Raw genomic sequence first — 288,358 nt, forward strand, 5'->3', positions numbered from 1 at the left:
TGATCATTTGGGCTTACGAAAGGTCTGTGCACGTTTCATTCCGCACAAGTTAACTGAGGACAAAAAATTGCTCAGAACTCAACATTCGAAAGACCTCATTAAAGAGGCGAGAAAAGACGAGAACTTCCTTTACAACATTGTAAATGTTGACGAAACGTGGTGTTTCCAACATGAACCTGAAACTAAGCGTTAAAGTGCCAAATGGAAGGCCCCAGACGAGTCACCACCCAAAAATCGCGTTTGGAGAAGTCAAAAATCAAGTCGATGCTCATTTGTTTTAAGTTCGTGCCAATGGACCCAACCATCAATGCAATTTTCTATCTTGGCGCTTTGAAGCGTTTGTTGCATCGCATTCGTTGAATTCACCCTGAATACCGCGAAGGATAATAATGCACCATCTCGTCGATCCACTCTTGTGACTGATTTTTTGACTAGAAATCGCATTTTTACCATCAATCACTCACCGTATTCGCCTGATATGGCTCTCTGTGAGTTCTACCTATTCCGAAAATTGCATTTGGTCATGAAAGAAAAACGTTTTGCGTCCGTAGAGGCCATCCTAAAGGCCTGTACCGCCATCCTGAAAGACATTCAGATCAATGACCTGAAACACTCTTTCGAAAAGCTTTTAGATCGCGCAAAACAGCCTATCGAGGCCAAAGGGGACTATTTTGAATAAATAAACTCGAAGTTATCAGAACAAAGCTCCTGTCGTTTCTATTTTAGTTCAGTCTTATTTATTTTGGACTTCACCTTAAACTACTAACATATCATCTCTTGAGTTTGCCACATTCTGGTTCGTTTGTACTTCTTCTTAACACATAGAGTGCCAAGGGGATTTGACGATAATCTTTATCGGAGTCCAAATAGGGATTTTGCTAGAAAGTGACGCGAATGTAGTATATTACTTATAATGAGTTCTGAGCGATCCCCGATCTTCTTTATTTTTTACTTTTGTATTTTTGTTTTTGGATTTTTATTTTTGACAAATATGATCCTATATAACGAAACTGGAATCATAAAAATTATCATAGCGCCATGAAAGTTGGACCAAAACTTTTTGTCTACGTTATAGATATAAAAAATTTTATGTAAAGCCGCATGAAAGCACACAAAAAACACGTGTCGTATACTTTCATGCGACGTGGCACTCCAGATAGAATTGGATGTCATACAAAAACATGTGATATGGCACTCAATGTGTTAAATTGGGCATATACTCCAATGTAGACGACCATTCAAAGCAAGCACATCATTACTTTAATTTATTATTTGGTAGATTTTGCGCCAATTCGCTTTTGTAATCATGTACGCCAGAAACGATCTCGCTCTGAATCAACAGAATTGTTTAAAAATGATCTGCCTTTTTTATTTTAAGAATTGTATCAGCTTGTAAAGTGTTGTATTAGCTTACCGAAGCACTCAGCTGACTTCACGATTCTTCTAAGCAAATTCTTTTGTATTAATTTTTTTTTTTTTGACAATTTCATTAATAATTCCTTGTCTCAACAAAATAGCTTTTCATTTGATGAAATGCCATTCAATTTCCAACCACAATACAATTATTCATACGCCCACGTCTGTCAATTCCTATTAAATGATTTGAGAAGCATCAATTTATGAGTATGTGTATGTGTGGTGCACGGTGATGTCACTAAATGAAAAATTTTTGTTTGTTATGTAAATAAAAATTGTATAAAAAATAAACATCTATTCAGGTCGAGCTTCTTACATACACACGTACATATGTATGTGTGCGTTCTAGCGTGCTTATGGAGGACAAATCGACTGTTAGTCGGAAGATTGTCAGTTCGATGGCAACTCTTTGAACAACCAACATCAAAATGGATAGGCATTGTTTTTCTAAAAAGGGACCACAATTCCAGTCCTCTGATATATAACTTAGAAAAAAGTTGAAGTGTCTGCATTCGATTTGGAAGAAGAAATGTTCATTTAATTTCGCAATTAATTCTAAATTTTTAATATGTCAGTGTGTATCTCCGAAGAAATATGCGGAGCGGCTGAAACTTTATTCGACGGGGCTTTTAGTAGCAAATAGAGAATTTTCGAAATTTTCAGAGCTTTTTGATCCTGTCTGAAGAAAATTTCACATACATCGTCACTTCATTCTTATGTCAAAAGCATGCATAGAAGGAAACCATTAATAAGGGCTGTAAGTTATATGAAATCAGGGGCAAAAATGTTCGTACTTATTCTGTTGTTAATGAAATGATTCACTCTTCTCATCTAATTCCACCCATCTAATCAATTTGATATAAAAATTTAAACCTTTGTATAGATGGCAGCTGAGAAGAATTTTTTCATTGACTATAGCAAAGTGTTACTGTCGTTTATCAAAGATTTTCGATAAATTCTGTGGCCGCATTTAAAAAGTGTTGGAATAAATGTAGGTATGTGTGTAAGAGCATATGTATATATGCATTTGTATCGCATTCATCTATAACAATCAAAGGAATGCAATTTGAACTTTCAAAAAATGTCACACTCAATAACGGCTCATTCTGTCAGAAATATTATTAGAAACGCTGACACTGTTTGGCCTTTAGAACTTTAGGCTCGTTCATGTTGTACATACATACATACATACATACGTACATTTTCTGCTATTTGAAAGCTTGGCTGATCAATCGCTCTCTGTACGAAAGATTGATGGCAGCGCTTTGTGGATGTGTTTGACAAATTGTCTAGGCAATCGAGTTGACCGCATTCTATCAAAAAGTTGAATTCGAATCTACATAGAATGAAAATGCATGTACAGTTATTTTTCCCCTCACAAAATTTTTTTTATTTTTAGTAAATGCACAATACGAAATCTACGTACGCTACGCTCCATACGAAATCTTTCGATAATGAACAATGAAGTGTGTGAAACAATTCAGTTATGTTCTGTTCTCTTGATTTATGACACATCGGGCATGCGTTCGTGGAGGCTTGTAAATGAACAATGAACAGCGGGTTGTGCATACATACAAAAATGCATAACTGTAAAAGGTATTTTTATAAAATGCGACGCACTTAACACCTGATTGGTTTTTTCAAGCGAAAAATATATACATTTTCAATATGCGCCTGCAGCGTTGCAATGGTTGCTGCTGTGATGGGCTGCGCTTGAGAAGTCACATACTGTTGTGCTATTGACAGGCACAGCAACGAAAGATCGAAGAAATTGTGCATCTTGTGCTAAATGAAAAGTTCTAGAAAACTAACGGCTGTTGTTGTGGGAAAGTCAAAACGCGCATAGTAGTCGGCATTTCTTTTTTTATCTTACATTTTTCCCTTTCTCTACCTTCGCTCATGAAACCCGCTCAGCGGCACCTGTCACACGCAGCGGTCATAAATATAGTTTATTGCCCACTTAAATGATGTGTGAATGGTTAAACTCCCTACTGCTGTTGTAGTGATCACAAATACATACTAGTATGTCCGATTGTTGTTTTATTAAAATATTAAAACTACTTGAAAAATAGACAAATAATAAAACGAAAAATACTTCAAAAGAAAAATAATTTTTGAAGTGTCACTTTACATTTGACACGAGCGCGTGACATTTGGCAAGCTTACAAGTTTGATTTTGATTTTGTGAGCAGCGCTGGCGCATTATTATTATTACTCGAACGGCAAACGCGTATAACAATTTGAGGAAATATCAAATTACAGCTTACGTTCGTATTTATGCGGACACGTATATATGCATATATATATGAAAGTATGTGTGTATGTGCATTAAAAAGTAGTAGTTTTTGTCTAAGTAAAAAGTGAACGAAATCGAAATAGTCAATAAGTCATAGAATTAAAATGAAATGATTGCTTAAGGGGTCGTGGTGGTCTAGAGCTCGAAAATTTAGGGTACTTTTTTTACAATAAAAAAATTAAAAACGAATTTAAAATTTGTAGGCTTTTTATTTAACTTATTTTACATACAAAAATGAAAAAAAAATTTTAATTTTAATAATTTTAAAAATGGCGCTGAAGTTGACCCTCACGAAAAATTGGATCTGGACGGTGTTGTCCATTTTGGCTCTTCTATTTATCTGAAACACAAAAACCAAAAAAATTATTAATCAGTATGACTGTTGTAGCTATATCCGGTACTAGAATAAAAAAAAAATTGACAAAATGGCACGGTTTGGAATTTCACACTCTAAAAATGTTTTTTTTTTTTTAATTTTTTAATTAAAAAAATGCGAAATAATTCAAATGAATACGAATAATTGATATGATTCTAGTACGGGCGAGAGCTATTGATGTTGTAAATAACACATTGAAATTTCAGACGATTCGGTTGAATAGTATTTTTTTTTTGACAAAAAGTTGTTTTGAGATAATTGAGTTTAAAGTTTTGACCATTTAAACGCGACCATTGATGCCGCCGCGAGACGAATCTGATTCTACCTGCTAAAACGGCTGTAGAATCGAAAATACTAAGAACATCCTTCCAAAAACTTGGCAGTACGTTCTTAAAAGCCTATACTTTTGATATATAAAAACAAACGATTTTTTGAAAATTCCAAACCACCGGGACCTCTTAAGTATTAAAAGATTGCGTAGCGAACGAATGGTTTTTTGAAATTTTATGTTAAGGCTTTTTCATTTGGAAAGTTAAATCGCACCTTTTTGGGGATGGTATATTTATTTTTGATAATTATTTTTACCGGCGACCGCCGTAGCCGAATGTCTGTGTGCGTGACTACCATTCTGCATTCAGAGAGAACGTAGATTCGAATCTCGGAGGAAACAGCAAAATTAAGAAAAAAGTTTTTTCTAATAGCGGTCGCCCCTTGGCAGGCAATGGCAAACCTCCGAGTGTATTTCCATGAAAAAGCTCATCATAAAAAATTTCTGCCATTCGGAGTCGAATTGAAACTACAGATCTTTCCATTTGTGGAATAACATCAAGACGCACACCACAAATAGGAGGAGGAGCTCGGCCAAACACACAAAAAGGTTGTAGGCGCCAATTATATATATATATATGTAACCAGTCTCAAAAGTTGTGCATAATTCGACAATTTAATGCAAATTTTTGTTGTCTTTCCTGACCATACTTAATGGGTTAAAAAATATCAATAAAAAAGGAATCAAAAGATCCCACTGTGGATTTATGTACTCTACAGAGATACTCTGCAGTTTTATGGCCACCCCACACGCTATGCAAATTTTTTGACTCTTCCATGCTACGAATAGTAGGGATATCATACCTTATAATCATACAGCAATAATAATTTATGTAGCTTCTTACTAATGAGTTGTAAAGAGACTTCAATGTGCAGGGATTCCTGAATGCATTCAAATTTCTTCTGATGAAGCCCACTGCATTTCTTTGAATTAAGGAATAAATGGTTAGCGGAACAGCACTTCTGAAACACAATACAATAAGACAGTCGATTATGGCAATCAATTATATACAAGGTAGCGCAAAAACTAATTATAACACAGAAGACCTCGCTTTTGGAGTTTGGTCAGGCGTCTACTTCTGTGCTCTGCTTCCGGCGAGCAATCCGCCACGTTATTCCATTCAGAAATAGAAAATATATCTTAAAGGATTTCAATAGAACAAGAAAAATTAAGCGCCTTGAATTGATTCCGAATAAAAAATGTAATCCTGTTAAAAAGCAGATTCATATGAGCACCGAGTGCTTTTTCTTGAGTGGATCTGAGTTGTGGTAATTTGATACTTTACTTATACTCGTAACTGGTGAAGAAGAAACGATGTACAAAAAAAGATACGATGCTAGACAGTTTTGCAGAGCGCAGAGTACAGAGGTTTTTCTACTAGCAACAGTTTTTTTTTCCTTTAAGAAACGACGCCTATGTGTGATTGATGATTGGCATTGCCAAGTTTTCAATGACATTGCATTTGTGCATTAAATGTTTTTATTCAAGTTTTTTAGTATTTCAACGCTTGGCAATTGCTTAAGCCATTCAAATGTCACGGCGGAAGTGGCAAGCAAAGACAATTTCTGTTCATGCCGTTAGTTGTAATTTTTCTTTATTCTAATAAGGCGCTTGGTAATAAATGTTTGCTTTGACGGTAATCTGTTTTTTTTTTTTTTTGATCAAAGAATGCCGTTAAATGTTAGTATTTAAAACAGTTAAGTCAGTTATGTCGGCAAAAAATTTTTTACTTTTTATTGCTTTTATTTCTAACTAAATTATGCAACGTGAGAATATCATTGGAAGAATATCAAAAAAATATATATCTACAAAGGTTTTATCACAAAAAAAATTCTGAAACATTCATACTTTTAACTTTTATAGAGTTTGTTGCTGTTTTCCAACTTCTATTCAACGAAATTCTAACTCACGATCGCACATTAAAATAATTTCAGGGTAAATAAGAAAAGAAAAGTATCCAGTCATTCATTGTGGGTATCGCAAACGAAACACGTACATACATGCATACATATATGAATGGATATAATACATACCCAACAAACCTTTTTGTTTGATATTAACTTTAGTTGCATTTGATATGAAATGACTTTCTCAAATATCCAACGTTAATTCTCATAATTCTCAAGAGCATCCCAACAGTGCTTCTACTTAAAAAACTTTTTTACATGGAGATTTCTGTGAGAATACCTCTGTAAGAAATACCGGACATGTCATAGATTAAATTAATCGAATTGAAAATGAAATGTATGACTAATTTTATGTCTTACCAATTCCTGTTTCCTTAAAATTGCCGAATACTGCTACTTTTTTTCAGGCAGAAGTCTTTGCCATCCTGCAGGCATGCAAAGCTGCTGGCACTGACGACGCCATCGTGCAGATGCAAACTAGTCAACTCCTGTAAGGAGTTCAAATCTCTTAGGTGTCCAGGTAACATTTCTTTTATCTGGGTTCCAGACATAAGAACATAGAGGAAAATGAGATTGCTGATGAGTTCACCAGGAAGGGGATTGATTGAATTGGTCACAGAGAACTCCCATCTGGTCATCGGCATCCCCCTGGGTTTTGTTAGAGGGAAACAATTTAATAAGCAATTTACTTCTCAGAAAAGCGCAGAAAAGATGGAACTCCATTTCTTTATGTGCTATTTCGAAAACCTTTTGACCCCAGTACAATAGACGGAGGACTCAGAGCGTCCTGGGACCTTACACAGAAGGAGACTACTCAGCACTTTCTCTGTAAATGTCCGGGTTTGGCAGCTAGACGATTAAGGTCACTGGATGCCCCTTTCTTCAACAGCCTGCGGCAGTGAGTTAACCAAAGCATCTAAGCCTACTGGCATGCCACGCAGGACAGTCACATAGAAGATGCCTGACAGACTCATCCTGCTTCTCATACTTGCAGCTTCCGCAAAAGTCGAAATGAGGTACGTTGTATCTTTGAACATGGCGACCTGGGAGACAGTGGCTAACATTAAAATCGTTTTTCCTTGACCGATTAAGCAGCGTCTTCAAGAGCCTCACGTGCTATTTGGCCAAATTCTTTTTGTAACGGTACATGTCAGACTATAAACCCCTTTGTGTGTATATACAGTCTGTGTCAGAAGAAAAGAACCGGTTTTTTTTTCTTGTAACTTCAAGATATATTTCGTTCTGCTTTTTGCTGCGTAATAGTCCCACTCAATGGCTACGACGCCAGTGCTAACTTAAGTTAGTGTCGCTCGAAGCTTTCGCGTAAACGCAACCCAACAAAAATGAGTGAGAAGTACGCGAAGCGTTCCGAGGCAGTACTTTTATGCACGCATTCGAAAGGGCCGAAATTATATTACTCCGCGATTGCGGATAAAGTGGTCGTCCAACTTTTTAAGCGGGACCCTTCTTTGCGACTACGCCAAGCACGCACAATTCTTGCTAAAAAGGGAATAGATGTGAGTATCAATGCCTTCGAACGACTACTGAAGAAGGTGAACATATCCTTCCGTCCCACATCATCAAAACCACTGATCTCAGAAAAACACATTGAGAAACAAGAAAATGGCGTCCCAATCCCCAGACGCCAACCCTATTGAAAATTTGTGCGAAATTATGAAACGGCTTCTTGAAGAAAAGCTGATTTTTTACATACTTTCATGTAAAAAAATTTTAAATATATATCTTTTATACTTCATGAATAATCGCGGCTACTTTTTTGTGGCACAGACTGTATACATATGATTGGCGCGTACACCCTTTTTGGCTGTTTGGCCGAGCTCCTCGTCCTTAAGCCGACTCCGAACGGCAGACATTTTTTATGATGACCTTTTTCATGGCAGAAATACACTCGGCGGTTAGCCATTGAATGCCGAGGGGCTACTGCTATTAGAAAAAAACTTTTTCTTCATTTTGGTATTACACCGAGATTCGAACCTGTGCTCTCTCTGAACTCGCACCCACTCATTCGGCTACGGCGGCCACTCTAGGTTTGAGTTTGTAGGTTAAGAGGGGTATATATATAGGTTGTATCAGAAGAACAGCTTAATTATTTTTTTACAATATATTTATTTGGTCCTTACATTGTCAAACTTTGACTAAATTACTTTAAACTGTCAATTTTTCAAAGATTTTGAAATTTTAGAAACCAAAAGCAAAAATAAGCCACATTGCTCTTGCTGTTTTTGCTCTACTGCTACTATCTGCTCAATGTGTTTTGAAGAACAATGTAAGTGTTGCCAAAAAGTTGTTAACGATTTCTCAAATATGTGTTAATGGTTTCTCAAACTTGTGCTGAATTTAAGGACTAAGATTTAAGAAAAAAATGGATATCAAATGATAAGTAATGCAGTAATTCAGCTTGAGAACTAAAACTAAGGGTTTACAAACGTTGGAGAACATTTCGCCTTGTGTTTGCTGGGTAACTGCAATGCAAATACACATCTATGTGTGTATGTATGCATGAAAGAGCGTGAAATGTTGGTTGCTTTTAATTACTTGGCAAGGTTTTGCACTTTAATTAGATTAAAAATAAAAGTGTTGCGAGACGGTCAACACCAGGCAGGTAAAAATTTGCGCAATGAAACCACAGCAGCAACAACGGTAGCCACTCAACAGTACAAGTAATCTTTTAACAATTACCCGCATCGGCAGACGAGTACATGTCTCGGCTCTCATCTATGTATGTCTGCAATACACTTGTGGCACATTCACTGCCACCGACTGTATGGCGCTTCATGGCGCGGCTTGTTGATATTTCTAGACTTAACACTTTAAGTGCCAGGCAAGCAAATAAGTAGAAGAAAAAGGTCATTGCACAGTTATTAAAGATATCCAACACACAAAGTTAAGAATAGGTATTTGTTTAAAAATAGTAGCATTGTGAATTGCTGCTGGTGATTTGAGAAACTCTTCTGCGTTGAAATGCTGAACTGTAAGCATTTTAACGAATATGTGGAGTGAAAAAACAAAATTAATTATATGGATTTCATGTCAAATACGATTATATAAAGCGTAAATATGTACAAAAAAACTATTAGAAAAGAACTTTAGTAATTACTCAACATTCCTTTCTACAAATACGAATCAATCGACTTTTGTGAAAGAGGCGCCCATTGGATGTAAGAAGAATGTAAATGCACCCAAGACCTCGAGGCAAAATTTTAATACCTTTTTTGTAGACCTTTTTCAACTTTGTTCTAATTTACCTGGAAACAGGGTCCCAAATTTTCATTTTTCCTCTGATCTTAATGACATTACTCGCCTTCTGTTTCCAGTATTGACTGTTTAACCACTCCAGTATAAAATTTTAATTATTTACTTATGAGACGTTGTAAACCAAGTTGGTTGTTAGTTAATACAAAAACAAGACTAAGTAAAATTAGTAAAATTTATGTTTATGTTAAAAGCTTTTGCAACACTTTATTTCATACATAGAATTGCTATCATTTAGCCAAGTGCCTATGCTTACCTTACAAGTCATTTTCGCATATGCAGCTCACCAAAGCTCAGTATGACATTATCGGGTGCCAGCCAATTCATTAGGAACTTACTCAATATAGAATAATACACTTACCGAGTAAAAAATCATGGTGAAAATTTCCTTACGGGTGTGCTACTTAGCAGACCGTTATTCGTCTCTGAGCGAATTTGACGGAATCAGCTGATGGGCTGACATCACTTGGGATTGTGTTAGGGATATACGGGAAAAAAAATTAACCAATAACACTTCGTTGCCGTCTAAACAATGACTGATTGAACGAATGTTTAAATGTATGTGAAATGATCGTGCAGAATTAGGCTGGATCTCCCAAATGACGTGGCAGCCGAAGTTGACCTCACAATTTTCTTTTTCACCATAGTTAAAGCGCAATCCTGTTGTCCTCGGTTTCTTGTTTTCTTTTCAATTAATTCTGCAACATTTGATCAAATAAAAATATCAACTTTTGCCGAGCAGCTTCTAAAGAATATTCGCCACCATCAGCGATCAGGTAAAGTTTCTAAGAAGCCATATTCTCATCTAACTACTTATTTTAATCTTTATAGGACAGTAGTAATGAAGGTTTTCATTAAGTGGACTTCTAATCGCAGAGTCGCGGTATACGAATATATCGTATCGTGAAAGCTGTTATTTTCTTCCCCTCTCTCTTTTCCCTTTTTGATGGTACTGACTCACTTACTGTTGATACCATTTGGAGGAATCCTGTAGGCGTAGAACTACTGGAGATGAGTAACATCAAGTGATGGAAATATTTTTTTTTCTAAAATCGTTCGCCCCTCTTCTTCTTCTTGATTGCCGCATTAACCGCTTAAGCTAATTTAGCAAAAAAAACTGACGCCAAGTGAAGTCAATTAATTTTACAACTAAAATTTTCAGTGCAAACGAGACCTTCCGCCACAGGTACCGCATCGAATACCTTGAGAGCCGAAGCGTTTGCATGCATTCGGACGGTATAACCCAGTCAGCGGAGCCGCTGGAGGTTTATTCATTGCACTATTTTTAAGTCGGCGACCTTCGTAGCCGAATGAATTTGTGCGTGACTGCCTTTTGGTTACCACGGCTTCGTAATCCACAGTAGACATGAAGCATCAAATTTTAGAAAAACGCGACGGCAATGACAAACCTCCGAGTGTATTTCCGCCATAAAAAAACTTCTCAATAAAAACCCCTCTCCATTCGGAGATGGTATAAGCCTGAAGGTCCTTCCATTTGTAGAACAACATCAAGACGCAACATTTGTTCGTCGAGAGAGGACTTTGTTTCTCAACTACCTACTTAGTCCAAAGTCGGCGACAGAAATTCTCCATTGTAATTCACTTCTGACATTATTATCGGTGTTACTGCTGGTTCCCAAATAGCCGAAGGCTCTTACTACTTCAAAATTTAAAAAAATTCTTGACAGTTGGTTCTACGTCACCGGATCGAACCGGATTTATATCCGACCAAGGACTGTCACTTCAACACAAGTCCGTGTGTGGGGAATGTTTATGTATTTATTTAATTAATTAATAGTCTAAAAAATACAACATGTCTTACAGACTATTAAAACAAATTAATGCTAAATAAATTAATCAAAGTAATATTAAACTTATAATTAACTCGTTTCATTGTAATGAGTGAAAGAAAAAGATATCATTTCTTTTAGTTTACAAAGGAAGATTATTAGATAATACTAAGTTCAACAATTCATTTAGAACCAATTTGAAGTGATTCTTTGTGGAAGAAAAATCCAGGCCAGTATGATTTGAAAGCGAATTAAAATCACCCAGAGTTCTAGAAATCGGAGCATTGGAAGCATAATTAGTTCTTACCATTTCTAACCAGAAAAAATCATGATTCCGTAAACTTCGCTGAGGAATATTGAAATTGATTTTCTCGAGTAGCGATGGGGAGTCAATAACCCCATTTATCAAATCGAAAAGGAAAGTAATGGAGAGAATATCTAGTCTAATATCTAGTGATTTTAGATTTATGAGCAAACACCGACTTTTATAGGATGGAATTGGGTCAGTGAAATTTAAAGAACACAAAGCATAACGCACAAAAGCTTTCTGGACACGTTCAAGCCTACTAATATGACACGGTCTCCAAATAAAGACGGCGTACTCCAACTTCGAACGCACCAGAGACGTATATAACAACTTTAGAGTATATGGATCAACAAAGTCCGAACTAAAACGTCGAATAAACGCAAGTACGGAATAAGACTTTAAAATGGTGTGATTTAAATGTTTTTGAAAAGAGAATTTAGAATCAAATATCACACCAAGATCAGTAATTTCACTTCGATTGGATAAACTAGAACCACAAATGTGGTAGGAAATGGGTATAAGAGAACAAGATTTAGAATAAGAAATATAAAAACACTTGCTTATATTTAAATCTAACATATTTCTTTTACACCAAGCAACAATCTTATCTAAATCAGATTGAAGGTTTAAAGAATCCACTGTACTTGCAATCCCCGAATATTTCTTTAAATCATCGACATACAAGAGAAAATTTGCGTTATTAAAACAATTAGAAATGTCATTAATAAAAATTATAAAAAGTAAGGGACCCAGTATACTTCCCTACTACGCTCCATCAACATTCACAACACATTTCCGAGAGGAGAGATAGGATTTCATCCACTCAACTCTCTAGAGTTTATAAAAATTTGCTGTGAGTTCTTTTTGGCTGATAGCAATTTTCAATTCTTAGTTATCTAAGGACTGTTTTATTTGAAATTTAACACAGTGATTTTTTTTTATTTTTGTTTGTCTTCACTATGAGATTTCTAATGTCCTCATGCTGACTTTTCCAAACAGGAGGCATTCACTCCACAAATAACAAAAATTTGTATAATCTTAGAAAATTCCCACTGACCTATTGCATACATCCACTATTCTTTTTTTCCAATTAAACATAAACACTTTTGTTAATAATTACTTGCTACCCTTTACCTTATTTTTTTTCTATAAAAAATTTCATCACCTTGCACCATCAACCCTTAAGTCCAGGTTAAGTTTGATTATGGCTTATTTTCGTCTCTAAAATCTTTTAATTGCCTTTTGGCTATCAAATAAAATTTCATTTTTATAGCTTTCTTAGCTCAAGTGTGACTTTGCTCCTCTTACCGTGCAATACTCGTGCTCAAATTGCTTTTCTATGGCAACATAAAATTTTGTTTTCCTTCTTCAAAGCATTTATCGGATCGCAAATCGCTGCTTTACAACAATGACTTTTTCCTTGCCTCACTGGTTGAAAGCGTTTTTATGCTCCTTTGTGGTTTTCTGATCTTCTGATTCTTCAGAAAGAAATAACAGCTACAAACGTGCTTACATACATCTCAAATGTATGTACATTAGGGCGGGTAAATTTTTTTCTCAACGTCAGCAGATTCGGACTCTACAAAAAATTATATGGAAAAAGTGCAGTAGAGCATATTTTTCAAGTCAATTTCGAGCTCACCAAATTTTAGAAGGAACTAGATAGAAATTATTACGAAGTTAATACCAACCCCATAAATGTCATTTTTTTTTTTTTTTATACAAATTTCTACCTGGAAATTTTTTCGTACGAATAGGTTATTTTTGTAATCAGTTTTTTATTTAAGGAATCGCAATATGGCGCTAAAATAATGTAACATTTTTTACTGGTGTAATGGGAAAAGTAGCTGGTTTTAATTTTTTATACTCGTACATAAATCAAACTAACTATTTCAGGTATATTAGGTTGGGGAGAAAAAAATCCATTATTTTTACGTAAAATTCAAAACTTTATTTAAGATGTTTCGGATTGTCCGATTTGGGTCAAATGTGCACCGTTTGGATGCATAATTTGTGCCATTTTAAAGGCAGCTTCATAATGCTTATTTGATAGAAGTCTTGATGCTTATTGACGAAAAACTTTAGTGATCGATTTTCACAATCTTCTCTTGATACCAATTCTTGTCACTCAGGAACTTTTGCAATGAGAGAAAAAGGTAGTAATCGCTTGGTGCCAGGTCCGGTCTATTTGGTGGATGCATTAAAACTTCCCAACCAAGCTCCCGGAGTTTCTGGCTAGTTACTACCGACGTGAGTGGCCTTTGCATGGCCCTGATGAAACACAACACCTCTTCTTTTGGCCAATTCTAGCCGTTTCTAATTTGTCGCTAGCTTCAAACGGTCCAGTTGTTGACAACAGAGATCTGAATTTAGTGTTTGGCCATGCGGAAGCAGCTCATAAAAAATTATTCCTTTTGAGTCGCACCAAATAACCAGTAGAACCTTTTCGAATCATAAAGTGTTTACCATTAGTGAACAACTTACATTTTTTATTTTGGTTTTATACCACTTTTACTTTCAACATGAGGTGTATTTTTTTCCGCTTTCTTTTTTTCTATATTCGTATTAATTTGAAATAGCTCTTTCTAATTTAGGGGACTCAAAATTGACTTTAGCGATATGCTGCAAAGGTCTTTTTTTATAGTTTTATGTAGAATTCGAATCTATCAGGAGTGAACTCGAAGAAAATCGTTCCATACAAACTGACCCGCCCTAATGCATCTCCATACGTAAGTAGGTTTAATAGCCATAAATATTTGGAGCCTTTTGAATGGCCCTTTTATATTTAAATTCAAGTAAATAATAAAAGACGTTTGGCAGTGTACACCAGTCCACTATTTGTGCATTTGTTGTTATTCTCTATATTTTCATATTCTCAATAAATGTTTTTGTCATAGAAATCTTAATGGCCACAACTACGACACAGCTTTTTTATGCTTGAAATTTCCTTAAACTCTCTGCTTGGTTATTTTATGACCTCGCCATGGTGGGTGTAAACAATCACTGTGGGAGTTAAATTTTTTTTCGTTATTTGAAAACTCTAAATAATAAAAAAAATTATTGTCCTAGTTACGTGGAGGGGTAAGCGTTACAATATTTACAAGAAAAAAATTGTGTATCCTTTAAAGCTTTGATCTGATTTTGATTTTATTTGCTTTTAAATATTAAGTTAAAAAAGTGATTGGCTTTAAAAGATTTTTGGTCATTCCTCAAATTTCGCCTTTCACATATTAAATGGTGGCAAAGAATTGTGGAAAATCAATTCGTGGATTCAGTTTGAAGTAATATATTTAACCCTTAAATGCGCTATTTTTTTCTGTTAAAAAAATATATTTGTTTTTTAAAAACCTATTTAATAATACGGCGGCCGCCGTAGCCGAATGGGTTGGTGCGTGACTACTATTCGGAATTCACAGAGAGAACATAGGTTCGAATCTCGGTGAAACACCAAATTAAGAGGAGGAGGAGCTCGGCTAAACACCCAAAACGGGTGTACGCGCCAATTATATATATATATATATATATATACCCAAAAAATGGTCTCACTACTTCTTTTATTATTAAATATATATATATATATATATATATATATATTATATTATATATTTAATAATAAAAGAAGTAGTGAGACCATTTTTTGGGTTAAGTGATTCTCTGAACGAGTCTTCAGCTCTCTGCGTATAAGCAACAACGTGCACTTAAGGATTAAAATAAAAACGCCATAAAGTCCACCGATCAGCCACTATTTTTATGAGACTTGACTTTCGATGCAATCCTTTGACCAGGCTTTCAATACAGTCAGCCACTGCATGCTATTGAACGATATCCAACATTCAAACCTCCCGCCGGGACCGAAGAGGTGGTCCGCGAACTACCCGGGTGGTCGGCAATACTCTATCAACTTTCGAGCACACAGCTCAAAGCAAAGGAGGCTAAAGCAAGGAGTGCCGCAGGGTGGTGTCCTTTCACTCTTGCTTTTCAACTTCTATTTATATAAATATTTCGTAGCTTCCCCAACCATCAGTGCGTGTTTTACTGATCTCCTATGCTGATGTTTGTTCGGTAATGGCGTCCGGCAATGGCATGAATGACTTGTGTTCCAAAGTGAATGTTTATCTGGCCAGCCTTTCTCGTTTTTACACTACGAAGAGTCTCCAGCTTTCCTCCACTAAATCCATCGCGATCCTCTTTACCGAGTGGTTGAAGGCGGGCAAATTACAGTTAAAAGTGAAAGTCGATAACACACCAACACCCGCCGTTAACAACACCAAAATTCTAGGTGCGAACTTCGACAGTTTGTTCTCCTTCCCGGCGCATACCACCACAATTGCCACTAAGGTTCTCAAATCACTAATCGGCAGCACTTGGGCCAATGGTTAATGGTTAATGGTAGTAAAGGGTTAAGGTAAGGGCCTTTCGCACTGCGACCATATTGATCTATTGTGCACCGTATGCTGTCTATTGACTGTTAAGTATGTATTCTTATGAATTGTACCAGCTCCTTCTGAGGGAGTGATTGAAGGTCTTCATCTGTAAGCATGAACTTGTTTAACAACTTTTTCCTTCTATGCGTCAACCCCGAACATTCGATGATGAGATGTTCTATAGACTCCTCATCTTCGCAGCAAAATCTGCAGGTGCTGGTGTTAGTTATGCCTAATTTATGTAAGTGTTTGTTGCAGGTGAAGTTACCCGTGAGGGTGCCTGTGAGAGAGCACTTGGGCCAAAGATAAAGAAATGTTGCTGGTGACATTTAAAGTGTTTGGTCCGGTCGGTTCTAAATTACGCTGCGCCCGTCTGGTCGCAAATTGTCAAAACTTGTCAGTTAATCTTTGTGACAAAGTAACTTAATGCAGTGAATACAGCCAGCCAAGGCGGAACATTCACATAAAATGCATATTTTAAAACATCTTATCGTCCATCTAACACATCCAGGGTTGCATCTCTGTAGGCAAAGTAACCTGTGAGCGCAATCCTAAGTTGGCCTACTCATACGCCATTCCTATTAAAAGAGTATTCAAAAAGTTTTGCTAGCTAAAGGCCTCCTACTGCACCTCAGTACTCTTTAGTGCTCCGCTCAGAATATCCACTCATTTACACACCACAAAATGCTGCAGGTCCCAGGAGAGCAGCGGATTATTATACTTTTGCCAACTCAACGGCTACCTAACATCGCGCCGATTACCCACATTGGCCAACTACCCAATACAGCAACGCTGAGCATTTCCTTACCAGAAGCTGAGAAGTGTCATTAGCACTGCTTTGCTAATTTGGATGTGCAAAAGTAATTAAATAAAGCCAGGCCAAGCCAAGCAGCTAGGATCTTTGAAAAGATGAAATATGCACTAAACACACGTTAAAAGAGTTAATCCTTTGTAAGCAACTTTGGGTGCAATCGATTACCCTGCAGAACTGCGCTGGGAAGCATTAGAAGGCAAAATTGTATTCTCACTTAAATAACACACCCCTGTTGTGCGCAGTTTGAACCAATAAAAGCGTAGTGTCATCTGCAAATATTTCGAGCAACTTCTCTGATAAGAGAGGAAATACAGGTAATAGAGAAGAGTAACAAATTACATGTAAAGCAGATAGACTTCTAACAAACAGACCAAAAAATATATTTCAAACAAAAAAAAAAACTGTGACACTGAACTGATTTCCAGCTGAGACTTTTTAGTGTATTTTTAGTGCACTTGAAGGAGGAGATCGTAGGGAAAGCATCGATCGCAAAACCGTGGGTGTTGTAAAGCAGCAGGTACATGAATTGTATAAGCAGGAATATAAATTCCGAAATGCTCAATTGAAATTTGAGACTGCACAACACAACAAAACCAACCAAGACGCGCTGGGTGGGCGCATAAGGAATGCCTGAAATAAACAAACACAAATCAGAGGAAAATTAGGCGGGTGAGCAAACGAAAATTGTTAGTGATAAATTGAAAGAACGAAGCATTGAGGGATTGTGCATATGCATAGATGTGTGTGTGTGTGTGTATGCATGTATGTGTGTTTATATTGCTTTATGTAAGTTTGATCGTTAGGGCAGGTCAAATCACAGGTTAGCGCAGGCCACCGATAACAGGCGGAAAGCAACAAAGGAGCGCCTTTAATGTCTCAAGCGTGGGTATAATTTTCTGAGTCTTGCATGCATATCTGCTATGTGTGCATGGCATAATTGCTACTCATGTTGCTGTAACCTATGTATGTACATACATACAAATGTCAAAAGTGCCGACACCATACTTAGCGCTGTGGAATTATCGTCGCATATTTATCTTAGATTTTCTTCCCAAATAAAGCAATTAAAAAGAGAATAAATCAAATGTAATTAAAATAAAACGACAAAGAAGAAAAAATAAAAGGACGCCAAGTATTTGAGCACAGGATAACAATTAGAGAGATTTTAAGTTGATAACAACAACTGCTTTCCACTTTACTCCACTCACTCTGCAGATGCCTAGAAATAACTTTTGTTCAAAATCCCAAGTCATCCTTTAGATTTTCGTATGCTGCGCGCATTTGACAACAGGTAGAAACTCTAGTCGCTGCGCCTGAAAAGGATACTTTTCCTTATCTCAAAGTACGGGTGCTGTAAAGTAAATGAGAATAGAAGTTACAAAAGGAAAAACAAACACCCACCAAAGAGCATTAAACAATGGCAGACTCGCTGGCATAACAATTCTTTGAAAATATCCAACAAATTGTTATTGTTTGTTTTGTGCACGCCTTTAATTTGTAGAAAAAAATTTATACAAACGAAATATTTCAGGTGCGTAAATCTTGGTTTCCGGTTAGATAAGCCACCATGTAAATAATAACTTGTGTTTTGGTGGCGCTTGAATAATTTGCGGAAAATTCAATATTTACAGAGAAATTAGATAGCTGGGTAAACGACTTTTTTCAGCTCCCAAGTAGAAGGAATACAAATCAAAATTTGAGAAAATTTGTCCATTCATTTTTACATATTTTTGGAAGAGAAGGTCTAAATGTGATTTAGCATTTTCATGAAAAAGATAAGCCTCTTAGAACTAAACAATAGCTTTTGATGTACATGGTCCAAGATACCTATAGTGAATACATAAAATACACGAATACAATAGGGCTTAGCCTCTATGTCTAGCGCGTTTGCAAAACAATGTGAAATGCAAAAGGCTTATACCAAAACATGCAAAAGTATGAGAAAGTTGCACCACAAATGGTAGGTATAGAATCCATGGTGAAAAAATTTTAGAGGTCTGGCAATATCAGACCACCGACTCGCGTAAGATTTTTGGACCTTTGCACGTTGGCAACGGCGAATATCGCAGACGATGGAACGATGAGCTGTATGAGCTTTACGACGACATAGACATAGCGCAGCGAATAAAGATCCAGCGGCTACGTTGGCTGGGTCATGTCGTCCGCATGGATACAAACGCTCCGGCTTTGAAAGTATTCGATGCGGTACCAGCTGGTGGTAGCAGAGGAAGGGGGCGGCCTCCTCTGCGTTGGAAAGATCAGGTGGAGAAGGACTTGGCTTCACTTGGTGTGTCCAACTGGCGCCGGTTAGCACGAGAAAGAAACGACTGGCGCGCTTTGTTAAACTCGGCCAAAATCGCGTAAGCGGTTATAGCGCCAATTAAGAAGAAGAAGGACTCTGGTGAATTTGACTGAATCAGCTGATAGGCTGACGAGAGAGGGGATGCGTTTACGCAAGAACTGGTGGTGATATACGAAAAAATCAACACAGCCTTCGCTCATATTGAAAATAATCCACAAAGTGTGGCCAATATTAGACCGTTATCCATCTCTTAGCGAATTCGACAGCATCAGCTGGTTCGCTGACGTCATCGGGACCATGACAATGGTTTGTTTACGAAAAAACTGAGATTGTGTTGGTGATATTCGGAAAAAATTAACCAATAGCACTGCGTTGCCGTCTAAGCCACGACTGAATTGGCCGAGTGTGTGTGTTCACTGAATCTCCCAATTGACGTGGGAGCGGAAGTTCTCCTTACAATTTTCTTTTTTACGATAGTTAAAAAGCAAACCTGGTAAATCTATCATCCTTGATAGAATCTCATTCCTCTTGCTGCAATTCAATTCTTTACAGACATTGCAAATATTATCGCACTACATGAAATGCAAATTTCGACAAATCGAGCTATCTGTGTACCATTCAACGGTTTTGTAAGCCAAAGCCAACGAATTATCCTCTTATTAGAAGCTATGAACCTCCATATCAAATAAAGTTTTGCGCTGTGTTTGGGATATCCAGAATCTTGTGCAAATATGCAAATATTCTTGCATTACTGAATTTAGTGAAAAGAGAAACAAGTAAAAAAAGTAGGTAAAGAAGAACCTCAAAACTACGCCATTAATAACAATGGAACGATACACGCTTAAACAACCCATTAAAATGATTAAAATTCACTATAAAAATGGCGAACGTTTGGCAGAGACGGTTCGTAAAACTCGAACATTTTTAGATCACCGTGAAGCACCTTGTCGGACCGCAATACGGAAATTGGTGAAAAAATTCGAGCTGTTGGGACCAGTTAATGGTGAATGGATTGCGCTATGGAGAGATGATTAACGCTTTTTTATGGCCGGAATTGTTCTCAAGTTCTTCACATATTTGTATATCATACAGATTTTTAGTAAACTTACGCATGTATCCTTGAATAGAGTTTATACAGAAAGTGCCGAGCGGAGAGTTAGCGAGCAAAAAAGTGACGAATAGAATAGGCCTAGAATTTTTCATGAAATTTTCATCTCGAGATATTGTGTAAGTAGAAGACGGGTTGGTGAATTTTTTAAGAGAAGTTTTTCCATGGCCCCAATTAAGGCACCGAGCCATGGCATGCCGAGTGTCAAAAGCCTCAAAACTTTCAAGAAAGCTTTTCCTGAATTGAAGTTCGTTAACTATGTCTAGCTGTTGCACGAAATTTTCTTTAATTTTTTTTTTTTTAATTTTTTTGGTTTCCAGGAAGTATCAAAAATATTAATAAAATAATAAAAACCTTCCACAACCGAAATTATGTAGCATGACATATAAACGTCATGCAACACCACTTTTATGTGCGTGAACATAAATCAAGTAGCGGAATATGCATACATAAGTACGTACTTATAAGCCCATGTATGGGCGAACGAGTGAATTGAATTTTGATTATGAAAAATGCTATTGAATGATAATACCACCGAAACGACCAAATACAAGGCATTTGATCAAAGTATACCTGTGTAAGCAAGTAGGTAAGTACATACAAACATACATAAGTATCACATAAGTAGACAGATGGGTGGAAAAATGCATTTCAACTATTTGAGCAGTCTTTTTTTTCTTCGTTGTTGAAAACAAATTTCATTTTATTATTATTTCATATTTTTTTTTAATTTTTTTTTTTTTTTTGTTAATTTTTCCTATTGCGGTTGCTCAAAATGGTTTTATAACTATGCACTGTACATTTCCCCCAAATTGCATAATTATTACGCACACGTAATCATAATCAAATGATATAAAGTGGTATTGTCTGAAGCTCTTTTCATTTGCTGTCTGTCACACGGGCTGTCACAAAGTAAACTACAAAAAGAAAATATATGACAACTCATGCATCTCGCAGTTGCTGTTGTTATGCACAATAAATTATTATAATATTATTTGTGTTTTCTTTTTTAAATGGTACCTACTTTATTGTTATTGTTGCCTTTTGCAAATGCACTTTTGTTCACGCATTAAAATGATAAAATCGGTTTTCTTAGGGAAGACTTTTTGGCTGCACTTAATAAGTTCAGGCAGTAAATTAAGCCTGTGGTGGGATGCCGAATTGTGGGGGCTGCCGAAGTTGCCTTAAATTTGTTGTTTAATACGCCTAATAAATTCTATATAAAATAAATATTTGATAAGATTTTTGTTTTTTTTTAGTAAAAATTTAACTTTTGTTTTAATACTAAATATGTATATATTTTTTTTCTTTTCTTTCTAGGTAAGGACGGTTGTCTGTGTTTCCCCTTTTGAAACCTTTTGAACGTTTATACAATTTCTCTGTGATTAATTACTTTCTGCAGTAGCTAAGGTAAAGTATTTCGAATTTCAATCATTAGGAGGTTCATTAATTTATCAGACACGTGCGGGCATTTCTATTAACATACACAAAGCCGCACCAATACATGCAGACACATGTATGTACACAAATCGTACAGTATGAGTGGACACAATAAGAAATGTCACAAATAATTGTTATTACAGCGAGACTTGATTTTGGTTAACCTAAGAGGCAGCTTTTACGACATTACAGAAATATTTGTCTCGAAATTTTTTATTGCAAGTAATACAAAATTTGAAGACTTAAGTAAAAATAAATAAATAATTGGCGCGTACACTTCTGTTAGGTGTTTGGCCGATATCCTCCTCCTATTTGTCGCGTGTGGCTTGATGTTGGAAAGACTTAAGTAGCGATTCACAAAACCTGTGATAATTAATTAGTCACCCTTGTCAATTAGGCTCGCGATCACTCCAATTGATACTTGTATACCTATGTACCTGTGTCAATACATACAGACAAACTAAGGTATTAAAATATTTAAATACTTAAGTATAATATTTAGATACTTAAGTATTTAAATATTTAGAAACATACATACTTAAATACTTACGTGGTTAAATACTTTCAAACATAAATACTTTCATACTTACGTTCTTTAACAATTATGTACTTTTATAATTTCAAACTTACTTACCTACTCAAATACTTAAATACTTAAACACTTACGTACTTATATAATTAAAAACTTACTTATCTACTTAGATACTCAAATACTTTCAAACTTAAATACTTTCATATTTACGTACTTAAACAATTATATACTTACATATGATAATTATAAACTTATGATACTTACCTACTCAAATACTTAAACACTTACGTATTTATATAATTATAAACTTACTTAAGTACTTCCATAATTACGTATTTAAATACTTATGTGATTAAATACTTTCAAACTTAAATACTTTCATGCTTACGTACTTAACAATTACGTACTTATATAATTTTAAACTTACTTAACTACTTAAATACTTAACCACTTACGTACTTATATAAGTAAAAACTTACTTATCTACTTATATACTTAAATACGTTCATACTTTCATACTTAAATACTTAAACACTTAAGTACTTATATAACTATAAACTTACATTCCTACTCAATACTTAAATACTTCCATACTTGTATACTTAATTACTTAAGTACTTATATATTTATAAACTTACTTACCTACTCAAGTACTTTCATACTTAAATACTTACTGACATATAATTAAAAGTTTACTTACCTACTCAAATACTTAACAATGAAATACTTAAATATAAATGCGAAGGCGAAAAATTCGAGCAGGAAGAAAAAAAATAGTTTTTGAAATAGAACTTCTCTTTACATAAGAATATGTGCCCGGTGTGTCCTTTCGAAGCCGCTCTTTTCAGCAATTTGATACTGAATCTGCTTAGCCAGGCCCTATTCAAAATTCAAATTCAAAGCTCTAGAATCAGTCGCGTTTAAATCTATTCTTGCGCTGGATTATCACCGATTTCTGCAAGAAGTGAGATAACAAAGCAAACTTCAGCTTTCCTAGGTTCCAGGTGTATTAGAAGAAATATATGATTGGTCACCTCCTACTTATGTAAATAAATTGTGCTGAACACTGCACAAAAGAGGCTGTGTATACTTGAATCACTTGATATGGAATCGCTCACTTGGAAAGATGATTTTTCGGCAAAAAATGCATATAGTCAACCAAGTGCTCTTCAATCCATTAAGCCATCCGAAGCCGCAATGGCCGATCATCATAAACAAAATTTCTCACAAATTGCGGATAGTTTTTAGCTATCAGAACCAATCAAAAGCGGTAGTTCAAGTTCCAAACGCAAGCTGGACTGTCCTAAATTATTTAAACATTTCTTATTTTGACTTCGTTGATTTTTGCTTGTGGCCAAAGGTATGAAAATATGTACACGAGCTCAGAATGCAGTGGAAACCTGAACAGTTCGTATAAACTTACCATCTCAAAGCATTCACTCGGGTTCCCTCTCACATGACAATCATACCCATAATAATTGGATGTTGTTGTAGCAACATAAATTTTCCCCATACTTGTACGGGCGATACTGCTGGAGTGGCAACCCGGTTACGTAGAACCTAAAGTCGTGGGAACGCGTAATAATTGTTATTCCCAGTTCGTTGCCGGTCGAACTGTGAAAAAGTATTTTTTAATGCATCATATGAGAGTGTACCTCAAACCCGACAACCAAAAAATCATTAAGGAAACATTGGAACATCTTTGCCAAGATTACTGTAATATTTTCCACTTTTAAAGAATTTCTCATTTCATGTTGCCCAAAAAATTACCTGCAAAACTAGCACTAGTTCTAAGTCACAAGAGGTAAAAGGAAAATGAGAAAACGGCAAATTGAGGAGAAAAGGAAAAAGACTATTTGCGCAACAGAAACCGACAAAAACAAAGGCCTACCACTTGTGTGGCAAACAATTCCCGAAAGTCTCTCATTTTCGGCAAATCGCTAACAGCAGGTAACAGTGAGCAACCGGCTTTCTTCTCACTTTGCCAGCAAGTGCACAGCCAGACATGATAATTTGACTGAAAATGGGCGCTACCAACAGCGCTGCCTTTCAGTCTTTATGGTTTATTTCTGCTCGTGCATACATAGCAGCCTAAGCCTCCCACTAAAGAGATTAGGGGTTACGCTTTTGTTGAAAAATACCAAACATTACCTACCGAACGCTGCGGCGAAGGTGGACATGATTTTAAACAAAGAAATTAAGTAGGAGTAACAGGAAGGGATTGCCTCTAACATGCAAATGACTATTGCTATGTCGAAATTTGCAACACTAACACTGAAATACTCTTTTCATATGCATTCGGGAGATAAAGCAACATTTTCCCAAAAAAATCTGCCAAAAGTAAATGGGTAAATCTCTCACGCGATTAATATCAGCGCATTTGGAACTGCTAAATCTGCTCTTTAATTTCAATTTTATTTATATTTTGTTTTATATCTAATCTCGTTGTGTTTTCCTTTCAACGCTGTGCCTAAGCAACCAGTTGCTACTTGCTTTTTCTAGTGGAATCCACTCAAGCTGCTACAAATCTTCCGTCAGTTCGCATCAATTGTGCAAGCGTGTGTGAATTTTTCAACCTCATTGTCTTTTTATTGCTTTATTTTCCTCCGAAATTAGTTTGACTGGGAATGATAAATTGATCGCAGCCGCGCGATCAGGCTCACATGAAGATTTATGGCGAGCCCACTTTTGGTGAGAATTTGTGCAATGAAAGCGAAATGTGACTACGGACATATCGTACAGTTTGTGTTATGCTAAATTCGGTAGCAATAATAAAAACAAAAATATTAAAAAATATATTTGTTGGTTAAAATGCTATCAACTATTTGCGGAATATGTTATTTTTCTTTTTTAAAGCAATTAAGTGCATGGGTACTAGCCCAAAAAAATAAAATTTCCTGTTCTTTCTGAGAAAACTATTTACGGGAGAATGATGATCAAAAAATGGCTTCAAGCTTGAAACTGACGAAATACAACAGGTGGCAAATATCTGGGCCTGCTAAATTAGCAAGCTTAGTAAAAGCGTGAAAGCGAACATTCCTAACTCTAAGCCCTACGAAAGCAGGACATCTAAGCAGAAAGTGTTGAGCTGATTCCACCTCATCCTCCTGATAGCTGGCGTAGAAAGGACCAGAAGCAATGCCGGGTCTCCCAACATGTATACCTCGCGAACAATGTCCGGTAAGGGAACCCACAAATTCGAGCGCTGCAGCTTTGTTAACCAAAGCAGCTCCCTCGAGCATCTAAGAAACATACTTGGCTGGAAGAAAATCGCGAGCTTACAAGTTTTTGTATGTATTTACTCAGCGTTCATTTGCGTTGAGCGGAAGCCCACCTTTCTAGTATTAGATCACAGGTAGTCAGAGAGTTTCTAGTTCTCTTATTTTGTGGAGAAGCCACTTCACAGGTCCCTCGTCTAATAAGCTGATCCGTCCAGCAGTTTTCCGCATGTCCTTGTGGCCAGGTACCCAAATGAGCCTAATATTAATGAATTCGAATGCTGTCGAAAGAGCAGCCAAGCATTCCCCGACCAATGTCGAGCACACTATCAATGAATCCAGAGCCCTAATTGCTGCTTGGCTATCGGAGTAAATATGTATTTACTTTCCTTACAGTAATTAAAGTAATTAATACTTGTAGTATGCAGTAAATCATCTGCTTCTTCCATTGCGGCTTTCTTCGCCGACTGCACAGACTGCAGTGTTCCGGTAGTTTGAACTTGAGTTCGATGGGAAGTTCCTCTCGCAACCTTTCCGTCTATCTAGCCATAAGTGCAGTGAACTGAGCCGTAAGTGAAGAGGTTCACCTTGTCTCCAAATGCTGGCAGAATACTCCGTTCCTAACCTTTCCATCCAACTTCGTGCCATCTATGAAGAGTTTCATCGGACCCTGTCTCCAAGTGCTACACGCCGCCCACTGTCCCCTTGATGGAGTGTTAGTGGAAAATATCCCGCTCAGAGCAAGCGGGTCAGTCACCAGGAAAGTGAATTCAAATTTTCTGAGGATACTTGAATGACTTTTAGTACTATACTTTGTGCAAAGACTGAGTATCGAAGTTATAATGATTTTAGTTTTTGTATTTCCTTGCCAATACAAAAAACTGTACATAACATTAAAATTAATGGATTTCCTAGAAGGAACATCGGACATTTTATATACTGTGTTAGTACTGCACCAACTAACGAATTAAGAATATAAAATATTAACTTTTATAAAATATTGTTTGGGGAAAACGAAATCCATTATTATCGCGGTAGATGGCTGTAGTGATCGATATCTTCTAAAGTATCGATCAAACAACTTAAATTTTATGCTCGTTGACAAGGTGACATTTCACACTAAAAAATTCTTTTGCATTTGTAGTTTGTTCCATTAAGTTGTGTTGTAACTCACTGTTAACAATGGAAGTCAACAAAGAGAAGATGCGGTACATTTTACAGTTTTTTCTTTGATATAGACGAAAATGCAAGATCGGCTGAAATTGTGAATGGTGTTTATGATGCCGACACTGTAACAGCTAATTAGGTGCAATTTTGATTTCGTCGATTCGGTTCAGGCATTTCTGATGTTAAGGCCGGTGGGCCAATTAGATGTCCTAAATTCAGTAGTTTTCGCGAAGCGTTGTAGGATGAGAAAAAAACAATTAGCCAAATGAAGTTTTGGGGATAGTTTAATATATATTTGAACTAAAAAAAAAAAAATTTGTACAATCTCCAACAATATATTGTAAGCCGAGTTATCAATAGATCCCCAGAGCGCCTTGCCACTGAAGTATCCAACTTCTGTACAAGATACAACTTGCAATTTTCATCTGAAAACAAAAAAAAAAGATTATTAATTTTAATGTAATTATCTTCGATGTGAACTAAGAAAATTGGGAGAAACACGTAAAATTCGAATTTTTGGGGAAGGTAGAAAAAAAAGTGGTTTTTCAAGGAAAAAAAAAACTCTTCAACTGGGTAAAAAAGTCGCTTAAAAAAAGTTTTTGGATGTTTTTTTAGTTCACATAGAAGAGAAAACAATACTGAAGATAACGCAATTTGAATGAAATGGATAGCTCGTTTAGTTTTTTTGCAATCGTGTACATAAATTAGGTAAAATCGTGAAAATGAAAAGCCGAGAAAACGCGCTTCAAAGTCAATGGTCAATGGGCGGAGCACTACAACAATAAGCGCACGGTTGCTCGACGCCGCACTACGCTCGGCTCTGTAGCTCTGCAAATACTTGGAATTTAACTGTGAAAATTTGTGTCTCATGTTCTTGAATATCTAAGCTATTGATTTCAGGAAAAAAAAAAAATCGATTTTTTTGACCTTTTAATTGGCCCGCCGGCCTTAAAGAAAGAACTTAATGTGGAAAATATCGAACATGTCGAAAATATCACAGAAATAATCGAAGTTGACCGTCGTCGCCCAGGGGCTAAAGATCGACCATAAAACAGTTTCAAACCACTTGCGTAAAAATTGTACGCAAAAAAAATTGATTTCTTTTCATTTTATCATATTTTCATATAATTAAGAGAACCACCTAAGATTTTTATTTCATTAACAAATCTTCTGGAATTAAATTATTCTACCCATAAGTAACTAGCTATTAAATATATTAAATAAAAATATTTATGTACTATACGTGAATTCAGTCAGTTCTGATTACTTCAATTTAGCAAGCCACTTAAAAAAACTAATATCGCAATGAATTCTTCTGCGAACAAAAAACTTAAAAAATTATTGATTATACAAGGTGGCGCACAACTATTCAGACTATCGGAATATTCATAATTTTTGCCAATGGCTTCATTCCTGAATTATATTTGACACTTGTGAACTATACAGCTGCAGTGCACAAACAGACAAGCAATGGAGAGCGCGCGAAGGTCAAAATAAAGAACTTCATTACTCAAAATCATTTTGTTTTATGTAGTAAAAAGTTACTCAAAAACAAAATTTGCGCCACCTTGCACAAAAACTATTGATTTTCTTGCCATTTCATTTATTTAATCAATATGCAACACGAAGAAATATTTGTGATATGGTAATTGCTAGTTGTTACCGACAATAATTGATTGCTTCTGCAGTGAACAAATTTTTTTTAACAAATTTTCATTTCGAGCGATGACATAACTATCTAAGAACGCAGCTGAGTATCTAATAAAGAGCACAAATATGTGTAAACTAAATATTTTTAAGTTTAAAAGTAAACACTTCTAAAGATAGAAATCATCAATACAGTTGATAAATATAAAAAAATGATACTTGAATATTGATTGAAGGATACAAACAGATATTTTTAATATTTGGCATCGTAGTGATGCTTTTAAGTTACTGAAAATATATTTGTAACCATATCGTGTCTCTGATGATGGAATTCTTTGTTTACATACATACAAATATTTTGAACCTGCTTATAATATTTTTTCAAACTAGCCCAATGGGAAATGGAGTATCTCGATTCACAAAGCTTGAAATTAAAAAAAAATATTTATGTTTTTCTTTGAGTAGCGGTTTTCTTTTTTTTATTGCTATAAACTACAATTATTTCTTAACATAAATATCCATTCTTTTTCTAAAATATCACAAAACTCTCGCACTATTTGAAAATTTCTCTAAATGTTTAAAAACCAAACTTCAATATAGAATGCTGTTATTAACACAAACAATGTAAAGGTTTGATTTTATTTTTAAATGGCTTCAATTTTCATTTCTAAACACGCAAGTTGTAAACTTTCTGCATAATTTTTTATGCATATCTACGATTGTGTGCGTAGTTTATGATCTGTAAAGTGCAATTAAAAGAAATCTCGAAAAGTTAAGCATGTTATTATTTATGGAAATTTAAAATTTAAAAGTAGCTATAATTGCACGCATTGGCTTGAGTGCAGCTGAAATAATGGCCTCATCAATTGGGCATTCGCACCAGTTGCTATGGTTTTACGTCCAGAGGAGTTGAGTCTATGAAATTGTTTGATAATTATTTTTAATCGTGATGCTTCGAAATATTTGAACGCCACATGCCAGGTAATTATGTGTGTATATATATTTTAATAGCAGTGTATTAAACTATTGAGAAGATAGTACCTTTTTCATTTCTTCTTTACTCACACGCAAATGCCCACGTTTGTGTGAAGTTGAGAGAAATTTGATATCTATAATTTGGTAAAGTTTTCAATATAAAAATATAGCAGGCCTTCTCATAGCAGGCTATTCCCAGCGAAAACTACAGTTAACTAGCTTTTAGAGCGAAGTTCATTCAACTCTGCTATCCTAACAGAATCTGTTACGTCAACAGCATTGGCCGTACTAAAAATGTAAACCTCCTTCACAAGGTACATTCAGCCGCAGCCTTTGAAATCATTTATTAAGATTTGGGTGGTACAATTTTCGTATATAAACTACGTATTTTTTACTGACTGAATTTAATACCCGGTTATCAAAAAATCAGCTAAATTTCTAAACAAAAAAGAGGTTGTCTGTAAAGTCGGTTTACTGGCGATAGTTTAACGTGACAAGGTCATAAGAAAATACTGATGTAATGGTTGCAATTTTTAAAAGAAAATTTTTATTTTATTTGTTTGATAAATATTTTGTATGGATATAGAGAAGGAGGTAAATGGAAATGCAATGGAATAGGTCAAGTTACATTTACACAAACGTGAAAAATGACGAAATATTTATCAAATTCATGAAAGATATGTTCAATTTCGATTGTTCATCAGACGTTAATAAGTCAACAACACAAAGAGGCACCATCATCGATTGGACTTTTTCAAGACACTTTACACTCGAAACACTCCCTTTCATTTCCTACTTTTCCTTTCATCGTCCTATTCTCAACAGAGAAATGGTTCATTTCCATGCACACAGGAAGAAGGCATATGCAAATACAAATATGAGAATTTATATACATATGCGCATATACATACATGCCAGATGTCGAACGTTGCCGAACGCGGAGGCCGATTGTGCCTCTTTGTCGTTCGTTCCGCGCTCTCGCTTGCAGTTCAAGCAAGGTAACGACGCATAAGCAAGGTAACGACGATTGAGCAAGATAACGACGTATGAGCAAGATAACGACGCATTTTTTGGTGCGTGCAGCCGGCTACATTGAGTTATAAGACCTTATCACGTCAAAATGTAGTCCCATGGCACTTCACATAAAAATACCGACCACTCTGTTAGCCATTTTTGGTAAATTTTTACAGGAAATAGGTTTTCAGGTTGAACTTTTTGAATTTCCTGGAACTCTTTCAGTACTACTAACGAAAAAATAGCAATAATCAGAGTGTTTAGCAGAAAACAACTTAGAACTGAGTAGTAAATTAAAAAAAGGAATTGATGCATGCACTTTTGTTAAGTGTTTTTCCGAGCACCTCCTTCTATTTGTGGTATGCGTCTTGATGTTGTTCCACAAATTGACAAAAGTTCACTCTGGGTTCTCTTCAGTTGTCGGTAGTAAATTACCGAACTATTAATTTTCAGCTCGAAAAATATCCAGAGTAACCGACAGAATGAGAGCCTAAGTATTTTTTACTCATTTTCACAGCTCCATCACTCAACCAAATCGACCTAATTTAAAATTCATTTGTCAACTTTACAAACAAATAACAAAGGTACATTTTTTCGAAGGTTGCCCTTGCACGCCATTACAAGTTCACCATTTAACTAACTGATATTTGCAATTCGTACACCCTGCCAAGCAATCAACCACATTTCCGTTGGCGCGGTACGAGTAGCACAAACAAGCGTATACCAACTTTTTATCTTTTCTGCTTCGCGCTATCAGTCAAATTACACCTTGCAGTAGGTGGCGATTGTGCCGATAGCAAAGCAATTAAAATCAGAGCAACGAGCATGTAAAAAGCTGAAAGGTGTAGAAAATTTCATGATATCAACTGAACACAATTGAACTATCGACAATCAATCAGAAAAACAAATATGCCAGAACAGTCGAGAAGAGTGTGAGTTGATTGTGGCGGTGGCGCTGGCAAAAATCAAAGGCGTTCCTTTTTTTTTTTTTGCTCCAGAAAATTCAAATGTAAATTTATTACAGTTTTAATTATGGGGAGTGGGAATTCGCGACGCTTTGTAAGCTCATTCAAAACACAATTACATATTGTTTTTGTCAATTAATGTGCACAGACCTAATTGAATTCCTTAACAGTTCTGGTATCAACAATTAAAATTTACAAGCGTATTTTAACTTTAAAGGCGTTTTTCTCAAAAATTCATTTTACAAGGCGGATTTACTTGAAAATTGAACTGCACACTCTAATAGGATTATTACGTTTTTTTAATGTATATATATTTGCTTACAAACAATTTAGTACCGACTTATTTAGTGAAAAATTCTAAATTTTTTTCAGATGTACAAAATATTTCCAAAAAATGGTAAACAAAAACACAAAAGTAAATTCTGAATAAAAAATATAAATATAAAGACATTCTTTCCAGTTGGAGAATTTTAGTAGAAATCTTTTCGGTGGCGGTCCCTTCCTATTAGAAACAACTACCGCATCTTGAAATTCATTTTAAGAAACTTTTTTTAATTTCTTTCACATCTTTTACCGTCGAAAATTCTTAAAATTGAGTTTGACGCTTTAGAGTGGTGTAATACCTTAATCCGAAAGAACTTTCAAAATTTAAATTAAATTTTAATTGCCTACAGTCACTTGACATTAAAGCTTTTGCGTTATATCAAAATCCTAAACTCTCGTTAAGGTGATTTAAATTAGTTAAAAAAAATAAAATATCCAATAGTCAAAAATAAAAACAAAATTTAATTAATTAAACTAAATTTCTTTTCAGTATTTTACCCTAAATTGTGTGCCTTTGTATCGTAAGTGAATCACCCAAAAGGGTTCTGTTAAATGTTTACTGAAAATTTTGTATACCTTCCAATTGCCATAAGGCAGCTGAATTCTCATCAAAAACGATAAAAGTTCGCTTCTTAAGTCTTTTGATTGTGCAAGCTGCTAATTTAATCTTATCCAACGCAAACGCATTTCTGCGAACACACAAAATTTGCTATGGACGCATGAAATTTTTTATAAAGATCATGATTGAAAGTACATTTTAATAAGAAGATCACAAAAAATTATCAGTCGTCAGTTGCGACATCGGCGTGAGAATAGAGCTGATACTCAGATGAATTGAAATATGTAACCTTAGAAACATTTCCATTTATTGCTTATCAATTCTTCTGTTTATTATTAAAAATAATTATTAGTGCTATTAAGAAGTGCATGTGTACTTTTAGTTCCGTTAGAAAACGTCTGATTGTTATTTTTCAAAACAGGTTTGCCATTGCAATATTATTCTTCTGAATACCTTGAATAACTTTTTTTAACAAATATGTATATTTTCTGACCGAATCACACTTTTAAGCATGCAAGGAAAAAATTAATTAAAAAATTTGGCTTTCATAGGGTTGCCACACATTTTTCCAACATTCATTCTAAATAACAGAGGAATGATTAAAATTAATCACGATTATGTTATGGTTTCAGTGTCGTTAAAAATTGTAAAGTCATGTTATTCAAGAATAGGGTTGCCAGGTATGCAATGAATTATTTTTCTTGATATTTCCTTATTAAATATTTCTCACGGGCTAGCCTTGAATTTAAGAATAAAAGCATAATTTTAATAAATGCCAACTTTTATAGAGTTGCCACAAATATGTATATTAAGTAATATATTCTCAAGTGAAATTACAGTTATTGAATGAATAGAACTCGTCTTTATATTTATTAGTTTCATTAAAAATGTGTTTTTTTTGTTATCTATACAAATAGAGTTCCCAATAGAGTTCCCAAGTATGCGTTGGAATTCTTTTTTTTTTATAAATACTTTTATATTTTTAGTTTTATTTAGTAGGCAGGAAGGTGTTTTTAGCGCAGCGTTTACAAAAATTCAAACGAAAGTTTTATCAATAACTTAGTGTATTTTAGGGTTGCCACAAGCATAGTGAATAATTCTATTTGCAATACTTATGAGACGTCTGTCTATTCTAAAAAAGGAAGGTAATTACATATATTTAAAGGAAATTAATTTTTTTAATTAAACATTGTGCAATTTTTTTAATTGTTGCCTAATTAATTATTATTTGGGAATTTTAGTCAAAATTTTACTTTTTATGAAAACGTTTACAAGTTTTTGAAACTAATTTTTATTAGAGTTGCCAGATATTTTTAATAAAACATTTTGCAATTTTTTTAATTCTTGCTTAATTAATTAGTATTTTGTAGTTTTAGGCAGAATTTTACTTTTTATGAAACCAATTCACCAATTTTTGTTATTAACCCTTAGAATACGGAGTGGAGAACTTTAAGTCCCCCAAGATTAGTTTTTCTTTAATAACTTCGTAAGTTGTTTCTTTCTATCTTTTTCTCTTTAATTGGTTAAGTTTTATTTTAAATCCGCTTTAAAACCATTTTAGTCCGATTTTAATATATTATTATAATAATTTATTTATAATTATAAGGCAAGTTTTTCGTCTGGGGGAGCCAAGTTGTCCCACTTCATCCTTTATGTTACAAAATAGACTCCGTACTCAAAAGGTTTAACTCTCTTCATTCAACAAAATAGTGAGCTAAAGTACTTCTAAAATATGAAGAGCAAATTTTTTGATATTCGCAAAGGTCTGATATTAAATAATTAAGTTCGTTATTGGAAACCAAAGTTTGAAAGCAAATTTACCATAACTCAGCAATCTTACTGATTCCTAAAATATTTTCCAGCTGTAATTAAACATTCGAGTTGATGCTTAAAAAAGGCTTAAATTTTATGAAAAAGTACATCAGCATATATTTTTTTATTACCACGATTTTGACAGGATTTGTTAGATGAGGCTTACCATACTAAAATTATATAATATATGTACATATAATACTCTAAAGAGCTTCACATACTAAACACTATGAACTATCGTTTTATCAACGAAAAAGCCATCAGCTGTTTCTAGAATCATTCTCTGCCAGTAGTGTTTTTCCATACATCAACTGAAATTATCATAGTTCATGTCAAATTAAATGAGTAACTTTCACTGCAATAATTCAAATTGCTTTTAAACCGATTTTCAAATAACAAAGCGGAAACTGCAACAACAAAGACACCTAACGAACTCGCATTGCCAGATATAAGACAAATAAAAGGGAAATTGTCGTAGCGAAGAACGAAATACAAATACAAACGGAAAACAAAACGAATCAACATTTCCTGTTCTTAATTTCGTTATAATAATTCTACAGTTAATTTCAAAACATAGTGCAGTTCACTCATGCAAATCAAAAATTATAATTGTGCACGTATTTTATGGATTTATAAGTGTGTATGTATGCATGTATGTGTGAATGTAGTTATGTTTACGTATTTCCGATTGTGCTTAAAAAGCCTAATTGGGATTTTATTATGTTTGTGGGTCAAACAGTAGCTGAAATCGAAATTTCCTACGCTTATTAGGAAACCTTGTTAGAAACTTAGAAGCATTCGAATGCACGCAACCAAACAAAGTTTTCGTAGTACTCAGTACGACATGAAGTCAAGCTAATGAAAGTTCAACGCGTCATACTTGGCTGGCTCTGTTTCTTTTGTTTTTGGTTGGCTGACAAAAACTTAATATAAGTATACTTACATACAAACATACATAGTCTGGTATTTGTGACTTAATAGTAAAAAAAATAATATATTTAGTGGCGCAGACTAAATTATCTGGCAAAAGTGTATTCAAAACTTGGTCAGCAGGTCAGCAGATGAGACTGGTAAGTTTCTAGGGAAATTTGTATGGGAAGTACAAGATTTGCTTATTCACAGACGAAAGTTATTGCAGCGGTGGTAGAAGAAGGGCGAGTAGTATTCAAAAACTCATTTATGACTGGGTGGGCTGAACGCCCACTCAAAGAATTTGCTCTTAGCAGTTTTTCTGTGTTATTATAGTACTGAGAAAGTTTGCTTTAATGGCCCGAAAGATGGAGCGACACAAATACGGTAAAGAGTTAGTAAACTATTTTCGCTGTATACAAATTCCAACTAACTATTAAGTTTGAGAAATTTCAAATACTCCCACCACATATAAGGTAAAATAATTTACACTTGAAGTTTGCGGGCAATAGATTGTAGTTTTTACTTTGTTTACAACAGAATATACATAAGTAGGTAGTTAGTAATAATGCCAGGGCTACATATACGAAAACAGTTTGCTTCCAACTTTAGTAAGTTTTGATCGACTTTACGTCTTGCTTGGGATTGTCGTACAGCAGCATAATTTTGTCGTGCCTCCCTCTCGCTTTCATAGCTATTTTCCCTTTAATGCAACTCTCCCATGAATAAATTGGAATCGATAACAATGGGCATCGGAAATAATAATTGGATATTTTGCAAGTTTTTCTGAAAATTGGTTTACTTGTAGGCTATGTAGAAAAAAATTTATATTTTTGAAATCTATTCAATGTTGAAAATTTTGGTATCGAGTTTTTTAGAGCGAAATATAATATATTTGGTACTTTTTAACACTTAAGTTTTTTTAAGGCATTGTAAACTTTTTAGGGAAAAAAAAATTTTTGTTTTGAAAAAAATTGTAATGTTTTTATTGAAATCTTTTCGGAAAAAAGTTATTTTTCAACTTTTTAACGAAACAATACAATTTTTCATCACCATACAACTTAAGAAGAAAATTAAAAAATTTTTTTTAAGAAAATTAAGGCTATATAAAAAAATATGTTTAAGAAAATTAAGAACATATAAAAAAAAATTTTTTTCTCAAACTGTATTGCTTTGTTGAAATTTTTTGGGTAAAAATTTTTATACAAAATTATTATACAAACAATTTTTAAACAAAATTATTATATATTTTTTAAGAACAAAAAAATTGGTTTATTGTTGTTTTGTTGAAAATTTTTGGGAAAAAGTTTTTTTATACTTTTTAACAAAACAAGACAATTTTTCAACAAAACAAAACTTGTATACTTTTAAGGAAAAAAAATTAAAAAAAAAATTATTTTTTTTAATGAAAATTTTATTAATATTTACATGACTAAATAAAACTTACTTCATTAAAAAAATAAAATAATTACATATCTATAACGGCCTTAACTTGTAACAGAACTTATGGCAGGACTAAGTACTTGTCTAACCTAACCTAAGCACTTGCATATATTTACATACATATATGTATATGTTTTCCTTTAACTTCCACTGGAGCATGCGATATCATTTGACGATTCGTTAGCAATTTAGCTTCCAATAAGTAGGTGGCTACCCCGCCTCTCCTAGCTTGGTGATAAATGAAAACTACCAACACTTTCACGCCCGGTTTTATGCCGTTTTGGTCCGCGAGTAGTATTTTATTTTCCACCTACTTGGCATATCTGTCGAGGGTTCCCCTATCTGCCACCTGGTGATGCAATTGTTGGGAAGCAGGCAACTCCATACGGCCAGCCAACTTTTAATGTCTGTAATCTGACGTTTACTCTTTTTTTCACAAATGGGTAATTAGAAATGGTTTTATACCAATTTTTTGAAAAACAGATGAGCTCACATTTGCTTACAATGGTTTTCTGTCTACACTTTGCTATAATTTTTTGAGATCGATTCCAGAGAAATTAAAACCGGAGAAATTAAAACTTCAGCATATCAACAAATAGTAATTTCAAGGTGTTAAATGTAGTAATTTAACTAACTTAAATTAAATTAAAAAAGGTTTTTGTCACATTACATTGTAGAAAATAAATAGGAAACTATCAGCTAAGTAAATTCACGCATGACTTTCACTCAGCCTTCAGTTCATTAAATCTTAGAATTCAAGAACCTTTCGCCATCTACTCTCAACATCAACTGTTTACGCATTTCGTTAACCATAATTTGCATATAATTACATACATAAACATAATTTACATATGTTACTAAAATCAAGGTAAAATTCGTACAGCCAGCTGACACTATCTCAAATTTCTATAAGCCAAATGCTTGTTCCACTTTTTCTGACACCTAATAGGAAATATATTCAATAACAAACTCATAAGCTAACCACTTTTACTTTGCATTTGCGTACTTTTCAATGATAAGGTAGCTGTAGAGATTTTATGCATACAGTTATAAACTTGTGTGTGTATGTAAAATATTTTTGTATACTCCCGTGCGAGCGAAGTGGAACGTGCGCCATGCGCTTGTTTTTGTTTACGGTTCCTATTGATTCGATATTTGATTCACTTTTTTTGTTTTTTGTCAGATTTTTGTAGTTTACATGGCGCTCCAGGCGACTTTAGTGCCCGCAACCGCTTGCGAGAGCATAGCATAAACTATGAAATTTTTTCTATATTTTATTTACTATATATTTTGAATAGTATGACAATCAAAGAGGCACATGCTAAGTGTGCAAGTGTGTGTATTTGCGCTGGTGTGTGAACATATATGCTCATAGCTACGTATTCATGCACATTGATGCACGTTTTCAAATCTTCGCTTTGAATAGCATTTGCTAGTTTGCTACATATTTGAATGTATGTATGTATGTATGTGCGTCGTTATTGTAGAGCGCCTGCGCATTTGCGACAGTTACACACTAACCACAGTTACTTAATACAAAATTGTAAGTATATGTCGGGCGATTAAATATCTTTATTGGCACTGCGTTTTTATTGAAAATTGCATAACGTTGTGCTAATTGTATGTTTGTATGTATGTGCCGTTTGAAAAAACAAATGCAAATACACACAACATAGCATTACATATCAGTTACAATAGCAATTGCATTTTTGTGGTATATTTTGCATAAATACAAGCATAAGCATGCGAATACATACATACATATGTACATAACTCTGTGCTGCACATGTCAATCAATGCTATCAATGCAGAGGAAATCCATACTTGAATGCTAAAGCAAACTACATATGTATGTAGTTGCTGCTACCGCGGTTTTTATATGAAAATTGAAAACTTGAAATAAAAAATAAAACAAAAATTGAATGTATGCATATTTCGCTCGCATCTAACTGTGATAAGTAAGCACAATTTTTATAGATATGCTCTTCCTCTTCTTTCTTTCACAGCATTACAATACGGGGGCGTTAAAGCTTCCTTCACAATGCTCCTCCAAAACGCTCGATCTTGAGCTTTTGCTTCGTAGTTACGTACTCCAAAATCCTTAAGAACGTTTATCCACCAGTTTTCGACCTGCCTTTGGCCTTTACGCCAGTTAGCTTTCCAGCTATGGCTTTCGTCATGACTGCACTTTAACCAAAACGCACAGCTGTCTCGTTCTGAGTGAAATCGTTTAGTTCGTAGTTGCACCGGACATCATCCATCCTTATTTGGCCAAAAATCTTTCCTAAATTTTTTCTTTCCATCCTAACAACCAGCGTGCAGTGAGCAACTTTAAGAATCCATACCTCACATCCATACGTTAAGATCGGTTGGATAAGGTTCTTCTACATAATTAGCTTTGTAGTTTTAGACAAGAGCCGGAACTTGAACAAGTTAAGGTGGGCATAAAATGTTTTGCTGACGGCGTTTATGGGATCCCTGACTGCAAAGTTGAATCACCGCTACTTGCGAACATAACTCCCAAGCACTTAAAATGCTGCACTGCTTCAAAAGTATCAGCTACCACATGAAAATTGTGCACCTGTGTGGCCTACACTTCAGCAAATATTTGGTTATGCTCTCGTTTACAAACAGACCAATACCGTTCGCAATTTTGTTAATCTTTAAAAAGGTTTCTTTTCGAGAGAATCGCGATGTCATCTGCGTAAGCACATATCAGGGTTGTTTTAATTAAGGTACCACCTTTGTTAAATTCCTTTACGACGAAGTACTGCATCAAATTACAAAAAATTTGACAGTTGAAAGGGTATCACCTTGTTTTACACCTGTTCCAATAGAGAAAGAATCTGCGAGCTTCCCTTGAAAATATATGCTCTTAGTGTTTTGATAATTTTGGGTATACTACGTAGGTATGTATGTATGTATTTATGTCACACGAATAGGTAAAACCAGAGAACAACCGAACTTCGGCTGCGGCTTTGGCCATGCTCGGCCATATTCGGCCACATAAACTCAGTTCACTGCTGTTCGGCTTCAGCAAAAAACAAAAACCAAAAATTTCGTATCAATTTTTTTTTTCTCAAAAATTTTATAAACTTCATGTTTTTGTAATTTTTTTTTTAAACTGATATCAAAACTTACATTTTCTCACGTTGTCGTCTTATATCAAGTGTGGCTATCAGCTTTACTCCTGAAACTCATCATTTTTTTGTTAATAAAAATACTGGCTTTTTAAAAATTCGTTGCCTGTTTATTGTTTGGTATCTTGAAATTGTTCGGTTCGATATCTGTTCTGCTTCGATCGAATTTGAATGAAGTCCAGTTCGATTCGGCCTTAAAAATCGATTTTCGGTCGTTCTCTTGTTCCTCCAATAAAATCTATCGATTTCAGGCATGTTTATTTTTTTTTAGGACGCTGTCATATTTTATGTGTTGGAACAATTTTTAAGTAAATTCGACTGGGGATCATCAAAGTTCTCTTAACTGGGAGGCAATGAGGTTAGGCCGAGTGCGTCAAGGAACCCATATATCTTCATTTGTAGTTAAATACCTTAGCGAGAGTGGCGCTGGGTCGAGATAGAAAAAAGTGAGGCATAGAGTAGAAATGAATATTGTGAGTTGCATATTACCCACTTATCGTTTTGACGCTGAGGTTACTCATTTCTCGATACTTCCACTTTTTCCCGACGTACCTCGATGAATTTCTTGTGTACAAAGCTTTTTATTGGCACAATTTTCTTTAATAATGTTGAAGTTTTTTATTTCAGAAATATTGTGTCAAAATTTCAAGTCGATCATAGTATAGTTGATGAAGTTATCAGGCTGGGTTTCTATACCTGCTCTACTTTAAAACGTTTTTCTAAAACTTGTACGCCACTCTCGGAATCTGCTAGGCTAATCGTTTTCAAATTTTGCATAGTAATCTTTCACACAATTAACCAGGTATACTTCGAAGAATCGGCGGGTTCAAAAATAAGAATTTAAAGGAGCCAATTACCTGAATCCTAATTACCATGCATAGCCAATAGAGAAAAGGGTAAAGCTAAATCTTAGTTACAAAAATATTGTTTTGTTCTCGCTCGCAAGCAATTTCTCGTGCAGTTATATTTTAATTTTAATAAAATCACATCTTTAGCATTTATGCTTATCAAATCTATTTACTTCTTTTTTAGGCATTTTAATTTCCTACGAAGTATCCAGTGCTGCCCCTTCAACATGTGAGACGCATATTTTCCAATGCTCTCAAAATTCCACTCGGCCACTTTCAGAGCAATATCTTTGATTGAAAGATATATAACGCACAACAAAGACAAAACTCCGCAGAAGGCCAAAATTTAGACGCTACTTCAAATTTCACCCGCGCCCGCCCACAGCGCCAATCGGTATGTTTGGCCTATTGGGTTCCTCGCAAATCTATGGACTACAGCAAGTACACGAGTATAGCAACAACAGCGACGCCAGTGTAAACAACAAAAGTGCATCAGCACACATAAGCAACACTAACAACGACTGCACAAATATCACCAGTCAAAAGCAACGCCGTTCCACCTCAGGTCACTCGGAGAGTGGCAGCAAATTCTTCGCTTCACTTAGTTCCATGCAAGGCATTAAATCGCCAACGAATTTCATTGAAAAATTCATTAAAAACGAATTACTCAGTGGCTACGAAACTATTAAAAATTATAAAAACTTTCAAAATTCCACAAACACAAGTGGCTCGAACAGTACCTTTTTCACCAGCAGCGCATCCATACACGAACGTTCAACGCCTGGTGGTTGTGGCGGTGGTGGCAGCGGCGACAGCAACAGTTCCGAAGGTCTGCTGACAAGTTTCAATTGCCTACAGGGCAGCTATCGTAGCAATTGTGATGGTGAATTCTATGAGCCGGTGAATGTAAGTTCACAGCGCAAGCAAGCAGTGTCGAGCATACCAACAGCAACAACCACAACAACAAGCACATCTGTAACGCTTGCGGCGACACGCAACACGGAAGCGGATATGACGATCAAGTACTCGAAGAACTTGCTCGCCAACACCCCAGACGAACAGTCACCCGCAACGCTGCAAAACTATCAAAAACTGTCGGAATGCGAACAAGATTTGCTGCTAACACCGTCGAGTGGCGCAAGTTCGGGAGAATTCAATAGCGATGTGAATGTAGGTAGCGGCAGTCACGTGACAACGCCGGTGAACAGTTTATACAAGCGACTGTCGTTTGGCGGTCGTGGCTCCAAGAATGCGACGGACAATGCAGCTACGTCTGCGGCGACAACGGCGGCGACAAATGAAGTTGTAAGTAAAGATTGCTTCAATATTTTTCTTTAATCTTTTTTTGGTATTATTCAATTTGCCAAAGTATGGGCATAATATACGAGTATAAACCTTTATAGAAAGATGAAATATCAAAGATAAAATATAAATGATAGAATGTAAAAGATAATTTTTTAAAAGGTAGAAGATAAAAGGCAAGAGGTAAGAGATGCAAAATAAAAGATAAGAGATAAAATATTTAAAGGTAACAGAAGCAAATTAAAGATGAATGATAAAATATAAAAGATAAAACGTAAAAGTTAAGATATAAAGGATGGAAAATAGGATATGAAGAATGAAAGATAATATATAAAAAATTTAAAGATAAAAATTAAAAGATAAGATATAGTAAAATATAAAAGTAAAAAAGTTAAAGGTAAAAGGTAAAATATTTAAAAGTAATAAAAGGAAAATGAAAGATGAAATACAAAAGATGAGAAGAAAGAGCTAAAAAAAAAGATGAAAGATAAAATATAAAATATAAAATATAAAATATAAAATATAAAATATAAAATATAAACTATAAGCAATAAGTGATAAAAAATAAAGTATAAGAGATAACGGATGAATAATGAAAAATTAAAGTGGAATGGTGAGAGATAAAAGATGGAATATAAAATATAAATTTTGAAAGATAGCTTGTAAAAAGAAGAAGATGAAAGATAAAAGACCAAAGATTAAATATTAAATATGAAAGATAAGATATACCTAAAATAAAAAAATTTTAAAGATAATATATAAGAGATAAAATATGAGAGATGAAAGATAAAAAATTAAAGATAAGACATAAAGGGTTAAAGAAAATAGTTAAGGGATGAAAGAAAAAATATAAAATACAAAAGATAAACCATAACGCTAAAAAGTAGAAGATGACAGATAAAAATTAAAATACCAAAGATGAAATATTAAATATAACAGATAAAAGATAAGAGATAAGGGATAAAAGGTGAAAGATGAATACATTTTCAACTTCAGGTTTGCTGTCTAACTTAAGGGGACAGTCGAAAAATATTAAACGAAATTTTTATAGCGATTTTAAGGGGACAAATACCTGTAAACGGCCATATTTTCTCTGATTTTCATTAAAACTGATTCACTAAAATGAAGACGTCAGTATATTTTTTTCAAAATTGGCATACAGTTTATTTATACATTAAAATAATATAAAAAATTTGTTTTTTATTTTAATCATTTAAAATGGCGGATGTACACTCAATTCTTCCAGGAAGGTCGCAGCGGGGCTTCTCAATCGGCGGGCATTGTCGCATCGGCGTCAGTGACTCAACATTTTTTTGTTTATTAATGTCATAATTTTTATATGAATAAAAAACATGGTAAAAAAAAATAAAAATAAAATAAAATGTCCCCTTAAAGATTACTAAGCAACTTGCTTTGAAAACGATAAATTTTTAAGTGTGAATGTAATTTTTAAAATTAAACATGTAATTTATATAAATTTATGTATGAATACAAATGCACTCTAAAAGAATATCAAAAAATTCACCTGCATTTACCGAATTCGCCAAAATAAATCATACAACTTAATTTGGCAAATTTCGGTTGCTTTGCGCAAAATTGGTAAATAAAAATATTTACAATTTTTCACATTTAAGTGATAATCACTTCATTAGCGCAACGTTAATGCCAAAAATACACACAAGCGCTCGGCTGTATGCGTGTGGTATTTTTCACACATTCGCCACTAAACTGATCACATTTTCATCGCATTTAAGTCTTGATTTTTTACGAAACTTTTTTTCAATTAATACAAAGAACAGAGCTCAAATTTTGTTTGCTTAAACTTTTTAAAGTGTTTGCACTTTAATTCACTTCGGTCACTACGGCACAAATTTGGCACGTCACTGTTGACAGTAGAATGAGTTTGACCAGTAAATGAGTTTTTGTTTATTTTTAAGTGAATTTGCTTTATCTGTTAAACAGTATAAACCGCGTGACGTCACATAAAGACTTTGTGGCCCGCATAAAATTGTTATGTATGTGTGTATATCGGTTTTGCAAAGCCGGTTAAAACGTGTGTGTCATGGTTGCTTATCAAAGCAATCAACGTTGATAACGATTCAGTTTGAATGCACGTATCTACACACACACACACACACACAGATTAGGTACTTTTTTCATACATACCTGTACAAACTTCATTGCGCGCATTGCTTATCAGATTTTGTCGCAGCATTTACTGTCTGTTGCCTCTGTATGCCCAGAATGCCAACAGTGTTAGATCTTTTGCAGACCTTCACTCTCTTTCAGTGTTTTACTTGCAGTCGGCGACGACTATTGTGCAAAACCGCTGAATCTCATTGTAATATGCCGCGAATTATTTCTATATCAAGTGTTAATTAAGATCGGCACATTTAAGCGAATATGAAATTACTCTGGCCTCTAAGTGTGAGTAAATTGATTTTGTATGGTGCGCATTTGAAAGTGATTCGACAGTCTGCTGTTTAATTACAAATCAGTTTAATAACAAATCAGTTCGCTTTGTTTGGTGAGATTGTAGTTGTACTAACTTGAGTGACATTACCGCGCAGACTTATATTCACTTGAGGAAAGTGGTTTTATGATATTATACAACTTCAATTATTAGTTATATACGAGCAGTGTATACAAAACGGAAATAGAATATACAAAACGGTCAGCCTTCTCAAACACATGGCCATAGGGATGGCTTGTACGCAGAGATCAGTGGCTTCAAAACAGTAGTCACAATAAATAGTCCAGGGTCTTAAAATCACATGTTCGTGATCCATCAGTGTACAGATTCATTTGTGGAGATAATCTTATATATATATATATATATATCTTCAATAAATTAATGGTTTGAACTGCAGTATGACATTTGACACCAACCGACTGAAAACAAAAATCTCCCCGCCCATTTTCACGCACGTTTGGTGTTGTATTAAGATGGCCCGAATAAAAATTATAAAAATTATTGAAGCCGCTCCTCTAACTTCCCTTCAAACCTCCAAAAAGTGATAGAGTATGCCTTACTAAAAAAGAAAAACCCCACTTTAACATATTTTTTGTAGTGACCCTGAAAACTCCCAAAACTTAAAAGAAAATTTAAAATTTAAAATCAAAAAACAAAAATATTTATCTCCTTTTTTTCTTTTATTTTTGGCATTTTTTTTTACAGTTTTGAAGAGAAATTAGTAGAGAAGATTAAATAATATTGAGCTGTAAGTATTTTATGTGCATTTTTCCTGAGCGAGTTATAGCACTTTTACTGAAAAGTTATGTATCCAAGTTTCAGGCTCTTCAGAGCAAAATTGAGGGAGTTACAGCACTTTTTCTGAAGAGATTTTACAGTTTTGATGTTTCACAACCGATTTTCTTGATTTTTGCATATTTACAAAGGTTGATGCTTCTGCAATTACGTGCCGAAATTTCAAGCCAATCAGAGCAAAGCTGAACGAGTTATAGCACTTTTACTGAAAGGTTATATATCAAAGTTTAAGGCCAATCAGAGCAAAATTGAAGGAGTTACAGCACTTTTTCCGAGGAGATCTGATTTTGCATTTTTCCTATGGAAGGTTAGATTGACCTCACTGGCTAAAATCCAGCACATAAACCTATTGGTCCTTAGTAGTACCAGATTTTCTATGGAAACAGTGGTAATTTTCAAAGCATTGGCGGCACAAGTAAAAAAGCAAAAACTATAAACTAAAAACTACTATAGGTAACTAGATTTTTTGGCCATAGAACAAATTTAGTGGGTAGCAAAACTTTTTTTTTTTTGCCAATCTCTCTATACCAGTTGCAGCTGTAGATGATTATTCGATTTTCCTGAGTTTTGAAGAGATGTGGCCAACAAACGTCAACAAATAATGAATTTTCTTTTGATGAATTTGTAGTAGATGCTGCGTCATACCATATGCAACAATTTTGCTTTATAATATACCGGGTTTTTTTTCAATTGCATGAGTACTATCAATACCGATAATGATGGTTTGTGAAACTGTGTTGACATTTCTCTTCAGTAAGGCTTGGCAAGTCATCATAAATCGTTTAACGCCAGAAAAACACCTCGAAATTGTGGCAATCCACTTTGAAAATCTGTTAAATAAATCTATTCGCGAAGTTCTTAGAGCGAAGTGTTAAAGAATACGCTGAAATATCGTTTCGCCGACGTTTTCAATTTGGTGGCCTTTGTCCTTTGACTACAGCAAAAACTTTCCGAAGTATCTTGGCTTATGGGCCTATAAAATATAGCTCGTTGAAGCAGAATGATCGTAGTTTGCATTACATTTTTTGCTGTTTGGGCACATTTACATTTATTATTCAGATTTATTGGAAAAAGTAGGCAAAAATTGGACTGATTCAATTGACCATATAACTCGTAGCCGCGGCGGCCATATTCCGCCATGAAATTATCTACTAGATTATAATAAAAAAAATTCATTCCAACAATATTTCTGTTTTGTATTATTATTTTAAGTTCTCAATCTGTTAAAAAAACCGATATACCTAAGTGCAAAATTCAAAGAGCAGTTCGTTTTTGGTACAAATTTTCACATTTTGTAATAAATTCAGAGAAGGAAATAAAAGATCCTGAAGACAAACTATACATAAATTCAGCTGAAATCAATTCAAATAGAAACCGAGCTGAGCAACGAAAATTCGACTTATTGTACGCCTTACTCGGACTTGTAAAATTTCCTCCGCTGCTGGATCGCGAATTAAATTTCTTAATCTTGTTTGCATTACAGCTGCCTTTCTTTTGCAAAGTGTAACCTATCCACTTACATTTACCAATTTCCGACAGCGCCATGTTAGCTCTCAAATGTCGGTTGATCTTTCCACCTTCCACAGGTTAGGCTTCCTTTCGGTTAGAGCTAAAGCTGTTCGTCAATGTTTGGAGAGATCATCATATGAGGGTTTTTTGGTGCTTTCATCGTTAGCCGTTCACAGTTTTCATGACCTTACTGGCTACCAGGGATTTTTCTATACACTCGTAGGCTTGCATTGACGTCCAAGAAACTCCCCAGAATTGCATACGTTTGTCTTCTATAAATAGACACTTGTGTACATATATTTCTTAATAATAATCGCACGTAAGTACCTTAGTAACGCAAATTTAGCTGATAATTCCTTTGGATGTATACTCGCACAAGTAATACTTTAAACGCTATGCACATCTGTGAATTGAATAAAAGCTTCAGCTCGCTTCGATAAGATTAGAATGAGTTACTGCAAATTCAAAACTCACATAAATTTAATTATCTGATATTTACAAATAATTTTCATAATTTTTTTTCGGTTAAAGAGTTTCAATGTTTCCCAAGTCGCTTTTCTTCATATATTACCGCGTTGATGCCATTTTCGCCATATACATATGTATGTATGTATGTATATAAAAGTATTATATAGAACTGGGGCCAGAACTACTTTTATAATACTTTCAAAAATTGTATTTTGAGTTTAAAAGGAAAAAATTGCCAATCGACATTAAAGGGTTATAAGCCACACACATTTCGAAACGGCGTCCAACTTGGAGAGTCGCATATCGATATCGGCAATATATTATACATAATTTTACCAATAAAAATGTTACTCTATGGGATCTCTTTTAATTAAGGGGTTATATACCTTGTGAGCCCGAAAAAATGGACGATTGTCATAATTTTTTTTAAATATGTTTTAGAACTTTTATTCAAATGAGGCATATATCATACTGAAGGGTAACTGTCGAAGAATTCATTTTGGTGTTTTATTTTAAAAAATGTTATTATTTATTGTTGATATCGCCTCTCCCCCGAAACGCCATTTTTTAGAAGAGGCTTGCGGGGATCACGGTAGCGCATGAGCAGCTCAACTGAAATCAAAAAAATTAAATGATTATTGTAGAAAAATGTTTTTAGTGAATCTGAACGGTTTATTTACCCAAACGAAATTTTTCTTGTTATGAAAACGATTTTTGAGGGGTTGAAAAATTAAAAAAAAAAATAGTTCAAGCGAACTATGCAAATATTTATAAAAAGTGAACCGTTCAGATTCACGAGGTTGTAACTTCGAATAATTAAAAAACAGTTTATGCAAATCGGTCAAATAGTTTTTATTAAATAATGATCACCGTGACGGTAATTTCCAAAAACCACGACTTCGAGATAATCGCGTCTAAAGTTTTTCGTGCACTTCATCTAAGCCTCGTTCCAAGAAAGGTCGCGCGCTTCCACGGTCTGTAACTTTCGTTCTAGTGCTCCGATCTTTATGATTTTTTAAATTTATATTTTTAATACAATATGATGTACTTTTAGAAGATGCCATAAAAAATGTTTAGTCCAACACAAGGTATATAACCCCTTAATAAATTTTTCATATATCTATACTGAGTACAATGAAAACATAAGTAAATATTATATGAGGCTGTTGGTGTTGCGGCTTTCCTTCTACGGGGTTTTTGAGCCACTTCAAACTTACATCTCATTATATCAAAATTCAATGGGCTTTTAAACTGCGTACCAAAAATTATGATTAAAAAGTTTTAATTTTGAGGAACATTTTTCATTGTTTTTTTTTTAATTTTTGCAAAGTTTCAAACTTGAATTTATATGGTTTTTGTAAGAGAATGAACTTTTAACTGTATATTTTATTGAAATCATACACGCACAATCACATAAACACAACCTAAATTTCATTTAATATACATGTATGCATCCTAAGGTTCCAAGAGGAACAAAGGGCCTCAACAGAATTACTCCAGTCGGTTGTACGCCAAAGCTTTCACTTCTTTCCAGCTCAGGTTTCCAGTTTTAGAAGTCGTGTGCAGGTATTTGCTAGTCTATCGCGTCTTTGCTACCAAAAGGGTTCCAGTCAATGGCAGTTCTTGTTAGGTATCCGCTACTTCTGTGCAGGACATGGCCAATTCAGCTCCATTTTCTTTTTCTTATCTCAAGGAACACGGGCGTTTGTTGTGTTTTGCTACATAAGTCCGCGTTTGAGGTAACATCCCCCAGAATATTTTCAAGATACTCCTCGGGCAACGATTTATGAATACTTGCAATGCGTTATTGTCAGCTGTTGAGGTATTCCAGCTTTCGCATAGCTACAGCAAGCAAGAAATTTGAAGACTTTTAATAGGTATGTGAAGCATTCTAAACTGGCTGAAACGAACCAAATGCCGCAGATGCTTTTTTGTTGTTTCTATTGTTTTCTGACTAACACAGGTCTTTAGGGCTTTTGAGAAATCAATTATTCAAGCAACTTCTTTGGAAAGAAACGCTAAGAAATTGAAATCTGACTGACTCTTTGTTGATCAGAACCCTTTTTTATCAACTTCAGCTTAGAAAAAATTGCGCTCGCCTCATAGTGCATAGAGTGCTTTTTATTGCATATAATGCTCCACAATTACCTCAAAGAAGTCCATACTTCCCAACTGGTAGAGTTGAGTGCCATAAATATCAGATTCTCCTCCGACTTTAAGCATTTATTGAAGCTTAGCTCAGCGTTACTGTATCCTATTAAATTAAACGGCTTGAATATAACTGAACCGACACTCATCTTGCAAGAGAATCACCGCATCTATTTTGGTACTCCAAGTCCTAGAAACTCCACCCGCATTTTGAAATAACTGATTGCTGCGACTATGCTGAATAAAGATCCAGCGACTTCATTGGCTGGCTCATACCGTCCGAATGGGCACAAACACTCCGGCGCTAAAAGTATTCGACGCGGTACCAGTTGGTGGTAGCAGGGTAAGAGTAAGACCTCCTCTACGTTGGAAAGATCAGGTGGAGAAGGACTTGGCTTCACTTGGAGTGTACAACTAGCGCCGGTTAGCACGAAAAGGAAACGACTGGTGCACTTTATTAAATCGGCCGAAATCGCGTAAGCAGAAATCGCGCCAATCAAAAAGAAGAAGATCTAAATGTTCCCTAGCCCCTATCAATCATCAAATCAAATTATTAAATGAAAATGCCAGCACGGAAGCTCACTACTTGTACTTCCTGAGGTTAAACTCTAGCAGGGTGTTCTTAGTATTTTAATAGACGCGCGTTTCTAGCTTCTACTTTTTCATTTACCGTATAGAGGCAAAATTCAAATAAGAGCTAAGCGTTCATCGGCATAATTCCCACAGAAACTCAAGATAAGCTAGAGGCTTATAAAAGTTGCTCAAACTAAGACTTTTCTACTGCCTTGGGCAGTGCGCCAACCTAAATCCCACCAATTTTCTCCATTACATAACAACTCTCGCTGGCTGTAGATATCTGCCTGTTGAAGGTTCCATAAGGTATCAAAACGGCGCTTACTGGGGAGAGCCAGAGTAGTACTTAAACCATTTCACCTACCTAAGACTCCTCTACGTCTTCTCGTAGTCGTTTCCTCTTCAAAAAAAAAAGCGTAAGTACGCTACGTAAGGTGAGGTGACACACAGTTCGGTGGAAAATAATTGCGAAAAACATTGTGGGCCAAATTTGACATCGCATACATTTAATGCCAAAAATCACTCCACAAGAGTATGCGTATAAACAAGTAACTCCTTGTTGTCGATTTTTGATTGATAGTAGCCTAAATTGAAGGGGTAATATTTTAGCATTTGGACGCATTAATGTGGTAATAGTAACGTTGATAACTTGTTACACGCTACGGATGAGTGATAGATCCACGAGTATTAACACAAATGGCAACATATGAAACAACAAATATAATATTTCATATGGGCAATATACTTAGAACAACCACTCAAACCATTAGCGAGTGACAGCGAATAGTGCACCATAAATAAATCACTTACACCTCCAGTGCGAATTAATTTGATTTTCCTGATAATACCGCATGTGGGCGTAGAAAAGCACAAGGTTACTTTTGCTGTAAAAACTTTCCATGTCATATCTAATATGTTTATGTACCATCTGCTCATATTCACTTTAACCGCGGAAACTAGTGTTGTGATGAGAAGTGACAGGGTGCGAGGAACGTACCAAGAGTGGGTTCTGTGATCAATAAAGACTAATTGAATAAAAATATAGGCAGACGAAAGTTAATGATGATGTAGCACACGATTTTTGTTCTTTTTGGGATATTTTTTCAATAGCATGAATAAAGTTTTAACAAGAGATATTTACTTTTAATTGTAGTGATTTTAATGAACATAAATATTTGTTACTACTTTCCCATATAATGGGTATTCGATAACTTCCCTACAATGCTGCTGGAAGCCCTTTCCCCAAGCAGTTTATAATTATTTGTTTAAAAACTAAAAGTCATCTTTTCGTGTCTCTATTTTTCCAGGCTTCCGACTACTCGTCGTCGACCAACTCATCCGCATCGTCAACCCTCTCATCGAAAGCCACCTCCATATCTCTCAAATCCATTGATCTGCAGCGCACTTCGTCCGCCTCTTCGTCTGGTGATTGCGCACTAATGTGCGAACGCAGAAAATGTTCACCAATCGCCATTCCGGCGGACTCTACAGCCGATGCTGCCCATTCCAATGGCGCACTTCCACTAACTCCAGAACGTGCGCAACGACGCAAACTCGTTTCAATGATCTCACAGTATGAACAGCAAAATAAACTGCTACAGCGCGAACTGGCCAAAGAGAAACGACGTCGTGGCGAAGAGCTCGCCTGCGTGGCCAAATCGTTACTTTGTTTTGAGTCCAAGCTGAAAAAGGATATGAAGTCTGTGAATCAGCGTCTGTTGGAGAAGGACACAGAAATATGTCGTTTGGTGCAACAGAATCGTGCTTTACGTAAGCGGCTAACGAAAATCACCGAGACAGAAGGTGAGAACGCGCGTGACGAAGGAGTGGTTGAAGATGGTGAGCCCGAAACTGAGGGAGAATGTGAGGGAGAAGTGCGAAGCGGAAAAGCGAAGGAAACAACGCTGGAGCGTGGAACTGCGCCGTTATCGGCGTACAGCGATCAACAATTGCTGGAAGACTGTTTGGTACTCGAAGCTTTGCAATGCATTAATTGTAAGAAGCAATTTTATGACATTGATATAAATGAGAGCTGGACGCAGAATACGCCGAAGGATGGTACGAGAAAAAATGGTGAGTGTTGAACGTTGTGTAATTTCAGATTTGTGTGATATGTATAAAGTGTGTACTTTCTCTCTTCCAGTTGACCACACCACTGAGCACGGCTCATCGAGTGATGATACAGTCTCATCGTCGTTTTACGGAGCCCGGCGCAGTGTACGCTATACCAGCAAACGCACCTCTGGCACTTTTCGCGATTATATGCGCTCACGTGCGATGAACATCGACGATCCCGCATTGGACAACAACTCGGAGGAAAACACAAGCACAATCAGCCGCGACGACTCACAAGCCAGCTACGAAAAACTGAATATCTACTCACGCACCATCGAGCGTATGCATGGCGTGAAGGGTGAGAGTGAACGCGAATCAGAGCAAAGTGGGATGGAAGGTACAATGCGGCCAGCCTCGCGGCTCAGCTGCAAAAGTAGTGGTAGCAGTAAGAGTAGCAGCATGAGCAGTTCCAGCAAAAATAGTGCGAAAGCGCCTACGCCACAGATCGAAGAAGATGATGGCATATTTTCACCCACACAAGATGACGATTTCGAAGAGCCAGAGGAGGAGGGTGGACGCAGCATTAAGATTGTAGTACGACGCTCTACCGATTTTTCCGAAGCTTCGCCCAAGCAAGTGTACGAGACATCCACCGACGATTGGTATGCCAGCGCCTCCGATCAGGAGGAAATCGCGCCAACAACGGTCACAACCAAATCATACTCTACCCACGGCGCTGTTAATCCGGTGCTTGAATGCGTCAGCCAGATACTGCTGCAGCAGTCCATGGAAGAGCCGGTGACGGAGCACGCAAACCAGGCGTCATCCGCTATTAGCAAAACATCTCACAACCTGCAGGTGAGCTATAGCAATGCCACATCCACTGCGAACTTGCCACGCCGTAGTTCGCTGAGTGGACGCCGCAGTTCACGCAGCAATAGTCGCTCTAGCGATGGGCAACCATCACACAATGGTACATTAACACGCAAGCGCGTACACTTCTCAACCAAGAACAGCATGGTGCATGTGCCACGCAACGATGAAACCGACGAAGAGGAGGAGGGTGCTGACGACGATACAGAACAAGATTCGCAAGATACAAGCGATTCAATGATCTCAAGCCTAACGCAATATCATCCCATGTGTTTTTATCTACAAGCCACGCAACATACGGTAGCAGCAAAAGATGAAGCCGGTGGGGCAACGGGTGCAATTGCGCGTGGTGGCATGCTTATGGAAGTCGCCGAACATGAACGACTTGAAACGCTTAACTACGAGAGTATTTACAGCAATGAATACGAACCAATAGGCTCTGAGCATAATTCTTCAAACCTTTATGTAGACATGGAATCCAGCACCAAGCCATCAGCGTCTAATGTCACAAACGCTATTGCGATCGCAGATGGAAAAGTACCAAAAATACCACCCGCCTTGCCACCAAAGCCGGCAAATCTGTTAAAGTTTAAGAAATGCTTGCAGCAGCTCGATGAGCTGCCAGATGAACATCTACACCAGGACAGCCATGCAGCAGTAGAACCGGACTACTGCTCCATTTCAGAGGTGAATGTTGGCATTAGAAGTGTGCAAATCGTAGCCGATGTACATAAGGCGCCCGAATCGGAAGTTGATTTAGAGTCAAATTCTGCACTTGAGGTACCCATCTCTGAACTGGACATAGAAGTATCAACTGTGAATTCTGATGAGACCTTCGCCGTCTCGCAAAAGACTGATGAAATCGAAGAAATTTTCGCTGACGTACCAAAATTGCCCAATGTTGCGGCGATTATAGCGCCGAAACAGGCAAAGTTCTCACAACAACAGCAGCAGCAGCAACCGCTGAAGCGTTCCTTACCACCGAGCGATTACCTAGTAATGTCACCCAAAGTAGAGACACCCAATATGAAGCTGCAAAATGCCCGTAATGCGACCATACTCAACACCGCCGCAGCGACAAAGCAACAGACGGCTGGCTTAAGCTCCACCAACAATAATAATGGCACATCGAAAGCGCTTAGCAAACCAACTGTAGACTACCTGAATACGCCTCTAAAATCACCGAATCGTCCGGATACCAGTGCACTCAAGCTGCAGCTACACAGTCCCAGTCCACTGCAATACAAACGCAAGCATATGCCGAATATACTCGCCGAAATCAATAAACGCATAAGTTTACCGAATTCACCAACCACGCCCACTGCACGATTGACATTCACAACGCCCACAAAACCAGCTGTCTCCACCAAAACGACATTGCATCAGAAACTGGAGGTAAGCACTCCATCAAATATGCCATTGCAGGCTGAATTCGATTGGTACAATTTGGATGCCGAGTATGGCAAGACACCGTCACAGCAACCCGATTTGCTTAAATTGAATGATGCACTCAATAACGGTACTATGCTCGCGGGCATACGCGAAGATGGAGAGAGCATCGCGACAGCAGCGGATGAATACAATTTGGATGAGGAATTCTCACTTGCCAGTGATAAAGTTGATGTACTAACCGGTGGTAGTGAGCATGACAACGAGAGCGCTGAGGAGAAAAGTGAGATAAGCGTAGTGGCTAACACGAAAATTCTGCCAACGATGGTGAAGCTCTCGGCGCCGTGCACTGAGAGCACTAAAATTAAAAAAGTGGCCGCCATAAATGCGGTCACCTGTGAAGCAGACACTTTTCCCATGTTTAGTGAAAGTTCACCGCTGGTAACGCCTTTGCCAGCAGTTACTCAACACCATGCAAAGGCGAAGAAGATTAAGAAGAATTTAGCAAACTTCGAGAAATTCATCGAGGGATCAGGTTTGAGCACGAAACCATTGCCGAGCAAAAGAAAAATCTATTTTGCCGGCCCTTTTGTGTGATATCTACAACTACTGGGGTGAAAACGGATGGGAGAGAACTTGGGATGGTCACAGAGGATTTGGTATAGAAAGAACTAAGAATACGGAAAGTAATCAATGGAAGACTTGAAAAGAGAGAGCGAAACGGAGCTAATTTCGAATCAGAATGTATAAGCAAATATTTTATGAGTCGATACAAGCTTAAGTGATTAACAAAGTATACAGAGATAAAGCAGCTTAAAAATATATCATGGCAAACATAATTTTTGTTAGAGTTATTTTTTGTGATTTGACTAAACATTTAATTTAAGTTAATCCTCTCATGATCTTAAATTAACATTTTTATATAATTTTTTTTTTTTTTTTTTTGTTAAATTTAAGTGAATTTCTTTCTCGCTCATGTTCATGTTTTGTAATATTTTTAAAGTATTTTTGTGAAGATATACGAGTAATATTAAAACAAGAATTCTGTTATGCTTAAGTTGAAAAATGTGAGTTTTCTGTTCATTAAATTTAATTCTATTATTACTTACAATTAAATTATGCCCAAAATATGTGTTTGATTATTAATGTACATTAGTATTTTTTAATAGTAAACTTTTCATCTTTGGTAGCGAAGCATGTGAATAAAAAAATACTTACTTTGTAGGCCAACGTTTGTAGTGACGAGTTATCAATAAAAACTTATAATAATTTTTGTTCTAAGAACGAAATGAAAAATAAAATCTCTCGCAAATTTACTTTGTTGTATTATTTTTGTGAGAAGTTCTATGAAATTAATGAGTCCACCAGCACAGACGATTATATAATGGACAGAATTTAACGTCCTCTGCGAGAAACTCTCATTAAGAGAAGCTTACAGACTTTCAAACCAAACTAGTATAGAGTTTTCAAAGAGCCATTGGGATTTCTCTTATCACAAGTACAGAAGAAAACTGAAGCAGCTACTTTCGCACCACAGTCGGTTCCACGTAACCGGAATGACCCGGATTGTATATGTATGGGGAATGTTTATGCTGCTACAACAACAACAACTGAATCAATTACTAGCAGTTGGTGGATCTATCTGCGTATTGCGTTCGTTCGGCCAACACTCGATGAGCGAAGAACATTGAACCCACTGAGGCTCTCAAAAACGAGAAAAAACCACACGGAGGAGCACTAGACTACGAGTTAGTTGTAGGCAAGGTGGAAAAACCCACATAACGATTTCTATAAAAGTTGTAGAAATGCAGGAGATCTCATTTGCACCTCCTGTGCGAAACCAGCACACTTGGGCGAAAACGCTTCAGATTGTAGGGGTACCACTTATGTGTTAATCTGCATCATTTAGGACACAGTCTTGTTGCAATAGCTGATTGGATTCACCAAAACCCGAGCTGGTTAAAAGTTATATAGGGATGGAACTGAGAGAATCCTTTCCGGCTGGCATAATCTTCCGAGTGTATTCTGCCATGAAAAAGCTCCTCAAAAAACCCCCGTTTTGCGTTCGATTCGTTTTTTTTATGGTATATGGAGTGCCGAGCCAAGGACACGTCAACAATTTCCTCCAAAAAATTGCGATAGCATCACTACAAATAAGAAAATGGAAGTTTATAGTTCATAACCAAACTCCATGACAGTTGAGAACTGCTGCTACAATAAGCAACAACTGAAGGCCAGCGAAGCCAGAATGGCAGAATGGACTCCGATATACTCAATATATGTCTGGCATGTGGACTCCGATATACTCAATATATGTCATTTGCTCGCTTACACCCACTCACCTAACACCCCTCTCCCGCTGGACCCAGCCCAACGATGTCTCTTGGGCCTAACGTTGAATAAGTTAAACGACGGCGATCGGTGACTGCATGCCACTGGCAGAGCTTAATGAACTGCTACAAAACAACAACACCCAGCAAATCCACCAAAGCTCACGGACTGTCGATTGAGTTATTTAAAAACATAAAGTGGATGCCACACCCTCAATGAATGTGCACTTGAAAATTGAAGCTTGAGTAGTAAAAAATGTATCAGCTTACGCCATCCCATCAGTTGATTCTGTCAAATTCGCTCAGCCGAATAACGGTCTGTTAAAGAGCTGACCTTCAAAATCTTTTAACCATGCATTTCTTAGGCCTACCAATAGGTGAGATTAACGACAACCACCGATGGTTTTACCGCACTAAGCAGTGGCTTGTAAACTGGCAGAAAAACAACAGAGAACACAGGATTCTTTCTTCATTGAAACCAATTTTTTTACAAGATCTTTAACATAAGTTCGTCTTTTATTTACTCATATTTTGTACCTTCATCTTAAATCAACATTTAGTGTGCATAATCAGAGCAGTTTATGCAGTAAGGGTGCTTATAAATATGTAGCTATGCATGTGTATATAATATATATATATATATATATATATAAGAGCTAAATCAAAACAAAGCAAAACTAATTCAAAGCGTTGCAAAAGCAGCCGACCCTGTTTGGCGTTATTTAAGCGTTTCATTTTTTCGCGCTTTATATTTATTAGCGGAAGGCACACTCTACAAGAACTTTAGGCGGTGAAATTGCATGCTCCGAACATCTATTACCAAAAAATTTTATTTTATGTTTTAAGTTTTATAGTTTAAAAATAAAAAATTGCTCTGCACAAATGTTACGAAGTATCACCAACTTAACAATTAAAAACAGTTGACTGTATTTATATAAAAGTCTTCACGTTTTGTCTTTGATTTCATTTTTGTATAAATTAAATGCACACACAAATTCTTTAATCGACTGCAGGTAAGCAGATATACATATATTTGAATAGCGAAATAAATTCAATTAAACATATGTAAAACAATAAAATTCCTCAAGTATATAGAAATAAGTTTGTATAGATATGTTAGATCAGTAGGTTTATAAGTTATGTTTAATGAAGACCAGCAGAGTAATTAGGTTGAAATATGTTAATTATACGTACGTGCAGAAATAATAAGTTAAAAGTAGTAAACATGTGGTGGTAACATTCCACAACATAATAAATTATTAATTTAATATGAGTGCAGCAGAGTAGTCATTTATAAGTTATGTTAATTATATGTATGTGCAGAAATGACATTATAAGTTATTGCAGTAAGTAAGCGATATTTTGTGTGGCAATAATCCACGCTATAATAAAATATTTAAAATTAAATGTAACAAAAATAGAAATCACAGAATTATAAAAAGAATGTGAAAAGCCTCCCGCAACTAAAATCAAAATCATAACCATGATAAAGATAAAGATGAATCGCATAAGCACCATGTGCAATGCTACAACCTGCCATCGTCTAAATATGACTAATATAGACTTGTCTTTTTCATAATACGCAAAAATTCGTCCTGATTCACCACACCATCATGATCCAAGTCAGCTTCATCAATCATTTCACGCAACTCTTCGTCGGTCAGTGTTTCACCCAATTCGCGTGCTACACGCTTCAAATTCTTAAACGAAATTGAACCGGTGTCATCGTCGTCGAAAAGACGAAATGCTTTTAATATTTCCTCTTTAGTGTCCTTCTCAGCCATTTTCATGGTCATTAATTGCAGGAAGTCATTGAAGGATATACGACCGGTGCCATCTTTGTCGATTTCGGCAATCATGCGCTTGATTTCCTCTTTCTTCGGTTCAAATCCAAGTGCACGTATGGCAACCTTCAACTCTTTGACCTCTATAAAACCGGTGCACTCGGTATCGAATAAATCGAAAGCCTCCTTAATGTCAGCTTTTTGTGCTTCGGAGAGCTCGAACTTGGGACCCGACTTTTTACGTTGCGATGTCGACTGATGTGCACGCTTGCCAGTATTCGTGGCTAAAGTTGCAGTTGTCGGGCTGTGATCCATTTTATCTCAATTTACTCTTTATCTATGTTTTGGCCTGAATGAAAATTTGTTTATGAATTTTTTTCATTAAAAATTAAAATTAATATCTTCTTACCTGAACTTTTCTTGAATAGCTCCAATACGATAATGAAAGCTCAAACACGGTCAATGGCTTTGTAAAGGTGATTTGATTTGATTTGTTTGTGGATAGTAAACGATGCGTTGCTGTGACCACAAGCAATGTCGTGACCCTGGTCACTACCACGCTAACTAGCCTTCGCCTACCGTCGTGCGCTCGTATCAGATTCTCGTTAGATTTTGATGACGATTTTTTAAAGGCAGTATATTTTTTTAGAATGTTTTTTTTTTAACTTTCGAAAAATCGAAGTGAGCGCAATGCCTTCTACGTATTCGACAGGTTTAATTTAACAAGGTAGTTGTTAAAAATGAAAATGTGCGATTTTATTATAATTTCCTATAAATCTTTAAACAACCAACTTGAGAAAATTCATTATCCTTTTTGATAAAGATGGTAAATACAATTGGTTTGTATTTTATCGAATTTTCCGATGCCACCCAGCTGTTGCGATGTTCACAATGACTACAACAGTCAATAGCGGGTGTTTTTGTTTTTGCTACAGGAGAACTGTCGATATCGATAACTATGGTTTGACATCTGAAAATCGCAAACTGTGTTGACATTTCTGCGCAGTAATGTTTGCCAGGTCGTCATGAATCCTTTAACGTCAGAACAACGCTTTCAAAATTTTGGAAATTTACTTCAAAAAATAAAATAAATCTGTTCGCGAAGTTCATAGAGCACTGGCGGCATCATCTGTCATTTATCTCGAGCTACCGTTTCGGTGAATGGCGAGCGCTACCGAGCTATGCTGACGGAACTTTTTTTTCCAAAAACTTATCAGCTAAACATTGACGACATTTGGTGCCAACAAGACGGCACAACTATCATACAGCGCGCTTAACAATCGATTAATTACAATATTCAAGCCATCATTGACGCCTTACGGCCAGATTTATTAGAAAAAGTAGTAAAAATTGGACTGGTCTAATGGACTATGTAACTGGTAGTCGAGGCATATATACGGAATATATTCAAACATAAATACCATGAAATTATATACCAGGTGCCTTAATAATACAAAACAAACAAAAGGAAGTGAAATTACATGTTTGTGAAAATTTAGTTAATGGGTTAGTAATATTGAGATTTGTGACATTCAAACTAAACAAACTAATTAAAACGAAATGCCGCGCGGTAAGTTATGACAGCACAAATTAATATAAACCCTTCTAATGCAGTTTTTATGCAGTTGACGCCGTAGCAAGAAAGTGATTTGAAGGCATTATGGATTCACATTAACACGCAGCACTTCATTTTTATTAGTTGGTTTAATTCAAAAATAACTTGTTTACAAACAAGTAACTTCTCTTCCTTTTATTTGTTTATTTAAAATGATAACATAATCGTAGTTTTTGGCGACGTGTGTCGTAAACAACCCGCTTTCAACCCTGGCTAATCAGCAAAGCAACTAATTCCTTCAAAACCATTGAGTGCCTTTTAACGTCATCATGCTAGAAAGAAAGCGAGCATACAAAACTGCATTTGTTCACAAAAATCAATCAAAATAACAAACACAGATCAACAAAAATATGTATGTATCCTTAAAACAGGTGGTGTATATTATTAATCGATAAACAGTAATATTATTTTTAAAGTACAACATTTCACATCAATCATCGTCTTTCACTCAGTATAAAAACATAAAATGTCTTTTGTAACTAATTTTTAATGATTTTTAAAAACAAAACCGCATTTCGTTGTAAAATTCTCATTCGATATTTTTCTCCCTCCCCCTCATTGTTGACATTTACCGATTGACAGTTTCGTTGTTAGTTAGCACCGTGTACCAATTCGGCTATTACAAGACTAAAAATAAAATCGGCTTTTTGTTTTTAGTATTTTGCTAACCTCACATCTCCATTAGCGATGTGCTATCACACACGAAATGTCAATGTCAAGACATGCGGAACAATTATTGCGGATATACTGTTTACCTGAGCATTTCACTGCATTACTTTTCATAAAAACATCTTCTTCAGCCGTCTTCTTTTTAAAGTTCCCCGTTGATTTTATATAGAGTTGCCACTACAAAGTTTTCGTATAAATGATAAATAGCGTACGAAACATCAAGGTGGCAGTTCTTCCATGCGATAAACCTTATGTCATTAACTCCGCAATTTATTGCATGAGATCAGCGTCCTCATGTTGAGACAGGATATAAATAAAGTCGATTTTTATTTCTATGAATGACTGTGATTACGGACGTATAAAGTAAAATGAGATGTAAAGTGGCAAATTGCAAAAGCGAAAATAAAAGGCGAGCGTGTGATATAAGTTTTTTTTCGTTTCCTGCGGATGAAACGCTAGCCAAAAAGTGGGTGCAGTTTTGCCGGCGTGAAAATGCGTTTAACACCAAAACGAGCTATGTGTGCATGAAGCACTTCACTACCGAAGATATACAAAACAACCGGCAGTTTGAAATGGGTAATATATTGTGTGTGTGTTTTTTGTTTTTTTAATTAATTGCATCTAGTATTTTGTTTACATACGCAATAGGACTTGCTCAAAAGCGTCTTTTAAAGCATGGTGTTGTGCCCAGCATTTATACAAAAGATGCGGAAAACTCTTTGCTTGCGGTTAGCGTCCATCATGGAGAATACAAACATATTGTCAGCGAATTACTTCAGCAGAGTGAATCTGTGGCAGCCAATGAAGGTAACATTTCTATTTTCATATTCACGTATACTCTCGATTATAGTACGGAGAATTAGTATTGGTCGTAACTTCATTGCTGTGAAGGCACAATAAATCTTCGTTTGCATTTCTTAAACGAATAACACTAAACGCATCAACTTCCATCATGGAATCAAAGTCCTTAGCAGTTATGAGCAACCACTTCTCGGTATTAGTTCCCACATTAATATTCCAGAAACGGAGCGTAATTCTTTAATCCGTTCAAAAGTTAATGCCATTCTGTTAAAGTGGTATTTTGTTTCACAAAGCGCCAGAGCTTTGTGCAATAAATAAAAATTAAATTTCAATAACTAAAATGTAAACTCTAAATACGGTGTGGGGGACTAAAACCCCCACATATGCTTTTTATTTTATATTAACACTCTTTATTTGTGATGTGTAATTCAAAGCAGTTAAAATAAAACTAATAACTTATAAAGGAACTCAAATTTTTATGTGTCTTGTCGTTTGCAAGAACGCTTCTCGAATGATCTCTTTCTTAGAACGAATAACGACGTTAAAATTAAATTGAATAATGAATAAAAATGAATAATGAATTCAGTGTGGCCAAAAGGATAGGTATAGGTGTGTTCCCGTACGACACTTTCAGCTGTGTTCCCACAACGGGTAAACTTTGATAAATAATGTCTGGTATTGCCACTTTATTGAAATAAAATGTTAACTCAATTTTATTTATATAGTGTCTACAATATTAACGGACAGATTTAGAGTGCGCTAGAATTGTTTTTAATAACACGTCGATGGGTACACAAAAAGAAAAATGAAGTTGAATTACTTGTTCGTGAAGAAGACGAGTAGGCGCAAACAATGGAAACAACCAAACACAAGAAATTACACGCACATACACTTCCTTTTTTGCCACGGTGTCTTGCGTAAAAAAACCCAAACAAACTGCATTTGGAGGCTTTATATTAATTTGTGCTTTCACTATTTAACACACGCCTTTTAGTTTTCATTAGTTTAATTAGATCAAGTGTCACAAATCACAACACTACTAGACCCTTCACTGAATTTTCACACATATGTAACTTCTCCTACTTTTGTTTGCTTTGTATTCTGAAGGGAGCTGACGTCAGACTTGTCAAAATCACGAAAAATAAAGTAACTGTATTTTAATGGCGCCACCTAAGATACTCAATTCGCCTTGATAGGTACCTATATTGAGTATTTTCGAAAAATTTTGGTACCCAGGCTGTAAATAAAATTACTACCCATTTTAATTTAACATGAATCGATTTTTTCGCATTGTTTACATTTTTCTTTCAAAATTTCTTAATCTTGCTTTTCTTTACTACTATTCATTTTAATTTAGCATGAATCGATTTTTTCACATTGTTCACATTTTTCTTTCAAAATTTCTTAATCTTGCCTTTTCTTCGCGCTCTCAAATTTTTGCACCAGTATAACATCACCCAAAAATGTTTGCTCTCTGATGGGCGGAATCTTAAATTATATCATTATTGATCAGGAGTTAGCAGAGGGCAGACAGCATTGTCATATCGCAGACTTTGGATAGATATTTCGATTAAAGAAAAACTTTGAATATACTAATTTGTTATCAAAAACATCTTTTTAATTGTTACAATTTCGATGAACCAATGACTAAGGATCACGTAATCGGCCAAACGTGTATTTGTTATAGAGTTTGAAAAAAAAAATTATGACGCAGTGCTGTTGGAATTATTTGTTTTGCTTACATTCCATTCTTCTTTTATATTTAGTTGTACTTATTATAATTTATCTATATATGCACGGCGTGTGGCGCCTTCTGAAACCCCCTACTTTATTTCTCCCGATTTTGCGATCGGATGACGTTACAGATATACAAACAAACTGGTTGAAAATATTCATTGTTATGTTAAAGTAAGTCCAAATGAAGTGCCGCATATTAAATTATAAAAGTACGAATTAAAACAATACGGTTTTTATTGTTTTTATTTTTCTGCCAACGATAGTTTCCATTGCCTTCCCTCACTTATCCTCTTCTTGCATAGTTGCAGCGCTGACGAACAGCGAATTCGGAAGGCGGAAACTTGTATTCTAACAGACTTGATTTATATACACCTGGTGTCTAATATTGAAGACACCTTATAAACGAAATTGAATTCACCTTTTATTCCAATAAAGTGGCAATACCAGATACTATGTGCCAAGTTTTAATTTCATCACCATTTAGTGCTTACATTTTTGTTAGTGAAATATTAAAAGAATAAAAATTATTAACAAAATATCTTTATGAATATGTGAAGAATGCAGTGCATTTAGTGTTTTTGTTGTGTAATACGATAATTCGGTGTGTTCCCGAATGAGTAACTAGTGATGCAAAATACTACTTTTACGGAATTGTTTTTGTTAATAACTTATGAATGGTTCAAACCAAACCCACTCCGTTTTCGGAATATTAATCATATCGACTATTTTTGATATATTTTGGGTTGCGTACCGCAAGCTAGATAATTACCCAAAAAAGAAATGAAAAAGTGTGTATTGTGCTCAAAGAAAGTGGAGCGGGGTAAAGGACCCTTTTTTGGCGTTCCTAGAGAGGAATCAGTACGGCAGATGTGGAGCAAAGCCTGTCGGATGCAGCTTGAATCTAAAGATCTGATTTGTGTGGATCATTTTTCCCGAGCGGATATTGCTTTTGCGGGTAAAATATACAGATTGTTACCAAAAGCCATTCCGAACTGTCCATTGCTTTGCACAACTAGAACCAACTGTAAGCAAACGGTCCCAGTGGAAGACGATATAGGTATTTCCTTCCTTTCCCTTAATATTAATATACTTTATATCTAAGGGGTGCTCTTTACTCTATAATTGCATTGCATTTACGTACAGATTTAATATATACGAATATATTTTATTTACTATTCATATTATTTTGTAGAAATATCTAAGTTGCAAGACAGTGAAATGTGCACAACTGATCCATCAATCAAGAAATGGCAGCGTTGGTGTCGTCTCTGCGCGAAACATGATGGTTATTACTTTGATATGTTCCTGGAGCAGTCATTGAGTTCGGATATAAATCTTCGTTCCATTATAGAAGACTTCTTTCATATTAAAGTATGGTTGATTAACATTAATATATGAATTTTGTAATATATTGCTTATTTATGCAGATTGGACCGAGAGATGGGCTGCCCACTTTATTGTGTACCGAATGTTGTTCTGCAATTGCATCTTTGGAAAAATACGCACAGCACATAAAGAAAGTTCAAAAAATGTACAAAGATTTAAAAAATACAGCGAAGTTTGCCGATATAAACCTCAAAGATTTATATCAAAAATACGGTTTATTCGAGTGCGAGTCAAATCTGCCCCAATCAACAACGTCTGCAATTGAACAAATATTTGTTTCTGATGTCCCAAATTCAGATGTTAAAGCTGAAGAAATTGAAATCGATGTGGATTTCCCCGATCCTTTCGCAAATGACAACGAGAATATGGAGGAATGCAGTCAGATGAGTGTAGAAAGTGAAACGAGTAACAGTAAAACTGACTCTGAGTTTGGCTCTGACGAATTTGCACAACAAATAGAAGAATATATTGAAGAGGTCGGCGAAGGCAAGGATGAAGGCAGTTATTCCTGCAGTATCTGCCAGCTGAGTTTCATGCAAAGTAGAAAGTATATGTATCACATGAAAAGTAGGCACGGCCCAAAAGCTCCCATCTGGAATTGCTCGTACTGTAGTAGTTCTTTCACATATAAAAGGGAGCTGGAACGTCATACAAAACAAATTCACGAACCGAGTGTTTATCCGTGTCCACATTGTGAACGAAAATTTACCAGAGCCAAATTCGTCGAAAATCACATCAATGAAGCACATTCATTAATTTGTGAAGAATGTGGTGAATGCGTGCCTTCTCAACAGAAACTTGCCGAGCATATGGCCATACACACGGGCCGATTACCCTATGAATGCGAAGTGTGTGGCAGGCAATATCCGCGAAAAGTATACTTAAAGGTAAATTTTGTGAGTTATGTAACACTTAATAAATATAAAATTTGATCAAATATAGAGGCACATGGAAGTTCATGGAGATAAACATATTTGTGCAGAATGTTCTTTAGAGTTCAAAACCTCCCAAGCCCTTAGACGTCACAGTAAAGTGCATTCCGATAAAAAGCCACACGTATGCAACTATTGCGGGGACCAATTTAAGCGGTCCAAAAATCTGAAGAATCATCTAATTACACATACTGGCCTCAAACCATATTCGTGTGACTTTTGTGAAAGCACATTTTCAAGTGGATCAAGTTGTCGTTTTCACAAAAGGCGTTACCATCCAAAGGAACTGGCTGAACAAGAAAAGGCGGGCGTAAAGCCGTATACGAAAAATGTACCTACGTTGAATGTGCTAAGAGCAATGTACGTAAAAAATATGAACGGAATTTTCTTAATGAATAATTAATATTCGAAATAAAAACATGGTTTTTCTTTTCAGGATTCAAGCTGCTGGAAAAGTTCAGAAAGACGATGCAAGTATAGGCAATAAGAGAAAAAGGCTTCCAAAACTAGATGCTGAGTTAGTTGTCTAAATATCGTAGAAACTTTAAATTTCATTATAAGAATATATATCGCATAAAAAAGTTCATAATCTACTAGATTCTTCTTCTTCTTAATTGGCGTGATAACCGCTTACGCGATTTTGGTCGAATTTAACAAAGCGCACCAGTCGTTTCTTTCTCGTGCTAACCGGCGCCAGTTGGACACACCAAGTGAAGTCAAATCCTGCTCCACCTGATCTTTCCAACGCAAAGGAGGCCTTCCTCTGCCACCACCAGCTGGTTCCGCATCGAATACTTACCGGGTGTTTCGTTGTGCAGGCTCAATTTTCCGACTGTGGGAACAAAAATTCCCTCCTTGCCCACCCTGGCGTTGAAGTCACCAAGCACAATTTTTATGTCGTGGCGGGGGCAACGCTCATAGAAGGAAACTTTGGTCGCATCGTCCTTCTCTTCCGTCGGGGCGTGGGCGCAAATTAGCGAGATGTTAAAAAAACGGACTTTGATGCGGATTATTGCGAGACGCTCGTCCACCGGAGTGAAAAACAGTACTTGGCGACGAAGTCTCTCTCCCACAACTCCGACGCCGAATTTGCGCTCCTTTACATGGCAGCTGTAGTAGACGTCGCAAGGTCCTATGTTTTTCTTGCCTTGCACCGTCCATCGCATTTCTTGAATTGCAGTAATGTCAGCCTTTACTCTCGCGAGGACATCAACCAGCCGGGCAGAGCACATTCCCCAAATCGTACGGCCAAGGACTGTCATTCCAGTTGCATTCCCCTATGTGAGTATAGGGAATGTTTATGCTGTTACAACAACAACAGCACCTTCCCATTAGGGGACCGGACATTCCAGGTGCATGCCCTCAAGCCGTCATCAGTAAAGGAAGTTCTCATCCGAGGCTTTGTATATATTTTCATTGGGGAGGATTTTTAAGTGGCGGGTCCCAGACCCGGCGCACAACCAGCTATCCTGGAATGCTTCGCCTTCTCACGTTAGCTAACTCCCGAACGGGTGTTCGAAAACTACCCAGAGGATACGTGGGCTAATCCCGGACGTTGTGAGCTGCTTGTTTGTGTCAATTGATAACGTGACATTGGTGGGTTCACCCTACAATCAAGATTTTTCTCGTTGGACACCGCATAATTTGACAATTGGCCAAAAAAGGACTGTTGCCGATTGGTGTAAAGTAATTTTGAAGAAATCAGTCGCGGTGATGCAAAGCACGTCGAAGACATTGTAACAAGTGAGGAATCTTGGACCTATACATATAAGCCGGAAACAAAACACCAACCTACAGTATTGGTGTTCCAAGACGAGCTTAATCCAACAAAAGTTATTCGCGAAAGAAGTACCTTAAGGCAAATGGGCACCTGTTTTTTGGAAAATATGGTCATATCCTAACTTTACCTCTAGTTAAACTTAAGACAGTCAATTTTGAGTGGCACACAGTCAATTGTTTGCCAGAAGGTTTCGGAGAATTAAGGAAAACCAAATGACGAAGACGAATCATACTTCACCAAGACATTGCGAGTTCTCACGTATCGTCAAAAACAGCAGAGTTTTTTTATTACTTGAAATTAAACGATTTAAAATTATTTCTTACTTACTTATTAAGAGTTCAAGTATTCAAATAATATTTAGATAAAAATATTCGAATATCATAAATCGGTTAATAACAGTACGAACGAATACTGTCCAAATATTCGGTTAACCGAATAACCGATTATTCCATATACATCAAAATATTATTTTGAAAATATTCATTGTTATAATACGTTTACATATAAGTAGATGATCTATTTCGCGCTTAACTCAAAATCCGTATTTAAAAAACGCGCTTTCCCATACAAAATTAGTCCCCCAAAATCTGAGATTATAAAATAGTCCTAGATAATAACGATACTTTTTGACATACAACCCTGTGTTTTGTGTTATCGATAATTATTATTATCAAAATAAAAACTAAATAAAACGGATGCCGGCAAAGAAAGCAAGTCTGTAAACATAATTCTAATAAAATTTTTGTTAAATAATTTTTAAATATGAATTAATTTTACAAAAGCGTGTGTCCATAAACGTTTTGTCGTCTTATTATTTATTATAAAGTGTAATATCGAATTTCGAATGCGTATTGCTGCCATAATTTTTTGAAATCTCAGTAAACATCGTTTACGGGTTTCCTCCAACTATTTATTACTAGCAGTCAGTTGAGAAATTAAATTAGGTATTCCTTCTCCTTGTCTTCTTCATATCGTGAATAATACTAATAATAAACTAAAATATTCCACCAAAGTAATTTCTATGAAGAGAAATCTTTCAAATCAGTCTTGACAGTTGATTGTAGACGTGTAGATTAGATTTGTGGATCTATTGCTAATAAATGCATATGTGAATGTACTTTTAAATTATGACAGCCCGAATTATTAACAATATCTCCAAATTTGGTTTTAAATCCGGTTTTTGCTGATAACAGTTTTCATTGCCTTCCCTTACTCATCCTTTTCTTGCATACTTGCAGCGCTGACGAACAGCGAAAATATCGTTTTTTTTTTTGCCACAATGCCAAAGGAGTGGAAGAATATTCGAAATGAATAACTATTTTATTAATTTGCGGATTTTAGTTTGTATCTTATTTATTTCGAAAAGCGTTTCTTACATTTAATTGCATTATTCACCTACTGCCACCTGCTAAATATATTATCATTCATTCAATATACATTTTTCTTTGTTTGACAACCGATGGCGTCATCTCTGCAGATAAACAAACAAAAGGAAGGCAAGTTATTTAGATGTTTTTACATATTTAGTGAATAGCTGGGTTATATTATATATTATGGATTACACCATGGCAAAAAAATGTATCTGCAGAGAAGACATCACAGCCAATTCGGAGGGTCAATATTCTAATCTACCATTCTTGCCGAATTACTAATGGGAGAGCCAATTACGTGGCGTGAGAACATAGCATTACATAACGTATTGTATCGGATATATACCACTTTTAAAAATTTCGATTCCTCAAAGTTCAACATCGATATTTTATCGACGTTTTTCCGATGTTCATAGAAGAGGGAAATATTTAGAGATACAATTTGGGATTTTGTGAACATTATTGTTTTAACTGCTATTTACATTATTTTATGGAAATACTTAGGTTGCAAAAGACTGAAATGTGTACCACTGATACCGCAATTAAGGAATGGGAGCGTTGGTGTCGTCTCTGCGCGAAACACGATGGTTGCTACTTTGATATATTTCTAGAGCAGTCCCCACAGTCTCTTGATTCGGATGTAAATCTTCATTCCATTATAGAGGAATTCTTCCATATTAAGGTATGGTTTCTTTTTATATTAGTGAGTATTATTTAATACATTATTATTTGAACAGATAAAGCCTAGAGATGGACTCCCAATATCACTCTGTACTGAATGTTGCTCTGCAATAGCATCTTTGGAAAAATATGCGGAACATATAAAGAAAGTTCAAAAAATGTATAAAGATTTAAAAAATACAGCAGAGTTCGCCGATATAAACCTCAAAGATTTATATCAAAAATACGGTTTATTTAAATGCGAGACAAATCTGCCGCAATCAACAACGTCTGCAATTGAACAAATATTTGTTTCTGATATTCCAAATACAGTCGTTAAAGTTGAAGAAATGGAATTAACGGAGTCAAAGGAAGTAAAAAACGAAACTGAAATCGATGTGGATTTCCACGATCCTTTCGCAAACAATAACCAGAATTTGGAGGAGAGCACTCATATAAGTGAAAATAGCGAAAGCAGTAGCAGTAAAAGTGATTCTGACGAATTTGTACAGCAAAAATTGGGATATAATAAAAATGTCAATGAAGACAAAGAGGGAGGCAGTTATTCTTGTAATATCTGCCAATTGAGTTTTATACAACGTAGGAACTATATGTATCACATGAAAACTAAGCACAGCACAGAAGTTCCATTTTGGAACTGTTCTCACTGTAGTAGTTCTTTCAAATATAAAAAGGAGCTGGAACGCCATACAAGGAAAATTCACGCTCCGAGTGTTTATCCGTGTCCACATTGCGAACGAAAATTTAAAAGTTCAAAAGTCGCCGAAAATCACATTAAGGCTGAGCACGAAAGAACACGTTCATTAATTTGTGAAGAATGCGGAGAAAGTGTGCGTACTAAACAAAAACTTTTCGAACATATGGCCTTACATGCAGGTCATGGAGCCTATGAATGCGAAAAGTGTGGCAAACAATACCTGCGAAAACAATCTTTAAAGGTATGTGAGTGTGAACGTATCAAATGCGAAAAATAATTAACATTTAATGAATACAAAATTGGATCAAATTTAGAGGCACTTGGAAATCCATGGAGATAAACATATTTGTGGAGAATGTCTTTTAGAGTTCAGTACATCTAATGCACTCAAAAACCACATGAAGGTGCACTCCGATGAAATGCCATACAAATGCAATTATTGCGGCCGCAGATTTAAGCGTACAAAAAATTTGAAGAACCATCTTATTACGCATACTGGCCTCAAACCCTATTCGTGTGACTTCTGTGATAAAACATTTTCAACTGGATCAAGCTGCCGTTATCACAAAAAACATTTACATCCAAAGGAACTGGCCGAACAAGAAGTGGCGGGCGCAAAATCCTATACAAAAAATATACCCACATTGAATGTGTTAAAAGCGATGTAAGTAAAAAGTAGAACTTTTTAACGATGATGGGATACTTAAAGTAAAAAATGTATTTCGTTTTGGTTTACAGAACGCAAGTTGCTGGAAAAATAGAAAAAGATGATGGTTACATAGGCGATAAGAGAATCAAAGTTCCAAAACTAGATGCTGAGTTACCTGATGGCTAAAATGTACAATAAAATTAACTTAGAAGTATAAGTACCCAACTGTAGATTTCATAATAATTTGATAATTAAGTATGAATAGATATAGATGACATTTTCACTTACTCAAAGCAACTTAAGATATCGTATAGACAATTAAATAATTTGGAGTGGAAAAGGCGCATAACTTACGAACTAGTCATATTTTGAAGTACACCTAATTCTCTTTTTACACGAATTTTTTTTACACGAATTTGATTTAACACGAGTTAAAAAGAGAAAAAAATTTTTTTTTTACACGAATTGTTTTGTTTTAACACGATTTTCAATATTTTATGAATTTTTCTTGAATCTCATAAAGCAAATCGGATTCATTGTTTGGGATTTTTGTTTTAGCATATCGGTTTAGGTTATTTGTTTAGGATCTTAGAATATCAGCATGTAATCGCATCTATACAGGATGAGCGGCTTTGGGCTGTTATCGTGTACAGCTGTTGCTATAAAAATATGTGTATATGAGTGGGATTCCCCGAATTATGCATAGAGTAAAGACGTAATGTACTTTTTACGCAATTTAGTTTGGTTTTGAGAGTTGAAAAGAAAAGGCGCTTAGTTGTTGTGCGTATTTAAAACATTATAAGTAAAATAAAGTTAGTGCTCGTATAGATTTATTAACTCAATAACAGGTAAGCTTTAAATAATTTTCAAATCTTTGCATTATTAATATGAAAAATATTTTGGTAGCCTTAACACAATGTCACATAATTCACCTGTAATAAAAGCCAAGAGGAAGGCGATCAGTTTAGATACTAAAATTAAAATTTTAGATCAACTTACAACAGGACAAGGAGCAACGGCTGTAGGAAAGCATTTTGGTATTCATGAAGCTACCATAAGAACGATCAAGAAAAATGAAACTGCGATTAGAAAATCTGTATGTTCTGGAACGAAAATAAGTGCTAAATCATCGTCATACATAAGAGATGTTGTCAAGGAGAAGATGGAAAAAGCTTTGGTAATGTGGATTGAAGATAAATCACGAAAAAGAATACCAGTAGATGGAATTGCTATCAAGCAAACTGCATTAAGAATTTATAAACGTATTAAAGAAGTTGAGCCAGGCACTTCATCTCAGTCAAAACAACCCGAATTTTCTGCAAGTACAGGTTGGATGACAGGTTTTCTTAAACGACATGCTCTCCATAATGTAAAAATTAAGGGAGGAACTGCGTCTGCAGATGAATTGGCTGCCAAAAAATTTCCTGAAAAACTTAGAAAAATTATTGAAGATGGAGGATACACCCCAGATCAAGTTTGGAATGTAGATGAAAGTGGAAAAAAATGCCGAGCAGAACTTATGTTGCAAAATCGCAGAAAACTGCCGGTGGTTTAAAAGTAGCAAAGGACTGTGTAACATTGTTGTTTTGTTCCAATGCTTCAGGAGAACGTATGTTAAAACCACTGCTAGTAAATCGTGCTTTAAGACCACGCTCGATGAAAAGTGTAGATTTCAATAAACTGCCAATTCACTGGACAGCAAACAAAAAGGCATGGATGACCAGTGCAATCTTTACAGAATGGTTCCAGAAATACTTCATTTCAGAAGTTAGACGCTACATGAATGCAAAATGTCTAAAATTTAAAGTTCTTTTAATTCTAGACAATGCACCTTGCCATCCGCTCTTGGAGCACCCAAATGTGCAATTTTGCTATCATCCGCCTAACACTACATCCTTAATACAACCGCTAGACCAAGGGATCATTGCTACTTTTAAAAAGTACTACATAAAACGTTCATTCCAATACGTGGTAGACAAACTAGACCATAATGAGGATTTAACAGTCATTGATATGAGGAAAAAATTTTCTATTATGGACTGCATTAATCAAGTTGGGTTAGCGTTAGCTGACTTAAAGCCATCAACCTTGAACTCATGTTGGAAAAATATTTGGCCAGAATGTGTCAAAAGCAAAGATCCTGTCATCCATAATAACGCTGTTTTTACTGACATCACAACGCTGCCACATACAATTGGTGGAGATGGATTCGATGATCTATCATTTGCCGATATAGAGGAATTATTAGCTGATAAAAGCTTGAGCGAAAATGAAATTATAGACCTCACCCTTGAGACTCATCAAGACAGAGAACACAGCGATAATGACGAAGAAGATCCTCCCATTTTAAATGCAACTCTAATTAAAGAAGGTCTTGATCTTGCCAGAAAATTAGGTAATCATTTTCAACAACATGATCCTGATGAGGAACGAGCTGCAAAATTTCAACGTGAACTGAAATCATTAATGGCATCTTACAGGGAACTTTATAAAGGTTTATCACGAAATCAAACACAATCTTTAATGACTGATTTCCTTCTAAAAACTACTGAATTATCAACACAGGAGCCTAGGGATGATAATCCAGAAACAATTTCACAAGATGATGAACAAAATAATTCTAGTGATGGCAGTGATATTCTAGTCTCACGCAAACGTATGCGTTTATTGTCGGAAAGTGACAATGCATAAAAGTTTTTTATGTTTATATTATTTTTACTTGTTTTATAATAATGAATTTCAGATATTATTTTCTTTTTTTCAAAGTACAATATAATTTATTTCTTATAATATATTTAAAGAATTAAAATGTGTAAACACGAAATAAATTCTTTAGTGAACTCTATTTTTTAGTATTGTTTTCACCTAATTCTCTTTTTACACGAATTTTTTTTTACACGAATTCTTTGGGAACGTATCTATCGTGTAAAAAGAGAATTAGGTGTACTGTATTTTTGAACAGTAGGCACGCATGTTTCTTTTATTAACGATGCAAACATTGTAACAATGTACATCAATTGTGTTTTAGAAAGAGCAAATAAAATAAAAAACTTCTTTAAAAAAGTCTTGGCTTAGTGTTTTTGTTTCAGGTTCGCACGATTCGATTAACCTAGATAGCTTTCTTATCAAAATCTCTACTTTTATGATTTTCTAAAGAAGCAATATTAGATTTGGAACAAAAAACAAGGTCATTGTTATAATGTTTCTCAACCCCGTTAATCGATTGTTGTTGTAGCAGCATAAAAATCTCATATATGTACGGGGAATTTTGCTAACGTCTTCCCAAAAAGTTAGTCTATTTTTCGCGATTTTGCCAAGCCAGACAAGTTGTAAACAAACCGTTGCCATAGCCTCGGTTACGTCATCGGCTGACTCTTTTAAATTCGCGGAGAGTCGGTTTACGCAAAAAACACATGAATTTGGAGGATTTATATTCATTTGTGTTTTTCCAATTTAACGCGTGGCACTTCGATTTCATTAGTTCGTTTTGTAAAATAAACAGAAAGTAACTGTTTTGGTAAGGCGCCACCTATAGCAATCAATTCGCCTTGGGTTGAAATAATCTGTATATCGATACATCGACCACTTATAAATATTTTGATGCACTAAAACATTCCTAGAAGGCAGGAATATTTAGAAATAAAACTTTGGAGTTTAGGAACATTATTTTTTTTAAAAGAGTGGAATGTGTACCACTGATGCCACATTGAGAGAATGGGAGCGTTGGTGTCGTCTCTGCGCGAAACATGATGGTTGCTACTTTAATATATTTCTGGAGCAATCCCCACAGTCTCTGGATTCGGATGTAAATCTTCATTCCATTATAGAGAAATTCTTCCATATTAAGGTATGGTTTCTTTTTATATTAGTGAGTATTATTTAATGCATTATTATTTGAACAGATAAAGCCTAGAGATGGACTCCCAATATCACTGTGTACTGAATGCTGCTCTGCAATAGCATCTTTGGAAAAATATGCGGAACATATAAAGAAAGTTCAAAAAATGTACAAAGATTTAAAAAATACAGCAGAGTTCGCCGATATAAACCTCAAAGATTTATATCAAAAATACGGTTTATTTAAATGCGAGTCAAATCTGCCCCAATCAACAACGTCTGCAGTCGAACAAATATTTGTTCCTGTAAACCCAAATACAGTCGTTAAAGTTGAAGAAATGGAAATAACGGAGTCAAAGGAAGTAAAACAAGAAACTGAAATCGATGTGGATTTCCCCGATCCTTTCGCAAACAATAACCAGAATGTGGAGGAGACCACTCATATAAGTGAAGATAGTGAAAGTAGTAACAATAAAACTGACTCTGACTGTGATTCTGACGAATTTTCAGAACAAAAATTGGGATATAATAAAAATGTCAATGAAGACAAAGGGGAAAGTATGCCAAGAAGAAAGTATATGTATCACATGAAGAGCAAGCACTGCACAGAAACTCCTTTTTGGAATTGCTCTCATTGTAGTAGTTCTTTCAAATATAAAAAGGAGCTGGTTCGTCATACAAAAAAAATTCACGCACCGAGTGTTTATCCGTGTCCACATTGTGATCGAAAATTTAAAAGAGCCAAAGATGCTGAAAATCACATTAAAGCTGAGCACGAAGGAACACGTTCATTAATTTGTGAAGAATGCGGTGAAGGTGTGCGTACAAAACAGAAACTTTTCGAACATATGGCCATACACACAGGCCGTGGGGCCTATGAATGCAAAGAGTGCGGCAGATATTTTTTACGAAAACCCCTATTAAAGGTAAGTCTGAACATATCAAATGTTGAAATAAATTAACATACATTAATAAAAAAATTGCATAAAATTTAGAGGCACTTGGAAATCCATGGAGAAAAACATACTTGTGGAGAATGTCTTTTAGAGTTCAATACATCTTTAGCACTAAAGAGGCATATGAAAGTGCATTCCGATGAAATGCCATACAAATGCAATTATTGCGGTCACAGATTTAAGCGTGCAAAAAATTTGAAGAACCATCTTATTACGCATACTGGCCTCAAACCCTATTCGTGTGACTTCTGTGATAAAACATTTTCAACTGGATCAAGTTGCCGTTATCACAAAAAACATTTACATCCGAAGGAACTGGCCGAACAAGAAGCGACGGGCGTAAAATCCTATACAAAAAATATACCCACATTGAGTGTGTTAAGAGCGATGTAAGTAAAAAGTAGAAATTTTTAACGATGATGGGATACCTAAAAGAATATTATTATTATTATTATTAAATTCAAACATACAACCATAGGTTATTTTTACAATGATTGACCTTAAGAATATCTTTTTGTTTGCAGTACGCAAGTTGCTGGAAAAATAGAAAAAGATGATGGTTACATAGGCGATAAGAGAATAAAAGTTCCAAAACTAGATGCTGAGTTACCTGATGATTGAAATGCAAAATAAAATTAACTTAAATAAATAAAACCTAAATTGTCATCTAATTAAAGTAGTCGAAAGGTTCATAACTTACAGGCTAATCGCATTTTCTAACAATGTGTTTTTAGATTCGCAGTAGCTCGTGCTTGTTTCTTATATTAGCAATGAATTGTGTACAAAATTTGATTTGTATATGAAATATTTGAATACTGTAAAAATACGAATTTGTTTGTACTCCGGTCGATGCACCGCTGCGCATAGAAATTTCCGACTCAACAAAATAGATCAGGACACCTCAATAAATGTTAATGATTTATTTCTTTAATTGTACATTAATTAAAATTTTTATGAATGAGAAACTAAAACTTGTTAAAACACAATGTAAAGTGCTGACTCTTATTTATTCCACCATCAGCTCAATCACAAATATTGCAGAGGACTTTTATTTTTACAGTTGTTTTTCCTTGAGAAAAAAATCCTGTTCTAAACTCCCGGGTAGAAGATTTTTCCCCAAAGATTTGGAGTAGGAAATTCGAATTTGGAAATAGCTGCATTTTTAATATTTCCAAGTGGTGTGAATTGTGTGAAAGTTATTTGAAATAAAGTGGGTAAAAGTAAATTAAATTATTAAACAATGTGGAGTTGGAGCGTTAGACACAGTCACAAAACAAATATGTCTTCTCAATATTCACGATAAATCAAACCTACTTTAACTATCGTAGTCCTCGTGAGTACTAAAAATATATTTTATTAAATGTTATTTTATTTGAGAATCCTTTTTAGTACAGGCTCACCGTCTCCACAGCCAAGACTCGAAACGTTTTGTGGCGCGAGGATCTCGAGTATCGGAGTTCTGTCCAATCAGTTCACACTCGTCCAACCAGTCGTTGTTCAGACGGCTGCAAAGTAACGTGAGCGAAGACTATGTTAATTTTTTTTTTATATTACCAATACAATCTCAGTTTTTTCGTAAGCAAACCACTGTCATGACCCATGTGACGTCAATCAATCAGCTGATTATTTAAAAATCCACCACCACCACTACTGAACTCTTTTCAACATGGAATTCTGCATGGTTATTTCACTTGCATTCCCACACTCGTCCAATCCAAGGATGATCCAGGGTTGCTCGAATGGTATGGTGAAAAAAAAAATTAGAAGAACTTGGATTCCACGTCTCTTGGAGAGCTTGGATTCACGTCACTTGGGATGTGTTTCACAAAATTTAGCTTGTGGTAAATACATAAAAATCATCGTAGCCAATGCTCATGTCAGCTGTTGTGTGGTTAGCCAATTGTGAAGTTTTGTGTTTTAAATTAAATTTAGCTATATTTGAAAATCAATTAAAGCATCAATTTTAATTATACAAAACAATTTGCAGCTTCGCGCATTTGTATTCGTAAACAACCCTATGGTATGAGCATTGGCTGTGATGATTTTCATCAGGACCACAAGCATGATTCAATTATTAAAGGTTTGCTCACTTGTGACATTAGAATTTTGACACTCCCTTACAAAAGGTCGCATTTAAGAAAGGCGTAGAAAGTGGAAAAATTAAATACCTTTTTGGTAAAAATGGTAGCAAAAAACGTTATCTTTATTATCAGGTTGATATTTTGAGAATTAGTTTTTAAATTGAAAACTGATCACGTAGTTGGGAAATTTTACCAATATGAAGTTATTATATTACCTAATGCTATGCCCACGTAAGTTTGGAGTTTTGACCCCCAAGTCGCGATTATTCATTCCTAACTACTTGACAAACTACCACGGGCATGAACCACCAAATGATAGAAAATGTTGTTTGTAATAGCAGAGGCTCCTCGACAGGCAATGGCACACCTCCGAGTAAATTTCTGCCATGAAAAAACTCCTCATAAAAAGCCATCTGCCATCAGGAGGCTATGATTAGTTACATATTGCTAAATGAGCTCTTGTTGGTAACTTATGTATCTTTAAAGTAACGTAGTACTTCCCCTACCTGTATTTGAAAGGCATTGGACTCAAATTGTCAAAACGTCCATCTTTCATGTTCATTGCCCCAAAAAGATGCTTTGTGATATCCTGATTTAAGCTGTATGTCAGTGTGTTTTCCATATCGTCTTGGTTATTCACATACCGAGCAAGTGATTATACACCCTTTTGTAAACGAAATGTTTTTCCTACAAATTTTACATTTCTTCCACTTTTGCCAAACATTTCTAGAGTTAACAACCCAGTGTCTTGCTAAGGGAGCCGATTTGTCAAGAGGGAATGAGAAAGCTGCTTACTGAGCAAACCTTTTATTATTGAATCATGGACCACAAGCTAATTTTGTGAAACATATTCCAAGTGACTTCGGTATATCTATCGGATTCGCTCAGAGCCGAATAACTGTCTGCTACGTAGTAGCGTACAATCAGTCGTTCAGATGAATATGAAATAACATCTGTTTTTTGTAAACAAACCGTTACCATGACTTCGGTTACGTCGTCAGCTGACTCTTTCAAATTCGCACAGAGCCGGTTTACGGCTTGAAATCTTTCCACTAAGGGCTGATGCCTTCAAAATCGGTGAGAGCCGCATAACGGTTTGATGTTAGTCACACCTATGAATTCTTTTCAACATCGAACAATGTTTTTCTTTTATGTATATTAATACGTGCTTGCATTTCGAAAACAGTGAAGAATTCGTTAATTACAGTTTAACTTATTCATGGTATAGTTATATGTGTCTATGTTCTCCATTTTAATTATAACTAGCAAACCCGGCCCCCTTCGCTGGGCACACTAAAATAGAACAGATATGGTTTAGAACAGAAAATATATAGTTTTCATATTATTTATTTCTTTATTCTTTATTCAAGCGCTTTGGCATAAACAATATTTTTTGTTTTTCTATTTGTTTTTGAGTAAATATAAAATATAAATTGAAAATCAGGAAAAAAGAAGATTGTTTTAAAATTCAAATCAACGCATATGAATAAACAATCGTCTTTTTTCCTGATCATCCATGAATTTTTCGTTTCAATTTATATGTTTTATTAAGCATTGGAGCTTTTTTAACCATTATCCATTTATATTTTTCAAAAAAAAAAAAACGAAAAAAATTTTTTTTCCACGAACACATAATTTCATTCGGATTTCACATTAAATTCTCAAATTTCGTAAGAAATTATTCACTGTTCCAAAATCCACTCCAAAAAAATTCACAAACAATTTTTGCATGTTGCACTTACGTTTTTTCCTTATGGCATCCAAATCAGAAAGAAATATTGACACACTGTAACTCACACTGTCAATTTGACAGTTCAGTTCCGCCCCAAGCGTTAAAAAAGTAAGCGACATTATGGCAGGCTCAAAAGAACGCTGTACCCGTTGCCACTGCTCCGAATTACAACCAAACTTTACGAAACCCATTTTCAATACTTACTTAACAATGTGCATAAGTTTGGTTTAATTCGGTGCAAAGACACGGCGGGTCCACGTTTTGGCATATATTTCGAGACCCTAGTCATCAATAGGTATGAAAATTACCCCGTATTAAAGCACTTATCAACAGCTTTCATTTGATACCCATATTGTGCATACACAACCAAAGGTTACCCGGGTCCACGTTTTGACCTATATCTCGAGACCCCAGTCACGTAGCGGCATGAAAAATACTCTGTACTAAGGCATTCACCAACAGCTTCAATTTGATATCCATATTGTACAAACACATTCTGGGCTCCACGTTTTGGTCTCTATCTCGAGACCCCAGTCACGGAGCGGCATGAAAAATACTCTGAACTAAAGCATTCACTAACAGCTTCCATTTGATACCCATATTGTACATACACGTCCGAAGGTTACCCGGGTCCACGTTTTGACCTATATCTCGAGGCCCTATCTACCAATAGGTATTCAAACTATACGGACATCATCTTCAATACTTACTTAACAATGTGTGTAAGTTTGGTTTAATTCGGTGCAAAGACACGGCGGGTCCACGTTTTGGCATATATTTCCAGACCCTAGTCATCAATAGGTATGAAAATTACCCCGTATTAAAACACTTATCAACAGCTTTCATTTGATACCCATATTGTACATACACAACCAAAGGTTACCCGGGTCCACGTTTTGACCTATATCTCGAGACCCCAGTCACGGAGCGGCATGAAAAATACTCTGTACTAAAGCATTCACCAACAGCTTCAATTTGATATCCATATTGTACAAACACATTCTAGGGTCCACGTTTTGGTCTCTATCTCGAGACCCTAGTCACGGAGCGGCATGAAAAATACTCTGAACTAAAGCATTCACCAACAGCTTCCATTTGATACCCATATTATACATACACATCCGAAGGTTACCCGGGTCCACGTTTTGACCTATATCTCGAGCCCTATCCACCAATAGGTATCCAAACTATACGGAAACCATCTTCAATACCTTCTTAACATTGTGTGTAAGTTTGGTTTAATTCGGTGCAGACACGGCCGGTTAGCGAACACACACAAAAAGTTGACTTTATTTTATATATAAGATTTTTTTCAGTTTGTGTCCGAAAAATTCAAATATCTTACGGAACCCTATTTTTTTCCAAAATAAAATGTAATCCATATTACTCTTGGATAATGTAGTTTTCGAATGGTGAAAGAATTTTTAAAATCGGTCCAGTAGTTTTTGAGCCTATTCGTTACAAACAAACAAACAAACAAAGTTTTCCTGTTTATAATAATAGTATAGATTAAGGAAATAAACACTTCAATACGCGAAATTAAATAAAATCATTCAAATATTTTGGGGCAGCACCCAAAATGTTATTCGAATTAAACTACTTTTCGAAAATTTTAGAGTTGCTGATTCGTCGCTTCATAAATCCCATTGAACTTTTCGGTACGATTGATAATAGTATACTATTTGCTTAGACTTTTGGTTTTATTTCTTTACTTTATTACATTTTCAAGGGTTCTTGCAGACGTACAAAAAGAAATTTGCTTTAAATCAAGAATGATAGAATAAGAGATTGCGCTTTCCGAATTCTCTGTGTCGTAAATGGAAACAACCAAACTCAATTTCTTGCCACTTCGATTTCATTAGCCTGTTTTGTAAAATAAACAGAAATTATCTCTTTCGCCAAGGCGTCACCTATAGCAGTCAATTCGCCTTGGCTTTAAATAATCTGTATATCGATACATCGACTACTTATAAATGTTTGGATGCACTAAAACATTCCTAGAAGGCAGGAATATTTAGAAATAAAACTTTGGAGTTTAGGGACATTATTCTTTTAACTGCTATTCATATTGTTTTGTGAAAATACTTAGGTTCCAAAAGAGTGGAATGTGTACCACTGATGCCACAGTGAGAGAATGGGAGCGTTGGTGTCGTCTCTGCGCGAAACATGATGGTTGCTACTTTGATATATTTCTGGAGCAATCCCCACAGGCTCTTGATTCGGATGTAAATCTTCATTCCATTATAGAGGAATTCTTCCATATTAAGGTATGGTTTCTTTTTATATTAGTGAGTATTATTTAATACATTATTATTTGAACAGATAAAGCCTAGAGATGGACTCCCAATATCACTGTGTACTGAATGTTGCTCTGCAATAGCAGCTTTGGAAAAATATGCGGAACATATAAAAAAAGTTCAAAAAATGTACAAAGATTTAAAACATACAGCAGAGTTCGCCGATATAAACCTCAAAGATTTATATAAAAAATACGGTTTATTTAAATGTGAAACAAATCTGCCCCAATCAACAACATCTGCAATCGAACAAATATTTGTTCCTGTAAACCCAAATACAGTCGTTAAAGTTGAAGAAATGGAAATAACGGAGTCAAAGGAAGTAAAACACGAAACTGAAATCGATGTGGATTTCCACGATCCTTTCGCAAACGATAACCAGAATTTTGAGGAGAGCACTCATATAAGTGAAAATAGTGAAAGTAGTAACAATAAAACTGACTCTGACTGTGATTCTGACGAATTTTCAGAACAAAAATTGGGATATAATAAAAATGTTAATGAAGACAAAGAGGGAGGCAGTTATTCTTGTAATATCTGTCAACTGAGTTTTATGCAAAGTAGAAAGTATATGTATCACATGAAAAGTAAGCACGGCACAGAAAATCCTTTCTGGAATTGCTCTCACTGTAGTAGTTCTTTCAAATATAAAAAGGAGCTGGAACGTCATACAAGGAAAATTCACGCACCGAGTGTTTATCCGTGCCCACATTGTGATCGAAAGTTTAAAAGAGCCAAAGATGCTGAAAATCACATTAAAGCTGAGCACGAAGGTGCATATTCCCTAGTTTGTGAAGAATGCGGCGAAAGTGTGCGTACAAAACAGAAACTTTTCGAACATATGGCCGTACACACAGGCCGTGGGGCCTATGAATGCAAAGAGTGCGGCAGACATTTTTTACGAAAACAATCTTTAAAGGTAAGTCTGAACATATCAAATGTTGAAATAAAATAATATTTATTAATAAAAAAATTGGATACATTTTAGAGGCACTTAGAAATCCATGGGGATAAACATACTTGTGGAGAATGCCTTTTAGAGTTCAGTACATCCAAAGCCTTAAAGAATCATACGAAAGTGCATTCCGATGAAATGCCATACAAATGCAATTATTGTGGTCGTAGATTTAAGCGTACAAAAAATTTGAAGAATCATCTTATTACGCATACTGGTCTCAAACCCTATTCGTGTGACTTCTGTGATAAAACATTTTCGACTGGATCAAGTTGTCGTTATCACAAAAAACATTTACATCCAAAGGAACTGGCCGAACAAGAAGCGGCGGGCGTAAAATCCTATACAAAAAATATACCCACATTGAATGTGTTAAAAGCGATGTAAGTAAAAAGTAGAACCTTTTAACGATGATGGGATACTTAAAGTAAAAAATCTATTTCGTTTTTGTTTACAGAACGCAAGTTGCTGGAAAAATAGAAAATGATGTTGGTTGTATAGGCGATAAGAGAATCAAAGTTCCAAAACTAGATGCTGAGTTACCTGATGATTGAAATGCAAAATAAAATTAACTTAAATAAATAAAACCTAAATTGTCATCTAATTAAAGTAGTCGAAAAGTTCATAACTTACAGGCTAATCGCATTTTCTAACAATGTGTTTTTAGATTCACAGTAACTCATGCTTCTTTCTTATATTAGCAATGAATTGTGTACAAAATGTAAATGTAAAGTGCTGACTCTTATTTATTCCACCATCAGCTCAATCACAAATATTGCCGAGGAATTTTATTTTTGTGCAGTTTTTTTTCTTGAGAAAAAAATCCTGTTCTAAACTCGGGTAAAAGATTTTTCCCCAAAGATTTGGAGTAGGAAATTCGGAATAGCGGCATTGGCGTGAAAGTTATTTCAAATTAAGTTGAAAAAAGTGGGAAAACGTAAATCAATTTATTAAACAATATATAATATAGATTTCCGAATAGTATCAGGCGAAAAAACCACTGAGTTGGAGCACAGGCGCAAAATGCTTTAAGATATATTCGCGATAAAGCAAACGTACTCAAATTGTCGCAATTCCGTGAGTACTAAAAATATGTTTTATTAAATTTTTCATTAATTTTTAACTATACAGGCTTGATAAGTACTATAGACCAAATAGTAGTAGCCAAATAAAAAGCAATTGGGCGCTTCGCTCACTGTAAATTTTAGTGAAGATTTGCGCTTTTTGTTGAAAGTGAAAGTAAACGGGATATATATGTAAGTATGGATGTACATAAGTAAAATAGAAGAAAAGAGAAACGAGTGATGCGCACTCTATGTAAAATATATAAATATTGCTGGATTTCAGATACATTTTTCACAATTTTTTGTATCGTCTTCGGAAAAATTTAAGGTTTTAGTTAAAACTGTTTACATTAGAATAAATGCGAATGAGTTTAGGCTAGTTTTCGCTGTAAGTGCACTTCTAACGAGAAAAACAGTTTATTAAAAATATATATTCGAATTCTGTACTACTTTGAGTACTTTGAAATAACAACCCTACAATTGAAAATTCTCAGATGTTTACCAACACAATCTCTTGTTTTACTTTTGGATACCCAGCCAGAATTTCTTATCGCAGAAGTGACGAAAAAGTTACTTCAAGGAATGGATGTTGTTTCCTGTTGCGTATCTTGCTATCTCCACGTAAGCGTCACGGCCATACTGGCTCACGTGCACAATGTATTAAGATTTTCCATGGTAATTATGCAGCTGGGAAGCTTAAATTCAAACGTTAAGGGATTTAATATTTACTATCAGTATATGGGCGTATTCGTTGTACTCAATAAAAGTAACAGGGCCATCAAAAAAAGGTGTCATACCGTCGAAAGTTGTTTGCTGAAATTCCAAAGCCGGATGATACTGTAATGTCACGTTCTGTTTACTGCCGCACTTGCTATAATGTCCTGAAGTACACCAGAAGAGAAACATTTAATTCGAATCGCCACAAGTGCTGCAAAAACCTTAACGATAACCACTGTCATGACCCATGTGACGTTAGTCAATCAGTTAATTATTTTAAAATCCACCACCACCACTACTGACATTATTTCTCCATGGAATTCTGCCTAGTTATTTCACACGCATTCAGTCGCTGTTCAGATCAAAGATGACATAGATAACATAGATCATCTATGATAGATGACTAGATGAGAAACTCTTCTCGTGAGCGCTGAAAAATGTGCACTTTTTATAACATTTTCCAATATTGCCACACCGGTAGAAATATGAATTGGGTATTTTTGAGCCAAAGGTCTGGAATTTTTAGTTTCCACACCAAGATTGTGGTTAGTATTTAGTATGCGGTTGCCCAATAGCCTTATATCACTCGTAAACACCTACATATACTAAAAATAAGCACAATCCGTATGAAATATGTGCATAAAAAAGCCAAAAATTTAAAAATTTATATGTAGGTAAATGAAATTATTTAAAACTGATATACATAAGTAATTTAATAATAATAAAGTTATGAACCCGAAAAACATAAGTTATAATTAAAAACATGACTTATTGCGATTTTTTAATATAACACAGAAAGTGGGTAACAAAAAAAAAATTCCTCTAACAAAGAACAGAATAAGTTAAAGCAGATTACCTTTAATTTTTGTAAAATATCTCAAACACAATTTCAGTTCCCTTACCTACGCTTTTCAACCATAGAATGTTTACGTATATACAAATTTACATAAACCAACACACAGTTTTCAATAAAATTACATTATGTACATAAGACTAATTAAAAGTAGAAGTCGAAAAGGATACAACGAGCTTTGGATTCTACAAACTCACTTCAATTCAAATTATTACATTTCAATTGAATTAATTTTAAGACAAATAATTATAAACATTTCAACACGTAATTTCTCCATTAAGCAAAAATTAACTGTTTTCGTCTGTTATTTTTGGCGCGTTTCTTCTGGCAGTCTGCCATTTCACCTATCAGCTGTTCAAAATCCCATAATGTGTGAGTGCTGCCAAGTTTTGAAACGTCCCAAAGCAATTTTTGACAGTTGCTTCATTCGTTTTCTTCTTTCGTGGAAGAAAGTTCTAAGTTATGTGTTGGTTTTCAAGCAAACGGAAGATAACAACGATGACAAACATACGAACGCTGCTTGGGAAATGCACAATTATTTTTGCTAGTAAAGTAGTATAATTTAAAATAGTTATGGGACATGTTTATGTTGATTTCTAATTTTTCCCTGCATTTCTAGATACTCAAGTTAATTTTAAGTTAATTATTTACATATGAAGTATTTTTAATTTAATTTTTTTTATTCAAGTATAAGAATTTATAAATATATTTCAATAAAAAAAACAACAAATTATTTATTATTTAACCAGTTTGCATTTTTCATTCATATATTTAAGAAACTGTTGTCGAACGCTCTCTGCTTTACATGTAAGCGCGTGCTAGAATACATCCGAACCAGACGATGCTAAAGTATTAAATGTCAAAATGTCGCCGAAAACAATTTTGCCCGTGTGTCCGCGAATGAGACATGAAAAGAGAATTTCCAGTGTCTCCATTCCAGATGTCTCCGTGTGTAAATGGGGTGTATGATAGATAATAAGATGCTAAACTATTTCATTTTGAAAGAGAGCGCGCCCATGAACCCGTTTCAAAACTTGGCAGCATTCACACATTATGGGATTTTAAACAGCTGATTGGCTGAATGGCGGCTGCCAGAGAAAACGCGCCCATGGGCACAGATGACCCCATGGTCGCGCTCTCACTCAAAATGAAAGAGTTTCGCAACCTATTATCCGTCATAGCTAATCAATCATGACCTCGGTTCATCATCATCAATCATCAGCCGACTCCTTCAAATTCGAGCCGGTTAACAGCCTGATCCGGGTCACACCTCTGAAATCTTTTCACCAACGAACAAAATGCTTTTCTTTTATATATATTAAGATGTGCCCTCATTACGAAAACAATGTAGAATGCGTCAATGAAAGTTTGTCTTAGTTTTGGTAAAGCTATATGCGTCTATAGTTTTCCATTTTAATTATAATTAAGAAAATAAACACTTCAATTCGCGAAGTTTACAAAATACGTGCAAAAGTTTTAGAACCAGTGAATTATCACAAGCGCGTTCAAAATGTTCAAAAATTATAGAGCCGTTGATTCGCCGTTTCATAAAACCCATTGGACTTTTCGGCAAGATTGATAATAATATCTTATTTGTCTTGACTTTTTGGTTTTATTTCGGTAAAAATCGCCATGTTACGTTTTTAAGGGCTCCTGCAGGTGTACCGAAAGAAACTAGCTTTAAATAATCTGTATATCGATACATCGACCACTTATATTTTATTTCGATGCATTAAGATACATCGATATTTTCATTGATGTTTTCACGGCATTCCTAGAAGACAGAATATTTAGAAATAAAATAACGGAGTTTGTGTACATTATTGTTATAACTGCTATTCACATTATTTTGTGGAAATAATTAGGTTGCCAAAGGGTGTAATGTGTACCACTGATACCACAATGAAAGAATGGGAGCGTTGGTGTCGTCTCTGCGCGAAACATGATGGTTGTTACTTTGATATATTTCTTGAGCAGTACCCACAGTCTCTGGGCTCGGATGTAAATCTTCATTCGATTATAGAGGAATTCTTCCATATTAAGGTATGGTTTCTCTTTATATTAGTGAGTATTTTTTAATAAATTATTATTTGAACAGATAAAGCCTAGAGATGGACTCCCAATATCACTGTGTACTGATTGTTGTTCTGCAATAGCATCTTTGGAAAAATATGCGGAACATATAAAAAAAGTTCAAAAAATGTACAAAGATTTAAAAATTACATCTGAGTTCGCCGATATAAACCTCAAAGATTTATATCAAAAATACGGTTTATTCAAATGTGAGTCAAATCTGCCCCAGTCAACAACATCTGCAATCGAACAAATATTTGTTCCTGTAAACCCAAATACAGTCGTTAAAGTTGAGGAAATGGAAGTAACCGAGTCAAAGGAAGTAAAACACGAAACTGAAATCGATGTGGATTTCCACGATCCTTTCGCAAACAATAACCAGAATGTGGAGGAGAGCACTCATATAAGTGAAGATAGTGAAAGCAGTAACGGTAAAACTTACTCTGACTCTGACGATTTTGTACAACAAAAATTGGAATATATTAAAAATGTCAACGAAGGCGAAGAGGGAGGCAGTTATTCTTGTAATATCTGTCAACTGAGTTTTATGCAAAGTAGAAAGTATATGTATCACATGAAAAGTAATCACGGCACAGAAACTCCTTTCTGGAATTGCTTGCACTGTAGTAGTTCTTTCAAATATAAAAGGGAGCTGGAACGTCATACAAGGAAAATTCACGCACCGAGTGTTTATCCATGCCCACATTGTGATCGAAAATTTAAAAGAGCCAAAGATGCTGAAAATCACATTAAAGCTGAGCACGAAGGTGCATATTCCCTAATTTGTGAAGAATGCGGTGAAAGTGTGCGTACAAAACAGAAACTTTTCGAACATATGGCCATACACACAGGCCGTGGGGCCTATGAATGCGAAGTGTGTGGCAGACATTTTTTGCAAAAACAAGCCTTAAAGGTAAGTTTGAACGCATTAAATGTAAAAATAAATTATAATTAAAAAAAAAAATTGGTTACAATTTAGAGGCATTCAGAAATCCATGGAGATACACATATTTGTGGGGAATGTCTTTTAGAGTTCAAAACATCCAAAGCACTTAAGAGGCACATGAAAGTGCATTCCGATGAAATGCCATACAAATGCAATTATTGCGGCCGCAGATTTAAGCGTGCAAAAAATTTGAAGTATCATCTTATTACGCATACTGGCCTCAAACCCTATTCGTGTGACTTCTGTGATAAAACATTTTCAACTGGATCAAGTTGTCGTTATCACAAAAAACATTTACATCCAAAGGAACTGGCCGAACAAGAAGCGGCGGGCGTAAAAACGTATACAAAAAATATACCCACATTGAATGTGTTAAGAGCGATGTAAGTAAAAATGGGACGAACGATTTAATGTTGATGGTATACTTAAAATAAAAAATCTATTTCGTTTTTTTTTTTTACAGAACGCAAGTTGCTGGAAAAATGGAAAAAGGTGATGGTTGTATAGGCGATAAGAGAATCAAAGTTCCAAAACTAGATGCTGAGTTACCTGATGGCTAAAATGCATAATAAAATTAAGTTAGAAGTATAAGTACCCAACTGTAGATTTTATAATAATTTGATAATTAAGTATGTATAGATATAGTCCACATTTTCACTTCATCAAAGCAACTTAAGATATCGTATAGACAATTAAATAATTTGGAGTCGAAAAGGCGCATAACTAACGAGCTAGTCGTATTTTGAAGTACTGTATGTTTGAACAGTAGGCACGCATATTTCTTTTATTAACGATGCAAACATTGTAACTATGTACACAAATTGTGTTATAGAAAGAGCAAATGAAATATAAGTCTTCTATTAAAACACAAAAACATCTTGGTTTTATGTGTTTGTGTGAACAAATTATGTACATATGTATATTTTAAAGTGAATAATCAATGTTTCAGATTTGCACAATTCGAGTAAGCTAGATTACTTTGCCGACCAAAATCTCTGGTTTTATGACTTTCCAAAGAAGCAGTGTTAGCTTTGGAACAAAAAAATTGATTGTTACAATGTTTCTCATTCACTTAACTTTTGTTGTTGTTGTAGCAGGGGCAACGCTGCTGGAGTGACAGTCCGCGGCCGTCTATAAATCCGGGTAGTTCCGGTAACGTAGAACCGACTGTCGTGGGTGCGTGCCCCTTAATCGATTATGAATTTTGGTAGGACTGGGAGAGACCCAATTTAATCTATGCTATTTAGATATTTTCAAAAAAAATATGAATTACTGCTTCTTGCGAAAGTTACACTAAGCAGTGAATAAAAAAGTTGTTCAATAAAAAATGGAGTTTGAATTTTCAGAAGTCAAATTCCAATGCTAAGGTCAACGAACTGCAGATCTTTATGGCATTATTTGCATGTGAGGTGGTAATCAATCTCCATCGTTTTAATTGCGTGCAGCACAAACACGACAGTTTGTGACAAACACAACAACAACAACAACAACAGAACCACATGCAACAAGCAAGTACGCATACCGAGTAATCCGCTTAATGTATGTAATTGAATAACAGTTTTCATGTGGATTTGTGATTTGTGAGCAAGAAGAATTTCTTAGGAACCTGTTATCAACAATACAGAAAGAAAGTAAGTACATATTAAAAATATACACAGAAAAATATAATATTGTGTATATAGTGAAGATTTGCGTAATTTTTTTAAGAAAATTACAAAAGCTGATTATTAGGTCTGTTCATGAAGCAAATAATATGTAACAATTGTTACAAATTATCACGTTTGTTCATGTATCCAAAAAACTTGCAAGTAGGGGAAAATGAGGGAGCAAAATGGCATTTCATTTTCAGGGGAAGTTGTAAGTTTTTACTGGATACATTTTTAAGGATTTGTAAATAAGAAAAACAGCTGGTCGCAAAGTAAAAATGAAAACGAATTAAAATTTGCGAATTGGGTAAAAAATCTAAATTTAAATAAAAATGGTGATTTAATTGAAGAATATCAGTAAAGTATTAAGGGGTTAGGGGTAGTCAGAGGTCCGAAAAAATGATAATTTTCAATAATTTTTTTTTATTCAATTGATTTATTTTACAAAAATAAAAACATAGCATTATTGCATCATGTTTCGACTTGACTTTAGCAAATTAAAAAAATATATATTAATTGTAAAAGTTATCGCTGTTTGTGTGGAGCCCGTTTCTCCAGAAGTCGCTTGCGGTGATCATCACAAGTCCTTGGAGATTCATCTAAAATCAATCGAACAAGAGAAATTAGTTTTATTAAAAGATAATCGAAGCTTTTTTTTTAAATTAACAATATGGCGGTCTCAGGAAATATTTTTCAGATTTTCGAGAAAAAAACCGAGAATTAATTGTTTAAAAAAATCGAAATTTATGAAAAAAAATCCTTCGATCATGCACGAGTTTTTTATGTTTTTCAAAAGTAGTATACATTTTATTGAAATCTACTCAGCGGTTTTTAAGTTACAGGGATCATCAGTTCAAAAAACATAGTTTTGAGAAAAACGCATTTAAAGTTAAGCTACTTGCTCTAGAACACCGCTCTGGAGCGTCCGAGCGCCCTTTGTTAATTGTTGAATAATTCGAAAAGTATTTGCCGGATTCACCTGAAATTTTAACACAATATTTCTAAAATATTATACCTTAAGAAAATGCAAAAAAAAATCCAATCTTTTGAAAATTCTGATTAACCCTAACCCCTTAAATAGAAATCGGTCAATGATAAACAGTTATGTACTTCTGAACAACAGCATCCAGTCAGTATTGCTGCAGTTTCCGAAATACAAATCGAAAGAATACAATTGATAAATGTTCCTCGCCTGACAGAGATGATGAAATGGAAAAAATTATAGTGGACAAAATAAAATTATGTAATTTTGCATTTTATTTGCTTTTTTTTAATTTCATACTTTTTGTGATTTTCCCCCGCCAACAATTTCAGCTGTTCAAAAATCTTTCAAATTTTTACTGGTTTTGTACTTTTTTGATATTTTTCTCTTTGAGAGCCAATTCTCGGAAATTAAATTACTGGATACATTTTACGCGAACAAACCTATTACGTACAAGCAGTTCTTATGTACATATAATATTTATATTACTTATGTAGATTGAATACTTCAGATAAATTTCTTTATTAACTCTATGCAAATACGAGAAATAAAATTTGCGCATTTGAATTTATTATATTGCAAAAGCATCATTTAAAAAAGTAAACCTCTGCAGAAATGCGTTAGCTGGCCGAAAACCATTTAAAGAAAATACTCTGGGCACGAATATTTCTATTGCTGCGTGAATATTGTTAATTTATAAATCAGTAAATCTTTTGCCTTATCAATTGGAACCAATTCTAATTATACAAAAACTAAGAAATGACAAAATAAGACGCGAAACGTGTCGATGATAGTTAATTAGTATCGAAGCACGATTTTCTATACGCCTGGCAATTAATCAAACATAGAAACCACTTAAGGTGCTGACAGTTTGCTGAGAAGCGAAATGACGAAGAGGGTACAAAAACAAACAAAAAAGAGTGTGTTTAGCGTAGTACACATAACAGAAGTGAAACTTTCAACACGGACAAAGAAAGAGGGAGAGACCCGAGAGAGAATGAGAGAGAGAGAGAAAGAATATATGTATATCTAAATAAATTTACAACATTTGCAGAGAATACAAATAGACAAAATTTACAAAAAACGGAGAAGGGTCGACCGGTGTAGGTAAACGTTGGACACAAACCGTGGCAACAACGCGCATTAATCCGACCGTTTATCACCCGCACAAACGCAGCGATTCCAGGACCGCGGCAACGGCACAAATTACCGCAAGGCAATACCCATAAATCCGACGCCGACAAGCACTAGCCAGGAAACGTAAACAAGCGCCAAAAAGTAGGCACCAAAAAAAAAACGCCAAAAAATTGGGACCAAAAAACGCCCCAAACAGTAGGCACCAAGGAAATCTAACGGCAAAAAGTAGGCAACAAGTTTGCACCAACAAACAAGCGCCAAAAAGTAGGCAGTGTTATTTCTCTCTAGAAATTGTGTATCTAAGATGTATATAATATCTATGTATATATACTATATATAGCTCTATCTTTCCTTTTGCGTTATATCTTTTTTCTCGTTATATCTTTTTTCTGTTTCGCTGAACGAAATTGCCCAAAATGTTGCATGGCCTTCAAATTTTACTCTCCATTCTCGCTCGTCCATCGACGCCCAACAAGTTTCAATTCAAACGTAGAATTTTCTATTTTGGGTTTTTGATTATTCGAGTTATTCGATCAAAACACCTTCTAAACCAAATTAAACACACTGCGGCCTCTGAAAACACCGAACTTATGGCCGCCTAACACCCCAGTTCTTGATCCTTGGATTACGTATGGAGCCTTTTTGAGCGTGAAATCGGCAATTAATAACGTTATGGTCAATATGAAAAAGGAACTTTTTTTGGCGCATGCAATCTTTTCCGGACTCGGAGGAGGTTATTGCATGATCAGCATTGTATTTATATCGATCTGCGGTTTGAAAGGACGAGTTCCAGAGCTTTAGGGATGGTATCTGTGTGGAATGGCGATCATTCTATGGATTGTCTATCTAATACGCAATTTTCTGGAGTGCTTAAATGGCAGGCTTTTAAAAGTAGCAATGCTTTCACATTATTTATAGCAATTATTTGCCCTGAGTAAATCTGCGTGTGGCCACCGTAGCCGAATGGGTTGGTGCGCGATTACCATTCGAAAGTGTGTAGGTTCGAATCGTGGAGCACGAAACACCTAAATTATAGAAAAAGTTGTTTCTAACAGCTCGGCAAGTATTGGCAAGCCTCCGAGTGTACTTCTGCCATGAAAAAGATCCTCATAAAAAATGTTTGCCGTTCGGAATCGGCTTAAAACTGCAAAGGCTGAAGAAAACAAATCAATAAAAAAATAATAACAATCACGCAGACACATTCCTCTACTATAGAAAATACCTTATTGTTGGCCTGAATCATCGGCTGTTTTTGTGTACTAAATGATACTTTGATTCAGATTTTCAGAAACGGAAAGTATAGGAAAAAGTTAAAAAAAAAAAATATATATAAATTATTTCTGTTTTTTTTAATTTTCTTTCAGGATTGTTGCAACAATTAATGATGTGCACTGCAGTTGCAGTGATTAACTTGTTAAAATCAATTAGTATTATAAAGATGAATGACAGGTGAATTCTGACGAGAGTTTCAAGTGAGTAAGTGACAGGCAAAAATGTGAATTTCATTTAATTTAAAAAGGAAAAAAATGTATTAAATACTTGTAATCCTATATATACACATACATATATCAAAAAATGTATGCACAAGGTGGCGCAAAATTAATCATCCAGCTTTGTTTTTGAATAATATTTTTGTAAATAAAAGAATGAGTGATGGAAATCCTTACTTTGATTTTTACGCGCTCCATCACTTGTCTGTTTGTATACAGCAGCAGTCTAGTTCACAAATGTGAAATATAGTTGACGTATGATCCCATTTGCAAAAATTATAAACCTCCCGATGGGATAATTAATATTGCGCCGCTCTCACCCCACATGCTGTGAACCCTCTGCCCCATATATGTACACCTAAAGCATTACTAATAATAAATTCTAAGAAAAGAAACTCAATCTAACAGAAACTTAATCCTTTGGTTGGAGTTGATGTCTCCCTATTCCTTGCTGGACCCATTAGCATCGGAGCCTATTACACAGGCCGACAAAATTTAACCAACATTCAGACCCAGAAACCAGACTATATATTTCCGAAGGTTTATGATGCGCTGAATCCAAATCTGGCCTCAGAATTGCTCTATCAGCTCTGGTTTTCGAGATATCCTAACCTAAAAGTGCAAAAAACCCCATTTTTGCCCATATTTGAGGTTATGTAGCCTTGCAGATGTTTTCTTTCACCAAAATTAAAGGATGGCATCTTTAAATACAATCCTTCTTTTTTCAAATGGCGTTTTGTTTGCTCAAATATCATTTTTTTTCGCAGAGATATCGCATTTTGAAATTTTCATGTTTCGAAATTTTCCTACACCTGAAAATCGATTAAGATAACATAGACATGATATATTCGATTACTAATTTTCTTGAATTGAGTCTTATTTTTCTTAAAATTTTGTCTCACACCATAAGTGTGCTGACTCACCACATCCCTACACTATCTAACCTTTGGGTACCGAGTCACACACAGCCCTAACCCCTAGAAACCACCCCTATCATACCGCGAGCAGGCTAACCCACATAACCGCAAGCAGGCTTTCCCACAAACTCCAAATTTACATACTATTAATCCATATATTTCAGGCCCTCAAACCCAAGAAAATTAGTAAGCGACTATATATAGTAAGCGACTATAACCAGAGCTGATAGAGCAATTCTGAGGCCAGATTTGGATTCAGCGCATCATAAACCTTCGGAAATATATAGTCTGGTTTCTGGGTCTGAATGTTGGTTAAATTTTGTCGGCCTAGTTCCATTAAACACGAAAGATACGATTATCGTAAAAACTCAAACTAATAAATTAATTTTAGTTATCAATCCGAATTTTGCATGGACAGAGAAGCAGATATTAGTTTAAATTATTTCGGATACTTTTCCTTGTAGACTAGTGTTATGAGAGGTAGTCTTTTCCAGTTGCAGTGGCTGGTCAACTTCTGAGGGAACGGTGTTGTTATATCCCGCAAAGTTTGCTAATGCGAAGACAACACATCTCCGAGGCTGATCGACGCGCTATGACGGCCGGGGCCGTTATTGTGCGCTATAGGCTAATCAGAATCTGGGCCACTGTCAAGTGGTATCGCGTCATTCGCTTCTGTTAACGAGCTCGAGTTTCCTAAGGTAAAGTCCATGCATAATTCCCCCGTTGGGGAATATATGCCAACCCCGTGACTTGCCTGGGTTCCCCTTCTAGAGAGAATGCTTCCTTGGTGAGAATGGTTGAAACTGTGCTCATTTACACTGCGTTTAAACTTCCGGCGTTTAATATATTTATTGTTGACAGCTTTTTGTCTCTGCCTATATTAGGCTGATCGGAGCCTTTTCCTTTTCTGTTGGTTGAAGGACTCCGCTTTTATTTTTTAATTGAATTATTTTGTAGGTGCTGAGGTTATACCAACCCTATTAACACCGATAATAATGTCAGCCTTCAAATTTAACGGATAATATCTCTTGCCAACAATTGAAATCTAAAGATTTTAGAGGAAGCAAGTCCAACATCCTATAAATACCACGTACAAAGTGCTTTTGATTCCCCTCTCGGCTGCGTACAAGAAAGCACACACAAATAAGTTATTTATGTGCATAGCAAAGTAAAAGGAAAAAAATAGTGATAAAACCACCGGCCGGTAAAGAAAAGAAAAAAACCAACAAAAAAATAAAAACAAAAAAACGAGTTGTCTCTCTAAGCCCATGAAAAGTGAGACGCTTAAGCTCTCGGTGACTTTCCGTCGGGCCTGTCTCCTGCTGCCATAAGTAGTAAGATGCGCATCTACTCGGTGTATGCTACACTCACACACAGTCGCAAAGTAATCGCTGCATTTGCAGAATGCTAAATCGTTTTTTGTTGTTTTTTTAGTAGCCTGCATAAATGATCTGATCGGCATTAATTTCTAGTACAACACTATTTCTCTTGCGAATTCTTAAAAAAACTTATTTTGTGTTTGTTATTTAAATTGTTGCTTTTTATGTGACTGTTACAATTACGCACGCGCTATTCTTGTTTTCAATTCAGCATCCTCAGCAGCGCCAGCAGGCACCGCTCGAAGCCGTTATTGCTGCTGCTCCAGCTGTTTTTGTCTTTTTTTGTTACTCTTGCTGTGTTCTCAAGTTATTCCTACAACAACTGCCTTTGTATTTATTTACATGTTGCCGTTGTCGTTTTTGCTACCATCATTGCTGTTGTTGTCGTTGTCGTTGTCATTATCGATTGACTTCTTTGACTCCAACTACTCTCTTTTTTTTTGTCATTCCTTAACCTTAACTTTTTCTCAGCATTTCTTTTTTCTTTGTGTCTTCTTTTTTGCATGTTCCACAACACCAGTTGCCTTGTTTTTGTTTTTGGTGCTCGCGCACTCAGCCACTTATTGTATAAATAGCCACCATCGCGTCCAGCTCAGAATCAGTTGGGTTCTTACGCGCGCTTACTTTGTTACGCTGCTCGTTTACTGACGATTAGTTGCCAACTTTTTGACTTTGACATATTTTTATTCAAATGTCTTAATTGGAAAGAGTTGTATTCTTCCGTTTACATGGACTCTATGGACTACTGCGCGTACTAGCGAGTACGCTGCCTAATTGCCGTCTGCATAAGTGCTGTGAATTTCAATTAATCAGCTGCGCGCTTGCCAGTTTTTGTTGTAGCGCGTTGTTGAAAATACAAATTACACACTTCGCACATTTCGTTTGCTAAGCGGCTTGGCTGTATGAAAATGTGTCAGTAGTAAAGTGTGGCCAATTATAGGTGCAAGCCGTGGCCGGGTAAAATAAGTCTATTCATTTGCTTAGAAATGTGGAAAGTGTGACAAAACTGCGAAGGGAATAATAGAAACAAAAACAAAAACAAAGAAACGTTACAAATAATTGTTGGTGTTGAAGAAAAAACATTTATTTCTTAAGCGGTACAAACTTTTTCTAAATCTTGCTTGGTGAATGCAAATAAAGTGTGCTTGGCGTAAAAAAAGGAAGAGTTTTCAAAGTGAGTGAAAAAAAAAAATTTTATTGTTTTTTTTTTTTAATCCAGACTTGCTAAGAATGCTCTAAGGAAATGCAAATGTTAGAAAATGTACTCCAAATCCTCTTAAATTGCAGAAAAATTTTCAAGTTTTTTATTAAATTTTAAACTTCTCAAATATTAAATTATTATTTTTTTTTTAATCTAAATTTGCTTAAAACGCTCCAAGGAAATACAAATGTTTTAAAATGTACTCCAAATATTTTTAAATTGCAGAAAAATATTCAAGTTTTTTATTAAATTTTAAATTTCTTAAATATTAAATTATTTTTTTTTTAAATTCGGATTGGCTTACAACGCTCCAAGCAAATAGAAATGTTGGAAAATGTACTCCAAATCTTTTTAAATCTATATAAAGGCATAATAGGTATATACACATATTTTATTGTAGTTTATTGGATTATATAATAAGTTCACTTGTAAAACATTTTTTTAAATTCTTTTGAAGTTGAATTATTAATCTCAACTTTAAATTTTTTTGTTTTTGAGTAATGTGAATATATTTAGGTACATATTTTGCTATTGATAAAAATGGAAGTGCAATTTATTTTTGTTTTGAAAATTTCTAAATTCTTGACATAACAATTTTTTTATTCTTTATTTTTCTTTAATTGGAAAATATGAATTGCCACGCGAATTTGAAAAGAAATGTTTGCTAAATATAATTTTTTACATACAAAATGTATTCTGCTATTGCTAAAAAGTACACTTCAATATTCGCAATATTTTTTATGTTAATTTTTTATGCTAATTTTTTATAAAAGACAAAGACAAATCAAAGTTTCAAACTTTGCACAAAATTCATAAAAATTTAGGAAATGTAAGAAAGATTGGTCATCAAAATTTTCTATCTTCTAATAAAAATCTCTAGGAAACTTCTGAATACGCAGTTTTAGTTTGAAAGTTTGAAATAGCTTAAAAATCGAATTGATTTAGTTTAAATTTTTTTGCATTCGTTGTTGAGAAGTTTATTCCATATAAAACACTTTCTAACGCATCCTTACATTTTTTCTATTAAAATCTTTTAAAACGGTCATACAAATTTTCAATTTATGGGTGAGCCATGTAAAATTTCCTTTTTGAATCGGCTATAAAAAAAAAAAGAATCAATATTTTTTCAAACATTTTTTTTATTTCGAACATTGAACATTGCCATTTATGAATGAAAAATAATATCGTTCAAATGACTGCCACGACTGGCTTTACAGTAGGCCATTCGATCAACCCAATTTTAAGCACATTTTCGATTGTTTGGGCTCCAATTTCATGAATGGCAACTTCGATTTCGTGTTTTAAAGCATTAATCGTCTCTGGATGGTTCGCATAGCATTTGTCCTTAACGGCTCCCCACAAAAAATAGTCCAACGGACTTAAATCACAGCTCCGAAGCCGCCAATTGATATCGGAATTTCGGCTGATTCGGTAGCCAAAAGTTCGAGTGTAACTTTGGCAGTGTGACAAGTTGCGCCGTCCTGTTGAAACCAAATGTCGTCCATGTCATCCTCTTCAATTTTGGAAACAAAAACTCGTTGAGCATGTCACAGTAACGCTCGCCATTTACTGTAACCGCGGCTGCTCGTTCATTTTCGAAAAAAATGGCCCGATGATGCCGCCAGACTAAAAACCGCACCAAACAGTGACTCGTTGTGGATGCATTTGCTTCTCTACAGTAACGAGTTGATTTTCTGAGCCCCAAATCCGACAATTTTGCTTATTGACGTAGCCACCGATGTGAAAATCAGAAAAGAAGAGAAAGACTCACCACTTTGGAAATAGGTTTTCAATATTTCCCAATTTTGTTCACGCGTAATGTCAAACCTTTAAGTAAATTATGAACACATTTGACATGTCACTTGTGTTACCATTCTCAAAAAAATAGGTGGTTCAGAAATCAAACGCTATATAGCCCACCCTAGAATCAATTTAAAAAAATATGTAAGACTTATTGGTCCACTACGAGAGAGATCAAAAGTGCGAGAGATTTATATAATTGGGCCATCCGTAAACACCAATTTTGGATAACTCGCTGTAGGATTTTGGTCGGTATCTCGTGAATAACTTTAGTAATGTTGGCTTCCAATGCCTCAATCGAAGCTGGTTTACCCACAAAGCATTTAGACTTCACATACCCGTACAAATAAAAGTCTAAATGTGTGATATCATACGATTTTGGGGGCCAATCCACTGGTCCGAGACGAGAGATAAATTGCTCAACGAAACGTCGACGCAGTGAATCCATTGTTTCACAGGCTGTATGGCAAGTAGCGCGGTCTTGTTGGAACCAAATGTTGTGAAGGCCAGGGGCTTCAATTTCGTTTCTAATGGCGCGATAGCGTTCCCCATTCACTGCTACATTGGCGCCAGCCTCGTCTTTGAAGAAATATGGGCCGATGATTTCTCCTTCTCAATGGAAGTAATGGCTGTTCTTGAATGGCGTCGGGTTGCTCTTCAGCCCAAATAGAGCTATTTTGCTATCTCAGATTCATTAGCAAAAATTACAAGAGCCTTTGGAGCACCCTGAACACATGAAAAACAATTAAATGCTTCCTGAAAAGGTCTGACAAAAGATAGGAGAACGAAAGGGAGTAGATAGGATTCCTGGCAAGACCAATTGTGATACAAAACCATGAATGCAAACATATGGGTACACTTTTTCTTCTTCTTAATTGGCGCGAAAACCGCTTACGCGATTTTGGCTGAGTTTAACAAAGCGCGCCAGTCGTTTCTTTCTCCAGTTGGACACACCAAGTGAAGCCAAGTAATTCTTCACCTACTCTTTCCAACGCAGGGAGGCCTTCCACTTTCTCTGCTACCACCAGCTGGTACCGTATAGAATACTTTCAGAGTATGTATCCATTCGAACGACTTGCCCAGCCAACATAGCCGCTGGATCTTTATTCGCTGCGCTATGTCTATGCCGTTATAAATCCCATACAGCTCATTGTTCCATCGCCTGCGATATTCGTCGTCGTTAACGTGAAAAGGTCCAAAAATCTTTTTCTTAACCGGTTCTCCATAAATTCATAACCTTTTTTAAGTCTCACATAGGTATAATGGATTTTGAAAATTTCCCTAGTTTACTGGTCTACCAAAATCCATTCACCCTTTTGAGACAAGCATAATTTATGTACTTATACATGTGTAAAAGCAAAGTTGGCGTGATAAATTCTACAAGCACAGTTAAGCTCTGAAAATGTTCCCATTTCTTCAAAAATTGTGCAGAATTGTACATTGAAGCCTTGATGCCTAGACACTGTGGTTTTCAGAGTAATAAACACACCGATAAACTGCGTTTCTGCGTTTCACCCAGCAGCTGGCACACCTTTAGTACTTAAGTATATTATTTTGACTAAATATAATAAATAAACAGGCTTTTCGCGGACAGCTGCTGCGATCTCAAAATCTGTAAAATAAAAAGGCTGACAGGAAACTCAGAAGAAATTAAGATATTTGGTAGTACTCGTCACTGGATCTTCTATGCTTTCCTGGTTGGTTTTAACATCAAAAAGTCCATGCAAATGAATTTACCTGATATCTTAAATTTGATGATATTTAAGCAAATTATTCTCCAGACCTATATTTAGAAATATAGTTTTAACCTTTTACTTGCCTTTTTGGGGGGTTCTTCTTTGTTAAGCTCATTTTATACTCGTTAAGAATTTATGATTTTTTTTCGGAAAAAGTTTTTTTCCCACTAAGCGGCATCTATGAAAGTCTAGCCGCATCTAATTGGGCACAAAGAAATCAAATTAGTGATAATAAAATATTAATCCCATTAATATGTATGCATGAATTAGGCATACTTTTACTGACTAACTAAAATAATTCTATACACAGCCATTAAAAATAAAAAGCTTTACAACAATAAACCACGAAACCAAAGATGAAAGATATTGTTGCGAAAGTTCAATGTCCCTTTAGAGTGCAGCCACAAGATCAAGAGCAAGAATGCCAACTCGAATGCAAATGTGCGCTGCGAAAGTTTAACCACACCTACAAACGATTCGAAAAACAACTGCACGCATATACTCATACACATACATACATCCATATATAGATAGGACGCAAGCAACCACACGTCACTTTGCCGTTGAAGGTGTTGTGCCGTTTTCGCTTCTGCTCGTAACTTTTTCTGCGCCGCTCTTGAACTTATTCATATATCGATTTTAAGCCAATTGCGGAATTCAAAAATCAATTTAATTTAAGTCAAAAGGCAAACACACATAATTTAGGAACAAAAAAAATGTTAATTTGCATAAAAGTCGAAAGAGTTCTGAATGAGCGCATCAAAAGAGCGGAGGGAAAGTGATGCTACGAGTATTTGTTTTGGCCATTCTCCTCCATTCTGTTCGAATATGTTAACCTAATTTTTGTTTGTTCTTTTGGGTGGATGAATTGTAGATTTGTCATAAATACAAGATTTTAATCGATTTAAATACTTATTTTCACGTATTGTTCTGTGTTTGTTGTTTTACTAATAGGCAAGTTGCGGTTGTGGTTTAATGAGTGTATATGTTTGAAGAAGAAGAATTGCATACTAAATGGTCAGCCGTAAAGGTGTTAATGTAAACAGAAATCAATAACGGAATTTGTGCAGAAGTAAACAAATGAGGAGTTGAAATTTGTCAGCAAAGTGGCCAGGACTCATTAGTATCAAAATGATGACAAAAAATGTTTATTAAATAGTGTTAAAAAGCGTACTAACGAAAATATTTCATATTTTGCTTTACAAAATTTACTAAAGATGTTATTGCATGTATGTGTAGGGGTATGGGTAAGCACACTAGCTCCGCCAGGCGATACGTTTTTTGAATGGAATGATATTTTGTTTCGATAATAATATCGGATGTTTTTTAAGAGCTTGAGAACTTTAAAAAAAGATTAGCTAACGAACTTGAAGAAAACATAAATACGGTTGGAATACATTTTTTTTATTATAATTTATTATTTATTTATTTTTTGATTAGGATATCCGACATACTATATGTCCGGCCGCAACCCGAGTTACATGATCAATTCGATCAGTTCAGTTATGTAGTATTTTGCCCAATAAATCTAACCTATGGCGTCAATGGTGGCTTGTATATTGCAGTAAATCGACTGTTAGGCGCTGTATGGCAACTTGGGCCGTCTTGTTGCAACCAAATGTCGTCGATATTTAGCTGATTAATTTTTGAATTGGCTAATTAAGATGAAAAATTCAGTTAGCATAGCTCGATAGCGCTCGCCATTCACCGTAACGGCAGTTCCTTCCTCATTTTGAAAGAAATAAGGAACGATGATGCCGCCAATGGTCTATGAAATTCGCGAACAGATTTATTTTTTTCCAAGTAAATTTCCACAATTTGGAAGCGTTGTTCTGGTGTTAAACGATTCATGATGACTTGCCAAACCTTGGTTAATTGGTTGGTTAAAATGGTGATTCATCCAGAATCGAACTAGTGCTTCCACCCCATTTTGTTGCCACATCCTCGTTACCAATTTGTTGAATGGTTATTTACAGCGTGAAATGTCACACAGTTTGCCAATCACAGCTGTCAAACCATAGTTATTGATATCGATAGTTCTCATGCAGCTAAAAAACACCCTTCACATTTAAAACTTCAGATCTCATAAAAAATTATCAAACGTAGTCGGCTTTCTGTTTATTATAGGTTTGTCGATATAAGTTTCAAAAGTTTCCCTTTTTCTAGACACCTCATCATTCTCTCAGTCGACATGTCTGGCTGACTGGTTGGTTAACTTAAGACAAACCTCATATCTGCCCCTCCTAACAACTTGTTGTCATTTTTGCTAAAAGGCTAAATACACTACCATTATTACGAGTATTACTTAAATCCATCTGGGATTTCCTGCACATTTACTAGTCTTTTAATGCGATGAAATGGCTCCGAATCCTTGAGTACAGTTGATGAACCTCCTTTAGCCAGGACGTTGGCAACTTCTTTTTGCATAGCATAAAACTTAGGTTAGGTTAGGCTGAAGCGGTTGTCCACTATGGCACTATGACACACTCAGACTCATAGCCTGAGTTCCCCGTGTGGGGAAATTGTCCTAAAACCATTTAGGACATTATATGATGCCTGATTTGTAAAGTACTGAGATGTTCCAATTAATTGTCTATCCAAAATGGTAAATCTACGTCTGGATAGAGCAGGGTATTGACATAGGAGGTGTGGGATCGTCTCTTGCTCCTCCTCATTTAGACAGCTGCTACAGAAGTTGTGTCTTTGCACGTCCATCCTCTGAGTGTGTCTGCCCATTTGGCTAAGACTCCGCTTATTTTACCTTTTTTCAAAAACAATCCCTCCTCCTCTTCTGGGAAGACTCCCTTCCCGGAACTACCTTGTTTTACTTCGGGAAGGCCCAGAACGATGTCCATTAAATGAACCAATACTATTCCCCCACGTCTGGGTTCACCATATTTGTAGCCAGTTTCATGCTATAGGCTCGTCTTCTAATGTCTCTGTGCCGTCATACCATAGCAGTGGCGTCTTTTAGCTTAGCAGAGATTCTGTGCGTTTAGCATTGAGAGTCGTCACAATCGTCGGGCGATTCTGCAGGTGGTTTCACTACGCCATCTTTCATTCGCTGCGCTTACAATTTTCTCAAAAGTAAGTAGCTTACAACTCTGTATGGGTTTGCTTATGTCCTTGGCTGTGTACTCAACAGCCATAAGCATAAAACTTATGGTAGATATAAAAGAAACCGACCCTCATACAGTGCTGTCAAAATTGCGCGTGCATTTCCCTCATGAAAAGACTGCTAATCAAAACTATCACTCCATGACTTATAACTGTAGATTTCTGAATTCATAAGACAATTTCAAATTATTGGGAAATTTTACCCAAATATTTGTCAAAGATACACATAACTTTTTTCAATTTGAAAATATAAGCTCTTGCATAGGGTCGCAAAAAAGGCATTTGTTCCACCGACGACCTCTGCATTGAACTCAAATCCCTTATCGTTGAGCTATTCTTTCATATTTGGGAGCAGTAAATATACTCAGCGGGTCGAAGATGGATAAAATCGTGATTGAAGGAGGTATTCGAAGCTGTTAAGTTATGTGCCGGCGCGTTGTCCTGGGGAGGAGAACTTTCCTTCTCATCTAATGCGATAATTTTTGCTTCACTTAGGTGTTCAAGTCATCTGCATAATATGCGCCGGCCATTGTTTTACTCTTTTCATGTGAGTATCATCGCCCATAAAAAATGACCGCCATGACATTGTTGGTTCACAGACACACATTTTTCTTTTCTGTCTTCGATTCGCAATAAGGAATTGCTCCTACTACTCGTATACCTTTGTATTTGGTTTGTAATGATGAATGCTTTGTTCACAGTTTTACGTGAATGCTCATAAGCCGTCACAACAAAAATAAACACACCTGTCAAAAAGTTAGATTACGCACTCTTGGAAGATGCTTTTTGACTAGCAAAATGTTGAATTTAAGGGTGCAATGCAAATTGCTCTAATTTTCATAGACTTATTGGCTTACTTTGGTATTAGCAACACTTTGGCGGAATTATAAAATAAAATATGTAGAAAATCGTATAATGAATGAATGAATTTAAAGAGGGCATTGCCTCATGATCATTATAGCAAAATCATTATAGCAAACACATTTTGAGATGGGATTATATCCATGCCTTTATATTGTACATACGTACGTACATGCATATGCATATTTCTGAGCTACTTAGCAGCTGGGTGACCCAAATTTCAAGACAAATTGAACCGCTTTCATTTATGTTAAGTAGCTGTCAACATAACAGTGAGTAAACAGAATAAGATAAATAGATTTTTTTCTTAGTGGCAGGCAAAAAATATTTAAATATTTAAGAATTATGGCCAATGGAATATGTAGAGCATTTGTGTTAATGGCTTTTTTAGAACGATCCGAAATTATGTGCGGAAATGTAAGTAGGAGAGGGTGGCGGGATATAAGCCAAAACCTCCGAGTTGTGGGAATAATAATAAGATTTTATATTCTACGCGTATAAAAATTAATTTCTTTTGTTCGTTATTTGGCATTAATTTTTATTTATTACCTGATATATTTACGAGTATTATTTTTATACCAGCGCGCCTTTGGGTTGCTACAATTTTGCTAATATGGTTTAACGGTTGTAATATGTATGGCAGACATATGTACATGGTCGGTATGTGAGTGAAATGGTTGAAGTACCACTTTGGCACTCCCCAAGTAGCACTAAAGCGCCACTTTGATACCGTTATGAGACCTCCAACACGCAAATATCTACAGCCAGCCATAGTTGTTCACGTAATGGAGAAGATCAATGGGACTTAGGTTGGTGTACTGCCTCAAGCTGTCGAAAAAGGGAGCACTCAGTGACCGTAATCGTCTAGCTGTCAAACCTGGACATTTACAGAGAAGGTGATCACCAGTCTTCTTCTCTGAAAGGTCCGCACAGCTTCTGCAATGAGGGATAAATGGTAAACCTAGCTTTTTCGCGTACGTGTCGATCCTCCAATGACCGGTAAACACAGCTCCTTCCTGGCAAGCTCATCAGCAATTTCATTTCCCTCTATGTTTCTCTGTCCTGGAACTCAGATCAGAGAAATCTTACCTGCACACCCAAAAGATTTGATCTCCTCCGTACAGGAGTTGACTAGTTTGGATCTACACTATGGTGTCGTCAGAGTGTTGAACGTGGTTTGACTATCGAAAAAAAAATGAATATCTCCCTCCGACGTTCCCTAAGCAGTTTGCATGCCTGGAGGATCGCAAAGACTTCTGCCTGAAAAACACTAGCAGTATTCGGCAGTTTTAAGTAATTAGATACATTTGCTGATGTAGAGAAAAGCCCTGCTCCAACACCCGATTCCATATTGGAGCCGTCAGTGAAGACAAAGGCACCAGCTTTGTTGCAGATTCTCCTCTTTGTTCCAATACTGGCTACTAGGAAAGATTGCTCTTTAGAGATACATATGTACATGTTCTGAATGAAAAGAGGACTCCTTTCAGTTAGGCTTTCCGTCTGATCGTCTATGCGGTGGAAAGCTCAAATAAAAGTTCGAGGTGTTCAACATAACAATTAAAGCTCGAGGCTAGCTGGTGCTTCCTTTACAATATCTCTCCATATGTCTTGGTTCATTGCATCGCTTCTTCTAGTATTTATGCAGCGTAGGTCTCCTTTGATATCATCAATTCATCTTCTTGCGGGTTTGCCGCGCTTTCTGCTGCCCATCACATAAGAGCTGAAGGTCCCCGTCGGAGTCGAGTTGTCTTCCATTCTGAGTAGCCATCGTTACCTATACACCTTAGCAAAGCGCACGACGTTTTGGCGTATTACAAGTCCTTCGATTTCGTTCAACTTAAGATGTACAAAATAACTTCTTTGGCAGCTTTGATTCTATCGTTTTAGGAGATCTGCTAAGGCTTACACCTCGGTATTTGAATGTTTCCACTTTTTGAAAAGTATGTGAAACAACTTCCACGTTGCTGTAGCTAGCGGTATTGCTTGGCCGAATGCGGCCTTTTTTCTTATGGACGTTAACTTCCAGACCAACTGGCTTTGATTTATACAGGCAGCTAATTTTAGGTGGCGAAATCGGTTAATAATATCAGTCGTTTTACCGACTTTAAAGCATGCGACGCCTAATTGGCATGAGGGAAGGAATTGATAACGAAAGAAATACATCTTCACCTTTACTCGTATAAGCTCCCATCAGGATTCTTGCTTCATTTAGATTATTCAACGAAATCTTAACTACTAATCGTGTGCCATTACTGAACTTTGCGCTGATTGATGTTTGGTTGGGAGAATTAAGAAACTTCTTTGGACAATTCGCTGCTTGCCTTCATTCATCACAGTTCTGTTGCAAATTTGTCTCTAAATTTTAAATGTTTGCATTAAATGCTTTGCTGTAACTTCGAAGTTGAAGTGACATGAAGCCACCTGGAAACAGTGTAGTAATTTCTGAAGTTCTTGCGCATATATTTTGAATGAAAAGTATTTTCGTTAGCAAACTATTAGTAGGCCCTTTGTCACAATTTAACTCGTGTTGCTTTAGATTTTATTGCTTAGCATTTGGGATAAGCTTCGCGAATTCTTCTCTTATTCTTCAACTCGTACCAGGGCCAGCGAAGTAACACGCGACCACAGAAATTGAAAAGAACCAGAAGAAATTAATCGTTTTTGATTACATGTTATGCTTTTACTTTCCAGGGCTTGTTAGCACAACCATATGGAGGCTAAATTTTTATGTTCACTTAAAATTTGCGGAAGATGGACTTAGTATCCCTACATTTGGAATACAAACACACATTCAATGAATTCGCAACATTAAACAAAATCAAACTATATTTTAATAATCTTAATATAAATATAATATAATAAAATAAATTGAATTATTATAAATAAGATACTTATATATCTACAACTACAACTAAACACTCCACTAACAGCATGTGCCGGATGTGTAAAATTCCAGCCAGCGCGAACTTTTAACAGCTCTTTACTTTTTTTTTTTGTTTTTTTGCAAATATTAAGCTCATTATTCCCACAAATCGCTCATTGATATTGTATTTCTAATTGGGTCACTGTGTGCTTAATTCGTTCTTAACAAGTCTTTCCATTCCACGCTTGCATTTGAACTTTCATCAAGCTGTCCGCCTAATCCCTAGTTTGTCGCGAGGTCTCATATGAGTGGTGTGTTTACTTGTATTTCTTTTTTAAATTTATTCAATTTCGTTTTCAAAAAAAAAAAAAAAACTGCAACGAACTCAATGAGACACTCTATCAAACACTAAAGCCAGCGGCACCTCTGCAATAATATAAAATTTGTTCTTCCTCTTCTTTTTCTTCTTCTAAGCATGTAAATCTGTGGATAAAAACGAGAAATAGAAAGTAGAAATTTTTTACAATCACAGAAGTTGGCGAATTAATATACACATTTGCGCGCATAAGAAAGAAATATGTTTATGTGCATGCGCAAATTAATTTGATAGAATTAATGCGACTTAATGGAACTTAATTTGAGTTTCTAAAATTTGTTTGTTTTTTCGTGCATTATCAGATCTCTTTTTACGCCGGAGATTTATGTTATTATTAAAAATGGATAGCAGTTTTGAAATAAAATACGAGGTCTGTTAGAAAAGTATCCGACTTTGTTTTTTTATCTCTAACACCTGACAAATTTGAATTACGCGCGCTTGCATAAGCAGACCTGTAACCTTCCTGCGCATGTGTGAATTTCTTCCCGCCTGTCGCTAGTGTCAGTTGCTGTCAGCGCGCGTAACTCAAATTTGTCAGGTGTTAGAAATAAAAAATAAAGTCGGATACTTTTCTAACAGACCTCGTACTTTTGCTTATAAATATATGAACTTCCAAAATTTTTTTTTTTTTTTAATAATTTACTTTATTATTTTGGAGCTTTTTTAAGGAAAATTAGGAAAATTTATTTATTTTTATACTTTGCTATTAAAAGTTTATGACTTTTTTTAAATGAAATATGTTTTTTTTACAGTATGCTTCAAAAGTTAAAAAACTATGGAAAAAATTTAAAATTTGAATTATTATTAAAAGTTTTTGTGCAACTTACATGTTATTAAACGAAATATTTTTTGACTATTTTCTTAGACTAATCTCAAAATTTTTTAGACTTTAAACATTTTTTTATTAATTTTTACACTATTATTTGCATTTGAAAAAAACTTTTTAAGCAAAAAAATTTCCGAATTTTTTTATTTTTATTCATTGTTTTAAAAATTTATACGACTCTTTAAAAAAATATTTTTTTTTGTTTGTTTTCATTTTACTAGTAAAATTTTATATAATTTACAAGATTTTAAAGAAAATATTTTTTGATTATTGTTTAACATCAAACTTAAAAATGAATTTTTGAATTTAAAAATATTTTTTATTTTAAATATTTTAATTTTTTACGATTAAAAAATAAATTTGCAACACCTTTTTAAGCAACATTTTATTTATTTTTATTCATTGTTTTTAAAAATTTATATAGGTAGCCAAAAGAGGCTAATACAACCACAAATTAATCACTGTTCATAATCCACAAATACTCAACCCTCCCCATCCCTCTCCTTTTCGTCCTATCGTTTTTTCCTTCACCGCTTTCTTCCCTTTTGCAATGGTATCACAAAGTACGAACCAAACTTCTTTCGTCCAAGTGGAGAGTGGGTCCATTGCTACCTAACCTAACCATAGGTAGGTGCCAATTGACACACCTAGGGCTGATGTAGGCCAATTTTGAAAAAATTATATAACTTAAGAAAAAATATTTTTTGTTTTTTTCACATTAATCTTAAAAATATATGAGCTTTACAATTTTTTTATTTAATTTTTATATTATTATGTAAAACTACAACAACGGAAATTTTATTCACCTATTAACAGAAAAAAATGAAAATGTACTTATTTTTTCATTAATATTGAAATTTGATAATTATTAGGTGCGCAACTAAGTTCTCGCTGTTTTTTTGCTGAAAATACAACTTTATTCGGAAAAAATGGTTACAAGTGAATTATTGAAAGTATTGCGCATCGCTGGCTACTATTTTTTCCCATCTTTCTGGTAAATCTCGTATACCGTCGAGGTAAAACTGTTCGTCTTTTGAGGCTATCCATTTTTTATGTCTTCATATGAATGGAACTGCTGGTCAGCTAGACCATGTGCCATCGATTGGAACAGGTGATAATCAGACGGCGCAATATCTGGAGAATATGGCGGATGGGGTAGAATTTCCCATTTCAGTGTTTCCAGGTAGGTTTTAACGGGTTTTGCAACGTAAGGCCGAGCGTTGTCATGCTGTAGAATCACTTTTTCATGGCTCTCCGCGTATTGCGGCTGCTTCTCGCGCCACCAACTTCGCAGCGTGAATATTCGAGCCGACGACGTAGAAGCAGTCCCCAGGACTTTCTGTTTTTCGGATTGCTGTAATGAATTCATTTTTCATTACCCGTCACGATGCGATGAAGAAAACCCTTTCTTTTTTGCGGCTGGAGCAGTTGTTCATAGGCGAAAAAACGACGTTCAGCATCGTTGGTTTTAACTCATAAGGAATCCAAGTCCCCTGTTTCTGAATCATTCCCAAAGCATGCAATCGCTTGGAAATGGATTGGCAGGTAACTCCTAATACTGAAGCAAGCTCTTCTTGCACTTGACACGGATTCTCATTGAGCAATGCCTTCCATTCAGCGTCTTCGAATGTTTTTGGCTTCCTTCACGCGGACGATAGTCAACATGAAAATCACTGTCTTTGAAGCGAGGAAACCAATCTTGGCACCTTGTTTCACTTAAAGCAGCATCTCCATAAACTTTTTGTAGCTCTCGATGCGCTTCAGCCGCCGTGGTTTTTTCGAATAAAAGAGGAAAATCAACACTTCCAGCAAATGACGATTATTCGGCACAAAATCAGGCATTTTCACAAAACCAACAGTGTATGATACCAAAACAAAATCACTAATGTGTCGAAGCAGTTTATGACGTTTAGGTTATGTTAGAATCGACTAGCGCACACTACTGGCGGCATCTATTGACAAACAGCGTGAACTTAGTTGCGCACCTAATAGTAAGTTAATTAATTTGAACTTAAACAATTTTTATTTTATTTTTAATGTCTCTTATTATTATTTAAAACTGTGACATCTTTTCAAGCAAAATTTTGGAATATTTATTTAATTTTATGCACCGTTATTAAATATTTATACAACTTAAAAATATATATTTTTTGTTTCTTATTTTATATTATACAAATTAAAAAAAAAATTGAATTTGTTAATTTTTAAACATTGTTAACAATTTAATATAATAGTTTTTTGACAAAATATTTTCTTATCTTTGTTTTAATTAATTTTAAAAATTTATGAACTTAAAAACCCAATTTTTTAAATTTTTCAGTATTATCCAAATTGTGGTTTTTTAAATTTTATTCAACAAAAATCAATATTTTTTATATATTATATTAATTTTTTTTAAATTTTTTGCATTATTATTAAATTGAACAACATTTAAAAATTTAATTATTTTTATTATTTAATATAGGGGGTTTGAGAGTATGAAAAGTATGAAGCTAAGGGAAAAAATTTAAATTTTAAAATTTAAAATTTGCGTTGAAATTTAATTAATTTAAAAGTTTAGCTGTAAAATAAAATTACATTATTTTCCAAATACTACAAAATACATCATTTTGGGCACACCGCCGGTTCCTGCCTTTATATAAGAGGCAGGTATTTCAATAGCAATTCTTTAATCAAAGAAAAAAAAATTGTGTAAACAATTTCTACAGCAATATTCCTCTGAATTTTTTAAGTTGGGAGTATTTAATTTATTGTAAAATAAAAATATTAAGAATTATATAAAAAATATGGGTTTTACTTGTGGATGGATGAAGCATACAACGGATATTTAATGTGTTCACTTTGTATATTTTTTCTTAAACAAACTATGCCAAAGTGTTGGTGTATTTTTGTATCATTTTTGGACCAACATCACCCTGCGCGCCCCATTAGGAGGAGGAGGTCGACCAAACACCTAACAGAAGTTTATGCGCCAATTATTTTTTTATTTTTTATTTATAAGCATTTGATCATTTTGCTTAAACTCATAGCATTTGCATAATTAATATTTACACATTTACTTCTTTCACTAATTAGTTGAATAGAGTTTTTAATGCACCTTTTGCATGGTAACATTTTTATTTAACAAATATTCTTTACGCCGCATTTAAAATATTGCCAAAATTTAATTGCTTGATTTACATGCGAAATTTTATATTCAAAATTTTGGTTTATTTATGATCAAATTTGATTGGCTGAATCTATTATATTTAATGAGCTTTAACTATCTCCATACTGCTCATAAAAAAGCTGAATTGGTGCAAGATACAAAGAAAACACATAAATTAAAAAATTATTTTTAATAAAAAGTTAGTATCCATATATTCAAATTAGTTCAAAAGTAAGTACATAAAATTGAGAGAAATTTAATTTTTACTACTTTGTTCTCAAAGCGGAGCTTCAAAGGGTAAATTTCTTTGGCGTCGATACAAAAGATATGCTAAGCAAAAGACTTAAGCAACGAACCCGAAATGGTTTTAGGAGCTATTATTATTATTATTGTTTATAGGGGATATACACAATATAATCCTAACTTAATTAGCAATAGAAGCAATAATTTGAATATTTGTGACGCTTACTTTATTAACGATAGAAAAATATAAAATTTTAGTGCTAGGTTTTTTTTTTCTTATGAGGTAAATCCAACTCTTGAACGGTTTTGAAGACAATTTGTTGCTAGATAAAATACAGCGGCTGTAGTAAGCATTCCTTGTCGTACAAATTATGTCTCTAATCAAGTACAACATGCTTTATGGGATACTCACTTCATTTTTTATTTGCCACTTGCCCTAGTTTAACATCGTCAACGTTCATTGCACCTCTGTTGAAGACAATTTATTTCACATTGAAAGCATAGGACTCTTCTTTATATCTGACTTAGATAAAATACTGGCTGGCACTCTAAAAAATTGGGCTGACATTTTGTCTTTGCCATTAAAAAAAGACTTTTAATGCATCTCTAAGGCAGAGGATCGTTCCGCCAATTGGGCGAGAGTAGTTAATTTCTGTTTGCATAAATGCAAAATTTATAGAAAACTACCGTTTTGTCAAGGGTATTTGAGTCTTTTTTCATGAATGAAACTCCATTTCACCAGTTATCACCATGACTCAACATAATTTTTGTAGCGCTAAATCAACCAGTTATAATCACTTGGAGTTTACAACTCCTGTAGCCAATTAATTGAAAATCAATGCGCGGTGTGATGTTGTCTATACAGAAATGAATAAAAATTTTGTAATAATCCACACTTTTTGCTTTTAATTGAGATTGTCAAGTTTCCTCACAACTTTCTGCAGTCGATTTCCTCTCATTTGTCAAGCGGAAAACCAAATAAAGTTTTTAAAAATGAAACCTAAGTTGCTTTCGGTGGACCTTAGGGTAGCTAGAGTACCGCTCGTCAAAAAGATTGGTCTTGCAAACTGGTTTGAATCACAAGGTGAAATGGTGAGAGGCTATAGAATAGAAGTCAGCCTGAGAAAATGCAATTTTTTTCAAGAAAAGCTTTTCGAAAGTTAGATAAGTTAAGATCAAATATTTTAAATAAAATTAAATACAGTAGAAATCTGTTTTTTTTTCTTGTTAGAAGAAAAAGATATGTGTCGCATTTATATTTATATAATTTCACCCGTTTTCGTTTTCTTTTCCATTTTTGATTCATCTATGTACCAACATTCAAGGGTTGAGACTCCATTCCTCTAGACTTTCCGATTTGATAATTTTACTGTATACAAACTTCTCTGTGCAATTAGATGAATGTAAAATTTTTTTAGCGAATGCTCTTATTTTGTGGTTGTTGTGTGTGCTCTGAAGTACAAAAAACAGTATTCGTTTCTGTTCCAGCTCTTTTTAAATACATTGTGTAACGATGTCAAGTAGTCGCTATTATAGCCCCGCATCAGCTAGAAGCACCCAACTGCGAGATAGCACAGAAGCTTGGCATTGCACGTTCATTGGTTTCTCGTACAATCAACCGATTTAAGGAGTTTGGTAATGAAGGTAACCCGTTCTGGAAAAGGAAGAAAACGAATTGTTAACACTTCCAACAACCGAAAAATCATAAAAAAAAGAGTTCAACGAAATTCTATAGTCTCGATGAGGAAAATTGCTCGTGGGACAGGCATCAATCGTGAATCAGTTCGCCTTATAGCAAAAAAAGAACTTGGATTTAAGCCTTATAAGGTACAAAAATGCCAGCTGCTCACGGATGAAAACACGAAAGTAAGACTCAAAAAATGTCGCTCGCTCCGACGTCGGGCCGCAGGTACGGGCTGCGAAAAAACCGTCTTTACGGATGAGAAGCTGTTTACTGTTGAACAAGCTCACAATCATCAAAACGACAGAAATTGGTCTACAGAAGCCCCTGGACTTTCGTCCATTGTTGAACATCTTCAAAATCCACCCACGGAGCAAAAACAATCCAAGAGTGGTGAAAAGCCAATTTCCCCCCTTTCATTACTTCCCAAGAATGGCTACCCTACTCACCGGATTTGAATCTGCTAGATTACAGCGTATGGTCGATTTTGGAAGCAAGGGCCTGTGCAAAACGCCACAAAACTTTGGAGTCCCAAAATTTTTTGAAACGTTTGAACTTGTGTATTCATGAATATAATGTTACTCAAACATTGTCTATTAAAATTTCACAATTTGTTTTGAGCTACTATCAATGATACATTTTTTTCATTAAAAAATGTTGTATACACTTATTTTTTTTTCACCCTGTACTAGGAATTTCTTGCCACAGCAGATTTCGTTAAGCTTGTATAAAAGGTGCCGTATACCCTTTTTAACGCAGAACATATTGCCCCTCGGTAGGCAATCGAAAACCTTCAAGTATATTTTTGCCATGAAAAAGCTTCTTATACAAAAACCATCTGCCAATCGGGCATCAAACGTAAAACAGAAATGCATTATTTTCTCGGCAGCTCTGTTCCAGTTCTACCAACATACATTTACAATATTTATACCAGTTCCTTCATCTATTCGTTACATGCTAACGCTAGGCGAATCGAAGACTCCTAATATTAACATTAAAATTTAAAAATACCCACAAATAGTCAAAATGTTTTTATCTAAACTAACTTTAGAAGCAATCTACGCACATATGCAGATTGCCAGAAATAAATTTACTGTTTTTAAGAAAAGAAAGTGTGTGATTTCCTCTACAAATACGCTCGTTGTATGCAAAAACAAAAATTCAAACAGTATTTACCTTTTCTTCTTTATACTTCCAAAAAATGATCAAAAAATCAATCGAATGCAACGTTACTTACTTACACTAATACAACGAAAGTATTTAAATACACACAAATACAAATACAATAAACTTCTCGGAATTTAAGCGTGTGCATCACACACACATACAACACACATATATGTATGTACAACAACTGATGTCTACGGTCAAGCCGCCAGTCACTATTGCCATCAAAAACCGCCAACAGACTTTTAAATAATAGCGAAGCTGCAATGCATACCAATGAGCTCTCAGTCATCAGCCCCACGGCGTACAATGACTTCCACCCAGAAATTAGTGGGATTCTACATTCAGTTGTGACTGTGATAGCGACGAACGAGCGCGTGTCTGTTTTCTTTTGTTTTTCTCTAATTACCAGTAAGCACTCAATCAGTCATTTTTTTTCAATTTAGTAGCATCGTTGCCATTGTCGCCATGGTTTAATTGGAACGTTACAATTTGTTTTTAAGGAAACTTCGCACGTTTGCATTTAACATTTTATTCATTTGTTACAATTTAATGTTATTGTTGTGTGGCCGAGCCGGAAGGTGGTTAAATGGCAAATCTTTTCCAATCACGTTCACACGCGTGGGTGTAATGATCGGGTTACAATGCGATTTACGGGCACATGAAACGGCTGAAGTGAAAAAAATTGAACTGAGAGTGAAGTGTTGTTGTAAAAGAAAGAGTTGTGAGGGTTTTTGATTTTAACCATATTCTGATTTGCAATGATTTTCAAGGGTATAACCGCAATTTAAGGTGCTTTAGAATCGGAAAGTGACTACATCATTTTTGTTAATATTTTTGTTCACTTGAAATTTGTAGTGTGCGATATGTTGTTGTAGAGACTTGTAGTTTTATGCCAGCTGCGAGTGGTAAATAATTTTTTGACAAGCCTTTTCATGGCAGGAGTGCACTGGTAAGTTTATACCCTATGATCAGAAAGAACTGGGAATGTTTAAATAAAACAAATCAGAGTTTAATTTCATGCAAATTTATTTTATCTCCTTCAAAATATGACTCGTCTGAAGCAACAAACATGGGCCAACGTTTAACCCAGTCCTCCATGCACCTCTGGTAGGCCGACGTAGGGATGGCCTTCAGCTCCTTCGTCCCATTCTCTTTGATCTCTCCTTCCACGGAGGGGTAACTTCAATTTTTGAAACAAAAAGAAGCCACATGGGGCCATATCAGGTGAATACGGTGCTTGCACGATGGTATTTACTTGGTGTTTGGTGAAATAATCCAGCACAATTTGGGCTCGGTGCGATGGCGCGTTATCATCATGCAAAATCCAAGAATTGTTTGCACACATTTACGGCCATTTGCGACTTACAGGCAGACACTAATGATCCGAAGCGCTAAAAAGTGACAGATGTGTGTCTTACAGTCCTACCAACATAAGACAAAATATGGGCTGGTTCCCACGTGCGTGGTTCGTTTAAATTAAACATTCCTGGTACTTTTTGATCATAGGGTATATATAAATATATTGGTGCTTCTACCCTTTATTGGATGCTTGGCCGAGCTCCTCCTCCTTCTTGTGGTGTGCGCCTTGAAGTTTTTCCGCAAAAGGCTTCTGAACTGTAGATGGGTTTTTAATAAAAACTTTTTATGAGGAACTTTTTCATGGCGATACTTCTGGTGTATACTTTATTAAATTTTCGTGAATGAATTCCGTGATGCTATTTATTGATTGATTCGGTGAAATATAAATTGCCACAATTAAAACTGTTTTTCCATTGCTCAATCTGGTTTCGCATGCACATATTTCTCCCACTTTAGAGAGCTGAACAGACAGTGATTCTAGTTGCTGTGCATTCAGATCTATCTGTGGAGTTACAATACGAGCACCGTCATTTTGATTGTGGTATATTGCAACACCGCCTGCTCTCATTTGTGGTCTTTTAAATTGAACTACAATATCAAAATTCGGAATGTCGAAAATGTTTTCATTATCCAACCAAGTCTCGGAAAGAATTAGAAAATTTGTGTTCTGAACTTCCAGCAAAACAATACTTATTAATATACACATATGCATCTACATACAACCGCACACACAGGCCACTCACTTTATTCCTGTAAATGCGTATGTCGTCCAAAGCTAAAATTCTATGCCTAGCGACTACAAGAACAAAATGCATTAATAGGCGCAGGCGTAGCGGCCATCATCCTAGTTGCCATAGCGCTGAACAGTCGCGGCGGCGCCGAACAGTTTCAACTATTGTATTGTGCAACAAAAACTCATCATCAAAAAATTGATTTATAAATTCGAGCTCATAGTTCTAAGAGCAAGTACTTTCATTCATAAAACGAGCCGCCCATATGCTAATTTTCTCGACAATTCGAAAATAGTCAATATTGGAATATTTCGCGTAGAATTATTTGCCAATATTCAATTTTTGTCAAGTCGAGTGCCCGCGGCTCCGTAAATACATATGTTTGCACCCATATATGTATGTAAATATATGTTTCTAAATGCTCGACAACCGCAGCTGCCTGTTTAAGGCTACTGTACATTAGGCCGGGCCGATTTGTGGGAAGGCAAAAAAATCGCCCATTGCTCTGTGAAAATCATATTCTAGGGATTAGAATAAGAAATTTTGCCGAAGGAACCATACCTCTAAAACGATTTCTGATGTCCCCCAATATGGGTCGAACTTTTTAGTTTCTTTTCTATAACTCACATTCATTCATTTACATATGTTCTGACTAAATAAATTTCTTAAGAGAAAAAATAGATAATATTATAAATAAATAAAAATAAAGAAAAAACATAGCCGTTTAGCTGATTTTTTCATGTAAAGGCCAAAAATGGTGATATTTTGAAATTGGGGGACATCAGAATTCGTTTTAGAGGTATGATTCCTTCGGAAAACTTTCTTATTTTGATCCCTAGAATACGATTTTCATAGAGCAATGAGCGATTTTTAAATCGACCCGCCCTACTGTACATGCAATGCTGTGCCTATGAATGCGCGCTGGATTTCTTGAGAAATTTTACCGTATGTTTTGCTGTGGCGAGGCACATATGTACATACACACAACATATATACATATATCCGCATATATACAATACATACATATATAAATTCACAAATTTAAATTTGCTTATGCCATCCTTCTGTGTGCCTGGTAATGAAGCATTTTCTATACATACATACATATGTATATATACGTATATCTTTTTTCTTCTTCTTTTTGGTGTCGATTTTTCGTTTCATCGAGTCTCAAATCACTCCCAACGATTCTAAAGAAATTTTCACTTCAAAAAGTACGAAGCAGTTACAGAAGTCAGCAGTACAACTTCATGTCGTCTATTGTACTATTTTGTCTTCCTTCTGGTTTGTTAGGCTAGGTTAGACCAGAAATTGATCCATAGTGATAACAAGTGTTCGTATGGAGAGTTTAAGAGCTTTATATTTTGTCATTAATTCGCAGTTTAGATAATTTAAGTAGGCTGCTAATTTTTTGATCTGCCACGCTTTCTAAGGTTGAAAATGATGCAGAACTTAAGTTTATTCGAGTTTTGCAAAGTGCAGGGCAGTGGCCGAGTAATTGTTCCAGAGTTCCTCACGCGTTGACTTCCGTACTTATTGTTCATGTATCGTTCTGCACTAGCTTCAGTTTGACCACGTACGATGGAGTGAGACAGTGTCCAGGCAGTACCCCCAGTTTACACTCTTTCCTGGGAAGAGATAAAAGATAGTTGTAGACCTGAAACTGTGCCTGCGTAGCATTAATGTCGCTATCCTGCATGAGCTTCTTCTTTCTCATCTCGAGCTCGCTTCTGGAATCGTTGCTGCATCTATATCCAGTCGTTGTTTGCAGAGAGGGAGTTGTATACCGGCTGTGCTAGTTACAGGATGATTTGCGCCTGCTTTGGCTAGTATATCCACTTTCTCGGTGCCTTCAATTTCCTTGTTGTCCTGGAGCCCAGTAGATGGTGGCTTGTTTCTTAGTTCCTAGTTCATCCATCCTGTTCCGGCTTTATTTTTAATAAATAAATTGAAGTGAACTGTTATATGGTAAGGCGTTATATACAGTTAGAACGCCGAAAAAAGCGAATTTTCCAGACTTTTTTTCTGAGAAAACTTTTAAATTTATTGATCTAAAAATTTGTACGCATATTATGTTATCTTTTAACTGTATTTTAAGACTAAGCATTAGTAAAAATATTTATTTGGAAAGGAGCTACAGCTGATCTCCGGGAGCTCCTCTCAAAAAAGACGTTTTGCGGTGACCATTATATCTCTGAACCGGATCCTCTGAAATTAAAAAAACCAAACAGATTTCGTTAAAATAATGTTAAATCTAGTAATTAATCGAAGGAATAAGCAAAATAAATGTGTTTGAGTAATTTTGGTTACCGAGTTTGAAAACACTATTTTGAGAAAAATGCGGTTCGATTTTGAAAAGCACTTTACATAGGATAACCTTTTTTTTGATTTGCGTGTAACTTCGAAAATATTCACCGGAACAATATTTAATTTTCTGTGTGTATTCTTAAATATATGGACATTAAGAAATAAAAATAAAAAAAAATCGATTTTTCGAAAATTCTAACTGTATAGGGGTTATATATTATATATTATATATATATAAGGCAAATAGGACCACATTCAGTTGAACAGAGAAATATGGCTAGTTCGCACACCTAAGGGCGGCTCTATTGGTTCAATCATAGTGCCACCTTTGAAATTCAAGGCACCATTCTTAGCTCCCTTACAGTGCACCTGGCACTCCTCAAGTAGCACTAAAGCGCCATTTTGATACCATTATGAGACCTCCAACACGCAAATATCTACAGCCAGCCATAGATGTTCATGTAATGGAGAAGATCAATGGGACTTAGGTTGGCGCACTGCCCCGGGATATCGAAAGAAGGAGCCCCCAGTGACCGTAATCGTTTAGCTGCCAAGCCCGGACATTTACAGAGGAGGTGCTCAACAGTCTCCTCCTCTAAAAGGTCCACACAGCTTCTGCAATAAGGGATAAACGGCAAACCTAGCTTTTTCGATGTCACGTTTAATGGCGTGGAGTTCCCAGAACTTCCTGAGTCCTCCAGTTATTGTACTAGGGCTACAAAGCTTCCGAATTAGCGCATGAAGAAATGGAGCTCCTTCTTTCCTGTGCTTTCCTGAGAAATAAGTTAGGCAGTTCCCCTTTAAGAACAGTCAGGGGAATGCCAATGATCGGGTAGAAGGTACCTGAGGTCAATTCAGTCTCCTTCCTGGCAAACTCATCAGCAATTTCATTTCCCTCTATGTTCCTCTGTCCTGGAACCCAGATCAGAGAAATCTTACCTGCACACCTAAAAGATTTGATCCCCTCCGTACAGGAGTTGGCTGGTTTGGTCTCGTCACTATGGTCTCGTCAGAGTCTTGAACGCGGTCTGACTATCGGAAAAAATGTTAATATCTCCCTCCCACGTTCTCTATGTAGTTTGCATGTCTGGAGGATCGCAAAGACTTCTGCCTGAAAAACACTAGCAGTATTCGGCAGTTTAAAGGCGATAGATAAATTGGCTGATTTAGAGAAAACCCCCGCTCCGACTCCCGTTTCCATCTTGGAACCGTCAAGGAAGACAGAGGTGCAAGCTTCGGTGCAGATTTTCCCCTCGATCCAATCCTGCCTATTTGGAAAGATTGGTCTAGCACGATCCTCAAACTCTAGTTTGCGGATAGAGAGATCTGTTTGAAGTTCGGATAAATACGGTGTTAACTGCCCGAAAATGCTACCATGTCCCTTGAGGGATTGTCTCCAGAAGCCAATCTCCTTTAACCTAATTGCACTTTGAACTGCGATGGAAATTACGGAAAAGTCGGTGGGAAGTTAGTGCAAAAGTACATTCAGGGCAGCACTGGGGTAAGTCTTACATGCTTCGGTGTTCCCAATACATGCAGTCCTTTGCGCCCTCCGCAGTTTAGTGATATTATAGCCCTTCCGAAGAGCTTCCCACCAAACCAGGCATCCATACGTTAAAATTGGCAAAACCACTGCGTTGTACATCCATAGCACAACCTGTGACTTTGGTGTAAGTTTGAAGTTGGTGAAAAATTCTGTTGATTTTTCATAATTTTTTTACCTGATGGTTTTGCATATTTTCTCCAAATAAGAAAATTGTGGGTAATCGCAACTTTAGTAGTGCCTACTTCCATTCACAGGCCATTTAACAAGAATTGAGAATCTCTTTGTTCACTTTGTGGCGAATTTTGTGTAAAAATCCTTGTAAGATCAAATAAATTCAAGCAGTTGAACCACTTGATCAAGAAGCTCAGTAACAATATCAAAGGTGAAATTCCCAAAGTCCCTGCCGATATGTGTAAAAAAGTGGTGCAAAGCTGGCTACAAAGAATTGATTGTTGAGCGTTATCGAATTTCTTACTTATATTTAAATGTAAACATACATATTTCATTTATTTATTCCGGAAAATTTCAGTTTTTGCAAATGTCGGAAAAATTCTGGCCCCTCGAGAATATTTTATTAACATAAAAGTATATTCTTACGTGGTCATTTTCTTCAAACAGGAACATTTTGGAAATTATCATGTAAATGAAACTTTATTGGCAAAATTCATTGAAGTACTAAACAAAAAACTTAAGAAACAAGCCGCAGTTCAACTTCTCCAATAATAACAAGTGCCTTTGTGTGTGCACAGACAATTTCATAACGGTAAAATGAGTGTATGCACTACAGAGTACGAACAAAAACATAAAATGCAAACACGCATACCTAAAATAAAAATAAAAACTAAATGCATTTTATATACACACAAACACACGCAATTATTTCATTTGTGACGATCAATCAATCAATACTCAGCAGGAATAACAGCTGGTGTACACAATAAATCATACTATACTCATATGAAGTGGAGGGCACACACACACATACATTCGGACTTTACAATGACCTTATTATATACGCACAAGTATTTGTATTGGAGCCAATTGAAAATATGTCTGAAGTGTGACTAAAATTGATTTTACAACGAAATATACTTCCCGATTTGTCAGCGCCTGACAGTGAGAATCATTTTTTATTTTTATTATTAATGTGTTATTTATTCTTTTTTTTTCATTCTTTGTTTTCTTTTACTCATCGTATGCGTATGGGTTTTTGCATTTGCATGCAGGACACGCACGGCCGCGGCTTCCCTTATACGTATGTGCGTCAGGAGAGGAGCACATTGTGTTGGAGGCTTTTTGCATTTTGTTTTCTGACGATTTATTGTTTGCTTTTAATACTAATCATCTTTTTGTTGTATTATTAATTGTATTATTTGCTGGAATTGAAATTATTTCGTAAGTCTGCGAGTTATGTTAAATTTTCTTATAACTTTCATTTGTTTATCAGCGATTGAGCTGGAAACTTTATTCTTCTACTGCCTTCGCATGCCTTGGCAGTGAGAGTGACTTTCTTACGAATCGAAATTATTCACAAAGTGGTATATAATTTATTGTGATACATATATTTTTTATGCTCAACCAATAAAACGCTAAGTACGTGTTGTGTATGCAATAAGCGATTCGTCTTTGCCACCTTCATTGTGCAGACTTGACAGACAAATTACTAACATTTGCGAAGTGATTAATACTAATTATTTTTCATTTATTTTTCTCTGCTTTCGATTACAGACAAAAACGTAAAGAATTAATCATAAAAACGGTAGCCATTTATAATCAAAAACAAAAAAGAGGAAAGAAGACGTGCGCAATCGAAGTATTTCAAATATTCGCAAGTGAATCGTTTTCGGAAGATTAACGTGCAGAGAAGAACGAAAGTGATACAAGAAAAGTGCTGCTGTTAGGACAGGAAATGGGTGTTGTGAGCGGTGGTGTAGCAGCATGTCTGCTGGTAAGTTTTGATGATTAATATTGTGATCAGAAATAAGCTTCGCTTTCGCTTGAAACCTCGAGTTAGCAAACATGAGAAAGAAATGAAAAAAAAATGTCTGTAAAAACTTGCTAGAAAAGATTGAAATTGAATTAGTAGAAGATACCCAGACTCGGCTTTCGTGCATTGCGTTCCACCCCTACTTAGAGGCTGAGTCACAATCTCTCTAAAAATAATGGTTAAATGTAACTAACTAAAATAAGCAAATTTATTCTCCACAATCGACTTTCACAATTCTCAAATATCATGAAGGTTAGGTTAGGTAGTGCTGGCTGATGTGTAAAAAGATCTCACTAAGACCTCTAGGGTCCATTGTGTTGCCAGTGCTATGTATTTGGAGTCGAAGATATTATTTTACCCTGCAAGGATGAAAAATGTGTTGACCCTGGCACATTTGTCGAGTCCTACACGGAGCAGGGCATTGGTACAGTGGGTGTTTTAAAGTACCCCTTGCATTCGCCTCGTAACACGCGTCAGTACGCCAACCAATATTTTGCAGTCTTTCCTAGACAGTGATAAATTAAAGTTTGTAGTTTTCGTATTCCAAGTCCTTAGCATAATTTTGGCAATTGTGTATGAGATTAAGTGTTCCCATATCGACTGCGTTTCTAGAGCTAGTTCCTCATTCAGCTCCGTATGCGGAAAGAAGAGTGATGGGCCATTATAGAGCAAAATGAATGGCAGAAAGGTCTAGAATCCACATACCATTCGTAAAATTTCTTTACAGATGGGTCCAAAAGGCCGGAAGGAGTAGGAGCGGCTGTCGTTTGCCCGCAATTCGATCTCCAAAAGTCTTTTAGACTACCTTATTACGGTAGTATATTTCAAGCTGAAATCTATGCCAAATTGTGCGAGTGACCTCGATTGACATATCACTGGGGACTCGGCAACAGAATTCTACCTGCTCATTTCACACGTATTCACACACTCGTCCGATCAGCTGTTCTTCAGACCACAACGAAATAACATGAGCGAAGACTGTGTTGATTTTTTTCGTATATCACCAAAATAATCTCAGTTTTTTCGTAAACACACCGCTTTCATGATCCCTATTACGTCAGCCAATCAGCTGATTCTTTCAAACTTGCTGAGAGCCGATTGACGGTCTGATTTTGGATGCACATCTAAAAATCCTTTCGTCCTGGCCCAATACTAAGGTTGCGGGGAGAGATGTAGGTGTGTGACAAGGATGCTAGAAACATGAAAGTGTGCGTGAAGTTACATTGCTGTAGTTGCATAAGAGAGAAATGAAAATGCCATCAAAAATGCAGGAAGAAGAAAAAATTATATTAATAATACAGGGTTAAATTACACAAGTGCGACGTCACACACACAGTGATTCTGTCGACTTCGCTGAGAGCAAAGTAGCGGTACCACGATCGGCGCCACATTATTATTCTCTCCATAGTGGGTGCGTGACATGCTGAATGCTGGTAGGCTTGTCTGGTGTTGGCCTGCATATTGGTCAGCTCATTCTCTTCAATTCATTCGTGCAGATAGGTGAGACACATAAAGTGAATTAGTGATCGCTGCTATTATTGCCTGGAAGGAAGTTCAAGTGACCTACTTGCACGTAACCTCTCTGTCAAAGCTATGGAGGTGCTACAAAGGCTATTGTCAACAAATCAATTATATCTAAAGTTCCATGTCGTTTTAATATACTAAATTATTACCACCTAGTATGTCCTGATCACCCAAACTCACCAGTATAAGCCCTTAAGCAAAGTTCAGGCAGATTCTGCAAAGTATTTTTTCAGCTCAGCCACGTCAAATGTTAGCCTAGACTAACTGGTATTTCCTTTAAGACCACAGAATAACGTTCTTATGAATTTTCATTGATAATAATGTCATTTATAAGAAGCTTCTGAATACGACGAGGTTGAATATTCAGATAATTATTAGTGTACGAAGGCTTTTAGGAAAATATAAACCGTTTCTAATTTCCAAAAAGCTCAGCGATAATGGATTTCCGTAAATTTCTACAGACTTACGGAATGAAAGTGACTCATTAAGGGCTTTCAACAGAACAGTAAGAGGTACTCCTTTTAGTTATTTTAAGTTTTTCCCTTTTCAAATTTTGTCTTGCTTCGTAAATTCTATTCAGCTCTTTTAGCCCAAAAACCTTGCCTTGTTTTTCCCAACTGAGTATTTTAATAATATTTCTATTCGTTCTCTACAGTTACTCTGCTCCTTGAGTGGCCACACGTTGGCACACATCCGAATCGATGCACCTGAAGTGCATGCCATAGAACCTTCACCCCATTCTCCAAGCAGTTTTGTGCGCTCGGCTGTGGAAAGCGTTCCTGCCGAGGATCAGGCCGTGTTGTCGCTCAGCCGTTTTAGTATGCGCCCCTCATTCGGTGATGTATTTTTGCCACTGCGTAGTGCAGTTGAAAGCGTGCCTTCTGTGAATTTACGTAAACTCAGCGAATTGAGCGACTCCTTTGGAGTGCGCTCTTTCGTACGCGACTCAGTCGAAGCTTTGCCAACGGATTATGAAAGCGGTGATGACGAAGATTCGGAGTTGGTATCGAATGAAGATTTGGTACGGAGCACCATCGCTACTAATGCTGAGCCAGACAAATTTCTGGACACAATCGCACCTGAAGTGGAGACTCCTGTGGAAACATTTCCAGCACCTGATCCCTGGACTGTGTCGGACAAATATGCCGCCTTTGCCTCACCTGCATTGGACAATAAATATTTGCCTCAACCTTACCGCGCTGACTCCCCCTATCAACAGCTATTAAAGCCCATGGAAGTGGAACACTTCGATCAACTCGATGATGTGGAGCTGCTACGGGATCAGTTCGGTTATGGCGCGCTGACACATAGTCAAAACGGTGATATCGGTGAATATTATGGTGCGCCGGCACATTTGAAATCTGCGCCCCCTGCGCGTAAAAATTACAATAACTCACCAAAAGTGCTATGCCACATCACAAATTGGGCATTCTATCGCAAAGCGGATGGTAAATTCGTGCCGGAGAATCTGGATGCCAGTCTATGCACAACTCTGATTTACTCCTTCGCATCATTGGATCCGGATCATTTAACTATTAAAGAGTTTGATCCATGGGTAGATATTGAGAACCAGTACTATAACCGAGCTGTGGAAACGGGTGTACCCGTTATGATCGCCTTGGGTGGTTGGACTGATTCTACGGGCGACAAATATTCCCGACTTGCAAGTGATGAGATAAAACGTAAAGTGTTCGCATCAAATTTGGTGGGTTTCCTAAAACGAAACGGCTTTTCTGGTTTGCATTTGGACTGGAATTATCCAAAATGTTGGCAGAGCGACTGCTCTAAAGGTCCGGCAAGTGACAAGCCCAATTTGACCAAACTGCTGCGTGAAATACGCAATGAGTTTGATCGCGTCGACAAGAAGCTACAACTTGGCGTTGCATTATCTGGCTACAAAGAGATTATAACTGAGGCATATGAGCTCGCGGAGCTGTCGAAGATCGTCGATTACATGACTGTCATGACGTACGATTATCATGGCGCTTGGGAAGGGCGCACCGGTCATGTCAGTCCTCTATATGGACGTAAAGGTGATCGCTACCCGCAATACAACACTGACTACACTATGCAACTTTTGGTAAAATCCGGTGCTAAGCGTGAAAAACTTATTATGGGAATTCCATTTTACGGACAATCGTTCACGCTGAATCGTGCCAGCACTACTTTAGTTGGGGAGGGTGTGGACACCTCGACGACAGGCGAACCCGGAGAATTCACCAAACAGCCCGGAATGCTGGCCTACTATGAAATCTGCCACCGCATACGCAAAGACAAATGGCTAACGGGCCGTGACGCCGAGCGCAAATCGGGACCGTATGCAATGCTGCGCAACCAGTGGGTCGGGTATGAAGATCCTGCCTCGGTAGAGGCAAAGGCGCGATATGCGGCGAATAACGATTTTGGTGGTGTTGCTGCGTGGACTGTTGATTTGGATGATTTCCAGAATCGTTGCTGCAGCGAAGCTTTCCCATTACTAAAAGCAATTAATCGTGCACTCGGATTACTTAATACCGAACCACCAACGCGTGGAAATTGTGAGCGCCCGGCTGCACCTGTGACCCCTGTACCACCAGTCATGACGACGGTTAGTAGCGATGGATCTATTGGTAGCTCAATTACGCAGCAACATGATCACCCTTCATCAACCACGCCAACTACGTGGTGGCCAACAAGCAGCTCCACTTCGACAACACCCTGGTGGACACCAACTTCCACTACACCAATTCCTACGACGACCAGAAAAACCACCACGACCACAAAAGCCACCACTACAACAACCACCAGACGACCGACAGCACAATCAACAACCACGCGTCGACCAAACCGTCCGGAGCACACCACAATACCGTCACCAGCAGTCGTCCGTCCAGTTGTGCAAGCCTCCAACTGTCAAGTAGGCCAGTTCTACGCAGATCGTTCCAACTGCAATGCTTACTATCAGTGCATCACAGCGGGTGAGCTGCAACAGCAATTTTGTCCTGGTGGTCTGCATTGGAATAATAAGAGCAAAAATTGTGACTGGCCTGATTCTGCGCAATGTTCTGTGAAAAACAAGCCCGTTGCAACAACGAACTATGCCACTACACGACCCACCAAGTCTCCTGGCACAACCGAACGCCCACCAACAAGAAGTACAACACGCGTGTCCAACCGCACCACACAACGCACCACTACTGCAGCAACTACAGCTTTGTCTTCAACTTCGCGCAAACCATCGAAAAAACCTTCCAGTAAACCATCGCGCAAACCAAGCGGGCAAAAACCACAAAGACCCAATAAACCCCAACGTCCGAGTGCCAGGTGTAACGAAGGCGAATATTACACGCACAAGAAATGTGATCAGTACTATATTTGTGTAAATGGCGCGTTGGTACCGAATTCTTGCGGTGGCAATCTTCACTGGGATGCCCTTCGCCAGACTTGTGATTGGCCCGAAAACGTGCACTGCGTCACTACCAAACAATATTTGCGCATTGTGAAGTCACAAGCACTACGCTCGGGCAATCCATTGGCGCTGCGCAACTCGAACCCCAGTGACCCCTGCGATGGTGAAGAGCGTGTTGCTTATCCTGGAGACTGCTCGAAGTTCCTCTTCTGTCTATGGAATCGTCTACAAGGCAGCGACTGTCCTCCTGGTCTACACTTTAATGAAGCAATAAGTAACTGTGATTGGCCAGTCTCCGCAAAGTGCACGCAAGACGGTAGTGCTCAAGGCTCAAGTGAAGTCGAGAGTCTCGAACCAAGTGAAAATGAGATCTCAGGAGGAAGTTCAGTAGCACACCAAAAACCAAAACCCACTATGCGGCCAGCACCCACCACTACTACGACTACAACACGTGCACCTCGTCCCACTTATCCAACAGATAAACCCATGTTGGCCCCGCTCGACGGCTACTACAAGGTTGTGTGTTACTTCACTAACTGGGCTTGGTACCGCAAAGGCGTGGGACGTTACACACCTGACGATATCAATATAGACTTATGTACTCACATTGTTTATGGATTTGCCGTGCTTGACTACTCCAACTTGGTGCTACGTACGCACGACTCGTGGGCGGACATTGACAATAACTTCTACACTCGTGTAAGTGGTTTGCGTAGTAAGGGTGTGAAAGTGAGTCTTGCCTTGGGTGGCTGGAACGATTCGCAAGGTGACAAATATAGTAGACTTGTAAGGAATCCCTCAGCCAGAGCACGTTTTGTTAAGCATGCTGTCGAGTTTCTAGAGAAATACGGATTTGAAGGTCTTGATTTGGATTGGGAATATCCTGTGTGCTGGCAGACGGATTGTAACAAGGGTGTGCCGGATGAAAAAGAAGGATTTACTGCTTTGGTGCGTGAGCTTTCAGAGGAGTTCAAACCACGTGGTCTACTACTGTCAACTGCGGTCTCGCCTAGCAAGAAGATCATCGATGCCGGCTACGATGTGCCACAGCTGTCTGAATATTTTGATTGGATTGCAGTGATGACTTATGACTTCCATGGTCAATGGGATAAAAAGACTGGCCATGTAGCACCACTTTTCTACCATCCAGAAGATGAAATTGATTATTTCAATGCTGTAAGTGATAAATGGATTTGTAGCGAAAGCCGGAATCTTCTAATATTTATGTATGAATCTCCCCTACAGAATTTCTCGCTGAACTATTGGATTGAGAAGGGTGCGCCGTCGCGCAAAATTGTCATGGGTATGCCACTGTATGGTCAGTCATTTACGTTAGAGAATGCAAATATTAATGGCCTCAATGCTAAGGCACCTGGCCCTGGTAAAGCGGGCGAATTTACGCGTGCTGCAGGTTTCCTGGCCTATTACGAAGTACGTAGCTGCCTCTAATTAAGAGCCGAGTTATTATCAATTAATATATTTTCACTTTGTTTCTTAATGTAGATTTGCGATCGCATCAAGAATGATGGTTGGGAAGTCATACAAGATGAGCAAGGACGCATGGGGCCATATGCTCGCAAGGGCACACAATGGGTGTCTTTTGATGACCCGGCTATGATACGTAAGAAGTCGCAATTAGTGCGTGCCATGGACTTGGGCGGTGGTATGGTGTGGGCTTTGGACTTGGATGATTTCCGCAATCGTTGTGGAGATGGCGTCCACCCGCTGCTTACACAAATTCATGATGTGCTGAAGGATCCACCGAAGGAGTATGAGGACATGCGTAAGTTAACTGATGGTCACCTAGAATGTGCATGAGTGTCAATAATTTCTCTTATTTTACTACAAAACCTCAGCGGGCCTTATTGCCAATGAACCAGTAATACCTTCAGCAGAAACAGAGTCGGGAGAAGAGTTAAACACCATAGAAGCTTCCGTCGTACCTGAAGATATAGAGACAGGGTTTGCCGAAGAAAATGCTGTCGATCCGAATGGTGACGTTGAAGAAGTGATCTCTTCGGCAGAGCAAAGCCAAGAAGAAGCTACAGGCACTGGCACCATATTTGGCACCGGTACGAGTACCGGCACTTCAGCGGAAATTGAAACCGAAACAAATAACTTTAAGGTTGTTTGCTATTTCACCAATTGGGCTTGGTATCGTCAAAATGGTGGAAAATTCCTGCCCGAAGACATTGATCCCGATCTTTGCACACACATTGTCTACGGTTTTGCTGTACTCAACCGGGAGTCACTCACAATTCAACCGCATGACTCTTGGGCTGACATGGACAACAAGTTCTACGAACGTGTGGTGGCCTTCCGAAAGAAGGGTATCAAGGTGACCGTGGCGATTGGTGGTTGGAATGATTCAGCCGGTGACAAGTACGCTCGATTGGTGCGCAACGCTGCTGCAAGAGCACGTTTTATAAGCCACGTTACTGAATTTATTCAAAAGTATGGATTTGATGGTCTGGATCTGGACTGGGAATACCCCGTTTGTTGGCAAGTGGACTGCAAGAAAGGCACATCTGACGAAAAGGATGCATTCACTGCTTTAGTGCGTGAACTCTCACAGGCGTTCAAGCCGAAAGGACTGTTGTTGTCGTCGGCTGTGTCGCCCAATAAGAAGGTTATTGATGCCGGTTATGATGTGCCATCTCTCTCCCGCTACTTCGACTGGATTGCCGTTATGACATATGACTTCCACGGGCAATGGGACAAAAAAACTGGTCACGTTGCGCCAATGTACGATCATCCCGCCGGCACAGAAACGTTTAACGCCAATTTCTCCATAAATTATTGGTTACAAAATGGTGCCGATCGTCAGAAGATCATCATGGGTATGCCAATGTACGGACAGTCCTTCTCGCTAGCACAAGCATCAGACCATGACTTGAATGCGCCAACGTATGGTGGCGGTGAAGCCGGCGAAGCAACACGCGCACGCGGTTTCCTAGCTTACTACGAGATCTGCTCGTACATTCGTAAGCGCGGCTGGAGTGTGGTACGCGATCCACGAGGACGCATGGGACCGTACGCCTTCCAACGCGATCAATGGGTCTCCTTCGACGATGTTTCGATGATCCGGCATAAGAGTGAATACGTACGAGCAATGGGATTGGGTGGCGCTATGATTTGGGCGCTGGATTTGGATGACTTTAAAAACACATGCGGCTGCGAGACTTACCCTCTGTTGAAAACGATTAACCGTGTCCTGCGAAACTATCCAGGTGTAGCACCAAAGTGCGTGTTAGAACGGAGGGACTATACCATGAGTGAGTGCTTTACCAAACAAGTGATAGTTGTGTACAATATTTCTAATTATCTTTTGCTTACAATTTTCTTACAGTTGCTAGTGATAGTGGTCCGTCGCAGGCGTACTCCGTGAAACCGAAACCGGGCGAAACTCCCCGTCCCACCTACTCCAGTCAGCTCATCGAAAGTTCACCACAAATTTCAGCAGGTGCATTAGAAGACTTTGGTGAAGTGGAGAAGCAGCCGTGCAACGGAAGGAACTTTGTGCCGCACGAGCACGATTGCAACAAATACTATATTTGTCAGTTTGACAAACTGATTGAGCAGAGGTACCACATCGCCATGAAATGTACCCACTTTTTGCTTTAATACTTTTCATATCACTTTTCAGCTGTCCCGCTGGTCTACATTGGAACGAGTTTTACTGTGATTGGCCGCAAAACTCTAAATGCTCTATGCGCCAAGAGGCAACCACTAAGCGTCCAATTCCTCAGCGTCCCAAGCCCATAGCTACAACTACACGACGCCCACAGTCCTCGCAAACGACAAGTCGTCCCAAACCAATAGCAACCACACCATCTCCACGACCAACAAAGCCAACTAAAAAGCCATCGATGATTCCGAATAAGAAACCAACCCCACGCCCAAAGCCACCCACTTTGCCACCAATTACTGGAAGTGGTGATTATAAAGTTGTTTGCTACTTCACCAACTGGGCCTGGTATCGTCCAGGTGAGGGCAAGTATGTGCCCGAGGATATTGATGAAAACCTCTGCACGCACATCGTTTATGGTTTCGCTGTACTCAATACAAACTCGCTAACAATCCGCACACACGACTCCTGGGCTGATATTGATAATCATTTTTATGAGCGCGTAGTTGCCTACAAAAATAAGGGCATTCGTGTCACCATTGCTATTGGCGGTTGGAATGATTCGCTGGGTAGCAAATATGCGCGTTTGGTTTTAGATCCCGAGGCTCGTGCGCGCTTCATACAGAGCATACTTGATTTCGTCAAAAAGTATGGTTTTGAAGGTTTGGACTTGGATTGGGAGTATCCAGTGTGCTGGCAAGTTGATTGTTCGAAGGGTTCGCCGGCAGAGAAAACAGGTTTTGCTGCACTCGTGCGCGAACTCTCCGCAGCTTTCAAACCGCGTGGTCTTTTGCTTTCCGCTGCCGTCTCGCCTAGCAAAATGGTCATAGATGCTGGCTATGATGTACCACAATTGGCGCGCTACTTCGATTGGATTGCTGTTATGACATATGACTTCCATGGTAATTGGGATAAGCAGACTGGTCATGTGGCTCCGTTATACTATGTCGATGGCGATACAAATGAATATTTCAATGGCAACTTCAGCATTAACTACTGGTTACAGAAGGGTACACCGCGTGAGAAGCTCATCATGGGCATGCCACTTTATGGACAATCCTTTACGCTGGCCGATGTCAAGCAACGCGGTCTCAATGCTAAGTCTACCGGACCTGGACAGGCGGGAGCATTCACACGTGCAGCAGGTTTTCTCGCCTACTACGAAATATGCGAGAAAGTCAACAGTGGCGGTTGGTCAGTGGAACGAGATGCGCAAGGTCGTATTGGTCCCTACGCGTACAATGGCAATCAGTGGGTTTCGTATGACGATGTTTCGGACATACGACGTAAAGCACAATTTGTCAAAAGTTTGGGTCTTGGTGGTGGAATGGTTTGGGCTTTGGATTTGGATGATTTCCGTGGACGTTGCGGCTGTGGTAAGCATCCGCTCCTGCGTACACTCACGCAAGAGCTACGCGGCATACCGGGCCAGAGAGCGCACGATTGCACGTAAATCAATTGGGGAGTGGTGGCAGGTGTCTACAGATTTAGGGTTACGACAAATACTTAATATACTCATAACAATAGTAATTTTCTTGTGCCAATAATTTATGTTAAAGCTCTCGATTAACAAATGTGAACAATTACAATATAAAATAGCAGTAGAAACATGATTTCGATTTATTTGAAATCTGTTTTCAAGATTTCGAATTTAAGTCGAATATGTTTGAGGTGAGATGAGATCTTAAATGCAATTAAATTAGCTTAGTTTTTATTTTCACAATAGATTTAGCGCCTTAATTAAAATACATTAGTATTTTTCTAAATTTCGAAATGCAAAAATACGAAAGTACTTATAAGCCTAACACTCTTTATAAGATATTCAAAATAAATTAATAAAATCAACGATTTTGTATACGATGAAAATAAAAGTAATGCATTTTCCTCTGAATACCATACCAACCTTAGTTGTAAGAGAGGAGATCTCCAAAGATATACACAAATTATAGTTTCACTTGATCAATATTTCAGTTTGGCTTAATTTCGTAAGAGGATAGATGGACAATCACGCCATATCTAACACTCCTAAGCAAGAGTCCCATCATCTTTGCTTTGGAAAGAGAACCGAAGCTCTCTTCTGTTCTTCTTAATTGGCGCGATAACCGCTTACGCGATTTTGGCCGAGTTTAACAAAGTGGGCCAGTCGTTTCTTTCTCGTCCAAAGTAGCACTTGTTGGCAAGAGAGATTCTACGTTGGATTTCAAGGCTGACATTGTTATCGGTGTTAATGCTGGTTCCTAAATAATAAACAAAGTCTTTTACAACCTCCCAATTATAACTGTCAACAGTGACGTGGGTGCCGATACGCGAGTGCGCCGACTGTTTGTTTGAAGACAGGAGGTACTTCGTTTTGTCCTCGTTCACCACCAGACCCATTCGCTTTACCTCTTTATCCAGTTCGGAGAAGGCAGAACTAACAGCGCGGTTGTTAAGGCCGATGATAGTCGATCGAGAACCAAAGCTGCTTTCGATAAATAACGTAACTGGTAATATAGTGTTTACGTTCTTATCGTTAAGGCTTTAGATCCCTCTGGAGTACGAGAAATTATGCCACTTGTTCGGAAGCTTTAAGTTTGCTCCACAAAAATTCATTTTAGGGCTTTATTCAGTACATAATGAGGTATAGACAGATATTTGGCTTCCAACAAAAAATCCAAATAAAAATATTTTTTTCTTATTTATATGAGATTTTCTAAATTGGTAAATGTAATGTTTTTTCGAATAATTGGAACAGTTTAAAAAAGAAAATCAAAATCTTATGAAAAATATGACGTTAGTTGATAGAAACCGAGTTTACAGCAACCGTAATTTGTGTCCGATCACAGAGTCATGTGCATGGCTTAGAATAGATAGTTTATCTTAAAACTTACAGTTAAAATTTTAAGTCGATCAGATAAAAATTGCGCAATATAGTTCAGAAGTTATGGTTTCGTGACAAACAAATTTAAAATTTCAAAATATGGTGGTATAAGTGTAGCGATATATTTGTTTCCAGAATTAAATAAAAAATTTCAATAAAATTTATAGGTGCTGTCGACAGATCTTCCAGCAGATTCCCTCAAACAGTACTTTTTTTTAATTTTTCTCAAAGTGAAAAATTTTTATTAATAATCAGAAAAATCACTAAATTCAGTTATTAACCTTCTGCTGGACACCTTTCTTAAAATCTTCTGTTGAGCATTCGGGTCTGGCCTTTTTCGTTCTGTTCGAGGACTCTTCTTAAAAGCTTATATTCATAAATCGATACAAAATTAAATTTTAGGAAGCTAGCTGGAGGTTTAAGTCCTTAGTTATAATAGAAATGTGTTAAATTCACGTTCCAAGTCGAAGATGTATGGCCGGGTGTCCAACGTAGGGTTAAACAAAATCAAAAGTCCAAACATAAAAATCCTCACACGGAAGACACCTGGTAACACCTGAAGATTTTCTTAATACTTACTAGGAAGACACATTTTTCATTTGGCCTGTCTTTATGAAAGTAACTTGAAATTTTTTAAAGCAAATAGACAACTTATTTGACTTTGCAGTCAATATTTATCGAAGTAAATTAGGAGCTGGAAAATGCAAGTGGAGAGAACAATTTTTTTTAATAGAAGAAATATGTATTGAAACATTTATCTCAATTGCTTTAAGAATTCTGAAAGTGTGTTGAGCGATATCAGTGCACGTATCCGCTGTTGTCACTCCGTTTAATATTTGCGGTCGATAAAGCAGACTGCAAAAGGGCACTTGGAAGCACGGCTTTCATTCGCAGAAAACGCACGCACAAGAAAAAAATATGCGGTTATGTTTATATTCATAAAAACATGTATTATATAAAGCGTTTTGTTTTAATAACCATATATTCTCATAAAAGAAATTACTAGTGAAGGAGCATTATTTCTTTTGTTAATTTCTGTATAATACAATTGTTTTTTGTAGATTTCAATATAATAATAGTAATTAATAAATATTTAATAATATACCTTCGGTATAATTTCTACTAATTTTGAAATTACGTTAAACAAATTAAATTTGGCTCTTACTCTACTTATTCACGCCCTGTAAACTCCCTATTCTATATAAATTTCATAAATGCAACCGTGTAACCTAAACAGCTGTTCATCTTCGAAAATCACAAAACACTTGACTTGTAGATACTTTGTTTTGCTTGGTTGTTCGACAAGGCCGACAAGTAGATAGATAGACAGATAGAAGTGGTGCGAAAGCGGTTAAAAGCGCAACAAACTGGAAAGTTTTTGGTCAAGAAAATTCTCAAAGCTTTTGCAAGCCAATATGCAGTGCCAATAGATACTCGGAAAGTAAAAGAAGGCCAGTGGCAGTCGGTTTTGTCAAAGCACCGCGTAAACAACGCTAACGTTCGGATGTACATCGAAATTTCGTGCTATTTTTAACTGATTTTCATTGCTGCCGGGAAAGTGCCGCGGAAGTGGATACAAGTGTTTCTGAAAGTGAAGAATATTTCGTTGCTACAACATACAAAATAGCGATACAACGTTACCTCAACATAAATGCTAGAGTAACAGCCACACGACGCGTGCCTACGTGACGTCATTCGCAAATCAAGAGCCAACAAAATTTGTGCGGTGTGTAAACTAGCTAGGAAATATGATACACAATAGCAATATAATGAGCGCTTAAAGTTGTGACTAAATTAAGAAAAGTTATATTACAATCAAAAGTAAAACGTAAACATCAGTGGTCGCTCTTTCCACAAGTTTATCTAATAAAGTTGCAAAAATGCAGGCCGAGAAATTTTTATTAACCCGCTTTGCTCGGACTTGTTTGCGTTTGATTCAAACAAAACAAAAACAAACATGCCAACAACAATCACTATTATCACAATTAGAAAAACAACGTAAACCGTTTCACGTATTAGGAGGCATTAAACTTGATATCAACACTATTTTCACTGCCAATGCCGGCAATGTTGCCGGTGACTTTTCTCAGCGGCGATACCAGCATTACCTCCTCCCTCGCTTCCAAAACAAGCAACCAAACAGCCATAGTAACTTAGTAAGTTGCTACAATAATGACAACAACAATGTCAACTTCCGTCAGCAGAAAGCCAATATTTATACGCAATCTACAACACCGTTGCGGGGTAAATATCCCACTGATACGGTACATGAGCCCCTGTGCTCGGAACGCGCACGTGAATTGGTTTACAAGTTGAAGGATTCCGAAAGGGAAGCTATCAAGGTGGCTCTTCTGAAATACGATTCTGAGCGCCAACGGTTGGGATTAGAAGGTATGTGCATACATGTGTACATTTTCAACGTTTGCAAAAGCCTTACAGATTTTAAGTTTAGTTAGTTGATTATTGAAGTATTTTGGCAACTGATAATATTTATTTTGAAAGGTTTTTGTTTTCATGTCAATGCTTACTTTTAATTGTTTTTGCACATAATTATATTAATTATTTTTCTATAGTATATTTATAGTAATAAACCAGCTTTTTGGCGTATCTTTTATGAGTACAGTAAAAGTAGACAAGACACGTTTGAGTGTCTTTGAATCTGTTTGTTATTATCAATTGTTTATTTTTCAATTGAAACATACAATTCATTAGTTACAATAAGTTCTCCTAAGTCTGTATTTATGGGCACTGAGGTATGTTTTTAGGGATTTTTAAGCTAAAATTTTAAATAAGTTGAAAATGTATAAATAATATGGTGTGTAGGCGGCCTCTGTAGTCGAATGAATTGTGCGCGATTACCATTAGGTAGGGCTTGTGTTCGAAACCCACTGTGGGCATGAAGCACGAAAATTACTGGAAAGTTTTATTTTATTAGCGGTCGCCCCATGGCCGATAATGGCAAGCCTCTGCGAGTATTTGTGCTATGAAGAAGCTTCTCATAAAAAGCCATTTGCCGTTTCGAGGCGGCATAAAACTATAGGCTCTTCCATTTGTGAGGCAACTTCAAGACGCACACCACAGATTTGAGGAGGAGTTTAGCAAAACGCACAAAAAGGGATATACGGCGCTAAATGTGTATGTGTATTTACATAAATACGTGTAAGTAAACCTTTAATCTTTATTCATTAAGGGGAGAGCCTGCTTTAGAGGCTTCAAAAAATCGATTTTTTTGTGGTTTGTTTTTTTGGGAAGGAAAGAAATATTCGATTGAAACGAAACTTTCAGGTTTTATTGTTATATATTTCAACAGTCTTCTCAAATTGTATCATTAAAATATATGTCATGTTGCGCCTGGTACAAGCATTTTGCCGAGGCGCCTCGAGAGTGCATGTGTCGTGCGGCGGGAAAGATGCAGGTCGCAATTTTCATCTGACACCAAAAATCCAAAAAAAATTTTATTTTAGTATAGTATAGAATTCAACAATTTTTCGCTAATTAAAAAAAAAATCATTTTTTTGGAAAAACAAATTCACTTTAGATTGTTTAAAAAGTGGGTTAATCATAACTTTCTTAAGGTCTTTTAGGTTCAACTAGAAGAGAATTTAATTCCGAATACAATCAATGTAATCTCGTTCCGATAGGACGTTTAACTTTTTCCCTATCTTTCCCGCCAATTAGGAAAAATCTTAAAAATAAAAAAACCGAGAAATCGCACTTCGAGCGATTCGTCCGCTCATATATGTACCTGCTCGACGCTTGCTCACAATTTCTTCTGTAACTCTGAAAATATTTTGAATTTGCTTCTGAAATTTTGAGGACACATTCTTGGATAGTTTGGGAAGACATTTATGCAAAAAAAAAAATAGAGTTTTTGAAGCCTCTAAAGCAGGCTCCGCCCTTAAAAATTACTTACCTTCTACTGCATAGATAAACTAAAAACAAGAACATATACCAAATTCTCTTCAAAAAGAATGATAAACGAAGCCAATATCGTGTTTTGCGAGTCGATAAACCCTGCATACATACATATGGACCCATACTCACATGCACATTTGGGGTTGTACAGTAGGTTCTGTTTTTATGCGGCTTTTTTTTATGCGGTTTTGAAATAGTGCGGTTTTTTTTTTAATTACAAAATGCATGTCGACCTATCGGGAATTGTACATATAAACAAGATTCTAAACCAGCTAAGCAAAAACTCATCACAGATTACATCAGAAATGCTAACCCTACAAGTATTTTATTTATTATTTATTTAATTATTTCAGATTCATGCGGTCTATGGAACGTATCTATAGTAATAATATGGGACTAGTGCCCTTTTTTATGCGATTATTTCAGATTTATGCGGTTTTAGCATTTGAAACGTATCTATAGTTTTACTATAGAACTAGTAGCTTTTTTTTTTTTTTGCTGTTTCTTGCGGAACGTATCTACCGCATAAAAACAGAACCTACTGTATATCACTTTTTATTAACTTGCCACATTATTCAACTCTTCGCAGCCGCATGTTGCAGGTGATGAATGTGAAATATTGGCTGTTGCATATGAAAAACAAATTGCACCAAAGGGAAGGAGCTATCAAAAGTATACTCGTAAAACTCTACTGAAATCTTCGAATGGGTAGAATGTTGCAACTAAAACGGAAGAGGAGATATACATATGTATGTAGGTATGTATGTGCGCAGGAGAATCCCATAGGCGAATGATATACAGTTGCATATAGCTTATCCGCTTAGCACCTTTTCAGTTTTGCTGATGTTAAGTTGCACGTAATTTGAAATACGTGATTGGCTGCAGATACACGCGCATATACACCTACATTTGCAGATACATATACATATATTCTTACCTATACATGTAAATGTGTGCTCCTTGGCTTGTTCTAGCTAATGTATGCCTTACACGCTCACCCAATAGGCCGAAAGTTTTTCAAGATTGATTTCTTTTAAATCGGAATGATGTGTGAATTTTGGCATTGCTTGTTCAATTTATGAGCTGGTAACTTTATAAATCAATTATTTTTAAGAGAATTAGAAATCAGTTGTCGATTGTGTAATTATAGAATAGTAAATTTTGTGTCTTCTGTAAAGTATTTTTATCTTGTATTTGTAATTTTTTTTAAATTCACTTAAAGCCCTTTTTTGTTCTTCTAATAAACAATTTGTGAAATGCACATGACCACTCATTTCCGTTATTTTTGGTTTAGTTGTTTAGTTGTGCGCACCTGAAAAGTCAAAGTCATCTGCTCTGCTTCAATCTTTCATGTGGGATTTACTGTATGCCTTTGTTATTTTACACTGTAGTCAGGTGTGTCTAGCACCACCAGCATGACACGCTACTTTGCCAGCTCGTGTGCGATTTCTTCAGTAATCAACTGTTTATTTCATCTTGTTATAATGAGCCATAAGAATACCTACTTGTAAATTCTCCCTGTAAAAAGGTTCATATGCCCTGAAGATTTTTATTTGATTACGTTTTTTGAGGTATTCACACACAACCTTCTTGTGCTAAATAATTCGTATTTGTATGATTTCTTCCATTTGTGGAGCAATATCAAGATGCATGCCACAATAAGGAAGCGGAGTGCGAAAAAGGGCGTATGCGCCAATTATATATATCTATAAAAATATATGATTTCTTCTCCTATGTATATGTATATTACATCCAGTTGCAAAATTATAAACACACCACTTTTTTTTATAGAAACATAGTTCAATCTACAACAAAAACTATATACCTTTTTAAAAATTCCATCAATTCTTTGAACACTTTAACTAGAATTAAAAAAAAATTTGGGTATGAGATTTTATAGTCCATTGAATTTTAGTACAGCAAAATCCAACTTTCAAGTGACTACAAAATACCGTTGTTTTTTGCCAATTTTGTTTTATTGGGGATGCTAGGCTTTTTGTTTCAAATAACGAAAATTCGAGCATGTATCGGATGTTTTTAAGAGCCTGAGAACTTAAAATGATAATACGAAACAGAAATATTGTTGGAATGAATTGTTTTTATTATAATCCGGTAGATAATTTCATGGCATTTACCATTTGAATTTGATATTCGGCATATGTCCGCCGCCGCTACGAGTTTCATAGTCAATTCGATTAGTCCAATTTTCGCCTACTTTAAATTTAAATGAGCGCAATCAGCAAAAACGCGATACAAACGATAGCTTCAATTCTTGTACGAGCTGTATTTTATTGTCACGCAAGCCAATATCTTTACGTAAAAATTTCCAGGTAGTCGAAGGACAAAGACCAACAAGTTGAGAATGACGACGAATCGACATTTCAGCGTCTTCTTCAACACTTCGCTCTATGCAATCCCGAACAGATTTATCGCGTACACCCTTTTTGGGTGTTTGGCCGAGCTCCTCCTCCTATTTTTGGTGTGCGTCTTGATGTTGTTCCACAAATGGAGGGACCTACAGTTTTAAGCCGATTCCGAACGGCAGGTATTTTTTTTATGAGGAGCTTTTTCATGGCAGAAATACACTCGGAGGTTTGCCATTGCCTGTCAAGGGGTGACCGCTATTAGAAAAACCGCCAAACTTTACTGAACCGAAATACCAACACAATTGGTTCTTAATTTTTACTTCATTCCAAAGGTTTTTTGAAGCTACTTATAGGATCGAGAGTTTGTGCTGGCTAGAATGGAAATATAATTTTTTTTCTGCATTTGCTGTGCGTTTTAGATTATTATCGCGCATATAAAAACAATAAAAAAAAAAACACCAGTCTAACGGTTAGACGCGATGGAAGCGAAACCTTCCGTAAAACAAACTGAGAGAGAATAAGACGAAAGCAGCATTAGGAGCAAGATAATTATAGGTTCATTATAATATTGCTATAAAGTTCATATTTTATTTTCTTCATTTTTTTATTATTCATCCTCAATGTTTTCAATTTCAACAAATGATACGAGTGGCTTATGATAGCTAAAATATGATACAAATGCTTTGGTTTCGATGTTGTCAACATGTCTTTGAAATACCGCGTCAATGGTTGTTTTTGATCGTGTTGTCGATTCAGTGCGATTGTTACACATTTTTAAATTGAATGTTGTATTGAGAACGTCAATTAAAGGAACCGCTGTGTCCAATGCAAAATTTACGTTAAAATCGCCACTTAAAATCATTGGAACTTTATTGTAATCTTTTCTAAGTATCCGCGATACTTCTGGTGTATACTTTATTAAATTTTCGCGAATGAATTCCGTAATGCTATTTATTGATTTTTTTTTCTGTCGATATTCACGACACTTTTCTGCATTATTTTTCGGCATAATTGCGGTAAATATTTAAAAATTAAAATATTTACGAATATAAAAATACACACGCGGTTGCTATTATGAGCGTCCCCAGCAAAACCTGCGTGACCGAAACTCTAACACAATTACATTTTTTTGAATGTTACAAACACATATGCACGCAGGTTTTGCTGGGGCGTGACCGAAACTCTAACACAATTACACATATGCACTCGTATTTGTTTGAAAATCGACTTTTTTTTTTGGTTCTCCGTCACCTTTGGAAAATGTGGAAACAGTAAGCAAACTTTATTCATATATTTTTCCTCATTTTTGCATCAGTAAAATTAAACAAACGCCGTAGCCGAATGGGTTGGTGCGTGACTACTATTCAGAATTCACAGAGAGAACGTCAGTTCGAATCTCGGTGAAAACACCAAAATTAAGGAAAACTATTTTTCTAATAGCGCTCACCCCTCAGCAGGCAATGCAAAACACCGAGTGTATTTCTGCCATGAAAAAAAGCTCCTCATAAACATATCATAAAATAAAATAAAATAACTGTATAAAAAAAAATTTTTTCTTGTGATTCGAACCAAGGATTTTGGATCGGAAGCTCACATTGCTAGCCGCTCGGCTATCGCGCCATGCTGTCGGCGCTGGCCTAAAAGTTATTTAGTTCGTCGCTACGTGTATATGTAATATTCGTAGCCAAGAGTGTCGCTTTTTTGTTTCACTTTTTCTCAAATCACTCCCAACGATTCTAAAGAAGTTTTCACTTCAAAAATATGTATATTAGCTAGGAGTGTGCCACCTGTATTTTTTGATCAGCTGAATCTGGCCAGAAAACTACCGGAAGGCCTAATATTGGGAGAGGTGAGGTCTTTCGCCTAAATAATTAATTTGTCCTTGAATGTTGGAATTCGTTACAATTTACCGTTGTGACTGACTAGTGCACTCCAAGCACATTACTCTCCTCTCGCCTCAAATGAAAAATGTAAAGCAACGCCCAGGGAATCTGTTCACGTGAAACTCTATAAACGGCAGTAGAATTACTGCTGCCTAGGGTTGTACATATGTATGTATTATATGTATCTTTAAGGAGATACAAATTTATTCTAACAGTCAAGCGAGATTTGTATGCTTTGTTTTGTTTTTGCAGTCTGGCGATTTGAATGCCAAAATTTTAATCAAAATGTAAGCAAACAAGCAAAGCAACAGCAAAAAGCAGATCACTCATTCAAACCATCTAATCGGAAACACAAAAAAAAAACAAATCAGTCGCTCTAGTAACAACACCTATCAGTGCTAAGAAAACAATACATTCAAGTATTTTCTATTCGCTTGTTGATTGGTCATACAGCGACTTTAATGCTCTTCGCCTCTCTGGCAACAATTATGTGCGAGAGAATGAACGTTAAGTGAGCTAAATGACGTCGAGTACTGCTATTGGCTCACTGGCGGTGCATGCTTGTTTGGGTACCAGGTTGCAGGGAAACTATATTAGTAATCCATCATTTATTTGCAGTAGCCTAATAAATCCTTATTTATGACACAATGTTTTGATTTGAAAATTCTCCCTCAACCTTATTACTGCTTTGCTGGTTTATTGGAAATTACAAAATTTACCTTTCGGATGATAAATAAATGATTTTCCGTCGGGTCTAATGAGTGATTTATGTTTCGATGCTTCATAATATTCTTTGTTTAACATTTGATGCCCGTCTCTATGTATTTAGCTGTATACAATATTTGAAACTTGTATAAATTCGTGTGTGCAAAAATATGTGTACTTACATACATATGTACATAAGCATATGCAAAAATTTAGCTTGTTTATAAAAATAACCTCAATATGTACATTACGTACATACATATATCTCATATACACTGCAGTTTGTATGTGTATTCGGGCATTGGAATTTCGCATGTGCTGAAAGGTGTGCTCACGCATAGCAAGGGAAATGGTCGTTAAACAAATTTGGCTATAAAAAATTATCACTTTCGCAAGTTTTTTACAGAGTTCATTTCTAGAGAAGTGTTTATCGTCTATCGTATGAAAATTCATAATTCTGGTATCAGTTAACTGAGAATACATTAAGTGCATGCTGAGAGCATTCTGTGATGGTGCTCACACTAACCAACGTAACCGTACGCCCATATCATATAGTATGAAACAACGATCTACGATACTACGGAACGGAACGGTGGTGAGAATTCATTTACATGGGACTCTCGTTAGTTTATCGTGGCAGCTGATGCGGACGTAAGTTTACGTTGGGGAGTGTGAGCACCATGAGCATTTTGATGATAGTTTGTTTTAAGTTACCGAAACAATTTGGGATTTCTATCCGGTCAAGCAATGCCACTTCAGCAGCATTCGTCAGCATTTTATGCGGAATATTAAAACAATAACAACAAAAGTACTCTGTGAGCTAATCAGTATCGACTACTGCTCTAAAAGACGTTCTTATTACAGTCGACGTCTACGTTACCGGAACAACTCAAATCTATGTTCGATCAAGGGCTGTCCTTCGAACTCCACACAAGTTTACGAGCAATGGTTTACGCTTTCATAACAACAGCTACTAATCTAAAGGAATGAAACCAAGAAATACACATTTTATTACTTTTTTTTCTAGCTGCGTCACTCTCAACAGCTAGCGCATACTTTTCTGCCGTAAAGTGATTGCTCCACCAACTGTGTGTGTATAATATTTTGGAGAGCTCGACCCAACTTGTCCATACATTATGCACAGTTGTTATGTGTTATACATACATACATACAAAAACACATACATATACGAGTAGACCCAGCTGTTATATGTAGATTTGTTCACATGCACATCCTACCAACTATTGTTTACAATATAAACATTTCGATCCACTATTTTCTCTTTTTATGCGAATAATTAACATTAATTAAGAAATTTTAACGCATTAATGCTTCTATTTTGATTCCGCTTGGTTTTGTCATTTTTTGCTAAATTTTTTCATATTATGTTTGCGCGACAGTTCGCACGTACTACACTTTATTATATTCCAAGTAAACACTAAATTTTTTGTTGTGTGTTTTTTAGAAAAATACATTTTTTTGTAAAGAGCACAAAAAACGGATTGGAAGTATCATAAAACAAACACATTGGTCACACAACATGAAGTACTAAAGGTAATGAATTGAAGGGGCGTTCATAGGACATCATCACAATAAGCCGTTTGGCCCATTAAGGCTTCTCTGCACCCTGCGGTGAGCGAGCCATAGCTACCGAAACCTAACCTAACCTAAGCCTGGAAATAAATGCATGTATTTGTGTGGTAATCTGAGTATGTCAGATATGTTAAAAATAAACTTTCTTTACATCTAAACGAAAAAAGCAACATTCATAATGCGTCATAAAAGTGTCCGTAAATTAGTCATTCACTCGTGCAGTCAAAACCACGCGCTGTGGGATAAAGTCTCTGCCAGACGGGAGTTGTTATCAGTTTACAAATGCTTACATAACAATAATGTTTTACATAATTTGTCTTATCTGTAAATCTTCGCAGCAATTGACGAGATTTCTTCGCAGCAGGGAATAACTTTTCTACGTACATATGTATCTACGTGCGTTCATATTTTTATACTCGCGCACTTGTGCACAGAGGTACCATAATTTGGTCACATAACGGTTGTGTGCAAGAGCATAAAAGAGTCGAGATTTTTATAGATACATATAAGGGTTGCCGTGAAAGTCGTCCTAGATACTTAAGGACGTTATTATTTATAATTTGCATATATGAAATGTGCCCTGATGCCTTGACTGCTTGACAAAGTTTTGAACTTACGATTTTTCACTGTTTCTTACTTCACATCAATAAAAAAATTTTATTTTGTAAGGAAACTTTCTAGAAATTTTTTTAACAATTTTAGCTGTCTTGGTTCAAATTTTATTGATGATTTCTATATATTGACATACACATACACTAAAAACAGAAAAAATCAGAACGTTCAACTTTTATTATTTAATTCTTCTTGATTTACGCGATTTTGGCCGAGTTTAACAAAGCGCGCCAGTAGTTTCACACTAAGTGAAGTCAAGTCATTCTCCACTTGCATTTTCCAACGCAGAGAAGGTCTTCCTTTTCCTGTGCTACCCCCAGCTGGTACCGCATGGAATACTTTCAGAGCCGGAGCGTTTGTAATCACTCCGAAAACATAACCCAGCCAACGAAGCCGCTGGATCCTTATTCGCTGTCTATGCTGTCGCAGAGGAGGACTTTACTACTCAGTTGCCTACTTAGTTCAAAGAAGCACTTGTTTGCAAGAGAGATTCTACGTCGGATAAACGAAGCCTTTAAAAAAAAAATAATAATTGGCGCATACACTTCTGTTAGGTGTTTGGCCGAGCTCCTCCTCCTATTTGTGGTGTGCGACTTGATGTTGTTCTACAAATGGAGGGACCTACAGTTTCAAATCGACTCCGAACGGCAGATATTTTTTATGAGGATCTTTTTCATGGCAGAAATACACTCGGAGGTTTGCCATTGCCAGCCGAGGGGCGACCGCTATTAGAAAAATGTTTTGTTTTTATTAATTTTGCTTTCACCAAGATTCGAACCAACGACTTCTCTGTGAATTCCGAATGGTAATCACGCACCAACCCATTCGGCTACGGCGGCCGCCTAAGTCTTTTACATCCTCGAAATCATAGCTGTCGAGAGTGATGTGGGTCCTTGAGCTTACAATTGAGAAAAAGTGGGCGTACTACAAAAACGAAATATTTTTTTAATAATCTTTAAAATCCACTGTCTCGAATTCGATAGACTTTGAATATCATTTCATATAACCAAATTAAATGGAAATTACCTATTATTAATGTCATTGAGACGACTTTCCCGCTAACCCTGTGGGTACCAAAATGCTCAGAAGGAGTCGATTTAGCCACGTTTGCCCGTCCGTTCATCCCGTGTGACTAAAATTAATATATTTCCATGGACCTCGGGTCACATATTACCTTATATTCGAGGCAAGTTAGTATTGCAAGTAGCTGAAATCGGTCAAAAGCGACGCTCACCTTCATATAACGGTCACAAAAAAAAAAGAAAAGAAAAAAATATGGTACCTCTGTTATAAATGTAGCAAAATTGCTCAAGCTTGTTACAAATAATGAACTCAAAAAGAAATACGACACAAGTAAAAATTGAAAAATAGGCAGTGCCACGCCCACTTTTGGGTAAATGCGTGTATCTTAATAAATTTCGCCAAAACTTGATGCTCGTATATTAGAGCCGGCATTCAGGTAGTTTAGATCTGACATAAATATTCTTGATACCGGGTAAAAACCACGCCCACTTTTTATATGTTAAATCAAACTTTCCCTCCGTACGTCTGAGGTTACAAAATATAGCACTATTTCTCTATGTTTTTGTTTGATTCTAGAAATTAACAGCCGGCCCAAATTAAATTTTACTAAAATGTGCGTGGGTATATAAAATTCGGTTCGGTCCGGTCTGAACTTAGCACCTCCTTACTTGCTTGAATGTATTATCAGCTTTACTTTTAATATCTTTCGCTTTCGCTTTCATTTTTATTTACTTGATCATCTTTTGCTGTGCTGTTCTTCTGCTAACTATTCTTAAACTATTCCATAAAATTGTTTGTTCTACGGTTTATTGACCTTTCACACCTCCCTAATCTATTCAGTTGCTCGTTTAAACAAAAAAAAAGATGGGCAAACTACATACACGTCGAGTATGTATGTGTGCACAGCTATTGTTATAACTAAATAAAAGTTCATTTGTTTCCACTTATCAAGTTTGAGACCTTCAAAAGCTACAGCTGTTCGATTAGTTTGCGCTTCACATGCACTTGCACGTGTTGTTTTTGGTTTTTTGTTACCCAAACTTTGCTTCTACATAATTTGCTGCTTATAGTTCACTATTTATTGCTAGCTGGTTCACTATTGTGGGGAGGGGGCAGAAACTTTTTTAATTTATCTTTGATTTTATGCTCACATGTCAAACTCAGCTGTCCCAAATGACTATCAGTAAGGCTGGCACACTTCCAACAACGCCTTTGAAAATTTTTATACCAGAAAGAGGTTGCGCTTATCTGAGCAGAATGGGTAATGGAAAATGGAAAAACTTTTTTTTTTGTTTTTAATCTGGACATGATACACACCGCACCAGAGTCTGTCTTAAGGCCGTGCCGCTGCTTTATTGCTCTGTTAGCCATGATTTGGACATAATTTTACATAACATAGACCATCCTACCATACCAGCATCACGTGTTTCTGGTTAGCCTAACCTCAACTTCACATAGAGAGCTGCAGGTTTTGAGTATTAAGTTGTGTATTTTACGAAAATTAAGAGCCGTGAGAGAATCATGCTGCCATGTAATTTTGCCACCTTCTTTGAAAAATATTCCTCCAAATATACCAATAAATAGGTTTTTCGTACAAATGTAAAATATATGCAAACGCGTCAAACCGAATATAAAGTCAAAGCAAAACAAAACGTAAACATAGACGGTGGAAAATATCGCTAATGCAATTGTGATGAAGAGTTGAAGAGCTGAGTAACAACCTCTAATTTTTTATGAAAACTAAGTAAAATCTAGTCTTGGCTAACATTGGCGTAAATTGTTAATAGTAAAAATTGAAAAAAAATGTTGATCCATGGAAACCTGGTCACTGATGAGCCTACAGGTTTACGTGTTAAGTTTGCATAAAAGAAGTTTGCAACCAAAAAGAAAATTATAATCATTTTATCATTTCTAAAATTGGTTTCCAAGAATATTCACTAAATCACAATTGGACCGTCTGAAGGGAGTAACCTCCTAAAACGACAAGCTTTAGCCAATAGGAGAATACCGATAGCCACAAGCTTGGTTGATAGTGTCTAGATGTTGTTCCACAAATGAAGAGACCTACAATGCTAAGCCGACTACAAATGGCAGATAATTTTTATGAGAAGCTTCTTCATGACAGAAAGACACAGGTTTACCGGCAGCATCCTCTTAATCCAATTTTCCAAGTCCTTGGTGACGGTTTCTCGCTCTATCTCACGCATGGCTTGCTCTATATTCGCTTTAAGGACCTGTATCGATAATCAATTGTTCCCATAACATCGGTCCTTCACGGCATACCACAAAAAATAAGTCTAACGACGTCAAATCGCAGCTCCGTGGTGGCCAATTGACGGCGTCGAGGTGGCTGATAGTTAGATTATCAAATTTGACGCGCAAAATATCGATTGTGGCATGGGCGGTGTTTCAAGGCCCAAGATTGTCGCAAGTCCATGCCCAATTGTGCTGAGTTCATGTAGCGCTCACCGTTGACTGAAATGGCATTTCCAGCAACATTTTCAAAGGAAAAAGGACTCCAAAATCCGCACCAAACTGTCACGCTTTAAAAATGCATTGGCTTCTCGATTGTCATGTGCGTATTTGCTGATCTCCAGATGCGGCAGTTTTGCTTGTTAACATGGCCGCCGAGATGGTTAAGGGCTTCGTTAGAAAAGAGATTTTTGACTTCTTTTCAATGCACTGCTTGTGCTACACAACATTGACTTTCGAAATTAGTTTGCAATTTTTCCCAACGCAGTTCAAGCGCAAAGCGATTCATTTCGTTTCGCGGAGATATGATACTGACTTTCCGTCAAGATTTCCAGCGCTAAAGAGTCAAAATAACATATGATTTAAAAACAAAAAACCCACTATATGGACTACCCTGTATGAGAAAAAGTATAGAATTGATAACAAAATCCAAACCAGTTATTTTACTAACTAAGCCAAGAATTGCACATTATTATATATTTTATATTGAATTTCAATTTAGTTGAAATCTTTGAGTTTCTTGTAATTTAGTTTCTTTACAAATTTTCAAACTAAAGTCTCCGTCAACAGTTTCAAATCGTGCCGATAAGTAAAACAACTTTCCTAGTAAAAATTGATTACAAGTCCAACGTGAAACTCAATACAAAACTTTGCTATTTAAACTTCCTCTGTCAGATGGCAAGGGTAAACTGGGTGTGTACATACATACGTACATAGAATATAATACATTTGAGCAGCTTGATACATACACTTTGTGCCTTTGCACTTGAAACTTACTCTCGTAGATACGCAACATAGTCTTTAGACAACTTTTGCGTGTCTTCTACATAGCTGCCTTGAGTTAAACGGACAATGTAATATCTATAAATTTATATGTGTCTGTTTGTACGCACTTACATTTATTGGTTATCTGCTTTATCAGCTCTTTCGCCTTACACTATTTTTCAAGATAAGCTGCTAATCTGATATTGAACTTAAAGTTTGACACTAACATTGTGCACTCTAACGTAGCTACTTATTGCTAGAGTTGGATTTAACTGCAAAAAAGTTTTGAAAATTTTCAACTTGAATTTATATATAATTCTTAATTCTTAAATTCTTTTTATTTTACTATAATATAGTAATTCAACAGTGTGAATCACCAAATAATCAAAGGTTTATAAAAATAAAATATTTTATATTGTCACAATTTGAGTTAAAAACAAAAATACTTCATGACTCAAGTGAAGACAAGAGGAGCGAAATTCAAATTTCTTCCAAGTAGTGCAGTACAATGAGTTCATAGTTTATACTCGAATAATGGCATAGTATTGCTTAAGACGTTAAGTTACCTTAGGGCTTGAAAAAATTAATATGAAAGGAAAAAACAGCTACTGAAAAATACTCAGTAAACAATAATTAAAGGTTATGTAAGATGTCTAATTTTCACCCTGTAACCCTGTAAGATTAAGGGATTCGACAAGTCCAAGAACTCAGTCAGAAAGATACAGATAGATATAGAAAGATTACAGTTGAAAGGTAAGAGAGGCAGAATAGATACTCGTACACTATGGATGGTAAGATGGACGAATTGGTATTAGGTCACTCTTCCGCGAATGTCGATGAATCTTAAAAGATCCGGAAGAGAAGTAGTATGAAGTTTATCCATACTCAGTACATCGCAACCAAACAGCCCAAGTCTGATTATAGAAAACGCCGGTCAGCTGCAGATTCATCTTGAGCTACTTAATAAATCCGTGATGCCCTCCTGCAAAAGCAATTTTTTATCTCAAAAGCATAGAAATAAAAACTTGTGATATAAAGGTTATCAGGCAATACTGTTTTTGTTGTGCAAAACGTGGACAGAAGAGGACGTTAAGTTTGTGCATATCTTTAGAAGATAATATGAAAAGAAAAGAGTGGGTAAAATCGTGCGGTACTTCTTTGAAACCACGTGAAAAACTTTGTGTGTATCTTTTTTCGGTAAAGGATATCGAGATCGAGCTAGATCGGAAGAGCGCGAAGTTGTTTAGTGATGCTCTTTTGATGTACCATATATTGAAATTTTGCATTGCTAGAATGAGGCCGAGACGGGCCATCCCTTGGTTGACGCTTTGAGTAAATCCTGACAGAGTAAATCCCTTTTCATATAAAAAAGTGTGTGTAGCGTAGTACACATAAAAGAAGTGAAACTTTCAAGGCAGACAAAGAAAGAGGGAGAGACCCGAGAGAGAATGAGAAAGAGAGAGAGAAAGAATATATCTAAAAAAAGTAGGCAGTGTTATTTCTCTCTAGAAATTAGCAACCACAAGGAAAAATAGCCTAAAGTGTGTCTAAGATATATAGAAGGTATAGCTCTCTCTCTCCTTTTCCTCTACGTTATATATTTTTTCTCTCTCGCGAAACGAAAATGCCCAAAACGTTGCATGACCTTGAAATTTTACTCTCCATTCTTGCTCGTCCATCGACGCCTAAGATGCTTCACTTCAAAAGTATAGTTTTATTTAAAGGAATTTTGATTAAGATCGTATTCCGCTTGTCGTGGGTTTCTCCTTGAAAAAGAATTGACCTATCTTAAGGGACGACTTGTGAAACTTGATATATTCAAATCTAACGTCAGGCAAATACTCTCTGAGGAGCAGATTAAAAAGTTGGAGTACCCAAACAAAGCACTCCACATGGGTTGGGACGATATGGCGCAGACTATATCCAAAATTTATGCATGGATTAACATAAAATTCTAAGAATATGAGAAAAATCTTTTTTGTGGGAAACTTATAGCTTTTAGGATTTATGTGTTCAAAGCTTTTGTGAAACGTAGCGAAATTTGCAGAAATCGTTAAAATGGATGCCAATCACAAACATTGGCACAAATTCACGGGGATGGTTAAGTTAAATATATAAATAATTAAGTACCACTCATAAAATAACATTAAATTATTCTATGATTTCCCCGACCCTTTTCAATTTTTTACCACCTTTTCAGAAAGGGTCAGAAATTCTTGCCTCTCTTTAACTTACTTCCAAATTACATCGGTGGAATAAGTAGCATTCGAAATAAGTTTTTTTTATTGCATTGTGCTTAGTGCTAATGTAAAATAATTGTTGCTTTACACAGGGAATAAAGTGAGCCAAAGATTTATTTCTTTTGATGTTAAAAAAATTTACAGAAACACAGTACAGAAATATAATAAAAGCTTCTGAATATTTCATATTTACTTGCAAAGTTGGTGCTGATGTTCTCAGAAGCAAACTTGTAAAAGCCAGCCTCGCCTTGTATAAATACTATAGCCTAGTAGAAATTCCACAAGTTCGAGCAACGAGTAAAGTAAAGTAAATAGCCAAAACAAGCTATCCTCCCTATACACCAGCTGTCAGCAACTCAACGGTGCTAGCCTGAAACAGGCCTGCTTTGCTGCTTTCCTTGCTTGCTTTGTTTTGCTTTGCTTTACTTTGAAAACTTCTATGGTATCATGCATAGCTTTGAACGCGGTCAGAATAATAGCGAAAAATGAAGCGATGCGTGAAATTGAAATGTCAAAGGTCCACACAGCGCTGTCAAATAGAATATTGCGCTATTCGAAAATTTAAAGCGCTTCAAGGCGCATGAAGCGAAGCTGCCAAGTGGGTATTTTTCATACGAGAATTGCGTTTTATACTTTGCGTCCTGCGTCACATTACGTGCGATGAACTGTAATACGATACTTTTTTAGTAAAGTTTGGTATTTTTTATCATAAACTTACATATAACTTTTTCACTCACGAGCTTTATTTGTTATTTTTTGAGTGAGCTGAAAATTTGATCTTTAGACGATTTGATAGTCACGCACAAACCCATTCAGCTCAGGCGGCTACAAAAATAATTAATTTTCACTTTGAATAGATTTTCAGTGCCATGAATTTTGTTTTGGTATTCGTACATTAGGTGGGTTTCGCCGTTGAAATCCTGAAATATTCACCAGGTAAAATGCAGCTTTGCTGTAGGCGCGAATATTTAAGATCGGTATGCAAATATTCTGAAAGACAAACATTGGAAGTTTAGTCAATGGAGAGTTGGTCAAGAGAAAAGAGCAGAAATGCAGTGCACATCAATAGAAACCAGCCACACTGAAAATACTGGTTAATTTACCTTTACGCGCTGTATATGAGCACGCCTGTGTATTTAATTTGAATACTAACGGCATTCGACGAAATCCTCCCAGCCTTTCATAGACCCTGAATTGCAAGCATTCACGCAGCACCCACCAGCCCACGAGCAAGCCAACGTGTGCAACTGGAAAACCAAATATTGGCACAAGCAATAACCAACAACAACAGGAGTACATAGCAGCAGGCAGGCAAGTCCTGCAGCCAGCCGAGGGTATATAGTATATGTGTGTGTGTGTGTGACTGTGCATACCCAATAGTTTACTCGATACATGTACTTGCATAATTGTTCGTTGATGTGTGGTTTAAAGCACTAAAAGTTGCCTGACTGAAAGTTAAAATTTTTGCACGACTTGCCATTTAGTACCCCTTCCGTTCGGCCATCCTAGCCAGCCAGGCTTTGTATGGCATATCGGATTAAATGAATGTGCGATGAAATGCTTGAAAAAATAATTCACTCAAGCTCAAGGTATATTGAAAAAGGACCTACTGGTTGAGCGAGTGAATGTGCAGGACGAGGAGGAGGCAGAGGCAGAGAAGTATCGAAGTTTCGTAGTGCATACAAATTTATAAACGTGCTTTGGTGGTCAAACCAGTCACCCCATTGCGCTCTTTATGTGAGTTGAACAAGCGTAAGCTTTTTTGCATGTTTTTACGTTTGTCGACTTTATTGATGTTTTTTTTATTTAAATGTAACTTGGCACTATTAATCACCCTGGGATTGCTATTCCTATCACGTGCAATGGATTAAATTGATGACAATGAAGTGCATGTAAGCGATTGTGTATGTATGTACTTATGTAGAAATAATTGTATGTATGTGTGTATGCAGTATTTAGCTAGTTTTTAGTCTTGTGCCTAGGCGAGTTTAACTCTCCAATTTACAAGCCCAAGAGAGTCGAAAAACGTTCTTAAATTAAATTCGTATATTGTGTGTGTGTAATTGGCGCTTACAACTTTTTTGAGAGTTTGGCGAAGCTCCTCCTCCTATTTGTGTTGCGCGTCTTGATGTTGTTCCACAAATGGAGGGTCCTACAGTTTCAAATCGACTCCGAACGGCAGATATTTTGTTTGTTATGAGGAGCTCTTTCATGGCAGAAATACACTTGGAGGTTTGCCTGCCGAGGGGCGACCGCTATTAGAAAAAACTTTTTTCTTCATTTTGGTCTTTCACCGAGATTCGGACCTATGTTCTCTCTAAATTGCGATGGTAGTCACGCACCAACTCATTCGGCTACGGCGCCCGCCATTCTTATAATCGGTTGGGAAAAAGAAATCCATTATTTTCTCGGTAAATGGCTGTACTGATCGATAGCTCGTAAAGTATCAATCAAACAATTTAAAGTTTATGCTCGTCAAGGTGACATTCCACACTAAAAAAATGCTTTGGTTTTTTTTGTTTGTTCCTCTCAGTTATGAGTTTCCTGTAAAGTTTGGTTTATAAATTTGTTCAAAGTTAAGTTAATAAATGCAATACGCCATCTTATACTTTATGTGTTCTCACGTCTTTTCATCTGTGGAATGAATACTTAGGTTCCTTCACAATAATGGATATCAAGCGAATGAGGATATATCTTCCTATTATAAAAGAAAGTTGCGTACTTTCCAACTTCATCATCTTTTGATAGACTTCCAAGCAGCTTACGACAGCAAACTAGGAACCAGCTCGTCTTAGCGATGACAGAACTCGGTATTCCTGATAAGTTAATACATTTAAGACGCTCGACCATGCAGAATGTAGGGAACGTAGTAAGAGTTCAGAACAATCCGTCACGAGAGTTCGCCACCTTGAACCGACTTCGGCAAGGGACTGGGCTCTCAATTCTCCTCTTTAATATTGCCCTTGAAAAGGTTATCAGGGACTCTGCCGTAAATACAAGGGAAACTATTTTGTTTAAATCGGTTCAATTGCTGGCGTACGTGGACGACATAGACATAATCGCATCCTCGCTGCTGAGTTTGAAAGAAGCCTTCGCAAGTATTGAGAGAGCAGCAAAATGTATGGGTTTAGAAATAAACGAAGCCAGAACTAAAACGCTAGTTTCAACTACATCGGACTCTGTCAGGCACAATGTGGGTCAAATACTAAAAATCGGTGACTATGGATTCAAAATAGTGAAGAAATTTAAATACCTTGGGGTAATCATTATTCCTGACAACCAAATTTCTGCACAAATCGGCCACAGAATCCTTATATCCAACTGCTGCTATTTCTCGCTGTGTCAACACCTAAAGAGTCACCTCCTAGACAGAAAAACAAAGATTTCACTAAACGGTAGTGAAGTGTGGACACTCAAAGATGCAGATAAACAGAAACTGCTGATTTTCGGGAGGAGAGTTCTGCGAAAAGATTTTGGCGCGATATGCGATAAAGGCGAGTAGCGAAAACGCTACAATCATGAACTCGAAAAACTATATGCACATCCATCTGTGATAACCACAATCATGATCAACAGATTGAGATGGGCAGGTCACTTATTGCGGGCTACGCGATTTTGGTCGAGTTTAACAAAGCGCGCCAGTCGTTTCTTTCTCCAGTTGGACACACCAAGTGAAGCCAAGTCCTTCTCCACCTGATCTTTCCAACGCAGAGGAGGCCTTCCTCTTCCTCTGCTACCACCAGCTGGTACCGCATCGAATACTTTCAGAACCGGAGCGTTTGTATCCATTCGGACAACATGACCTAGCTAGCGTAGCCGCTGGATCTTTATTCGCTGCGCTGTGTCTATGTCGTCGTAAAGCTCATTCAGCTTATTGTTCCATCGCCTGCGATATTCGCCGTTGCCAACGTGCAAAGGTCCAAAAATCTTACGCAGAATCTTTCTCTCAAACACTCCAAGCGTCGCTTCATCGGATGTTGTCATCGTCCGGCAGGTCACATATTGTGGGCTAACATGGATTACCCACCTCAGCAAATACTCCTCTGTAAATGCCACAGACAGTGAAGAAGGGGCCGCCCGCCGCTGAGATGGATAGACGGTGTAGAAGAAGACGCAGGCTTATAGGAATTTCGGACATGGAGGATACAGGCACGAAACCGAGACAAATGGAGGCATATGCTACAGCAGGCGAAGACCCGACCAGGGTTGTCTAACCAACAATGTTGATGACTTTTCAACTTCGTTTTTCTTCCTGTTTTACACAGCCGTAGTATGCATTACTACCGCACTACATTACTATACGGGATCTATAATTTGATGGGCATATGGATAACAAAAAGGTTGATATTTATCGCACGGTGTAGTAAAGTCTTCTGTATGGCACATTTAAAGAAAGCTGTGCGCTCAAATTTTGCTTTACAGGGTCCGGCACTCGAAGTATAACCAATTAAAAACGCCATAAATTTAGTTTGGAAAATTACTTTTATTCAATTCAAAGAAAAAAATGTGTGAAAACAATAAAAAATTAAGAATCAATTTACTTTTGCTTGATATGACCACCTTTTGCCTTGACTATGACCTTGAGACGGTCCAAAAACGAATCGCAAACTGCGAAAATGTGACTTGCCGGTATTTTGGCCTAATCGCGGACAATGGCTTTTGGATCACAATGGCTGCTAAATCTTTTAGTTCGGACCTTACTCTCCAAAATGGTCCTAAAAGAATAATCCGTCGGATTCGCGTCTGGTGAATTTGCCATTGTGCCATTGTGTGGACGTTATGAAGTTCGGCACGTTGTTTCTTAGTTATCTCGAGCTTTGTGAGACGGTGCCGCGTCCTGCAGAAACGTTCATGATCTGCCACCTAAATGTTTGTCTGCCAACAGCTTCAAAGCAACCTCCAGAATGCTTTCTCGATAATATTTTGCATCTACCTTAACGCCAGATTTGATGAAAACGATTGGAGGGCGCCCATCTGCTGTTGCAGCAGCCCAAACCATTACCTATGGCGGGTGCTGCCTCCTGGTGCCCAATCGAAGACTAAAATTATCGTTGAACGGTCGGTAAAATAAACCCTATCGTTTTGGGAGTTTACGAATTGCTCAATTTGAAAAATGTTCTCGTCAAAAAACACAATGTTCGGGAATTGACCGCTTTCGGCCAAACGAAGCAACTCTTTCGCTCTCTCACGTCTGACTTGTTGCGGCTTTGGTGTGAGATCATACGCCTTTTGGATCTTATAAGGCTTGTCTTTGAGATCTTTTTTCAGTATGCGATGGATGCCACGGTCATATATTTTCAGTTCTTTTGCCATTTGATTGGCACTTCGTCGGGGACTTTGCTCAAGTCGCTTCTTCACTTTTTGTACCATTTCACGTAACGTTGCAATCTTTTGATGACCACCTCCATGAGGTTTGGCGATGCTACCAGTATCATTTTAACCAGTAATGGTGCGATAAACAAAAACTTTATTTGCTTTAAGATGCTCACGAACAATCGATGGTTGTGATTTTCCAGGCAGATATAATGTAATCACAATATTACGTTTGAAGTTCATTACTAATTTTCTTTTTTCGCGCTTATTCTCCACCAAAATGTTTCCGCGGGCTTGTCAACAATACTCTGGACTGTCATTTAGCCAAGGAGACCGCTGATGCACCAGCTGCGCGAGCGGTCTGAATTTGGTTACACTTCGAGTAAATAAATATTTTTAGCACTGAACATTTTAAATCGGCATTAAGATCGCCTGCTCGCGTTATCTCCACCTACTAAAATGAAACTAATTTTGTTAATAGAACAATACAACATTTTTGAGTATTTGTGGGTAAAAAAGCAAAAACAGTGTGACTCAGTCAAACAACAGTGCCTTATCTCCCAGCGCTTTCCTTATACAGTTATGTATTCTCCATGCGAGTCAATAATCAAAATTAAATGTCAAGGGTAAACGCTGAGTTTCTATGAGACGATTTTTGATCCAACTTTTAGCTGAATGCAACAGTTGAATGCGACGATTGAATTTCAGTAAATCGCTTTCAACAAAGTTGGTCGCCCGCCATTTTCTGCCATTCAACTTTTTTCCCCCAAGTTTCCTTACATCCTCTACTATGTGTACGTCCACTTTGAAAGTGAAATTATAGCGAGAGGTTACGTTGACGATTGTTATTTATATAAATTATAAGTATAGGAATAAAATCAATATAAACAAGTTTTTTTGAAATGCTAAGAGCATTTCACCAAGTGTTATTATTTCTCTTATTAATCCAAAACATGCAAATATTTTTTGCTGCATTACTTCTGCCAATGTTTTTGCATTACTTCCTCTTAATTTTGTGGTTGGCTTGTGCTCAAAACGAAGGTCTGTCTGTAAGCGCCAACGAATCAAAGTAAACAGCAAAACTATTTTCCACGATTAGTAAAGTTTGAAAATTGCCAACGAAAAGCAAACAACCAAAATATTTCAAAGTTACAAATTCGACTTAAAATAAAATTTTAAATTGCAAATCCGATTAAAATTTTGCATAAAGTATTTTGTCCCAGTTGCTGTTACAACAGTTTTGCCTTCAAAAGTATGTAAATTTGTCTTGCAAAGCTCAAATTTTTAGCAGTCCATTCAGTGAAATTTCTCACTTGAATAGATAAATGGCATTCTTTGATAAATGCCGGCAGTCAGTAGCGTCCTCTAAATGCACCATTTAAATGCACATTAATTAACACAAGACAGGAAAAGTTGCCAACTGTGTTGGACGACTGATATTTCCGTGCGTTTTCTCTACTCGCACCATTCAGCTGTTGTGGAATTAATGAAGCATACATTTGCAATTTTCGTATTTGTTATCTGTTAGATAGGTAGAAATTTCAAACTGTTGTTGCTAGTGGTGCACAACTATTAAAGCGCAAATTATGCTTTTCTCAAAATGGCAAAGACTTGGTAGAAGTAGCCTTAATTAAGCAGAGTTGTGCTCTGGAAGTTGTGCAGAAATGGAAAAGGTTCTTTAGTAAATTTGCGGTTTCTTGTTTGTTTTTTTTTTATTTTTTTACTTTCTTTCCTAGCCAGAAACTAGCTTGGAATACAACTACAATACTTTCCTACTTCTTTCTAACTTAGCTGTAATAACTTTTGTTCACACCATCTCCTTAAAATTGTTGTGCTTGCTTTTTCTCCCACTTCTGTTCTCCTCCAAAGTTCCACAATTGTTGCAATCAGACTGTCATAAATGTCTAAAACTTTCGTTATTTAACAAATAAACTCTTTCTAACTTTTACATTCGAATCAGCGCGTAGTTTGGTTATGACTTTGCCATGTGAGTAGATGTGAGTATGGCATGATCTGCTTGAAATACACAATAAGAAAAAAACAATTTTTTTAATTCTTCGTGGCAGGTCTAAATGTTTTTGTTTTTGTCAATTTTAGTATAAATATGTCGATATATCGCTAAACTGTTTATTTTTAAAGTCAAGAAAATGTGATTATATGGGGAAATATAAGATAACATAGTTATGTAAATCGTAACATGAGATGTTACCAGAGAATGTGAATGAAATCAATACTCACTATGATCTTAACATTAATATTGGATTGATCCTGCGTCCTGCTTAATGACGGTTTTTATGCTCTTAAGCATTGAATCAAGTAAAATTCTGTATTTTTGCCGTGAAATTACATAATTTCAAACTTTTTCAAGGGATCATATCTAGCTCACTAACTCGGGTAAAGTTCTATGATTTTTTTCATTCACCTCAACCTTAATTATGTGCCAAAGGGTGAAAATTTTGGCTATTTCCAGGTCATCCCAATGTTAAAAGAAATTTTTTTTTCACTCAAATAATTCTTTATCTAAGATATGCAAAACGTTCATAATATTAGTAAAATTGGTAATACACATCACGATGATCGATAGCGATAGATTACCAGATGACGACAAAGTAATGAGACATGAGAGTAATTCTGGCTGTGACGCAACTATAAATAAACAAGAAAGAGAACCTCGTTGCATGGGAATTCGCTACTGAAGATCAATGACAATGAAAAAAAGTACAACAATAAAATGAATACAAATATTCAACTACTACGACACGAATCAGCTGATTCTGTCAAATTCAATGAAACCAACGTAGTGGTTCATAGATCTCGCCACCTCAGTACTGATGACGTGGATTAGGTAGGTAAAACATTGAATTAAATTTCCTTAAACGGATTTGTTTTTAATTTTAAAGATCGAATTCGGATCACATTTTAACAGTCGTGCAATTTTACTTAAATTCTCAACTTCTTGTTTTTATGCGTATTTTCATATTTCATTTCATATTCCTTCTAACCGATAAATGGGGAAGTTTTGGAGAATCTTGCCACACACCTCTCAAATGAGTAATGAGGTAGTTTTTGTTGAAAATCGCACTTTCCTGCTAAGAGAGCTATGAGCGAGTTTTGCAGAATCATCCCTCAAGTCTCCTATATACATAAACAAATGAAGAGTAATTCTTGGAACCTCCTAAACAAGCAATTAAAGAGTACTTATAAAAACCTCATAAGTGAACAATAGGAAATTACTTTACAGAACAGCAAAATTGGCTGTTACGAAGAGATAAGACTAGAACATCTTTTGGGTTTAACTCAATAATTTAATTCTGCCAAAATATGCTTTTTTACAATGAACGAAATTTGTTTTCTATTGCTGAATTGCCGAGAAAAAATAACGGATCGCTTCTGTTGCTCTAAAAGCATGTCGAAAGGAGTACTCTTTTATTTATCGCTTGGGGAAATCTCACTTCAAGTTCAACTGGGAAGGAATCAATATGAATGCATACTCATACATACACATACATGCAAACATATATTATACTAAGCTTTCATGCTAACTAGTGCCTCTGTGCCAGCTCGTCCAAGTGAGCTTCGGAGAGATACTCGTAGTCCATCTTTCTCATAACTTCAAATTTGCATATTGATGTTCGCATTGAACAAGCATGTACATACATACATAGGTATGTACAATCCACCTTAAGGCAGATCGATTTTTTTACATGTCAATAATATTGGTTAAATATAATCTAGAGTTAGCTCGCGCGGAGGAAAAAATCGTACAAAACAAGTCATAGCACACGAATAATTATTAATATTTTATTTTTTTCATGAATACCGCAATTTCTTATTATCTTTCGTTCATAGAAATGGAATGACTAATAGAAATAGGCGAATGTTTATTTCCATTGTGTAAAATCACTCTTCGAAGTCGTCTTAAAACTGTAGGTCCCTCCATTTGTGGAAAAGTACTAAGACCCGCGCCACAAATAGGAGGAAAAGTTCGGTCAAATACCCAAAAAAGGTGTAAACGCCAATTATATATATTACATATATAACACAAGGGCGGCTAATAAGTTTGTTGTCTAAGATATTTAATTAAGTAGGACTTTCACAGATATGGTACGATGCATAACCAGATCAGGACTGTAATGTTGGCTCAATTTCTGTGAATCTTGCAGTTTTTAAGGCGTCCCTCTCGACTCGACTGCTGTAAATGTGCACGTTATTTTTCAGTAATAGCAACAATGCATCAACTGGAAACATCTCTTCTGTATGGATACCTGTCTGACCCAGTAAATTAACGTTTCTTGAAGTTCGTTTATGCAATTATTACTCAATTACTGAAATTCACTCGCTGTCCCTGAAAATAGTAGCTATAATCTTTCACGCCGACTATTCCATTTTAAATTGGCTGCCTTTGGTTGCCTTTCTTCGTCCGCTTTTATCCGCTACATCGGTTCCTGCTTGGACAGGTTTCATCAAAGGTACGAATGTAGTTGTAAACTGCGTTAAAATCTTTCTGACACAACTCCGAGAAATCCTTACCACTCTCCAATCGTCACTGCCTATTGAGCGATAAGCAAATTTATTTATTTAAGGCATTTGGCGGAAACGAAGATAAAGCAGAAATAGCTAAAAGGCCCTCTAAAGCCTGGAATAGTTTATTGACTCGGTTAGTAAAGCGGCCGCCGTGGCCGAACGGGTTGGTGCGTGACTACCATTCGGAATTCAACGTAGGCGAAAGACCAAAATGAAGAAAATGTTTTTCTAATACTGGAACAGCATCGAGACACACAACACAAACACAACAAGGAGGGGGAGGCCAAACACCTAACAGAAGTGTACGGGCCAATTATATATGTATATGTGTATACATAGTAAGCTCACTTAATTGGGGAAATGAGAAAAAAGACCTTAGCTTCCAAATAAGTCCTTCTCATATGAATATACAGATTTTTGTTTTTATGCGAAGAATCAGCATCTGCTGAACGCATATCGATACGTCCTAATGTATGGTACATAGTGGGTACTACGTACACTGTGTGTTCCTATAAATAAAGCAAGTAGCTGACATACCACCTAACATATCCATCCGACCTATCAACATGCATAGGATATACAGTTAGTTAAACGGATATTCATGTAAACTAGCAGACTGGCATGTCTGTGCCCATGGCACTGACAACTTAGCATAAAGAGGTTAGTGTGCTTTTACCGTAAAATCAACTTCATTGTATCAACTCAAATGCTAAATTTGTATGAGTGGCAAAGAATGTTATGTTAATGTGTGTATGCAAATATGACTTGTTACTACATACATACATACATATTCAGGAGATATTTCAAACGCTATGTATGTGTTACAAGTGTGACCATAAATAAATGAAATGCTCAGCTAAGTAAAGAACTCCATGTAAGTACACAGCTTTTAAGTGTGCAGAGAAGTAAAGTCTAACTTTTTATTAGTTCGAATTTAAATATCCTTGTAAGTTAACACATCTGAATAAGCGAGCTCGCTAATAATGCAATATAGGGTGGTTTATATATAAATTTACATAACCTGCAAATATCTGAAAACGTACCGAGATAAAAAATAGATAAATAAAAAATAATTATTTTTTATACAATATTTCTATTTTGAAAGACTTTTATACAATCATTTTAAGGTATAATGGGTAAATAATTCACGGTAATATAAAAATTTGTTAATAGGACTATGAATAAGTTCGTTTCGGTTTTACAACAGATGGCGTAACTTGATTATTATTCCATCGATCCACATTTCCAAACATTCATTGGAGAGCTACTGTCGTAAGGCACAAACGTCAGTATAAGTTTTTTATTTGAAGCGTAAACAACAATATTTTTACCACACTTGAAAATGTCGAATTTCGTGCCAAATAATGTGTTTTTGCGGGGAATTCTTCTTCATTATTTTAATATGAAGAAAAAAGCAGCCGAAAGTCATCGTATCTTGGTGGAAGTTTATGGTGAGCATGCTCTATCTGAGCGAACGTGCCAGAAGTGGTTTGCACGCTTTAAAAGTGGTGATTTTGGCTTGGAAGACGAAGAACGCGAGGGTGCGCCGCCAAAGTTCATGGATACCGAATTGGAGGAATTGCTCGATCAAGATCCGGCTCAAACGCAAGAAGAGGTTGCAAAAACTTTGGGAGTTGATCAATCAACCATTTCCAAACGTTTAAAAGCCATGGGAATGATCCGAAAGGTAGGCCATTGGGTGCCGTATGAATTGAAGCCAAGAGACGTTGAACGCCGTTTTATGGCATGCGAACAACTGCTTCAACGGCACAAAAGAAAGGGTTTTTTGCATCGAATTGTGACTGGCGATGAAAAGTGGGTCCATTACGACAATCCAAAACGTCGGGCAACGTATGGATACCCTGGCCATGCTTCAACATCGACGTCGGCGCAGAATATTCATGGCCTGAAGGTTATGCTGTGTATCTGGTGGGACCAGCTGGGTGTTGTGTATTATGAGCTACTGAAACCGAATGAAACGATTACGGGGGATGTCTACCGACGACAATTGATGCGTTTGAGCCGAGCACTGCGAGAAAAACGGCCGCAATACGCCGATAGACACGACAAAGTTATTTTGCAACATGACAATGCTCGGCCACATGTTGCACAAGTGGTCAAAACATACTTAGAAACGCTCAAATGGGATGTCCTACCCCACCCGCCGTATAGTCCAGACCTTGCGCCATCCGATTACTATCTCTTCCGATCGATGCAACATGGCCTGGCTGACCAGCACTTCCGTAATTACGATGAAGTCAAAAAATGGATCGATTCGTGGATTGCGGCAAAACCGACCGAATTTTTCACAAAGGGAATCCGTGAATTGCCAGAAAGATGGGAAAAAGTAGTAGTAAGCGATGGACAATATTTTGAATATTAAATTTGTAACCATTTTACGTCAATAAAGTTTCAAATTTCGAAAAAAAACCGCACGAACTTATTCATAGTCCTATTAGTAAGATTCAGGTTGTTCAATAAGTTTTGCGGTTCGATAAGAAAAACACAATTTTATGGTTTGAAATACACTTTATTATTCAGTATAATCTCCCTGACCATTACTACACTTGTTCCAAAGAGATTCCAATTTATGAATACCACCGCTGAAGTGAGAATCTGGAAGAGCTGCAAAAAACGCTTCCACAGCTGACCTCATAATTTTATGAAAAAGGCTTCTCACAAACATTTTTTAGGTCTGGAAACACATGGAATTCGCTAGGGGACAAATCTGACGAATATAGTGGATGCTCCAACTATTGAAACTTTAAGGGGTTACGTACGTTCAGCAGCGTCAAAAATTTGCTAACCGAAAAGCTATTTTTAGAAAGGATAATAAAAGAAACAAATAATATATAAAAAATTGTATACATTGTTTATTAGTACTTAAACTTTATAAAAAAATTTATTTTAACTTTTCTTTACAAAAATTAATATATTATAAAAAAAAATCACGTGACCCAAAGTCTCCACGCTCTGATTCATTTCTCCTTTAAATGTAGATGGATCTGTAAAAAGTTAAAAAATTCTTCTAAAATATGTTTCTAAAGCCGGATTTTTGAATTTCGAAGAGTTTTGCAATTTATGGCATTTTTAAAAAAAGTATACGTTTTACGTCATAAATGTCACACTTTAATTATATTTGTACATTTTTTTAATAAAAATATCAAAAATCAAATCTATGGAGAAAACACTTTCGAATATTAAAAAAAAAAACCGTATTAAATAAAATATTAAAAACTGTATAAGTTATCATGCAGATCGTGCCGCAAAAAGTAGTTTCGAGAAAAACGAATTTAAAGTTTGAGGTACACGAGAGCGCGGACCGCACTCTACCTATTCTCATGAAAATTTCACAGTATATTCTTAAGGTACTATACTTTCGAAATATCGAAAAAATCGATTTTTTGAAAATTCTGGATGCATGTAACCGCTTAATTCAGGGATTTTTGTCAAAATGATCTTGTGACACGTTGCATTGTCCTGATGAAAATATTTTTTTCTTTTGCAAACTGGGTCTGTTTTCATGAATTATTTTCTTCAGCTGCTTTAAAAGGTTACAATAATATTCTTCATTTGTTGTTGTACCAGTTTGCAAGTAATCCACAAATAGAATTCCTTTCGCATCCCAAAAAACCGATGCTAACACCTTAGCTCTTTGTCTCTTGCTTTCTTGTCTCTCACAGTAGGCTTTTTTGACCCTTTATCTGACAAACACCTAAAATATTCTATTAAAAAAGGAATTAGACGGTTAAAAGGCTCTAGAAATATATTCTTTGGAAAGTTTTACTATGAACTTTCATATATCCTATTTTCAATCCGCTTCTCCAATTATTAACATAATAACCAATACATATATTCCAATGCTGCTTCCAATTTGAAAGCAGTTTTCATAGGTTGATTTGGGCTACAGATCCTGCAGATTTTCCTTCATCGCCTCAGTTGTCTCAAAAAAAAAAAGCAGAAAGTGCCTGACGCTCAATAGATATGCGAGAGAGACATCAGTTGCTATGCCCACACGATGAGTATGCGAAAATTTCGAGTTCCCGTAGGCTATCACATTTTCTACATTTGGGGAAATGATGAGATGCAAAATTTCATACACATTACACAATTAAATTTGGCATGGGGAAATTCACAAAGTAAATACAGCAAACAATGGTTTCTTTACAAAGTATGTATGTGTATGTATACATACCTATAGCACAGTAAGAGTATTCAGCAAAGTGACTATATTATTTAATGAATAGGTAAATCACTATTTACTTAACGCACAATTCCATACAGATGTCACTATTGCAGCATGTGGCCATTGTATCCATTTGAATTAATTATTTAGTTGTGCTTTTCGAGTCTATACAAACAGTTGGGTGCGTGTGTGTGTGTATGTATACGAGTATGTCTAAAATTTATAAGCTCTTCTACCTCAAGTATTTATGATGCAAGTAACTCCAAGCAATTGAAGCATGCGAAATAAATTCATTAACGGATTACAATGCCCGAAACTGTATTTTTAGCGAAGTCCCATGAGACAGGACATTTAATTCGAAAGACATTTAGAATTATTTCCTTAGATCAGTTTAAGATTTATGGGGAGCATTAGCAAAATTAATGGAAGGCAACTTCGTGGATGCAATTTGACATTATTAGCTTACATTTTTTGGGCAAATGAGTTAACGTATCCGGCATTAAAAGTAAGAAAACAAATTCAATATTTTTGGCTTAATTTCGGCTATGAAATTTATATAGAATTATCAAATAGGCAGAATTGAACGATTTAGATCCATGGCTTAAAAATGTGCCGAAAATATATATTTTTTTAATGTTAAAGCAATGCAGTTTAGTTTGTTTTAAGAAATTCTTAAATTTTAATGAGATAAAGCTAAACTTAACAAAAAAACCAAAAAAGATAAAATATAATATTGTATATAAAATATATGCCTCTTTAATGTGGCAAAAATGTTTTATAATATTTTTTTTTATATTAAAGCAATAAAAGTTTAGTTTAATGCAGCAATGGAGTTTATTTTAAAGCAGCATTCCTCTAACTCCTTCTGCTAAAACAACAGCAACATCATTTTAAAGCTAAAATCATTTTTTGTTCGTTTAAAAAAAAAATCATCATCAAAATGACCTTTTACTCTATTTACTGATTTTCAAGACAATTTCCGGTTTAACATTTCACATATTTATTTCTGTTTTACTCTCTTGCACACGTCCTCAGTCAGTTCTCCGCTTCCTTGAATTTCCCTGCTCTGTTTGCTTATTCTGACAAATTGTTGTGCACTCTCCCCAAAGGAACCAACAAAAGCATATTAACAAACAAAGGCACGCAGTCAGTTTCTATTTAAAACACAGCATGGAACATATACATTCATACCTGTATGTATACACAAGCACAGGCGCTTGTGTCCGCATATTGACGGTTTGTGTATCGTGCAAAATGTAAACATAAAAAGCAGTTAAAAATGGAATTTACCTTTTACACGTCGCTCAAGCTTCTCCTTCCTCTCCACAATACCCATATTCACTCACATGTTGATGGAGCATTTTCTTGCTATTTGTACTTTTCGCACACCTGTTCTGTTATGTGTCTATGGAGAAATTCTGTGCAACAACGCATGAGAGTGAGTGTGCCAATAACGATTACAGCGTGTTGTCAGTGCGTAACTGACACTCCGGAGGATTTATTGTCTAAATAAAAGTGCGTGCCAGTCGAATGAGATGCAAGTAGTTTCGATTGAACATAAATTAAATTAAACTAGACTAGATTATATTAAAATATATAAGTAAAAAATTTACTTTAGATTTTAGGGCTTACAGAGGCACACTTCGATCAAAGGCTCGTAATTGAGCGTGAGTGAAATTTTTGGACTATTTGCGTGCTCCTAGATATTGAATAACAGAAACAAATTTAACCTATTACTTAGGGCGAGCTGGAAAGGAACGCGAAATAGTCGTAGTTCTAAGTTCACCAGAATAGTTTTAGTTCAAAGCCAGTCGACATACATACATAGTTGCAAGTAATATCCAGCACCAGGGAAATGCATTGGTCCCGATACTGTTGCCATTCTTTCGAATTTGCATAGCTATTTCGCTTTTCTTCTTCTTTCCATATAAACACCACCTGGTGAATTTTCTAGGAACTGTCAATTGTATGCCTGTTTCGAAAGCTCTGAATTAAAATACTAAATTCGACGGGTGAGATCTACCATCCTCGGTATCGCTTTTTCGGTAGTTCCGAATCAGTGTTAAATTTGACAAATTGTATGTAATGGTGGCGCAAAATTAGTCATCCAATTTTGTTTTTGAATAACTTTTATTAAATAAATATAAAAAAATGATTTTGAGCGACGGAAACCTTTATTTTGACTTTTAAGCGCTCCATTACTTGTCTGTTTGTATATTGCAGCTGTCCAGTTCATAAGTCTCAAGTAAAATTGACGGCAACGCCATTTGCATAAATTATAAATTGTGGGGTAGGATGATTAATTTTGCGCAACCTTATATCTACACTATTGTGGTTGCATTAGTCAATAAGGTTGAGCTTTAGTGTACCATTCAAGAGATCCGGTCCGATTCTTGTAGCAGGGAAATTTCGAAAATTTAAAAATGTTTCATTCTTTTTATAACTTCTTTAAATTTTCTTAACAGACTACACCGTCATCGCCATCCCCCTGACTGTTATTAAAGGGGAATTGCACAACTTATTTCCCAGAAAAGTGCAGAAAAGGTGGAGCTTCATGTGAAACCATTTGGTCACAGTACAATAAACGGAAGACTCAGAAAGTCCTGGGGACTCCACGCCATTCAATTTCCAAGCTCGTAGCTGGATTTTCCGGTCATTGGACAATCGGCACACATGTGAAAAAGCTACGGTTATCATTTCATTCCCATTACAGAAGCTGTGGGGCCTTTTCGAGAAGGAGACTGTTCAGCACCTCCTCTGCAAATGTCCGAGTTTGGCAGTTAGACGATTAAGTTCACTGAGTGCTACTTTCTTTGACAGCCTGAGGCAGTGCGCCAACCTAAATCTCATCAATCTTCTCCATTACAAGAACAGCTCTGACTTTCTGAAGATATATGCGTGTTGGAGGTCTCATAATGTATCAAAACGGCGCTTGCGGAGTGTCAGAGTGATACTGAAACCATTTAACTCACCCACCTACTTGAACAACTTAATTGAAGTTTGTGTTTTATCGAAGTATCGAGTATTTACTGGATCCGAAGCTTCATTCTTCAGTTTCCAAATACTAGCTATCCCAACAAAAAAAAAAAAAAATTGCAAAGCAAAGCTAAACTTGCACTGAAAATCTGGCCCTTTGTCAATTATAATTCATTATAAAGGCAGAATAATCACAAAACTCCTAACTGGATCACAAAACCAGTGCAAACTTTTTTTGCCTTTGTAGAGTCTAACCCCATCTTTATCATCTCAGAAAAACTCATATGTAAATATATTTGTGTGCAAAATTTAATGTTTCATAATATGTTGCTGCACACCGAAGATTAATTTAACTTCTGCTTACTAATGCAACAATGAAAGGTGGGATGAAAGAAGAAAAATATGAAAATGAAAGGAAACTGCCTTTCTTACTCGTCACTTCGTCAGCACAAAAGACAATGAAGCGAAGCATGCCACTCATTTGTTTGTGTAGTAAAATTTGAATTTCGCGAAGAGTTTGCTTACCACTTGGCTGCTCCATTACTTTTTCGTACATCCTTCGCAACATCTGTCATGAAAATTAATAAATGTTGAGGCTTTCCACAATGCATACTGAAAACACATGACTGCCCGACCGACTGGCGTATTTTATTTCACTTACAGTCTGTCTAGTAGAAGCGTGACCGCCATAACTTGGAAACTATTTTGATCAAATCCATCCTAACAAATTGCATTGTATGGTTTTGTTGTATTTATTCAACGCAGTATATCCAAAGCTGTAATAGTTACATATCACCGAGCTGTATTTTGTATCAATTTCTGCTCAATTTGTGGAAGTAATCGGTTCCAAATCAGCTGAATTTGCTTTGATAACTGTTTGAGCGTCCATATTTGTTTTTCTTTGAGTTTTTGCTTAACTATCGTCCAAATATTTTCAACCATCAGGCGACTGTGAAGGCCAATCCAATATTTCAATCCCATTTCTCTGTTTCCATACTACACCTTCGGCTTCGATGCGTGAGCTCGCTGTCTCCTTGCACATAAAATCCAAGGTTGGTTAGCTCTTCGAAACATCTTCACAGCTGACAGTAAGAATGCTTTTTGGTAAATTTTGTTTATCAAAACTACATTCAAATTGGCGGTAAACGCAAAAAAAACGGCCAAATCCTATTTCGGAGAAGCAGCCACAAACATGAACCTGTCCTGAGTCCTTAATAGTTCGTTGAAGTTGTCGAATATCAGCAGTACACTAGAACCAACGTATGCCACTATTCGCCCAAAAGAAAGGTACATCCGTGAGTATTACGTTTCCCATATTACGCTCTGAATTTGCCTTAATCATGCAAGTACCTATTTTTTTTAAGATGATAAGTAGAGCAGTAGTTTTTGCAATGTGCTTCGGAATTTGTGGTCTTCTGCACGTAAACGTCCTCGAATCGTGTTTTTGGATACATTGGCTGGCACCATTTTTCCTTAAAACTGCTTCAGTTCCACGCAACAATAAGTTCGGTTTTTTCACATATAAATCGATGATCTGATCTTGCTTTGGAAGGGTATTTTTTGAGGCTTTAACCAGGGAGATGTATACCTGCATATTGAGGGATGCATATTTTCGCTAAAATAGGACTCTGATGTGGTATCGCTATGCACCAAAATGGTCTCTAGGTGGCTTCGACCAGCGAGTAGTAGTAGTAGTAGTAGGCTGTGTAACTAGGAACACTGCCTGAAATCGTTTTTCATATGCGGAACTCATTTTGTAAAAACAATGCAGGCTTTCGAAATTTCCCACAAAACCAACAAATTGAACACTTTTTTTGAGGCCCTGGCTACTCTGGAGGGGAGGGAAAGGAAAGGAAAGGCTATGAGCTCGACCTTCAGCGAGTAGTAGAGGGCATAAGGAGTCCTGTGATTGACTTAAGCGTATTCGCAGAAATCAATAGAAAAGTGGTATCTAACTACTAACTGCGGGGTCTCCTAAGCGCTCTGGGCAAAACTGAAACCTAAAAGGACAAACTGTCTGCTTGGATTCAACAGATCAACTACCAGCGTCCTCACAGGTGTTATAATGAGTCACTGCACTATTGGCATCCTAGCCAGTAGAATGGGTGTACCTCACCATGATTTCTGAAGGTGTGAGAGTCCTGCACTTCAAAGAAGTCGAGCCAAATATCTTGCCGATTACTTCTTTGTAGACCTGTGAGTTTTGCAAAAAAATGTCTCACTGGAGGGATTAGTTACTTTCTTAAAAGAATGTAAGTATATTAGTTTAAGCAACTCTATTAGCCATCGAAATCAAATGCAGGTATCACAATGCCTTTCAGGGTCACCGAGTGTCTTGTCTTATACAAGTAACCTGGCTAACCTAACCTAACAAACTGCTTAACGAGTATTGCGAAACGGAACTGTAAGTAAGCGGTCACCCTGCTATTGGACAGACTGTATATTTGGTATTAATGTGAGTGGTTTGGTATGAAAATGCTTTCAGGTAATAGACACTCGACTTTTTCTGTCAAAACCGGATGTTGTTGCTCACAAACTCACAAATACAATAATAAGCACGTACTCGGAGAAAACAAAACAGGAGGAAGAGGCAGAAAAATCTATATAAAGCGAAATTAAAAAAAAAAAAATTAAAAATCTGCTAAAGAAATAAGAAAAATGCTAAAAAAGAACGATGCTAAGTATGGCAAAGTTAAATTACATTACAGATAGTACTTATGTATGTACACATAATATAATTTAATTGTGGTATGCATTTTGCTGATGTTATTCTACAACTGGAGGGACTAGAGTCTTCCGCTGACTCCAAGTAGGAGAAGTCCTTTCAGCTGTTTGCCATTAACTGCCAAGGAGCGACCGCCCGTTCTACCAATCGATGTTTTATGTCCACAGTGGATTGTGAACCCAGACCCTCTGAATGATAGTCACACGCAAGCTCATTCAACTACAGCGCCCCCCAAATTTCATTATAGGATAAAGAGAGAGACAAAGTTGAAAATGTAAGTGGTTGTAAAAAAGCCTGCCGCAAAGTGAAAAGTTTGAAATATTAGTAAGCACGAGTATACCCCACTTGAGTGGCTGTAAAGTTTTAAAAGTTGTACCTTGCCCCTCAAAGTGTACTACATCACGCGCATCTGTGCTAATATATCCCCCATTCAACAAATATTGTACAAACAAGAAACTTTTCTTACTCGCAGGGTTAGGTGAGTTTAAGCAAAATTACATCAGAAAGGTTCGTGGATGTTGATGAATTTGCAAGCTCATTCCATTCTCCTCACACATACCTCTCACACTTGTTGGCATCCACACACGCACTAGCACACAAACCATCAGTGGCATTTCACAGAACAAACTCAATGCTCTATGGTGGAATTACATGCGAATAGGAATTTGCACCTAAACTAACATTCGTCATGTGTCAGGATTTACAAAATAATCCGCTTTTAATTTGAACAAAGTTGGGAAATATTAAAAGGGAGCATCAAAAAGTCATTCGAAACGGCGTTGTCAATTGGCCCACTAGAAGTTGCGATCTGACTTCATTAAACAATTTTTTTGTGTAGATCATTAAGTATAAATATTGCGTCAAACACGTAGAAATGGACCGAGTGTATAAACATGAAATTGGAGTTGCAATTGGTGTGATAAGCGCTCAAACTAGCACCCAAATGTACTGAAAATTGGTCTGACAGAACGGACTACCGGAAAATCAGCCGCGCAAGTAATTTGAATAAAATTATACTTCATGTTTAATGACAAGATTTACACGCACTAATCAAAAATGCATTGCAAAATATGCTTGCCTTGCCGTTTTTATTTATAGCCGAAGTAAAATTAATTCCATAAGCCAGCTGTACCACTCCGTATCTGCATCCGATTGTGACTGGCAATCTGGCTTTTATTTTTTATTTTATGTCTTCATCACTTGGCATGCTGCAAATGTATTCTTTGAATTGGATTTCATAGTACAACATTTTCTGTTCCATTTTCTTCTTTTATTTTTTATGGCTTTTCACTTGCGGTACATTTACCCGACCCACTCGTACATTATTTTTCAATCTTTCTTGCATCTCTCCCTTTGATCCATTTTTATGTTTTTTATTTGGCTGTGAGTTTATTTGTGCTCGCGAATTTACCTTTAATAAAAATTTGTAGGTTGGTGAGCGAAAATGTGTGATTGTTTTGTGGGTAGAAACATATAAATAATAAATAAATTACCATTTGAAAAGTGCGATTTCCGGAGCATAAAATGAATTGTGTTGAGTTTTATTATTCCTTGTTGTACACATTCAGGTGCAAATAAATGAATCGCGTTCAAGGAATCTTAGAAATTCTAGAGAAAAAAAAACCCTTTACGTCAGAAAATATTTGTTTGTGCATATAGATGACAAGCATTAATTTTTCTTTCGGATTCTGTCGCATGCAGGATTTAACTCGCTTCTCAACAGTTGGCGAATTTACAATAGCATAAATTGCGCAAAGGTCAAACTCGGCTGGCTTTATGGCTGGTTTCAAGATTGGTCACCATTTTCTTTCAAAATCGCGCTAAAATTTTCTTTAAAAAATTAACATGCAACAGTAAAGATTGATTCCATGTCCAGCGATTGAAGTATTTCAGACATTGACGTACATTTTTGTAAAAAAGAGGTTTATAAAAAGTGAACTGAAAAAAAAAATTAATAATTTCGAAATTTTGAAAAAGTGAAATATCTTAAGATCTTTTTAACATAACAAACAATTAATAATTAACATTTTTTGAAAAATAAAAAAAAATCCAAAAAAATTCCAAAAAATTTTATTTCAAATTTAAATTAGTAAACTTTTTTTAAATTTTTTTTAAGAATTAGTAAATTTTTCTAAAAATTTTATATAAAATTTAAATTATTTTAACTTTTTTATACAATAGAATTAAATATTGTAAGGATATGTAAGTTTTTCTGAAAATGTAATGTAACATTGGAATTAATTGAAGTTTATTATAACATTTTTTTTTAAGTTCAACTTGTTTTATAAAAATTAAAAAAAAAAAAAAACAGACAGAGACAATGAACTGAAAAAAAAATTTAATTTTGAGATTTATTAATATTGAAAATTTTAATATAAAGTTTTATTTGTAAGCTTGATTATTATAGACATAGACATAAGGAATGAACAGGAAAAAAAATAATAATAATTCTGAGATTTATTAAACATTGAACATTTTAATACAAAGTTTTTTAAAGTGAAATATCTTTAGTTCTTTTTAAGATTTCATTAAATTTATCAACATTTTTCCAAAAATAAAAAATAAAAATTCCCAAAAAATGTAATTTCAACTAGTTTAACTTTTTTTAAAAACAGTTTTTTAAGTTCAAAAAATTTTTGTGTGAATTGAAAAAATTAAAAAAAAAACAAATTAATTAATAATTTTTAGATTTACGTAATATTGAAAATTATAATATAAAGTTTTCAAAGTTAAATATCTTTAATTCTTTTTAAGACTTCTTTAATTTTATCAAAAATTTTCAAAAATAAAATTTTAAATTTAAATTAATTAAACTTTTTTTATACAATTTTTTTTTAAAGTTCAATTTATTTTATAAAAATTTTTTTAGAAAGTTGAACTTTTTCTAAAAATTTGTTTTTTAGAGAATGTCTACCAAAAAATTAATAACAAAAATGTTTTTCATGTTTCAAACCGCCGCACGTTTTTCCTCTCATTTGTTCATTTGTTTAATTTCTGTATAATTCGTTCCTTATCTAATTTGAAAATCGTGATTATCCACAGAATCTTGCAGTATATTTTAAATATTTGTACTTGTACACCTTGAATTAGGACGCTGAATTGAATGCTTAATTTAAATATTTACTCCTGCCCCTTTTCAGCTACTTATTTAACACCTTTTAAAGCCAAACGACAAGATGCACAACTAACTTCTTACCTTGTCTTACATTTTGCTTCTTTGTCTAGCAGTGGCTTCCCTGCGGACACGTAATTCAAATTAATTCTCTTCCGTTTAATTATTATTATTTTTTTGCCACAACTAAAGTGCACCCAGAGTGGCAATTCCTTCACTAAACATTTTTACTATCACTTGAAGCTGTCATCGAGCAACCTTTCGACCACTGCTGCTATTCCTTTGACTTTTGCAAATTTCATTATTTCATGGCACTTGTCGTTATTAGATTTTAACCTCCATCTCCTTACCCAATCGCAGCTGCTAATGGCTTGATTTCTGTCAATATGCTTTCAGGCGTACAAAGGACGACACTTTTAGCTACGTCAAATAGTGTTGGAATTCTAGAGATATTTTCCTCGTTCTTGCAGTTTCTTTACTTTTATTTTATACAGCTTAATGTATGGGTACAGTTGCGTGCATACAAATTTGGACGTCAAAAAAATTCTAGTTTTTTGCAACAATACTTTTCTCAAAATATTTAATCAACCCAAACCATTCATAGCCGTAGTTTTAGTAACCTAACCAACTCAATAAAAGTTGAATAAAATACAAAATATTTCTATGATAGTTCGGAATTTATTGAACTGAGGGCAAAACCTCTTAAAGTCATATAAGTCGTTTTGCCAAAAACCCACAACTGTACTAATCCTCAGCCATTTACCTCTATTACAGCCATGGCATCTTCAAGGCAGCGATCATAGTGTAAAAGTTCAATTGTTCGATGGGCTCCATGGGGCAACCTGCTGAAACTAAAAATCGTCTTAGTTCATTATGTTTTTTTTTTAACCCAGAACCACCACTCTAAAATCGATGTCAAACTGTCATTCTCTGCGAATGCATTAGCTTTTTCGACACTTTCTTTGTTAACATAACCGCTGAGATGGCAGTTAAGAGGCTTTATTATTTTTTCCCGCTTGTCGATGACCTAAGCTGCTTGTATTCTATTATAGACATTGGGCATTACATTTTATACTTTGTTTAATAAATAATAATAATAATAGTTTTTCCCTTATTAGCACGCATTATCTGCCAATCTCACAATAAGTAGTTATCCATTTGAATAGAAGCTATTCTAACCGCAGTGGCTTAAACCATCTTGCTCCTATAAACCTATATGTAAACGTAAGCCTCCAATCTGTTAGAATTTTTATTTCCCCAGCTGTACGAGTAAATATTCCTTTATGTTACATACATCTGTTAAACCATTACAGCATTTAAGTGCCATTTAATGCCATTTAACAGGGCTCGTTTTCATGTTCCTTTCACACCGAATGTAACAAATTATGACATTTCCTCTATCGCAAACCATTTTTTGTTTTGAGCAAGAAAACCTCACACAGTTTGGTAAATCTGTTTGTGCAACTAAGTATGGCTTCACAATTATTCACCTTCCATTTTTATAGTCCTATAAAAGCGATTAAGTCAACAAATGCTCTTTCCTACTTTCCTTTTCAATCGCCGGCACGTCGAACGTTAAATGGCCTGTAGCTGCAGCTGAATTTTTTTCCTGTTTGCGTCTAAACGCAAGCAATTTTATCACCGTCACAGACGTGCTTCTGAGCTTTTAAGAGGCCACAACATTCTAGCTACTTATGGCCTAATTTTTATGAACATTTTTCACTTGTTTGCCACTTTTTCTCGATTATTTGGTCATGGAAAACATTTTTCGACATTAAGTGCCTAGCAAATGGATTTATGGTAGTGTTGGCTTGCACGTTTCTCGTTCAATAGTAGATGGTGGTTTGCAAACAATTTTAGCGCGCTCACTTGTTGCCAACGCAAATTGGAATGCCTTCTACTTGCTACGAAAATATTAAGAGATATTAAGGCAAATTGGTTACTTGTGATTCAGTTAGAATTGTGGTGATCCTTCTTGGCGCGTATTTGTATTCCGTTTTGAATATTTTTTTTATTCCTTGCCTGGCGAGTGAAAACTATTATTTTCCATTGCATTGCATTTTTGCTAAGTGTGGGTTTCAATTACTTTATTTTAATATTTTCTTTTTTTATTTATTTTCTTTTTTTATTTATTTTTTTCGTCCAATTTGTAGATAAAGTACAAATATTGCCTCTCCTGTGTTGGCATGAGTCAACAGTTTTTGTACACATTTCCATTTTGCTTCACTTTCCTGAAATACACTTGACCTTATAATGTCAATTTACAAAATCGGCAATTCAATTTTAGTTGTATTGCTTTGCCGCACGGTTTTGCCCTCGGGACTTATACGCCTGAAGGTTGTTGTTGTTGCTGCACTGCACAGTATTGTGCTTCTGGCACTTCGTTCGCTTTTTCTTCCTTTGTTATATGTAATGCACTTGAAAGTTAAATTGCCTTCGCTGACGTTGTTGTTATGCAATAACAATGTGACTTGCGCTATTCACAAAATGCATAAAAATAAATTGCAGTTATATTTATTTTCCATGCACAATGAGGTGAATAAGAAGTCAAATAAATAAAATAAAATTTATCGAATTTATAAACAAATAATTTGACCATCAACAACAAAATTTACCGAAGTTTCGTTATTATGAACCCTCATAGCCGTGTGTTGGTGTGTAGCTAATAAATCGTGGGTTTTGTGTGCAAAGCCGATTTGTTAAAATGGTAGCGATTCTTGACAGGCAAGCTTCCTATTGCAATCTTCACTACGAAATTTACATTAACGAGTATTCAAAAAAAAACCTTACTACCCTTTATAATAACGCATGGAAGAGCTACACGTTTTGTGACCAGATTTAGCTTCAACTCATAATGCAGAATCCACCATTAACTTCCTACTTTACAATCCCAAAAACATGGATTTCGGCTCAAAAACAATGAATCCGCCAAATGCTCTACAATGTCGACCTATTGAGTGGTATGGAGGAATAGGCAAAAACAAGCTGAGAAATATGTACTAAGGAAACTGTCAAAAGTGTTGAGGACTTCGGCCTAGAATGGAGTAGATTCACAAAGGTGGTCAGTGATAAAAAATAAATAAATAATTGGCGCGTACACTTCTGTTAGGTGTTTGGCCGAGCTCCTCCTCCTATTTGTGGTGTGCGTCTTGATGTTGTTCCACAAATGGAGGGACCTACAGTTTCAAGCCGACTCCGAATGGCAGATGTTTTTATGAGGAGCTTTTCCATGGCAGAAATACACTCGGAGGTTTGCCATTGCCTGCCGAGGGGCGACCGCTATTAGAAAAATGTTTTTATTAATTTTGCTTTCACCGAGATTCGAACCAACGACCTCTCTGTGAATTCCGAATGGTAATCATGCACCAACCCATTCGGCTACAGCGGCCGCCAGGTCAGTGATAGCACTGTCGAAAATTCATGAAGGGCATTTGAAAGAAAATAGCGACAAAAGTGGGAAGAAAGTTATACAATGTGGCGCAAAATTAATCACCCTATAGAATGATTTATAATTTTTGCAAATAGCGTCGAACGTCAGTCATTTTTGTCACTTGTGAGCTAAACAGCTGCTGTATACAATCAGACAAGCAATGGAGCGACAAACAAAATTGAGGGACTCACAGTTTTAAGCCGATTTGGAACGGCAGATGGTTTTTCATGAGGTGCTTTGAATGGCAAAAATACACTCGACTACCGAAGGACAACCGCTATTAGAAAAAACTTTTTCCATCATTTCGTATTTCATGCACGGCGATTCGAACCTCCTGTGCATTTCCGAATGGTAATCACGCATCCCATTCGCGGCCGCCATAAAAGAAAAAAGTTGCTCGAAAACAAAATTGGTTGACTAATCCAGCGTACTTGCGAACTCTGCGTATGCTTAATTTGTTGTTTTTGTAATAGCATAAAAACTCCCCCATTTGCGAAATGCTACTCAAGTGGTAGCCCCACCTGTCATTGGAAACGCTGCTTAATTTGCCATTAATTGCACTTCCCCGATGCTAATCGTTATTTAGTGACAATTTGCTACATTAAAGCGGGTCGGTGGATTTGCAACATTAAGCAGAATTTGTGCGGATACGATTTCTCGTGCTTCTTGCTTATCTTTGTGCAAGTAAAGCTGAAAAAATTCTTGTAAAATGAATACTGGATACATGTTTCCTTAAATTGAGACTCCTATCTATAAACCAAAAAATAGGGCACAAGGATTACTTTAATTTAGCTATAAAGCTTTATCTGCTTTGCCTAGTAGTTTAGTCTAATTTGCGCCACTTGGACAACACCGTCAATATATATTTGAAATGCTAACATATTTAGAAATTTTAACATCAAACTAGTGAACTCGTTTCGATAGTTGTATTCGCATTCACGTTTGTTTATTAACTTTAATCTAAATTCATCTGACTCTACTTAGTGGAAACAAAAGCGCACTAAGCATTGAAACGTATTTCAATTTGAACCTGAATTCGTAGTTTTTGTTCTTCTTTTCAATTGAAATGAACATTAGTTGTTCACCAACTAACATCGTTTTTTTAGTTAAATCAATTTGTTTTTGTTTTTTTCATTTTTGCACTTCACTACTTCCGCCATACAATATGTTACTCATACGCCACCGCGACCAACAGCAGCTATTAAAGAGCAGTTGCTCCGTGCAAAAACTGCTTAAGGGTAGGGTGTGAATGCAAATTCTTTGTGATGATTTAATTTAAAAGTAATAAAGCAATATTCTGCAACATTATTTGCTTCACATACTTGTACTTCTGATTTTTTTATACTTTTTTAAAAACTTATCATAAATTTGGAATTTTTTCGACAATAATTTTATTTTGAATATTGCAAAAAATTGCTAAAATTACTACCATAAAATTTAAATTAACATACTACTTATCCACCCTGAAACGATATTAGTGTGTCATCTCTTATGTATAACTCTTGCACGAATTCACACGCACACAAAATTTAAACATGCCAAAGCTCTGCACTTTATGCCTTTGGGAAATTCGAAAATGTTATTCCAACTGCTAAGTTTCCGGCCACTTCGAATGCAGCTAACCACGTAAGAGCTATAGTCGGGATTAGCATAAACATTTGGCTGTGGCCACAAATGCAGTTTTGCGCTGTGTGACGTTTATTTTTCCACATATTCGTGGCGAAATACAACTGGGAGCTCTAAACGTTTGGCATTTCAGCAAATAGTGGAAGAAATATGTAAATAGACTAATTCATTTTGTTTTCCTGCGCACACCTGGCTGCTTAAATAGTAACTTTTGTCGTCGAAATTTGTGCAAATAACTGAACAAACACTCGAAAATATTCGTATACGCCAGAGAAATGCAAATTGACGAAGAAAAGTGAGTAAAGAGAAGTGTGTGGAGTGTGCGAGAAAATTCAAGGCAGTCCCGCGTCTTTTCGTAACATCAGCTTGTTGCACGAATTCTTTGGCCAGCAGACAGGGTCTTGTTGCTGAATTTAAACAATTTTATCCATTTCAGCAATTCCATGATTCAATGTCTGGACTAGATAAGTATTCTCGCCAAAATTAACAGCTCTACACTGCCAAAGTTCGAGTGGTCTTAAATTTTAAATAGCTGACCCAAATATGTAAAAGCGACGTCAGAGCCAAAGAGGACTTTAGAACGAGATATAGAACTCTTCAAGACTAGAGTAATGGCATATTGCTTTTGAAAATCGGATAACAAATAACAATAACCAAGTTATAATAAAAAAACAGTGCGGAAATTTAGAAAAAAAAAATTTTTTTTGTGGCGAAATCTTCTTAACAAAAATTTTAAGTAGAGTAGTAAAATTTTCCAACCATTGTTTTGGTTTGATGTCCAACCCGGTCTCATTTACATACAATTTTTTATCAGCTTATGCTCCTAAGCTGAACGCAATAGAGAAAGTATTTTCTATGTTACAATTTCATGCAAAACCAGTCTTAAGTGATGTAACTGCTGAGCATAAAGTAGTTAGCGTAATTGAAGAAAGTAACGCACGAATTAATCAAAATGCTGGGGCGAATTATGTTATGGGCATGACAAATCCCTAAAGTAGCGATTTATTAATTTCATGAACTATGATTTATTATATACTTTGTTGAGATTGGTAAATTGGAAGAGTAGTCAGCCAATTGAGTTCAAACTCGGAGGATAAGAATTCCAGGAGTTTCCTATAGGTGGCGCTATGGTCGCGATATCTCTAAAAATCGTAGTTATGGTCCGATTTGGCTCAAATTCAAACCATATATTAGCTACATGAAGGAAAATATTTTATCCCTAATTTATTGAGCCGCAGCTAAATGTAGCCTGGTTTATTAGTAATCTATTTTTTATGTTAATTTTATTTTTTATGGACAATTTTTAATTTTGGTTTTTTGTTATTTAATTTTATGCGAATAAAGTTTCACTGAATTTGGAACTAGTTCGTGTTAATTTGAATAAAGTTTAGTTAATTTTTGATATACATATGTATGTACAATATAAATAGCTGCACAATTAGACGACAGGGGGGCTTCGGTGCGAGAATGCTTAAAATAATTATTTAACGCAGGTATCATATTTTTGTAAACAATTTTTTTTTCTCTTTGATAAAACTAGAATTTTAATTATTCGCTATGCATATTGAAATTGAATTCTTTTCCATTTTTATTTTTTAGTTCTTTTTTTGGGAAGCCTAGAATTTTAATTATTCTGCCAAACGTATTTCTGTTATTTGATCATCAATAGAGAACACGAATTCTGAGCGCGCTTAACGCCTCAAGTGTTTTTATACCAAATATTTTGCTTGCTTGCCTATGTTGAAGCGTCGAAGCTCTTTGTGCAAGTAGTCAACTAAAATGGCGCGCATTGTTTGTGGTTTCTCGCCTTTCCTGTTTTCAGCTGCCCCCTCACTTTTTTGCTGTCCTCCTTAATTTTTTAATGTAAAATCGCTTAAATTTCACAGGGAAAGCGTATAAATTCACTATTTTGTGCTTACAATCCATGTTGCCAAATTTCACAACTTGTAAAGGCATTTACTCTTACACCACCTAAGTTGGAACGCAGGAGTTTAGGAAGAAATGTACTCCATAAGCCCAAACCAATTACTCACTAAATAATGTACAATGTCCCAGTTCTAATCTAATATTTCCCCCAAAAAATGTTGGGTAAAGTTACTAGAATATTTAATTATTTAACGGGCAGCAACGAAAATATAAAATATAAAAGCGAAAACACTCATGAGCCTTATCAAGTCCTTATGTATGTTCTTATGCTGTGTTTTGCGAGCGTCTTGTGGCAAAAACTTTGCTTCTTTGAGTGAACGAAATATTTTACGTGCAAAATTTGTACACATTTTAATTCCAGCCGTAAAATCGAATGAGGAAAATTCGCTGCAGGTTATAGGATGAGTATACATGCAAAAGTTTTGCTACCGAAAGATGGAAGAGGGAAAATAATTGGAGCGTAAGGTAGTGCCGTTAAACAAATTTAGTTGAAATGAGGATTTTATAAAGGAAGTAATTTCCTTTTAGTATTCCACTCCCTTGATATCCATATATGCTTGTATGTGTATTTCAAATATAGATTCATAAATTTAAAATAATTTTCCGAGTAACGTTAAGAAGTGAAAATTACAGATTGCCGCACATTTTAAATCTACTTTCACACACTTGCGTGGTAAAAAAACGTTGAGAATTTTCGCACTGCCAATATTTGATTTATTCGATCATAAATCAATAGGCGCACTCATGAAAAGCAAACAAAAATGCTCACGAAATAGTCGTAAATTTTCGAATCAAAATCGATGCACGCTATTTGGGGCCAGCGCAATCCTTTCAAAACCAAATATTGAAGGCAACTACACACACACACACATACATATGTATGCATGTTCACTTGTGAGTTTTCATGCGTACCCTTAATGTGCAGCCGTACAAAGTAAACCTAATGGTAATAAATTATAGTAAGCTTTGTGAGAGAAAACGATCCTCAACGTCCTTAATTTTCACTTTTTATACGAGTGTGCATGTTATTTCCTTTATTGGTGTTCGTATTTGTGTTTGATACATACGAGTACAAGCACACAAAACAGGCGGTTCGCCATGAATGAGCGAATAACACTAGCGAGTTTAGGTGTAAGCCCAACATCATGATATTGCTTGTTATTGTTGTATGCTTTTTCCTGTATTCGACACTTTGGTTAAATCACTCGTCATTGAAATTATCCAACAATTCGCGAAGCTCCTCGTAAACACAAAGCTGTGCGAAATTACTTTTATTACGTATACGGCGTACACTCTCCCTGTCATTGCTCGTACGTGCGTTTGTGTGTTTGTTATGATAAGTTTGTTTGTTGATTACGCTGTACATGTGTTTGGTCGGATATACACATACACATATATACGCGCTTGTACGTGTTTGCGTGTTTTGATTTATTGCAAGCGTGCGCCAGTGTATTTCGTTTACTGTGGCAAAATATTCACGAATGCCAATTTAATTACCGCCATACAGCGGTTGTTCTTACAGAAACTCTCTGCTCTGTTCTTTTTTTCGATGGTTATTTCTTCCCTCAATTTTAACTCTTATGATTGCGAAATAATCTGTATTCTGGTTTCTTTTGCGCTATTCGTTTCACAATAATTGAAACCTTGAAGCCTTTGGCTTCCTTCTCGCTTTTTTTCATTATCTTTTGTACCCTGGCGCTTTGTTTTATTTACCTAATTTTCTTACTTCTACGTTTTCTTGCTATCACTTCAAATAGTGTTTCGCATTTGCTCAATGTTTTCGTTTCTCCTCGCCCCTCTTACTTTTTCTAAGTCTGACAGCAGCATTTCGACTCTTTTTACTCCAGGAGATTTTCTTGTCAGCTGTGTACTTACGCTGAGCTAATCGAATTATTCTGTCAGTCATTTGGCATTATCTCGCCAACTGATTCCCCTCCACAGTTTTTATTTAAATTGAAGTCAAACTTAGTTGCATACAAAAAGATTGGATGACTTAATCCCATGAAGTGATGGCTCATGCAATTTAAATTTTTTTAATCTAGTGATTGCACAATATAAAATAAAATCGATATTTGTTTGAAAAAGATAGTGTCCACAAGTAGTAAAATGACTATTTATAATCAAATTTAATATTGAACAACTTTCTTTGCTAAAACAGTCAAATATAACCACCACCCAATCAATTTGTTCTACCCTTAAATAGATTTTAATCAGGTCCAGTTAGTATTTGTGTTGTGGAAGTGTGCGGCCGTTGTAGAAATGAAATGGAATTGCAGCTTCTTTTCTTTATGAATTCGCTGTTTGTGCGATAAGATAAAACAAAAATATAAAAGCAATCATAACAAGCAAATGACAGGAAACCGATGTCTGTTCTTTTCCTTTTTGAGTAAAAATTAAACGCGTTTTATATAGAAATGTTTATTTAACTGGTTCTAAAGTTTAGAAAATTCTTATTATGCTCAAACTATTACCATTTTGCTCGACCATTGCATTATGTTAAAAAAATAACATTTGGTGAGCAGATATAACATATACGTAAGGTAACATAAACTAGTATACATAAAAAAAATAATCTATTCAACTACAGTTTACTCTGAGCTACAGTTTAACATCGCACTGAAATGCCCAAACTCCAAGCAATTTTTGTTGCACCAAAAACCCGCAAACTCTGAGTACGGAGTTAATTCAACTGTTAGACTACATTAAATGTTATATTAACAGTGGTAGCCGTATTACAAATGTAAATATTTTGCAAGCGATGTTTTCTGGCGCAACCAGATAAGTAACACTGCAAACTAAAAAAAAAAATCTTTGAATGAGTTATGTGCGGTAGAATTTGCATACAAATAATTACTTTTCACTTTATTTTTAGCGTATACAAATAAACATATTTTGTGTAAATGAAGAATATACTCCGGAAATTGAAATTTGCTGGAAATTGCATTGAAATTCACTCGGACATGAATTATAGAATCCGCGCGAATCCGTTTTACATAAAAATATAGACAGCTTTCAATGTTAACAAAAGTCACACGCTCTTAAACACAGTGAGCCAGCCATGCTTGATTTATTTGTTGGTGGTTTGCTTCCATTAATCCATAGGAAGCAAATAAGGTAAAAACACCTAAGAATTTCATGTCAGATATATTTCCATCAAAATATTGTAAAATAATATAAAAAATAGGTGTGATTGGCTCACGCAGCTATTGTAAAAAATTGTTTATTTATAGTAACTTTTTTGGTATTGCTTTTCCTTCAAAAGACTACCTTCTCCAAGTGGCGTTGTTCGGACCCAGTTGTTAAGCATTGAGAAACAGGGCATTGGAAATCCTTTCTTTAAGAAGTGCCTCTATGCCCTAGGACCAACTGCTTTTACGATGGTAACAGAGCTTTAATATGTCTTTACTGTCCCAGCGAATATTTTTTTGAGTTTTTAATTTTCTTATTTGGCCTTGAATGAAGATCAGCCTTAAATTTTTTTTTTGTTTCCTTAAGTTTTGCATCCCTTTTATAAGTTTATTTTCCTCTTGACGTTTATTAAATTTAATATTACTTATATTTACGAAACAAGTGCATTTAAACGAGCCTTCCTTACGCCTTTTGCGTATCAGCTTTCTTTTTGAAGTCTTTTTTTGAATGTAAAGTTTGGAGATGAGAAATGAATTGGGCTCATGACCAGAGGAAACATGTTTCAATACAAAACCCACAGTGCACAGAAACATTTTTTTATCATCAGAAACTTGAGCAAATCCGCAAATTCCGCACCTTGAGTCCTAAAGTGGAGGGGGTTTACCCAACTCCGCTCAATTGTCTATTCGACTTCACACTGATTTTCAGCTTTTGACTTCGTTCAAGGAAGAAACTGCGTTCGTACTACGTCGGGATTCAAATGCTTTTGCTTTATGCCTGAACCAAAAAAAGTCGTTTAAACTAAAATGATTCCCACAAATATGAACTGTGGACGGTAGTGAAGTACGACACGCGATTTTCCACTATTTTTATGAAAATTCGTCGCATGGCAAATGGTTTTTTTATGAGAAGCTTTTTCATGGCAGAAATACACTCGGAAGTTTGCCATAGCCGCTATAAGAAAACAATTTGTCTATCATTCGGTGTTGCATGCACGGAGATTCGAACCTGTGCTCTTCAAAACGGTAGTCACGATTTAGTGTGATTTAAAGAATTTATTTATTCATGAACCAGCTCTTGGTTTAATAATCGTTAGCTTGTGTGACTTTAAACTAATTAAATAATATTCAGAACGCTTTTATCTCTAATTTTAGCAAACTTTATTTAATACCATATCGTGATAAGTTAAAGGGTTAGGGATAGCCAGAGGCCCAAAAAAATGATGATTTTCAATCATGTTTTTTTTGCTAGTCAATTGCTTTATTTTACAAAAGTTAAAACATAGCATTAATACATCATGTTTCGGCTTGACTTTACCAAAATTTCAAAAAAAATTTCAGGAAATATTTTTCAGATTTTCGAGAAAAAAACCGACAATTAATATTAAAAAAAAAATCGAAATTTAAAAAAAAAATTCTTCGATCAGACACGAGTTTTTTATGTTTTTCAAAAGCAGTATACATTTTATTGAAATCTACAAAGCGGTTTTTAAGTTACAGTGATCACCAGTTCAAAAAACGTACAGGGTTTGATTGAAAAGATATGAGCCTCCCCGCGCGGAGCGTTTGCCAAGCGATCAACCGAATCGGCTGGTGGAAGAAAATTATCGTTGGACCTTCCCCTTCCACTAGAAACCGGCCCAGTTCGCTGGCAACAGCGGTGCAGTCAACATCGCTCCGCGCGTGAAAGCTGTTTCAAAAGTGTGTTAGGATTTTGCAGTGGCGAAAATGCAGCGATCATTGGAGCAAGGTTACTCGATCAAATTTTGCGTAAAGCTAAACAAAACGAGTACCGAAACCATTGGGCTACTCAAGGAGGCTTACGGGGACCAATCTCTGTCCAGTGCCCAGGTAAAACGGTGGCACAAGTCGTTCAAGGAAGGCCGGGAGGACGTCGAAGACGAACAGCGATCTGGAAGACCTTCGACAACGCAAACAGACGAAGATGTGAACCGGGTTCGTGAATTTTTGAACATTGACCGTCGTGCTAGTCTACGTGAGATCAGTGAAGAGTTAAATTTAACTTATTACAATGTGCGGGAAATCGTGACCGGAAAACTTGAAATGCGCAAAGTGTGTGCCCTTTATCACGACAATGCGCCGGCGCACACCACCTTCCTCTGCACCTCTGCATTGGCCAAGACGGGGGAAGCGATTGCATGCTTTGGGAATGATTCAGAAACAGGGAACTTGGGTTCGTTGTGAGTTAAAACCAAGGATGAACGTCGTTTTTTCGCCTGTGAACAACAGCTCCAGCGGCAAAAAAGGAAGGGTTTTCTTCATCGCATCGTGACGGGTGATGAAAAATGAATTCATTACAGCAATCCAAAGAAAAGAAAGTCATGGAGACTGTCCGGCCATGTTTCTACGTCGTCGCCTTGGCCGAATATTCACCCTGAGAAGGTTATGCTATGTATTTGGTGGGACCAAGTTGGTGTTATTTATTATGAACTGTTAAAACCAAGCGAAACCATCAGTGGGGATAAGTATCGACTTCAATTGATGCGATTGAGCCGAGCACTGCGCGAGAAGCAGCCGCAATACGCGGAGAGGCATGAAAAAGTGATTCTACAGCATGACAACGCTCGGCCTCACGTTGCCAAACCCGTTAAAACCTACCTGAAAATACTGAAATGGGAAATCCTACCCCACCCGCCATATTCCCCAAATATTGGGCCGTGCGATTATCACCTGTTCCGATCGATGGCACATGGTCTAGCTGACCAGCAGTTCCATTCATATGAAGACATCAAGAAATGGCTTGATCCGTGGATAGCCTCAAAAGATGAACAGTTTTACCGCGACGGAATACGAGATCTACCAGAAAGATGGGGAAAAATAGTAACCAGCGATGGGCCATACTTTCAATGATTCGCTTGTAACCATTTTTTCAGAATAAAATTGTATTTTCATCCAAAAAAAAAAACAGCGAGAACTTAGTTACGGACCTAATATAAAAATAAAAAAGTGTTTTGTATTAATGAATAACTGTACGTGAAAGCTTGCGTAAATATTATATATTCCATTTTATGTAAACTGGTTTCATACATACTTACATACATACGCATACATGCTTATGATGAACCAATGCAGCTATGAAAGTGCCTCTTTCTAAAATCCGTCACCTATTAAGTAGAGAAATTAAAATTTTCTATCCATTTGGAGATGTGAACTTGTGAACTCATTAACCTTGCATAAAGTGCAAATTTACTCAGGCATGTCTGCTTTGAAGAGCATTTTATATGCACACAAGGAGTAAAATATGTCCACATTTGATGTACCATAAGTTGGGCAGGTTGTGAGTTTGTAAATTTTTAGTGTGTCAATTGCATACGTAAGTACACACATACATGCATCTTTGAATATTAGGATGGCACGTCTGTTTAGTATTTTGTTTTTTTTTTTGTTTCTTTGAATGTGATGAGCTTGCAAACTTGTATCGAAATGCTTGATTTTTTGACGCATTAATTTTTGTTGTAAGTGCAATATATTTATATCCAAATCTTTACACTCGTACAAACAGATTATTTAGTGTTAACACAATATCAACGGACGCGGCCGCCATGGCCGAATGAGTTTGTGCATCACTAAGATTCAGTTTTTGGCATTACTTGGAATCCCTTTTGCGGCAGCTGTCTGGAATATGCGGTGGATCAGCACTTGAAAAACTGTCAGCAAAATAGCAGCAGCAATTAAAAATTGACTGCGAAAGCTATAATTCTTCTGAATATAATTCTGACTTTGCTATGCTATGCACGTTTCAACAGCTGCATCTACAGCACAGCTTTTAAATTGTTTCGTTTATCTGTTCCATGACTCCAACTGCGCGACTTCAAACAGCTTTGTGGGTGAATAACAAAGTACCACATCAAATTCTAAAAGAAAAGTACATCCATGACTTGAAACTTTGCAACCTTTGAAAAACTACGGAGTCTACATATTGCCAGTTCGGCCTAAGCTACATCCTAAGGTCATCTTGTAACATACAAAAAAGGTAATAGCAGTTGCGGCAGCACAACGACAACAAATTCGAAAGCCATACGACAGCTACAGCAGAACTCTGGCCTTTTCTAATCACTTTCAATGTTTGCAGTCGCAGTGTGTATAGTCAAAGCAGTTGACATGTAAAACTGAAGACAATTTCAAATGCATGGTATATCCATCTCAGCATCTTCTCATGAACTGCCCTGCTTTCACGAGACTGAGATTTAGTCAATTTGGCTGTCACTGTTTTCCACGCCTGCGGAAAGCAGGTTTGGACATCATCCGCTCAAGGCGGTTAACACAGCCTTAAATACCTAGTCTTCTTGTGAATCATGAATTCTTACCTATTTCTTTTTCCCTACTATCCCTTTTCTTCTTCATTAGTACCTTATTGAATGATTTTATATTTTCATCCATGTGAGCTCCTTATCCTGAAAGGGAAGTATCAAACCTAACCTAGGATTCAGTTCATTCCGATTTCGGAGGCTATCAAACTTTTTAGGCTACCCAATATATACGAATTTTTACATTTAGTATTAAAATAAAATTAATATAAATAAACCGCGGTTAATTTTTTCGATCTGGCAATGTGAAAATTACCCTCAAAGCTTACGTATGGCGAAGTTCATCGCCAAGCAACATTTGAAAGCTATTACTTATGAAAATTTCAACTGAATTTCTGAGTCGTTAGCCGCAATTTTGAAAGCGTTTAGTACATTACAGGCCGTTCATTGGAATTGCAAATCTCTCTTAAAGGATCAAAAATCTAAAATAGTTTAAACTAATCGAAACTTTTAGAATTTAGTAATTTTTAATTTAATTTTTCATGCCCAGAATAGGCTTCGAACCAGTACTCACCGAATAGTAGTCACGCTCACACCTACACAGCGACAATTTCCGTATACTCGTATATAATAGGCATAAATGTTTGTACATCTGTACACATTCTACTATTTCTTCACTCCACCTTTTTTATGGTCATACTCCTGCCAACAAATATGTGTGGGAATTCTTTCGCAGCTAAAAATACTCGCACAAATGTAGGTATGTAAGCAATATTACAGCGCATTTCCCCTGCATCATAAGCCTCTACTTTTCATGTGCAGGCTTTTTTTGCCAGTTAATTACATTTGTGCTGACTTCGCGTGTCTATGCCATTTTGCCGCCATTTTCCCAGCACATGGCATTGTGGCGCGCAGCACTGCAACATTTCACTTTTAATGCCACCGCTGCACTGTGCTTAAATCGAGTTTAATTGCATGTTTTCATGTGCAATTAGTAGAAGGTGGCTGTAAATTATAAGTCCTTTTGACTCCACTTCGGTTGCGAACGTTCAACCCAAATATTCACTTTGCCATTTTACAGTTTAACACGCTAAGCGGCAAAGTCAAACTGGTCACGACACGCCACTGCAGCTGATTTTAATGCACATCAAAATTAGCGAAGGGGAATGCCATTTTGGTAACGCACCGAAGAATGTAAGTATTTAAATGCATGCCAATGCTTTTCAGCGCCACTGAGGACACCAATTTTGGACAATCGGAAACCCAATATAGCTTCCAAAGTTTGCAACAAAGTTCGCTAAAGTAAAACACCAGCGTTATCGTTAGGTTTTAGCATTTTGCCATCATGGCAAGTCTGGCAGTCTGTTCAACAGAATAGCTATTATTTTACTATATTTGTAGCTTGGAAAGTATAAAATATTAGGTGAAGTAAGGAGTGCTGGATATGTTTCGCTAAATGTTTTCACAGAGTCATATCTCACGGCTTATGCCCTGCATCGTTTTACACTACTTATACGCCAATTTAGAGGTGACTTTACGCTTGAAAATACAATAAGTTCCTTGGAATTGTTGTGTTTGGTGTAGCCAATTGTGTGTTACAACGCTCCAAAATCAAGGCAAAAAAGAGAAAATCCGATATTTTTTTCAGTACCACTACAACCAAGGTGAAAAGTCGGGCAGCCGGTCAAGCAAATGTCTGTTATTACGGTGGCAACAGAGTATCAATGCAACAATAAAACGACTCCTTTTTGGTAGACAAATTATAGAAACGTTGATAAAATCAATATTAGTCGCGTCGGCCTGACGTGTTAGTACTTATTTCATTGCTCAGAAATTAAATATTATTCTGAGGGGGCTTATCACTGTGTCCTGAAAGATCTATTGTGTCCTTTCTGATAGATTTACAGGATTACTTAACAAAAACTTAAGAACTAAAAATAAGTAGATAGTTTATGGGATAAATAATAGACTCAATAAATTACTTAAGCAGAAGCCTTGGCATCGCAAAATCGAGATCAAGACTTCTAGTAAGCCGATTAAACTCTTCAAGTCCTCTTGTAAGAGGTCTCGTAAGAGGGGCGAAATTGAGGTAATTTGATCTGAGCGAAGTAGCTTCTGCGAAAAAGTTTCAAATCGTCTGCATAGAGTAAATATTTAGAATGCTTGAAGTTCCAACGTCATTAATGAAAAGTAGAAAAAAAGGTAGGACCAAAAATGCTACCTTGTGGTACTCCAAAAGTTGACAAAAATGTATGAGATTTAGTATTACCAATTTCAGCAAATGAGATTCTACGAGGGCGGTTCAATAAGTACCCGTGTGGGATGACAGAGGGTGTTCCTGAGGGAAGTTGGTGTTAGAATCGTGTGCTGCCATCTATCAAATGACCCAAAACCAATTTCAGACTGATTGATAGGTAAGCTTGGATTTGACAGCTATTCGAGTAAGACGTGTTTCGTGATTTTCGCTAAAATGGAAAAATACCTGTATCGTTCGGTAATTCACTTTTTGTGTTTGGATGGGCAAAAATGGGAGGAGGTAAAAGCAAAGTCGAATACTGCCTATGGGAACGCTTCACCATCTATGACCACAGTTCAACGAAATTAAACGTGAGCGAACATCGGTTTTTGATGATTCTCGCTGATCGATGAACGTAAGTGCGCGAAGTAACAGAGGCAATAGGTGTGTCGACCGGAACGGCAATTAATATTTTACATGATAAGTGGGCGATAAAAAAATGGTCGGACCGATGGGTGGGCAACAAGCGGATGCGGTTGTTAACTTCGAAGCAGTGTTTGGAGCAATTTAAGCGAGATACGAAGGAATTTTAGCGTCGAGTTGTCACCGTTGATGAAATCTGGATACATCATTACACACCAGAAACTAAGCAGCCAATACAACAAAACACTGGATTTCTCTCTGTGAATCTGCCGCATTTGACGAAAAAGAAGGTGCTGTTTCACCACGCTAACGCACAGATACGATAACTAGCACATTCATCCGGAGTTGTCCTCGCCAAACTGCATGAATTGCTGCCACACCCCCCGTATTCACCCGATCTGGCTGCTTGCGACTTTTTCTTGTTCCCTAACTTGAAGAAATGGCGTGCGGGAAAAAAATGTCGTTCAAACGAGTTATCGTCGATACAGAGGCGTATTTTGGAGAGCTCGACAAATCCTATTTTTAAAGGAGCGTTGGGAGAAGTGTATCTTTCTAAAGGGTGCTATGTTCAAAAAAAAAAAAATTTAAAAAAAATAATATTTCTTCATTTCTAACACGGGTACTTATTGAACGCCCCTCGTATTTGACAGGTATGATTTTAGCCATAAAAGGAAATTTTTACATTTACTTTACATATGTATATCTCTGTTTTATATTCAAGTGTGTATTAAAACTTATGACTTGCTATATCCTATCATCCTATCATGGTTATCGAAAGCACAAACATTACCCAATAATTAAAATTGTTTGATTTAAGAATATGTCTCATTTAAATGTACCGGATTTGCTTATCAATCGGCAAAGAAGGCAAATATGCCACCTTCAAAGGCAACACGGAACTACAACGAAATTAACCAAAATAAAACCAACTGCATTCAAACCCAGAACATAACTCTAAACTGGCTCAAAAACATGATATGTAAAACATGGAAACATAAACAGAAACTGCCAGACTCACAAAAACTCCAAACAGCAGATACCTAAACAGACTTCACTTCATAAAATTGAACTTGAACACACTAAAATATGCACATGAACATCTGTTTAACAACATCTCCCCTCCTTACCGCCCCTCCAGCCACGTGCTCACTTTATCATATCCCACCTCGGCTACCTTAAATAGCATTCGTGCGGCGGGCGCCGTAGCCGAATGCGTTGGTGCGCGACTACCATTCGGAATTCACAGAGAGAACGTCGGTTCGAATCTCGGTGAAAACACCAAAATTTAGAAAATATATATATATATATATAAATTAAAATACACCTTAAAGGAACTTACACCAATGCATCCCACAAATCATAGTTAAGCTATCAACTATCCAAGAGACGCGTGTGCGTGTACAAATACACAAATGCAAACTTCACATAAGCCAAGCTTAAGGCCAAATGTTATAGTTAATTTTCGGTAATCATTTAGTAAATAAATAAATGCACTCAAAAGTGTAAATTGAAAACAGTAGACGTCGATTTTTTTTATGGAGCAGTCTACTGAAGAGTCTTGACAAAAAAAATGTTCATTTAATTCTTGTATATTTAATTATATTTTAATTATTTCCGTATATTATTTACGCATTTGAAATTCCCAATGGATATTCTGCTATTCGCTGCTGAAAAATTAATGCAATTAAAAATTTTTTCAGTAGCAAATGAAGTGTCATTTTGCGGTAGATGATGTTTATGTGAATCTTTTTCATAGCAAAAACGCAACCGGCAGTTTGCCCATGCCTACAGAAAACTTATAGAAAAAATCTTTTTCAAGCATCGACCCCCAATACCTACGTCAAAGGCGTGATTACCATTGGGTAGGGCACCACATACATTAAATTCCGAATTATTTTTCTTTTAGCAAAACTTCAAATTTTCCCGCTTTATATGCTTTTAATTTCCTTTGTAAATATCATTCATAAATACTCATTAATTCTCAAATTAAATACAGGCATTCGCTCATTTTTGCGCCATTTTTGTCATTCTTCCGTGGCTTTAGTGCGTGGTCCTCCCTTGATGGCTTGGTGGAGCAACATTAATTATTTGAGCAGCTTATCCCCTCATTCATTATTTCACGCTGCCCACAGCAATTTATTTCAACAACTGTCGCTTTATTTATTTATATAAATATTTATTTATATACAGACTAACGTCACAAACAAGGTCACAAGACTTGGCGACAAAATGGAAACGAGAATTAATTGTGGCCAATGGCACTTAAAACATAAATTTTAACTTTTAAAGGGGGTATGGTGCTGGCGTATGTATGCATGGGACTAAAAAATTAGTTCGGAAAAGTCCACATATACAGTCATGATGGCAGCTACCGGGGCATACACGCGACATTTAATATAATTAACTTCTTACTGCTTTATATATATTTTGATATAGAAATACTCGTACCCAGCACAAAATGCGCTCCTCCTACATTACAGTGATTCAAATGCAAATTTCAGCTTAGCAACCAGGTGTGTAATTTGCTATTGGGACTGTGTCTGCCTTTACTGAGTTTCATATGCATATTAATTTTAAAAGTGCTTGTGAGCTGCTGTTGCTATTTTGAGATTCAACTATCGCTGCATTTACCTTTTACACTTTTCTTGGTTGCTTTCCTTCAACTTTCAGTCGCGTGCCTCATCAGAAATTCATATGAACAATTATGTGTAATGAAAAGCGCTACCCCTGCTATGCGTTGCTTCACACCTCTAATAACCAACGGTATATTACATGAGTCCACATTGATATAAATATTAAGTGTGTATAAGTAGATACATACATATGTACCATTTGCTTACAGAATACAACGCAGTAAGCAAAAAATTTCAATTTTGTTGAAAGTCTATTTCTAGTGCCTTTTATGTGTTTATGGGTACAATTTTTTTATAGATTTTGGACTAGACTCGAAGAAAATATGCAACAACTCACTGCAAGACAAAAATTTAAATATTAAATATTTTTTATTTGTAATACTTTTTCAGTAATAAAAGTAAACAGCTTTTAAGTTTCCTCTTGACAAATCGGCTCTCATAGCAAAACACTGGGTTGCTAATTCTGCAAAATTTTGAGTAAAAGTGGATTAAAAAAAAAATCTGTAGGAAATATATTAAATTTTTTAAATGGTGTGATTAAAAGCAACAATTCGCTTAGTGGTTTACAGTGAATGCATTGCAGGCCTCAATATCAGAAAGCTGGTAATGAAATGAGCCTACCTTCACATGGGTGGATGAAGTGTCCAGAGCACGTATGTAAATGAATGCCAGCCTCGATGTCAAGAAGCTCCTTTTCAAAAGAAAAATATATCAATTAATTAAGAAAGCCCTTAAAATATAATAATAATTAATTGAAATAAGTGCAGGTAGCTTGTCAAGTAGTTAGTAATGTAAGGATAATCCTGACTTGGCGGTCAAAAAGTGAGCGAAGCATAGTAAAGTTAGGTGCAAGTCATGGTTTTTTTTCCCCCAAGTTCCATCTGGACACTTTGAATAGTTGTAACTGTATCCTCCACATGACGCACTTGTTCAGCCAATAATTTTTGTACTTCCAAGTTAGTTTTTATTTCCGACAAAAAGTTGTCGTTTACATTAATATAGTAGTAGACTAATCGTGCTTCAATAGAATAGTTGCTATTGCTTTTTTACCTTCAATATTTCATTGTGAAATTGCCTCACATAAAGGCAGAAAAAAATGCAGTTCAAAGTTTTTGGTTCAGATAAATATTTTTATTAAATTTTTTTTTATTTTGTTTTGTGTAAAACCAAGTATTGGTTGAGAATAATTTTCAATCTTTTCCAAAAAGTATAAAATGATTATTTAAGGGGTATATAACACCGAAAAAATGGACGATTGTCATATTTTTTTTTTAAATATGTTTTAGAACTTTTATTCAAATGAGGCATATATCATATTGAAGAGTAACTCTCGAAGAATACATTTTGGAGTTTTTATTTTAAAAAATGTTATTATTTATTGTTGATATCGCCCCTCCCCCGAAACGCCGTTCTTTAGAAGAGGCTTGCGGTGATCACGTTAGCGCATGAGCAGCTCAACTGAAATCAAAAAAATTAAATAATTATTGTATTGGGAAGTTGAATTAGTTTTAAAGGTGACACACAGATGGCGCTATTTATCACTTTATCGCGTTGGCAATACTGAATATATATTCATGACAAAGCCTCATCCCTAGGCTTTGTTTATCAGTATCTGTCATTTCGCTGAAGTATAAGCAACGCAGTGTTTTCGTGCTCCGAGTATGTCAACTTTCGTGCCGTCGAAACGCAATTTGCGGGAAGCTTTGCTTTTCTGCTTCAATTTGAAAAAAAATACAGCCCAAGCCCGTGAATTGCTGCAGGAGGCCTACCCAGACCATACTCCGTCGATTTCAACATGTGAGTACTGGTTTCGACGATTCAAAAGTGGTGATTTTCACACCGAAGACAAGGAGCGTCTTGGCCAGCCCAAAAAGTTCGAGAACGCGGAATTGGGGGAATTGGTAAACGAGGACTCGTGCCAAACCCAAGAAGAGCTTGCTGAATCATTGGGCGTTGATAAATCAACCGTTTGCAAGCGTCTAAAAGCGATGGGAATGATCCAAAAGCAAGGACATTGGGTCCCGTACGAGTTGAAGCTGCGCGACGTCGAACGGCGATTTTTTACGTGCGAATTGCTGATCGAGCGACAAAATCGGAAGGGTTTTTTGCATCGGGTGGTGACTGGCGACGAAAAATGGATCCACTACGATAGCCCAAAACGCAAAAAATCATGGGGTTTGCCCGGCCACGCATCAACGTCGACGGCCAAGCAGAATATTCACGGCAAGAAAATCATGCTCTGCATTTGGTGGGATCAGGTCGGCGTCGTATATTTTGAGCTGCTTCAACCGGGCGAAACAATCACGGGAGATCGTAACCGACTGCAATTGATGCGTTTAAGCCCGGCATTGAAAGAAAAACGGCCGGAAACGGTAAAAAGGCACGACAAGGTTATTTTGCAACATGACAACGCTCGGCCGCATGTTGCTCAACCTGTCAAAAAATACCTTGGAACGCTTGGCTGGGAAGTGTTACCCCACCCGCCGTATAGTCCAGACATAGCTCCCTCCGATTCTCATTTGTTCCGGCATATGAGTCTCGATTTGGCGGACCAGCGGTTCTCCTCGTACGAGGCTACCAAAATATGGGTTGAGTCATGGATAGCCAAGCAGCGGCCAGAATTTTGGAGAAACGGCATCCGGAAATTGCCCGAAAGATGGGCGAAAGTTGTAGCTAGCGATGGCCAATACTTCGAATAAAATATTTTGTACCGTTTTTTCACAATAAAGCCCCAAATCTTCGAAAAAAACCTTTAAAACTAATTCAACCTCGCAATAGAAAAATGTTTTTTAGTGAATCTGAATGGTTTATTTACCCAAACAAAATTTTTCTTGATATGAAAACCGCTTTGCACCAAAAAAACGATTTTTGAGGGGTTGAAAAATTTAAAAAAAAAATTTATTCCAGCGAACTATGCAAATATTTATAAAGAGTGAACCGTTCAGATTTTGTAACTTCGAATAATTAAAAAAAAAGTTTAGGCAAATCGGTCAAATAGTTTTTGATACATAATGATCACTGCGACGGTAATTTTCAAAAAACACGACTTCGAGATAATCGCGTCTAAAGTTTTGCGTGCACTTTATTTATGGATAAGGTCGCGCTTCCACGGTATGTAACTTTCGTACTAGTGCTCCGATCTTTATGATTTTTTGAATTTATATTTTTAAGATGATGTACTTTTAGAATATGCCATAAAAAATGTTCGATTTTTTAGTCCAACACAAGGTATATAAGTAAATAAATAATTAAATAAAAAACATAGAAATTTTCCTGAAGCAAAACGATTCTTGAAACCAAAAAAAAAAACCACAGCGTAAATATTATACTTCGCTAAAAGTTCTCAACGTAGCGAAAACACGCAACACAGCCAACTAAAAACACTATATTTAAAATCAACGGGAATTTTTATCAACTTCAAATTTGCACTTTGTTACTTACTTCCACTTACTACGAAATTAGGATAAAAAGTTTTATATTCGCATATAAATGGAAAATTTATGTATATGATAGAACTAGACTTGTATACAAAAATAATAAACATTAGAAAAAATAAAAAAATTGGTAAAAATTTTTATCTACACCATTATGGCTTAATACAATGTAAATACACGAGATCGTGAGTAAGGAAACTTTCAGAACTTCTTAATTCACCTAAAATGTAGGAAGTAGCATTAGTCGAAAAATTCACACTGCTGTATAAAATACATATGTAAATCTTGTGAAGGGCATTGAAATTGATCGTTAGAAACTTATGTGAACAACCTCTGTTTATTCGATTAATAATTCACAACTGAGCACAATTTTCCACATTTTAATTTCTCGGTACGAATAATATCCCAAATTTCACTTCCACTTATATATGTATTCCCGCAGTTTTAGTGAAGCTATTCAACTCTTTCACGTATTCTTTCACGCCTCTTTACGAGGTTTACGCCTTTCCTGGAAGTTTCGGTTCCCATCGAGTTTTCTTTATAAAATTTTCCAATTTAATAAAAGTGATTTTAAAAATAGAATTATATAAATCCTTTCAAAGAATACTATCACTCTTTTGGCTGGGTGGACACTAAGTCCGTAAGGGCGTTTCGTAGTACCATATTTCACCCAGTTGTTGTAGATGTTTCCTTGGTACTGAAATTGTAATGTCTTGAGCATAAGCTGTGAATTCGCAACTACTACCCTTGCGCAAGTAAATTCTATATCAAAGCATTATCAATTAAAATCTATAATGAGGGGGATGGAATGTGTACCCAAAAGGCGCGTCTGCTCATATGTTTAGTTGCGGGCGTGTCCCTGATTTCTTGGAAATCCCATCAGAACCCGTGCTATTCCCATCTGAAGTAAGATCTAACAATAGGTTCCGGACGGAACATAAATCCTTTGAAGGCTCTATTTATTCCATCTTCTATCTAATTATATTTTATTGTATTTTTATGAGCGTACGCGCTTATCTGCCGTTACGAAAAAGTATATACGAAAGAGTAGCGAGCAACCCAACAACAAATTGATAATATAGAAAACAGGGAGCATACCATTTTTATGTTTGATTTCCCCTGTTTATTCCCAAGCAAAATTATGAGAGCAACTTCGGCTGCCACATCGCCGGGTACTCGGCAGCAGAATTCTGCTCACTCATTTCACACGTGTCCCCAGACTCGCCTCGTCCAATCAGTTGTTCAGACTCCAACGAAGTTATATGAGTGGAGGTTGTGTTGATTTTTTCGTATATCATCTACACATTAATTTAATGGTTTCTAAATCTTTTTTTGTTGGTTTTGTGCAATTTATGTCGAAAAAGCCTTTGCTCGGTGCAAATTGGAGCATTCTGAACATATTTATTAGCGTACATACATATGTACATGTGTATCAGGTCAGTCCATAAGTTCGTGCGTATTTGTACGATTTTAGCATACAAAAAATTATTCGCTGAATATAACGGAACTATTTATTTTGAAACTTTATTTTATGAAATGTAGAAAATAATTGTAAAAAAGTAAGTTTATTTAATTATTTAAGAAATGAGACTGTATCTGTAAGACTTTTTAGCCTATAAGCGTAGATTAGCGGTTTCTTTTTTAATTTATTCTATTGTATTTTATTGAAATATTCAAAATTATTTTAGAAAAAATGCACGTACTTATTTTGATAATTTATAAAATATTTAATATTTAATCATTTATCATCGAATAAAAAATTATTTACATTACTTTTCGATTGTAGCATAGAAACCTGCTATACAAATTTTATTTTCCAATTTACGAATTGTTTTTTTCTTTATTTTGCTTTCCTCCTTCTATTCTTTCGCATGGATATTTTCTGCACAAAAACAAACACAATGGTACAATACAATTGCCACCGCCACCGCCACTACCAACAAAAACAATAAAAAAATACGCACACAATTGCTGCTGATGACAATTCTGATGGCAACACAAACGAAATATTTACACTAAACTCCCAAATAAATGTAACACACGTACACACGCGATATGGCATACAACACAAAGGCAAACTGGCTGCAACACAATGGCGTACACGGTTTGGCCGCCCCTCGCAGGTGCCACGTCTTGGCGATGTTGACCCCACAGGCCGATTTTGTGCCTTTCCCGAGGATTGGCTCAAACAAAAAGCGGGTAAAATGAACAAAGAAAAAAACTCATCTCACAAGTAAACTAAAGAAAGCACTAACACACTTTTTTCTCTATTTAGAATATTTATAATTTTGAGTAAAATTTTAAACTAAATTCGTTTTCGAAATTCGCTTTCATTTTCATATTATGGCAAAAATTTAAGTGAAATCCAAATTACTAACCCCTTATAAATGTATTTAAAAGTAATAAGTAAATGTGGTTTTCTTGTTATTTATTTGCCTTTTCACATTAGCGGCTAAGGCTCCCGCTCCCACCATGGCAGATTTGCGTCGAAGTAAGTACCTCTTCATTTGAAAATTTATGAGTCTTTTCTGTATTCACCAATATTTTATTCAATATTTTCAGTTTGCGTAGTCAACGCTGTGCCATTCCTCGCTTTCGGCTTTCTGGATAATTTCGTCATGATAGTTGCGGTAATTAAAATAATTTAAAGTCTACATACATACTTATACCAGTACAACTTTACTGAGCAATTGTGTTCAGAGTCTCGGTCAGTTATAGTCCGGGAGCCAGGGGTGATTTTGACCTCATCATTTCATGCCGACGCCATCCAATGGATGACGAAAGCAACCGTCACCTGGTCCAGTAGCGGTGGGTACGTGCGTGGGATGCTGCGAAACGTGTTGAAAAAAAAATTTTTTAATCTCATTTAATACCGGCTGAAATTTTTTTTGTGTATTGTTGACATTTAGGTAGGGTGGTTGTCGTAAGACACACTTAGACCTTCGGCAGGTCCATTGTGATTGTTGACATTTAGTAGAATAAAAAAGAAAGGTCAGCTGCGCCGTAGAATGGGGAAAATACGTCAGCTGAACTGAACAGGCGAACTTGTAAAATAAATTAAAAAGTAAAACTACTAATGCCGATTAAAATTCTTTTACATAATTTTGGACACATATGAAAGTATAATAACGATGATCAGCTACGTTTACAGCGGTGGGAAGACCGTCAGCCGAAGCAAGAATGTATCATTGCGTTCAGCTGACGTATATTCCCCCCTCTACGGCGCAGATGACTATTTTTTTTATTCTACTAATTGTCAATAATACATGAAAAAAATTTAATCCGGTATAAAAGGAGTTGGTAGGCATTTTTTTCGACACGTTTCGTACCCTCCCACAATCACACCCACCGCGGGCGCGCCTACTGACGTTCACTTTCGATATTCATGAAAGCTAAATCGCAAGTATAGTCAAGAATTTAACGTTATAAAAACGCCGGCCAAAATCGGCCCCTGGCTCCCGGACTATTACTGCGAATATCTACCAACAAAAGTGTTTGATCGATTCAATTCGCTCCGTTATTTGTTTGTATAATTAAGTTTTATTTTTATTTAGAGTTTACAATTAAGTTTATTTTTATTTTGGTTGTTTTTTATGATATTCTCAGACAACAGTCAAAGCTAGATTTTACTGTCATACAATGAAAAGTTTAGTAGAAGTTAAGCAAATTCTATTGTTTGTGTTTATAAGAACTGGCACTATCAATTTCAGCAGGTTAGTGCTGGTTTAGACAACTCCATTGTGATGATTTAAACCCAAGCGACCATCACAACTGAACCAGGTTCCTGAATTCTCTAATAGCAGACCACTCAGCTATTGCAGATGAGCAGCTTCAGGTGCCTTTTGAGACACTCACAATTATGTGACTTGTGAATATTGTAACCGTTCATCTTACTTATAGGCATAAGCGCTGGGATTTTTGGTCCCAAAGCAAATTTGTCTGTGCTGATGAGCAGTTTTCTCAGCATTTTCGAAGCCGAAGTGTATGCCATCTGGCTAGGTGCAAAAATCAATTTACAAAGAAAACTCCGGAATGAGCGAAAAGCTATTCTCAGCCGCAGTCAGGTTGCATAACAGGCTGTATCATCCTTTGAAGTAAAATCCTCTCAATAAACCTTGAGTGCATAGAGAAACTAAATTTACCAAGAGCACAAAATCGCATCAGCCTTATATGGGTCCTCTGACACTGTCCCGCTCTTGACAGAACGCAATATAGCTGTTTAAACTCTTACTTCTTCGGATGTCCAGCAGATTTGGAATCGGTAGCGATTCACAGCATTTTATAGTTTATCCGAGAGGCAAAGTGGTTTGACTACATTGTGAATTAGAAGAGATGTGGGCCTTTGGGCCTAAGTGAATTCCCTCCACAACCTTATGGAGAGGGGCAACACGATAATCTAACCCAGCCTACGTGGATCCTAGAACAGTTGGTAATAAAGCGGCAGATGCATTGGCTAGAGGGAATGTGGCCTCGGTACTGAAAGCTATCGAACCCTTCCTTGTTATGGGACAACATAACATCAAGGAAGAGCTTAGAACAAAAGGCTAAGGCTACGAGATATACTGGCACCAAACCAAAAAGCTACGCCAGGCTAAGCCCTTATTGGGAGAGCGCAGCCTAAAGAGGTTTAAGTATCCCGTAAGCCTCCTAAGAAAAAATTTGCTCACTGGCATTGGCACTAGAAGTATTTGCTGTTTTTCTTTATTTATGTCCATTTCTGCTTTTAACGATGTAGCTTTAAACCCTTTTTCTCACAAGGCATAATATTTTCCATTTATTCACCTAAACATATGGTTTTGGCCGTTTATTTTGTATACTTCTTTTGTGCTATCGCCTATTTTCTAGCGGTAAATAAAGATTTAACTGGTTGTTAAGAAAAATAAATTGAATTTATAATGTCGATAATTTGCTTGTTTATTAACAGGCAATCGAGAAAACGGTCCTAGAGTTATTCATTCTAATCCTATATTTTTTACTACTGTTTTTAAGCTTTTCATTCCAATCTGATACTCATTGATTTTCAAATTTACAGGGCGACTCAATCGAAAGCATTTTTGGCGCTTTCATGTGCATATCTACAATGGCCGCAGCTGGTCTCGGTAATACGGTGAGCGACATACTTGGCATTGGATCGGCCTACTATGTGGAACGTGGTTGCGAAATGATGGGTTTCCGTTTACCGGACTTGACGCCAATCCAAATGGAAATGAAATCAAGTCGGCATGCAGCAAATTTGGTAAGTAAAAATTGCGAGTGCCGAAAAGTGGTTAAAATTTAGGAAGAAAACGTGTCATATTTTTTCTAATTTAATGTATTTTTCCTTTTTTATTTCCAGGGCCGCATTGTCGGCATAACAATAGGTTGTCTTCTGGGCATGATGCCATTAATGTTCATGAAAAAGAAGGATAAAACTGAAAACGTGGCTGTGAACGAGGATGCGAATGTCATTGGTGTGACTCCTGTTAAGTGTTAAGACAGTAAATTTTGTAATTAAAAATCTTCTATTAGCAAATTGTTTTTAGTTACATTATTTGTGCTGTATGCACAAAATTTTATTTTATTTTTATTACTCTTTTGTAATGAAAAGGAAATAATTCGAAGTTTTCTTAATCGTTAGTGTAACTTAAAAAACGTAAAATGCGGATTGCTGTACGAAGACTTTAACTTTTAAGTAAATTCACATTCACAAGTGTGTATAAGTCATTGTGTAATCAAAACGTTTTTCATATTTTGCAATTTTTAAATATTTTAATTAAGGACTAATTTTTTGTGTTTTTAATACATGCAATTATTTACAGTTTTTATTTAATGTTGTATGGTGTCCGATGTGCACTTTCATATATATTTTATGAATTTAAAAATTTAATATTTAAGACTTCAAACGAAAAATATATGCCAACTTTTCCATTTTGTGTTTACTAAATTGTGTCTTTATAGTTTTTTCATTGCATTTTTTAAACTGTCTTTGTTTGTATTGTTTATTTCCATATTTGTATGTTTTTGTTTTTCTTTTTTGTGATTTTCTAACAATACCAAACCTTCCTCATAACTTCATGGGCACATATTTTTGTATTTGAAATATCGCATACATTTATACATACAGGGTGGGCCAAATAAGACCTACTAATGCGTATTGCAGTCGTTGTTGGTGGTCTTGCGGTAGAAGTGCTTGCACAATTTGAATTTTGTATGTGTACATCTTAAGATCCAACTTTATAATTATACGAAATTTCGTTCTGGAAATGCCCAATTGGCTGGAACGACGGCGAATTGAGAGAGATGGATCATCTGCAACACTCTGCCGCACAGTTTCCACGTTGTCTTCAGTGCGAATATTTCGATGGGCACCTCGTCCAGGACGGTCGGCCACTGAACCCAGTCCCTCAAAACGACCGACCAAATTCCTAATCATGAAGGCTGTGGGAGCTGATCTGGAATTAAAATGTTGCCGATATTTACGCTGCGTTAAAACAATTGATCGTTGACAAGAATAAAAACTCGATAATTTTAACGCGTTCGGTTGTAATGTAGGGTTCAATAATAAATTTCCAACAATTCAATTATAACCTACAAAAAGAGAAAAATAAATATGTCAAAAAATAAAAAAGTTATTTGTGCTTAACATTAGAAGGTCTTATTTGGCCCACCCTGTACTTACTTGTTTCTCAAAAATTGTATAAGACTTATAAAACCAATTTTTTATATTTCTTTCCACTCTTTGGATGGAACACTATCTGTGTTACTTTTTGAGTTTTACCTATTCTGTATATTTTCCTTTATTAGTAATTTCTCATCACTTAATATTTAAATCACAACGTAGCTGTCAGGAAGACAGACTAGGGTCTAAAGTGCATTGGAAACGTAGATTCTAATTTATTGACGGCTAACGCCTTTTTGAAATTCTCCAAAACTCTTTTAATTGTTTTGTCACTTAAATTTACCGGGGAAATTTTTTTGCTGCAAATTTTTCAAAAATTCGGTGTTCTAGAATTTTGAGATTCTAAATTACAATTTTTTTTCAGTATTTCGATTCATTCCAATTCGAAAATTCTTCTTATTTTTGTGACATACTTTTGTAGTTTTTGTAACATATTTTCCAACACGTGGCGTTTTTTGAGGATACTGTAACTTGAGGATAACTGCTCATGAGTTGAGGATACTGCTGTTGTTGTTATTGTAGCAGGACTACTCAAACCCTGCTGGGGTCGGTGAAACTCAAATATTGTCGTCTAGGTACGACTATATGTAGACCGAAGGATTTTAGATGAGTTGGTTTATGTGGCATGAGAATAGGTTGGTGATGCCATTCGAGTTTTCTTCGCTTGAAAATTATAGTATGTTGACTATGTCGATTCCTATTGTTGTTAGGCAAGTGTTAAAGTGTTCGATGGCCTTACTCGTCTACGGCTGCCTTGGCGATTCCACTCAATAGCAGCATATTACCTACGAAGGACGTGGCCAATCCTACTCTATTTTCATCTGAAAATCTCAAGGAGTATTGGGGTTTGCTGTAATTTTCTCCACATATCAGTGATTGTGTTTGGCTAGAAGATTTTCAGGACTTTCCGAAGACATCGATTAGTGAAAACTTGCAGTGCGTTTATATCGGTCGCTGTTGCATAATTCGACACTAGGCTCAAATATCCTCAGCTATGTGATGCTTTCCAGACTGTACGTAGGGTATTTGATGTTTTCGCTCGAAAAAGATTGTGTTTCCTCCAGCTGGATGCCACCGATCAGGAACCGTATTTGTACGTATTTTGCGTGTTAGTACGCCTTTCTTTGGTTGTAGCGATGTTGAAAATCAGCTTAGCTTTAGAGGCGGCTTCCTGTTCCGATCGGAAGGAATCGCCACCTTCCACCTCTTTCTCCTGCACACAGTCTCCTGCGATGTGGCTTCAATATGAGCCGAATAGCAAAGTATTCAGATGCAACCGAAAGGGCAGTCAATCGTTTCTGGACCAATTACGAATACGCTATCAGTAAGCACTGGCTGTCTCCTAGCTATCAAAGTAAATGTCGACCAGAGCTCCTTATTATTGTTAGTTCTTTAATAGCCTAAGAGATTTTCAATACATTTTTTTCCGTGGAATATAAAACCGACCGCTTGATTTAATGTTATATATTTAACGTAGACCTGAAATGTTTCTGATTACGAATTCTTTATTCTTTACTGTCCCAGTTTCTATTGCCATTTTTTATTATTATAAATAACCAAAAACATGAAAAGCATGGACTCAATCGCGTTTATCACGAATTCTCTTTCTCTTCAGCTAAGACGGTAAAGTTGGTGGTACTTTAAGAATTAAAACTAACTACACTCTTTTTATTCATTTGGTTTTATTTTATTTGTTTGATTCAATATTATACTTTTATCTCATTTTTCTTACATTTTTGTGTCAATATCCTTCCTTGAATGGGTTTATTTTAATTCTCAAAACATCATTTCAATTTAAAAATCAACTCTTGAATCAAGTAACTATATGCCTTTTACCAATCACACATGTACCTTCTATCTATGTATCGCTATTTTAAAAACTTACACTGAAACAAAAACAAAAGCAATGCAAAAAAAAGAAAAAACAAAAATCAAAATTACCTGTTTCTATTACCTACTAAAAGTGGAACCTAAATTGTTATATTTAGCTACAAGAAAGCGCTTAAGCTCGGCAAGTGAGAATTAGTTGTAGTTGGTAGCAAAAAAAAAAAAAAAAAAAAACAAGAATTATAAGTAGTAGAATACATGAGCAAATGCAAGAAGAGAGTGCAAGAGTGCATAGGTGAGAGTATAAATATGTGTATTGTTAGCTTAGTTGACAGTTCATAGAAAATGTTTCAATATGCAATTGAATGTAGGTTACATCGGGCAGGCTTTAATTCCACACTTTTGGAAAAATATCTTAAACTTACTTCTTATAAATTGTTATTAAAATATTTTTGTATAAAACTCTACTGCTGTCTTCCTAAAGATTATCTATGTAGTAGTTCCTGAGAGAGTTTTTCCAAGTCATATATATTTATATACATATTAGTTTAGGGAAAAATAAATCCATTATTTCCTCGGTTGTTGTTGTTGTAGCAGTAACTTTGCCCTGTCAGTGTAGTGTAATCACCGGTCGTCTTCGTCTAGCTCATCTAATGGAAGGCTCAGGAAACTTGCTGTTTCGACAGGTTGAGCCCAGAGGGAGAGGGGTGTTAGATGAGTGGGTTTGATGGGGCATGTGAAAGGGTGGTTAGTGTCATGCGGGGTGCCTGCAGATGCCGATTATTTTCTCGATAGATGGCTGTATTGTCTTATCGATCAAACAATTTAAGTTTATGCTCGTTGTCCAGGTGACCAAAAAAATTTATTTTGCTTTTTTTTTGTTTGTTCCATTCAGTTGTGAGTTACAGGGTGTTAATAATGGAAGTCAGCAAAGAGAAAATTTTGTACATTTTACAGTTTTATTTTGATAAAGGCTACCATGCAAGCCAGGCCGCTCAAATTATGAATGGTGTTTAGGTGGCGATACTGCAACAGCTAATTATGTGCAATTTTGGTTTCTTCGATTGCGTTCAGGCAATTTTCATGTTAGAGAAAATGTCGATAAAATCACAGAAATAAATGAATTTGGATGTAGCATCGCCCAGGAGCTAAAGATTTCATGGTTGAATTAAAGTTTTAAACCATTTGGGCAAAAATTTTACGCGAAAATAATGGATTTCTTTTTACCCAAACTAATATTCATATATACATATGCAAATTTGCATATGTAAAAATTAATTCCAAACTATCTTCTCAAGTCAGAGGTCTTTACTCAAATAAAAGCTGCCATACAACTTTAGTGTAAAACGCTACTCATTCATCTACTCGCAAAGCTTTGAAAAGTCTTAGAGTACTACAGTAGAGTACAGTACAGATTAAAGCTGCCAAAAATACAGTATTTTAAAATCAAAAATGGTTTAATTAAATTAAATGACAAAGTCGAAAACGATCGCATACTAATCTCTTAGCCAATTAAGGCATTACTTCGGAAACAAAGCAAACCCGTCCTATTTAAAGATATTCTTTTGGAAATGAAAACGTAGACCTATTAGAAATATACATACATACATATGTATTTCTAAAATTTAGATCTTATATGAATATATTTCGATGAAAAATTATACTTCAAGGGATAAAATTTTCAAAATTGCACAAAGGCAGTATTAGAAAACGGAATTATTAATATAAAAGTTGGATCAAAAACATACATACATATATAAACGATATATGTATAGTACATGCAACAATTGCAATCACGCATATGCGTCATGAAAGTCAAACTAAAAATCAGTTTTGGAAAATGACGTTCGCTGACACCAATTATTGTAGTTTAAAATTTAAAGCTAAGCAATAGTAGTATTTATGATACATACAAACATACATACAAATACCGCATGCTTACATAAATTCAAACACAAAAATGAGCTTTACAATTCGCCGAAAAAAATATAACAAACTTAATAATACTATTTTTATGTGTGTAGTAGAGTAGTTGAAATTTAAATATATTAGAATAAATATAAGAATATAAAGCTTAGAATGAGTAGTGAAAAAGTGTAGTTAAATTAATTGAAAAGTAATAATAAACAAAATGAAAAAGTACTCGTCGTAATGTCGATTTATTCGCTGAATAGTTTCGGCCGCCGAAGCCGAGCGGGTTTTTGCAGGTCGTTTGCCATGAGACGTCAATAGAAAAGGTTTTTCGCACCTCAGCAGGCAATCGGTTTGTTCATGTAAAAATTATCCAGTAAATTGCCAATAGCTTATTTTCTCAAAGGAAAAAAATTAAGAAAAGTAGATGAACACAAAACCAGTAACATTTTGCAAGTTTTATTAACAGCTGATTAAATTATTGGCGGGGAAAAATCACAAAAGTAAAAACAAAATAAGTTAAGCTACCTTGTATTAAATAAAAAAGGTAATAAAGTGCAAAATGACCAACTTAGCATTACATCATCTTAGTTGGTTCACAATAATTAATTCCATTTCATCAGCGCTGTCAGATAAGGAGCATTCCATTAGCAATTTTATTGTTGCGGCAAACACAGCTTTCTTCATAATTTCCTTGCTTCCATGCCTATGCATGTACATATGTATGTACTTATATATTGCCAAATTAGTTAATAATCAAGAAGTACAAGCCTAAAACACAAAAGATACCTTCAATGCTTTCGATTTGTATTTCGGAAACTGCAGTAACAGTGACTGGAGGCTGTGGTTCAGAAGAACATACACTGAAGAGCAAAACTGTAACAAAATGTAATACTTTCTATTTCAACACATTTTTTTTTAGACATGTTTTAACAAATCAAATATGTTTTTTGCATTACTTTATTGACATGTATGTACTCTCTCTCTCAAACCGGTTTGGTGTCAAGGCAACAACAACAACACTAGTAGCAAGCAATAATGCAAATAAAGACAAATGTTACAGTTTTGCACTCAACCCATTTTTTATTTTTTACAATAAATAAAATAAATATTAATAAGATGTCCAATATCCTTTGGATTTTTTCAGCTCGTGGATACGATTGGGCATACTTCGTGTATACCTCAAGACAAAGTCAGTCGGAATAGCATCCCATACATCGCGTGTTCGCTCCCACAGCTCATTAACTCCACTGGGCGGACTTGAATATTCGGCAAGCTTCGATTTTACATGACTCCATAAATTTTCGATTGGGTTCATGTCCGGTGATTGTGGAGGCCACTTCAAGTTACGAAATTTTTGGCGTTGCATCCAATTTCGTACAACATGTGCGGTGTGCTTAGGGTCATTGTCTTGCTGAAAAATTACTTTTTCAGCAGCAAGACCCATCTTTCCACTACACCCGGCAGATTTTGTTGCAATATGGCCAGGCATTCCTCTTTCCGCATTATACCGTCTATTCGTACTAAAGGACCCACACCATTTTTGGAAATGCAGCCCCACACCATAATGGAGCCACCACCATGTTTTACTGTCTGCTTGATGTGATGTGGCTGGACTGCATTTGGGTCTTTAACCCAATACCAGGCCCGACCATCTGACTGAAATCGATTGATTTTGGTTTCATCAGACCAAATAACCTGCAATCGTTTTGAAATTTTATGAAAAAAAGGTCTTTTATAATCTATTTATAAAGACGTACCTGATCCCAATCTTCAACTGTCCAGCTTTGGTGAGCCGCAACAAAATCCCGCCTCAACCGCACATGTCTTTTTGTCAGCATTGGCTTGGTTTTCTTCTCCGCTGCCTTTAGCCCCAGTTTTGACAGGCTGCGCCTGGCTGTCCACTGACTGGCATCAATATCCAGCATCTTCCGCCTTGCTGCTTGTTACCAAATTTGCCAGATGGCGGGCATCGCGGTCGCTTATCTTCCTTGGCCGGCCTCCTTTGTTACTGGGAACAGCGTCTGGTACATTTTTCCGCAGCCTTTGCACAGCCATGTGGCTCACTTCGAATTTTTTAGCTATTTTTCTTATAGACTCGCCCTTCTTCAGCAAATCAATTATTTGGCTTGTACTTCCCGATTTAACATTTTGTCTTATTCACGGTCACGTTTATAATAATTAAAAATCCACCAAATATATAATTACGAGAAAAATAACGGAAAATTTGAAAATTAAGAGTGAGTGCAAAACTGTAACATTTGTCTTTATTTGCATTATTGCTTGCTACTAGTGTTGTTGTTGCATTGACACCAAACCGGTTTGAGAGAGAGAGTACATACATGCCAATAAAGTTATGCAAAAAAAATATTTGATTTGTTAAAACATGTCTAAAAAAAAATGTGTTGAAATAGAAAGTACAGTGCACTCGCGATAACTCGAACTAATTAAAACAGGCGCTGTTCGATTTATCGAATTTGTTCGACTTATCAATTGAGTGTGCTATGTTAAAAAAACAGTCATCGATATCGATTTTTCGATCGATTGTTGAAAATGGAAGCCAGTAGAAAATTTCTGTAGTATAGTTTCGTTATACGAATCACATTTTGGTCCATTGGCTGGATCAATGGTGTCACATTCGGCGGCATAAACATAGTTAAAATTAAACCATCCTCGGACTTTAATTCGATTTCGTTGGGATGTGATGGGGCATTATCAATTAGAAGAAGAGGCTTCTCAGGTAGTCCCCCATCTTCAAATATTTTCTTACCTAAATATTTAAGTCATTTAACTTGGTTAAAAAAATTGTTTTAATGAATCTGGATTTTACCTGCGGCACGAACGAATTATGAAACCAGTCTTTGAAAATCGCCGAAGTCATCCAGGCTGATTTGGAATTTTTGTACTCCACCGGACAGTTAAAATTTTTGAAAACACGAGGATTTCTTGCTTTGTCAATAACGAGAAGTTTAAGCTTATGGTTGCCGGTAGCGTTAGTGCAAGCCATAAATTGCCTTATCTTTCTTTTTTATAAGACTTATGGTGGACTTGGCTACCCCATATTCCTTCGCTAGAGAAGTAACACTACGCCCACGTTTAATTTTGTTAAGGATTTCAGCCCTCTCTTTTAATGTTAAACACTTCAACCTTTTACAATCCATTACTCACGTGCACTGATACACTACAAATGACAAATTTAAAGCAATTTGGTCAATGCAAGATGTTGTTCCCAGAAAACTAACGGGATATTAACGCCGAAATATTCATATGGACAATACACTAGTATACATATAATTTATATACATATACTATTACATATGTATCTATGTACAAAATGTACATGTTTGAAAAGAATGTGTGTACAAATAAATTTGTTTTTTTGTTCGAGTTATAGCGCTTTCTTATTGTTCGAGTTACAAAGAAGTCAATAGGGGAAAAAATGTGTTCGAGTTAGCACGTCGTTCGACTTAGCGGCTATTCGAGTTACCGCGAGTGCACTGTATTACATTTTGTTACAGTTTTGCTCTTCAGTGTACATACTTCTACATATAGTGGCTCACAGCTTATTTCATGCAGGCGAACTACTAAAACTATGCAAGATGACGTTGCTCAACACCAGCAGCGCCGTCAGAATTGGGAAGGACCTCTCCGAACGATTTGATACCAAACGAGGTTTCAGACAGGGTGAATCGCTGTTGTGTGACTTCTTTAACCTGATGTTGGAGAGCATCGTATGAGCCGCAGAACCTAATCGCTCAGGCACAATATTTTATAAGAGCGTACAATTGTTGGCGTATGCCGATGATATTGACATCATCGGCCTTAACAACCGCGCTGTTGGTTCTGCCTTCTTCAAACTGAATAAAGAGGCAAAGCGAATGGGTCTGGTGGTGAACGAGGACAAAACGAAGTACCTCTTGTCGTCAAACAAACAGTCGGCGCACTCGCGTATCGGCACCCACGTCACAGTTGACAGTTATAATTTCGAGTTTGTAAAGGACTTCGTTTATTTAGGAACCAGCATTAACACCGATAACAATGTCAGCCTTGAAATCCAACGAAGAATCTCTCTTGCTAACAAGTGCTACTTTGGACTAAGTAGGCAACTGAGCAGTAAAGTCCTCTCTCGACGAACTAAACTAACAGTTCACAAGGCTCTCATCATGCCCGTCCTAACGTATGGCGCAGAAGCTTGGACGATGACAACATCCGATGAAGCGACGCTTGGAGTATTTCAGAGAAAGGTTCTGCGGACGATTTTTGGACCTTTGTACGTTGGCAGCGGCGAATATCGCAGGCGATGGAACGATGAGCTGTATGAGCTTTACGTCGACATAGACATAGCGCAGCGAATAAAGATCCAGCGGCTACGCTGGCTAGGTCATGTTGTCCGAATGGACCCTGAAAGTATTCGATGCGGTACGAGCTGGTGGTAGCAGAGGAAGAGGAAGGCCTCCTCTGCGTTGGAAAGATCAGGTGGAGAAGACACACAGTTGGTGTGTCTAACTGGCGTCGGTTAGCAGGAGAAAGAAACGTCTGGCGCGCTTTGTTAAACTCGGCCAAAATCGCGTAAGCGGTTATCGCGCCAATTAAGAAGAAGAAGTTAATTTATAAATGTCGCTATATTGTTGAAACTCCTACGCAATCACCGAATTTGAACGTCATCAAAAATTTGTGGTCGGTCTTGAAGACAAATTGACATCCAAAGCAAATCTGATCTTAAAAAAACGATACTTGAAGATTGGAACCAAATTAGTCCGGAACATACAAAAAATTGGTTGACTCCATACCACGAAGACTTTAAGCTGTAAGTGATAATAAAGGATGCCCAATAAAAAACTAATAACCTTAAAATTTTAAAATTTAGAAATAAATTGTTGCTCTTTTTTAAAATTCTCTGTACGTTTTCTGTTTTCTTTTTTTTTTTTGCGTTACAATGAAATGAGTAGCCAAACAAAATAAATGAGATATCTACGTATTCTGTTCTTCCACTTTCGCTAAATATTATGGAATACAGAATACTTTACAAAAAAACAGGATCTGTATCAAATAAGATATGAGTGACTGTATTTTGCATCCAGTGTATTAATATGTGACATAATACAACTCTTAAAAGAACTATGAATATATGTAAAAAAAATATTACTTATAGCACAATCAGAAATCATGTATTTTCCAGCAGCTCACAAAATCTAAGCTAAATGTGTATGTTTAATGTGAGGCGGTATTTTTGTGATTGCATTTACAACCGCAAAGATACTTTTTTTTAATTTAATTAAATTGTCCACATATTTAACTTGAGATTCTTTAACTGAGACACCTAGGAGTATCGCCCGTGGCTTAATACATGAAGGAACACACACACAGTGTAGGGAGCACACATCTTTCCCCCACTACCATCAACTGTACAATCTATGAAAGTCTTTACGCATTTTCGTATATATTCGTTTCAACTGTTGCATCTGCATGACACGTGGAATTGTGTCGCTCTCCTCATCCGCATTATTCTCATCAAAAGTTGGCACTTGAAGAAGAGCAGCCCCACAACTTGTCAGATCGCATTGGAGTTGCTGAAAATAAGAAAAAGTTAGATTTTTTTAAGCAATTATCATTTAACCTATTTACTATCAACATCTGCTGCCTTTCTTCAGCACCATTCTCATCACCACCATTCACCAACAGCTCAGGCATGTTTATGAGTAGCTGAATTTTTAGGTAATACAAGGCCATCGCATCAACGCTTTCCATTTTAATATGCTTCTCTTCCACTATATGTGCGATTTTAATTGCTGCAGACATAAAATACAAATCAAAACTCTGCTGTGCCGTAATTGGTACCTGGAAGCACGCAGCAATTGCACTGAAAGTACAGGTCGACGGCAGCCGCAATGTATGTGACAGCATTTCTACGTCCAAAGTAGTGGAAGACTTTTGGTCATTATCCATATTTAAATTAACCTCCTCGCTCGCTCTCGCTTGCACTACTTTGTTTTTGCTATGCTTGAAGAAACTTTTTATAAGTTTTGGAATATCATAGTCGTTGCAAATAGTCACGCAGCGTTTAAAACGCGTGAAGAGTTCAGCAAAAGTACTCGAATTTACTTCCAAATCAATGGGAAGGTTGATAGCAACAAAATCTGCTTCCAAGCACACCAAAGTATATAGTTGCACTTTGATCTCAGCCAGCAATTTTCCCGCAGTCCGCATTAAGGGCAATGCTATACACAATTGTTGATTCAACAACCCGCTGGGGATGTGCAGCATATAGCTATCGCTGCAGTCAACATCTATGTGCAAATGCCATAGACTGTCGCCGCTATGCAGTAAATCATTTTTGTCGATTTGCAAGTAGATTAGCGCCGCATAGCTATCATGATGCAATTGGTAGAAGTTGTTTGCGTACAACATGATTACTCCTTCCTGAGCTGCTGTTGGTAATTGTATGCTGTACGCTAGACGCGCTTTCGCCAAATATCGATAGAGGTGCCTATCCGAGAGCACACCAAGGAGCTGCTGTTTCACACATTCGTTCTCGACGGCGGCGTGCATGCGCGCTGGCAGATTTACCAATTCGTTAACCTTTTCCACTTTTGCGAGCAAACGTGACAAACGAGCCGGTGTCAGCTCGTAAAGTACTTGCAAATTTTCATACTCCGTACTAACTGCTGCAGCCGAACCGGTAGAGTTCGCAAAAGAGTGCTTAGCGTTATGCGTTGGTTCGAAATTTATTTTATAAAAAATATTATTGCAACTTAGGCATATCAACTGATGCTGCGTCTCTACCCAAGTGCATGCCACCATGCCGGGTATCGCTTTATACGTCTCTTGCACTTGACAACTGTCCATTTCGGCGTCATAACTGAAATGCAATTGGGCCACCTGCTCTTCGTCAGTGAAATAAAAACAGCGCGTAGCGGGCACATACACGTGATGACTATACTGTGCGCCAGTATAATGCTGCATGCGGCGTAAACCACAGGTAAAGTGCGAGTAATACCAAATGTCAATGGTACCGCACTGCAAAAATATCAGACAACGATTCTCTTCACAGTCCAGCTGTATCGAACTAACATTTGTTGCATAGGCACATAGCTGCTGTATGCTGTAGTCGCAATCAGGCGCATTCTCACCATCATCAACGGCGCTGCATTCCACACCAGCTGAAAGTCAAAATAGCCAAATCATTAATTCACTACTTAATAACCGGGTTTTAAACAGCATACCAAGTACCTACAACCAATGCAAATACAACAGAGGAAACCGTAAATATGTGGATCCACTGGTCCTCTTTCAATTCCATTTCCCCCATCAACAAGTACTGCAGAAATGTTTTGTTCTTTGCCGTAACTTTTCTCGAAACTAGTGTATATCGTTCATCATCCCATGAGCAGTTGAAAAGGTTTTTATCATCAAATGTGATGTCGCAACGCTGTAATAATACAGGTACACTACGTCCTATATCTGGCACATCTCGATACATCTCCAAAAAGAGCGCAGTCTGCGCCGCCACGTATCGTATACAACTGAATCCCGCTGTTGGGGCAGCAGACATGCAACGCACGCCGCCTCCAGTATCATTCAGCCAGTCTATTGCATGCATAGACTTAACAGAACTAAAATAATATACTCGCCCACTACGCATAAGTAGCAAAGCATTCATCTCGATTATAAACATATCGTTGATGATTTCTCCAAATGGCATCGGTATGCGCACCTTAGTCAAACTAATTTTATTTGTCCGCTTTGCGCGCTTGAATACGAAGTTTATTAGGTAGTCCTCATTCCATGTAACAAATACTGTTTTGCCGGCGTCTGTGCCGTGATTGGTTAAACCAAGGGGCTGAAAGAGGGTGTCATCATCAATTGACCAGAGCAGCTTTTCAAATTCCTTATCTTCGTTGTCATCAGTATCTTCTTGATTCTCCTCATCTACTTCCATCGCTTCGAATGCGCGCTCTGAGGAATCTAATCCTGAAGTGCTCGCGCATTTTGGCAATTCAAAACACTCGGAATCACTCATTATTTCCCATAATTGAGTAAATTCTTTGAACGGATGCTGAAACTAGGATTTGTTTATATATTTTCGCGGTAAATTGCTATATGTCAAATTAGAAGCGATGCTATCGGATGTGTTTCAAAATTACCATTAATGTTAGTCAAGGCGAAAATATACAAGGTGATATCTATTCTACTAAAACAACATTTTTATTTAATTTTTTTTTTGCTGTTTTAGTATTCATTTATGATTTGCAATCTATTCTACTAATATACGACAACAATTTGATGGGAAATTACGAAATTTCAAATGACGAGATGAATATTCAAATACTCTTACTTCAACAATCAGACACCAATTGGTTGATGAAAAAACGCCACCTTGTCTATATTCGCCTTGGCGTTAGATGAATGAAATATAAATTAACACTTTGCTCTTATCTCTCGAATCAGGTGATTAAGGTATTTAAGTTGTACCACGGCGAATCTATTAAAGGTGGTGTTGATAAATCAGCTGAGTTGTTTATTTTCTTTCGCCGTGTCCATGTGGCTGTCAGCTCAACATGAAGCAAGGCGAATTCATTATTTGTTTTCTAGTTTCTCAATACTTTGCTTGGACAATCAAACGTAAAGAACATTGTTAATGGTCTAGTGCTATCGACTTTAATGAATGCGCCTTGAGTTGTACCTTCGCTACAAAATCTATTTTACAATCGCACCAACGTGGGTTTCTCAGTGGATGTTACAAATTTATAAATTTTCTTTGAATATTGTCACTTAGCGTTTAAATTTCCGAATCGTCATCACTTACACAGATTTCTTGAAATCATTTGATCGACAGTCACATGTAATTTCATTGCATAAACTCAAATGTATTACGCTTCACTCTATATTTTTACTTGGCTAAAATCTTATCGCTCGAACAGATTGTAATTTGCTGAAATGAAACACCACAAGCGTTATCTCTTAGAGGGTTCTTGGGTGTTCTACAAGGTCGTGTTCTTGGTCCGATTTCTTTTAATCCTCCCAAGGTTCCTGTTTTCAGAAATTCTGCGCCTGAGGAGTCATGAGAATAAAGTTCTTAACTATCTCCCAGGTTTTCATTAATTAAAATCTTAATGCAACCCTGCGGGCATAATGACAAATTAAGCAACAGCTTAGAATTTCCGAACTATCCCGCTGCGAAGAAAGGGTACTGGGAACAAAATATTTTTACTTGATGTGAATTATTCACAATCGTGTGGATTTTACCATTACGGTATGTGAAAGTTTATTATTTAAATTTGCAAGGATATTTCTATAAATTTTAGATTTCTCTTAATTTTTTGTTTAAAAATTGTTTATTTGGTAAACCGTTTGTGCGCATTTACAAAATTGTAGTGAAAATCGTGTCACGTTTTAGCTGAGAACAGGAGCCATTATTGACAAGCGACGCAAATAAAAATGGCATACGGGCGTAACGCCAGAAAGCGCAATGCCAATGGTGGTGCGCCATACGGCTCAACCGCAAAAGCCAATCAGGTAGATTTTTATTAATTTGCTAGGGGACAGTGGTATATCAACATGTGTTTACAGGTGATGCCGCATGGAGAATTCATTGATCGTATACGGAAATCCCTTTATTTCGGTGGTGATGCACTGATGGAGGAAATGGAAGTGTCACGGCCACTCGCTGAATATGCATCGGAACTATTCTCTGCACCGCACAAAGGACACTCATTAAATCGTTTGAATACAGTGACGGCTGGAAGTGTACACGCTTCCCCGTGTTCGCTCATAATGGCATTAATTTATTTGGACCGTCTGAATGTGTCAGATCCGAGTTATGTGCGGCGTATAACACCACAGGAACTTTTTATTGTATCGATGGTATGTAAATGAAGTGGTAGTATGACGTACAGATTCACCGTTTGTTCACGTTTTTGTTCTGTCACTCATTGTATTAGTCATTACGCAAGCCAAGTTGGCAACCTGTTGAGTAGCCGCTATAACTTTGCTTATTATTTACAAGGCATTGAAAGAAAAAAAAATTTTGTATTAGATGATTAGTGAAATATTTAGACTTGAAAAAAATAATTTTTTTCCGCCCGTCGTTCCCGCAGTTGCTAAAAAATGGACAGTTTTTATCTCTAAAAATACATATGTATATTAATGATATTTTTCTTTCATATATTAAATTATAATTCTTTATGCAGTAATCAACCTACTAAAACGCGCCACTTAACAATTATCAAATAATATTAACACACCTATCAAAATTGTAGCACCTCTTTATCATTTTTTTCGTTAAATCACAATAATATCAAACACCATTTGAAGCGTGATAATAAGTAACGAAAAAATGTTTCTGAGCAACATATATATATCAAATCCAATGATTGAATAGAAATACTTAAATTTGCAGATGTATGCATGTATGGTGTTGGTGGCCGCCATACCCGAATGGGTTTGTGCGTGACTACCGTTCGGGAGTGCGTAGATTCGAATCTCGCTGCATGAAACAGCAAAATGATAGAAACAGTTTTTTCTAACAGTGGTTGCCCGTCAGCAAGCAATGGTAGCCCTCCGTGTGTATTTCTGCCACAAAAAAGCTTCTCATAAAAAAACATTTGATGCGCGGAGTCGGCTTAAAATTGTAGGTCCTTCCATTTGTGGAACAATAACAAGCTACACGTCACAAATAGGAGGAGAAGCACGGACGAACGCCTAGAAGAAGTGTATGCGCTAATTATTTATTTCTTTTGTTCATTTTTATGTATGTATGGAAAACCAAACCTATGTATTTTGTTCTCCTTTTGATCTTTTTGCTACTCTTTGTAGCCTTTAAGCTCTTCATTCCTCTATAAAAAAAAAAAAAATAGATAGATGCCCAACATACCATATATCTATTTTCCATTATGAAATTCTTACTAAAGTTTCTGACAAATATAAATAACTTTTAAAGTCTCGATTGCCATACTCGGCATTCGTTGTTGTTGTCTTGTAGCAGTACAAAATATTTGCCATGCATTTTTGAGCAGTGTTACTGGAGCGGATATATTCCGGATCGTTTCTGTAACGTAGAACCGATTGTAATTCGAACGTTACGCACCTTTGTTAAACTAGCCCAGTTATAGGTGCATCTGGGCTAAGTACTATGTTGGACTTTAGTTTGATTAGCTAGGAATGGTAATGCTATTATTACTTTATACTAAATTCGCTTACTTTTACACCCGGAGAAAAAGCCCTAGGAATAAAACGCACTTACGATCCAATTCGCGGAATTATTTGGTTTTGGGAATTATGTCTGTTGTTTTAGGGATCACATGGGCTTCCGCATGGTAGTGTGGAAATGACCATTGTACCCATTGGAAGATTTATACGCTTTAGTAAAAAAGTGCTTGCTGTTTTAGAAATGCAATACAAATGTTTATATAGTTTGGCCTACATACATATGTTTTATATTATATTTCTATTTTGTAGATGATATCAACAAAATTCTATGCAGGCCACGATGAGGAGATCTACTTGAGCGATTGGGCTGAGGACGGACATATGAGTGAGAAAAGACTGAAGAAATTAGAACTGGAATTTTTGTGTGCTATAGTGAGTAGACTTAAACTAATACAAATATTATTTTTGGGCAAACATATTTACGGTTTCTTCTTCGCAGGAATGGAATATATACATATCGAACGAGGTGTTCTTCGAGAAATTGGGAAGTATAGAGAAGCAACTTGCACGGCGTGAAGGATTACGGCGTGGTTGGCTTACCTACTCTGAACTAATGCAGATGCTACCCTCCTTTACGTTGGCCAAATTTATACTGAATAATATTGCCGTAATGGCGGTCAGTTATGCAGCAAGTGTTATCACCATAGCTGGTGCCTTCTTCTTGGCCAGCCAAATTCCAGGTACTGCGCTACATCGAAAAGCAGTGTCAGCAGTAATAGGTGGTAATGTAGCAGTTCAACAATCTACACATATAGTAGAGTATGAGGCTGCGCAGTTGAATGTGCAACAGCGTCTAAGGCGGACTAATAACACCGAAACGGCATCATCGGCAGCAATTCCCTCAACCGTAACAAACGGCGATATGAATACACTAAATGATACCTGCACCGCTTTGAATGTTGAAGCGGAACTCTCGAAATTGGAGTGTCAGTATCGGGAGGAGGAACAGCGGGAGGCAGTGCGTCAACGTCAACATGAAATCGAGTCTGCGACACGCTTGACATTGCCCGATGCAGTGCAACGCATTACAAATGGAAATAAGAAGTCGAAGAATGGTTGCCACACTACGTGCTTTGGCATCGATTTTGTACGTAATTGGTTTGCGCTCAAAGAGGAATATGCGGATGACAGGCTAGGCAGTTTATTACAATCTCTGGAGGAACTAAAAATGTCTCATCAAGGTGACTATATATCCGCAGCACAAGAAAAAAAGCAGCAATCCAGTGATTTTGTCGGATGGAGTGTTTGGAGTTTGGACAACTGCACAACGTCTGGGTTCTGGCAAATGTTCGGTGACACAGTTCAACCATCGTTTGTGCGTTTGCCATTAACGTGGTTGAAATTTATTTAGTATATGCTAACATACCCTACACAACTGGGTTGCAACGCACATGTGACACGTACGATTGATAAGTCTCTCGTTAGCAAATGGTTTATATGCTTGCTTCTAATGAATTCTTTCCATACATATAGACATGAGAAATTATTTTCTGATATACGAATTGAATTGACATTTTCAACTAACTTGATTTTTTATTAAATTATATACTTGGTTTATTTTATGAATAACAACCAATATATCGCCCAAAAACAAAAGGGAAGAACTATGACCTATTTACACAAAATACATTTAATTGCTTTGTTATATTTATCCAATTTTAAATATGTAATATAAAAAATGTATAACTGATATATAAACTGATTTTGTAACTAAAATTATAGTTCCATATTGATTTAATGAGTTTTTAAAAGCTAGATAATGAAATCTTAGATATCGAAGGAATTAAACTGAAAGTAAATTTATTTTTTATACGAAAGCGAAGTGATGAAATATAAAAACAAAGAATTCTTAACTTATGTAATTAAAATTTAAACTAATCAATTTGTGAAAATATTTCAAGTTTCACTGCTCACTGTTTTATGCATACAATAGTGCACAAACTTTCCCCTAATACAATACTAATAAAGTTTATGCTTAAAACTTGAAAATTTTATGCTGTAGTAGAGAGTGTGAATTGCATAGCAAATGATGATAAAATGTTACTAAGAATTGATGCCTATATTTTAATAAAGCAGCGTAAAGCAAAAATACGTCAGTTTTTGTTTTTTGCATCTAAGCAAACAAATTCATTTTTGGCAAAGAATGAACTAACAACTACACTAGAACAAACATTCACTCATTTCGGTCTTCCAGTTAAACATTTTCGGAAAATACAAAATAATAAAGGCGGTGACCAGGTATCTGACGCCTACGGGATAATCAAATGATGGGGAGAACACTTCTTACACTTGTTGACTGGTAGCAACGGTGGAAGTCACAGTGAAGAAGAAGACTAATATCTCAATTCCCATGGCAGCCGGTTCTACGTTACCGGAATGACTCGGGTTTTTCCCGACCAAGGGCTGCCGCCCCAGTACACTAGCCCTGTCCAGTGTATCGTATATAACCCCACCCCTTACGTCACAGGAGCAAACTCTTGCAGCAAACCTGCTCCAAATGCTTCTCCTCAGGGCTGGAGTCGAATCCAACCCTGGGCCAGAAGTATTCTACTACTGCGTCTGCCATCAACGGCTCCACCCGAACTCCACCTCGGTTAGGTGCAATAAGTGCAACGGGTGGAGCCACCTTAAGACCTGCTCAGGCCACGTGTTGCTCCCGCCAACAGGCGTCTGATGCCTCCACGGCCACCACATCCCCTGATAGGCCGGCACTACCAACCGCCACCACAACCCACACCTCCACGGTGAGGAGCCTATCGGAGCAACACAACTCCCCTTCAACCCCTCCCATCCCTTCCTGCTCCAACCCCAGTGCGGGGACAAACCAGCAGCTCCTGGTCCCCCGTACAGTCTGCTCCGTGTGTCAGACCGTAATACCTCGGAATCTGGTATCAGTCCAATGCAATTCCTGCAGTGGCTGGTGCCATTTTCGGAGATGTTCCGGCCTGCACACCACCCGTGAGTGGACAACTGCCTACGTTGCCCCCTGCTGCAGAGCTCTGCACCCACTACCTCCCCCGGAGGCGCGGCCGCCCACCACCATCAGGCCGCAACAACCACAGTGGATTGCACAGCAGGTCCAACGTAGACAACCCCACGCGTCCCTCACCCCCCGGATTACACTGACCTCACCGAGAAGCTTCAAGCTTCTCCAGTTTAACTGCAACGGACTTACGAGTAAGGTCGACGAGATAGTCGACTTTATGAGCCGGCACAGTATCAAAATAGCTGCGGTCCAAGAAACAAAGTTGCACGCTAGGTCATCTCTGATCACCAGGGATGGCTATAACGTGCACAGACACGATCGCGAGCGAGACAACGGTGGTGGCCTAGCGTTTATAGTCCACCACACTGTGCAGTATCGTCTTATCGATGAAGGAATCGACCCCAGGGACAGCACCTTAGAATGTCAAGGCATAGCTGTCCGGACAGGCGATTCCGAGCTCGAAATTTTTAACATATACATACCCCCTGTCACCTGCTGCCCGGCAGGATATCACCCTGATATAGGTGCGCTCATCAGAGGTGAAAACCGATTGGTTGTAGGTGACTTTAATGCGAATCACGATCTTTGGCATTCAAGCCTGCCAAATGATCGTAGGGGACAGCAATTGGCAGAGCAGATAGACGATTCGACATTCAGCACAGTGAACGACGACGCCCCCACCAGGGTAATGGGCAATTGTAGCAGCTCGCCTGACCTAACAATAGCTAGCGCGGGTCTGATAAATAGCATAACGTGGCGACCTATGCTATCGCTTGCATCAGACCACTTGCCCATTATCGTCTCGATTGAGAGACCTGCCAACTTCGTTTCCGCGAACCACCGGTCCTATTTTAACTTTAAAAAAGCTAATTGGGCCGGCTTCACGGAATTCACCGAGGACACCTTCGCCGCTCTTCCCATCCCCACTGATGTGCGCGTTGGCGAACGCGCATTCCGCAAGGTGCTCACAGCTGCTGCGGCTCGCTTCATCCCAGCTGGATGCTATAAGGACATCCGTCCTCATTTCCTAGCAGAAGCAGCCAGTTTAGCAAACGAGCGTGACCACCTACGCCAGGCCGATCCCGGGGATACCCGCATAAGGGATCTCAATTTGGAGATCCGGCAACTGGTAAACCAACACAAGCGGATTAAAAGGGTTGAGCACCTGAAGACTTGTAACCTCACCTCCGGAGTGAGTAAGCTCTGGTCCACCGTTAGGTCCCTGTCGAACCCGACGAAACACAACGACAAGGTGGCTATCACCTTCAACGGTTGTACTTCGTCGGACCCGAAGAGATGCGCGAGCTATTTTAGCCGGCTGTTTACACTGCATCCTCCGTGCGATAGAACCAAACGTCGTGTTAGCAGAAGGCTGCACAAACTGACGAACGACAGTGCGCCACTTACTTTCTCCGGTGATGAGGTTCAGGGGGCCATCAACAAGTCGAAATCATCGAAAGCCATTGGCCCTGACGGACTGAACGCGCTGATGCTGAAGCATCTGGGACCCCTGGGAGTAGGATACCTCACAAGGGTCTTCAATTTGTCTCTGGCCACTCTCATTATCCCTGACAAGTGGAAAGCAGGGAGAGTGGTCCCACTACTGAAACCTGGGAAACCCGCCAACCAAGGGGAGTCTTATCGACCGATAACTCTCCTTTCCCCAGTAGTGAAGACACTTGAAGCCCTCCTACTCCCACTCTACACGACACACCTGGCCCCAGCCCTACATCAGCACGGATTCCGACGAGTGCACAGCACCACCACGGCACTCACCGCCATAAACGCCCAGATAAATCGCGGGCTTAACCAAAACCGCCCCTGCGAGAGGACTGTCCTAGTAGCGTTGGACCTAAAGAAGGCTTTCGATACAGTCAGCCATTCCACGCTACTAGATGATATTTATCAGTCGACACTCCCGCCAGGGCTGAAGAGGTGGTCCGCGAACTACCTGAGCGGTCGGCACTCGTCAGTGATTTTTCGAGATCAAATGTCTAAGCAGAGGAAGATTAAGCAAGGCGTACCGCAGGGTGGTGTCCTTTCACCCTTGCTTTTTAACTTCTACATCTCGAAGCTCCTCCAACCACCAGCGGGAGTTTCCCTGATCTCATACGCTGACGATTGCACGATAATGGCGTCGGGCAATGACATCGATGGCCTGTGTTCCAAAGTGAACAACTACCTCACCGACCTTTCTCGCTTTTTCACTGCGAGGAATCTCCAACTTTCCCCCACCAAGTCCACGGCGACCCTTTTCACCACCTGGACAAAGGAGGTCAAGCTGTCCCTTAAGGTAAAAGTCGACGACACACCAATACCGACTGTGAATAACCCCAAAATTTTGGGTGTAACCTTTGACAGCTTGCTCTCCTTCTCTGCGCACACAACCGCAATTGCCACTAAAGTCCAAAATCGCAACAAGGTCCTCAAATCGCTGGCCGGCAGCACTTGGGGCAAAGACAAAGAACTGTTGCTTTCGACATTTAAGGCAATTGGCCGGCCGGTTCTAAACTATGCTGCGCCTGTCTGGTCGCCTGGTACTAGTGATTCGCAGTGGACAAAGCTTCAGACATGTCAGAATACCGCCATTCGGACAGCGACCGGGTGCCTCCTGATGTCACCTATACAACACCTGCACAACGAGGCACAAATGCTCCCAGTCGCGGAGCACAACAAATTGCTCAGCAAGCAGTTCCTGCTGGGGTGTTACCGCAGGTTTCACCCCTGCAGACACCTGCTTGAGCCCGAGCCGCCTCCCAGGCACGTCAGGAGACACCTCCTCGACTACGCTGACGAACTCCAGGACAAAACTGACCGAAACCTACTGGACCGGACAGTATTCAGACAGTCAATAAACGACATTCACCGGGAGACCGTTACCACCTTCATGAACTCCCGTACTGTGAATGCCGTAATCGGAGTCCAACCACCACCTATTGCAGATGAAGAGCTCCAGCTTCCCCGTGAGACTCGTGTAACATTGGCACAACTACGTTCTGGATATTGTAGCAGGTTAAACTCCTACTTATCCAGAATTGACCCCGACATACCAAACACATGTCCGGCATGTGAAGGTACCCCGCACGACACTAACCACCTCTTCACATGCCCCCTCAAACCGACTCATCTAACCCCCCTCTCCCTCTGGACCCAGCCCGTCGAAACAGCATGTTTCCTGGGCCTACCCCTAGATGAGCTAGACGAAGACGACCGATGATATACCTACACTGACAGGGCTAACTATGCTGTTAAAACAACAACAACAACTAATATCTCAAAAAGACTGTGGGGCATTGCCTGTAATTGCATGTATGCACTGTACAACGCGTTGATACAACAATCGCAGTGTGTGCTGGTCGTAGGGATTGTTGATACAAAAAGGCAGCGTGTATACGTCGCTCTAGTATTTTTGTTCCTCGCGTTCGTGCAGGTTGATAGAGTTAGTGGAAGTTTGATTGTATTCGATAGCAGTTGGTTGTTTGGTTGGTGCTATTTATCGTTCGCAGCTAAAAGAGACATTTCTATCATTTATTAATAGTTGATGGTGTAATAAATATTTGCCTGTACATATACTTCAAAATTTGCCTATAATAATAAATAAAATATTCATTGGAAAAATCCAAAACTCTCTTCGTTCCCACGACAGTCGGTTCTACGTTACCGGAACGACCCGGATTTATATCCGGCCAAGGTGTGTCACTTCAGCAGCATTCCCAGTATATGTATGGGGATTGTTTATGCTGCTACAATAACAACAACAACTCTTATCTTAAAATGGTAGACGGTGGTTGACAGTGGTTCCGTTACCCGACAATGATGTGGTACTAATTGCAATGGTTAAACTAATTGCAACGATTAAAAAATAACAAAGCCGACGGACTACCGACGTTCCCACGACAGTCGGTTCTACGTTACCGGAACGACCCGGCTTAATATCCGGCCAAGGACTGTCACTTCAGCAGCATTCCCCATATACATATGTATGGGGAATGTTTATGCTGCTACAACAACAACAACAACGGACTACCGACAGAGCTATTCATATACGGCTGCGAGGATCCTGTAAGAAGCTTGTATTAGCTCCTAAGCAAAATATCGTGGAATGAATGCATATCTGTCAATTGAAATTTCAGAGAGCTCTGCTCTTAGCAAGAAAAAAAATCGGCTGTCGCTCATTATAAAACTTGGTAAAATCGTTTAGGCAGTTAACGCGTCAATGAAAAAGAAGGGCAGAACAGTTTTTTTTTTTTTAACCGCAGCAAAAGAGAAAAGGAACTGCCGGCATGTAAAAGTACCCCGCACGACACTAACCACCTCTTCTCATGTTTCCTGGGCCTACCCCTAGATGAGCTAGACGAAGGCGACCGGTGATATACCTACACTGACAGGGCTACCTATGCTGTTAAAAACAACAACAACAAGAAAAGGAACTGCCCTAATTCAGTTATTAACTTCCGCCTAGAACCGCTGTTGCCAGACCATATATGTAATCATTTAACCCTTTGACGCCCAGATTTTTTTTCACAAAAATGTAACCAAAAACATTACGTTCTTTTATTTTGTATGCAGAAAGTTTAAATTGTTAAAAAATTAAAATAATTAAAAATAGAACAAAAAATAATATTATTGTTTCAATAGTACATACATAAAATATAAATTTTCATACGTTTTATAAAATACAAGAAAAGAAACCATATGCAGAAGTCGGCACAAATGACTGGTAGCCATTGGCAAGCACGATTTGTTTATGTGTCGTATGCAATACAAACACGTCGAACCTGCCAGCATCACTCGGGTTGATGCGTTATAGTATGTCCACCGCACACGAGCGCTGTTCGTTGAAAATCATTAAGCGATTAACATTACATTTTATATTTGATTTTGATGTTTTTATATAATGTACAAATTTCTTCAATCCATTTTCTGAACTTTTAATTGAAAATATTTAGAGAATCATAATCTTTTATTAACGTGAAAATTCATTCAACGTGGCAGCTTGTTTATAATTGGCGTGTTGTCATTTCTTTATTGACAGTTTGGTTTACATGTGCAGATAACTTTTTCTGCAAGTGTTTTTATACCGGCTTTTGTTTTTTGTGTGCTTATCCTAGAAATAGCTCCAAACGTATTCCCGAAATCATGACAAAAATAGCGGTGATCGAAATGCCAAAAATTCAACTTGGAGAGTATATTGTAATTCAGCGCCAAAAATATACGAAATTACAGAAGTTCGGCAGTCTGGATACAACGTCCATGCTGGGCAAGGAACAGTTGGAGCTGCGGGGTTTATTGGATCAGCCATATAGCGCTACGTTTAAAATGTGCCCAAAAGAAACTACCCCTTCCACGCAGCGCGGACAACGCAACCAGCGCCTACACACATTGGAGTTGTGCAGTGAATTGGAATTGCGTGATATACGCGAACGTTTGGGCATATCGGCCAGCGGAGCAGATAACCGAAACATAATTGACGATGGAGACTCGCAAGCTTTACGTCCGGAAGATATTGAAGAACTGCGTGAGAAGCACAGTGACTCGACGAAGATTATTGAGAAGATAGTCGAAAATTCTAAGACGTTTCACTCGAAGACGGAGTACTCCCAAGAGAAGTATTTACGTAAAAAGGAGAAGAAATATTTTGAGTTTGTTCAGATAAAACGACCTACACTTCGATTAATAACAGAGATTTACTACCGACAAGATGCTGATAAAGTGTTGGGCATGCGATTAGATACCCTCTCACAGCTTATTTCCTATGCAGGTGTGAGCGCATTTGGTAATTATTTGTTGTATGAAAGTGGCACAAATGGCTTGCTACCAGCCAGCTTCCTGAATTCGATGGGTGCCGGCACTGAAGCGACACTGGTGCACATGCACCCGGGAAATGTGCCGCAGAAGCAGGCGGTGTTAGCGCTAAATTTGCCATATGAGCAACTGCAGCGTTGCATCTCGGTGAATTTGTATTCCGTATTGCGCGCATATTATCAAGGAGAGGGACAAGAGTTGCCGGAAATTGCAACGGAGCCTACCACACCAGTAGAAGAGGCAGAGCCTAGCAGTAAAAAGCAGAAATTGAGCGACGGCGAAGCGGGTATGTAATCGAAAAGTATTTAGTACATAGTGCAAATAAGAAATGTTACCTCTTTCTTTTATATAGCAACGTCTACAAGTAGCGACAGCAACGGAGAAAGTAATGAGACAAAGAAGTTAGTACCAACAAGTACAGCGGCGCCTGTACAAAAATGGCAATTGGAAAATCAACGTGCTTGTGAACTAATCCGCACCAAATTCGATGCGCTTGTGATCGCTGCCAAAGAGCATCCTAGTAATATCGTACAAGCCTTATTACCATTTGTAAAACCATCCCGACCTATTGTATTGTATAGCCAAAGTAAGGAGCTATTGATGGATTTATATGTGGAGCTCAAGAGTTGCTCAAATGTCACGAACTTGCACTTGACGTCAAATTGGCTGCGCTATTACCAAATATTACCTAATCGCACACATCCGGAAGTTAACATGAATGGTAACAGTGGTTACCTATTGACGGGATACACTATAGAATAACATAAACATACAAATTTTGTTTTTAATATAATGAGTAAATAATTATATTCCAAGTTAGATACATTTCTTAAACATTTACTTTATTTTTATACTGGCTTTATTTCCTTTAGCTGGAAATAATGTCCACACTCACATCGTTTGGGTTCACCTTTTTCCAACCACATCCAATTTATAAAGCGATTCCCCTTACCTGGGCACGAAATGCGAGAAAGTTAAACGCTTGTTTTTGTAATATCTGAAAGCAAATTTGAATAACTCACAAGAACACCCAACAATACGCCCATCAAATGCGGATGGAATCATAGTTGGTTGCTCCTTAGTGCCAGGGCCGCGTTTTAAGACCGTATCAAGCAACCAAGGATCCTTATTGCCCGCCTTAAACTGTTCTAATTCGCGTTTTTCGATACCAGTCGCATGGTCCATAGGATCATTCATATCTGCAGAGCGAGAGCAACAGTTAAATTCAAACATGAAGATTTTGGGGTTATATACCTGCCAAACGTATTTGAGTATTGGAGAAGCAGCAAACTGATGTCTTTAGGCTATCGAAGATATTATTGAGTAGACCTTTTGGTAAAGTAGAAACGCAGTTGCATAGTTTCTGGGCCATACTTTTAAATAATCTTTATTATTCGGTTTGAGTAATTTTCGAAGTTTACGATTGCCGCCGGTAGCTTCGCTCCTGTACGAAATTTATTATTTAATATTCTTTGAAGTAAAATACAAAGCATACTCGTAAAAAAAAAAAATAGCCAGCATTGTTCTTTTTTAATTGACTTAAAAGGTATGGTTGTTGTGGTAACAGCATACACATTCCCAATAAATAAATGCTTGGGGAATGCTGGCCATATTTAAGTCCGGGTCGGCCCTGTAAGGATTAGCCCATTATCTTGGGAACGATTTCTATTAAAACTGCAATGGAGCCCTGTAGAAGTATGCATGTCTATTCCAACGTTTGTTTCGTTCCTTTACTGAGTTGATAACACTAGGATATTATTCGATAAGGTCCTCGAATGATGTGGCAACGCATTGCGCTCTTCCATAACATAAAAATTTAAGTAATATTCACAAGCTACCACAACACATCACTTTGATTTAATAATTCAAATAAAATGTATTTATTTCATTCACTTTTCAAATACACCTCGATTTCTGCGATGCTTTAATTCTGGCTTTAACAATTGCATTTAGATTATATATGTACATGCCGCTCATAAAAGCAGTCATAAAAAATTGATTACCGACAAAAAAAGTTTGTTCGGTTCAAAGGAACAATAACGTAAAATGTTAAGCAACAAAAAGACATTCGTTAACGAAAGCAGTTTCACCCGATACAAGTAGAAATAAAATAGTAAGCATACAAGTTTTACTTAAAACACTGTAGGTGTTATTGTTGCTTTTTTCATTACATACAGTTAAATTTATTTATTACAGTGTCCATTATTTTAATAATAGGCCAGTGGTGAATTGTTGGCTTTACCAAAGCAGCTTTCATAGAGCGGTGCAATTCATTTCTCACATAGTTTTGCTTTAAGTTCCTAAGTTGTCGTTTTTTAATTTCACTATTACTTCAAGGATTTGTTGATGTTGGTTTTATGAATTTATTTGGTTACTTTTTGCTTAGTAAAATGAAATTTGCAAATATTTTATTTAAACAGGAGCCTTCTCAACCAATTTGAACCAGTGACCGCATTCACAGCGTTTTGGTGTACCCTTTTGCAGCCACATCCACTGCACGAAGGTTTGGTCTTCCTCGCCTAGGGTAAAGAGTGAATATAATTGGAAGTTCAGAAAAATTGCGCGCATGTAATGAAGAGTGTAGTGTAGTTACATATATCACACCAGTAAAAAACTATCGATATACTCATTTTACATATACTTACAGATGCAACCAACAATACGGGCATCAAATGCTGATGGTATCAGGTTGGGGGTTTCTTTGGTGCCAGCGCCACGTTTGAACACTTTCATGTCGAAGGGATTATCGTTACCAGCAGCCTTGGCCAAAAGTTCACGCTTTTCCAAACCGGTAGCGTGCTCCATGGGATCGTTCATCACTGTAATGGATAAATTATAGGTAATTATCGAAAAATATGGTATGAGGAATGTAGCATTTATTTATAAAGAAATAAAATCCTTAAACTTACAGGTCCTTGAGACTTGTTTAAAAAAAGTCAATAAACAAGCCCCTCAGCTCATAATGGCTCAAGAATTTAACATCCCATATCAATAGAAAGTTATTTTGGCCGTTCACCCTAACAGCTGACTGTCCTTAGCCGATGTGTACATGATGTTTACCAACTAGCGAATCATGGAAAAAAGCCGACGTGACTAAAACGCAATAATACAACCTATTAAGCTTCTATTAATAAGTGTTCCTGAAGTTTATCCCAGAATTTCGTAAGCACAAAAATACTAATGCGCTTATAATTTTTGTGGTTATGTCACATATATGTACATTCATTAGTAAATAACTCTGGCGTTCCCTTTCAAAAAAAAAAAAAAAAATGCTGTAGGGAAAATGATTTCAATGACATGAAATATTATAACTGTGAAAGGTTACATAAACAGACTGGTCATCGGCGAAACATGGGCGGCGGTGAATTTACTCTTAGTCAGTCAACCTTAATCTGTCATATAAACACATATAAATTAAAGAATTCGTAATATTTTGGTTTAGTGCTCACAGCCCTAGTCACATTGGCAATGTGACCGCTTGACCGCCCCATAAAAATCTCTAATATTCAATAGTCAATGTTACATAAACGCGGTCACACTGCCCATTGGCATTGAAAAAACTATTTTTATTTATAATTTTTATTGCAGATTAATCAGAAAAATTTTTTTAAGAACTCCATTTTTCACTTTATCCACGTTACGTAACATTCGCATTCCGACCCCTCTAATCTAGCACAGAAAAGTTTGCTACACGAGAAAAATGCTTGCGTGAAGTGCTATATGAGACCATTAATTTGGCATGACATTTCGGTGGTCCAGCCTCAGTGTGCTTCTATAGGTTATTTCCAAGCAACTTTTTTCATTACAATAAAGGCTCATCTACTAGTGGTAGCATTTTATAATAAAATTTTCTTACTTTTGCAGAAGCGCACTGGAGTGTATTGCAAATTTTGACGTGTCGCCGCACGCAAAGCCAAACGTCCACAAGTCGCTGCCATTTTCTTTTGATTTATGTTATTTATTAACTGGCTTTCTATTGGAATTCAGCAAATGCTCGCAATCTGCGATGGCACACAAAAGTTCGATTTTTGACAAAAACTCTGGTTTATTTCGTAATTTCCAACACACACACAAGCTCGTTGGCTCGCTCGTTGTCGCTGCTTGAAAGGGTGAAAAGTCAAAGTGACAGCTAGTTTCAGAGGTGCTTTCATTAGCGAAATTGAAGTTACTAGTTGAAAATGGCAGCACTGTAAAGTTTGACTATACGAGATTCAGACAAAAATGTACGCTGCTTTCAAATACTAATTTATTAATACTCTATAGAGCAGGGGTGGGCAAAAGCCGGCCCGCGGGCCGGATCCGGCCCTCTTGCTAATTTTATCCGGCCCGTTGAAAAATTCCGCACATACATTTTTTTAAACTCTTTTATGAGATTTTGTTGACATCAGCACTATTAGTGTGCGTACTGTATATATAATAGTCTTAATAAAATGGGCGGTCGGCTAACTACACTAGTGTGGACGATGTCGTGAGCTTGAAACAATCCTCGTGTGTTATCGTAAAATATTTGAATGAACTAAATATAAATCTACAAGGGAAAAAACAATTCGCTTTCAATATGCACTCAAACGTCAAAGCATTTATGACAAAACTAAGTTTATTTGCTGAAAACTTTAATAATAAATTATTAAATCATTTCCCCTCATTGCAAGCACGGCGAGAATCATTGAAAAATACAGATTTTTTTAAATATAGTACAATAACACAAGACCTGCATTGTTCAAAAATACCTTGTTTTATTTGGTTCGACATATATTTGTGAAAGAACTTTTTCTTTAATGGTTTCCACGAAAAATAAATATCGATCACAAATTACTGACGAAAATCTACACTCGGTATTAAGGATTGCTGCAAGTGATTTGGAACTTAATTTTGAAGAAATAATGTCAGATGAACATTCGAGATTTCACGTTTCGCATTAACTTTAAATATTTATTTTACCGTTTGATGTTTTTCTTTTCTTTTTTGAATTCTATTTACTATTATATTTACGAAATGCAATATAAATGTTAAATTGTAATAACTATGTGTCAATATAAAATAATTTGTATCATTAAGACATAAATAAGTAACAAAATAAAATGTTTCATTGACTGGTTTATCTAATAGGCATTTATTTATAAAAATATTTCTTTAAAAATTACGTGACATATTTTATTCAAATTGAAATGATACTTAGTGTTTTTGTCAAAAAAAAATTGGCAGGGAAAAAACTCCATCCAAAACATCCGCTTGTGCAAAGCATATGCGGTATAGTCCTCCGGCCCGGGAGACATTTTGAAAATTTCATTTTGGCCCGCGCTTTAAAGTATTTGCCCACCCCTGCTATAGAGTATTTTGCAAATTTAAAATATGAGCTATAATAATACTTTTTGATCTTGACAAATAGATTTTTGCAAAGTTTCAGGATTTTAAAAGCAACAGACCAATCAATAATTTAGAGCCAATCTTTTGCCGCGGAAATTGTCAAACCATATCATTTGTATATTACTGTTACAAACATATATACAAATTATCGGTCAAATAAACCTTATTTTTGCAAAACTCCTCACCTACGACACGAAAAATATATGTACATACATATTCAATTTGAAATATTGTCCACAATCGAGAGTAGATTTCTGCCGTCAGTGTGCCAAAGGAGAAAAAATTGGGAATTTTCAAATTATTCTTATTTTTACAGTATATGTATATCAGCTATGCTAGAAAAAGTGAATTGCTAATTACGGTTGCCCCTTGGCAGACAATGGCAAGCCTCCTGTGTATTTCTGCGACGAAAAAGCTCCTCATAAAAACCATTTGATGTTCCGAGGCGCCGTAAAACTGTAGGTCCCTCCATGTGTAGAAAATGTCGAAACGTACTCCATAAACAGAAGGAAGAGCTCGGTTAAAACCCCCAACAGGGGTGGAATCGTCAAATCTATAAATTGTTTACATAATGAAGCCTTGATTGGATTGTCGGCCTAATACTTTGCACATAACAACGGTTTGTCAGAAATCGGTTGAAAAGGCACCCATACTATCGCCGAGGAAACAACTGAAAATTCCCGTTTCTCTAAAAGTATTGCTTTTCAAATCTGTTTCAATTTACTAAAAAATTTAGTACAATCTGAATTTATTGGCCATACAGTTCCAGTGTGTAGAACGATTATACATAACTATTGATATTTTGACAGAATTATAATTTGACAGAAAAACTTGCCTGCGTAAACATCTAGTAAAACATTTCTAACGATTTAATACATAGGTCGTCAAACTTTCAAGTGCTCGCTAGTTAAAGCTGCCTATTAAGTAATACGATTTAATGGCACAAAAAATAATAAATAGTTTAAAAATTGTACATTGCCAAATGTTATCTGATAGTAAAATAGGAAAATTATATGTATATTAGGATGAGTGCATCTGGGTAAAGAAAATCCGGCACCAGGCAACAGCTCTACGTACATTAAGAAAAAATTGCAACGCTGTGCATGGTTGCTAGGAAACGGATATGCACAACACAAACCGGAAAATTGAAAATCAACTGCTGCAAGTTACTCAACAGTTTCGAGGATAAGAAGCCTATAGAATTAAAAAAAACACAACAAAACATATAGGCAAGATGATGTCCAAAGGCCTTATTTGCTTCGACATATCAAAAAATGAGCGTTTCCAACTGGCGGACAACTATAAAATGCTGCATAGGAAAATTAAAATACATTGGAAGGTTGAGCAGTAAGTAGATGCACGCAAACATCAAAAATCGGCGAAAGTTTGTAATGCAAAAACAAAAAAAAACTGTTTCGCAGGATCGATGGCGAGCTGAAGAAAGAAAAGCTACAGCGCGTTAGCATATTTGTGTTAGCTGGGCCACAAGATCGCTTTACAGAGGAAGAGTTTCAAGTGCTGAAGGAGTTTGTGGAAAAGGGTGGCAAATTGTGGGTGATGCTTGGAGAAGGAGGTGAACAGGAATACAATACAAATGTGAATTTCTTTTTGGAACAGTACGGCATTTACATAAATAGTGGTAAGTGTAGCAAGAAGATATATATTCTGTCAAAAAAATATCGGGAATTGTTTATTTAAAAAGCGCGCATTACATATATGTCTAAATTTTTTTTGCTGGAATGTTGATACTACTGTCCTCTACAGTGTCGCAGAGTTTGAGCGTGATCTGTCAATTAGCTTGTTTTTGTGTGTGTTTTATCAAAAACACGTGTCTACGAGTGGTATACGGATTTTGTAGAGGGCCGAGAAGTCGTGGAAGATTTGTCCCGACCTGGTCGCACATCAACGTCTTGAACGATTGAAAACGTCGACAAAGTCATTCAAGTTTGAGGGAGGTATCTCGTGACCTTAGCGTGTGTCACGAATCAATTCGCAACATTTTACACCATCAATTGGTCATAAGACGCGTGGCTGCTTGGCACGTTCCAAGAGAGTTGAATTTCTTTCAAAAAATTCATCGGAAGAAGAGGTCTGAAGACATGATTGAGCAAGTGAATTTGGACCCAACGTTTATCCAGTGCATCATAACAAGTGATGAGACGTGGGTATATAAATTTGACATGCAAACCAGGCAACAGCCGGTTGAATGGCGCTATCCACATGAGCCGAAACCCAAAATACTACGTCAAAGTCAGTCAAAGTGAAAGTCATGCTACTGTTGTTGTTGTTGTTGTAGCAGTATCTTCGCCCTGTCAGTGTAGTGTAATTACCGGTCGTCTTCGTCTAGCTCATCTAACGGTAGGCCCAGGAAACTGGCAGTTTCGACGGGTTGGGTCCAGAGGGAGAGAGGTGTTAGATGAGTGGGTTTGATGGGCATGTGAAGAGGTGGTTAGTGTCGTGCGGGGTACCTTCACATGCTGGACATATGTTTAGTATGTCGGGGTCGATTCTGGATAGGTAGGAGTTTAACCTGCTACAATATCCAGAACGTAATTGTGCCAAGATTACGCGGGACTCTCGAGGAAGCTGGAGCTCTTCGTCTGCGATAGGTGGTGGTTGGACTCCGATAACGGCATTCGGGGGTCGGGAGCTTAGGAAGGTGGTAAGGGTCTCCCGATGAATGTCGTTAATTGCCTATCTGTATACTGTCTGATCCTGGAGTGGTCTGTCCGTTTTGTCCTGGATCTCGTCCACGTAATTGAGGAAGTGTCTCCTGATGTGCCTGGGAGGTGGCTCAGGCTCGAGCAGGTGTCTGCATGGGTGAGGCCTACGGTGACACCCAAGCAGAAACTGCTTGCCGAGCATTTTGTTATGCTCCTTAACCGGGAGCATGTGCGCCTCGTCGTGCAAGTGTTGGATAGGGGACATCAGGAGACATCCTGTCGCGGTCCTGATGGCAGTATTCTGGCATGTCTGAAGCTTCGTCCACTGCGTATCACTGGTTCCAGGCGACCAGACAGGCGCGGCATAGTTCAGAACCGGTCGGCCTATTGCTTTGAAAGTCGACAGCAACATTTCTTTGTCTTTGCCCCAAGTGCTGCCGGCAAGCGACTTGAGAACCTTGTTGCGATTCTGTACTCTCGTTGCAATAGCGGTTGTGTGCGCCGAGAAGGAGAGCAAGCTGTCAAAGGTGACTCCCAAAATTCTGGGGTTGTTTATCGTCGGTATTGGGGTGTCGTCGACGTGTACCTGAAGTGGCAGCTTGACCTCCTTTGTCCAGGTGGTAAAAAGGGTCGCCGTGGATTTAGTGGGAGAAAGTTTTAAGTTTCTCGCAGTGAAGAAGCGAGAAAGGCGGGCGAGGTAGTCGTTTACTTTTGAGCATAGGCCATCAATGTCATTGCCCGACGCCATTATCGTGCAGTCGTCGGCATATGAGACCTGTGAGACTCCCTCTGGTGGCTGGGGAGTTTCGAAATATAGAAATTGAAAAGCAAGGGTGAAAGGACACCACCCTGCGGTACTCCTTGCTTTATTTTTCTCTGTTTTGAGGTTTGGTCTCGAAATACTACCGACGAGTGACGACCACTCAGGTAGTTCGCGGTTCACCTCTTCAGCCCTGGCGGGAGTGTCGACTGTAAAATGTCATCTAGTAGCGTGGCGTGGCTGACTGTGTCGAAAGCCTTTTGTAGGTCCAACGCTACTAGGACAGTCCTCTCGCAGGGGCGGTTTTGGTTTAGTCCGCGGTTTACCTGGGTGTTTATGACGGTGAGTGCCGTGGTGGTACTGTGCACTCTACGGAAACCATGCTGGTGTGGGGCTGGAGTCAGGTGTTGTGTGAGGAGTGGGAGTAGAAGGGCTTCAAGTGTCTTCACTACTGGGGAAAGGAGAGTTATCGGACGATAAGACTCCCCTTGGTTGGCGGGTTTCCCAGGCTTCAGCAGTGGGACCACTCTCCCTAATTTCCACTTATCAGGAATAATGAGAGTGGCCATGGACAGGTTGAAGACCTTTGTGAGATATTCTACTCCCAGTGGACCCAGCTTTTTCAGCATCAGCATGTTTAGTCCGTCGGGGCCAATGGCTTTTGATGGTTTCATGTGTTTGATGGCCCCCTGAACCTCGTCGCTGGTGAAAGTAAGCGGTGCACTGTTGTAGGGCAGTTTGTGCAGCCGTCTGGTGGCACAACGTTTGGATCTGTCGACCGGAGGATGAAATATAAATTGCCGGCTAAAATAGCTCGCGCATCTCTTCGGGTCCGACGAAGTACGACCGTTGAAGGTAATATCCACCTTGTCGTTGTGCTTCGTCGGGTTCGACAGGGACCTTACGGTGGACCAGAGCTTGCTCACACCAGAGGTGAAGTTACAGGACTTCAGATGCTCTACCCATTTGGTCCGCTTATGTTGGGTGACCAGTTGCCGGATCTCCAAATTGAGATCCTTTATACGAGGATCCTCGGGATCGGCCTGGCGTAGGCGGTCACGCTCGTTTGCCATAACGGCCGCTTCGGCTGGGAAATTGGGACGTAATTCCCGGATCCGTCCAGCAGGTATGAAGCGAGCCGCGGCGGCTGTAATCGCCTTGCGGGATGCGCGTTCGCCTGCGCGCACATCGGTGGGAGTGGGTAGGGCTGCGAAGATGTTCTCAGTAAATTCCGCGAATCTGGTCCAATCAGCTTTGTTGAAGTTGATGTATGACCGGTGATCCGCGGAAACAAAATCGGCGGGTCTCTCGATCGAGATGATAATGGGCAAGTGGTCTGATGCAAGCGATAGCATAGGTCGCCAGGTTATGCTATTTATCAGTCCAGCGCTAGCAATTGTTATATCAGGCGAGCTGCTACAATTGCCCACTATCCTAGTGGGGGCGTCGTCGTTTACAGTGCTGAACGTCGAATCGTCTATCTGCTCTGCCAATAGCTGTCCCCTACGATCATTTGGCAGGCTTGAATGCCAAAGATCGTGATGCGCGTTAAAGTCACCTACTACCAATCGGTTTTCTCCCCTGATGAGCGCACCAATATCGGGGAGATATTCTGCCGGGCAGCAGGTGACAGGGGGTATGTAAATATTGTAAATTTCGAGCTCGGCATCGCCTGACCGGACAGCTACACCTTGACGTTCTAAGGTGCTGTCCCTGCGGTCGATGCCTTCATCAATAAGACGATACTGCACTGAATGGTGTACTATGAACGCTAGGCCACTACCGTTGTCTCGCTCGCGGTCCTTTCGGTGCACATTGTAGCCGTCCCTGGTAATCAGGGGGGAGCTAGCGTGCAGTTTTGTCTCCTGGACCGCAGCTATCTTGATTCCGAACCGACTCATGAAGTCGACTATCTCGAAAGTGACACCAGCCACTGCAAGAATTGCATTGGACAGTTGTCAGGTTCTGAGGTACTACGGTCTGGCACACGGAGCAGACTGTGCGGGGGACCAAGAGCTGCTGGGGTAGGAGCAGGAGGGTTGTGGGTTGGAGAGGGAGTCGTGTTGCTCTTGGGGGCTCCTGACCCTTGAGGTGTTGTTAGTGGCGGCAGTGTGATGTGCCGGCACTGAGGGCAGTGTAGCCGTGGAGGCGGTGACCGCCTGTGAGCGGGAGCAACACGTGGCCACATACCTTGTGGACCACTCCCTGTGACTCTTAAGGCCTGAGCAGGGCTTAAGATGGCACCACCCGTTGCACTGGTTACACCTAACCGAGGTGGAGTTCGGGTGGAGCCGTTTGTGGCAAATGCAGCAGTAGAATACTTCAGGTCCGGGGTTGGGTTCGACGCCAGCCCGGAAGAGAAGTATTTGGAGCAAACTGGCTGCAATGAGTTGCTCCAGTGACGATAGATTTAGGGTAAAATACGGTACACTAGACAGGGCTAGTATACTGGGGCGGCAGCCCTTGGTCGGGAATAAAAACCCGAGTCATTCCGGTAACGTAGAACCGGCTCATGCTACTCGTTTTCTTTGGTTATCATGGTGTTGTGCACTCAGAATTCGTTCCGAAAGGTAAATAAAGAATATTATTTGGAAGTTATGCGACGTTTGAGAGAGAATGTGCGTAGGAAACGGCCCAATTTGTGGAAAGAAAGCTCATGGATCAATATGATAAGACACCTTCTCACAAGGGTCATATTGTGAACACTTTTCTGACCAAAAACCCGACAAATATCATCGAACAATAACCGTATTTAGCCCCCTGTGACTTATTTCTTTTCCCAAAACTTAAATGGGCACTCCGCGGACGCCGCTTTGAGTCGATAGGCGCCGTTAAGGAGAATTCGCTAAAGAAGCTGAAGAAGATCTCTTTAAACGCGTTTAGAAGGTGCTTTGATGGCTGGACTAATCGTTGGCGTATGTGTATTGCTTCGAATCGAGCATATTTTGAAGGCGTCAAAATAAATTTTGATGATTAAACAATTATTTTACGTTTTATTGAACAATTCCGGTACTTTTTTGACAGAATGTATTAACGTAGAAAATAGTTGGCCGGCGAGAAGTATTCTTATTTTATCATTTCTTCAGATACTGTCGTTCGTCCCCATTACTATAAGAATTTCCATCCCAAGGAGTGCATTATTGGCGGCGGGGTAGTTTGTGAGTCCATGTGGCACCATTTAATAAAGCAAGATATCGAGATCGTCGATTATGACTTTAGTGATGAGAAGTACAAAATACACTTTCAATATCCCTATGGTGCAACTTTAAATGTCTCTGAACCGGCAAATGTGCTGCTAACCACTGGTCCTGTCGTGTATCCCTTTAATCGGTGAGTGTTAAGAAATGTATGCCTACTTTTATTGTGCTAAAAGGTGATCTGCTAGGCCTTTGGCTGGCTACTACACAAACGAAAGTGGCGGCAAGATTCTTGCCATTGGTTCCGGTTACATGTGGCATGATAAATACCTGCAAAGTGATAAAACAAATGATGCGCTGTTGGAGTATTTTCTACAACTTTTAGGCGGAAATGAGATACAGTATTCACATTTGGATTTTAATGATGTGGAGGTGAGTGGAAAACGTGGAATCCGAAATGAAGGTATTAAATTTTCTAAAAAATACTAAACTAATTAATTTAACTGCCATTAGTATTTATTTATGGGGTTATGGGTAGTCAGAATTAAAAAACAAATTGGATGTTCGTTTGCATTTTCTTAAAGTATAATATCTTAAAAACATTGTTTGAAAATTTGAAGTGAATTCGACAATTACTTTTCTAGTTATTCAACAATTAACAATGGGCGCTTGGGCGCTCCAGAGTGGCGTTCGAGAGCAAGTAGCTAAACTTGAAATGCGTTTTTCTCAAAACTATGTTTTTTGAACTGATGATCAATGTAACTTAAGAACCGTTTGGTAGACTTCAATAAAATTTATACTGCTTTTGAAAAACATAAAAAACTAGTGCATGATCGAGGGATTTTTTTTTAATCTCGATTTTTTTTTAACAATTAACTGTCGGTTTTTTTCTCGAATATCTGAAAAATATTTCCTGAGACCGCCATACTGTTAGTTTTGAAAAAAAGCTTTGATCAGGCACAAAATTATCTATTAATAAAACTAATTTCTCTTGTCGGATTTATTTTAGATGAACCTCCAAGAGCTTGTAATGATCATCGCAAGGGACTTCTGGAGAAACGGGCTCCACACAATAGCGATAATTTATAATTATTAATTTTTTTTGGCAATTATGCTAAAGTCAAGTCGAAGCATGATGTATTAATGCTATGTTTTTATTTTTGTAAAGTAAAAGCAATTGACTAGCAAAAAAAAAAAAAATTATTGAAAATTATCATTTTCTTGGACCTCTGGCTACCCCTAACCCCTTATACTAATAGCTAATTTGATAATGCATGAATCAGCGAAGAAATCCAGATATTACAGTTATAATAAGTTTATCAAATTTTATATTACTAAAGCTTGCCGTGAATTTACAGATTAATGATAACAAAACCTTCACCGACATATCATTCATCGCTAATCGGCCAAAAGCTTGTCTCATTGACTCTATGGGCGGCATAGAAACACCAGCAGACTTCAAGCAGATGTTTGATATGACAATCTACTCGCTAAGTAATCACTTACTAAAGGATATTATGGACACATACGAACAATTGAATGTCAAATATGAGCCGTTGAAAATTATTAAACCGCAATTTGAGATACCACTGCCGCCTCTACAAATAGCGGTTAGTATGGTGCTTAGGTGAAATCGCGGTGCCCTTTGTGCCAATAAAATATAATTAAGTTTGTGTCGGAATATTCATTTTCTGTTTCTTGCACGTAGACTTTTCCACCCATCTTCAGTGAACCGGCTGCACCACCCTTAGAACTTTACGATTTGGATGAGGTGTTTAGCGCTGCGCGCACACAACTTGCCCAAATGACGAGCAAATGTGTGCAGTCTATTTGTGCGAAGGATGCGCACAGGCCACTAAATTCGCGTGAATTGGAAAATTATATTAAAGAATGTGCGCGGATCACAGGCATTATACACGAGCATCAAGATGTGGCAGCACGTGAGATACTCAATATATTGGCGCATCAGATTATTAGCTACAGGCCTTATGCAGATGAGTGAATTATGCTGGAGTAGTGAGATTGTAGCAAAAAGAGAGAGTGAGTGTTATGCCGAGCAGGTGTGGTACGAGTATTTCGACATCGATATAAATTTACTAAATTTAAATTTACTTATTACATTTTTTATTTAAATTGTCAGTATTTTCTAGTGCTAATACTATTATGTGAAATAAAGTAAAAATTCTGCCCATAGACAACTTAATTTGCAACTGCAGAGAGTTCCAACAACTATACACACATGGATATTTTGCTTATGTGGAACTAATTTATAAGGAGTTGGCATTTTTTTTTTTGAGTTTTTGTCACACTTGTAAATATACCGAATGATTATATTATATATAATATACCTACATACATATTTTGCATGCTTCAGTTGAAAGTTGATCACCGCAAGTGTCGACATGTAGTGGATTCAAATTTAATTGAAATTCTGAGAAAAGGTCGCAGCAAAAAGTATTCAAAATTGTAGAATTCATTTAGAATTTTTTAAAATAAATTTAAGAGTGTGCTTTAAATGTGCAAATGGTATTTTCCCTAAAATCATATGATGCGAATATGATATTCTTTTTATGTTTGTTGGTATTGGGTGAGGGCAAAAAACTTCAGTATTTGCCTTTCGCCTTTGTGAATTTGCATCAGTTACTTATATACCTAAATACACTGTTTACGCACTAAGACCTCCCTACTGTCTTTATGAACTTGGTCCTATCATAATTTGTTGTTGTTGTTGCAGCAGCCTGATTAAGCCATGCCTAGGTAGCTGCCCGCCAAGCGAAAGCAACGTCAATGCCCATGTAATTGTGCAGAGCAGGATTCAGCTCTGGGGAAAAGTTTTGTATTTGTGAATATCATCGTGCAAGCGCAACAACTCCTTTGCTCTTTCGCACCGAACTTTTTTTTGCTGGGGTGAAAGATCGTGTGCTTTTTGGCACTTGTAAGCCATGACCATGAGCTCATTTTTCAATATGCGGCGAATGCTGTCATGCGATATTTTCAGATTTTTGGCCATTTTTCTTCCACTTCGACGTGGAATTCGTTCAAGTGGAGCCTTCACTTTCCGAACCATTTCTGGCGTTGTTGCGGTTTTTTTTTGGTCCACCTCCATAGCGTTTTGCAATGCTGCCAGTATCATTGTAACGTTTTATAGTGCGATACACAAACATTTTATTTACTTTGAGGTGACTGAGCTCACGAACAATGGCTGGCAATCCCACTATTACGTTTGAATTCCATCACAGAAAAAAAAAAATTCAACAAAACTGAGACGCAAATGCTTTTGATGGTTTATAAGCAATATATTGAACTGTCATTAGAACAATTTTGACGTTGATGTCATGAGCTGTTTTACAGATACAAGCAGTGTGAAGTTGGTAACACTTCATATCGTTCACCCTGTACATTAAATTGAAAAGGGAGAGTAAGTTGCTATCGTTTAGTACCGAACGGTTCGGTAAAAAAAAAAATATTAAGATTATGTATATGCAAAAATATCTTTCAGTAATTTGGACTACGTGTGGTGTTCTGAATGGTACCATCGCTGCCATCGATTTATGTATACGTGTTGCTTTATTATTATTATGATTTGTTAACAAAATTAACTTGCTTAAAATATACTAATTAGCATTACCTGCCAGGGCTATCAGCTCTTCTTATATAATATGAATATAATGCATATCATTTTTTTTTTTTTTTATACTAATTTTAGATTGTTGCTTTCACAGCTTTGATACAGTTGTGTATTGAAATTATGTTCACTTCATTGGGAATCTTAAGGAGTTCCATTCAATTGTATTTGAATAGACGATTTCTGGTTTCTCCGAGAGCAGTGCATTCAGAAAAAATGTGCTTCAGAGTCAAAACATGTGGACAGAGCGGGCAAGTTGGTGGTGGATTGCCTGTTAGATGGTGTTAATGGGTGGGACCTAGGCTCTAGTAGTGTAGCTCTAGTTTGTTATCTTTCGTTCTCGTTATGTGTAAACTAGTCATTGATTTCATAGGGAGGAGGGTAAGTCAGTTAAGGGGTTGTATACAGTTAGAACTTTCAAAAAATCGATTTTTTTTAATTTCATTTTACTAATGTACATATATTTAAGAATACACTCAGAAAATTTAATATCGTTCCGGTGAATATTTTCGAAGTTACAGAAAATTTTAAAAGGCGTTTCAGAGGGCTTGCAAAGTGCTTTTCAAACTTTAAACGCGTTTTTCTCAAAAGTTTTCAAAGTCGGGGACCAACATTACTCGAAAACGGCTAAACCGATTAGTCTCAAATTTTAACACGAGCTTCTTAAATATATTTTTTAGTAATTAATCGCAGAGTTTTTTATCACCGATAAATATTTTTATAAACAATTTAAGGCCGAAATTGTGGTCAAAAATCGATTTTTTTTTGAGAAATCGCCATTTTGTCAAAAAAAATTATTTTGCTTATTCCATCGATTAATTACCAGATTTAACAATACTTGAACGAAATATATTTGGTTTTTTAATTTCAGAGGATTCAGTTCAGAGATATAATGGTCACCGCAAAACGTCTTTTTTGAGAGGAGCTCCCGGAGATCAGCTGTAGCTCCTTTCCAAATAAATATTTTTACTAATACTAAGTCTTGAAATACAGTTAAAAGGTAACATAACATTTTTTGATCAATAAATTTAAAAGATTTCTTAGAAAAAATTCTTAAGAAAAAAGTTCAGTTCAGAAAAGTAACCATTCACTTTTGAAAATAAGTATCAACATCTAGGCGCGTGTTTTGAAAGACTTTCTTTGTACAAATGATGCGATTTAAATTTTGTACGAAATAAAATATTTCTAAAAATGCTCATTTTACAATGCATTTTGAATCAGTGTTTTATAGCTTGGCTTTTTATTTCTGTGCTGAAACTAGCCACAGTTTGGAAACCATTTTCGTGCTGCTTTATTTTCTGTTAGACTTCTCGAGCTGTATTTCTTCCCTTTCCTTCTTCCCACAGACAAAATAAATTTTGGTAATTCTCAGGATACGTCAAACCATTTAAATTATGATTCCTTTATTTTGATGACAAATTTTCTCAACACCAAAATTCTTTTGTCTACATTTGTATGTACTCATGTAGTACATATGTATGTATGTACGGACATAACTACGCATAAACATAAGTAAAAGATTGTATATTGTCAAAACAAATTACTTTTTAATTTATCACCGAATGATGCTTGACTTGACACGCACGCGCGTCTGCTACATCAATGCGAGATTTCCTTTCACACTTACCACCGTATTTCTATGGAAATATGGAGCTCTTTACAACACAAAAAATCAAGAACACTTGGCGCTTCTGTACATATGTACATATGTGTGTGTAAGTAACTGTGGCGGAGTAGCGTGGCAGCTAATTGAAGTGTTGACAGCGATCACCGCATAAATTCATCATGGGAGCAACATTGTTGCTGGGATACTGCACTACAATATGATTCTCATCGAAGTTGGGCGAGGGAGCTGTGAATTTTCGCTTAATTACTGGAGCACAACAGTCAAACGTGGGGGTGATATTGGTGATTAGGAGATTTTTGAAATTATTTAGTATTAAAGTGTGTAAATGAGCTTGTTGTGTTTTGTACGGAAGGAAATAAAAAAAAAAAAGAAATTGATATTTTCAGTGGCCACTTGGGATTTTTTGGTTTGTTTAATTTTTTAGTTACTTGTAAATAAAGAAATTAGGAAATAAAAATTAGACAACAGGGAAGGACAGTTGTCGCACTTACAACTTACATGGCAGTTTTGTTATCTTTATTTTATGAATATGTGCAGAATAAAAAAAAATAAAAAAAAAATATATTTTCACATTCAAAACGCATTGGCATTAAAGGACCTGTAGAAATAATTGTTTTAAGAATGGAATAAATGGTGTATAATACATACATACTAACGGTAAGTGAAAAAACAGTTTTTTTGTTCAATATTTTTAAATAATTTTAATTGCAATATTAATGAATAAATCCCAAAAGGTATTTGTAAAACATGACTTCATTGAAATGGCTGCATCTGCTGACTCTTCAGGGGTTCGTCCATTTCACCAAATTATTTAGCACACTTCCAATGGTTTGGGTTGGAGATCCGATTATGGTGAAGTTGGCAATTGGTTGAAAGTTATGGTTGAAAGTATCCTGACGTATTGCGCATTTTCTGGGCAAATGCCGTTAAAAATACTGTGCTTTGGCAAGCCACAAAGCAGAAACCCATTTTAAAGAAAATTACCGAACGGAAATGGAATTGGTTTGGCCACGCACTACGTCGACCTAATAACAACGTTACCAGCACTGCTGTTGAATAGGACAGACCGTGTAACACATGAAAAGGGGTTATTGGAAGCGGAGGTGGAAAAGACGAACAAAATATGGAGTGAAGTTAAAATACTAGCGCAAAATCGCCAGTGGAAACCATTTGTTAAATAGGATGATAATTTGCGTTCAATTTCTGAATTAAATAGACCTTATAAGCGAATAAGTCAAAGACTTTACCATGGATTTTCCTCAGGATAGTGCAGGTAGTATTGAAATGCAGCTGTCGTCCACTGTCGTCCACAGCAACAATATTCCCGGTTCAAAGGACGGTTGTGAGTTAATGGTCCCATTTTTTAAACTTACTTCAAAATTTTGCGTATACAGGGCGGGGTTATATGAAACTCATTTTTAAACAGTATGAAAACAAGTAAATAACAAAAAACATTATATTCTGGCACTTATTTCAAATTGCCCAACTAGGAATTTAGAAGTTTTAAATGGCTCATCTTATTAACAACTCCAAACTAGATGAGGATAGATTCCGGTGTAAGTCAGCTGTTGTTCCTAGCTATGTTCCTACCCGTTGAAGTTCCTACCTATCGTAACAGTCCTAGCAAAAGAACTACGCCAGCCGAAAAATCACATCAAACAGTGACTGCTTGTTGGCATAGTTTTTAGTTTTCTCTTTGATGGCAAGCGGAATTTTGCCACGTGGATTGCGATAGTTTTGCTTGTTAGCGTTTACGTTTAGATGAAATGTGTCTCATCGCTTACTTCTTGCAGAACGAATATTTTCATAATAAACTTGGCTCACTTTTACGCTTTTTTCAACTCGGTATCGGTCCATGACTATATTTGCAAAAGCCTGTATTACAAATTGTTTTGAAAAAAACCTGACATCTCATAAATAATTGATCTCAAAAATCTTTATCAGCATTGAATCGAGATCGAGACTCTGATCTGGTATTTACGAAACTGGAGAAATTTTTAAAAATTAATCCGAAACCTGTAGATGTTTTTTTCGTTGCAGAGATTGCATTGTAGTGCAAGATTTCCAAGTAAGCGTAAGAAGCTGCTGCTAGGGAATGACTCAAATATACAAGAAAACCAACATTCGGTTCAGTGGTTCATCGTTCGCAAATTTATCAAAAATGAACCGAAATCATCGTTGAAGTTTATGGAATCGGAGTTGAATATCTCCACAACATCGATTTATCGCATTTTAACTGATCATTTGGGCTGACGAAAGGTCTGTGCACGTTTCACTCTGCACAAGTTAAATGAGAACCAAAAATTGCTCAGAATTGAACATTCAAAACACCTCATTAAAGGGGCGAGAAAAGACGAGAACTTCCTTTACAACATTGTAATTGCTGATGAAACGTGGTGTTTCTAACATGAACCTGAAATTAAGCGTTTAAGTGCCAAATGGAAGGCCCCAGACGAGCCACCACCCAAAAAATCGCGTTTGGAGAAGTCAAAAATCAAGTCGACGCTCCTTTTTTTACGATTCCAATGGTCTACAATGAGTTAGTGCCAACGGGCCAAACCGTCAATGCAATTTTCTATCTTGGCGTTTTGAAGCGTTTGTTGTATCGCATTCGTCGAATTCACTCTGAATACCGCGAAGGAGGAAGCTGGCGCTTATTGCATGATACTGCACCATCTCATCGATCCACACTTGTGACTAATTTTTTGACTAGAAATCGCATTTTAACCAGCAATCACTCACCGTATTCACCTGATATGGCTCCCTGTGACTTCTACCTATTCGGAAAATTGCATTTGGCCATGAATGGAAAACGTTTTGCGTTCGTAGACGCCATCCAAAAGGTTTGTACCGACAACCTGGAAGACATTCCGGTCAATGACCTGAAACACTCTTTCGAACAGCTTTTAGATCACGCATCAACAGTGTATCGAGGCCAGAGGGGAATATTTCGAATAAATAAACTCGAAGTTATCAGAGCAAAGCTCCTGTCGTTTCTATTTTAGCTCAGTCTTGTTTATTTTGGACTTCACCTTGTATACCTAGAGTAAAGACCGTTTTCTGATCACTAAAACCTCATTGACGTCGATGAAGATGCCTTATGCTATTTTTTTTTTTAAATGAACTGACGATTTCGCATGGTTCGAAGCGACTGATCTTCACGTCATTATTGAATATTAAATAAAAGGAATACATGATTCTCATAGTTTCTCATACAAATTCTCAGCCTGCACTGTCCAACAAAAATATTTATATTTTGGCCGTATTTTTTAAATATCCTGCAAGGTGCGCCCATAGAAATCAGTGCAAATATACATATACATACATATACACCTATTCATACATACGCACACATATTCACACGCTGGAACTTTTTCGCTTTCTAAATATGTATGTATCTACATATGCATGCAGTTATTAGGGATGCCAATGTTAGTGGAAAATTCTGATACCGGGATTTCGGGATATTTTTAAAGTAGTCCCGACATCTCGGGATTTGTGTCGGGACTCATCTTGGGACATATGCCACTTTTTTAATATGAGTAAAAACTCTATAACTGAACGCATTGAAACATACCATGAAATAAAACCATTTAAAATTTCAAATAAACTAATTTTAAAAATCAAACATTTATAAATACAGACAAATGTTTGAATAATTCCTTGTTGAACTTGTACTTAAAAAAACATGTGGCACGGGAGCGCATACATCACAAACAAGAATGGAATGTACTTTTGAAAGTGACAAATAAAACAAAAAACATGAAACCAAAATTAATAAAAATCATATTTCATATTGATAAAAATCAATAAATAAAATTATTTTATTAAATGTTCGCGATAGAAAAGCACCAGCCGAATCATTAACTATTTGAGCTAATTGTAAAAATTTCCCCTCTTCTAATGGGGACCTCTATTGAGCGGTCACTTCACTTGGGCGGATACTTTTTTTATACCAGGCTTTAGGTATCGGAGGTTATTAACCTCTCTTAAGCGGACATCTTTATTAGTCCCTCATGGGAGGTGGAAAATATGGGAACTGTAGAAATATGGTTAAACTCAAAGCTTTTAGCTTGATTTGTCAAAATTTGTTTATGACAAAAACCAAATTCGGCTGAATGAGTATATTTATTTATAAATACAGGCTGCATACAGTGGTTGAGGACATGCATATGTGTGGCTATATTTGCATTATTTTTCGCATTACTCTTTTTCAGATATTACAAGGAGGACTACAACTTAACTCAAGAAATGAAGAGACATGCAGTTTTAGTCGTTTAAAATGTCTAATTTTCTTAAGTGCGCTCCGTTGATTCGTTCAAAAGGTCCGCCGCGAATTGGAAGCATCAGGCGGTGATGTAGAATCTGTTGCAAAACGCGAAAAATACGAGGAACATTCTGACACTGTCCAATCTGCAGAATTTACTTAACAAGTGCAAGCGAAATCGATGAGCGCCTTTGCAAGGGAGCTTAAGGTTTCTGAGAGTCTTAACCGTCGAGTTGTCCACGAAGTTTTCCGATATAAGTCCTACGATATGCGCAAAAAACAGTTTATATTGGAGCAAACACGAGAACTGCCATATATTTGATTAAAACGCTTTCTATACAACATTAAACGAACCTGCAGCACCTGAGATGTTATGGTTTTTTCTAACGAACAAAATTTTGACAAAGGCCAAAAGACTACACACGGAAATGACAGATGGCCATGTTCTAATCCTACAGAGGGTCACTGTTGTCATGTACAGATAGTTTCCAGCCAGTGTTATGGTTTTAGGTGTTGTGAGGAACAAAGAACATGTCTCTACTCAAAGATTTCGAGTGAATTCTGCTACATATATCGAGCTCCTAGAGACAGTAGTGAAACCCTTGATTAATAGTATACACGGTGACAGCCCATACATATTTCAGCGAGACTCTGCTACTCTATTCCTTCACAACAGAAAGGGATGGCGACACAAGATTTGATGGTTGAAAATTTCCATGATCACATAATACCGAACTTATGGCCCCCCTAATTTTTCAGATTTTTTCCCCCTGGATTACTACGTATGGGGCGTGGTTGAGCGTGGCCCATAAGGATCCTCATAACGCCATTTATTCTCTAAAGGCTACAGTTAATACTGTTATGATCAATATGAATGATTCGAGTATGCAATCGTTTCCGGACCCGGATCGAGGAGGTTAATGCAGCTAATGAAAATTTTATTGAATGATTTTGTCTAAAAAATTCGTGAAGTTGCGTTGAATTTTGTTCAAATAAAAGCTAAATTAGTTTTACTCTCAGGTTGTGTTCAAACAATGTACGTACTTTGTATTAAGGATGTAGTTTTCAATTATCATATAATCATTTAACACCAGATTACATAAGTATATAAAACCACTTCCTTCGAAATTGAGACGCTTTTTTGAAACAAAACTTTGTAATAAACAAATAAATAAATTTCTTTCAATTCAATATTTCACATTTTCGGGATCTCCGTACTGGCATCCTCAGTAGTTACTGATGTTTGCTCATTTGGACAGCTATGCATACCTAAAGCTGCAGCCCTAGCAGCACTGCGCTATACCAAGCGCCCTAGCATACATACAAACATACACACATTAAGTAAATAGCTGATATGCGTAGGTATGCATGTAGGTATGCAGTGTTGTATACCTTCGTAATTCGACACCATAGGAAGTTACCTTGAGTGCATTTAATTTCTCTTTGCTTTTTATTTTCCACCACTACTATGCTGCACTGAAGAAAGAAAGGAAAACGATTCTCCCAGGCACTTACACATACTAAATCTATATATCACATACATACATATGTACACTTGTATGCGCAGCCATAGAAAATTTTGCGTTCATTCATGGTTTCACAACAAGCCATATTTAGTGACATGGCACTCAGTTGAGTTAAGAAAAAAAGAGTTTTTATGAATGAACTGTAAACCAATTTTTTACTACCTCACCGTCGACCATTTGCGTCTCTCTGACCACTAACTTAACCAACGTTGGCCAAATGAGCCGGAGAAAGAGTATTTATTCATTGCTATACAAATAAATAACTTTTAATAAATATTTACTTAACTTTTGAGTTTTAATAAATCAGCTGTCGGAATCAAAAGTCAATTCAATTCAAAAGTGACACTTCACTTCCTGGCACATCGAGTCATTGCTCTTCATTAGCATTGTTCAGAAGCCGAACAGGACCTTCCAATTTTGTCTGTCTACTCAGCTGTCCAAAATATTTGCAGTTACTCGCAATGCTCTTTGAATGTAAGTAGGTATGTATGTACAGAGGAATAAGAATATTTACTTAAACCACTGCCCACAAAAGTGCTTGTTTATTAATCTATTTATGGGACAATGGAAAGGGCATCAGCTATTTGTCGGTCTGTTTGAGTTCTTCTAAAATGAAGCCTTCATTATTAAATTGAATTTTCACAGAATTCTTAGTGATCCTCAAATACTGCACTTCTCTACATTATATTGATGCCGATCTTGATGACTTTTTACAGTTTTAAGCAAATAAAATAGCTTAAATGCGTTTAATTTCTAAAGTCAGCACTGGTAATCATTATTTTTAGACTATTAACTTATACGCTTATTTCTCATGCAATACCTAAACCATTGAGACGGACGTTAACTCTGCACTGATGAAAAGAGCCTGCGCTGCGATCACCGAGGCGCTCAGATCTTGCCCAACGGAGACTCTGACCATGAACTAACAAATGACACTGATAGATCCTTTTATCAAGGAGGAGGTGTTAGGGGGGTTAGAGGAGTAATTTATTTCATAATATATAAGCTCCAACGTATTTGTAGTCAGCTTTCATGCTATAGGCTCGTCTTCTCGTGTCTCTGTCTGAGAGTCTTCGATTTGTTGCACTGTGTCGAGGTCTATATTTTCTTCCGTAATGCATCCTCGATGCATCTCTTTACCGCGTTTTAGCTGTCCTCGCGTTTGAGCATTTTGCTGATTATGTTGCTCGGCGTGATGCCGCCAACTTGCTTCCGCAGAGCACCTCTTTCCGCGAGCCGTTTGTCGCAAAAAGTGTGTGTTCAGCGTCATCGCACGGCGCTTCGCAGTAAATGTACTTGGGATTGCCTGCCTTGCCTATACGGTACCGGTATCTCTGAAAGTATTCGTGGCCCAAGAAAACTGAACTGAAGTAATTCACTTTCCAGAAGTTCCTTCGGACCCATTTGCCTATTGATGTAATGAGTTTCACCGTCTATCTGCCAATCGGTTCAGTGTCTCATCGGCTTTGCCACCGCAGAGTGGTTTGGCATCTCCATTCTTCGGCGCTAGTGATGACGTGTTTCTTCTTGGAGTCTCACGTATTCATTTGTTCTCGGGTCTTGAGGTCGGCGGGTATCTCCCTACATCGCTAGAGACACTGCGGTAGACTGAGGCATCTCTGAGTACCGCTGTGCGTTGCAGAGCCTCCAGTGCTTTGCGCTTGGTTTTGCAGTTAAGTGCACCTCACCATGCTTCGTTGTCATACAGGAGAATTGAGTTTGTAGCCGCCATGATTAGCCTTATTTTGCTTTGTGTTGGCCCATCAATTAATATGCTTAGCATTCCTGTGCCCAGAAAGTAGGTCTAGGTATTTCACTACTTTTTGAGTCACTAGGGACGTGTCATCAGGATGATTTCGGTCTTATGTTTGGCGAGTTCCAGACCATTGTCCTCAAACCATATTTACGACCTATTCATAACTTGGTTTTTTCCAATAGGGGTCGCACCTCGTCAGGTAGTGTCAAATCTCTGAATATATTTTTGTCATGAGAAAGCTTAACTTAAGAAACCATCTGCCGTTCGGAGGTGGTATAAAACTGTAGGTCCCTCAATTTGTGGCAAACATCAAGACGAGCACCTTAAATAGGATGAGGAGTTCCGACAGTTGTATACTTCATGTACTTATATACATATAACAGCGCCAATGAACTTTAATCAAATGAATAACGTTTCTAAATTTCACGGGAGTGTCAAATTTGGTTGAAGTATTCATTTTTAGGATATTTTGAGAGTTGTTGTATTAAAACTATGAACTTTTCGAATTAATAGGTAGGGTAATCACTCGCGGTTACTAGCAACTGAGAGAAGAAACCCTCCTTTACTTTGAAAATTGAAATTAGAGGAGTACTTTGCTTAACTTGCTATGCCTAATTGGCGCTAGTTAGCACAAGCAAGAAGGCGCCAATCAAGAAGAAGTCAACTGTATTTTAGATGCATCATGAGAAAAGTGCGAAAATTTAAACCTTGGTCAAGCCTTGTGAGATCCAAAATAATCACCAATCGGCCACCAACTTACAAACCACTTGCACGAAAATCACGAACCATGCCATTGCACATTTTACTAATGTCCGTATGAGTCTAAATAACTAGGAAGTAAAGAGACATTAGCGGTTTCTGGCGCTAATACGCCAACAGCCATGATAACTTTAAGATTGCGATTGAGATAAAAATTAGAAGGCGCCAAAGGCATAAAAACTTGAACTTGTAAATGGCCAAAACAGAAATTTGTTTAGGTGTTAAGGTAAAAATTATCATAAAATCTACACCAAACGCAGATAAAGACCACTAACTAGACAAGGCGCTTAACTAAAGTAAAAAAAAATATTATTAATTTAAAAAGGCTATATTAGTCAAGCTGCGTTAACACTATGCTATGTGTCCATGCGCTATGTACCCCATATGCTATGCATTTTCATGTGCGCTTAATGATTATTTTAGCACTCGGTCTGGCGCTTTAGTGAATTGTGGATGATTGCTATCGAAGGCTATCAAGTGGTGGTAGAAATGGTGCTGCTGATGATAGCTTAAATAATTTTATTATTTCTTTTTATTTGTTTTTGTTTATGTTTTAGTTATTCATAGTATGATCGGTGGAGGCGCTGGAGGAAGTCACTTTCTGGATAAATTATACTCGTACATATTTACATATATAGATGAAAGGAGTTCCCCATCTTAAGACTCAGCCAGCAACAAAAATTTGAATTTTCCATGAAGTCCATAAAAAATATTAATTAATGAGCGATTCCTTGCCAAGCAATGCAAGTACTTTGGACATTGCCGTTAAGTATTTTAGAAACTGGTTTATTTGTAGGCTTCACTATAACAAATTTTTACAAACAAATTTTATAATTTTGTGTTTTAGTCAATGTTGAAAATTTTGATATACAGTTTTTTAAAGTTAAATGTCTTCAATTCTCACTAACAACAACTTAAAATAAGATTCGGGAATTCTGCCGTGAAGCTTGTAATGCCCATCACCATCATCATTGTTCCTGGAGCTCCGTTGCGGAGCATAGGGCTAAAGTGAAAATTTTCCACTCCTTTCTATTCCTTGTTTTTGCTTTTACAGTACCTGGCCATTGAATTATAACCGATGATAAAAATTACATATTTATGGCTTTGAGAGCGAATAAAAAGCAAACGGTTTTAAAGCATGTAAAAAAGTTTACATATTTGTTTTTATTAAAAGCTTCTTGAGATTTTTGCATTAAAAATATTTATTTTAAACTAATACTTCGTGGCTCCTCCCCTTGCTGTTAAGACGGCCGCAATTCGTTGAGGCATAGTGGCTACGCACTGTGTTATCTTTATCTTAAGATTTTGGTCATTATACCACACATCTTCGATGTTTTCCTTAAGCTGTTGTATTGTGGTATTATTCCGCTGATACACTGCCGATTTGAGGTAAGCCCAACAATTTTCGATGAGGTTAAGGTCCGGTGATTTGCCAGGCCATGGCAAAACCATTATTTCCATTGAATTCAGACAATTCATGCTCATGCTGGATGTGTTACATGGAGCTCCATTTTGCAAAAAAGGTGTATTCGTCTCTCTGACACTTCAGGGACAGAGCGCATTGTTGCCTCAACAAACTGTAGTAGACCTGGTCCCTCTGAGGTTATACAGCCCTAACCAAAACACTGGGGGGTGTTTGACCCAATCTTCAGAATAACGTTCTCCGGCTCTTCTACGAACAAAATTTTCTGTTTTTGTGACCGCTTCCAATCGGCACTCATCGCTGAAGATGATCTGTAAGAAGAAACACAAAACCACAAAAAATTGTGAATATTCACATCTGCTTACTGCTATTTGACAAAGGAAAAAAAATGTTTTTTTTAAACTTACTTTTTTCCAATATTCCGCGTCGAAGTCTCTGTGAAGTTGTGCCCAAAGTTTCCGCCGATTTCGTATACACGGTATCAGTTTTGGTTTTTTTGCTAGTCGTCTGCAAAAAAGTCCATTTTCGTGTACGCGTCGTCGTAACGTTCTTTCCGAAATATTTACTCCAGATTCCTGAACCTCCCTTAAAATCCTCCGATTTGAAGCATTTCTGTTCCAGATAACTGTTCGGACGATTTTGCGATCCTGCCTGGTTGAAGTGATGCGTTTTCGGCGACAATTTTGGCGATTGTTTGAAGTTACCGCTAAAACGTTGTTTATATTTTTTCACTTTTTGGTAACATTTACCACAGACGCCTTAGATACTCCAACGGTTCTTGCTATATCTGCATAGCTCAGGTTCTAGGCTTTCAAAACAACTGCAATTTGTTGCTTTTGCCCCCATCTCCAATCCGACTTTCTAAAAAAAATAAATGGTTAAATTGGAAAAAGTATAATCCACGTGACAAATTCAAAAGATATGTATTTTTGTACTTACTATTGTTATATTTTAGATATATGAATATTCCCTATTCAATTCTTCCACTTTTCAGACGATCTCAATTAGTTTAGTTAGGAGATTAGCAAATGCGTTTCTTGCTCTCTTCTTGCAGCCTCGTGAAAACATTACTTTTGCATTCCTCATCTGTCCGGAATTGGGTTCTAAGATTTTGGAAGCCACTTACTTTGTCAATGCTCAATATTGAAGGACGCCTCATTCGGATTTACGTGAAATATTTGTTCGCTTATTTGTTCGGTGGTAATGCAACTGCGTTTGTGCGAAAGTCAGCTAGTGGCGTTTGAAAGTGGCACTTATTTTAGAAGTTTGCTTATTGGGAAGTTTGGACGGAAAGAGCCTGATTATAATGTGAAAGTAGCCTGTGATTTTATTAAACTATTTGATAAGCCGATTTGGAATTCTTTGCATGTCTGTTAATATGCAAGAAGTCCATACCTTTAAAATCCTTTTTTTTGTCGGGACAGACTAGCTATTAAATCCGTTGTACTGCACTCGGTTTCCCTTTTTAATTTTCTTTAAATCTACTCGATCTGCGGGGAAATCTGAGTAGATCTTGTGATTCCTAGGAGCCAAGGTGGTCGCTTCTTAACACATCAGTGCACTTGGTGTAAAAACTCAGTTTTAATAGAGAGTTGCCATATATTTTTAATGATAAAAAAATAAATTAAAATATTAAATATATTAAAAAATAAAAAAACAAATACATTTTTTAAAGTGCGAAAAGTTTCAGAAGTTTCGCGTTCATATTTTATTATGACTGACGCAAATTGGCGTTTTTGTAAATTACCAGCACTGTAAAAATTCAAAATAAGTTCGGGTTTTGGGAGCTCTGTATTTCACTGAGTGACAAAAACCTACAGAGACTTCTATAGAGATTCAGTACAAGTTTTAGGCCTTGCAAAACTAGGAAAAATGCTATGGAATATTTTGGATGAATCGCTGAAACCCCTTAATTTCCCTCGCTTTTGTTGCCATTTAAGTGATAAATATGCACTTTTTAGTTTATCCATGGCTAAGTTACCTACCCAAGTAGTTACTTTTTACGCTGCCACGTTTGCTTGCAGCTCAAATATTTACAAAATTCAGTTCGAAGAAATATCCAAATGGTCTGTGAAATTATTTTCTAATTCATATTTTCTTTCATAAAAGTGTATGAGTAAAAGTTTTAACTTCGGTGAAATCAGCATCGTGCTATCAGATCTAAACAAGTGTCCAATCCATGTTCGTCATTTATCTTTTCTTCTGCTGGCTAAAACCTTTTACCTTTCCATGGTAAAAAGCGATGTGTGTCTTTGCGTCGTTGTGACTGACCTTCGTCAATGCATCGTGTAACTGTCGTTGTCATTTTGACACTTAAACAACGAAAATTATATATTATAGCCAGTTTAGTGAACGTGTAGTTAAATCTAATGGTTGGAAAACGTATCTACCAATCTACGTGCATACATCCATACATACATATGTAACCATGTAATAAAAGTATGTAGGAATACAAGGAAAAATTGAAATGGCAGACACTTCGAGGAAATTTGTAAAAAGCAGGTGAATAGGACTCAGGCCACATAAACTACTTAATATAGAAATTAGATAAAGTACACGAACGCATGCCATCACATAAAGGGTGTGCCCCTCGACTGACTTCTTTTTAAAAATGCTACAAAAAAAGTTGCAATATTTGTCATAATTTTTTTTATTAAATTATTTAATTATAAATTATTTTATTATTTAGGAGAGAGTCAACATTCGCATTAGTTGTCGTATATACTTATAGGTTAGGTTATGTGGATGCCCATACAAACAAATTTCTTCCTTTGTGACACCGAATATACTTATAACTTCATTCAATAGAGCCTCGGTCGCAGCAGCCAATCTTTCCAGCACGATTTTCCAAGCAAATTTCTGATTCTTTCGACTCACTTTCCAGCGGAAGCGTGGATACTATTTTTTTTTTAAGTGCGATAATCGCTGCTGGATTGTCATTATAATATTGCATCAACCTCTAATGACACTAGACAAAAAGCCTTTGATGGCATTAAATCTCAGGCCGTTAAATCCAACATCACTGAAATGGCTGATTACATAATAATCGCACTTAGAGGGCAAGACCACCCTGCTGAAGCCAAATATCATCCACTTTTGCATTTTTAACTTCAAACCACAGAAGAACTCTTTATTTATTTTATTTTTTTCCTTTAACTTCTTTAACCATGTAGGAGGACATATTTGACATTAGTGTTAAATATGCGCAATTTTGTATGAAGGCTGATGTTGTTATATCGCCACAGAAGTGTGAGAATACCAAAGATGAAATAGTTTTACTAATTTGACATTCAACATCTACCTCAGAGCAGCCTGCGGGGCTGACCATGCCAACGTTGCAAAATTTTTCTACACTTTAAAAATTTCTCTATACTTTTCACTGCAAACGACTCTCATGTGACTTCATTAAGATGCAGCGCTTTCGCCCGATGCGACTAGAGTCCGAGGGTGAGCAAAAAATCGGCAGATGGGGATTTCTTAAAAGAAAAACATACCTGAATATAGACAGATTCATTAAGTATTTCTAACTCCACACCATAAAAAAAAAATTGCGTGGAAATTAAATTGCAAATAATTTTAAAAGACAGGCTTTTTAAGTAAAGTTAAAATATTTCAAGAATAGTGCGTGATAAAAATGCAAAGAATCGTTGAAAAGCAGTCAAATTCGATAGCCATGCCGATTTATCGGTCGGACTCTAAATAAAGGTGTTTCTTAAGAGCTGGAGAACTTAAAATGATAATGTAAAACAGAAATATTATTGGAATGATTTTTTTTATTATAATCTGGTAGATAATTTCATGGCATTTATTTGATGAATATGATATGCTGTGGACCTATGGCTAAGAGTTAATAGCCCATTCAGTCAGTCCAATTTTTAACTACTTTTTCAAAAAAATCTGATAATCATAAATCTAAATTAGACCAATCGGCGAAAATACGACGCAAAAAATGGTCACTTGGCATCAATTCATGTACGAGCTGAATTTTATAGGGACGTAAGCCAATATTCTCTTAGATAAATTTTTAACGTAGTCGAAGGTCAAAGGCTAACAAACTGAGGACAACGACGTATCTAAGAATTATGAGATTTGGCCGTCAGCTATCATGAAGAACGAATTTGAGCGAGTAACTTCGGCTGCTACATTACCGGGTACACTGGCCGCTCATTTCACATGTAACAGGTGGCGCTAAAGTAATCCTCATATCAGAAAATGCTATAAATTTTGCGATTGGCCCCTAATGTCAGTTCTGTTTTGACATTTGTGTAGTAAACACATGCGAAATACACGTTAATAAACAATGTTACGCAACACTGCTCCAGAACGCGGAATATTGCTGACTATTTATTTGACCAATAATCGGTCGATGACTTTGGCACAACGTGAATTTCGTCGCAGATTTCCTCGCCGTCCAACGTCTACTGGTGAAACACTGCGACGTTTAGCGGCTCGCCTCGAAGAGACTGGCAAAACACGAGATGCTGCCAGGCGTGGCAGATCCCGGAGTAGCGGTTCTGCAGAGAATATTGCTGCTGTAGCCGAGGATGTCATGGAAGCGCCGTCGACATCGACCAGACGACGTGCCACGCAAATGGGTATCAGTCACCGGTCTTTACAGCGAATTTTGGTACAAGATTTGAAGATGTTTCCGTACAAAGTCCAGCTGTTAGCTGCTGACCGCCATCTCGTCTAACATACGCTCAAGCCATCCTTAATCACCACCAAGAGGAAGATGATTTTTCATCAAAAATAATCATGAGTGATTTGCATCTTAGCGGGTACGTAAATAAGCAAAATTTACGCTTCTGGGGCACTGAAAATCCGCGTGTAATCCACGAAGAGCTATTACACCCGCTCAAAGTCACTGTATGGTGTGCTGTTTTCGCTGGAGGAGTCATCGGGCCTTTTTTCTTCGAAGACGTCGCGGGCCAGCAGGACGGTGCCACTGCACGTGCCACAACCGATATGCTGAAGGATGCATTTCCCGGGCGCCTAATCTCCCGTTTTGGCGATTTGCACTGGCCAGCAAGATCGCCTGATTTTACCGCTCCAGACTTCTTTTTGTGGGGATTTTTGAAGTCGCGGGTTTATGTCAACAAGCCTCAGACTCTTGCAGCTCTTAAAGACAATATCCGTCAAGACCTATCGCCGGAAGTTTTGGCCAAAGTGATGGAAAGTGCCATAAAAAGGGCTCAAATGGCAATCAACTGTGGCGGCGGCCATTTACATGACATCATATTCTCGACTTGATGTAAAAAAATTAAAAGACCAAATAAAAATAGTCAACAAGAAGAATCAAAGTTTTTCATTTTTTTTTAAATTACAGCCAAAAAACATCGCAAGGTTACTTTTGCGCCACCTTGTGTTCACATACTCGTCCAATCAGTCGTTGTTGAGCGAGTAACATGGGCGATGGCTATGTTGATTTTTTTTTTCGAAAAAAAAACCGTTGTTAACGACCCCGATTCCGTCAGCTCATCAAATGATACTTTCAAATTCGCTAATTGTCTGATCTTTGCCAGACCTCTGAAATTTTTTCACTATGGACGAATCGACATTTCGGTATCTTCTTAAACACCTCGCTAAATTTCCACAATTAAGAAACGTTGTTTTGGGGTGAAATGATTCATGTTGACTACCCAAACCTTACTGAACAGAAATGTCAACACAGCTTGCCATTCTCAGCTGTCAAACCACAGTTATCGATATCGATAGTTCTCACCACAAACACTTTGGTGTATTTCGGAATGCTGCTCAAGACATTGAATATTGCATCCATATAATATTGAGTGCTTACCGCTTTTTAGTCGTCAGTGCCTAAGCAACATGTGATTAAGCAAGAAATCAGCCAATGGCGCACCCTTTAAAATACCCATTTTTAATCTTCAGATAATTTTCAACAAAGAGGATAATTTCCTGAAGCCAAATTTAAGCGTATGCACGAGTACTTTATATTATTTTTATGTTCTTTTGTGACTCAAATGCGGATCACGCCTAAGATTTATGACCAACAAGATTCGCTCAATTAAATTTATTGTCATTTGTAATTAATTTATTAAGTGCGGCTGAGTGGCTCGTTAGTTTGCATGGAATCTTCTTTGTGTGTGTGTGTGTATGTGCGCGTGCGTGAGTGTGGATAAACTAACAGTTGAACATGGCTTTGGTGTGAAAAGGAATGATTGTTGTAATGGGCATGTTGTTGTTTGATTTATGTGCGAGATTTTCGATTTTTTGTCGCTGATCGACTTTGTGATAACTTTTGCGACCGTCTTTTGGATTACGTGACGTATTGTTTTAACGCAAAAATATACTTCAAAAGATGTCCGCATTGCATTTCAAAGAAAGTTTTTGCCCCCTCAATATTACCTTTGCATTTTTTTGCACGCGTTGCTTTGTGTTAAAGTTAGATAATCTGAATTCATATATTTTTATATCAATCGCACTAGCGACGATGAGACCGATGAAAGTTTAGAAAGTACCGATGGGATTGAGATGGCTCTTGATGGAAGTGCGTAGGTTCGAATCTCCGTACGTGGAATAGCAAAATGATAGAAAAAGTTTTTACTAATAGCGGATGCACCTCAGCAGGCAATGGCAAAGCTTCGAGTATATTTCTGCCATGAAAAAGTTACTCATAAAAAAATCATTTGCCGTTCAGAGTTGGCTTAAAAAGACGCACGCCACAAATAGGAGGAGGAGTGCGGCCAAATACCCCTAGAGGCTGTATGCGCTAATGATTTATTTTATTTTTATTTCGTTTCATCTAAGTACTCTATGATCAGAAAGTACAGGGAATGTTTAAGGGGGTAGTATGGTATTTTTTTTTTTTCATTTGTTTTTTTTTTTTTTGTAAATTATTCTATAACATCTTAAGATTATTGTGTGAAAGTTTGAAGTGCATTAGAGTAAAATTGACAAAGACACAAAGGATTAAGTATCTACCTCTCCAACCGGATTTCACGCTGTAAAAATCTTCACAAATCTTTAAACGCGTTTTTCTCACACTTGCCTTTTTTACGGTCGGTGTCCACTGTAGATTCATATCTACTGCACCGATTCTTTTCAAATTTGGTTTTTTTGTTTCTTTACTTTATTCACGAGGTAATGACGCCGAGTTTTTTTTTTTTTAAATTTTGTCATATTTTAAAACAACAAAGTTTTCAAGTTTTTTTTATGAAAAATCGGTGTTTTGACTTCAAAGCGCTTTAAAAAATTAAAAAAAAAAAAAAAAAAAAAAAATTCGACGTTGTTACCTGCGAAACTTTATTAGCTGATGAAATCAATTTGGTTTTTTGATTTTAGTTGATCCAGTAATGAGTTCTGAGGGACACCGCAATAAAACTTTTTTATGAGACGTCCGCGAAGATTCGCTGCCACCAACTCATTTCTTCATAAAAATCAATGAAAATTTCACACAATATTCTTTAAATATGACTTTATAATGAAGTAATTTTAAAATTTTGAATAAATCAACTGTGTCGACAAAAAAAATTTCGAAAAATATGCTTGTTTTACACCGAATTAACCATACTACCCCCTTAAATAAAACAAAACAGAGTTAAATTTCAGGCAAATTCATTTTATCTCCTTCAAAATATAATCCGTCTGAAGCAACAAACATATGCCAACGTTTAACCCAGTCCTCCATGCATCCTTGGTAGGCCGACGAAGGGATGGCCTTCAGCTCCTTCGTCGCATTCTCTTTTATCTCCTCTATCGACTGAAAACTCCTTCCAAGAAGTAGTAACTTCAGCTTGGGAAACAAAATGAAGTTGCACGGGTCCATATCAGGTGAATACGGTGCTTGCACGATGGCATTTACTTGGTGTTTGGACAAATAATCCAGCACAATTTGGGCTCGGTGCGATGGCGCGTTATCATCATACAAAATCCAAGAATTGTTTGCCCCCATTTCCGGCCGTTTGCGACCTACAGCATCTCTCAAACGCTTCAAAACGGCCTGGCCTGAGGGAAGGTACTCATGATACACTACGCCTTGGCAATCGAAGAAAACAGTTAACATCACTTTCACGGTACTTTTTGATCATAGGGTATAGTAAACTATGGGTGAGCGGCCTGCTGGACAAATGTCAGAGAAAACTCTATTGCAATGAAAGCCAGTTTGGGGCTCAATGTTACTTATTTGAGTTTTAATGGTCAAAGCTGACAGGGGTGAAGCATAGTTCCTTTTTTTAGATCAATTGTAATAATACCCAAATATAGTTATTTGCCGTATGGGATCTTCTAGAGATTGACAGAAGCAGCTGGCCAAACGTCAAAAGAGCTTAACTTGCATTAAAAAGAGGATAGTAATGGAGAGAAATCCATTGATTGAATCCGTTAGTTGTCATGAAAATATTTGAATGCTTATCCCTGGGTGGCGAAGTGAGAGCAGTACGCGGCATGAGCAAATAAGTTGCATTCGCGGGGCTATCTGTCCGTTTGCTAAATACGTGAGAAAGGCCTCCATATGTAGGGCACCACATTCAGACCGCACATAGGATATCTTACATAAACTCAAGAGACAAGGACATAACTTGATGATCCGTATGCCCAGTTTGTGGTGCGTCCGAGTACAGAAAACATTATACCACTCGCTATTTAACCAAATTCCAGACGGTTTTTATAATATTCAAAAATAATCACACACCAATCAACAACAACAAACGGCGCATGCGCCACAATTTTCGCCTAAATATACACATATGCGCCCATTGTGTTTAAACCACTTAGAGGTGAGTAGAGCAACGACGCTGTGGGTCCACGCACATAACCCGATCACAGAAATAAGAAGTGAGAATAAATGTCAATGAGGCGGAGGTAAGCAGCTGGACATAGGAAACACAAATACGTACACACAAGATGAAAAACATAAGTCTTTGATAGTTGTTGTTGTAAGTATGTCGTTATTATTGTTGAGCGTGGAGGGTACTTTGTCGAAGATTTGTCACCTGGCTGACAATACATGCTGCCAACAGCGCCTCGACACACAGCGAAATAAGCTGTGCAGCCATGGACCAAGTGGACAGACGTGTAGAAAAAAGTTGACAGGACAGACATACATGCGCTCGGTCAGTTATGCATTTACGCATTTGTGTGTATGCACGTTGAGAATGTTTGCTGGTGGCGTCGAGGTTCGCGCTGTGGTCAACACGCATGCTCGACTGCTGCTAGGCAGTTTAAGATAAAGTCGAAATTAATTCTTTTCACTTAAGTACACGATAGGCGATCATTAAATTGTCGACTCGCCGTTTCGAGCTTGGTATTTGTTGCTCTGACTGTTGTTGTTGTTGTGGCTGCTGCTTGTCGTGCTGAATACGCGGAGACGGGCGGTTACTCGGAGACAACTTCGATTACTGTGTCGTTGACTTGGCTGACTTTTGGCTGCAACGCGTTGACTTGGTGTTTAGATCAATGCATTTGGACAATTATTTCACTTGTTCATTTTGTAAAATATTTCTTTCGCTTACGCACATACTTATGTGCATGCACACATACGTGCGTATAAGCATACATACTTTTGGGTTAAGCAAAATAAAGGAAGTGAAAAGAAAAAAAGCCACGTACATAAGTATGCGCACAACTTTTAATAGGCAGGAAAGCAGACGCATGATTTAATCGATAATCTGCGGAATTTTAATCGCTACTCGGCACACTGTCAGGCGCATTAACGGCTTGTTCTTATTTCAATATTGCGCTGTTTGTGTTCGTCTGTCGCGAAGGTGTCGCAATTGTTGCTGTTTTTTTAACGTTTTAAGCATTGACAGTTGATAAGCTGACGGTTAGGCTCTTTGCAAGCTAAGCAGGACAGACAAAAGGGTGCATAGGTGCAACATACATCTCACAAATCTTAGATTTCAAAATACCTTTGGTTATGTCTTTTCTTAGTTTTCTTGCGACATTTTCTCATTTTCTCATTTTTTCCATTTTATTTCCCCTTATTTAGTTATAAAGCTACTCCATAACATGCGCGTATGTTCGTATCTAAAACCATGAAACCGCAAGATCAGCAAGCATATCAAAAGTGAAAAAATGCAAAAAAAAAAAATTAAAAAAAAAAAAAAATACAATAGTCGTCTATAAAGGTGAGTTAAATAGAAAACAATGTGACACCTCTATCAAGCGTAGTGTGCACTTAGCTTTTATGCATCAGCATCTACTACGAAGCACTTTTGCTCCAAACTGAAAATTTCACATACTGACGTGTGCAATATGCGCGTGTACCATAACGAGCGCATCGTGTTGCCTCAAATGGCGTAGAGCAAAAAGATGCCATTATAAAATATTTTTTCATGTTATGTAGAAAACAGAGCAGCGCCAGTTAACTCTCGCGAGGCGTTAAAATGAGGAGAAAAAATACTTAAAAAAAGCTGTCATTACTAGGAGGACGGATTAGTATAGGCAACTAGGCAAAGTTAATTTTGCAATCAGAGCCAGTTCACTAGAGTAACTTTTAATTCCGATGAGTTTTTGAACTAAGGTTAACCTTTAAAGATTGGACAATTAATTTGGATAAATTGAAAATAGTAGTTGAACTGGTGATTGAACCAACAGGTACAAATCGTCGGTTAACTTTTAAGCTTCATTCTGTAGCGATAAATATAGTAAATAAAGTAGGGTAAGATATAATATATAGATAGATATAACTTCTGATTACCTACAAGAAAACCTTAACAGTGTTAGCGACTGGATAAAAAAAAAAATGGCGCATAAAAGCTAACGAAAGCAAATCGGCGCAGATAACATTCACACTCCGAAACGGCTCATGTCCTGCCGTACCTCTTAACAGCGTTCCAATACCTCTTAACAGCGTTCCAATACCTCAAACAAATATTTAGAGCGAAAGCAACTTGGACTGAAATTACGATCACTGCAGTGGTTAATCGGCTACAATTCAGCACTTACACTAGACAATAAGCTGCTTATCTACAAATATACTCTGAAACGGATATGGACATATGGAGTTCAATTATGGGGCTCAGCTACAAAACCAAATCTAGAAATTTTGCAAAGATTTCAGTCAAAGGTGCTCCGCATGTGTACCAATGCGCCATGGTTTGTACGAAACGAGATATTGCACCGTGACCGAAAAGTTACGACAGTTTTCGAAGAAATAAATAACCTCAGCCAGAGATACAATAAGCGACTTGCCACTCATCCGAATAACCGAGCAAATAAACTTTCCAAGATAAACTAATCTTCAAGATTAAAAAAATGTCAGCCGAGTTCCACTGGGAGTTCTTACTCTAAGTTATTCTTCTTTAAATCGTAGGTAAAAATAGTACTTATTGGTATTGTTATGACAGATTGCATGAAATAAATGGAGATTTAAAAAAAATATATATATATAGGTGATACGAGCTTAAGCTAGTGTCGGGCGATTTTCGATTCTCAAAATGATAATAATAATAATAATAATAATAATAATAATGATTATAAAAATGATGAACTCATAGCATTCAGTGTCAAGTCCCGAATAAGCAATATACTTCCCCTCAGCGCGAATGGTACTGAAAAGAAATCAGTTTTGCATGAGTAATAAAGCGAGATGAGTATATTTACTCTACTACGCAGTAATGTTAGGCAGTATTACTCAATTGGTTACTTTTTGAGTTGTTTTTCCCAATTTGAAAGCCAATTTCAACATTCAAATTAGCTTTTTTTATTAAAGTACTGTCAGAGTGAGAATACGGAAGTACCCGATTCTCAAAAGTACTCGATTCTTTCCGTCACTAATGGAAGCAGAGGTATATTGCGACCTGGAAGAGCTTTGTTTCTCTATATCTCATACTAATTACTAAGAATTAAGGCCTAACGAAGCCAATTCCTTCTCCTAGCCACTGTCGCAATCGTAATAGGGTCGGCTATATTTTTCGTAAAAAAATCTGAATTTAAACCCATTCGGGTATTCATATTTAGTTATAATCGGCTTTCTGTCTGTGAGCGATCTCAAGGCAGAACTACTCATAAACTATTTTACATCATTGCCATGGTTTTTCTTGAATTAAGTGCTTAACTGGTTTTTTTTTTTTTTGGGTGAGATAGGGTTCAAAATGCCTTCGCACTTACATCGATTGTCATCTACTACGTCGATGGGTTTAGCCACTAAAACAATCTCTCCACCTCTTCTGGGGAGGTTCCCTTCCCGGGGCTACATTCTACATTACTTCGGGCGTGCCCATAAGGACGTCCATATAATGGACCAGTTCTATTCGCCCACGTCTGGGTTCCCCATGCTTGTAGCCAGCTTCGTGCTATAGGCTCTTAATCTTATGTCGCTTCGCTTCGTTGTACTGCGTCGATGTCCATATTTTTTCTCTGTAATACGCCTTCAACGTATCTTTTCATCACAATCCAGTTATCCTCGCGTTCAAGCATCTTGCCGATGACATTGGTCAGCGCGATGTTGCCAATCTTTTCCCTCAGAGCATCTCTTTCCAACAGCTATCCGTCGATATTAAAAAACGGGTGTTCTTCATCATCGCAGTATATGTAACTGGGGTTGCTTACTTTACTTATACGGTACATGTATGTCTGGAATTATCCGTGGGTCCGCGAGGAACTGAGTCATGAAATAGCTCATTCCCCAAAGTTCCGTTGAACACATTTGCCTATTGTAGGAATCAGCTTCGCTGTTCTTCTGCCATTCGATTATGTGTCCCATTCGCTTTGTCACCGCTGCATAGCTTGGCATCTTCGTTAGCCTTTATGTCTGAATATACCCACTCATATACATATTAGATTTACAGACAGCCAAGGTCTAAAAGGTTCTGGTTTCAGAGAAACCAAAGATGAATATCTTTTTGTGTGCTTGCTGATGGTCGCATTTCTTACTGTTCTAATATATATTTGACAAAATTTCAAGAGTATCCTTTACTAAACCTATTTGCAATAATGCCAAAATGCTAAAGCAGCGTGGAAAATTGGCGATTGAGTGGTGGAAACTTAGCTCGCGTTGCGCTCATTTTTGAGCAGACGTGGTGGCCCTTCAAAGGCGATCTCCAATCATTGCTGGCCAAATTCGACGCAATCGATAGATCTAAAAACCAATTTGTTTAGCTTCTTTCGGTCAAAACTTAACGATATGAAAGTGAACTATAAGTGGTTTCAGCAGAAAGACGCTGTGAAGAGCTACCTAGCGAACGCCACAAAGAATATTTTGAATACGATTTGAGGCTATGGTAATTTATCACGAGGATTGCGTGAATTGGCCCTCAGTAGCGAGCGATTTGATCTAAACAGATTTTTTTTTGTAGAGTTTTCCCACGTGCTCTCACAGCCAACATAATGCAGGTCATTGATGTTCATATACGAGCTAAAGCGGTTTTTTGTTTATTTGAAAGGTCCATATAAACCATTATGGATGAAATTTGGTATCATTCAATAAGTAGAGCACAGCTTTGATAGTCGTGTGATTCTCTGAAGAAATGGCAATATACATATGCCATTCAAACCTTTCGTAAGGTTTTTGCTGGCGTAGATTGAGATTGAGAACCCGTTTATCCAAACTTTTCGATACATAAATTTCATTTTGAAATATAGTTTGCATAATAATAGAAACAGATATCCTGTTACTTTTCAAATCTTGGATCTTTTCCAGGAAACCGGTTCGATACTTGTTATTCAGGGAAGTTTTAGTAGATAATCCTAATTGTAGTTCTTCCGAGGTTGCAGCCACTTTTATAAATAATGAAGTGGAGTCCGACTCCGAAGGACAGATGACAGATGAAATATGACAGCTTTTTTATAACAGAAAACACTCGAAGTTTACATAACCTGCCGAGTGGCGACCGTTATTAGAAAAAACCCTTCCTATCATTTGATGTTTCATGTCCGCAGTAGATTTTGAACTCGAGCCCTGACTAATGAAAGGCACACACAAATCTGTTCAGCTATGGCTGGATTACTTTAGTTAAATTTTCTGCCATGAAAAGGTTCTTTATTAACCATTCGTCGTTCGGAGTCGACATAAAACTGTTGGTCGCTCCATGTGTGGAGCAACTTCAAGACGCATATCACAATTTCGAGCAGCAGCTCGGACCAATATCTACCATAACAAAGGATGCGCGCGCCAATTATACTTGTAGATACATATATTTCTAGAATAAATGTTTATTATGTGGTTAATCATAAAATCCATACTTTAGTTTTGGTTAAAGTTGAACAGCTTGAAAACCAAGACTGCTGTGTTTAATCGACATCTGTCACATCAATACAAACCGACAGGCTGTCAACTAATTCAATTGGCATTTACAATTGTTTACAGTGACATTAATATGCCAAAAATCGACACTTGTGCTTGTGTTATGTTATCCTCCCACTTCTCTCGCTCTTCGCCACCCAATTTCTGCTCTTTCCGTGTCCAAGCAATTGCAGTATGTGGTGCATAGCAGCAGCCCGTCGCTTATCGCTGCACCTTAAACGTTTTCAGCTTCTGACAAGTGACAATTTGTTTTATAATTTTATTGTGTCTTATTGCTGTTGTTGCTTTGTTGGTGGTGTTGATTAGTTACAACATTCCGAAATGTGAAGGGTAAAGGCAAAATAATAAAGACAAGAATAAAGGTTGTAGAACATAAAAGACCGTAAGGATGATGGGTAAAATGTGGAGTGTGCTGAGCGCGCATGATAAGGGGCGAAATGTTGGGGGCACAAAAGGCGGAATATAAAGGGAACACCCATTTAACAAGTCAACGATGCTATGCAAAACCATAAATAAAACATTTTTAAAGCATCGTAACAACAATAGCAACACCAGTAACTGGCATCTGCATGTCTCGCACGTACATACATACATACGTACATAGCTAGTCAATTGCAAGGCGAACGGGTGACAAGGCAGTAGAGCTAACATCACGAACATGCACACAAACTGCCTATAATACACGTTGTCGAACACGATCCTTATCTGTCGCCAGCTTCCACTGCGGTGTGCTGGACCAAGACACGCAACCGACAACCCGGCAAATGGCAGGTGGCAGCTGTGGATGGGTGTAGTGGGGGCGACGGGGAAGGCGCATGTAGAGAAGCAATGAGTTTGAGGATGCTTGATTCCAACACATATGCAGCATAGCTGTCAATTGCAACAATGGGGCGAAGAGGCAGCTTAAGCAGCGACTGAACGACGGCTATTGCTTGTGTGTGAGGTGTTGCTTTTGGTCTGCTGGTTGTCCATTTGGCATTCATTGCGTGAAATTGTCGCGCTAATCAAACACGCCATTAAAATGCTCTGTGCATTCCAGCTTGCTGCCGTTGAGCTTTTCGTTTTGCTCACTGAGTTGTTGATGACGATTAATATGCGCACGCCAGCATCTCGAGAATGCGGGCCTATGTCAATGATGAGTGAATAAAGTCGTAGTGAGTTACTAACGGAGGGTCTACAGATATCGTCTGAGACTAGACATTACGTTTGAGTGTACAGCACACACATACTCGTATATGTATTTAGAACATTTGATTTTCACGAGGGACAATTGTTAGCTGATGCCTCTTGGAATGCCGCCGTACAAAGGCTGTAAAGGCTAAACGACGGAGTTATGAACTCTTTATCAAGCGCTTAGGGCGATGCGGATTGGAGTTTGAATATACTCCTACGATAGAATACACTGTAGCTTCTCCGTATGACACAGTCAACATTCGGATTGCATCCGCGCACTTAATTTCGTTTTTCACACAAAATTTGATACAGGTTCTTTGATCCATCTTTCTGAATAGGTAAAAATCGAAGGCGAGCCGAAACACGTGCAAGCAAAGCAGCTGTCAACAATTAACTGAACATTCAAAATGGCCGAACTCGTCGGCATGAGTGAGAGACATGAGTACCAACATATCACCACAAAAAAAACGAAATTCGAATAAACGTAACCTGCGAAAATTCAAAATTCGCTATACTTTTTGACCCCACATTGTATGTGGACTGCTTAATTTCGAATGCTTATGCTGTGTAATGCTGAAAACAGTGAACACCGCACGGAATCCCTTACCGCAGTCCCTTACCGTGCACAAAAACTCACCCCCGAGAACAACTGCGTTCTTTTAATTACATATTTACACAATACATCGGTTTGTGTGTGTATGTGTTTGTTGTATCTACACAATCTTGCCATTGATATTTTTGCTTACACACTTTTTCACACTTCCGCGTTATCAGTTACAATTTTTCATTGTTTAATAAACCAAAGCCAAAAACCAACAAATGCAAGTAGTTCATTTATCTATAATTAACATTATTCAACAGTATTTTTAAGCTATTTTAACAAAAATTATCACTTTTCTAAGCTTATTTTGTAAATGATTTCGAAATGTACTGCTTGGCAATACTGTGTGGAGAGAGAGCAATCAGCTGAGTCGGTATTACGGGATTTTTTAACAAATCGTCAAATAAAATCTACGGTACTACGATATGGAAGGAAGGAACTTTTCATTTACATGGGGTTCTCATTAGTTTGATCGGAACAGCTGAGTCGGGATTGCGTTTACGGTGTTCACTGTTTTCAGCATTATACTCTCAAAAATTTATATACATAGCATTTGTTGGAAACCATTTAGAATATGCCGCTTTTAACTGGCAGCACTTCCAAGTCACTTATAATACATAAAAAGAATTGAGCGCATACAGAAAGTTTTTATAAAATTTGCGTTAATACCGCTGAACTTTTCGGAGACTTTGCCTTCATATGACGCTCAATATCAGCTTTTGATGTTAACATCACTGCGTAATAGAAAAACACTTTTGTCGTGTTTCTTTGTACTAAATGTGCTAACAAGTGAAGTTGATTCTATTGGATATCTTAAGAAGATTACCTGTCAATATACCTGTTAGGAACTTGCGCCATTTTGACATGTTTCATGTGTGCATTGCGCGATCCTTAAGTGAACTAAATAATGCCTATCGACTTGTCATTTACTGGAGCGACATTAAAAAACTTAGCCCTAAGTCATATCCACACACATAAATACTGGTGTAAGATACTGTTGCTTGGGTAGTAAGAATATAACTGCATTCCTTTGTTTAATAGATAAACAAACAAATAAAAAATAATGGTTATATGAACAAATTTTATAATACCCTTGTAGTGGAGTGATTTAGCTGCAGCCACTGACTTTGCAGCCCAGGACTTTCAGCTTACTAAGTGGGCTAAATCAGCGATGTAGGTGGCAGGCAGGAAGGAAATTACAACTAAGCCAAGTGAAAGCATCAATATAAGTATAGCAAAATCATAGGTGGCATACCACGCTGTTATTGTTATTTTTAGTGTTTATTACCTAGGAGTGGGGAAACCTAAACTTCACAACCGAATGTGTTATTACTTCCTTAAAGATCACGTAAAACTGACGCGTTATATTATACATATTTTTTCTAGTTTTATCCACTAAAAGCCATCTATGTATTCTAATTTGTGTCGTAAAAGTTTACAGCACAAAATACAAATAAAAAGATAAGGAACTTTATGAGCATTACCCCACCTATTTGATTTTATTTATCAAAACTATAAAAACACATTATTAAATGTCTAATAAAAATTAAGAATTGATCATATAAAACACCATTAAGTCGAAATGTGCTCCCCTTGCTCTTTATACGTAGGTGTGTAAGTGTGTATGGAATACCCTCCCACCAGCTGAAGATTATGCTGCGTGTTTAATAACATAATTTCAACTGTCAACCAATTATTTTTCAATAAATTTCTCCGCTGAACCCTACGCTTTGTCACAGTCTGTCATAACCACGATATGAAGTGATAAAAAATAATGAAGCGACCAAAAACAAAAACATACACACGCTGTATCTTTAATAAATAAACCTCAACTGACTATTTTCATATTATAGGTTATAAAGTTGGCGTCTACCAACAAACCAACCGAAGCAGCAACGAACCAACGCACCAACACACACTGCACCTACCATTAAAGGCCAAATAAAAAATACAAAATCTAGAAGAACATACAAAAAAGTTAAAATGAATACTAAGAAAAATTTTAACTGTCAACTGGCCACCTGCTGTGCCGGCCAGCGAGTGGTTTCCCCCCACCGCACATAATACACACACACCCCAGTGTGACCAACGTGTGAAGATGCACGTCTGTCGCGCGGCGTTCAACCGCCGTCGTAAGCATTCTTTCATTTATTCTATAGTCGCATACTTACGCGTCCATTGTCTTACGCTTTGTCGTCTTGTTGGGTCAGCTGGTCTCGTGCTGATTGTTTATGTTTGTTTTGGTAATTTTCACGTGTGATTTATGTCAGTCGTAGCGCCATTTTATTTTATTTTTTACCATTTAATTTGGTTTTACAACATTTTGTTTGGCTATTTGAGTTCACCAAAAAATACACCTTTACTAGTCAAGTATGTATGTATGTATGTGTAAGTATGTACATGTGTATTATATTAATGTCAAAGTTTACATGTGTGCTGTTAGATTAATTGAATTTTATTTGTTGTATGCAAGTCAATCAATATGAGTAAATAATATTGTACAGGGTGTGCATACATACATACACATATATGTGCTATGAAGTTGGACGATGCGTAATGTGAATGGCTATTAAAGGCATTTAGTTACGTTTCGCCTACACTCGAAACATAAATGGAGTTAATGAACTCGATCATAAATCCTTAGCAGTATTGAGTAATTATTTTAGTACGCATTTTCCAGGTATATAGTGAACATTTTTTTGAAATTGTTGTTCGTATTGTTGGTGAGCTGAAATAAGTTGCTAAAAGTTACTTGTAAATATTTGAACCTTTTATTACTGTGTCGAATATAGGCCCTCAACAAATTGTTTCCATTGATCCCGACTTTGCCCCAGTAGTTTAACTGCACTCCATGTTTTGTTTGTCTTTTCCATCGCCGCTTCAATAATCCCTCTCCATGTGTTAGACGGTCTAACTCTGCGGCGACTGCCCTGCGGGTTCCATTCAATTGCAGTTCTAGTGACGTCGTTATTACGTTGGCGTAGTGCATGGCCAAGCCAGTTCTGTTTCCGTTTGGTAATTTTCTTTACAATAGATTTCCGCTTTGTGGCTTGCCCGCGCACATTATTTTGAATGGTATTCAGCCAGAATATGCGCATGATTTTACGCTGACAGTGGTTAATAAAAGTATGAAGTGCTTGCTGATCTTTTGCAACGGATTCTAGCTTTCATTCGGACATAGCTCAATAGGCATTAGTTATAGGATCCAAACGGACTATATGACTCCGAAATGCAATTGGATGAAGAACAATAGAAGAAGAGTGGTGGAAAAAAGGAATGAAACCTAACCCAAATACTCTTAATATATTTACCGATGCAAAGTGGTTCCGCCATAGGACATTGGATGAAAATAGTCATGTTAAAATTATGCAGCAATATTTAGCTAAATGTTAGTTCATTAGTCATAGTAACTTAGAGTCCAAAAGAAATTTCAACTGCACAAACAATTCACTTATAATTGTGCCTCCAAAGTAAGAGAATTTGAAAAGTGATAATTAGCGTGGTCTCCGATCCGTACTTACGCAGTTCCGGGAATTGTTATTTTTCTAAGCATTACTGTGTTTATGTCCTGTTGTACAGTGGGAATTCAAGTTGAAGGTATGTACGATATGTTCAACGTTTTGTTATCTTTTTTAATTATTATTTAATAGGTTTGCAGACCGTACGAAATAGGTGCTTTAAAAGTTGCCGTTTATTTTTTTTTATAAGAAGTTTGTAAAGTTTTAACTAAGTTCGCACGAATCTGCACAAATGAAACATACATTAAAATATTCTTACGTATGCCCTCTTTAAGGAAAAATAATTTCCTGCTGCGATGACTTGCGATTGCGCTTGATATAGGGTCTAATCTGTACCTATGTTACCCAACAGGAATTGGCGTTACAGAATCATCTGCCGAAATTAATTTACAATGTTTGTTGGACCACACTTGCTCTCGAATTCTCGAATCTCAAAAACCAGAATTGGTAAATATATCTGAATCAAGTTGCACTGAGTATGAATTAGTAGGTAAATGGGGTTTCGATGGCAGCACTGGACAGACCGAATACAAGCAAAGTTTTCTGATCCGAGAACGGAAGATGGAAGCTTAATTGTTACATCTTATGTACCCTTGAAATTAGTTTGTAAATCGATTACCTCTGACCCAGATAAGATAATTTGTAAAAACCCTTGCCCATCCTCCACAAGGTTTTGTCGGCCTATACGTTTTAAATTTGCTAAAGAAACTAAAGCTCTTTGTGTTCAAGAAGAAGAGCATTTTAAAAAAGCTATTAGTGACTTGAATCCGACTGTTGTTAAAATCGATAACCATAGTTATAAAGTAAGTCATTCTTTACAATTAACTATGGTTGATGGCAAAGTGTGCTGTGCTCTTAGTGACTCATCCACGAGTAAATGTTATATTTGTGGTGCGACACCTAAAGAAATGAATGACTTAGAAAAGTGTAGAAACAAACAAGTAAACTGCAGTAGATTTGAATTTGGTTTATCACCCCTGCATTCTTGGATTAGATTGTTTGAATACTTTATTCATGTTTCTTATAGAATCGAATTTAAAAGGTGGCAAGCACGTTCATCTGAGGAAAAAGCACTTTTAGCTAAGAGAAAGGAATTTGTTCAGAGGGAGTTTAGGCTTGATAGTTGACAAACCGCGAAGTGGCGGAAGTGGCACCTCTAATGATGGAAATACAGCACGAAAATGTTTCCTTCATTCAACCATATCATCCGAAATCACAGGAATAGACAAACACGTTATAGACAGATGTACTTATATCCTACAATGTCTTTCATCTGGTTTTAAAATTAATTCGAATAAATTCAAAATATACGCACTAGACACTGCTAAAATTCTAGTTAGTAAATATTCATGTTATAATTTACCTGCATCAGTTCATAAAGTGCTCATTCATGGGTCGGAGGTGATCGATCATTGTTTATTATCAACTGGAGAATTATCAGAGGAGGCAGCTGAATCATGTAATAAATTAGTGAAACAATTCAGACGTGACAATACCAGAAAGCACTCAAGAACTGTAACTAACACGGATCTTTTGCACAGGCTTCTTCTTAATTCCGATCCATTTATATCTAGGCTACGAAAATTACCATGTAAAAAGAAATCTATGATGTCAAGAGAAGTGTTAGATTTATTGAGTTAAAAGTTTTGTATTTCTAAGTACATTAACTTTTTTGGAAGTGAATATTTTATTGTTTTCATAAATAAGAATAAGTTAACTGGCATCAAAGTATACTTTATGCTCATCCTTTCGGAATGGTAGACGGATTAGGGGCAGGCATCTATTGCGCTGAGCTAGGCATCAGGCAGCCATTTAAGATTCCTGACCACTGTGGTATCTTTAAAGCAGAAGTCTTTGCGGTAGTAAAGACTGCAGAAATAGCAATCGCAAACACATCAAGAAACCCCAAAATAAATATATACCTTGACAGCCAAGCTGCGATAAAAGCAAGAAACTCATATGAAATTTCATCTAAAAAAGACAGACGGTTGCATATCTATTGGGTACCCGGACATAAGGGCGTTGCAGGAAACGAAATTGTAGATGAGATTGCCAAAAGCGCTGTTTACAGAAAATTCGAACAAGAAAACGACATACTGAAATCTTTAAATACGGTATACAAAGACATCCCTGCGGACATGAAAATACGGACTCAAGTATCCGTAGTTTGGTATTTCTAGATATCTGTTACTAGCGCCATATGAAGCAAAGCTTGCTGAATGCTGTCTGTGCTTTGTGTATACGCTCTTTAATATCTGCAGTGGATCCTACATTCAGCATGCAGCGAGCATTGCAAGATAGATAGGGATCTTCAAAACGAAGCGGTTAGAGGACGAAACGAGTGAAACTCGCTCAATTATATCAGAGTGTGAGGCATAAAATGGATGACAGATAGTAGAAGCATATTCCAACTTGGAGCGGACTAGAGAATTAAACAGCATAGATACGTAGTTTCAGTCTCACCCTTGGTAAACAAGTTAGGCGGATATCGAGTGCATCTCGTGAAATACACTATCGCTGACAAATATCTTCTTAAGTCCTTGATGCGTATCGCGTTTTGTGTGCACTGGAATATTTCGCTTATTAAATCGCGGTTAAAACACATGAAAACTTGATAATGATGGTTCAAATGGCTACTATTAGGTTGGGGAATATGTCGTAGCGTTTCTACCGAAGACTTTTATTTAAACAAAAAACCAATAACTATATCAATAAGTTAATCAATTATATATTCGCCGTTGCTGCTTACAACCTCTTCCCACCTCTCGATCGATTTGTTGATGCCGTTCCCATTGAATGAATATGATTGAGAAGCGTTTTATGATCGCAGTTCATTTTTTCCGCCAATTCGCGACTGGTTAGGCGACCGTTCTCCTTCAAAAGTGATTTGAAACGTTCTTCATCGAATTCAGAAGGCCTTCCGCGGTTGGACGTGTCGCCGTTTTTGAACTTTGCAAACCATTTCCGTGCTGCAGACTCGCCTTTTTCACCTTCTCCACACACACTGCAAATGTTCCGGGCTGCTTCTGCAGTTCCTTGACCTCGATGAAAAGCAAAGAAGAGCAGGTGTCGAAGATGTTGATTTTTGTCTCCAGGGTATTCCATTTGTAAGCCTCAAAATTGATGAAAAATTAAATAACTCAAAAATACAATTAACATGGTTTTTAGAGCAGAAAGAGTTCTATCGAATGAATACTCACCCTTTGCCAAACAGCAAACAAATCTTTAATAAAATATATAATATGAAAACGCTATAAACTTATTCCCCAACCCAATAAAATGGCATTTTAATTGTTTTTTGTGATCCGGCATAGCAATACGTTATTCAAAGTTTTTAGTTATATCACGGTAAAGATCAGCAACGAGCGACGTTTGGAAGTTCTTAAAATTATTTCCGTGAATCTGAGTCGAATGAGGAGCTCACTCGGGACCTAGGTAACCGAAGGAAAAGTCTTCCTTTCTCAACACGTAGAAAGCATATGAAGGATGCTCTGCGTGGCCAACTCAACAGCTACGTGTTTCCTGCGGTGTTCTTATGATCTGGTACTCATCTTAGCTTTGTAGGGATATAAACTTATATATTTAGACGATACCGAACGAAAAAGTAGGCTTTCCCCCGACACATTTTAAATGCACGGTCGGAACTTTCTATGGAAAATTCTACCTGAAAATTCTCCATTTTTCTCCTAAATCGCCTAAATTCGCTGCTCGATGATCGATGGAGTGGAAAAATGAAAAAAAAAAATATGAAAACAAAATGATGAAGATTTGAGGCAATTAATTATACACAATCATCATTCAAGGAAAAGCTGTATTAAGTAAATTACACTCAATCATAGAAGTCAAAAGCCAATGACCAACAACAAAATGTATTTGTCATCTTTAAAACGTCTCGCCATAATAAAAATAAATCATAAATTCATGCATTAAATAAAATCACCAATTAATAATGTGACATTTTAGCCAACAAAAAAAACAACAACAAAAATGCCAAAAAAGAAAGAGAAGCGTTTTGATTTCAAGTTTATTGACATTTTCCCCTTTAGGCAACCAACCGACAACCTACTGGTCATAGCAGAAAATTATACAACTAATACAAGTAAAGAAATGAACTGATATAGCCAATTTGGTATCAGATTTTCATGTGAATACACAAACATATGCCCAAATCGACTATGCAGTACAAAGGTACCTTCACCGCATGGGCAAGCAGAAATTAATATTCGTATTTTTGGGCCAAGCAATTGGTGGGGCGGCCAAGTGTCAAAAAACCTGCGATGGCGACCGAATTCATTACAAAGGCATGCAGGCGGCCGGCCATACATAGCGCAGGTAATGAGGGGAGTAAAACACGAAGTGGGGAAAATCGTTAAAAATCGTCTCTAGCGCTTAGCTACTGTGAACTTTGAGACATTTTATGTCCGCTTCGTACTTGTTCGTCGCTGACGTCGGGCGAAGAGAAAATCGATCATCGCCTGGCGCTTGACAATAGCTAACCATCTTATTTCATTTGTTGTTGGCGATTGTTGTTTTTTTTTTATTTTTTTATGTATGTGAACCAGGCATTATGTGGCCGGCCGTGTATCAAAATTTAGAAATGTATTCGAGTACAAGAGTTCTCAAATGAAAACATGTTTCAAATTTGATATCTTAACAAATGATTTTTTATGTGCGTGGTCTTGTTTTTTTCAGCTTTTACTGCTGTTTTGATTTTATTTTACGTACATATTTTATGAATATTACTTCTTTAGTTACTTGCATGACGTTGGTATGGCGCTATGAGGCGCTTGTAATCGACACCCAAATTAGTGGTAAATTATTTTATTGTTGATCTAACTGTTTAACTGACTGGCTGTCCACCAATTCGCTTAATTCTCTTCTTTTTTTGTTGGGCTGGCTGGTTGCATACATTCTCATGTGTGAAATGGTCGCTTATGTTTCGTTATACAATCAGCATTCACGTACGTTTTTCATTACCAACATTGAAGGTGGGCAAGTGGAGGTTTGTTTTTCTGGGTAACTCATTTGCATACTTAACTTGCCACTAAAACTCGATACCTACGCTGATTTGAAATACCTTTGACTTATTTAAACTTCCTAAAGTACAACAACTAAATCAGATAAGTTATTAGGAGTTGTTTATTTCTTTTCCTGTCACTTAATAATTGAGCTATTCGAGCGATATTTATGGATGGGTACAATGAAATGAAAACAGCTATTAAATAATGTTAATTTATGTATTTCCTAAGTATTAATCGAAAACATTTTATCAGTTACAATATTTAGAAGCCGAATGTGTGAAAGGTGATATACAGGGCAAACAGACCGAAGTTAAAAAGAATAATTGATTCAATATTGAGCAAAAGAATTGTAAGGGGGTATTCTAGTCTAGAGGCCCGAACTTCGTGCATTTTTTGACGGTGAATAAAAAAAAAGCTATTGATATTTTCACTATCCATTTTTTTATCATTTATTTATTTATATATTAAGAGCACACAAAATGAATTAAAAAAAAAAAAACATTTTCATGGAATTATGCGACCTTGAAGTGGAAGGGGAAAACAAAAGGCAGTGTCCTCGTCGACACGATTTGTACCCTTGTGGTCATTTGAAAAAAAGGTGACAAATTCTTAATTAATATGAATGTTATTATCGTATGATGCAGAAAAAAAGGAAAACACATTTTTTTCATAAAATTTTTTTCAAAAATTAAGGTCGATTTTTCCCAAATTTTTAAGCTTTCTCGAATTGTTTACACACATTCAAAAATTGAAATTTTCAGTTTTTCGCGCGGCATCCGATAGAGATATATTTAAAGAATACTCATGATAAACTTCAAGCAAATCGGTTGATTAAAACTTGAGATATCGTGCCGACCGTATCGAAAGAAGTAGTTTCGAGAAAAACACGTTAAAGTTCGCCGCCCGCTTAAACCAGTCTAGCTGTCGCGCCACTAAAATAGTTGGAACTTCGAAAATAATTCGAATTTTGAAAAATCCTTTTAGGGAGATATTTTTGAATACTTAAACTATCGAATTTTGAGAAAAAAAAATTTCGATTTTTTCAAATTTCTAGACTAGAATACCCCCTTAATAGGGCATGCAGCAAAACCTTAAAAACCTCATTGGTGAGGGTTTGATGAAATAGAACAGGATGGGAAAGAAGAGAGTAGGATATGGTAAGAAAGGAAGGGACAAGATAGAATAGGATAGGGGAAGGCAGAATGGGATAAAATAAGACAAGATAAGATAAGATAGGATAGAATGAGATAGAATACGCTGAGATAGGATACGACAGCATAGCATAGCAAGGGTGATCAGATTAGTGGTGCTTTTTCCAATAGGGGTTTTTTGATAGATCATGCGTGACTCCTATCAAACTATATACATAATTTTTTTCAGTATTGATTGGCATTCCATCATCTAACGACTTAGTATTACGAAAATCGACACTCTGTGAAAAGTGTTCATCGCGCGCCCAGGCCAATAAGTTTGTTCAGCGACGAGGCCCATTTTTGGCTTAAGGGGTTAGGGGTAGTCAGAATTTCCATTTTTTTACATTTTCTTAAAGTGTAATATCTTAAAAGTATTGTATGAAAAATTGAAGTGAATCCAACAAATACTTTTCGAGTGATTCAACAATTAACAAAGGGCGCTCGAGCGCTCCGGAGCGTTCCAGAGCCAGTAACTGGATGCTGCACGTATGAAGGTGGCAGATAAGCACGTTAACGATAACACTAGAGAAGGTAGAATGCTACGTAGGCAACAGCAAATCGATATTTTGGAAGCTGCTATGACGGCTGAAGAACTATTATATGGCCCAGGAATAGATGACACAGCGTAAGTAATTTAATAATTCGTACATAAATCTATAGCAAAACTTTAAATGCGTTTTTCTCAAAACTATGTTTTTTGAAATGGTGATCATTGTAACATAAAAACCGCTTGGTAGATTTCAATAAAACTCATACTGCTTTTGAAAAACATAAAAAACTCGTTTCAAAAATTTCGATTTTTTTCTAAACAATTAATTGTCGGTTTTTTCTCCAAAGTCTCAAAAATATTTCCTGAGGCCGCCATATCGTTTATTTTGATAACAAAAATCGATGAGGCACCAGATGATTTAATAATAGAAGTAATTTCTCTTGCCCGATTGATTTTAGTTGAATCTCCAAGGACTTGTGACGATCACCGCAAGGGGCTTCTGTAGAAACAGGCTCGACACAAACGGCGATAACTTTTACAATTATCAATTATTTTCTTTGAAATTTTGCTAAAGCCAAGTTGAAACATGATATATTAATGCTATGTTTTTATTTGTGTAAAGGAAAGCAATTCACTAGCAAAAAAAAAAATCTTGAAAATCATCATTTTTTCGGGCCTCTGACTACCCCTAACCCCTTAATGTGCACGCCCATTGCCGTGTTTGGACTGAAAGCGATCCCATGCCATCCAAGAACAGCCAGTACATCCATTGAAAACAACTGTTTGGTGCGGCCTATGGACTGGTGCTTCCATCGGCCCATATTACTTCAAAGACGAGGCTGGCGCCAATGTAACAGTGAATGGAGAACTATATGGCGCCATGATAAACGACTTTTTGATGCCGGAAATTAAAGACCGTGATCTGATAACATTCGGTTCCAAAAAAAACGTCTTGTCCGCGAAACAATGAATTTACTGCGTCGTCGTTTCGGTGCGGAATTTATCTGTTGTCTTGGACCAGTGGATTGGGCACCAAGATCGTGTGATATCACACCTTTGGACTTTTGGTTTTTTGAGGATATGTATAGTCAAAACGCTTTGTGTCAAGCTTCGCTTGAGGCATTGGAATCCCACATTACTAAAGTTATTCGCGGGACACCGACCGAAGACCTCCAGCGAGTCATTCCAAATTGGTGCTTACGGATGGCCGAGTTACGGCGAAGTTGCAGACAACATTTGAAAGGGATTATCTTTAAAAAATAAATACCATGAATAATATATATATATAATAATAAAATAATGCCTCATCAATTTAACTTTTCGTTGTTTCATTACAATTTAAAACACGATACAGTCTGTTAAATAAAAGCGGTGTCACTGTTACACGTAGATAAAAAATCAGAGCGTCTTTTTCTATGACATAGAGGGCACCTCGGTCCTTCATGCTTTTTGTTAAAAGTCAGTTGTCTGTCAAATTTAGTCTTCAGTTGCGTGGTTTTTCGAAATGAGTGCTGTTTAGTGTAAAACACGTTGAAAAACGAGTGGAATGGGCGAAGGAAAATTTGGACCACGATTGGAGCAACGTAATTTTTTCTGATGAATCCTCCTTCTGTGTGGGCTCTGATGAAAATGCAGCTTCGCAGATGCAAGCCATGTAATTTAGATCAACTTTCTCGACAAATTCGAAAAAATTTGCAGATCTTTTCCGATAGAATATGCAGAAAAACTAGTGGAAAGTATGCCCCGACGGTGCCAGGCCATAATTGACAATGCAGGAGATGGGACTTGCTACTGAGGTATTTGCATTGAGTATTGACGACCATATTATCAATAAATTTGCGAACTTTCGAAAAGTCAATTACCGTTATTATTTAACAGTGACCACGCTCTTATGTAACAGACTGTACTTCTGAATTGATCACCTTTTGTATGCTTTTAAAGCACACTTACTGGAGCTGCGCTTTAGCGACATTGAAATGGTGCTGTGCTGATAAACGGAAGGCTTGCCTCCTCCTACTGCGCAGTATAAAATGCTTACCCGGCGAAGTCCATTGTCCCAAAGACTCGCGACAGCCCACAAAAGATTTCAAGAAAACCTCGTGGCTTCAGTATGTAGATTAGTTTGAAGACCGGGAAAATTACTTCCGCCTTGGGTCTAAGAACATTTCCTGCCCATCTCAGCAGGCACCGTAGTTTTTGTTTTTGCTTTAAGAAAAGCTACTATGGTGAGATAGGTAGCTAAAATTTTTTATATAATAATTCGTGTTGAGTATTTCAATTTTAAGCTCCTTCGATCCAGCACTAAAAAACATGGCAATAAGAACAGTTTTGAGAGTCAGTATTTTTTTTTCCAATATCCACATGCTGCAGTATAAATTTGCGCCTATCATAAGCACGTATCGACATACTTTCATGCCCACATTGGATGTATGTATGTATGTATGTATGCATATGAACATATGTTGATACAACTGAAAGTAGCTTAGCCGCCTTGGTGGTCGTACAATAATTTTGCCTAATGACTCGGAAATCCGTCAGCAGCGCCAACAATAATGAAACAAGTTTGTACGGCCTACGTAAGTGACTGTGCCTGTACATTAGAGTGGGTCAACAAAAACGGTCGAAAAACTACTCTCTATTCGGAAGCTTTTTGAGGAGAGTATCGCGTACTGATAGCACTTTTTAATTCCCACAATTTCAAAATTATATATTTTGATGAAAAAGTGTTTCTGTATAAATATTTTTGTGTAAAGCGAAAAATTTTTACATTTGTATGTGCTGATTAATTAATTAAGAAAAAGTTTAAAAGCTATAACTTTTTTGTTATTAACTTATTTGAACATTGCTTGGGGAAGAATTTAATGATTTTTTAAGACATTAAATCCACTAAAATCGTTTTAAATAAATTTTAAAATTATTTCATTCAAAAATGGCTATGGAAATGAATAACATCATGGAAGATAGCAATCGTCGATCTCTTTACAAGAAGCACCATCTTCATTCATATCACTACAGCTCGGTGTGAGCCTTGGTTTTTTTTTGTTTTTTTGTCGGGACAACTAACAAGCGCAGCACTCAGACACAATTAAGTCCATTGTACTATACTTAGATTCCCTTCTGAGTAGATCCCAAGGAGCCAAGATGGTCGCTTCTTAACACACCAGTGCCAAATACCTCAAACCTGTTGCGAGCGAAAGCGGGGCAGACACACAGGAAGTGGTCCGTCGTCTCATCTTTCTCTTCACAAGCTGGGCAGAGTACACTGTCTGAGTTGCCCACCCTTTCCATGTGCTTCGCCCACAAAAAGTGGCTCGTCATTAGTCCAACCAGCTGTCTGCACTCCCTTCTGCTTAATGACAGGAGGGTTTGCGACAGTCGATCGGACATGACCGGTAACATCAGTTTAGTCCATCTGTAGCCTCTCTCAGCCTGCCAAGCTCGCTTGTGGTTGTGCTAATCCATTTGCTAACCGTGGCTTTGATGGCCGCAGAAGGGAGTGGCAAAACGGGCTCTGGGCCAAAGAAGTTGGCCTCAGAGCCTATCTTAGCTAAGGAGTCAGAGGTCTCGTTACCCACGATACCCACGTGTCCCGGGACCCATGTTAGCATTAGGCTATTATGCCTACCGACATAGTTCCGCCTAGATTTACAGGACTCGACTACCCCTGATGTGGTTGGGGGGCTGTCAAAGGCCATGAGCGCAGCTTGGCTGTCGCTGCAGACACATATGGATCTGCCTCTTCATCGGTTTTCCACAACAAAGTTCATCGCTTCTTGAACACTTCCGCTTGAAACACAGATGCATGCATTCCAAGAGCAAAGTACAACTTTGCCCTGCTGGATTCCATGTGGACCCCAGAGCCGGAGCCATGCTCGGTCCTGGAGCTATCCGTGAAAATGCGAAAACAGTGTTTGCCGGGCTCATTTTCAGAGTTTCACCACAACTGAGACTCTGGCAGCACTACACTGTATCTGTTTTCAAGTACGACTCGAGATGGCATGGAGTCAAGGGGCATGGTGTGAGCCTTAGCTTTCTCCACAATTTTTCTCCATGCATCTCGGTCCATAGCCATACTACGGTAGTTTTTCATTCCTAAGCTTCCTGGATCGTCGTCAACGTCGTCTAACTATCTTTTCCGCGGTCGTTTCTCACTTTTTCGTACATGCGTGCATCCAAAACTTTGCAAGGTATTCTTTCATCTGGCATTCTGCAATCGTGTCCTAGCTATCGGACGCGCTGCTATTTAACAAATCGCATGACGTTTTTGCCTTGTAGGAATTTCTCTAGCTCGATTTTAATTCCGATGCGATCTCATCCATTTTCTTCTCGTACTGGACCCAGTATTCTTTTCAGTATTCTTCCTTGCAATATGCTTAATTGTGTAATTGTATCTGCTTTCAGTGTCCACGTTTTCTCTATTTACTTGCATTGATCTTTAATTCATTTGTGGAGTGCTTGAAATACTTCTTTTAGAACGTTCATATTTCTCTCTCATAATTGGGAAGTCTCTGCTGGTTCAACATCTTTAATGACATAATTTGGGATCAGATTGAACGCGAGCGGATACAACTCGTCTCCCTGCTTTATTCCTGTTTCAAGTCTGAATAAATCAGTCGCTTTGCCTTGTAAGACCACTTTGAAATAGGTCTTACTTAGGGTTAGAACGCTTTTAGTCAATCTTTAAAGAGTACATGCAGATTGATTTTATACTCACGAAACTTTAACATAACTTTCATAAAAATCGTTCAATATATACCGAAAAACGACAAAAAAACTCATCTTAACGATTTTTAGAAATTTAAAAAAACGTGTTCTCTTGCTACGAGATACTTTCCACATAAGCTTACAAATAGGGGTATAGTTTTTTCAAACTCGGTTTTATGCACAAGAACTGATCCGTCTTAATGTATGTATGCATATAAAAATGCTTTTTGTTGAGCACCGCACAGCCGATTGGCGATCTCGTGGGCCATACAGAGTAAATAGGGACAAGTAGACTAGAAGATTAGAGGCAAGTAAAAGGCGACTTTGAGGCGTAAATAAGAAGGGCTCCGCACATACATACACACGTCTGACTATGTAAATATTGATCGGCTGTTATGTGCGTATGTTCTCATACATAGCCTTGCTTTCATTTAGACATCCGCTTTAATAAAAATGTACAAAAACAAAATATGGTAATAACCGTTCGTTGCGGCTCCAGTGCCGTTATGCCTCAACGCCAGCCGACGGCAAATGCAGACTTCGATTCCATTGGCATTTCTCTGCACCGCTGCTACGCTTGCGGGAAGCTGCAGCTGTGCTTATTTTCAGCATCAGCTGCAATCATTTCATGGTGATCGTGTGCGATTATAAGTAGACTTCAATGTGTGGTCGCTGCATGGCTATGACTTTCTTGTGCGGTTGGCTGTCTCACGAGACATGGCCAGTTGCAGTGACTGAGCACGTGTGTAATCCTATTACCAGTCAGTCAGCATAAGCGCATACAATTCGCTCGTCTGTGAGTAGTTTTTTGATTAAATATTAAATGTACATATTTCAGTTTTTTATCTTAAATATGTGATAAATAGTATTTCGGTGAATTCTAACTTCCTACTAAGGTTTTACTATAATTTAGTATTTTTAGAATGCTTTGTAAAATAATTAAAACATTTCAACTATTAACAAAAATTCTTTAAATATTTTCAAATTTTTTTATATTAAAACATTTCTAATCATAAGAGGTAAAATAATTCAATTTTCTGAACTTCTCTTATTAAGAAAGACATGGGATATGGTTGTAATCTGCCTTATCAAGTTCAGTGAGGAACTTTTCAAGAACAGATTTTGTTTATTGCTTAAAAATTAGCGTTGCGACACAGCTACTTGGCTCTCATTGAATGTACCACCGCATGATGTTGAAATGACATAATTGTAGAAGAGCCTGTGCAGTTAACATTTCACTGATCTGCGCTCTAGGACATAGGAACATAGGGAGATATGAAATTGCTGATGAGCTTACCAGTTAGGGGTCTGAATTGGTCTTAGAGACCTCATCGGCATCACCCTGACGGTTGTTAAAGGGGAATTGCATAAATTACTTCTCAGGAAAGCGCAGAAAAGATGGAGCTCCACTTCTTTATGTGTTATTTCGAGAACACTTTGACCCCAGTACAATAGAAGGAGGACTTCGGCATTCAATTTCCAAAGTCGTAGCTGTGTTCATCGGTCATTGACGATCGGCTCTCACGCGGAAAAGCTAGGTTTACCATTCAATCCCCATTGCAGAAGGAAACTGTTGAGCACTTTCTCTGTAAATGTCCGGGTTTTGGCAGCTAGACGATTAAGGTCACTGGATGCTCCTTTCTTCCACAGTCTGGGGCAGTGCGCCAACCGAAATCCCATTGATCTTCTCCATACATAAACAGCGCTGACTGGCTGTAGATATCTGTCTGTTGGAGGTCTCATTATGGCATCAAAACGACGCTTTAATGCTACTTGCGGATTGCCAGAGTGGTGCCTCAAATATTTCACCTACCTACCTACAGTTTTAAATTTCGACTTTTACCAAATTTTCCCATACATGTTTTGGCATGAATCCAAAAACAAAACAAACTAAAAATAAGGCGCGCTTCCTTATCTCTGTTGAGTGTGCGGAGGGTAACCGCTAGATTCATTATTATTATTAGTGCCTAAGGATGATATGTTACAAAGTTTGGCTATCCGAATTGTGAGACTAACTTCGACTCGCACATCATCGGGGACTCTGCAGCGGTATTCTGTCGCTTATTTCACACGTATTTACACACTCGTCAATCAACCGTTTTTGAGACGGCAATGAAGTAACAATGGCGGGGCTGTGTTGGTTTTTTCGTATACTCTTATCACCAATAAAATCCAATTTTTTTCTTATAGCGAGCCACCCTCCATTGGCAACGGCAAACCTCCGATTGTATTTCTGCTACGAAAAAGTTACTCATAAAAACCATTTGCCGTTCGGAGGCGACGTAAAACTGTAGGCGCATCCATTTGTGGAACAACATCAAGATGCACACCACAACTTGCGCATAATCACAAATTTCGTGTAAATCTAGTAATTTTTCAAATTAATAAAGCCGTTGTTGGATCTGTCATTTCGAATTTGCAAATTTTTTTATACGCTACCATAAATTGCGCCTTTTGAAACTCAAATTACCAATATTTAATAAAAGTAGCGGAACTTTTTCTAATATTTTTTTTTGTTCGACAGCTAAGCTATGCTACTTCTTGATAAAATATTTAAATTTTTTTCAAGCGGAAAACACGTCTATAAATCAGTTCAACTTTGATGTGCCATTTTTTTGTGACGTATCTGACGTACGTTTGTATGCATACTAAGGGACAAAAAAACTCTCTCTCCAACTTGGTCACTCTCCGGTCCAAGTTCTTTCAGTGTGTAAAAGTATGTTTGTATGCATGCTAGTGAAAAACATGCAATCACATACGTGCAGTATAGCTACATACATATATTTTACAGTAGGAAAATTTGATCCTGTGTAAAGTTTATTTATTGGTTTGCTAATCTTGTATTTTGTATATTTTGTAATCTAATTTAATG

At 37.0% G+C, this 288,358-nt stretch overlaps 16 protein-coding genes across 22 annotated transcripts; 12 read left to right on the top strand and 4 right to left on the bottom strand.

Moving 5' to 3' along the window:
* Window positions 1–40,493: 40,493 nt before the first annotated feature.
* LOC128863163 (platelet binding protein GspB-like) lies at window positions 40,494–55,235 on the top strand. Its single transcript, XM_054102157.1, has 3 exons — window positions 40,494–41,639; window positions 50,910–51,675; window positions 51,746–55,235. The coding sequence occupies exons 1-3, from the start codon at window positions 40,731–40,733 to the stop codon at window positions 54,514–54,516; spliced, it is 4,446 nt and encodes a 1,481-aa protein (XP_053958132.1). The 5' UTR covers window positions 40,494–40,730; the 3' UTR covers window positions 54,517–55,235.
* Window positions 55,236–57,244: 2,009 nt separating this feature from the next.
* On the bottom strand, window positions 57,245–58,927 carry LOC128864066 (uncharacterized). Its single transcript, XM_054103551.1, has 2 exons — window positions 58,443–58,927; window positions 57,245–58,382 (listed from the first exon to the last, which is right to left on the bottom strand). The coding sequence occupies exon 2, from the start codon at window positions 58,346–58,348 to the stop codon at window positions 57,803–57,805; it is 546 nt and encodes a 181-aa protein (XP_053959526.1). The 5' UTR covers window positions 58,349–58,382; window positions 58,443–58,927; the 3' UTR covers window positions 57,245–57,802.
* Window positions 58,928–60,604: 1,677 nt separating this feature from the next.
* LOC128863844 (zinc finger protein weckle-like) lies at window positions 60,605–68,109 on the top strand. 2 transcript variants are annotated; one of them, XM_054103215.1, is made up of 6 exons: window positions 60,605–60,893; window positions 60,966–61,124; window positions 64,048–64,226; window positions 64,283–65,128; window positions 65,184–65,533; window positions 65,610–68,109. In XM_054103215.1, the coding sequence occupies exons 1-6, from the start codon at window positions 60,686–60,688 to the stop codon at window positions 65,701–65,703; spliced, it is 1,836 nt and encodes a 611-aa protein (XP_053959190.1). In that variant the 5' UTR covers window positions 60,605–60,685; the 3' UTR covers window positions 65,704–68,109. The 2 variants fall into 2 exon arrangements, with proteins under 2 accessions (XP_053959190.1, XP_053959191.1); XM_054103216.1 differs by lacking the exons at window positions 60,605–60,893; window positions 60,966–61,124 and adding an exon at window positions 63,287–63,912 and having other exon boundaries at window positions 65,610–68,106.
* A 625-nt stretch (window positions 68,110–68,734) lies between these two features.
* LOC128864358 (zinc finger protein OZF-like) lies at window positions 68,735–71,359 on the top strand. The gene is made up of 5 exons (XM_054103980.1): window positions 68,735–69,005; window positions 69,061–69,942; window positions 70,016–70,365; window positions 70,440–71,198; window positions 71,257–71,359. Exons 1-4 carry the CDS (start codon window positions 68,814–68,816, stop codon window positions 70,534–70,536), a joined length of 1,521 nt encoding a protein of 506 aa, XP_053959955.1. The 5' UTR covers window positions 68,735–68,813; the 3' UTR covers window positions 70,537–71,198; window positions 71,257–71,359.
* Window positions 71,360–71,853: 494 nt separating this feature from the next.
* Window positions 71,854–73,041, top strand: LOC128863445 (tigger transposable element-derived protein 1-like). The gene has a single exon (XM_054102605.1). It carries the CDS (start codon window positions 71,854–71,856, stop codon window positions 73,039–73,041), a length of 1,188 nt encoding a protein of 395 aa, XP_053958580.1.
* An 890-nt stretch (window positions 73,042–73,931) lies between these two features.
* On the top strand, window positions 73,932–76,135 carry LOC128864312 (zinc finger protein 383-like). Its single transcript, XM_054103917.1, has 4 exons — window positions 73,932–74,197; window positions 74,253–75,113; window positions 75,183–75,532; window positions 75,668–76,135. Exons 1-4 carry the CDS (start codon window positions 74,036–74,038, stop codon window positions 75,762–75,764), a joined length of 1,470 nt encoding a protein of 489 aa, XP_053959892.1. The 5' UTR covers window positions 73,932–74,035; the 3' UTR covers window positions 75,765–76,135.
* A 4,764-nt stretch (window positions 76,136–80,899) lies between these two features.
* Window positions 80,900–83,300, top strand: LOC128864321 (gastrula zinc finger protein XlCGF26.1-like). The gene is made up of 4 exons (XM_054103931.1): window positions 80,900–81,223; window positions 81,279–82,172; window positions 82,242–82,591; window positions 82,666–83,300. The coding sequence occupies exons 1-4, from the start codon at window positions 81,062–81,064 to the stop codon at window positions 82,760–82,762; spliced, it is 1,503 nt and encodes a 500-aa protein (XP_053959906.1). The 5' UTR covers window positions 80,900–81,061; the 3' UTR covers window positions 82,763–83,300.
* Window positions 83,301–86,398: 3,098 nt separating this feature from the next.
* LOC128864202 (zinc finger protein OZF-like) lies at window positions 86,399–88,947 on the top strand. Its single transcript, XM_054103759.1, has 4 exons — window positions 86,399–86,885; window positions 86,941–87,828; window positions 87,895–88,244; window positions 88,325–88,947. Exons 1-4 carry the CDS (start codon window positions 86,724–86,726, stop codon window positions 88,419–88,421), a joined length of 1,497 nt encoding a protein of 498 aa, XP_053959734.1. The 5' UTR covers window positions 86,399–86,723; the 3' UTR covers window positions 88,422–88,947.
* A 7,052-nt stretch (window positions 88,948–95,999) lies between these two features.
* LOC128865362 (probable chitinase 10) lies at window positions 96,000–132,778 on the top strand. 4 transcript variants are annotated; one of them, XM_054105642.1, is made up of 8 exons: window positions 96,000–96,586; window positions 122,106–122,325; window positions 124,544–128,452; window positions 128,522–128,707; window positions 128,780–129,059; window positions 129,133–130,551; window positions 130,626–130,860; window positions 130,923–132,778. In XM_054105642.1, the coding sequence occupies exons 2-8, from the start codon at window positions 122,287–122,289 to the stop codon at window positions 132,355–132,357; spliced, it is 7,503 nt and encodes a 2,500-aa protein (XP_053961617.1). In that variant the 5' UTR covers window positions 96,000–96,586; window positions 122,106–122,286; the 3' UTR covers window positions 132,358–132,778. The 4 variants fall into 4 exon arrangements, with proteins under 4 accessions (XP_053961617.1, XP_053961619.1, XP_053961620.1 ...); XM_054105644.1 differs by lacking the exon at window positions 96,000–96,586 and adding an exon at window positions 114,786–114,842; XM_054105645.1 differs by lacking the exon at window positions 96,000–96,586 and adding an exon at window positions 115,299–115,383.
* Window positions 132,779–135,049: 2,271 nt separating this feature from the next.
* LOC128862909 (transmembrane protein 65) lies at window positions 135,050–207,905 on the top strand. 2 transcript variants are annotated; one of them, XM_054101733.1, is made up of 6 exons: window positions 135,050–136,155; window positions 199,352–199,477; window positions 199,728–199,769; window positions 199,841–199,908; window positions 202,311–202,514; window positions 202,614–207,905. In XM_054101733.1, exons 1-6 carry the CDS (start codon window positions 135,645–135,647, stop codon window positions 202,749–202,751), a joined length of 1,089 nt encoding a protein of 362 aa, XP_053957708.1. In that variant the 5' UTR covers window positions 135,050–135,644; the 3' UTR covers window positions 202,752–207,905. The 2 variants fall into 2 exon arrangements, with proteins under 2 accessions (XP_053957708.1, XP_053957709.1); XM_054101734.1 differs by lacking the exon at window positions 199,352–199,477.
* Window positions 207,906–212,558: 4,653 nt separating this feature from the next.
* On the bottom strand, window positions 212,559–215,790 carry LOC128864245 (uncharacterized). Its single transcript, XM_054103812.1, has 3 exons — window positions 214,905–215,790; window positions 213,300–214,834; window positions 212,559–213,244 (listed from the first exon to the last, which is right to left on the bottom strand). Exons 1-3 carry the CDS (start codon window positions 215,692–215,694, stop codon window positions 213,074–213,076), a joined length of 2,496 nt encoding a protein of 831 aa, XP_053959787.1. The 5' UTR covers window positions 215,695–215,790; the 3' UTR covers window positions 212,559–213,073.
* A 1,046-nt stretch (window positions 215,791–216,836) lies between these two features.
* Window positions 216,837–220,973, top strand: LOC128863892 (uncharacterized). Of its 2 annotated transcripts, XM_054103297.1 has the most exons (5): window positions 216,837–216,927; window positions 217,050–217,190; window positions 217,245–217,538; window positions 219,132–219,254; window positions 219,322–220,973. In XM_054103297.1, exons 2-5 carry the CDS (start codon window positions 217,113–217,115, stop codon window positions 220,231–220,233), a joined length of 1,407 nt encoding a protein of 468 aa, XP_053959272.1. In that variant the 5' UTR covers window positions 216,837–216,927; window positions 217,050–217,112; the 3' UTR covers window positions 220,234–220,973. The 2 variants fall into 2 exon arrangements, with proteins under 2 accessions (XP_053959272.1, XP_053959271.1); XM_054103296.1 differs by having other exon boundaries at window positions 216,883–217,190.
* Window positions 220,974–226,760: 5,787 nt separating this feature from the next.
* On the top strand, window positions 226,761–228,501 carry LOC128863355 (tRNA (adenine(58)-N(1))-methyltransferase non-catalytic subunit TRM6). The gene is made up of 2 exons (XM_054102479.1): window positions 226,761–227,959; window positions 228,026–228,501. The coding sequence occupies exons 1-2, from the start codon at window positions 227,008–227,010 to the stop codon at window positions 228,433–228,435; spliced, it is 1,362 nt and encodes a 453-aa protein (XP_053958454.1). The 5' UTR covers window positions 226,761–227,007; the 3' UTR covers window positions 228,436–228,501.
* Window positions 228,441–229,698, bottom strand: LOC128863356 (cytochrome c oxidase subunit 5B, mitochondrial-like). Its single transcript, XM_054102480.1, has 3 exons — window positions 228,928–229,698; window positions 228,696–228,872; window positions 228,441–228,625 (listed from the first exon to the last, which is right to left on the bottom strand). The coding sequence occupies exons 1-3, from the start codon at window positions 229,043–229,045 to the stop codon at window positions 228,522–228,524; spliced, it is 399 nt and encodes a 132-aa protein (XP_053958455.1). The 5' UTR covers window positions 229,046–229,698; the 3' UTR covers window positions 228,441–228,521.
* A 101-nt stretch (window positions 229,699–229,799) lies between these two features.
* Window positions 229,800–231,789, bottom strand: LOC128863357 (cytochrome c oxidase subunit 5B, mitochondrial-like). The gene is made up of 3 exons (XM_054102481.1): window positions 231,530–231,789; window positions 230,319–230,492; window positions 229,800–230,192 (listed from the first exon to the last, which is right to left on the bottom strand). Exons 1-3 carry the CDS (start codon window positions 231,609–231,611, stop codon window positions 230,086–230,088), a joined length of 363 nt encoding a protein of 120 aa, XP_053958456.1. The 5' UTR covers window positions 231,612–231,789; the 3' UTR covers window positions 229,800–230,085.
* Window positions 231,790–233,904: 2,115 nt separating this feature from the next.
* LOC128864924 (intraflagellar transport protein 52 homolog) lies at window positions 233,905–241,781 on the top strand. The gene is made up of 6 exons (XM_054104690.1): window positions 233,905–234,387; window positions 234,462–234,679; window positions 239,550–239,793; window positions 239,849–240,032; window positions 240,959–241,210; window positions 241,309–241,781. Exons 1-6 carry the CDS (start codon window positions 234,275–234,277, stop codon window positions 241,600–241,602), a joined length of 1,305 nt encoding a protein of 434 aa, XP_053960665.1. The 5' UTR covers window positions 233,905–234,274; the 3' UTR covers window positions 241,603–241,781.
* Window positions 241,782–288,358: the final 46,577 nt, after the last annotated feature.

Source organism: Anastrepha ludens, chromosome 5 (genome assembly GCF_028408465.1).
Source record: "Anastrepha ludens isolate Willacy chromosome 5, idAnaLude1.1, whole genome shotgun sequence".
Classification (NCBI taxonomy): domain Eukaryota; kingdom Metazoa; phylum Arthropoda; class Insecta; order Diptera; family Tephritidae; genus Anastrepha; species Anastrepha ludens.

What these genes read in the sequence shown, in the direction of transcription:
- LOC128864066 (XM_054103551.1), bottom strand. Translation starts at nt 58,348, where the DNA reads ATGGATCACAGCCCGACAACTGCAACTTTAGCCACGAATACTGGCAAG.
- LOC128864245 (XM_054103812.1), bottom strand. Translation starts at nt 215,694, where the DNA reads ATGAGTGATTCCGAGTGTTTTGAATTGCCAAAATGCGCGAGCACTTCA. An exon ending in TGTATTTGCATTGGTTGTAG is followed by an intron (nt 214,835 to 214,904) that starts GTACTTGGTATG and finishes TTTGACTTTCAG; the next exon opens with CTGGTGTGGAATGCAGCGCC. An exon ending in AAAGGCAGCAGATGTTGATA is followed by an intron (nt 213,245 to 213,299) that starts GTAAATAGGTTA and finishes TCTTATTTTCAG; the next exon opens with CAACTCCAATGCGATCTGAC.
- LOC128863357 (XM_054102481.1), bottom strand. Translation starts at nt 231,611, where the DNA reads ATGGCAGCGACTTGTGGACGTTTGGCTTTGCGTGCGGCGACACGTCAA. An exon ending in TCCAGTGCGCTTCTGCAAAA is followed by an intron (nt 230,493 to 231,529) that starts GTAAGAAAATTT and finishes TATCCATTACAG; the next exon opens with TGATGAACGATCCCATGGAG. An exon ending in CCGTATTGTTGGTTGCATCT is followed by an intron (nt 230,193 to 230,318) that starts GTAAGTATATGT and finishes TCTTTACCCTAG; the next exon opens with GCGAGGAAGACCAAACCTTC.
- LOC128863356 (XM_054102480.1), bottom strand. Translation starts at nt 229,045, where the DNA reads ATGGCCCAGAAACTATGCAACTGCGTTTCTACTTTACCAAAAGGTCTA. An exon ending in TACTCAAATACGTTTGGCAG is followed by an intron (nt 228,873 to 228,927) that starts GTATATAACCCC and finishes CTCGCTCTGCAG; the next exon opens with ATATGAATGATCCTATGGAC. An exon ending in GCGTATTGTTGGGTGTTCTT is followed by an intron (nt 228,626 to 228,695) that starts GTGAGTTATTCA and finishes TTTCGTGCCCAG; the next exon opens with GTAAGGGGAATCGCTTTATA.
- LOC128864312 (XM_054103917.1), top strand. Translation starts at nt 74,036, where the DNA reads ATGTGTACCACTGATGCCACATTGAGAGAATGGGAGCGTTGGTGTCGT. An exon ending in TACGAAAACCCCTATTAAAG is followed by an intron (nt 75,114 to 75,182) that starts GTAAGTCTGAAC and finishes CATAAAATTTAG; the next exon opens with AGGCACTTGGAAATCCATGG. An exon ending in TTGAGTGTGTTAAGAGCGAT is followed by an intron (nt 75,533 to 75,667) that starts GTAAGTAAAAAG and finishes TTTTGTTTGCAG; the next exon opens with TACGCAAGTTGCTGGAAAAA.
- LOC128864202 (XM_054103759.1), top strand. Translation starts at nt 86,724, where the DNA reads ATGTGTACCACTGATACCACAATGAAAGAATGGGAGCGTTGGTGTCGT. An exon ending in TGCAAAAACAAGCCTTAAAG is followed by an intron (nt 87,829 to 87,894) that starts GTAAGTTTGAAC and finishes GTTACAATTTAG; the next exon opens with AGGCATTCAGAAATCCATGG. An exon ending in TTGAATGTGTTAAGAGCGAT is followed by an intron (nt 88,245 to 88,324) that starts GTAAGTAAAAAT and finishes TTTTTTTTACAG; the next exon opens with AACGCAAGTTGCTGGAAAAA.
- LOC128864358 (XM_054103980.1), top strand. Translation starts at nt 68,814, where the DNA reads ATGGAAATACTTAGGTTGCAAAAGACTGAAATGTGTACCACTGATACC. An exon ending in AGGAATTCTTCCATATTAAG is followed by an intron (nt 69,006 to 69,060) that starts GTATGGTTTCTT and finishes TTATTTGAACAG; the next exon opens with ATAAAGCCTAGAGATGGACT. An exon ending in TTGAATGTGTTAAAAGCGAT is followed by an intron (nt 70,366 to 70,439) that starts GTAAGTAAAAAG and finishes TTTGGTTTACAG; the next exon opens with AACGCAAGTTGCTGGAAAAA.
- LOC128864321 (XM_054103931.1), top strand. Translation starts at nt 81,062, where the DNA reads ATGTGTACCACTGATGCCACAGTGAGAGAATGGGAGCGTTGGTGTCGT. An exon ending in TACGAAAACAATCTTTAAAG is followed by an intron (nt 82,173 to 82,241) that starts GTAAGTCTGAAC and finishes GATACATTTTAG; the next exon opens with AGGCACTTAGAAATCCATGG. An exon ending in TTGAATGTGTTAAAAGCGAT is followed by an intron (nt 82,592 to 82,665) that starts GTAAGTAAAAAG and finishes TTTTGTTTACAG; the next exon opens with AACGCAAGTTGCTGGAAAAA.
- LOC128863163 (XM_054102157.1), top strand. Translation starts at nt 40,731, where the DNA reads ATGTTTGGCCTATTGGGTTCCTCGCAAATCTATGGACTACAGCAAGTA. An exon ending in CGGCGGCGACAAATGAAGTT is followed by an intron (nt 41,640 to 50,909) that starts GTAAGTAAAGAT and finishes CTATTTTTCCAG; the next exon opens with GCTTCCGACTACTCGTCGTC. An exon ending in GGATGGTACGAGAAAAAATG is followed by an intron (nt 51,676 to 51,745) that starts GTGAGTGTTGAA and finishes TCTCTCTTCCAG; the next exon opens with TTGACCACACCACTGAGCAC.
- LOC128863892 (XM_054103297.1), top strand. Translation starts at nt 217,113, where the DNA reads ATGGCATACGGGCGTAACGCCAGAAAGCGCAATGCCAATGGTGGTGCG. An exon ending in CAACCGCAAAAGCCAATCAG is followed by an intron (nt 217,191 to 217,244) that starts GTAGATTTTTAT and finishes ATGTGTTTACAG; the next exon opens with GTGATGCCGCATGGAGAATT. An exon ending in TGGAATTTTTGTGTGCTATA is followed by an intron (nt 219,255 to 219,321) that starts GTGAGTAGACTT and finishes TCTTCTTCGCAG; the next exon opens with GAATGGAATATATACATATC.
- LOC128863355 (XM_054102479.1), top strand. Translation starts at nt 227,008, where the DNA reads ATGACAAAAATAGCGGTGATCGAAATGCCAAAAATTCAACTTGGAGAG. An exon ending in ATTGAGCGACGGCGAAGCGG is followed by an intron (nt 227,960 to 228,025) that starts GTATGTAATCGA and finishes TCTTTTATATAG; the next exon opens with CAACGTCTACAAGTAGCGAC.
- LOC128863844 (XM_054103215.1), top strand. Translation starts at nt 60,686, where the DNA reads ATGAGATGTAAAGTGGCAAATTGCAAAAGCGAAAATAAAAGGCGAGCG. An exon ending in ATCTGTGGCAGCCAATGAAG is followed by an intron (nt 61,125 to 64,047) that starts GTAACATTTCTA and finishes ATTATTTTGTAG; the next exon opens with AAATATCTAAGTTGCAAGAC. An exon ending in CGCGAAAAGTATACTTAAAG is followed by an intron (nt 65,129 to 65,183) that starts GTAAATTTTGTG and finishes GATCAAATATAG; the next exon opens with AGGCACATGGAAGTTCATGG.
- LOC128865362 (XM_054105642.1), top strand. Translation starts at nt 122,287, where the DNA reads ATGGGTGTTGTGAGCGGTGGTGTAGCAGCATGTCTGCTG. An exon ending in GTGTAGCAGCATGTCTGCTG is followed by an intron (nt 122,326 to 124,543) that starts GTAAGTTTTGAT and finishes CGTTCTCTACAG; the next exon opens with TTACTCTGCTCCTTGAGTGG. An exon ending in GAAGGAGTATGAGGACATGC is followed by an intron (nt 129,060 to 129,132) that starts GTAAGTTAACTG and finishes ACAAAACCTCAG; the next exon opens with CGGGCCTTATTGCCAATGAA.
- LOC128862909 (XM_054101733.1), top strand. Translation starts at nt 135,645, where the DNA reads ATGCAGGCCGAGAAATTTTTATTAACCCGCTTTGCTCGGACTTGTTTG. An exon ending in CATGGCAGATTTGCGTCGAA is followed by an intron (nt 199,770 to 199,840) that starts GTAAGTACCTCT and finishes CAATATTTTCAG; the next exon opens with TTTGCGTAGTCAACGCTGTG. An exon ending in GTCGGCATGCAGCAAATTTG is followed by an intron (nt 202,515 to 202,613) that starts GTAAGTAAAAAT and finishes TTTTATTTCCAG; the next exon opens with GGCCGCATTGTCGGCATAAC.
- LOC128863445 (XM_054102605.1), top strand. Translation starts at nt 71,854, where the DNA reads ATGCCGAGCAGAACTTATGTTGCAAAATCGCAGAAAACTGCCGGTGGT.
- LOC128864924 (XM_054104690.1), top strand. Translation starts at nt 234,275, where the DNA reads ATGATGTCCAAAGGCCTTATTTGCTTCGACATATCAAAAAATGAGCGT. An exon ending in CGGCATTTACATAAATAGTG is followed by an intron (nt 234,680 to 239,549) that starts GTAAGTGTAGCA and finishes TCATTTCTTCAG; the next exon opens with ATACTGTCGTTCGTCCCCAT. An exon ending in TGGATTTTAATGATGTGGAG is followed by an intron (nt 240,033 to 240,958) that starts GTGAGTGGAAAA and finishes GTGAATTTACAG; the next exon opens with ATTAATGATAACAAAACCTT.